Below are 288,358 nucleotides of genomic sequence, written 5' to 3'. Positions count from 1 at the left end.
CAACTTGCAGGGAAAGTGACAGCTGAGGATTAGTTTTAGAAGACGGGAAGATAAGAAACTCCGTTTTCAAAATATTGAGTTCTAGAAACTCAATCATAAATGTCTATAGGGAACGCTGTGGGCAAATAATATTTGATTGCCTTAAAACCCTAATTACATATATTTTTACCGGCTTACAAAGGATTGTTTTTCTTTTACACACGCAGATTATAAATTACTCACATCTATTGTTTTCATAGCTTTCTCTCTATATGACCCATAAATGACAAATCATTAACGTGAACGATTCAGTGGTTAGATACGGGTTTATTTACAAGGAAATAAAATCCATCATAAAATGACTGTACTCCTCATGATCACCTGCTGCCAGTGTTTTTACGTTGTAAAAGAGAATTTTTAGATTTATTTTTCCTCCTGAAAAAAATGTCAATCGTGAAAAAAATATTGCCAGCTGTTAGAAATCAGAGCAGGATCAGAACCCTGCTTCATTCAGCACCGAAGACTCTCAGCACAAAATACAAGACTAAATGAAGGGATTAGAAAAAAATGTACTCAGATGGTTTCAATAAAGCAAAATAACGTGGACACTGTCAGATCTGCAGCTCATTGTCTAAATTAGAAGTGCTTTGTTCCACATTCAATACATTTAATGTTATGTGTTTGGAAAGTCAACTCTGTTTATTTCTGTATATCACGTTATGTTTTTTTGTTTGTTTGTTTTTAGCATTCATCTCTTCAGATACTGTTCAGGATCTGAAGATTCACCAAATGTAACCAAAAAGTCTTTTATAATCCTCATTCAAGGGACATTCTAGCCACCATTACCATTAAATCTTTATGTAGAAGTTCTGATGCAAATATATGATACCTGCCTGTATATCCTCAGAAAAGGCAGGGTTTATATTGCTGCCTAAAACCGTGGTTGTCACTCGGACAGCCACCAGCGAGACTTCCTGGGTTTGGTCTGGCAAGGACTGATGTTTGGCATTTTCCTGCTCTGCATGGAGAGGCTGAATGATCCCCCTAGAGATACACCGAGTAAATGCATATTTTAAAGAATATATGTTTGTTTTCCTAATACTAGAGTACTCCTTTAAGGTATTGGGAGGCCATTGATCTATATCTGTACATCTGCAACAGGGGCAGGTGATTCCTGTAATCGGCTATACTATTATTGATTAAAAGTCGCGTGAATAAAAATACTGGCGTAGAATATGAAAATGTGTTCTAAATCAATTTAGAACATTAGATACATTTCAATATACTATACAGGCACATGGGCAGGATTACATGATTAATATTAGAAGCAGTGATAGTTTTTGCACATAACCCATTTTAATTTTGCCCTTTTTAACAGGGTGGTTCTAAGGCATTGCTGCCATTCTACATTTAGGCCAGAGTCTTCCTTAACAAAAAAGACGTACTTTGTCCAGTGCACCTATCAAGAAAGGGGCAGACCAAGAATAGGTAGAACATTTAATGAAGAGTGCTTCTGGAGTACACCATAGAAATGTAACTGAAGAAATTATTTATGATACAAATTGATAACTGCAGTTTTTTTTTGAATGATTAATGCCCTATTGGGCATTATTCTTTAGGTTGCAACCTTTCAAAAACTTTTGAAAACAAGTTCTAAAACAAGTGTTTACTTTCCTAGAATCCAGTGATGGGCAAAGCTCCCAGCACTGCTTCCACACCCCTCCTGACATAATTCCTGCCATTGTGCAGTCCAATCAAATGCTTCTGGTAGAGAAAGGCTTCTCATAAACCGAAACGCTGCACATACAGATTCCTTCCTCTTCCACTTCAAAAAGCAGAAGTGGTCATGGCTGTTGGAGTAACCCTTTAATAATGTGATTGTTACAAGCAATGGATCTCATAGCACACATGTTAAGGGACATAAATCATATGTATATGTCCCTTTGTTTCTCCCCATAATTCTCCAAAAGAGGGCCTAGGTGGATGTTTTAAATCAATGGGCTTGTTTACAGCCTTGTCAGTAAATAGCTGTCGGAGGCTATCAATATTAACAGCCGGTAGTTTGTAGCAGCTACAAATAATAAGTCACAATGTATTTTTCAAATGAGGGTCTGTATATTTTCCTGAGATTTTGTCTATCATTTGTTATTGTAAAAGGACAGACAGCATAATAGATACCCTGTAAACTGACAGTGGGTATATGTATGATGCTACATTGAGATATTGTCATGTTACTTGGGCCAGCACAGCATCAACCAGCCACAGATGTTGATACTGTGCATCACCCCTGTGTCACTTTGGATGCACAGCATCATGTCCGCAGTATCACCCACATGTCCATAGTGATGGTAAGCCTTATTCAGGTGTTGACTCGGAACCCAACCCATGGCTGTCAGAAAAAAATTATTTTCATGTTATTGTCTCTTTAAATAATTCTGTTCCTTCCATATTGGAATTGATATCTACAGGAATCACTGACTTTCCTCAAGACTTGGGTAAATTCCCATTTTCTGTTTATCTGTTACGTTTGGACAATCTGCTATGAACTTTGTTTCCCAACTAATAATTGCTAATTAATCTACCAGGTCAGGCAACCTATTTTGTTTAGCAAAGACTGCTTTCTTTTTTTTTGCTTTATATTGTCAAAATCAGGGTTTGTTTCAGACTGTTCGATTTAAAAAAATACTTCAATGTTTATGTTTCCAGATTTTTGCCAAGAAAAGTCTCTGCAATTTGATATACTATTTCATGCTTGATCTGTAAGAAACAGGAGTGAATATGATAATGACACTCTATTTGTATGCCCCAAGGACCCAACCATTTCTTGTAGTAGATCCATGTTGATCATACAAAACATTGTTCATACATTTGTTCCTTATTATTGACACAGGCCAATTGAAATCAACCTAGCACTATATTAGATCAGGCTGGCCACTTCTCTTTACACTGTTGTGGTTTCTGTATGTTTTTGGTTTTCCTGATTCTTGACTCCGGCTTGTTTGACAACTCTTGACCAATGTTATCCAGACTTTAGCTTGTCCCTCAAAATTTGACCTTGGTCTGCTTATGTTTTCCCTTTGACTGCAGACATTCAGTTTTTCTGTCTCTAGTGCCAGCCGGGGCACACTCTAAAGACAGGTACGCGGTTTTGTCCAGTCTATACCTGTTGGTGTTAGGCTAGTCTTGGCAGGTATACAGTTACCAGCCAGCAGATATTTTAAAATGTTCCCTGGAACATGCTTAAGTTTTTTAGAGCAGGCATAATAGACCAATCAAGTGGATGCAAAATAATTGAGTATTGCAGTATTGTACCTACAATAAAAAAAAAGATGTTTAGCTTGTACATCTTAGCTGAACAGAAGAACAAGCAAGAATGTTCCATCTGTTTCTGGCACCATCAGAAACATGTAACATTTTTCCAAGTGTCAGTCAAGGGATAAAAAATAATCTAAAAAGGACACAGTAAATTCACTTCCATGGTCTGCAAAGAAGAAAAGCTAAAAAAAAAAAAAAAAATTGTATTTCAATCTTCAAGATGCCCTCTACTTATGTTTTACTCGTACCAATACTTCCCGGAGAACTGAAGACCATATCTCAGAAGGTGTATTTGTATTTGCAATCAGAACACTCAGACAGATGGGGTTTGATAAACATTAATTACAAATGAACTTGAGAGGGAGAGAGAGAACATTCTTGGCAGGAAATCCAACATTGAACTTTTTTTTTATGTCTAATGCAAAATCGAGGATGTTCCTTTCAAGAGAATGTAGAGTCGGATGGAAATTGTCTAATTAATTATGCCTACATAGAATAGAAGCACTGCAAACATTCATATTGTGTTATTCACTCAAACCTCAAACAGTAAACTTAAGGACAGATGTGAGCGATATTCAGACAATGCACCAGTCTGAAATCAAAAGGATATGTGTTTTTCTGCGTCTGTTTATAGAAATCGAGTATACCAGGATCTTTTAATTTTTGCTTATTTAAGAAAAATAAAAAAAAATGTTTATTACTGTGGTTTGAAGACGGAAATCTTGCCTCCTGTTTTCCCCACTTCCACTTTAGTAAAGAAAACAATACATCAAAATGAATAGTTTTATTAATTGCCAAAAATTGCAACATATAAAGTACAAATAGTAATCTAGTAAAATTTGTGAAATGTGCTTGTTCATCTGACTTCATACTGCATCTAGAAAAGGTTGGTAATCTAAAATTACTTAAATTAACACGGTGGGACTAAGTAGAAGTTGGTTAACCAAGAATTATTAAAGGTTTACTCCAACACGTTTTACATTAACTTATTTTTCAATCAGCAATGGCCTATTGGGCATTAGAAAGGCCTCCCATCCTCCTTTAAACCTCTAAACCAAAAATAAACTTAGCTTTAATCCAGCGCTGGCCAAAAGGCGCCTTCCATGCCTAGTCTGGCATCACAGCCTCCCTCTAGAGCATTTGATTTGACTATTTCTCAAGCTCAGAGATCACATGCGCACACTATACCCTAGGAAAGAGGAGACAGGAGAGGAGAGAGTAAGGGGTAGGATTTAAATATATATATTTTTAAAAGCCCTATGCTAAGCAGAGGGAAGATTCCCCTTGTAGTGCTAGGTGTGCAACTAGTCTCTGGCACACAAGTGAATGTATCTCTATATGTACAGAGTTCCAAGTAGGAACGCTGGAAATACAGGTTCCTACCACCATGACTACTTCTAAAAGCAGACGTGGTCATGGTGGTTGGAGTAACTGTTTAAAACATGAGGGCAAATGTTGCTAGAAATCTTGAAGTATATAATTAAAATGTAGGTAATTATGGCAATATGCATATTACACACTTTGACATATGTTCTTTGAAGCTGAATCATCATCTTAAAAAGCTGGTAACACACTGGATTTTATTCACTAAAACGGGAATTATGTAGATATGTAAAGAAAATTGTAGGTGTAAAAGGTGTATTTTTCCACAAAATCTGTAATATATTTTTTACATCAGCATGTGTTTTGGGGCTTTATGGAGATGTAAGTAGATAGAAGATAACTGCACCTATTTCTCCCCCTTTTCTTATTTCCTCTGCTCCAAATATCAAGTGTCTAAAAACATATGGACCACTGAATTACTTTGCCGGATATGGGTAATATGGGTACAATACTCTGCTGCATTTGATAAATATTGCACTGCTCATTGGTTTTTATTTTCTCATCATTTGGCTATTTATCCAAAGCATAGGCAAAAGAACACATAAGAGCAACTAATTGGTTAAAGCCTAAATAAATATGTAACAAAATGTTCATATATTGTAAATTACATTTCAAGATATACAATAAAACATAGTGCTTGCAATGTTTTATATCTGCTACAGAACAGACATTCAGATTCTGATGTAGATTTAACTAACTTTTTCGACTTTTATCAGAATTCCAAATATACAAATTGCCTGATGCTGAATTACACAAAAATAAAAGATGTAATGGCCAATTAAATTAAGCCATTCTATTTGTTACTTATCTTTTAGGGCATCTCATTAGAAGGATGGGAAGCTCTCCTAGCCCTGGAAAGCTACCCACGTTTTTCATCCACATCCCCCAGGTCAAGACAAATATTGCCCCTTGTCCATAAGCGAGGGGTAAGGGGTCAACATTCAAAGATGAGGGTTTAAAGCTTAATGCTGGTTTTTAGGATTAGTTGAAAAAGTAGAGGTAGTTCAGGGCTTCCTGATTCTTATCAAGCCCTAACTGTTACAGTAAATCCCCCGTAGACCTGAACATTCTAAACCCTGAATTGTCCGTTATTACTAAGGTCAAAGAGGACCATAAAGCAGCACTGGAGTTAATTATTCCAGTCTTATTCCAAAGCCCAGAGAATGTGGGTAACCCTTCATCAGATATCCATGAGTAAAGACAAAGGAGGACTTTTAGGCACCAACACACACATAATTACATGCTAATTATGTGTGTGTTGGTGCCTAAAAGTCCTCATGTCCCTTGGGTGGTGCCTCATGTCCCTTGGGTGGTGGGGTAAGGAAATAGTTAAAATTAGAGGGACATGCTTAGTCCCTCTAATTTTAACTATTTCCTTATCCCACCACCCAAGGGACATGAGGCAGAGAAAACGAAGAGTAACCATTCACCACATTGTCAGAAGCAGTATTTCAATGTAGAATGTAATTAGTGGCATTCGATAGATATTGCTCTATATCTTTATAATGATCTGGCAAATAATTCTATACAATAACTGTGGAACTGATGTAATTATTGAAGAATTGGAACTTGCTATTTTCATTTCCTCCTTACCCACACATAGAATCATACTTCCTGCAGCATTAGTTTTTGATCCACCTACACATACTTCCCCAACATAAGGTCAGAGCACAAACTAGACAATTCCTGACCTAGACTTTGTTTCCACTGTGAGAATGAAAAGGATATGTTTATGTACTTGGTCTGATGATCTTCTGATTTATTGTGTGACCCTCTGTTTTATCTGTCTTATTTTTTCTGGAACGAAAATCACCTCATTAGACATGAAACATGTAAAATTTTACATGTAAAATATTTTCTTTTTTTCCACTGTTTATTTTACTGTTGTTTTCAATGAAAGAACAAATATGTTAAAAATGAGGAATTGAGAGTATATATAAAACTATACTTTGTTGACCTAATCAAGCATGGAAGTAATCGCTTCATTAGAAATATGTATATTTTATAATGTTTGATGCAAGGCAGAGGAAATTAAAAAAATAATTCATACAGGAACACATTTTGTAATTCTGGAATGAATCCCAAAAATGTCAAATTTCAAAAAAGTTAGTAGAATATCTACTTAAAATAACATGTTACCATTTTGGTTTGAGAGAAACGTGATGACGTGAGCGGACGTGCAGGAGGTGTGTCCGCGTGTTGGGGAAGGAGAGCGGTAGCGAGCGGTGGATGTCGGACGGAGCAGGGGAGCAAGAAGGAAAGAAGGATCGGAGGTTTGGAGGCAGCCCAGAAGGTGGCGGTTGAAGCAAGATGGAGTGGGGGAAGCGGTGCCGTCGAAGTGGAGACGGCAAGCCCCAACGTAACTGGAGTACTGAGGTACGAGTTAGGGGGCCGGTAGATTTAAAGGAACACTATAGTCACCTAAATTACTTTAGCTAAATAAAGCAGTTTTAGTGTATAGATGATTCCCCTGCAATTTCACTGCTCAATTCACGGTCATTTAGGAGTTAAATCACTTTGTTTCTGTTTATGCAGCCCTAGCCACACCTCCCCTGGCTATGATTGACAGAGCCTGCATGAAAAAAAAAATGGTTTCACTTTCAAACAGATGTAATTTTCCTTAAATAATTGTATCTCAATCTCTAAATTGAACTTTAATCACATACAGGAGGCTCTTGCAGGGTCTAGCAAGCTATTAACATAGCAGGGGATAAGAAAATCTTAATTAAACAGAATTTGCAATAAAGAAAGCCTAAATAGGGCTCTCTTTACAGGAAGTGTTTATGGAAGGCTGTGCAAGTCACATGCAGGGAGGTGTGACTAAGGTTCATAAACAAAGGGATTTAACTCCTAAATGGCAGAGGATTGAGCAGTGAGGCTGCAGGGGCATGCTCTATACACCAAAACTGCTCCATTAAGCTAAAGTTGTTCAGGTGACTATAGTGTCCCTTTAATCTGGCAGAATGTTTCGAGAAAGGAAGACTCGGAGGAGTTTAACATTTTAACATCAAGAGGAATCGTCAGGTACTCCAGGGGGCGTGTAAATCAGGGACATATTGGTGTTAGGTACTCAGATGAAAAACATCCTGACCTAGTGATCTTAGCTGTATACAGAAACACTGTCTGGTGTAAAGCCCCCTATTCCAGCCTCTATTCCAGTGAGAGGAATAAGATAAAGGACGAGGAAGGACGAGGACAAGTAGAGGGGAGAGAGTCTGAGAGGAGAGGGAGGATAAGGAAAGAAAGAGGAAAGAGAAAAGAAAAAGAAGGAAAAGGGGAAAGAAGGAGGAAGCGAAGGAAGAGGGAAAAAAAGAGGAAGAGAAGGGAGGAGAAGGAAGAAGGCTAATATAAATAAAAAAATAAAAAGAAGAGATATAAAATAAAGAGGGCTTTCTCGCGGCTAAATTAACAATAGCAAGCATTTGCAAGCTGAGCCGTAAAATTTAAAGAAACATGGCCCCTAAAAAAGATAAAGAAAAGCCTCAACAGATAAAATTCATAGGTGCTTTTTACTCCCCCAAATCAATGGATAATGGTAGGAAATCCCTACAAAGCCAGAAGTCTATCTCTGAAGAGAGAAATGAAATCTCGAAGGAAATAAATGTTCCAGTGAACCAGATAATGCTATCACAGGCATTGGACGAACTCTGAGAGAAAATAAAATCAGATTTGAAAACAAATATTAATGATTTAAAGCAACAGGTCACACAAATATCTTTAAACTTTGTAATCAAAACGGAAGAAATTAAACTTTTGAGAAAAGATTGTGAAGCTCTCCAAAAAGAAAATCAAAGTATAAAGGAAACCCTGCATAAAACTGAATAAAAACTAGTAGACCTGGAGGATAGGTCGAGAAGAACAAATATAAAGATCACAGGGGTCCCAGAGGAGATAAAAAATGATCAACTGGAAGATTTTTGCAAGAAAATGATCTCAAGTGTTATAGAGGAAGGAAAGATGGGGCATTTTTCATCCGAAAAATTACACAGATTTCAGGCAGGAAAGGAATACATTTAGAGAATGCACTCAATGCCTCAGAGATAACAATATTATTCATAGATGGTTCCATCCAACAAAAATCATGTTCAGAATGGATAACCAAACATTCACTTTTGATGACCCTGAAAGATTGAAAATTAGGCTGAATAAACTAGGCTTAAAGGAAGATTAAAGAAAAAAATATGTCTAAAGAGGAGAAAGTTTGTTGAACCTATATTGGAAGGATTTTTTTTCCTTTTTCCCTTCTACATTTTATATAGAAATTAGGGAATTATACCGTAATACCCTAAATTAAAGGAACACTATTGTCACCTAAATTACTTTAGCTAAATAAAGCAGTTTTAGTGTATAGATGATTCCCCTGCAATTTCACTGCTCAATTCACTGTCATTTCGGAGTTAAATCACTTTGTTTCTGTTTATGCAGCCCTAGCCACACCTCCCCTGGCTATGATTGACAGAGCCTGCATGAAAAAAAAATGGTTTCACTTTCAAACAGATGTAATTTACCTTAAATAATTGTATCTCAATCTCTAAATTGAACTTTAATCACATACAGGAGGCTCTTGCAGGTTCTAGCAAGCTATTAACATAGCAGGGGATAAGAAAATCTTAATTACCGTATATACTCAAGTATAAGTCGAGTTTTTCGGCACATTTTTTGTGCTGAAAACCCCCAACTCGACTTATACTCGAGTCAATGTCTGTATTATGGCAATTTACATTGCCATAATTGTCACGACTACTAGTGTGGTCCAGCACGCAGAAACTATGTAAACATATACATAGGCAAGAAAAGGAAAAATAATAGGAAAGAGCGTAAACCGGTCCTTAGAATGGCCGGACTAATACGCTAGAGACAGAGAATGGTCAAAGGGAAAGCTGAGGTCAAGGAAGCCAGAAAATACACAATACCGTTTACACAAGCCAAGTCAGGGAAACCAGAATTCAGAATAACCAGGGAAAAGCCAAGATCAGGATACCAGGAAATCAGATTCACAAAGATAAAGCACTCTCAAGAAACCAGGAACAGGAAACCACGACAGGGCAAGGTACTGAGGTGAGGTAGGGATTTAAATATCCCTCTCTAAGGTCTGATTGGTCAGAGGGCGACCTCTGACCCCAAAACGTGCGTGCGCGTTGACGTTGTGACGTCACGCGCACGTCAGTATGAACTTCGGGGGCGGAGCTACGTTTAAACGCGACCACGCGGTCAGCGCCATCTTGGATCCGGGCGCGACGGCCGGAGGATACAGGGAAGCAGTTGTCGGCTTGCCGGCGAGCAGGTAAGCTTGTGCTGTCGGCGAGGCTGTGCCGGTTGGGCACAGCCCTGCCACGCGGCGGGCCGGCAACCGTGACAATAATACAGACAAGGGGCTGTATAGGAGGGGGGCTGGCAGGAAGCGTTTACTTACCTCTCCTGCAGCTCCTGTCAGCTCCCTTCTCCTCCGCGCCGGTCCGGTCAGCTCCCCTGTCAGTTCCCTGTATAAGTCTCGCGAGAGCCGCGGGGTCATAGTGCGGCTCTCGCGAGACTTACACTGTGAGCTGAAAGAGGAGCTGACCGGACCGGCGCGGAGGAGAACGGAGCTGACAGGAGCTGCAGGAGAGGTAAGTAAGAGCTTCCTGCCAGCCCCCCTCCACTGAACTGCCATGTATCAAGCAGGGAGGGGGGACGAAAAATATATATATATATATATATATATAAATAATAAAATATTAATTATAATAAAAAAAAATATATATTAATATAACAAAAAATAAATTAATATTACAATTATAATAATTAAAAAATAATAATAAAAATGCCCACCCCCCACCAAGGCGCTGCATCACACACTGCATTCATACACACACTGCACTCATACACACACTGCATTCATACACACACACACACTGCATTCATACACACACTGCACTCATACACACACACACACTGCACTCATACACACACTGCATTCATACACACACTGCAGTCATACACACACACACACTGCACTCATACACACACTGCATTCATACACACACTGCACTCATACACACACTGCATTCATACACACACTGCACTCATACACACACACACTGCATTCATACACACACACACTACATTCATACACACACTGCACTCATACATACACACACTGCATTCATTATACACACACTGTAAATAAATATTCAATTAATATAATTTTTTTAGGATCTAATTTTATTTAGAAACTTACCAGTAGCTTCTGCATTTCCCACCCTAGTCTTATACTCGAGTCAATAAGTTTTCCCAGTTTTTTGGGGTAAAATTAGGGGCCTCGGATTATTTTCGGGTCGGCTTATACTCGAGTATATACGGTAAACAGAACTTGCAATAAAGAAAGCCTAAATAGGGCTCTCTTTACAGGAAGTGTTTATGGAAGGCTGTGCAAGTCACATGCAGGGAGGTGTGACTAGGGTTCATAAACAAAGGGATTTAACTCCTAAATGGCAGAGGATTGAGCAGTGAGGCTGCAGGGGCATATTCTATACACCAAAACTGCTTCATTAAGCTAAAGTTGTTCAGGTGACTATAGTGTCCCTTTAAGGAAAATACTTTTAAATAAAGGGACTAATACATCAACTCTTTAAAGTACCTAAAATTAAGAACTACAAGCAACAGGAAGAAGACAGGAGAAGAAGTTAATAACGAGTTGTTGTTTTTTCTTTTTGTTTTTTGTTTTGTTTTTCTCTTTCTCCCTTCAACATTTGCACAAAAATCAGGGAATTATACCGTGATACCCTATATAAAGGAAAAATACTTTGAAACAATGGGACTAATACATCATCTTTTTAAGGTATTTAAAAATTAAGAACTACAAGCAACATTATAAATGTAAGAAGATAAAAGGATCAGGAGGATCAGGAAGAAGATGGGAGAAGAAGTTTAAACATTTTTTTTTTCATCAATATAGAACTTTGAAGAAGGGATATATTTGTATACCTCACTATTATTTTTTTTCTTTTGGTCTCTCTTTTGTTTGATAGTTGTAGATAATGGAGGTTAAGGAAGCACTAATTAAAAGGAGGGGTACACTAAAGAGATAGTACATTATTTATAAGTAAGAGAGATTAAATCTTTATTTGAGATACGTACGACTAAAAATTATATTGGACACAGGTGACTGGGAATTTAATGCAGTGCTGAAATCAGAGGAATAATAATACATATAGAATTGAATTCACGGGAAAACTGTAGATTAATTATAAGTTATTACACGAGTTAGTTTAAAGGGTCATAAGATATAGCCTAGGAAGGTTTTAATTATAATAAGGGATGTACTCTAAGAAAAGCACATAAGTCACCAGGAAGGAGATCTTAATAAATACAAAATTAAGAGGTATTATAATACACAGAGTATTTAAATTCACGGTATTATAATACACTTGTATGTTTTATGGGAGACAAAGGCACAGTTTGATAATGACAAAAAAAGAGGGAAAAGAAAAAACGGGGGAGTTTTAAATTAAATCCTAGATGGATCTCCTCTTTTTTTTTTCTCTATTCCCTTCTTTGTATATATGGAGGGTTTATCCCTATCTATGACATATATGGGAAAGGTCAGATAGAGAATATGGTAAATTTAGTAAAAGATAGACATGTGCAATTCGTATCGGTCGGAATATGAATTCGGACGAATTTCGGGCAATTCGGACATTCGGGAACTTCAGAAAATCCGAAAAGCCGAAGTGCCGAATTGCCGATGTCCCGAAGTTCTGAAATTACTGAATTTACGAAGTGTCGAACTTCCGAAGTGTCAAAGTGCCGAAGCTCCGAAGCACAGTATTGCCTAAGTACTAATATACTTACCCAGTGGAAGAAGAAGAATGTTACACTGTATATAATTTTAAATAAAAAGTATACAAACATAGCCAGGATTCAGCTGTAAGCATTTGCAACACTTACAACAATCAAGTAACATACAGTGTAATGACAGGAATGAATAAGTAGATAACTCCCTAATTCCAACGGTAAAGATTACTTGGTATTAGCAAATTATGCCCCTACTCGCTATAACCTTCAGGTTACTTAATCCACCAATCAGAGTGTTATGAGTCAAATTACACAGCATGGGAAAATTCCAAAGAACTTTCCCACTGTCACGACTAGTAATGTGGTCCAGCACGCAGAAACTATGTAAACATATACATAAGTAAGAAACGGAAAAATAATAGGAAAGAGCGTAAACCGGTCCTTAGAATGGCCGGACTAATACGCTAGAGACAGAGAATGGTCAAAGGGAAAGCCGAGGTCAAGGAAGCCAGAAAATACTCAATACCGATTAAACAAGCCAAGTCAGGGAAACCAGAGATCAGAATAACCAGGGAAACGCCAAGGATCAGGATACCAGGAAATCAGAAACACGAGAATAGCACTTTCAAGAAACCAGGAAACTGAAACCACGACATGGCAAAGTAATGGGGAAAGCTAGGGGTTTAAATACCCCTCTCTAGGCTATGATTGGTCAGAGGGCGACCTCTGACCCCAAAACGTGCGTGTGCGTTGACGTCGTGACGTCACGCACACGTTGGTATAATTCTCGGGGGCGGGGCTGGTAATAGACGCGACCACGCGGTCGGCGCCATCTTGGATCCGGGCGCGATGCCCGGAAGAACTATGTGCGCGGTTCCCGGCTCGCCGACGAGCAGGTAAGCTCGTGTAGTCGGAGCGGTCGTGCCAGTCGGGCACGACCGTGAGGCTCGGCGGGCCGGCGACCGCAACAGTACCCCCCACTCGAAGACCGCGCACCGGGCGGGAAGGACCCGGCTTAAGAGGAAAGCGGTTGTGAAACGACCGGATAAGACGGGGCGCATGGACCCGGTCAGCAGGAACCCAACAACGTTCCTCGGGACCATAACCCTTCCAGTCAACGAGATAGGACAAGACACCTCTGGATAATTTGGAGTCCATGATAGAATGGACTTCGTATTCTTCTTGATCACCCACTACCAAGGGCGGAGGAGGAGTGGATACCCTGGTGTAGCGATTGCAAGTAAGGGGCTTGAGTAGAGACACATGGAAAGTATTCGCTATTCTCATATGAGCCGGTAGTGCCAAAGAATAGGTCACTGGATTAATACGTTGGGTAACTCGAAAGGGACCAATGTACCGAGGGGCAAATTTCATGGATGGGACCTTAAGCTTGATATGTCTCGTGGAGAGCCACACCCTGTCACCTGGAAGATAGACAGGATTAGCGCCCCGTTTCTTGTCAGCTTGGACCTTTGCTCGGAATGAGGCTTTTTGCAGAGCTGAATGGACGGCATCCCAGGTATCATGAATCGATTCTAAACGGGTGTCCAAAGCGGGGATTTCTGTGTCTGAGAATGCAGAAGGTAAAACAGCGGGGTGATAACCCTGATTAACAAAGAATGGACTGTGATTAGAAGATTCATGAGTGGCGTTGTTTCTGGCGAACTCAGCCATGGGTAAGAGCTCATACCAGTTAGATTGATTGGCATTTATAAAGCAACGTAAATAGGCTTCTAAAGACTGATTCGCCCTCTCTGCTGCTCCATTTGTTTGAGGGTGATATGCTGATGAAAAGGAGAGTTCGATGCCCAATTGTTTGCAAAAGGAACGCCAAAACCTAGAAACAAACTGGGTACCTCTGTCAGATACTATGTTTTTGGGTACACCGTGCAACCGAAAGATCTCTCTCAAGAATATTTGAACAAGATCTTGAGCAGATGGTAATTTCTTAAGTGGGACGAAATGTGCCATCTTCGTGAATCTATCAATAACCATAAGGACTGTGTTAAACCCGCTTGAACTGGGTAGATCCACAATGAAATCCATGGCCAAGTGGGTCCAGGGAGCACTAGGTATGGGCAGTGGTTGTAACTGTCCAGGAGGTGACCTAGGAGGAACTTTAGAAACTGCACATATTTGACATGCCCCAACATAATCTTTGATGTCGTTTCTGAGAGCAGGCCACCAAAATCTCCTGGAGACGGCTGAGAGAGTTTTATGGACTCCAGGATGGCCCGCTGTGAGGTTGTCATGGAACAAATCTAGTATCTTCTTTTGAAACTGAGGTGACACATACAGTTTGTCCGGAGGTTTTCCCACAGGTGCCTGAGTTTGATCTGCTATTATGGCACAGAAGAGTGGAGAAGACACTTCGGAAACAGTAGTGGCAATGAGGCATTCAGGAGGTACAATAGGATATATCTCCTGTTCTGGTACTTCATCTGTCTCAAACTGCCGAGAAAGTGCATCTGCCTTGATGTTTTTAGTACCAGGCCGGTACGTAATTACGAAATTGAATCGGGAGAGGAACAATGACCACCTAGCCTGACGAGAGGACAGTCTCTTAGCGTCCCCAATATAAGCCAAATTCTTATGATCAGTAAAGATCAAAAGTGGCTCTTTGGAACCTTCCAAGAGATGCCTCCATTCCTTAAGGGCAAGTACAATGGCCAAAAGTTCCCTATTCCCTATGTCGTAATTCCTCTCTGCAGGTGTGAGTTTGCGAGAGTAAAATCCACAGGGATGTAAAGGCATATCAGGACTTTCTCTTTGAGACAGAATGGCTCCGACTCCTGTTTCTGATGCATCCACCTCTAGGATAAATGGTTTGGATGGATCAGGATGGGTCAGGACAGGTGCTGAGGAAAATAAAAATTTTAATTGTTCAAATGCCTCTCTTGCTTCTTTGGGCCAAGATATACAATTTGTTCCTTTTTTTGTTAAATTGGTTATAGGGGAAATCACGGAGGAAAATCCCCTTATGAATTTGCGGTAGTAATTCGCAAAACCTATAAAGCGTTGAGTAGCTTTAAGGCCCTTGGGTAATGGCCACTGTAAGACTGCCTCCAGTTTACGAGGATCCATCTGGAAACCAGACGGAGATATAACGTATCCAAGGAATTGTATCTCCGTTTGGTCAAACTGGCATTTCTCCAGTTTACAGTAAAGGCTGTTTTGTAACAGGGTTTTCAGTACAATTCTCACATGTTCGTGATGTGTCTCTAGGTCTGGGGAATAGATGAGAATGTCGTCCAAATACACTAGAACGAACATGTGAAGGTACTCTCTTAGGACATCGTTAATAAAATCCTGGAATACCGCTGGAGCGTTACATAAACCAAACGGCATAACCAGGTATTCGTAATGTCCCATTCTGGTGTTAAATGCGGTCTTCCATTCGTGACCGTCCTTAATCCTGACTAGATTGTATGCACTTCGGAGATCGAGCTTGGTAAAGACTCGAGCTCCCTTCAATCTGTCAAATAGCTCTGATATAAGGGGAATAGGGTAGGAGTTTTTGATGGTAATCCTATTCAAACCCCTATAATCAATACAAGGGCGTAGGTCTCCTTCTTTTTTAGAGACAAAAAAGAAGCCAGCCCCGGCTGGTGAGGAGGACCTACGGATATGACCCTTTCTGAGAGCCTCCTTAATGTATTCCTCTAAACAAAGATTTTCCTGGGGGGACAAGGCATAGATTCCTCCCTTGGGAGGCATAGTCCCTGGTAATAAATTTATAGTACAGTCATAAGGTCTATGAGGAGGTAACCCTTCTGACTGGACCTTGTTAAATACCTCTTTCAAATCCATATACTGTTGTGGAATTTGTGTGGTCAAAGGAGGTGTAACAGGAACATTAATGGTGCCAATAGGTTGTGGGATTTGTTTAAAGCAGACACCTTTGCATCTCTCACCCCAACTCACAATCTCTCCTTCAATCCAATCCAAACGTGGATTGTGTTTAAGGAGCCAAGGGAAACCGAGTATTATCGGAACTGTAGGTGAAGAGATAATTTGAAAGGTCATTTCTTCAGAATGGAGAACACCCACTGAAACAGTGATTGGCAGAGTTTCGTGTGTGATGAAAGGCTGGGTAAGAGGCCTCCCATCAATGGCCTCGACTGCTATAGGTTTTTCTTTATGTCTTAAGGGCAGGAGATGTTTTGCAGAGAATTCTTTGTCTAGGAAATTCTCCGCTGCCCCAGAGTCAATCATAGCCTCACATTGAACAGTAGTGTTCTCGAAAGATAAGGTTACTCTGATAAGGAAACGGTTCTTAGTCAATTTAGGGGACATATACATCACACCTAAGGTCGGTCCCCATACGTGCCTTAGGTGTGCAAGTTTTCCGGCCGAACCGGGCATGATGACCTTAGATGCCCCTTCTTGCCACAATACATACATAACCCCTCGTTACGTCTGTGTTGTCTCTCTGCCTCAGTGAGTTTAGCACTACCCAATTGCATGGGTTCAGGTTCAGGTTCAGGAAGAGGCGTTTGGCTACTCACCACTGGGTTAGAGAAACGAGGAGCTATGGACAAATTAGAGCGTCTGTTACGTTGTTTGTTTTTCTCTCTCTCTCTGAGCCGGTTGCAATGTCTATCATGTAAGCAATAAACTCATTAAGACTAACCGGAAGGTCTCTAGCTGCAGTCTCATCGTGTATATTCTCAGCTAAACCTTCAGAGAAAGCAGCCACCAGACCGCTATTGGTCCAATCAACCTCAGACGCTAATGTCCTGAACTCTATAGCATAATCGGCTACAGAACGAGTGCCTTGCTTGATTCGCATAAGGGCTTTGGCAGCGTTCTTCTCCCTGCCTTTAGGTTCAAATGTAGCTTTAAAGGCCGTAAGAAAAGTATTGTAATCACGGGCTACTGCGTCACCACTTTCCCATAAGGGGTTAGCCCAGGTTAAAGCTTTTCCAGTTAATTGGTTCATCAGATAGCCTATTTTTGATCTATCTGTTGGGAATGAACCGGGAGAGGCCTCAAAGTGGTATTCAATTTGGTTTAAGAAACCTCTGAATTCCTTAGAATCACCTCCATAGCGAGGGGGCGGTGACAAGGTTATGGACGGTGGTTTATGTGGTACGGGAACCACTACAGGTGGCGGAACCACAGGTGGTACCGGAGGGACCTCTAAATAGGCAGTCCTCTGGAGCAAGGTCTGAAATGCCTGGGCAAATTGGTCTAACCTGTGGTCCATATCCTCCACCCTACTCTCACATGCGATCATATGCTTGCATAGTTCTGCAGGATCCATGGCCATGTCGTAATGTCACGACTAGTAATGTGGTCCAGCACGCAGAAACTATGTAAACATATACATAAGTAAGAAACGGAAAAATAATAGGAAAGAGCGTAAACCGGTCCTTAGAATGGCCGGACTAATACGCTAGAGACAGAGAATGGTCAAAGGGAAAGCCGAGGTCAAGGAAGCCAGAAAATACTCAATACCGATTAAACAAGCCAAGTCAGGGAAACCAGAGATCAGAATAACCAGGGAAACGCCAAGGATCAGGATACCAGGAAATCAGAAACACGAGAATAGCACTTTCAGGAAACCAGGAAACTGAAACCACGACATGGCAAAGTAATGGGGAAAGCTAGGGGTTTAAATACCCCTCTCTAGGCTATGATTGGTCAGAGGGCGACCTCTGACCCCAAAACGTGCGTGTGCGTTGACGTCGTGACGTCACGCACACGTTGGTATAATTCTCGGGGGCGGGGCTGGTAATAGACGCGACCACGCGGTCGGCGCCATCTTGGATCCGGGCGCGATGCCCGGAAGAACTATGTGCGCGGTTCCCGGCTCGCCGACGAGCAGGTAAGCTCGTGTAGTCGGAGCGGTCGTGCCGGTCGGGCACGACCGTGAGGCTCGGCGGGCCGGCGACCGCAACACCCACGCTGTGTAAAATGAAACAGAGCACTCTGATTGGGGGATTTCAAGCCAACCAATCAGAGTTCTGTGACAGGTAAATGTAGAGACTTACCTGTCAGTCTCTTCATTTACCTGCCAGAGCACTCTGATTGGATGGCTTAAACCCACCAATCAGAGTGCTCTGAGCCTAATTGCAGGGCGGGGCAAGGCTTTATAAACCTTCCCCCCCCCCCCCCACCTGCAGAGCTCAGTCTGCGCGAAGCCCTCGCCAGGTGAAGATGGATAAAAAAATGTAGAGCTCGTTTTTTTACGTTTTTTTTTAAAGTGCGTCAGTTATTATGGCTTTTTATTTGGCCTTTTTTTGGGGCTGAAAAAAATAAGATTTTAGAAGAAAGAAAACATCAAATGGTAAGTTTTATTTTATTTTTTAACAGGTACTTAGCTAATGGTCCCCCCTCACTATTTTTATGGTGAGGGGGGTAGGTAGGGGTTAATTTATTGGGGGAGGGGGGTGACTAGGGGTTTGGGGACCCCTAGTCACCTGGGGAGGGGGGTTAATTTTTTATTTAGGGCCCCCACCCGCCGCTCAGGGGTGGGGGCCAGGGGTGAGGACATTAGGTCCCCCCCTCATTCTAATTTAGGGCCCCACCCACTGCTCAGGGATGGGGGCCAGGGGGGAGGACATTAGGTCCCCCCCCAATTAGTATTTAGGGCCCCCACCCACCGCTCAGGGGTGGGGGCCAGGGGGAGGACATTAGGTCCCCCCCTAATTAGTATTTAGGACCCCCACCCACCGCTCAGGAGTGTGGGCCAGGGGGAAGGACATTAGCCCCCCCTCATTCTAATTAAGAGGCCCCCACCCACCGCTTTGCCTTTTTACTTCCAAGGTCTATAAACTGAATACCAGTAAGTGGGGTAATCATAACATCTAGACCCCAGGATGTACCTTGGAAACTAGTGAAAGCCTAGAAAGCATAATGTACATTTCTTGGTTAAATGCCGTCATATTATTATAAAATTTAAGAGAAACACGTAAACAACTAAATTAGAAATAAGTAAAAAATAGCACAATTCCAATTCAGGATAGTGCGCTTCTATTCTGAGACTCATTTTACGTACGTTCTAATAACGGTAATTGTTCTATGAATACTAAACAACAGCAGTTATTCCATACACTTGTACACCTGAATAAACACAACTGAATAACAAAACAAGTGTTAGTGTTTAGATTGGACACAGTAGTAAAAGTAAAATGAACTTTACTGGAGCGAAACATACATTTTAAAATAGCCTGACCTCTACGTCAGTGATTACAGGTAAAAGACAAGATAGTATGCATTCCTATTTGGGCTTCATAATGATAATTTGGAATATGGGTGGCTAAAAGACAGAGCTTCAATTGTTGTAAAAAAACAACCATGATGCTTAAAGGAACACTCCCATCTCCATAACAACATTAACCAATGGGCACAAGTGTCTGCGCACCGATCTTACTTTCAGGGATTAAATGCCGGGGGATCCAGGTAAAAAGCATGCGATCGTGACAGTAACCCACCTTGTGGACCGCCTGACAGGTGAGGAGCAGACAGCTTGCTTGGTGAATGTGCTTGGAAGGCACGCAGATACTGTAATACTCCACATGCAGTGGCGGATCCAGAACCTGATCTCGGGAGGGGCACTTGTAGATTATTTAAAGAAATAATCCAGGCACAATAACCACTACAGCTCAGTGTAGTAGTTATGGCGCCAGTAGTGCCAGGATCCCACCCCAGAGTAAGTAGTCAAACCGTTTAAGAACAGTTTGACAACTGCTGGGATATTGGGCATAGGAGCAGTGGTATGTGTTAGGGGTGAAGTGTGTGTGAAAGGTGCAGTGTGTGTGTGAGTGGTGAAGTGCGAGTGCGTGAGGGCGGCAGTGTATGTCAGGGTTGTAGTATGTGTGTTAGGGGGCAGTGTATGTGTGGGGCAGTGTGTGTGAGAGAGCTGCAGTGTGTGTGTGTGTGTGTGTGTGTGAGGGTGGCAGTGTGTGTGAGAGTTGCAGTGTGTGTGTGTTTGGGGCGGTGTGTGTATGGGGGCAGTGTGTGTAGTGTGTGTATGGGGGCAGTGTTTGTGGGGCAATGTGTGTAGTGTGTGTATGGGGGCAGTGTTTGTGGGGCAGTGTGTGTAGTGTGTGTATGGGGCAGTGTTTGTGGGGCAATGTGTGTAGTATGTGTATGGGGCAGTGTGTGTAGTGTGTATGGGGCAGTGTTTGTGGGGCAGTGTGTGTAGTGTGTGCATGGGGCTGTGTGTGTATGGGAGCAGTGTTTGTAGGGCAGTGTGTGTAGTGTGTGCATGGGGGCAGTGTTTGTGGGGTAGTGTGTGTATGGGGGCAGTGTTTGTGGGGCAATGTGTGTAGTGTGTGTATGGGGGCAGTGTTTGTGGGGCAGTGTGTGTAGTGTGTGTATGGGGGCAGTGTTTGTGGGGCAATGTGTGTAGTGTGTGCATGGGGGCAGTGTGTGTAGTGTGTGTATGGGGGCAGTGTGTGTAGTGTGTGTATGGGGGGCAGTGTGTGAGGGTGTGTGTGTATGGGGGGCAGTGTGTGTATGGGGGCAGTGTTTGTGGGGCAATGTGTGTAGTGTGTGTATGGGGGCAGTGTTTGTGGGGCAGTGTGTGTAGTGTGTGTATGGGGCAGTGTTTGTTGGGCAGTGTGTGTAGTGTGTGTATGGGGCAGTGTTTGTGGGGCAGTGTGTGTAGTGTGTGTATGGGGGCAGTGTTTGTGGGGCAATGTGTGTAGTGTGTGCATGGGGGCAGTGTGTGTAGTGTGTGTATGGGGGCAGTGTGTGTAGTGTGTGTATGGGGGGCAGTGTGTGAGGGTGTGTGTGTATGGGGGGCAGTGTGTGGTAGTGTGTGTGTATGGGGGTAAGGAGGGTAGGGAGGCTTTTTTTATTTTTTATTTAATTAAAATTAATATATTTATGTCCCTCCTCCCTTTTTACCTTTATTGATGAGGAGGGGGGACATTTCTTAGTCCCTGGTGGTCCGGTGGGGATTCCCTGGTGGTCCCAGTGGTGGTGAGATGAACTCTAGCCCAGCTACAGGGCTAGAGTTCACTCCCGCGAGATTTGGAGCGTAGCCGTGGTTACCGTGGCAACGCTCCAAATCTCGCGAGAGGAGGACCCGGAGGAGCTGCAGGTAAGAGCTCCTGGGTCCTCTCTCACTCCCTCCCCTGCCGGCTGTCAGCAATGTGCCTGCGGACCGTGGAGGGAGATCAGAGATCTCCCTCCCCAGTCCGCAGGCACATTGCAGGGCTGGCACTTGGGCAATGCCAGCCCTGCATTAGCCGGCAGGGGAGAATCTCGGGGGGGGGGGGGCAATTGCCCCGTTGCCCCCCCTGGATCCGCCACTGTCCACATGAGATGCGATAATCAGGGATATACTGAACCTCAAATTCATCATGATAGACAGCAGTGACAGGACCAGGCCATTGACCAGACTGTGTAAACTTTTTACAAAGTAATGGTTTCAAGAGGGACTTATGAAACGGATTTGGGATACAAAGGCATGGATGCAAATTAAAAGCATATGAGACAGGATTCATTTGCAGAAGAACTCTATATGGACCATTAAGCTTAGGATAAGATTTTATGGAAGGAATGAGACATATATTCTTAGTAGATAACCAAACCCTATCACCAGGCAGATAAGATGGAGCGCCTATAGGCGCCTATAGGCGATCAGCAAATTTTTTCTGGGTCATGGCTTTTTGAGACAAGGTGTCCTGCACCTGTTCCCACATACGTAAAGTAGCAAGGTGTGCGTCCAAATCGGCTATTCCTTTATCCAAAACACACTCTGAAGGACACTAGGTTGCACACCATAGGCCACAAGTAACATACTCATTCCAGTAGAAGCACGAGGATTCCAGCAAACTCATCCCACAGGAGCAGGCCAGTCCGATTATCCTGATGCTCAGAAGAAAAACAGTACAAGTATAGTTCCAGTGCTTGGTTAGCTCTTTCAGCAGAACTGTTTGTCTGCAGGTAAATACGTAGAAGATAATGAAAGTTGGATACACATCTACGAGCAAAAACCCCTCCAAAATCTGGAAATAAACTCGGATCCCGTGTCAGATACTATTTCAAAAGGGATACCATGCAGTTTGAAAATCTCTTTAGCAAATATTTTGGCCCAGAGTTCAGAAGAAATGGTCCATTTTAGAAAATCTGTCAATGACCATGAGTACGAACGTGTTGCCTTCAGAATTGGGTAACTCAACAGTAACAGATGTGTCAATGGCATTTTTGGAATAGACAATTATGTGACTAAACTAGCAGGTCTTTGACATACTGGTTTTGACTGGATACAAGCATTGCATGCTTGTATAAACTTTATAACCTCCTTCTTTAAGGAATGCCAACAGAACAGTTGGGAAATGGACTTGTATGTTTTATTGATACCTGGATGTGCAGCAGTTTTAGTATTATGATACAAAGATAATATGTGTTTTCAATCCTTCTCCAATACATATAACTTATCAATGGGTTTATCAGAGAGTGTTTGCTCCTGGTATAACTTTGTCCTTTCAAGCAAATCTGTGGATGTAGTGATACACATGGCTGCAATCATTTTAACAGGAGGTACAATTCGTTCTGGGTCATTGTCTACCACTACCATGGCTTCAAATTGTCTGGACACTGTATCTGCCTTGGTGTTGAAATACCTGGGTCTGTATATTATAATTAAAACGTGAGCAGAAAAAGGACCAGGGAGTCTTCTGTCTAGAAGACAAACATTTAGCTTTGGCTATGTATATGACATTTTTTGTGATATGTTACCGCTAATATGGGGTACTCCAATAAGTGCCACCATTGCTTAAACACCAAAACTTTAGTTAGAAGCTCGCTATTCCCTATATCAGGCATAGGCAACTTTCGGCACTCCAGATGTTTTGGACTACACCTCCCATGATGCTTTGCTAGCATTATGGGTGTAAGAGCATTATGGGGGATGTAGTCCACAACATCTAGAGTGCCGAAGGTTGCCTACCCCTGCCCTATATCATAGTTACTTTTGGAATCTGACAGTGTTTGTAATGCCCGCTGCGAGTATTAAAGGCAGTCTTCCATTCATCTTCTTCTCTTATTCAGACCAATAATTAAGCCCCTTTAAGATCAAGTATCATTAAAAACTTGAAAGCCTTAATTCAGGCAAATAATTCTGTTCTAAGGGGAATAGGATAGGCGTTATGGACATTTATATGGTTCAAACCTCTGTAGTCAATACAGGGTTTCAAATCCCCTTCTTTTTTGACACAAAAAATAATACTTAAGAAGAGGATCAACTAAAGAAACTCTTAGCCAGTGACTCGTTAATATGTTCCTCCATAATGACATTCTCCTTCTCTGAGAGCGGATAGACTCTACCTTTAGGTGGCATAGTACCGGAGAGTAGATCTATTGCACAGTCATAAGGATAATGTGGAGATAACCTTTCATCCTCTTTCCTTTAAAACACCTCCCTTAAATTATAATTTTGCAAGGGTATGGCTGTAGACAAAGGAGGTACATTAATAGTGAGTACAGGACGTACTGATACTCTTCTACCCATTGAAATAATTTCTGATCTCTCCCAATCAATACCATGTTTATTTTTAACCAACCAGAGACATGAGGGAGATGAAATCATTTGAAAAGTAATTTCTTCTTTATGTAAAGCTCCTATGGTGATATGCATGTTTCATGTCTTATGAGTAATTTGTGGTTAAAATAATGGTCTACCAGAGCCAAATCTGTTGCCTTTTGGAGAAGAGCCAAAGTAAACGAAACAGCAAAGTGATGATCAAGAAAGTTTTCTGCTACCCCTGAATCAATCAGGGCATTGGTAGGTATTGTAATTTTGTTGGCATGTAATATATTGGGTATCATCAGTCTGGCTAATGTGGAACTAGGCCCCACGTTTGACCTTAGGTACAGGAGTTTTCCAGATGACTAGGATAATGTTTTCTTAAATACCCCTCTGCGCACAGTATAGGCATAACCCTTCTTTTCTTCTGTAGTTTATCTCAGCCTAGATTAATTTAATTTAGTCTAACCTAGTTGCATGGGTTCAGCTGGGGGTAAAGCAAGAAGTTCAGTGGAAGGATTTCCATAACCTCAAGACAGGATGAGGGTACATGCATCTTTGTCTCTCCCTATGAGTATGTCTCTCCCTTAGATGACAGTCTATGTGTATACAATGATCTATGAGATTACATAAATCACTAGGTAAATATTTGGCACTTAGTTTGTCCAAAATAAAATCTGCTAAACCCTCCTGAAATGCAGTTACCAGTGAATTATTGTTCCACACAACCTCCGAAGCTAATGTCTGAAACTCTGTAGCATAGTCTGAGACAGAATGTAACACCTGTTTGATTTTCATTATGAGAAAAACTATATACAAGGGAAGTAAACCACTACCATGTAGCGCCTAGCAAAATTGGCGTTACCGGTATAGGTAAACTTACCCAGTACCTAGTGGAGACTCCAGAGGTCTCCAGGGGCCTAACCCCAGGTTATATCTAATAGAGAAAAGGAGAAACACAGAGAGAACAGCTGCAAAAAGCACATGTATCAAACTGCATAAATCTGGAGATAGTGAAGTAGTCCAACAAAAGAAAATATATACAGTCAAAAAAATAGTGTAAATCTCCCTGTGACAATAAAGCTAAAAAATAGATAGACAAAATATATTATCAAAAATATCAAATACCCCAGTGTCCGCTTTTTGGACATCACTTTTTGCCCACATATTTCACAGTATGGCACTATAATGTATTACTTATGTTTCAATAGATAGATTCTTTTCTCTACCATTATTAGATAGCTAAGGGGATGTAGACAGCTGATTATGTACAATTATTAACATTGTTGCTATTTAGACTGCTACTAGTCTGTTAAGCAGCTTCGTGCTACTTTTCTCCTGTATATCCACTCTGACTATCTGCTCTGTCTATAGATATGCCGCGGGCACTCTAAGCTCCACGATATCTATATCCTCTTTCCTAATTTTTCTTATATGATATGTATATATTTTTGATACTATTATATTAGCCCATATTATATATGACATTTCTACTATTTAGAGGATTAATTTGGTGGTAGTCTATTGGTATTCATATATCAATTCCCCCCCTTTTTTCTTATTTAAGATAGAGCTACTATATATAACAGAGTACACTTAGAGCATGATCTATTAAAGCTCATTTTGGTGTATTATTCTGTTTATATATACTCATATTTAAACATTAGGGGTATTTTTTTGATAATATATTTTGTCTATCTATTTTTTAGTTTTATTATCACAGGGAGATTTACACTATTTTTTGACTCTATATATTTTCTTTGGTTGGACTACTTCACTATCTCCAGATTTATGCAGTTTGATACATCTGCTTTTTGCAGCGGTTCTCTCTGTGTTTCTCCTTTTCTCCATTATAATTCTCATTATGGCCATGCCTGAAGAACTAACATGGCCAGGCATATCAATGGTTCTACGAAATGCAGAATGGAATTCTGTATAGTTAAATACCATAGAGGTGTTTGAATCCCATAGGATTAGTCCAAGCCAGAGCTCTGTTTGTCAGATGGTTTATAAAAAAAAAAAAAAAAAAGAAGCTATGTTTGACCTATCTGTAAGGTATAAACATGAATTAATTTCCAAATAAATATCTATTTGGTTTAGAAAACCATGACATAACATAGGATCCCTATTGTACCACTATGGGGGAGTCGTGTGAACAGGAGGAGGGTAGTTACCTGTCACAGGTGTAGGAGTAACAGGAGTAGACACTACAAAAGTAGCTTGTGCCTCATGCTGTAAATAAGCCATGCGTATTAAAATGGTTTCCAAGCCTGGGCAAATTGATCCATACGTTGATCAAAATCATCCATCCGTGCACCACACATAGCCATTTGTTGAGATAGGTCTACAGATTCCATAAGACCCTGTCGTAATGTCACGAACATGGAGGAACCTAAGCGTACAGGCCCAAGTAACACCAATTAGAATTTCCGTTTAACGGTCCTTAAGACTACTGGTAGACAGAGCCAGAGAAAATACCGATATCAAGGACAGGAGAGATACGGATAAACAATTAGACTAGCCAAGGTCAAAGGAGTACAGCGATTAGGAGAAGAGTTTAAACAGTCAATATCAGATACCAGAAAAAGGATACACAAGGAATGCGCTCTTGGGCTCCTAGAACCCCAACAGAGCAACATGGAGTAGGAGATGTGTATACATAGGCATTATTTTATTTCTATTGGCCCACATCATAGTGGAATTTCTTACGATTCATGGGTGATAGAAAACCTTTTTTGACTATTTAAAAATATTGTAATTATGTGCCAAATTCGGTCCAAATTCAGATTCAAATTTTGTCTGGGGAATCTACCATTTCGTGCAGTATCACAGAGAATGCTGGGGGACCCAGGTAAAAGGCAATCAATCCTGAAAGTTCCTAACAGGGTCAACTTTTTACTTCCAATGCCTATAAACTGAATACCATTAAGCTAGGTAATCAAAACATCTAGAACCCAGTATGTACTTGAAAACTAATAAAAGCCTAATTTCTTGGCTAAATAAAGTCACATTATTATTATAAAATAAAGAGAAACACACAAGCAACTAAAATAGAAAGTTTTTAAATAGCACAATGCCTATTGAGGATAGTGTGCTTCTATTCTGAGAATCATTTTACGTACATTCTGATAACGGTAATTGTTCTATGAATACAAAACAACAGCAGTTATTCTATACTCTTGTACACATGAATAAATGCAATTGAATAGCAATACAAGTGTTTAGATTGGACACAATGGTAAAAGTAAAATTAACTTTATTGGAGCAAAACATAGTTACTAAAATAGCCTGCATGGTCTGTACGGTCATTGATTGCAGTAAAAACACAAGATGATATGCATTCTTATTTGGGTTTGATAATGATAATTTAGAAAGTGGGTGGCTATAAGGCAGGGCTTCAATTAAAAAAAGCAACTATGATGCTTAAAAGGAACCCTCCCATCCGCATAACGACGTCACCCAGTGGGCAGGAGTGTCTGCATGCCAATCTTACTTTCAGGGGATAAACCATTTTAAAATAAATAATCTAAAGATAGTTCCCCGGTGTCCAACAGCTCTGCCTCCTCACTTCCTTCAGCCACCATCAGGAAGGTTTAGTTGGTGTCCAATATTGAGCTGACACTCTAAGCCAATCATTGGCTGCTAATTAAGAGTAGAAGTAACTACTATATGTATTACACCGGCCCTCAGGCAAACCTTCCTGGAGTGGATGGAAAATAAAGAGAGGAAGCAGAACTGTTATGCCAAACCAAATTTGGGGTTAAAATGTTTGAAAGCAGTTTAAGCCTTGAAGGTGAGTCAGTTCCCAGACACTCCTGCCCTCATAACAACATTGGGATGAAATTGTTATGGGGGAATGAGTGTTCCTTTAAAGTAGCGCTACAGCTCATTCTAGAGTTATGGTGCCCTATCCCCCATGTTTGTCAATTTTACTTATTTTTGTAATTTGACAAAAACGTGGGCCCGTACCGACAATCAAAAAAAATGTCTCTTTGGCTGTAGCTCTGATAATAAGGAAGTGCATTTCTGGAATATTCATCCAGAGTCTACAAGTGCTGGTTGGCTATTATCCCGATGTTCATTACCATCATTCAGCCAAGCCATTGGTCTTTGTTTGCCAGTAGAGCCATGTTTTATGTCAGGCCACTCAAAAACGTTATGACACGCACAGTGTCCAAAAACCCTTTGCACTATACGTGTTTCAATGAGCTGTAGTTATAACACTTAGAGTGTCCCTTTAAAACCAGCAAAACATGAAGGGATTTGTAGTTTTACAACAGCTTGGTATCTATCCTGTGTCATTCAAATCTACAGTGCATTTCACCTCTCTTGTTTAAAAAAAAAAAAGTAAATCAAACTAAGATAATGAGGACATTAAAGTACTCCAAAGTTAATGCTGGTGAGTTAGTGTAACAACTCCAATACTCCGGCTGAGTACCTCGATTAAAAGTTCCCTCTGGCTGGAGAAGACAGCGCTTAAGTGATATAGCCCTTTACCCAAACACCAGACGACAGGGGGTCATGAACAGTGACAATAGGTTCCCTCCCTGGCATCAGTGTGTCTGGGAGATAACCAGATCAATTGCCACTAATTTAATTAGCTTCCAGACCAGGGAGTGCCTTAACATCATATCCCTAAAAACATACATTTAAATATTAGTAAACCACTGTCCTCAAGTGCTGTGCTCCAGGACATTCTAACTATAAGAGACGATCAGTTGGGTTTTAAACATTTGTAAATAGGTTTGCTAACATATTTTCATATGCCACTATTATTTTATGTATGTTAGGGGTAGAAACAGAAAGGATGCTTCCATTATTGAAATCCACTGTTTTGTAAATGTGTTATTTTTTAGCAGACAGGGACCTCACATCGTATTCTCATAAAGATAGTATTTTGATTATATAGCTCTTTCATTGCGATTCTGTAGATGATCAATAGAGATGTCCCGAATAGTTCGCTGGCGAATAGTTACTGGCGAACATAGCTTGTTCGCGTTCGCCACAGCGGGCGAACATATGCGATGTTCGGTCAGCCCCCTATTCGTCATCATTGAGTAAACTTTGACCCTGTACCTCACAGTCAGCAGACACATTCCAGCCAATCAGCAGCAGACCCTCCCTCCCAGACCCTCCCACCTCCTGGACAGCATCCATTTTAGATTCATTCTGAAGCTGCATTCTTAGTGAGAGGAGGGACAGTGTAGCTGCTGCTGATTTAATAGGGAAATCGATAGCTAGGCTAGTGTATTTAGTGTCCACTACAGTCCTGAAGGACTCATCTGATCTCTGCTGTAAGGACAACACCCCAAAAAGCCCTTTTTAGGGCTAGAACATCAGTCTGCTTTTTTTTTTTCTGTGTAATCTAATTGCAGTTGCCTGCCTGCCAGCGTGTGTGTCAGGCTCACAGCGTATACTGTGCCCACTTGCCCAGTGCCACCACTCATATCTGGTGTCACAATAGCTTGCATTTAAAAAAAAAACTTTTTTGACTGTAATATAATAGCAGTCAGTTTCCTTCACACGTGTGCGTTTCAGGGCACAGTGTCACACCAGTGCAACTCATATCTGGTGTAACAGTAGTGTATATTACAAAAAAAAAATGAAATTTGACTGTGAAATAAAAGCAGTCAGTTTCCTTCACACGTGTGCGTTTCAGGGCCTGCCAGGGCACAGTGTCACACCAGTGCCACTCATGTCTGGTGTAACAGTAGTGTACATTTAAAAAAAAAAAAACTAGAAATTTGACTGTGAAATAATAGCAGTCAGTTTCCTTTACACGTGTGCGTTTCAGGGCCTGCCAGGGCACGATGTCACACCAGTGCAACTCATATCTGGTGTAACAGTAATGTACATTAAAAAAAACCTAGAAATTTGACTGTGAAATGATAGCAGTCAGTTTCCTTCACACGTGTGTGTTTCACGGCCTGCCAGGGCACAGTGTCACACCAGTGCAACTCATATCTGGTGTAACAGTAGTGTACATTTAAAAAAACAACACTTTTTTGACTGTGAAATAATAGCAGTCAGTTTCCTTCACACGTGTGCGTTTCAGGGCCTGCCAGGGCACAGTGTCACACCAGTGCCACTCATGTCTGGTGTAACAGTAGTGTACATTTAAAAAAAAAAAACTAGAAATGTGACTGTGAAATAATAGCAGTCAGTTTCCTTTACACGTGTGCGTTTCAGGGCCTGCCAGGGCACAGTGTCACACCAGTGCAACTCATATCTGGTGTAACAGTAATGTACATTAAAAAAAAACAACTAGAAATTTTACTGTGAAATAATAGCAGTCAGCTTCCTTCACATGTGTGCGTTTCAGGGCCTGCCAGGGCACAGTGTCACACCAGTGTAACTCATATCTGGTGTAACACTAGTGTACATTTAAAAAAAAAATACAATTTTGACTAGCAGTTAGTTGTCTGCAAGCGTGTGTGTCAGGCCTACAGCGTCTAATCTGCCAACTTCTGCCAGTGCACTGTGCCACTCATATCTGTTGTCACAGTAGCTTGCACGCATAGTACCACTAATCGAAAAAAAAATGACAGGCAGAGGCAGGCCACCCCGCAGGGGCCGTCGTGGTCGTGGTGATATGATTCCCTTTGGCCCTAGAATAATGCCCAGTGTTCAGAGGCCACGTACCCTGAACTCGAAACGTTCTGAGGACATAGTTGACTGGCTAACACAGGATACCCACAGGATACAGTTTCCGCTCGGAACCTTGACGCACCATCCTCCTCCAGCTTAGCTTCGGGCACCTCTCAAGTTACCACTCGCCGCCTGCCATCACCACCAACACTAGCACCACAGCCGCTTCACTTGATCTGTCAGAGGAGTTATTTACACATCAGTTGGAAGAAATGAGTGATGCGCAACCATTATTGCCAGAGGATGTAGATAACAGGGATATGTCTCAGTAAGGAAGCATTACACACATGGACGTACTGTGTGATGATGATGATGTTGTACCCGCTGCTGCTTCCTTTGCTGAGTTGTCAGATACAAGTGAAGCGGTTGATGATGACGATGCGTCCGTGGATGTCACGTGGGGGCCCGCTAGAAGAGAACTAGAACAGGGGGAAAGTTCAGATGGGGAGACAGAGAGTAGGAGGAGACGAGTTGGAAGCAGGGGGAGGTCGTCGCAAGGAGCTAGTGGCACAGTCAGACAGCATGCATCGGCACCCAGGGTCAGCCAGACAGCACGCCAATCAACGCATGCTGTTGCCACCACCAGAATGCCGTCATTGCAGAGCACAGCAGTGTGGCATTTTTTTTGTGTGTCTGCCTCTGACAACAGCGATGCCATTTGCAACCTGTGCCAAAAGAAACTGAGTCGTGGGAAGTCCAACACCCACCTAGGTACAACTGCTTTGCGAAGGCACATGATCGCACATCACAAACACCTATGGGATCAACACATGAGTACAAGCAGCACACAAACTCAAAGCCGCCATCCTCCTCCTGGTCCAGCATCTTCAGCCACGTCAACCACTGCTGTCCTCCTTGCCCCCTCTCAACCATCCGCCACTCCGTCTCTCGCCTTGAGTAGTTCCTGCTCATCTGCCCACAGTCAGGTGTCTGTCAAGGACATGTTTGAGCGTAAGAAGCCAATGTCACAAATTCACCCCCTTGCCCGGCATCTGACAGCTGGCTTGTCTGAACTCTTAGCCCGCCAGCTTTTACCATACAAGCTGGTGGAGTCTGAGGCGTTCCAAAAATTTGTAGCTATTGGGACACCGCAGTGGAAGGTACCCGGCCGAAATTTCTTTGCACAAAAGGCAATCCCCAACCTGTACTCGATTGTGCAAAAGGAAGTAATGGCATGTCTGGCACACAGTGTTGGGGCAAGGGTCCATCTGACCACTGATACCTGGTCTGCAAAGCATGGTCAGGGCAGGTATATCACCTACACTGCGCATTGGGTAAACCTGCTGACGGCTGCCAAGCATGGAATGCGTGGCTCTGCAGAGGAGTTGGTGACACCGCCACGACTTGCAGGCAGGCCTGCTGCCACCTCCTCTACTCCTCCTACTCCATCCTCTTCATAACCTCCTCGGCTGAGTCCTCTTCTGCTGCTGCGTCTTGCTCCACATCAACGGCAACCCCCAGCTCCCCAGGTACTATTCCACATCCCGGATACGTCAGTGTCACGCCATCTTGGGGTTGACTTGCCTGAAAGCAGAGAGTCACACAGGACCAGCACTCCTGGTCGCCCTGAACGCACAGGTGGATCAGTGGCTGACTCCGCACCAACTGGAGATCGGCAAAGTGGTTTGTGACAACGGAAGAAATTTGTTGGCGGCATTGAATTTGGACAAGTTGACACATGTGCCGTGCATGGCAATGTGTGTAATCTGATCGTACAATGCTTTGTGCATAAGTACCCAGGCTTACAGGACGTCCTGAAGCAGGCCAGGAAGGTGTATGGCCATTTCAGGCGTTCCTACATGGCCATGGCGCACTTTTCAGATATCCAGCGGCGAAACAACATGCCAGTGAGGCGCTTGATTTGCGACAGCCCGACATGTTGGAATTCAACACTCCTAATGTTCGACCGCCTGCTCCAACAAGAAAAAGCCGTTAACGACTATTTGTATGACCGGGGTGCTAGGACAGCCTCTACGGAGCTGGGGATTTTTTTGCCACGTTACTGAACGCTCATGCGCAATGCCTGTAGGCTCATGCGTCCTTTTGAGGAGGTGACAAACCTAGTCAGTCACACCGAAGGCACCATCAGCGACATCATACCATTTGTTTTCTTCCTGGAGCGTGCCCTGCGAAGAGTGCTGGATCAGTTCGTAGATGAGCGTGAAGAGGAAGAGTTGTGGTCACCATCACCACCAGAAACAGCCTTATCAGCATCGCTTGCTGGATCTGCGGCAACACTGGAAGAGGATTGTGAGGAAGAGGAGTCAGAGGAGGAATGTGGCTTTGAGGAGGAGGAGGAAGACCAACCACAACAGGCATCCCAGGGTGCTTGTTGTCACCTATCTGGTACCCGTGGTGTTGTACGTGGCTGGGGGGAAGAACATACCTTCAGTGAGATCACTGAGGACGAGGAACAGGACATGAGTAGATCGGTATCCAACCTTGTGCAAATGGGGTCTTTCATGCTGTCGTGCCTGTTGAGGGACCCTCGTATAAAAAGGCTGAAGGAGAATGACCTGTACTGGGTGTCCACGCTACTAGACCCCCGGTATAAGCAGAAAGTGCCTGAAATGTTACCGAATTACCGCAAGTCGGAAAGGATGCAGCAGTTCCAAAATAAATTAAAAAGTATGCTTTACACAGCGTATAAGGGTGATGTCACAGCACAACGAGAATCTAACAGGGGAAGAGGTGAAAGTAATCCTCCTCCCACGACCACGCCGGCAAGGACAGGACGCTTTAGAGACGTGTTGTTGATGGAGGACATGCAGAGCTTTTTAAGTCCTACGCATCGCCACAGCCCTTCGGGATCCACCCTCAGAGAATGACTCGACCGACAGGTAGCAGACTACCTCGCCTTAACTGCAGATATCGACACTCTGAGGAGCGATGAACCCCTTGACTACTGGGTGTGCAGGCTTGACCTGTGGCCTGAGCTATCCCAATTTGCGATAGAACTTCTGGCCTGCCCCGCTTCAAGTGTCCTGTCAGAAAGGACCTTCAGTGCAGCAGGAGGTATTGTCACTGAGAAGAGAAGTCACCTAGGTCAAAAAAGCCTAGATTACCTCCCCTTTATTAAGATGAATGAGGGATGGATCCCAAAGGGACTGACAGTGGGCGATACATTCAACTAAAAAAGGCCTGATGAGGGGGACGTAACAGGGATTAAACTGATAAGAATAGTACTACTTAACACACCACTCCTATCTGGTGGCACATTAGATTGCACGTGCAGTGCCCCAAATTTGAAGTAGGAGGACCGACCAAGCATCTTTTTCCATCTCCCGGTTCCTAAAATCGATGCCATATACACGTCCCCTGATAGGGGACGTAACAGGGATTAAACTGATAAGAATAGTACTACTTAACACACCACTCCTATCTGGTGGCACATTAGATTGCACGCGCAGTGCCCCAAATTTGAAGTAGGAGGACCGACCAAGCATCTTTTTCCATCTCCCGGTTTCTAAAATCGATGCCATATACACGTCCCCTGATAGGGGACGTAACAGGGATTAAACTGATAGGAATAGTACTACTTAACACACCTTATAATAACGCAGAGAGAGGCAACGCAGAGATAGGAGTCTGAAGAAGAAGAGTCAGAGGAGGAAGGTGGCTTTGAGGAGGTGGAAGACCAAACACAGCAGGCGTCCCAGGGGGCTTGTTGTCACCTTTCGGGGACCCTTGGTGTTGTACGTGGCTGGGTGGAGGAATTCAATGACATCAGTGAGGACAAGGAACGGGACATGGCTAGCTTGGTATCCAACCTTGTGCAAATGGGGAGTTTGCGGTTGTGCAAATGGACTGTTTGCGGTTGTTTGCGGTGCGTTAAACGGGGAGTTTGGTCTGTCACTGTGAAGCGGGCGTAACCCTTACACTACCTGATCGATACAACATCATACTTGATGTTTTAAAGCACGTTATTCCAAACAATTTAGGAATGTTATGTGATTTATGCCCTTTATGGATTAAAACCAGACTCTGCATCAACTGTGTAATTTTCCATGGGAGTTTTGCATGGATCCCCCTCCGGCATGCCACAGTCCAGGTGTTAGTCCCCTTGAAACAACTTTTCCATCACTATTGTGGCCAGAAAGAGTCCCTGTGGGCTTTAAAATTCGCCTGCCTCTTGAAGTCTATGGCGGTTCGCCCGGTTCACCCGTTCGCGAACATTTGCGGAAATTCATGTTCGCCGTTCGCGAACGGAAAATTTTATGTTCGCGACATCTCCAATGATCCTGTTTTACAAGGTTATTCTCTAAAGTGAGAATTCAATATAAATTCAAAGTGATTTTCAAATTATAGGCCAGAGTAGTTGAGCTGGGTGCATAGGTGGCTTAGAGAATGTTTCCAGTTAATCTATTTTGCCCTTAAATGTGAAATTCATGGAACAATGAGTAGTTATGTTACCAGTAGAGTCAGCGAGGTAATGGCTGCCACTACCTATATCTAGTCACTAAGTGGCGTCTAGTGCCTTCCATTATTCTCTGTGGGAGCCACTAACAGCTGCTTAGTGACTAATTTCAATTTTCTCCTCCCGATTTCACAATTTTCAAACCAAATTCAAATTTTAGGTCAAAATTGACGAAGTAGAGAAATTCATCAAATCAATTACTGTTTCATTTAAACTCTTTTGATTTAAAAGTCACTGAAAATTCACTTAGAATTCTTGACAATTCATGGTTTACTGAATAACCCTTTGTTTGTTGAATGAGCCCTGGGGCTCTAAACAGGCAGAGTAGGCACATCAGGGGCACCATCAGGCCTTGTCTTATAGGAAGGTGCCTTTTCTGCTTAATTATAAATTTGACTTTTGGGGGAGCGCAGCAAAATGTTTATTAACTGCAAATATAAGCATTGCAGCCCTTCTTGGTTTCCATAATTCAAAAACTATATATGGATAAGTTAAATAAACTTTACTCATGATTGTATTGCTCAATAAATATTCAATCAAATGTTTACAACTTAAATAAAAAGTCTACAAAAAGTTGAATTTGATAAAATTGAGTTTAAAATTTACAAGGTGGATATTAGGCATGACTACTAGCCCATGGTTAGGCTTCCTCTTTGATCCCTGACAACACTAGAGCTGTGCTCACCGAGCAGAATCTGTTGTACCTAGGGGAACATTTGGATATTGACCTCTTTGCCAGGTAGATGCCTGCTTCCCATAATGCCATGGAACTGCTTGCCAATCATTGGTGTTTAGAATGGCCTGTGTTCTATCAGTTTATCTTTATTCGGAATGTTTCAGTTTTTCTGCTTACACAGTACTTTAGATATAAAGTGATATGTAGTCGCTAGGATTAATTTATTCCATTGTGTATCATCAAGCTAAACATTGCTCTCCTAAAGTATTATGGAAATATGACTCACATAGTTTATTGGCCACAAGAGTGTAATTGACATAAACATTGTAGAGCTGTAAAGTAGGGTTACCTAAAGGCCATACAGAAGGCTTTTATATACCAAAGTCTTTTTTTATTACTTTAGACACTGTGCTGTATCTAGGATCATCTACATTCCCTAAAGGAAGGAGCTCAACAAGTAATGGATTACATTGAGGGCACTTTGCACCCTTTGGTTCCAGATGGCTTGAAGTGCATCACATTGCAGGTTTCTTTTGGCAAGGCAAGCTGGAGAAATAAAATTTGATTTCCTTTCATATGGTATGAATTACTGAGGATCAGAATATCTTTTGTAATACGATATAATAACGACATAACGTTTTTTACAGGTTTCAAATCTTTAGAAAGGATTTTTTTTTTAAAGTAACATTTAATGTTCAGTTTTGCTATATAATAAATAATTAGTTTGTAGCCATGATGTAATAAATTATATATATGATACCGTTCCATATTTTCACATATATAATCACCACATACATGAGAATTCCCTTATAGTGATGTTACAGGATTATGCATTAAAAAAGCTTTTTTTTTTAGGAACGTAAAGCATTCTGCCCTACACAAGAGATGGATCATATGTATTTGGGATATCCAGGCCTTGGACAATAAATTGAGTTGCCAAACCTTCCTCATAGATATACACAGGTGTCAGGAGGTACAGCTGAATTCACCAATCAAAATCCTGATGTTTTTATTCTGGCCAATAGTGTCCCACATACAGATCATGTTATTGATAACTTCGAATTCCAATACAGACACTCCTCATTTACCAACCGGGTTCCGTTCCTATTACCCGGTCATAGAACGAATTGGTTAGTATGTGAGAAGTTAAGGGATTCCCTTCTCTGCTGCGTTCTTCTATGTTCGGGTAAATATCCCCGAACATAGAAGAACGCAGCAGAGCAGGAAATCCCTCTAATTCCCACGACGGCTCGCACTTACCACCCCACGAGAGAGCTGGTCGTAAGTGCGAGCCATCGTAAAGCAGGTAGGTCATAAAACGAGGACCACCTGTATACAGTTCTCAATGATTCACCTCTTTATGACAAATGACATGCCAGAAAGTCACGATATAACAGCATTCACCTCACTTCTTTGCATTAAGGGTTTAATGATCGATCTCTATTTGCATAAAAAAGGCTATAAACAAATCTAAGACTGGTGTTAATAACTGGAGGGCAGGGATGAACACATGCATCTCATATTTACTTAATCCTAGACTGGCTACTTTAGGCTGGGGGCAACTGAAGCTAATGGCCCAATTTAAGACCAAACCAGAACATCTTTCCACCTTACTCTGCTGCTTTTTTATTTTGCATATTAAATATTTTATACTAATACTGCCAGAATTAGAATACAATAATAAACAAGTATAGTTAAAATACTTTTGTATTGTAATGAGAGGCAGCTTCCCACAATTCTCTCTATACTCTGATCCCTGGGGGGAAATGGCCCCATCAGCCCTAACCTGCCCTGTAGATAAAATCCACCTTAATCAGATTAATGTTTGTAAATGCGTTTGTACACACATTTATATAAGAAAATAAATAGTGTATCTCCAAAAGATGCACAACTCTACATCCCACTACCAGTGTAATGACTGATTACTGACAAAAAAAGAAGGCCTTGGCACAATAGAGGCATTTTGAAAGGCAGTGAGTGTACTAAGCGGTTTACTATCAGCTTAATTAGGGTACTGCCATAATTGGAATCTGTCAGACCGGTCTTTAGAGAGGCTGGGCTAGCACTGAAAAATAGGTCAGAACATCTGCAAGCAGACAGTATAAATGTTAGTAAGTTGAGATCAGGGATAACGGAGCTACACAGAATCGAGAAACACGCCACGGTCAGGGTTACAGAAAGCAAGAATGGTCAAACAAGCCAAGGTCAGAAAACGGAATAGGAAGTATAATATAGTGCACTCTTGGCTATACAGAAACTATGACAGGGCAAATAACTATGTACAACCAAGGCCCCTTGTATCTTTAAATATATAAGTGTTTTAGCGCTCTGCATCATGTCATGACATTGGAACGTGTGTGGCACTTTAGAGTTCCGGATATCGGGAATGGGCGGTGCTGTGAACAGGTAATGGGACAGAATTTGGTTATAAAATTCTTTTGTAAATCTATGTTTTGAAGGATCATAATAATATTGTTCTGCACAAAATGTCTAGGAAGTCAAAGATAACTATTAATTATCCAAAACTGGAAAAGAAAGAAAGGTTCCTGGATATTTGGTAGAATGGATATGCGTATTGAATTACTAGTTCATGTGACTGGTCCAACTTCTCGTTTCTTCTACAACTGCTTAGTCAGTAGTGAAAGAGATATCCCTGAGATTTCAATATTGCACAAATAGGGGCCTGGATCAGTTACATGGCAACATGAAGGTGAGTGAGTAATATATTATCAGTTTTAGAGTTCTATAAAAAGAATCCAGGGCTTGTGGTGGTGAGTAAACTTTGACATATGACACTGCACATAAAAAAAAAATAAGTTTTGTGTTAGCGTACTTTCATGTATCTACATAACAATATTTACTTTAAATAGGACACTTGTGAAGATGAGGAATGATATTTTAAATAGAAGAACAATCTGCTTTTATTCAACTCAGAAAAACCATGTCCTTTCCCTTGAAAGATGTGGTTTTAAGAAATGAAAACTCAAAACCCTGACATTCAAGTTTTGGTTTTCTTAGTATGCTCTCTTTAAATGTTAGTATCAACACACACTAAAACCAGGGGGGTTATATACCCCGAATGTTTTACTGATTACTCCAGTTGGTCTAAAAATAAACATTGAGAAAAATTAGAGAAAACAAGAAAACCATAAGAATGCAGAAAGGCCACCCTCAGGCAGCTTTTCGTTCGCAGACCCCCGTAAGAGTCTGCTGTGTTATTACTCACAAAGTCCATGTTAGCTTGGTGGTCCTCTTTTAATTAAAACAAATGAGGCCTGCTGAGCTGCTACAAATAAATATTTAAGGAGAAAAAATTTGCAGGCAGATGTAAAAAGCTTGAAAAAAAAAAGACATGCCAGGAAAAAAAACGTTACAGTAGTTGTTGAAAACATGCGGAAATACTAGAATGAAACAAAACAAACAAAACCAAAAAAGCAATTGAACAATAAAAACCATCACACTCACAAAAAATACAACCATATAATGAAAAGAAATTATGTCGGGAGGTCGTGTTTAATACACGAAGAGAGGGATTTCTCCAAGTGTTGCTGTATAGTAGCTTAGTAGCGATAAATGTCTGTACATCAAACTCTACAAAAGTGTCTTTAAGAGAACACATCTGATAATCAATCCAGAAATATGCTGACTTTCCTGTAATTATTGGTTTAGTTCTTAGCTTACTTTAAAGTTTTGGAACATGTCACAGAAACTAGAAATATGCAGAAGGGAAGGATAAGTAAACGGCCTGAGGCTCAGTATGGCGATTGAGGATGGTTATGTGAAGCAGTAAAAGGTTGGGCCAATGTACTACTTAGATGTGGGTACAGGTTGTCTTAGAGTTGTAGTGAGGCTACAGGGCAATCCCCATTCTAATAGACGGCAATATGGGTTTCAAATGGTACGGCTAGCCAGGAGTGTCCTACAGGTTGTAAGATGTTGTGAGGTGATAAGAGGTTGGATCCTGGACAAACTAGTTGAGGTTTCTTCAGTGGCAGAACTACCACGGTCGCAGGGGTCGCAGTTACGACTGGGCCTGTCATTTCAGGGGGCCCGGCCGCCCTGCGGAACTCCTGCGACTGTGGTCCCGTCGCCATGTGTTGCGGCCCCGGGCGGCGCGGTATAACCAACGTGACCGCGCGTTAAGGGTCCCTAATAGGATTTCCAGGGGGCCCGGTCAGCTCTGTGGCCCTTTAACAGCGCGACCGGGCCCTCTTTGATGAGGTCAGAACCTGCAACCACCAGGAGCCGCGCGGGAGGAAGGAGTCAGAGTAGGAACTCTGACTCCCATCAGGCTGAGCCACCACTGGACCCAGGGAAGTCACCCTCCTGCATTTAAAAGGTAGGAAACAGGAAGGTGACTAAAATATTTTGTATGTGTGTGTGTTTGTATGCATGTGTGTGTGTCTGTATGAATGTTTATCTGTTTGTATGTGTGTCTGTCTGTGTGTGTATGCATGTGTTTTTGTATGTGTGTGTGTGTTGTATGTATGTGTCTGTATGTGTATCTGTATGTCTGTGTGTCTGTATGTATGTGTGTGTCTGTCTGTGTGTCTGTTTGTATGTATGTGTGTTTGTATATATGTGTCTCTGTGTCTGTGTGTGTATATGTTTGTGTGTGTGTGTGTATGCATGTGTGGGTGTGTTTGTATGTATGTGTGTGTCTCTGTACATGTGTGTGTGCCTAGTATGTGTCTGCATGTGTGGGGGCAACATATGGGAGGGGGAGGGTAGACTATTGGGGGTGGCGGGGGGTAGCCGTATGGGTGGGGCCCCACGGCAATTTTCGCACCTGGGCCCCATGGTTTCTAGTTACGCCTCTGGTCTTGTTTCCTTTGTATGAACACATACACAGGGTTATTAACTAAATTAAATTCACTAAAGTGAGATGCCAGGAATTCAAGGTGAATTCGAAGTTTAGATCATAATTAAAATCAAAATAACCAAAGTAAACGCAGAATTGACTTGAATTTTTTTTATTTTGGTCTAAATGTTGAAATTTGCTTTGAATTTCCGTTTAGGCAGCCTGACAGGCCGATACTGCAGTTAGCAGATACGTCAGTTTCTGGTCACAACTCTCCTTCCACACAAGTGGAACATAACATACCTAGTCATTCTCAACATGAAGCCTCAACACCCTGATCTTCTGGATTTAGAGACATTCACTCAAGATGATATTCTCAGTCACTCTAAACTGTATCTCAATACCTCTGTCCTGAACAGATGGCGGGCTAATATGGCTTGGTTTATCTTGGCAGTTAACATGTTAGAAATATGCGGTAATCTATTATGTTTAATAATTACATTGGAACACAGCACATTCAAAACTAAATGTATTCTTCATGCCTAAAGGCCATTGGGTTTATTTGGGCGTCACTCAGCGAGTGTCCAGGCATGGACACAACTGCTAAGGCAGACTGAAAACTTCTGTTTTACCAATGTCCAGGTGGCCAGAAGGGCACCTGAGAACCTCAGATAAATATTAAACAATTCATAAATGGTTTGACTCCATACCATGGGATGACTCCAGTGGACTCCTTGCACAATAATCATTACAGTGTACTGTAGTGGTTATAGTGCCCAGGGTTCCCCTTTCTTTAAATGCCTTGATATCAATAATTGTTATGTAAAATGATAACACAAAATGTGTACACAGTGTTACAGGGCCTCCCCTGACATTTGGGAAGTCTAAAATCGCACACACTTTGGGAGGGGGTGAGTAGGAACAGTGATATGAACAGGGAGCATAGGCATTGCTGGGGTGAGGCTTTTGGGCTGAAGCGCCAAATGTGGATTTTTTTTATTTTTACTATTATTTTATTGATTATCATAAATTTTACTCAAAGCAACCACCTGATATAATAAAAAGCAATTGTGCAAAAAAAGCAACGGTTGAGAGTGGGTGCTTTAAAACCGAATTTGCAGCACACCTCTCTATTAGTTAGATAGTGTGGTGGGATTGCATCGAATACCTTGATGTTGTCACATCCTTTCCTGTTCTGCTGAGATCTCTGACCTTGGCTTCTGGTATCCAGTACTCTTTTTACAATTCTTGTTTAGTTTACTTGGTTTTTCTGGTTTTCTATTCTATGTCTGGTTTTCTTGCTGGGTTCTATGCTGGGTTTTCTGGGTTCATTCCTGTATTCCGTTCCTGGAATTCCCAGTCTCTTGTATTCCTTTAAATCTTTGTTTTATGTTGCCACACCCTTTCCTTTTCCATTAATCCTTTTGTTTCAGTTGGTTCCTGCAGGCAATTGTTCCAAGTCCTCTGCCCCTTTCTTGCAGGTAAGTGCTGTGTGTGTTTTATTATTATTTTTTGGTCATGCATATCTAGGCAGATTGGAACCCACCTTAATTGGAGTACTTTGCCACAGTGGTGGGCTGCATACATCTTGGCCATTTATGTATGTCTTAATCTCTAATGTTTATTGCATATATAGTACTTGGTTATTTCACCTCTTGTTTTGCCTTGCATCTCTGGTCTTGTTTTATTTTGCCTTGTATTCCCAGTTCATGTACAGTCCTGTTCATGTTTCCCTCATGTCTTGTCTACATATTCTGGGTTCTGCTTTCTGTCCTGCTTTGGTTCTGGATTCTTCTAGTTTTGTCTTGTTTGGTGTCTATTCTAGTCTTGCTTTCTTTCTGTACTGCATACATGTTTGCTGCAGAGCCTCCCTATCCAGTTCCTGCGAGGTCTGCATATCATAAAGCTCCTAGCTCTTGGGATCCGCAGAAGCTGCATCAGGGCCCTGGTATGTGGCTGCACAAATGCTGGTGCTCAACACCAGGGGGCGTGTGGTTACCCTCCACCAGGCCCTGATGGTCCATTTCCACGCTGAGACTCCCATCATCATCAGGCACTCAGGGGGCCCGGTTTTCATACCGCCACCCGAGGCAGATGTACAGAACATGCTTGAATAGGGGAGTGGCTCACTAATGGACACACTTTACTTCCTTCTGTTCTTACCTTATAAATAAACACCAGGCCCGTTGGTCACTAGTGACAAGCCTGTTGTGGTATTTTTGAGAAAAGTGGGAAACATAATCTTATGGCAATTTATCATGGCAATTCGTCTTCAATGGCACAGCAAATTGTTGAATTATGAGTAACAACTTATTGCTTTTCATGGTTATTACTCTGTATTGTGTACTTTTCTCAGAACTGCGATTGCTCTACCTTAAAAAGAATGTCTTTTTCAGCTGATTCAAAGGCTTGCAATTGAGACAGGCCTAAAATATGTTTTTATTTTCCACAACCCCAGTACGTTACATTAGGCTGAAGGAAAATAAGTCACAAATAGATAAGCTGAGAAAACCCATATATGTATCAAAATCTAGATAACATACAGAACGAAGGAGTTTGAGGATTGATTTCTTCTCACAATGTAGGCGTACACAGCTCGCCTTGGGAATATGTGGTAATTTTGAAACAGTCATGAATTTCCCCTCCAATATATAAAAAAAAATCTGTGGAAAATGTGTGCCGTGTGGCTATAATTTCCTGTGTAGCTATAGAGTTCCTACAAAGAATGGATGCATTCCATCATGGAGGTTACACAACACAGTGGTATCAGATGACACAACGATTAGAATCAAAATATGATTAGAATTACTTTGTTCTTTCCATGTATGCTAAGCATTTAATTAGTCTTCAACCATTGGGGATTATGTACAATTTATATAATTAATAGACTTTTGAAAAATGCACAAAATGACTATAACCAGAATTAGTAACATTGTTCCATTATTAAGTATCCCTATGCGTGGGTATCATGGATTATCAGAGAACATAGAAGGAATTTCTAAATAATCATATATTTTATATTCCCAGCTTTGCCAACTAGCTGTAATACTAACAAGCCACTTGATGAGATAACCAGGAATTTAGGGAGATAGGGAGTTGAAATCTGGTGTGGACGGCGATCACTAAAGGGGTAGAGTCAATGTGAGCAGGACATGTAGTGTTGGGCAGCATAAATCACAACTGAGTGACAGCTGTATCTGTGTGACAATCACGGTTTAGAATTCTCTGTATGATAATCAGTGTTTGGAGTGTGTGAAATATGTGGTTGGGCGCATTGGGTAATCAACTGAATGATAGCTTTCCCAAAAGTTCCTGCAAATTTTGGGAAAGCTAACATTCAGCTGAAAATTTACAAGTTGAAAAAGTTGTACATGTTGTATAACTGAACTCACTGACGTTCTTATAGTATGTATTTTTTTTAAATAGGGGCATATGTGATCCACTCAGGCACAGGGACAGCCATTGGCACATCGCTTGTGGCAGTCATTAGTATGAGATGTTTATCCTGAGCCTTGCAATCTCTATTTTCTCTCTTTTACCAGACAACTGTCTTTCAGATACATGTTTGTTTGAAAATTTGTCCAGAAACGGGGAGGGAAGAAAACGGTAAGACAAACAAAAACAGTGTTTTTTCTTTCGTGTCTGTCATCATAGTGTACAATGTTAGGATAGTTTCCCCAATTTTAGAAGAGACGAAGTAGGGCTAATCTTTAATACAATTACCTCTAGTGATATGTAAAGGTGACGCAAACCATCAAGCCTCAAAGCACCAAAACATCAACATATTAGAATCAACATCTAAAGTTATAAAAAAACACACATAATAAGAAATAAGTGATCATTCCTGTTTCATCCTGGTAGGTATTCACCCATATAATTATATTGATACCAATGGTAAGTGACTGTTGGGATTATGGTAGATTATTTTTCTAAAGATCTACTTCATTTTGTGGTGAAAGCTGGATTTTAATTTTTTTCATTTCCTTACCAAAACACAAAAATTGCCTGCAAAAGACATGTTTTCCCACATTTTTTAAAATTATTTTTCAACTGTTCTCAATGCAGGCCCATAATTTGCGTGAAGGCTTGCAAGAATTTCAAGCGGTGGTCTATTCAGTCCCACGATCTTATCCAAAGTCTTGCAGCTCCAGAGACCTTGCTACTGGGTCACTTCCTTTATCTCCACTATAAGTGAGTTATGCCAGCTTTAATCGTCTTTATTGGATTGCACTTGTAAGTGTATTTTTGTTGTTGTTTATTAAGGTTACTTTGTTATTACGTCAAGATGGATTTCTCCACTTGTCTTGCCTGTATTTGTACATCAAAGTAGGCATGGGGAATGGAGTAATGAGGCAATAAAAAAAAAATCATAACACACTGCTAATAAACAAAGGATGCTGCAAAATAAAGAAAACAATGTGAGTGGGTTGGGGGAAGGGAGAGGCCCCAATAGCACATTAAGAAACTTCATTGACAACTTTCTAAATTCAAGGGGAAGTAATAATTTCTAAATAATGCCAAATATGTTATTGCAGGTGTCTTTCGTATATAAAGGTCATAACAATATAACCATGACCTCTTTCAATAATATGTCACTAACGTGTTATCTTAATTCGATAAACATCTCAGAATGTAGATGCACCTAGGGACTCATTGGTCTGTCGTTAGAATGTTCATGTTCATCACACAATACTTGGGGTCTTGAGGATTGAAAGACAATGGGGGTATTTATCAAAGTGTAAGTGTCAAGAAAAAATATTTGGAAATGTAAAAAAAACTCAATTGTAATGATAAATATAACCTGGCTTGTTGGAGGGACTTTAGTTGGAGGCGCCTTTTGGTGTGATTTTAAAACCGTATGAAGTAAATAACCTTCAATGTTTATGTTTTATATTATTTTGGCCACCTGCTTCAGTTGCTTCCCTGGATTGGACCTTTGTATATTTTGCTATAAAATGCCATTTACATCACAAATAACAGCTTGTTATCTAGTATTGGTGTACACTATACTCTTAGATATACTGTATGTCATTGGGATGATAGAAAATTGACTGCTATGAGCATCAGTCAAAGGTTAAATAAAATAAAGTCAATGAATTCACATTTTCAGGATAGGTCTGTGAGTTACAGTGCCCTGAAATATATATATTTATTAAATTAGGTTAAATAGCAAATGATGGCTGTAGCATGTGCAAAAAGCTGTCCCTCGTGTCTTAAATGTAATACTGAGCTTGCCATGGCTCAGAGATTATTTAGCAATGCTCCATTTACTAATTTACAGAGCAAATTCCACTTTATTAGGAGAAAAGGTTAATAAAAGGACAAGATGTTGAGCATGTTTTAAGTAGGCCTGTGAGGCCACAATTATCACTTTGCAGCACCAATCAATGCGTTGCTAATCAATAATACGTATTATTAATCATTCCGTAATGCTGCTAGTTACTCCCAGCTGAGTATAAAGCATATAATCACATATAACCTTTTTAAAGCCCAGAGTCAAAGAAATGCTAGATCTGAAATTGAGCACTCCATTAACCTCTGGTTGACTCTGTGAAATCTAATGATGCTATTTTGGGAATGGGTGACTGACTGTGTGTCACACAAGCCTTGCTTGTTTTATGCTGTACGGCTAGAATGTACAGTATCACAAGCAGGGCAGGAGTGAGACAAAATAACAAATCGGAAAATTTCAAACCACAGCAGCCAACTTTCAAGTGCTAGGATCCAGAAGTTTATTTTCCATAAATTTCGTTTCTAGAATTCACATGATAGAATTTATATAAATTGTCCGATTTCTCCAGAGAGGCTGATCCGATAACAATCTGCACACTTATAGTAATGCTGGGTTGTTCACCCTGAGACCCAGAGAAACCTCAGTTCAACAGGATACTGTCGAGCAATGCTCTGCGAATCTACCATTTTACCCAAACTACCCAAACAATCTGTTCTACACCTTGGGAATCTTCTCATTCACCCTGTGACTATATTAATTCATTGTGAGAGTCTGCCCGATCACCCTTTAACTCTATAGATTCATCGTGAGAGTCTGCCCATGCACCCTGCAACATTATCCATTTATCGTGAGAGTCTGTCCTTTCACCCTGCAACATTATCCATTTATCGTGAGAGTCTGTCCTTTCACCCTGCAACATTATCCATTTATCGTGAGAGTCTGTCCTTTCACCCTGCAACATTATCCATTTATCGTGAGAGTCTGTCCTTTCACCCTGCAACATTATCCATTTATTGTGAGAGTCTGTCCTTTCACCCTGCAACATTATCCATTTATCGTGAGAGTCTGTCCTTTCACACTGTGACTCTAATGATTTATCGTGACTTAATGATTTTTTCCTTACCCAGGAAATCGTGTCCAGAAGGCAGAAAACAGCACAGGAAGGTACAGCGATAGTAAGATATGTTCTATTATATTAGGAACAATTAAAACAATTTAAAAAAAATTAAATAAAGTACACATTAACATGTTTTGCCACTGATCTGGCTTTTTCGAAATACCACTACTAATATTGTCACCTATCGATCAATAAGCAAACTGTGCAGCACTGAGGATTAACATAAGAAAACAACTACATTAAAAATCCACATACATAACTCCTCAGTGCCAAGTCTGTGCAAACATTCTTTAAACTTTCCCCTCTGAACAAAATGAGCTATTTTTCCAATTTTATCACACAGTAAAGACATTTAGAACACAAGGTGAAATACTATGCAAAATAAATATAATAGCTACACCTGTAATATGTATATAGCGCCAACATATTCCGCAGCGCTTTACAATTATAAAATGGGGATATGTGACAAGTAATTCACATACGAAATATAACAAAGGCATGTTAACTACTATAGTGCATGTATGTAGTGTATAACTAAAAACTATAATTGAAAAATACATTGCCTTATCACTGAGAGAAAAATGTATATCCACTTTTTTTTATTTTATCTTTTAGCCAAAATTTAAAAAATATATCCAAGTATCGCATGGAAGGCACATCAGTGCATTACATATTCCCTTAGTGTACTCCGAGGCAAGTATCTTGATTATAACTTTCAGAAGTATGTTTGCTGATATTTGAAATTCAACTCACGTTACAGAAATATTATTATAATGTTTCTTCTCCTGATTATCATTGGAGCAAGATGCATGCTTCATATCTGTACAAAACAATAGCATAACAATTAGTTTTAAAAGCTATAAAATACGGTTTCCATCAGGACGTCTATATATCTCGGAGTAAACCTTAGCATAAAATACCACCATTTTGCACTTCATCACATCTATTTTGCTTGTTTTATTTCATTATTATATACAGCTTGATTATGCAATGGTATTGTTACTTTATTCGTAGGAGATTGTATCTGTATCCCAGTGACTGGGTGCCAAATCTGATCCTAAATCAACAGTTCATTAACAATAGTATTATCTTTTATTACATTAAGAGCCTTGGACAATTCAGATAACTTCGACTTACCTTTAACTTTTTTTTTTTTTTTTTTTAATTCTTTATTTTTGAAGTGCGCACAGTGATAACAATTGCTTATGAGGTACCCCAAAGGCAATTCTCTAGCACGTTAGGCACAATTTGAACATAGGGGTAGACATGAGATCTTGCACACAATTTTTTTTTTAAGTAAGGAGATAAACAGTAATGATGGACTTTGCTTAGAGAGTTTGAAATACACAACAAATAAAAACAACGTTTTGGTTTTCTACATAGTGGGTGAATATGCTGTGTCAGATGTTAAGCAGAAACGTTTAAAATTATTCTTATTCGAAATTAAGCGGACAGGTTACATATCGAACAACTTAGTTTAAGACTCCGCTGGAAGTTAAATCTGAAGCGGGGTGTTCCTATCCCTGATTGAGTCACATAGGTTGAATTACCAGGAGCTTCCTGTGGTGTTTAACAGTAATCTGCCCTGTCTGGTTAGTTGAAGGCGATTAAGTGATTTGAGACATAAGCGTTTACGCATTTCAATGCTGAACTATGGAACTCAATCTATGCTGGAATAATGCATGTAATAGCTGTCAGCTAGGGTGAGTGACTTAAGAGTGACCATGAGGCTGAAATTAAATGCAGTACCGATAAAGTATTGTCCAAATTAACTGTGCCGGGCTGCCTAAATATAAGTATGCAAGCATGTACCAGACAGTTCGCTTCAGTCCCTCTAAAATATCGCTACTACTAGCAAGTAATCCAAACCAAACATGTCTGGTCAACATGTCCTATATAGGCAACAGGCAGAGAGCGTAACTGAGACACATTATAGGGTTATAACACCCCAGAAACCCATGGAGGAACAATCAGTTGGTAAAATGATGGACACATACAATTGCACAAAATTAACAGACCTGAATAGGCACGCCATAGATTGAATAAAGCATTGAGATGTCACTGTTAGATAGTACAGGTTACACAATATAACGTAAAGAGGAACATGCAGGTCTATGAGTGTTACTTGTGTTATGCTAGGTAGCTGCAGTGTGTGGAGGTACATGTGTTCACTAAGCAGTTTGAACTATCAGTGTAGGTGCTGAAATGTGTCTGCATGGGCTATATGGTCGTTTTATAATCATGGGCGTCAGGTCTGCAGGAGCAGTGTGCCTGCTCTTTTTAATCTTGTGCCGGTGAGACTGTGCGTGCAGGTAAGTATGTAGGGGATCGGTGGGGCAGTCCAACGTGTTGTGCTGGGGGGTATACCCCTGTTCATCCGATACCCTGGTTCGGAAGCCTGCATGTCCACGAGAGGCAGAGTCCAGGTAAGTCCTCCTCATAGCCCCGAGCCGATGCAGATTCCCGCTGATGGAGGTAGCAAGATGTTTCCCGCTCATAGGAGGCAGCGGTTTCTCCTGGATGGGGTCGGTTGCGGGTCCGGTTAGGATGGCGTCCTCCGCGGTGACAATTATGCCGTGTCGGAGGTCTCGGTTTCTGATTTTCCTCACCGGTGTGCTTCCGCTTGAGTAGGCCCTCCATGTACAGCTGTGTGTCCGTGCGATGAAAAATGTCCATATGGGTCCCGCTCTTTTTCCGCCTCGCTGTTCTCCTTTCGCTGCAGGTAAGCTCTATCAGTAGCTTCGTAGGGATGGCAGTCGCCTGGTCCCAGGAGCTGTCTGTCCTGGTGGCTAGATGCTGCGGCAAGGCTCCCTCTGTGCGCGGCCGTACTTTGCTCATTAGGTTAGCACGTGGTTGGTCTACGGCGGCCATCTTGAGGGGAGCTGCCCGGGAACCGCTCCACAGCAGGGCGGCTGTTCGGACCCAGCTCAGAGTAGTAGGAGCTGCTTGTGGGGACCGGGATAACCCCCACCGGTCCAGAGGGGGGGGGGACAGCGAGTCGCCGGTCGGAGACCTGGGAGAGCGGCCGTCTCGTCCCAGCTCAAGCTCCATCAGGCCTCAGGCTGTTGTCGGGTTACTTCAGGTCGTGTGTGGTATCCCCGTGTGCATCAGCAGCTGGGGAGCAATGTGGTTGCCAATGTGTGTCAGTGGCTGCTTTTGGCTTTCAGTTGGCACCGATTTTCCGAGTTCTGATGCGGGAGCTCAGACAGAGTGTGTCTGATCCGATCAGCAGTCAGGCTCCGCCCCCCTAACCTTTAACTTTTAAACACAGCCGTGAAATCATAGGATATTTCGATCATCGTATTCAAAAAGGATCAAGCTTCAGCAAGACTTACATTTTTTTCCACAATAACAAAATATAAAATTATTTATCTTTACCCGATAAGGTTTATGGATTATGAATCCTTTGTACAATCTACATCTCTTTGTAAATATCATAAAGACACAAATGACTCACCCAGAGATGGGAAAATACAAAGATTAATTGTATCAGGAACAAATAAATTGATTTACTAGATTTAGCCATGTTTACCTGGTTAGAAGGTTTGTCTATTTGGGACATATCATACTATTAGAATACTAGGCTCATGCACACGAGGCACATATATATAAGCAAGAGAACAAACAATGATATGTGTGAAGGTTGCCTCCATACCAATTTGCAAGAGGACCTCATGGAGGCGGCTGATGACCAGGGCCCACCATGCTTTAGGACAGAAATCTGTAGCACAGCTAGGTGGCTCTGTTTGTTCTGGGTCTGTGGTGGTAAACCAGTGCATACAGACACTTCTGATGTCACATAAACACAGATATAATTTTATATGTTTTTATTCCCAAGTCTGGAAGAAGAAAGCAACAACTATTACCACGGCCATAGGGACATCAGGCAACGTTGCTGTTGATGTTGGATATCTTTTGATCTCTCAGCCTGCTCAAGTAAGGCCCCCTTACTGCCAGAGTTGGAGCTCCAGGTGCAGATAGAGAGAGCATGGGCCCTAGACAACTACCTTTGCTGCCTTATGGGTTATGTGGCTGTACCAGGGAGCTTTTGGAGACCCTCTTCCTCAGTGTCATGTAGGAGGGGAGTGACACTCAATACAAGGGACTGGAAATCAACTTGTTTCTTAAGAAAGAGTGGCCCTATCTGTGGGTCTGTGAACTTATAGAACCACACATTTACCCCTTAATGCCATGATACCTGCACAGTTTCTTGTTGGTAATTAGACCTTGACACCTCAGTACATCGAATGAGGGCAAACCGCTCTGATTCTTGGGAGTCCAAGTTCTCTCTCTCTTTTTTTTTTTTTTTATAAATGATGGATGTAAGTTGATTGTATTGTGTTTATTAGTTTGAGACTCCTAGATTCTAAATCAGAATTTTAATATACGTGCCTGAAACTCTGCTGCTACACATTGTCACTACATCATTTTTTATATGGTATAGAAGCAAACAAATAATGATGGATGGATTGATGGATGGATCGATAGACAGACAGATAAAAAGAAAGACTATTTTGATCACATATTTTCTTTTTTTCTGGAATATTTTCTTTTCCCCCACTGGCTGCTGCAGATGTTTTATTACATTACCAAAAAAACCAAAGGATTTCTTTGCCTTAGCAAATATACCTCATAGAGTCCCATTCAAAGAAATGGCCACATGAGTAAATAAACAGTGAATGTTAAATTCCAATCTTTCAGAGAAAACAAAACAAGATGTTACCGTTGTGGCATAAAACAAAAGGGTTTCCCGCAGTCTCTTTGATGTTAAAATTGAATGCGCTGTGAAAGGTTGGAAAGAACATCTGATCCAAGCGGTTTGCTTTTATTAATGTATAGAAAATGTTAATTTGCTGTATGCCATTACTGGGATTTTGCAATATTAGAAAATAATGCCAGATGCTCATTAACAGACTGGTATCCCATAACCAGGAAATGTGGAAAGGGGGTTTTAATGTTCTAATGGCAGAAAATATGATTACCCTGGAAATACTTGGAAACGGAATTTAATATACAAAATACAGAAAAACAACATTAAGTATTTTACTATTGAGGAGACCGTCATGGGTGCAGTTTTCACCTTGACATATGTTTTAGAGCATAAAGAACTAATGTTTAACCCTTTGAGAGTTGTAATCCACATCATCCATTGCCCTCTTATCTTTTACATGGCTACGGAGCAGATGTGAGCTCTGCACAATATTTTATTTAATAATATGTATCCTCTTATCCAAAATCTGTTTTTTATTATCCAAATGCAATGAATATTGAAGAAAAAAATGAATAAACGTTATTTCAAACTACATATTTTGTGGAATTGTCTATCATTTAAGAGTATGCTTAAGAACACCTGCTCTTCCAAACAACATGGCGTCGATTTATAGAGAATAAAATGTAATTTTGACAGACTGCGAGCCAAACCTCAAGCCAATGTACAGATAAACCTTATCTCACCATAATACTTGGAGAACCCAAGTATCTGCTCCTCTTCAACAGAACAACGACATCCCATGATGCATAGTGAATGACTACAGACTGGATATTTTAGAATACTGTGAGAATTATTTGGAGGCTGTCAGCTGTGTTCCATCTTAGAGAAAGACAAAGCAACCCGATACTAAACATAATTTACAAATTTATACATTTGCTTCCTGAAGGTGAACTTTTTTTTTTTGCTTGATCCAAGGAGACATCTGACTGCTATTTTGGGGTCAAGAAGGAATTTTTTCCTGGTTTGTTGCAAAATTGGAAGCGCTTCAAACTAGGTTTTTTGCCTTCTTTTGGATCAACAGCAAAAACATATGTGAGGAAGGCTGAACTTGATGGACGCAAGTCTCTTTTCAGCTATGTAACTATGTAACTTGTCATCCATGCAATCTGTAACAAGTTCCCTTTAAGACAAAATAGGGAATTGTGTGTGTCTTTAGAATAGCTATTTCAAAGGCTCTCCGCTTGTAAGCCTTACAACTTTTAACACCGCTGTCTTGCTAAGTGATGCACAGTAGCTGCCATTGTAAAATGAAACCTCCATTTTGATTTGTGTTCGCAAGTTTTATGTATCCAAAGGTAACGTAAAACTGATAGTTCACGTTGAGATGGAGATGTGAGAACAGCCTTTAGACAACTTTCACAGGGTATCTGATTTAAATAAAATTTGTTTCTGGATTTAAAAATATATTTAGAGGGGATATTTCTGGAATTTACACCCCAAAAAAACAGCAGTGTTAAACTGCCTTTGCCTATACTGTGATTAGCACTTGTCTTTTCAAAGACACTTGTGGCCCTCAGGCAAAGCTCTTTTTTGACTTGTTCCCAGGCTAGAGGAACCAGGCAGCCAGCCAACAGGTCCAAAGACTGTGTTACTGGGATCCCTAAAAATGTACACAGGACACACAGTTCAAAAAGGAACTAACATACTTATCTTTATTTCTTAATCAATAAAAATACAAATAATTAAATTACATCAGAGAAGATAGAGGAACTTATAATAACATAATGATATATTTATAAAGGGGTGGAGGTGACAATAATTAACACAAAATATCACTCTTGCCTGCAGAATTAGCAATATGCATATCTACTTCGATATGCAAATGAACAAGTGTTGCTATTCAGTGCATATAAAAAACATAAACATAAAACAAAACATAGTGTAACATAGTGTTTGTCTGGTCTGAACTGGATTATGATGTAATTTACTAAAACTAAACTCTAAATTTAAGAAAAAAACAGAACATCTCTTGAAAAAAAGGTTAGAACAAGTTATACGTGACTTTCAATGTTTTATTCAATGATGTAAATTTCATAGAAGTGACAATTCTCCTTTACGTTGTTTAATGTCTCCTTTTCTCTGTATGCTTTTACAAGTAAAATAACATTATAATAATTATTATTATTACTGGTACATATGTATGTTCCTTATTAAAAAAGTTATACATATATTATATATGTATAATATATTATAAAATAATTCAAGCATTTTATAATATATTATACATATATAATGCATATACATGATTTCATTATAAGTGTATTTTGAGATAAATGTGTACACTTATAATGAAATCATATGTATGCATTATATATGTATAATATATTATAAAATGCTTTAATTATATTTATAATATATTATAAATATATAATATATGCATAACTTTTTTATATATTATATTTTTATATATATATATTTTATATATATATATGTGTGTGTGTATTTTGATATAAATATATATATTAATATCAAAATACAGTTAGGATAAAATTACATATATATATTTATATATATTTTATATTTTTAATAATTATTATTTCATTTTTAATTATATTATATTATATATATATATGTGTGTGTAATTTTACTCTAAGTGTATTTTTTATTAATATATGTATATTACTAAAAATACAATTAGTATGACGTTATATATTAGATATGTATATACATATTATATAAAGATATAATATACCTATATATATATATATATATAAACAAAGCAAGAAATGAGAGCACTCCATAGGTTTGGTAAATCAAATTACTGTATTCAAATAGCACGCAAAAAAATCAACGTTTCGACCGTCTAGCGGTCTTTATCAAGATCTTGATAAAGACCGCTAGACGGTCGAAACGTCGATTTTTTTGCGTGCTATTTGAATACAGTAATTTGATTTACCAAACCCATGGAGTGCTCTCATTTCTTGCTTTGTTTATAGTATTTTGCACAGAGAAGCACCTGGTATGTATTATTATTTGGGAAGAGTGCCAGAAATTGCATAGTTTCTATATATATATATATATATATATATATATATCTTATATATACATATATATATATATATATATTTTTTTTTTTTTATGTATTAATTTTATTTTTATTTTATTTTACGTTTATTAACTTTATTTTTACTTTTTCACCAGCAGGGGGACTGTCTGTCAGTTCAGGCAGTCCCCCTGCTGGCAGCACTGTGGACACCTTTTGTGGACATGTTACTGCTCTTTTAGAGCGGTCACACGGCCCTGGGGGGTCCTACAGTTCAGAGGGGGGACTGTCTGGGCTTTGCCCAGACAAGCCCCCTCAAAAGAAGACCGACCGCCGGCGGGGGAATGGCGGCAATCGGTAAGTACATGGAGAGGGAGAGAGAGGGAGGGTAGAGGGGTTAATTTTTTTATTACATTTTTTTTTTTTTTAACTATTACCTCGACCCCTCGAGGCACTCACTACAGGCAGAGCATCGGAAGCCTGCCTGATGGCTTCCGATGCACTGCTCTACACTGCACGTGCGGCAACCCGGGAAGTGATCGCTCCGGGGGGAGAGATCACTAGAGTGCTAGGTAGTGTGGGGGGTATTACACAATGCTTCGATATCGAGGCATCGTGTAATACCCTTAGAGCGGCACTCATTTTGGCATTATGAACGTCCGCAGTCACTAAGGGGTTAAGCATGCATGGGGGAGGCATAAGGCTATCCTAGCAATAAGATAAGGCCAGTGACTAATGAAGGTATTTAGAAAATTGGGCAGACTAGATGGGCCGAATGGTTCTTATCTGTAGTCACATTCTATGTTTCCAAGTGCCAGAAATGAAGATTGTCCTGAAGCACAATGCTTACTTTGCAATAACATATTGCCAAACAGTTCATTAGCACCTGCTTAATTATGTCGTCATTTTGATCAAAACCACGCAGAGTACAAAGATAAAGACATTTAAATTTTATTTTTTTAACTCTTTATTTTTGTTGTGCAAAAATTTGACAGACATGCATATTTTGTCACGGTAACAATTATAGACATTTCACAAGGCGTTATACTGTGACATATAAGACATTTACTTTTTTAAGCGAAAGCTAAAGGAGTATCAGAAGAGTAAAAGTTAGAATGTTTGAATTGCGTCAAGAGTTGTTTGCGTATTTCCAGGATCATAAATTTGGATTATCTGATCGATTAACACATTTTGTGGTTATCCAAAGTAGTATATCTTGCAGACATATTCACAAAATTAAATGACCTATGTTTATCACTCCAAGAAAAAAACACTAATATTTTTAATGCAAGAGATGAAATATTTTCACTGTCTTATAAACTGCAGTTTTGGACCTCAACTGTTGAGCAAAATAATTTGAACTCTTTGCCAACAAAAAATGTATTGGTGAAGCCTGCCATAGGCTCTGAAGACGTGGGTTTTAAGGGACTTCTTAAAGGATCAGTATAGGAAAGTCTCATGAGAGAATGCAGCCTGTTCCATTAGAACGGAGCAGTCCGCGTGGAGTCCTGTAAATGCGAGTTAGCAGTACCGGGCACGAGCAGAGAAACAGGAATATTTCACAGACAGAGTAGTGGCTAAGCAGGTTAAGTATTTATGAATTAGTGAAGAAATGTAGCGGGAGTAGAGTTGTTGAGCGTTTTGCAGGCAAGAATTAATATTTTGAATTGAATTTTATGGAGTACAAGAAGTCAATCTAATGGTCAACAGAGGGCTGACATGCGAGAGGAGCGACGGGAGACAGAAATCGTACAATTCCATTTTACTTCAGACCTCAGAAACGGCAGACCAGCAGAAGCTTTAAGACTACAATTCTTATCATCCTCTGGCGGAAGGTTTTTAGAGGCCAAGAAGAACCTATTGTACAGAGCATGGTCTTCTTTAAACAAACATTACAAGGGTCATTTGGAAGATGTTTTTCAAGGATATCCTGATCTCTTGGAAGAATTGGAATACATTGTGTCTGTGAATAAGTAATAGAAACGGGAAGATGGTGTGAATTGTGTTCGGTATTTGATCCAATAAAAACACCCCAAGGAAATAGACCGTCAGGAAATGTGCTCACAGTGTCAGGAAATTCATTGGAGTTTACAGTAACACACAAATCTAGAATTTAGGACTAGCATGCTACTAATGAAAACATCTTTTAGCGCAAGGAAATATAATGCATGCACAAATAAAGATGACTAACACAATCAGATTAACGTTGTACACCAGAGGGTAAAACACAAAGTCAGTGGCTCAGTCTTATAGTAGGCATTGATACTCTATACAGTGATTTTTGGAAGGTTCATAACCAACATAATCCAGCCATCATAACCAGATGTCAACATAAAACATTTTTTTACTTTAGCACAGGCTTCCCCAAACTCCGGCCCTCCAGATGTTGCTAAACTACAACTCCCATGACTCTCAGCCTATCTATTTAATTCATAGAATCATGGGAGTTGTAGTTTAGCAACATCTGGAGGGCTGGAGTTTGGGGAAGCCTGCGATTAGCATATTTATTTATTTATTTATAAAATATTTTACCAGGAAGGATACATTGAGATTTCTCTCGTTTTCAAGTATGTCCTGGGTCCACAAATCATTGCATTGTTACATTAGGGTACAATAAAATACAAAAACAATATTAATACACAATATATACAAAATCTAACATAGAACAGGTAGGAAATATATAATCAACCATGACAGGTGCATTCTGTTTTGAGGTATGTAGAGAAGGATCTCTTAAAGGACTTTAGGCTTGGGGAAGATTTGAAAGTGTGCGGGAGGTCGTTCCATAATTGCGGTGCTCTGTAGGAGAAGGAGGATCGGGCTGCTTTCTTTTTGTATTGAGGTAGACTAAATAAAGTTTAGCATATCAATTATTTAGTGTTCGGGTAGTCGGGGAGATGTTGCTAAACTGCACAGAATGTCCAACTTTAGATTTAAACCGATATATATTATATTATATATTATTATTCCTGGGAATAGTATTAAGGTATTTGATCAGTGGTGCTTCCATGCGCTTCCCATAATTTATTTATATTTTCTCTTTTTCACTGTCATGCTGGTATTAGTAAAAAAAAAAAAAGTCTCACCCCTTGAATGGAGAAGCTTTATGTTGTTGTTTTGACCACTTGGTAAAATGGAGCCGAGTTATTCAATAAAGTTTATTTTGGGAGGGGGGCTATTTTGGCATAAAAGTTTGAAATTCACTTTGTATTACAATTATTATTTCCACTTTAATGTATAGAAAGTTAAGCCAGTCCTTTCTTTGTAGGTGATTCAAGATATACCTATAGCCAGTTATTTAACTGAGTAATCTCCATTCTAACGTGCAAAGTATTTTACTTAGGTATATTCTAAACAATTTTATTGAAGTTTAAATACGCATCTTTTTATTTCTAAAGAGCTCTGCTGTATACTGGAACACCCCAAACTTTCATCAGTCTGGACAAGGGAAAGATTTGGATTGCAAATAATAACTATCCCTTCTAAAAAAAAAAACAGATGCCGGTGACCTAAGATCTGGTTACCCAGATCTGTACTGTTCTTAATTTGTTATTGCACTAACAAGCATTCTAACCAACCTTTCACAAAAGCAAGTTACTGTAGTACTGTAGATAATATTCTACCCTTATTCTTGAATAACATTTGCAGTCATATATGTAGAGTTTTGGGACATGATTGATCTCTGTAATACTCAAGAGCTGAATGACTAAGTTATGGTTGGAGAGTTTGGGGACATTTAGGGTTAGGTGAAATTGAAATCATAGTTAGAGGGCTTAGTATTAAAGGGGCACTGTCACTTTTGAGCTTTCAGTAAATACAGATTATTAATGAAAAGCTTGTATTGACTGTGTTTGAAATTCCAAAGCAATCAAAATAAGTTCTGTTATTTTGCAAACTTTACAGTGACCACAGCTTCTTTAGAATATCCTGCCATTCTCCTTTAGCTGTCAGACACGACGGCTAATGGGAACATGACTCATTTCGGGAAATGCACAATAGATGGTCACCTAATTGTAAGAATATCTATGGAATGTCTTGTGGATTCTTCATTGGACTCCATTTTGTAGTCTTGCATGTGCCAGAATCCAATAATGATGGTTCTATAGTGATAGTCCAACTTTAAAGAGAACTTGGTGTTAGGTAATATACTACATGAAAGTTGAACTATTACTATCTGATATTTTTAATATTATGCTTACTTATCCTCATATTTATTTAGCAATATATATTTTTGCTGCAGTGAGGGAAAAAGGTATTTGATCCCCTGCTGATTTTGAACATTTCCCCACTGACAAAGAAATGATAAGTCTATGAGTTTAATGGTAAGTGTATTTTGACAGTGAGAGACAGAGTAACAAAACAAATCCAGAAAAACGCATGTCAAAAAAGTTATAAATTGATTTGCATGTCAATGAGTGAAATAAGTATTTGATCCCTTTGAATTAGTACTTGGTGGCAAAACCCATGTTGGCAATCACAGAGGTCAGACATTTCTTGCAGTTGGCCACCAGGTTTGCACACATCTCAGGAGGGATTTTGTCCCACTCCTCTTCTCAGATCCTCTCCAAGTCATTAAGGTTTCAAGGCTGACGTTTGGCAACTCGAACCTTCAGCTCCCTCCACAGATTTTCTGTGGGATTAAGGTCTAGAGACTGGCTAGGCCACTCCAGGACCTTAATGTGCTTATTCTTGAGCCACTCTATTGTTGCCTTGGCTGTGTGTTTTGGGTCATTGTCATGCTGGAATACCCATCCACTACCCATTTTTAATGCCCTGGCTGAGGGAAGGAGGTTCTCACCCAAGATTTGACAGTACATGACAGTTGTCCTGTCCCCTTAGCAGAAAAACAACCCCAAAGCATAATGTTTCCACCTCCATGTTTGATGGTGGGGATGGTGTTCTTGGGGTCATAGGCAGCATTCCTCCTCCTTAGAACATGTCGAGTTGAGTTGATGCCAAAGAGCTTGATTTTGGTCTTATCTGACCACAAGACTTTCACACAGTTATCGTCAGAATTATTCAGATGGTGATTGGCAAACTTCACACGGGCCTGAGGACCTTGCGGGCGCTGCAGGATTTTAGTCCTTTACGGCGTAGTATGTTAATTGTTTTCTTGGTCCCAGCTGCCTTGAGATCATTAACAACATCCTCCCATGTAGTTCTGGGCTGGTTCCTTACCGTTCTCATGATCATTGAAACTCCACAAGGTGAGATCTTGCATGGAGCACTAGACCAAGGGAGACTGACAGTTATTTTGTGTTTCTTCCATTTGCGAATAATTGCACCAACTGTTGTCACCTTCTCACCAAGTTGCTTGGCGATGGTCTTGTAGCCCATTCCAGCCTTGTGTAGGCCTACAATCTTGTCCTTGACATCCTTGGACAGTGCTTTGGTCTTGGCCATGGTGGAGAGTTTGGAATCTGATTGATTGCTTGCTTCTGTGGACAGGTGTCTTTTATACAGGTAACGAGCGGAGATTAGGAGCACTCCCTTTAAGAGGGTGCTCCTAATCTCAGCTGGTTACTTGTATTAAAGACACCTGGGATCCAGAAATCTTGCTGATTGATAGGGGATCAAATAATTATTTCACTCATTGACATGCAAATCAATTTATAACTTTTTTAACATGCATTTTTCTGGATTTTTTTTTTTTGGTTATTCTGTCTCTCACTGTTAAAATACACCTACCATTAAAATGATAGACTGATCATTTCGTTGTCAGTGGACAAACATTAAAAATCAGCAGGGGATTTACTTTTTTCCCTTACTGTATGTAAAAAACAAAATTTAATTTAGAATTTAAACAATGGCTCCTCTACACTTGTATTGAATTAGATTTGAATTGTGACATAATTTATCTAAATCTCTGAATAAAAATGTAATTTAAATGAATGGACTATCACATAAAAAACAGATTGTATATGATTTTTAATGATTTATTCACTAGTGTAATTTCCAGGGAAGTGATTTAATCCATTTACAGGCTAAATGTTAAAGATTCATACATACAGCACGTAAGGTTAACATATTTAATTCCCCAATATGGCAGGCATGGGGCCTGAATGCCATGCTGGACAGACATGTCTAGCGAGAGCTCCTCCCAACATTTTTACAGTTAGCGTCTAAATTGTTCTTTTAGGATAGTTTTTGGTAATACAGTGAATTCTCACCTGATCGTACTGTCAGTAGAGCTCTCCTTCACTGATCTTCACTTGAATCGTCAGCCTATAGCTAAAAAATCCAGATTTTGCCCTGCCCAGCCTCAGGCAGTCTTTGCCCTTGGGGTTATTAGTTGGCTCCCCTTCCCCTCTTTGGACAGGTGGTGGTTATCCCGGTCTTCATCAAATAGGCTTACCATTTCTACTATTGCCATCATGAGTGACATCTCCTGGCGGTTTAGGTGTGTTCTCTTCAGCTAAGATGGTGGTTGGTCATTGTGGAGCATTCACCACCACAGCTGACTACAACCTTTTTTCAAGCTCTGGATAAAATATGCCTACAGTTTTGGCAGTGACTTCGCCAGCGACGTGTTGCAGTTGTCACGACACCCATAGCAGCAGTTTCCACCAGAGGAGCCTGATGCAATATTCCTTACCTGGACCTAGAAACACGAGTGCTTCTCACCATGGGCACAGTTCAACCTCTTCAAGTGTTCCTCGCTCTTGGCACTGCAGGTTAAATGGGTTTCGGAGTGATATATGAGGGTCAGTGGACATAGGGCATGGTCTCAGCTTGCTGTTAAGAGATGTGGTGTGAGATTTAAAAAAAAAAAAAAATCCAAATCTGGCAAAATAAACCAATGAATAGATTAAATAAATAAAGGAAAAATACAAAAAAATACAAAAAAATTATTCAAATGACATGTGTTAGAAAGCATTGCAGTGGTAATAGAAGATAAAACACTATCCTGTTGTGAATGTTCAAGTAGTAAATTATGTCAGTTTATACTCATTATCTCTGACCGTGTTTGCACGTCATTTGGCAATCATTCACAGTACATGCATTTTGCTAAATAACCTAAACTGAAGTAGATGAGAAACATGCAATACATCTCCTGATTGCCTTCCTGCAGAATCAGCACGAGACAGTGAGGTCATCCCTTTCTATTCATATGACAAGGTTTATTTAGAAAACATGCTGAAAAGTAAGTTTGTTTCTGGAATCAATGTGCAAGATCTGAATTTTCTATATCAGTGTTTAACCCATTCAAGGTCTAAGAAACAAGGCATTGCATTCGATTACATCATCCATTTCTTTTTTTGTTAGCCAATGCAAACATTTGTTTATGTGATTGGTTAAACTCACTGCCAAAAAGAAGGGAAGGGTGACATTTCACATTAAAACACAGTGTCTGGGATTATCCACTGGTCAATATGGTCCATTCAAAGACAGACATCAGATCCATAACTGTTATTCTTGTTTAACCCCTTAAGGACCAAACTTCTGGAATAAAAGGGAATCATGACATGTCACACGTGTCATGTGTCCTTAAGGGGTTAACCCCTTAAGGACACATGACATGTCTGACATGTCATGATTCCCTTTTATTCCAGAAGTTTGGTCCTTAAGGGGTTAAAGGAACACTATAGCGTCAGGAACACAAACATGTATTCCTGACCCTACAGTGTTAAAATCACAATCTAGCCCCCGTGGCCCCCCTTTCTCTCCCTAAATATAGTAAAATCTTACTTGAATTCAAGTCGGCAGCTGCTGCCTCTGCCCCCCTGACCTGCCCGCTATCTGCTGGCATCACCAGAAGTGGTGGTCTGAGCCAATCACAATGCTTTCTCATAGGATTGGCTGAGACTGTTAAGGAGGCAGATTAGGGACAGAGCCAGCACAATTCAAACACAGCCCTGGCCAATCAGCATCTCCTCATAGGGATGAATTGAATCAATGCATCTCCATGAGGAAAGTTCAGTGTCTCTGTGCAGAGGGTGAAGATACTGAGTGGCAGTACTGCACAGTGTGCAACACTTCCTACGCTGTAATGCAAACACTGCATTTTCTCTGAAAAGACAGTGTTTAATGCAAAAATCCTGAAGGGAATGATTAAAATCACCAGAACAAATAAGCTGTAGTTGTTCTGGTGACTATAGTGTCCGTTTATATTACTTGCGTGGGCCCTCTAAAGACCTTTCAATCCCCCCAGGTTTCAAATAGCTGAATTCTTTACTTCTGTAGGGCAACACAACTAATTACTCTTCTAGTTTACAGGATCTTGTGGCCACACAATGCTCTCTCTCACCTGCACTCTCGTCCCAGTTTTTATCTTCATCTAAATAGAATATTTTTTTTAATTTTTGCCCAAACCTTATTTAGGAAGTACAATGACAACTTCCCAAAACTTTCATTTAGTGCAGATCCCCATAGACTACCTTTACCGTAGTTAGTTATTATCCCTTTTAATTGCAAATTGCAGCTGGATTTATATTTATTTTTAGAGCACACGTTTGTTATTTTATGGATCTTTTGAGAGAGAGAGAAAACTAATAATGATGTGAAAATTATGAAAAAAACGAATTTCATGCAAATTAGTTTGGTTCAAATTACTTGAGACATAAAATCAGACAAATTATTTATTTTTTGGAATGCTGGATAAAAGACACATATAATGGAAGCATTTGACTTTCTGGAAAAAAAGTAATTTGCCTCCCTGTGGAATGAACATGCTTATCAAGACACCCGATACCCTTTTGCATGAAATGAAGCCAGAAAGTGTGATTCATTTAGCCACAATCTGACGGAGATATAAGAGTTCACTGGTGGAGTAAGTGTAAAGTTAAGTTCATATAGTGGTTTCATACTTCAGTTTTGAAAGTCTGGAAATTCTCAGTTTAGCAAACTATAATCAGAAGAATGCTTACCAATGGGAACTCCATGAAACTCAGAATGGCCTGCTAAAAATCTATCCATTCTGATGAAGATTTTAGATTTACTCAAAAAGAGAAGTTAAGGAAAGAACTTTTAAAGGGCTGATTTGGGATCCACGTTCCTTTGGATGAGGTCATAGGGCAGTTGTTCCAGATACCTAAGAAGCATTGGGAATTATTTGAGAAATCTGTCGTCTATGGAAGTTAATGGAACCACAATTGAGCTGTCCAGAAAGTTAGCCACTCCTCAATTTGTGAATTCGCCCTGTTGAGGTCTCTGCCACCTGAGAGAGTGTTCCAGAGTTGTGATTGTAATTTCTGGTTCCTGACTTCATTTTTTATTTTATTTTTTAAAAATGTTTTATTGTGCATAGAAATACAAACATGCTTGCAATGTCCCAACAACCCAAGCAAGTATATCAACGAACATGTCATAACAATGGTAAGGCTAAGTATACTTGTCAAAATTACACACAAATTAAGCATGTAAATGACGAGGAGTAAGTTAACATGTTAAAGAATATTAAACGTAAGAATTTTTCCACCCCAGACGGCACCAGATTCAGAGTCAAAATATGTTTTGCCTGCAACTCAGCCTCCTTCAAAGGCTTCAAAGATCGCTTCTAGGCGATGGAGAGTATAGGACGCTCCTTTGTGTTAGTGTGGCTGATATCAGTGCTACTCCCACATGTCACTAATGGAGCCGGGTATTTGCCAGGATGAGGACCCTGCCGGTCCAAGGAGGAAGTAACCGGGCGCCTGCTCGATCTCTTCTGAGTCCTGCCTGCATCTGCCTCATCCCTCTACTAGACCAGAAGAGTGTCGGCATAAAACAGCATCTGGATTGTTGTTGAGTGTGGGGGGGACACTTCCAGGGCGGTCAAAAAATTAGGTTAGCAGCTGTGAGTATGCTGTCTGTGTCAAGGTAATGACTAGAACAGTCAGTAGAGAAGAATTATTTCAAGTGTCATGAGAAGCTCTCTGAAAACACATACAGTCGCCATGACGGTCAGGCCCCATCCCCTGACTTGTTTATCGATTTCTGCTGACTTCTGTACTCTTTGATCTTGGCTGGTTCTCTGACACTGTGTATTTCTGTGCTCCTAGATTTTGGTTCCTTCTATGAATATTCTCTGTGTGCTTGTAGACTGTGACTTTTGCCTTTGTCTATTCTAACCACTGGTACTATGTTTATAGATACGGTTTGTCTGTTTTTTTTTATTTTGGGGTTACTAGCCTTGCCATTTTACAAAGTAAGTGTAGAACCTGTTGAACTTCTTTTGCATTCACAAAGGTCAAGTAAGCATCTTTGGGATATATCTTTGCCCTCAAATTGGATGTTGGTCATCTTGCAGGAAAACTATTCCATCCATCTTGAAATATCAATCAAACAAAAGAATAACGAGATTGTTGTTTTTTTTTCTTGCTTTTTTTACCCTAGATGCCAATTGCTCACAAGCATTCAAAAGTACCGTGGTACTGTGTCTTTCCCACATAAACCAGCAGTCGCTAGGTTTGTTTGGTAAACAACTAAGAGAAGCCAAATTCAATTGAATTTAATAATCACCAAAATCTATCTGAAAGTTTATTTTTAGAGTAGCCAAGTTCATCAAGTCACACTTTTTCCTGGTCAAAAATGAATTAGAAAATGTTTTTACCACATGGTTGTCTTCTGAAGGTTATGCTATATCTTCTCCTACACCTCTTTTTTGTGTAAATCTTGTTTTTTTTTGAGGCATGTGAAAGACAAAACGAAATACAGTTGAGTGCATGCAGGCCTCTAGAATGTTACACTCGTAATTGAGATATACAGATGCATCTTGTACATGTATTTAGGTAATTCCAAACTTTGCATTTTAAACTGATAGTGTTTCCAAGGTCACAAAACAGAGTGGGGAAACAATAGGTTTACGTATAGCTCCTTGTTGTTCAATTTTTCCTTTACTTATTTATATTTTCTTTTTTTTTTGTGATTATTCCTGGAGCTATATGTTGATCAATCGCAGAGCTTATTTCTATGTCCAAACAATTATGAGTACAGGTAAGTGTGCACAGGGGCTTTCTAGTCCTCTAGTCATGGGTGCTAAGGTGGACCCCTGAGGAGCTCTAGGCTGTATATCTAGTATCGTGGGGGACAAGTGCCTAGAGTCATATATAAGTTTGTTTGTTCGGCAATCATTCATGTTCTTTGTTAAATCGTCATGTCCTATATCAGCTACAGACTCACTAAGGGTTGAGTGAGCCCTCTCTTGGTGAAAGGGTATAGGTCTGCCTTACGTGTTGTGGTTTTGCTATAATCTGTGCTGTGACGCTTAGAGGCGATCTTGTGTGGTGAATGTAGCCATTAATGTTAAGGTTATTGTTAGTCTTGGGTGTCATTGTATGTGTCATGATCTCAATGTGTTCTATCTTAAGGGGTTCCGCGCCCTCAGTGACTCGTTGTTTGTGTTGTGTTTGCTTTCGTTTTGTGTTATGTTCTTTTCGCTGTGCCATGATTGGTTGTGTAGTTAGTATGGGGGGGGGGGGAATCAGTCTGGGTCGGGAAATAGAAAGGATGGCGGGGGGATAGAGTAGTGTTGTGGGTCAGGTGGTTTAGTGGACTGGAGCAGAGGGAGGCCCCAAGCCCCATAAGGTGGGGACGGTAGGCCGGCATGTGTGGTTCCCCCCTCCACAGTTGGCATCTTCTCCTCCAGTGCCCTATCTGGTGCTTGCTAGGTACATATACCACGGGTGCCATCGCTCCGCATGTTTGTCTCCGTGGTTTAATAGTTCTGCTTGTTTCGCCTCGGCAGTGTGGATTTCCTCCACCCTCAGCAGCCATTGAGCGATCGTAGGTGCCTATACGTTTTTCCTCAATATTCCATGACATTGAGGAAAAAGCTGGCAGAAACATGCCTCTTGATTCTGTCCTCAATGTGAGCATTAATATTGTATGAGCTTCTGAAATATTGACCCCAAGTCTGCGGACAGATATCCCACACCCCTGTCATCTTATTAAAAATATTACTGAAAGCATTTTTTTTTCATTAATGACCGAGCCTTATTTCAAGCCATAAACACGCTCATGAACATACTCAGGACTCAAAATAAGGGATCATTTGCCTCTTTTCCTTGAGTTTTTAATGCCATGTCTGTGAGCTTAGGCTCAGTTTTAAACAAATATGGCTTTATGTCTGTGATGATATATTAGCCTTACCGATCATACAAATAGCTTGTTGAACCCAACCCTTGGCATTAAGAGGGAATCTAAAGACCCATCTTGAGTGATGACATTTTTTGCTACAGGACCTAGAAGATCTAAAACAGGCCTGTCCAAACTGCGCCCCCCCCCCCCCAGTTGTTGCTGAACTCAAACTCCCATGATTCCCTGGCTATCAGTTTAATTGAAAGAATCATGTGAGTTTTAGTTCAGCAACAGCTGTGGGGCTGCAGGTTGGGCAGGCCTGGTCTAAAACCTTGCCCTGACATGATTTTAAATCACATGTTAAGCATTCCATCTATTTTTGATTAGGCACAACATTATTTTTGGGCATTGCACATACTTTATTAGGAAACTAAGGTCTTTGGCATTTGACTTGAAGTTTATTTTTACTCACCTCTGCCTTACTCTATGTTCAAAGTATTTTGACGATATGATCCAGTGGAAACCATTCTACGAACAATGGGTGCTGTCTAGTCTAGACCAAAGTATAGTGCTCCCTTATCAGTAATATTTGTGGACGTCTTTCTCCTGCTTATTAGTTGGGTTTTAATTTGTACTACAATAACTTTAAAATAATATTAATATTTTTAGAATCATGACAAAATTCTCTCTGTCGCCTTATATGTAGTGGTCTCTGAGTCTGAAAAAATTCTAAAGCATTGTACCTTTTGCACTTTTTGACTTCTTTGTTACGTCTGCCTGACGAGAGGTGTTTTTTCGCATTTCGTTTTAACGCATTTCTTTTTTAACATTCTCTTTTAAATTTAAGTCCTATCCTCCATACATTTTCTGGAGGCAACTAGAGACAGCAGACTTGATTTATTCAGGACTTTTTTTTCCCTAAACAGTGTTACTCCTTAAAACATAGTGTCAATGCAATAAAATTAGGGTGTGCTGTATCATGCTCTATAAATCATGCAAAGGGAAGCTGTTCAAACAACAGGTGCAGGAGGTAATGAAACATTGTGTAAAGGCCAGAAATGTAATCATTTAACGAATACAAACAATGGCACTGATGCTGCAGCACTTCTTCCACAGGTATCACTATGCAGCAAATAACTGCACCAAAAAGTATCGATATATATGTATTTGGCCAGTAAGATTGCCAAATGGCTAATTCACTTGAAGGATGAAAATATTCCTCTGGAAACAAACGAAAGAACCTTTTTCCCGAAAGGACAGCAACTGTACCCTGCCTTACCAGTTCAGACATTCTGGATAGGACTAGATAAGTTTCACCTCAGACTATCGCCTGATGGACTTCTCCCGGGTTGGCAGGACTGAAAGTTAATGATGTGCTTGTTTTAAGATTTAACATGCAATTCTCCATCTCATGGTACTGTTTAGGTGAACCTGGTCAGTGTTACCGACTGCGAGTGTGCATAGCATTGCCAGCCGTGAAGCTCCAAGGTCAGCCTGTAATTCTGTGAGGAGAGAAAAAACAAGTAGCAAGAGAGGTGAGGACTGGCAACAGCTCCCTCAACCTGTCCTTCGGTGGGTCCCCGCTCAGATCTCAAGCTGGCTTCAGCTTAACTTGTGCCATTACAGAGTGAACATATATGAAGCATATCAGACAGGTCCCACCCGTACGGGCAGTCCAGATCCGAAATTCCCTCTGCACAAGAGATACGGCAACCCCAGACGATCGTTTCAACCTTGTAAGGTATCATCAGTGAAGTAAAGCCAATATCCCTCTAGGCACTGTGAGCAAGGGGTCCACGTCTGGATTGTCCTTTAAACTTAAGGAGAGAAAAAACAAGTAGCAAGAGAGATGACGGGCAACAGCTCCATTAGCCTGCCCTGCGGTGGGTCCCTGCTCAGATTTCAAGCATATCAGACTGGTTCCACCCGTACGGGCAGTCTAGATCCGAAATGCCAGCAGGTTCACTCTGCACGAGTAATTCTGGGAGTACCTAACATTCCATAGCGTGCTACTTTCTACCCTGGTGACTGGAAAGATTGTTCTTTAAGTCACAGGTAGCGGACTGTATATTCTAGTCAGGTGTGTCCTCAGATTGAGATAGCTCCCCTTTCTTTTGTCTCCCCCTCTACAGTATACACATACGGACGTGTTCCTTTCCCTCTTAACCATCTGTCCAGCTTAGCCCAGACATACTGGTAATGGGCATGTGTATGCGCCCAGTACCCTGGTTCTTACTGTGACACTACAGATTCCCACCAGGTTCACAAACTGTCTTATATGTTTTGTCACATTTTTATGTGGAACCTTGAATTGTATAAATACACTGCCTTTTGTTCAGTAAACCAATATTGTCTTGTCCCTGCACTCAGTCTTGTCTAGTGTTTGGGTACAAGGTCGGAAGAGCTTTATTACATTATGCAGTATCTGACTGATGGTTGGGTGATATCACTTAAGCTCAGGTTGCTAGGCGAGTAGCCATAAGGTTCCAGGTTGTTGTAACTCCAGGTGTTTCTTGATGGCATAGAGAAGGAGTCAGGCAAGAAAATATTACAGTTATATGGTGTAGATGAAAGTATAAATATTAAGATGGGTATGATTTGGAAATGTTTCCCTCATTAAAGTGTGTCTTAGTCCATAAAGGGCTGGGAGCCACTGCTCTATATTAATATGTTTTTTCAAGTGTGAGTCATGCTAGACATATATAAGGTATATACTCAGATACACAGTACAATAAAATAAAATGGAACGCATGTTTCAATGACGAATCTATGTTGTAATGTGTGTGCAAGCCTGGGAAGAAGCAAATATCCCCCCTCATGAAAGGGGGGATAAGTAGGATGTTATCACAACATATGGGGTACCATTAGTCAATATAGGAATATGAAGAAATGAAGATGATTTATTGAAACATGCGGATGAAGCATTGGTCCATGTAAAGTTCTGCCCAGACGTGGGCCTAATATCACTTTCTCTTGAATTCCAGTCCTCCTCCTCTTTTGTTTCAGGCTTGATGGCTGTGCCACTCATGTATGTAGAACTTTCTTACAGCAGCTGTGGTCATTCACTCCATGCTGATATAAAGCAGTGCAATATTGGAATGTGCTTGGGTGTCAATTCAGGGCTTTCTGACATCAGTTCTATGAAAACTTGCTCGATGTATGGGTTGCCAGTAAATGTAATATTTTTATAAAAACAAGGAACGCAGGACATTCGGTCTGTGGCATGAGACTGCTATTCAGATTTAAACTAACTGTACTGCAGTAGGTTCAATATATTGGGACTATCCCTATTATATTTGTTCTAAATAAGTATATACAAATAAACACACACACACACTGGTTAAATGATATGCTTATATCCGTTACACCCTATTAACAAGAAACTACACAATAGACACATCTCTTCTTCTAACACAGAGAAAGGAGAATAAAAACACTGATTTGCCGTGTTTAAAAAAAGATGGCACATTTATTGCTACATAAATGTTATATACATATTGTGTTTCTGTTACAATGACAGAAAACTTTGAACTTCTTGCTGCTGGTTGAAAAGGTTTATCAACAATACGTTGAATTTGACACAGGGTACAAATCTGCAATAAACCAATAATGGAAACTGGAGAACAAGATGATAAGCACTTCATCTTGGACAATTAGCTCTTACAATACTCCATAGGTACTACACTGTATGCTAGGACCCTAACTATGCTCTTAAATGCTATTGTAAATTTCTGATATTAATGAACAGGTTATGGTAAATAACCCTACATTTTTACTACCTAATATAGTAAAATAAAGTAAGAAACTTTTTACTGAAAACTTTTTCGATTTCAAAAATCTAGAAAGAGTAATATTTAGAATTCAAGAAATTTTCTTACAAGATTATTGTATAAAAGACTAACTACAGTGAAAAATAAGCCAAATGTTTTTTTCTTTCTATTTTCTGAAGGAAAAGCTTCTGGGCATACTGCAAAGTCTATTATAGCCAACAAAGGAAAAAAAAGGGGAAAAAAAAAGACAAGCTTAGAAGAAAACAAATAAAGGCCAGGCAGTAGCACGTGAAAGCTCTCACGTCATAAGCAACAACGTCTGTTTAGTCGATAAATACTGAAATAAAGAACAAGGCCACAGATCTAGTCCCATGATATTTGATGATAATATAAGCAAATAGTAAATATCCATTCAGTTCATAAATCATTCATTTGTAAGGAACCATAAACACGTTATTTAAAGTTCCCAAAACATAATTTGTTCTGTTTAGAATCCTCTTACATTTGCAGACACTTTGTTCAAACCAGGATGCTACTCTCAGTTATAATTCTCCCATGTTCTATATAGTGGAAGACCGCTTACATGGAAGTATCAAACAGGGCTTGGTATAGATCACGGGCAAATAAATACTTAAAAAGCGTTCTGCTAGAACATAAATCTTGACTTCAGACAGGTCACGTTAGTAGTCTGTTTTTTCCAAAGTGGTTGATGTTTGCATCGGATTGAATGTTACTCATGCATAATCCCAATGAATAAAGATTAAAGAACTAAAGGTGGTGACCATTGCTCTTATGTTTCATATGAACTTCAACCACATGATGATTTGTTCACACTACTTGCCACAGTAAGCAGTTACTGTTAACCCACCATAATTACTGCCTGAATAACCTCCGCTGTAAGTCTGTGCATATACAAGCTAATGGCTTACTGCTCTACAAGCAGCAGGTACGGTATGGAACAGAAAGCTGTTCTAACAAAGGTATTTGCCCTCAATTTACAGCTCACTTTAAAAGCTTTGCTATGAAGTCTAGATTTTCTTTAGTTTTCTTTTGAGAAATTGTATGGGAACAAAATAGGGGACATAAGGAATCCCTCTATATACGATACTGCTAGGTCACAGCAATGTTCCGCTCTTCAATCCTTACTACTGCTACTGACTGAGCTTAGCGTGGAAAGTTAACTATGACCATAACTGTTCAGATTACCAGAGACAAAAATAACATTACAAAAATAAAATAAACAAACAAAGCTATACCAAGGAATATTTTCCAGTAGGTGGAAAACACTATTTATATGGCAAAAGGAATAGAAAGGACATCGAGTAATGTTTCCCTTCCTTCTTTAAGACACTAATAGGTATGCTGGGAATGCTAAGGGTCAAAGGTTGCCACCGTTTTTATACTCTGAACAGTTCTAACAAACGCTGGCATCAAATGAAATCTTTACCACTTTCAGCCCAACTTTTCCCTTTTTATATGTAGACCTTTACAACAGTTCCTTAACAATAAATAAAATATGTAGATACAATGCATTTGTCAATTCAGTTTAGGCACAAGGCAGCTTCCACGATTTGTGGAGGAAATATGACAGTCTGATTGTGCAGAAACGACACATTGAAACAGTTATGATAAGTTCAGACAATTTGGTAGATTTCAACTTCTAATGCAGGTGTTAAACATTTGCTTTAAAAATCGGTAAGATTGCATTTTGGGTTTCTTGCTTCAAGTTATTATTTATTTATTCCCCCCTCTTCGTTATTATTCTGTCAGATTTGTGTCGTCGATATGTTAGTTGTCTGTGTCCTTGTGATGAAAGGTCACCTTGTTATATATGATATCCATAGTGTGGGAGTCCTGGAAATGAAAACATAACAACGTCAGTAAATCCCTCAGCAACTAGATTATAAATATACTAAAGAAAGAATATATTTCACGAACATTATCATCTTTTAAAGATGAAAAAATGTTTAATACAACGAATAGACCAACAGAAAGCACACATTTCGATCAAACATTACTTATTGCTCCTGGAACTAAACTATTGGTCACATATGCAGAGAGCAGCAAGTGATCGTCTGTTACCAGAGCAGCCTGCTGGTTTACGAGAGAATCATGGCGGCCTCCGCAAAGTGGATATTGATGGCATGTATGTTTAAAATAACTTGCCATTTTGTGTGCAGAGCGAATGCATTTCTAGGTGATCAGAGTGAATGTGAAGAAATGAAAACAACAAATTATTCAGTAGCAGGTTAAATGTGGACATTTAAACCGGTCTTCTGCAGATTTCACTTTTTTATAAAAATCCTATGTTGTATTGTAATATGTTTGTAAAATATATTACTATCAAAGACTGGTGTTGACATGTTTGAGAAAGTATGTATCAGTAATTGGGAATATCTAGCTATGTGTATGTCAATATATAAAAATGTGGTCTTTGTGCACTTTTAAAAAAAGACGTGTGGTTTTCAACATCAATTGTTTAACCACTGCTGTAAAGCTGGACTTCATAGAGAGGTCAGTAAACATATCATACATTAAGCACTAAAGACAAATACAAGGCGGCTTACCTGGCTGATGTTTACATATGACCCATAGGGTTGGTATTATCAGTTAGCCCAGGGTGAGCTCCTGGGTGTGTGTTTGGGGGTTCTGCCGATACGGCAGAAACTTTTTCTTCTTCCCTTCTCTTAAGGCAGGCTGCTTTGGGATTGAGGTTTCTCTCTGTAAAATAAACAAACAAATGTAAACAACCATCAGCTAACAATCATACATTCAAACCATAAACAGAACAGTTGATCGTTCCATATTTATTAGGGCTACAGTCTATCCATCTATCCAACATGTTACAGATCCATATCAGGTTGAATAAGATGCGAACTAGGACCTTAAAAAAAAAAATCATTTTGGGCCACAACAATATTAGAAACACACACACACACTACAATAAGCAGATACCATCATGTCCAGCAACATTTGAAAAACAGGTCGTAAAAAACTAATAATAAAAATATATATATATGAATCCTATAACATCACACATTCATAAGCAGAAAAAACAGGAATTAAAAAGCTTGCCAAGTTTTGTAGGATTCCAATCCAAACTCGCCATGAAATGTGGGATAGCGAACATGTACTAACTTAGCCAAGACACAGTGACCAGAGATGGCAATTTGGCATTTTGTTTACCACCATCATGGCTGTGTAACAATCAGAATCATACAGAGCTGTGCAATATGTTGGAGCTTTATAGATTAGAGCAATAATTATAGCAGGTAAATAGAAGTAAACAATTAAATCTACTGCTGAATGATACATTGGTTATTTTGCTCTTAAACACATTGTGAGCACAAAGTTAGCTGTAGGACAGGAATGACAAACAATATGCAAACTACACAAAATTCTCAATAACACCACAGTTTTGCCAACGTTTATGTATATACGATTGACTGTTATAAAATGCTCTGTGTACTCTATATTCTCACTAACAGTCTAGTGAAAGAGAGAAAAAAAAACCTCAACAACCAGCTTCCATTCACTTTAACCTGTTCTGTCCTCAGGTAGTATATAGTTAAGCTACTTGTATAAACAATTCACTCACCACACGTTTGCCTTTCATTTAAGATCTAACCTTATCCATAAAGAATGCGCAATTTTTTTAAAAAAATACACATTTACTCAAGACAGCAAAATACTTAAAGAGACACTCCAGGCACCAAAAAAAACTATCTAAATGATGTTGTTATGGTGCCAGGAGGCCCCTGGAGGCACTTTTACCTCAAGGGGTTACATCATTCTCAAAAGGTTTAACCCCTAAGTTGCCTCCAGTGGTGGTGTCCATTCCTCCCCTGGCAGCAGAATTTTCACTTAGAGGAAGCGCGGAGTTCAGTCGGGGCAGGGGCACTGTTGATTGGCTAGGAGCGGTCAGGTAACACTCTCAGTCAATCAGTGATTCCCATTCACGATTCTGGCTTGCAAAGAAATGTACCTTTTGCAAGCCAGTTTAGTGAGTGGGGATTAATAACAAGGTAACATTCTAACTCCCAAAGTTCTGCAAGCCCTAAACAGTCTATAGCTTCTTATAAATCTTCTTAACATTATTACTGACCTCTGACTTGTTGCTCTAGGTTGAGTATAACTGCTACAGCCTGATGAAGAATTAGCAGTTTTGTCTGAGGTTTTTCGCTCTTTAGGTGCAGTTGACACATGCGTCCAAGTTCTTTAAATGCTTCATTGATGTCTCGAACACGCAAACGTTCCCGCGCATTGTTTGCCATCCTTCTTTCTCTTTCTCTCTCCAGCTTCTGCTCTGGATTCAAATCTTCATCTTCATTAATACTGCTAGAATAGGGACAAAGAAACAAAACTCTACTTAGCTTGTCATTTCTGTGTGAATATCTATGCCACATCATAAAAGTATGATACAAACGCGTCCTGTGAAGTAGCCTGCGTGGTCACATCAGCAATCAATGCAGTCACATATTTGCCAGAAAACCTACTCCCATAGCTAGAAATCTGCCAGTAGCTTCATATTCTGCACCATTTAGCTGAGTACATAATAACATTACACCAGTCCAGATGGTGACTTTAGAGAAGCCTAATTTAAATTTTTAATAGAATTTACAATGTATTAATTATGTTTCCTTGTAGTCAGGCAGTCTTCTTAATAACTCTACTGGGAGCCCCAGCAGCTTGCTAAAGCTTTCCTCTTCACAACCTAAGCACATCTATGGCTGTTTGTACGCCCGTGTGGGGACTAGCTGAATTCCCCACTATCCTGCTCAGTGGATAACATCTCAGGTTTGTCTGAGAAGTGTCAGGTTATTATTAAAGGGATAGCACAGTCTATGAAATCTCTCCCGTTACTTATTAACCAATGCCCATTAAGAGAGTTGGGAAATTCTCTGCCACTAAACTATGCAATGTGTTGAAGCTTAGAATATATTTTATATTTATAGGATGATAATGGATTTCAATTAAGAAAAGAAACACTGCAGAGTACAAGGCATTATATCTGCAATTGACAGTGTTTCTGCATTTCATATCAGTGTAGCACTGATCAGAGTACTGTATCTTTCCTCCCAAAACTATTTTTTTTACACTATAGACTTACTTTTTACATTTATGCTAAATATGCAACTCAGACCTTCTTACTCTCTACTACAAACTACAATTGGATCTTATTATGAGATTGCTTCTTCTAAGGTTTAACACAAAACGGAATAAATCAAATAGCAAATCAGGTGCAAAATGAAACATCAATTACGGTAGAGGTTTAAACATTATTTGTTTAAAATCAATCAGAAAATATTGTAAGTGATTTTCATTTAAACAGGTGAAAACACATGCACTTGTAAATAAAACATAATTTCTATTGATTTGAACGGCACTTAAGGTCGGTGCGTCAAAATAAACAAGGGAAAAATATAGTTGTGTAGTGCCCCTGTGATCAACGTATACCCTGAAATTGAAACACAACTACCTTGTTCTCCCTCTTGAAGATTTCATGTCTTTTTGTGATGATTCATCGTCTGATTTCATATCGTCCGAAGACACTGGATCGTGAATATTCTCATCTTTTTCTTTACGCTCTGACTTGACTTCTACAAGGTTTGGAATCCCAGGCTGGCCTGTCAATCCTCCGGACAATGCTGAGGATAAACGTTGATAAATGTTTTATTGTGATAATTGCACATTAAACAGTACGATCAGTGCTAAATTAATACTAAACAGAACCTAACGAGGTCAATGATACAAGAGGGATTTTATTATTTTTATACTAACACCTTCAAGGTAGAAAAGCCAAAAACAAACAAACAAAAAATGGTATTCAGTGCAGCTGGTTTAGGACGTACATTATAAGAAGTTACATTGTGGTTGAGGTTATATCAGGGGTGTGCATTACCTCTGTAATTTTCTTGTGTTTTGTGATTAATTTCTGTGCTTGAAGCAGAGACAGCGCTAGACAGAGCCGAATGGTCACTATTCAGGCTTACAGACTCTTCTCTGTGATTTCCCAACTGCAGAAGAGAAAGAACAGCATCACATATAAAATTCAAGAGGTATACATTCAAATTAGTCCTCTGTGTAAATATAACCTCAGGCACAAGAAATGAAATCAATGATTATTCTTAAAATAAATGCAATCAATTAGACACATTTACATCCCAAGAATGCAGGTTTATGTTGATGGAGATGTAAAGATTGCACAGATGTTCTTTTCAGAAAGCCACTGCAGAAGTTACATTTTAACATTCGTAGCTTACTAATGAATGGCTTTTATTCAAAGTGTTCGTCATTAAGTACATTACAAAATCAACATGTATTCATATTTCCATTGCAAATACATTGTGTCTTTTTGAAGCCACTTAATGATCACTCTGAGTAAACACAATGCTATTAAATGAAAAATATAAAAACAGTATTGTATGTATGTGTGTATACATGTACACTTTTTATATATACTATACTGTCTATAAAATGTTAAGATGGACAAAAACATGAGAATTTCCATCTAGCAGATAGAAATGACTTTGCTGATGATTTAAGCTTTTAAATAATTTGCCAGAAATATCACAATGTAATTCAATGTGCACAGTTCAGTTTCTATGGAGAACAGGCAGCAGTACATCTTTAGCAGATTCTCGATAGAAGTCTAGAAAGTTGATGCTGCATGTTATGCCTGCAAAGTATGATGATTTTGTACAAACTCAATCTAAGAACTGCCAGATTAATGGCCATCTAAGATGCTATAGCCAATCCTAGAATGACAGACTGACAGGAAAAGCTTGACAAAGTAAGAATATAGATTTCAAATAACATGGATTAAAGCTGACTGGCAGCCAGTTTACACTGTGAAAATGAAAGACCAAAAACAATGTTAAAACCCCCCGAATCATATGAAATACAACCCAGCAGATATTTTCAAAGCTAGGAGTAGAACATATAAATTTTAATATGCTATTAGTATATCTTTCTCTACGCCCAGAGATTGGTCCATACTTCATTCTATGGCGTGAAGATATTCTATTTCATTTTGCATAACACATTTGGAACAAAGTTAAATGGATGAGAAGGAAAGTTAAATGTATTTAAAGTTTGGCTAATATTATTTTCTGCAGACACAGAGTGCCCTGTAGTAGGCTATTTTATAACACATGGGTTACCCAAGTATTGAAACCACATAATTTGCTTCATGCTAAAATATTATTTTAAATGTTTTTTTTTTTCTCCATGCATTTCATTTTTTTTATTCTGGAATACAATGCTCCTGTTGACTGAGACAATTATAAATTAAAACATTTTGAAATATGACCTGCTTGGTATTATATGCATTAAATATTTTGGGAACGGATAAAAATAAATAAAATAGTAATTAAATAATTTGTGTAATGGGTGTTATGCTTTAACCCTTCATGTCCTAAATGATCATTCACTTTAATTTGTTTTGGCAAGAAATAAAAAAAAAAACAATAGCCCCAGGCACATTTTTTCCCCCAGCAATTGAGTGTAAATGAAAAAGTATATCCTTGCGATAGTAAAGCACATTTAATTTAAATCCACTATATGAAAGAGATGACCTTTAATGTTAGAGTTCATCTTTATTTACATGGGTAACTAAATCTTCCCATTACATCACCTCTCTCAGGAACACGCAATTCATGCTTAATCAAATTAGCAGAACTTCCTTTCTGCCTATCTGTAACCAGATTCCATCTGCAAATGTTTCTTGTGTGTTTCCTGAAGAATTTTACTTTCAAAGCCTGTGCTGCCCTTTTTTTTTTTCTTCTTCTTAAACTTGCACTAAGCCATTCTTTTGTCTTTTAACGCCTGCACTGGCAAAGTACAGCACAGCCACGCATTGTGCTATGACTTGATACACAAAGGGTTACAGCCATTAAGATGGCAATGTCCATATATAACAGGTGTACAAACAGTGCTTTGTCTCCTCCGAGTGGCCTTCTCAGCATGGCTGGATGGGACGGACCTTTAATTGTACAGCTCATTAGCATACAGCTGACAGTCTGCTGCTGCTGACACACTTGTCTACATTTCAGTGATTACTCAAACCACACTTCCCAATAAAACCAGTCTATAACAAGTGACACCACACTGGCCTTTGAACTGCTTTTTGGGCACTGCCGAAAGCTGCTCAAAGAACCAAACAGGCATCTGTTTTCTCCCAGCGGATCTAACTGTGCTGCCGAGGCCGACTTGTGTTTAAGCATGCCTAATCACTTAGTTCATATAGGGCTGCGCAGAAATTACACAAGTGCTGATTTTGCGGGATTTAAATTGTAATACTTAAATTTATTAAAATCAAAATCACACTTGTAATTCATTTCCTGCAGTTAGCTTTTACACTGCAAGTAAGGGTGCAAAAGTGAAAAAGCACAATATATACACACACACACACACCTGCTAAATTATGTCAACTCAAATTACAACACTTGGACCAAAACATGAAGTTATCCATCTCATGCAATATCCATTCAAACTCTTTGGCATCTATTGACTAAGCTACAAGCTCATATTCTGGAAGTGTTAAACTGGGCAACAGAAAAGGCAGCAACTCGTGAACTCAAACAGCTAGAATATGATGCCACAAGAAATATGATTAAATACCTTTGGTCTTATTAGAATAAACAAGACACAAAAAGATATGAAAAAAAAAAAAAAAAAAAAAAAAAAAAACAGAGCTTTCAGTTACTCCTGGCAGATAAACAGTTTTGATTAACTATGGATCAAACATGCAGGAAAACAAGGCAACTGTGGGTGACGGGAAATTGGATACACGGTTTAATTTTTAATCTGGCCCTAAAAATACAGTTTAAAGAAAGAAGAAAAAAAAACCTGCGTACACTAATCACATAAAAACGACTCAAAGACGCCAGTTTCCTAGCTTCCCTTGGCAAGATCATCTACCCCTGGTAAATTGAATTTGGATTTAAAAGTGAGAAAATCGGAGGTTATGTGGTATTAAAGCTTAAGTCAAATAGAGTATTTGCCAGCAAATACACTTAATATTATTTATTTTTACAGAGTTAAACTGCCAAAGAACAAATCACATTTTCTTTTAAATACACATTTTAAAAATGTATTTAAATACCGGTATGTTAGGAGGCTAGCATTTAGACACATTTATTGAAAAAAGAAAAAAAAAATGATATATGCTAGTAACCAAGAACATTTTGGACATTTTATTGACCTACAAAATTAATGGCAGCAAAAATATATTTTAACATAAATTCGTACTAAAGTCATTAAGCTACAGAAATACATATCCACAGAAAACAAAGACAAATCTAACGCATGCTTTGGAAGATGACACACAGAATATGTCATTAAAAATGATGAATACTCAACTTTTAAATGAGCAGCAGGTGCTCTGCTAAATGTATTGCTTGCTCTTAAGAGACTAATGGAGTTAACTCACCAAATAAGACTGTACTGAAAGAAAAACTAATCTTGAAAGAAATCAAGATAAATAACAATGTCTGTTACATGGCACAAATCCTCATCACTAATGAAACTTCTCCTACCGTAGCGTGGCCTTTATAAAGAAGCAGTGTGAGCAGGGATTTAATATTCACTTTCCCTCATTAAGATGGCCTTTGTATTGACAATTGAACACTGTGGAAATGTTACAAAAAGTCCTGCGTGTTTGTTTGGTAGCTGTGTTTTCACAGTAGGAGATTTGGCTTGGACATTTTAAAAACCTCAGTCTTCTGCTGTTAATCTGTTCGTTATACTGTTAACGTTTTGGAAATACAATAACTTACAAGGGGGGAAAAAAAAATTTGAAATATAGCTTCCCGATACTGTGCCATAAAGATAGATTTAATTGAATGGCAAAACCACGTCTTACAAACAGAGCAATCTCAGAGATTTTACCTGTTTCTGTTTTGAGTTGTTGTTAAAAAAAATAATATTAACATGCACATAACACCTTCTTCCCTCCACCAATCTTGCTAATTCTAACCAGGTCCTTCCAAAGAAGCAGAGAGAAAACTGAATTTCTATCATAAAGCACTTGGGAGATGCATTTTAAATCTTTTTTTAAATATTAATCCTACTTGTTTTCCCTTTCTTTAAATGATTCCCATGCCTTTAACAAAGATGGAATGAATTACTACTTTGGGACTAATCTAGAAATCGTTTCCTTTTCAGTGTTACTTCCACTACAGCTGTGCACTAACTCTATTCAATTTTTTTGGGGGGGGGGGGGGGGGGGGGGGGGGGAGAGGATTAGAGGTGGGGGATGGAGGGGGGGCAAGAGTTAAAATTTTAGGCCTGTTCAGACTAACATTCACATTCAGGCTGCATTCTGCCAGCATCTGCTATTGAAGTCTAGTTCCAATTTACAATAAACAGCTTTTCCAGACCAGAACGCTTGAAATTCAGTCCCTCTTGACTGCTTTTCCTATTCAATCTCTCTGCACAATATTTCAAGGAGAAAAAATGTTCTGCCAATTATTACACATCTGGAAAAAATGCATGTATAAGCTAAAATATACTCTGCAGAAAGTCTCTGCTTTCAGGCACATGGTACAGCGGGATTTTATGGGCCAGTGACAAGGTCAGCGTGAGCAAAGTTTGAGGGGGGGGGGGGGGGGGTGTACCTTAAATTTCAAATTAAGGGCAGGTGCATTCCCTAATTTAGGTTTTTATTTGTCTGCAAAAAATACCAAGATTGCAATTCAATCCTAGCTTACTCAGAATCCTAGTACTGCCAATTGTGGGTGAGTAACCTCTTTACTGTTCATGTGGAATTTTAAGTTATGCCGCCATTAAAAAAGTAAACACGTAGAATATATATATATATATATATATATATATATATATATATATAAATACTGAATATTTCTGCCTACCATTGAGGACTGTCGACTGTTTGCTACAAGTCCAGTTGTTCCATAACTTGAGGTGAGGCTTGCGATGGGCCCGTTATGGGCTGCACCCAATAAACTGTGTATATCTGCAGACATGCTTGTTGAAGGGCCTACAGCATGATTTCGGAGTACATGGATGGCATCATCAAGTCTATCCAAACGATCTTCCATTCGCGACTGCTGTAAGTAATTAAAAATCCAGTCATTGGGTGACATTAAGAAAACTTCAAACCACAACAGCACTCTGGTACTTTAACCCCTTAAGGACACATGACATGTGTGACATGTCATGATTCCCTTTTATTCCAGAAGTTTGGTCCTTAAGGGGTTAAACGATTCGTCAAATGTGCAAAACAGTTTCACCGAACATCCCAAGCAACATTCTCCGATACAAACACCATGGCCATATTTATTTTTAACCCTTTCAGTTGCACAATCAGCTGACACTAAATATTAATCTTACATGTAATATTAAATATCCAAATCTTAGCTACAAGAAGGATGTTAAGAATTATGTGGGCACATGAAAAAATAGCTTTTCTGGCTGGAAATAATATTCCCCGTATAAACCACCTCTGTGTTTAAACATATGCACCTATATTATTTGTTGGGTTTCATTGCGTGGAACAGGTGTTAATAAAACACACAATTACTCTGACGTTAGCATATGTTAATAAAATTCATAAAAAGACACTTTTTAGCAAACAGATATTTCCATGCAATTTCAAATAGGCCAGCTGGGGAACCAGGTGAACACCAGCCATTTATATTAATCATTTTTTTCACAGTCTGTAAATTTAAATAAATGTGGTCTGGATTATTTCAACATTAAAGGCTGCATTGTACAAAGCACATGGTGGAATGTGCGTTTGGTTAATTTGGCCATATACTTTCAACATGGTTTGAGAAATTGGGCTACAGGTATAGGTGCTTTTTCTTTTTCACTGCCAGTGTCTCACATGTATTGAATGCCCAAAATATATTTTATATCGAGCGGTTTTTAACTATTTCAGAGCCAGAGCTGTGAGCAACGGCATTACACAATAGGGAAAAACTGTAAGTACATTTGACAGACAAACACACGCACAAACAGGCACCATCTAAAGAGAAATACTACTACCTCACAGACATCTTTCAAGAAGGACATAGCATCTTGCAAATGCTCGTGAAGTTGCTGCTCAACACGATTTTTCTGGCAAAGTCAAGACAGGACAAGAAAGCAAGGCAGAGATTAAGATTAATTAAAGAGAAAAAGAAAATAAAAAACAGCTGACATGCAGGTCTCCGTGAAAAGTTAGTCAAGTTAATGCAGATGGTGGATTGAAGAAATAGACTTTAGGCATTAGAGGTGTGAGACTCAAATAGACAGGAGTAATACAAAGATTTAGTATGTCAAAAAGAGCACATTTGGGATTTTTCAGACCATCAGGAGAAGGGAGGCAGATATAGGCAGGATAGCAGGAAAGGTATTTTACAATTTTTCAGAGTATGGTGCATTGGTAGTAGTACACTAATGTGGCAGTGCTTCGTTCCATACAATAGTACACACATGCCTATGTATTTCACATATAACTCCATAAACATACACTCTGCCTAGCTCCTGCATATTAGTATATTATTATATAGATTATATTTACACACACACATATTATATTATAATTATATATATAAAGGCGTTTTGGCAAGATGTACATGTCCAGTGATTCAAATGCAAAATAAAGTATAGACGAATCAGGTAACATTTTATTGGACTATTGGAACTTTGGAAATTTTTAGAAGATTGCCATCCAAATTCTGTTTGTTTAAACAAAATAAACAAATAAAGAAAACATAAAATACTCAATTATTTTCCATTTACATACACAAAACACAAAGTGGAAGCTACGGATACGTAGCATAAGTGTAATAAATAAGAAGAACAAATTTAAAAATAGCAACATATCTCAGAACCCTTTTAGTGCCAGAGGGATAGAGTAATGCAATGGTTTGTAATGGCTTGGGAAAATGGCCAAACCAGACTAAAGGAGATAGCAGATCCTTGATTATCTGTGTGTACCCTTTCCTTGCCCATCATAAGGCAGATGCTCAAGCATTTCAGGGTTCAGTTTTAAGTCACTTAAAGGATATTAAATGAATTTTATAAACTCCCACCCTTTCCAAACAATGAACGGACAATGAAAATTAGCTATGGGTTTATGGAGTAACCCTGGTCTCCCATTACAGCAATTTAGCAGCAGCTGTCTGTTAAACAGAGACTAGCCTTCCAAGTAACAGATGGTGGCAGACACACCCTATATGTTTTATATTGTTCTGTCAACCCAAACCATTTGCTCACAAGGAATGTGTTTGTAACATCATACAGCTGATTTCTTCAATGAGCAGAGACATAGAGAAAAATGCAGAAACTTTAAAAGTTGTGTCTATGTATCAAAACAATGTCACACTATCTTACCAGGGAGTGTAGAGAATTGTCATAACTTGGAGAAGAAGGTGTTTGCCCTCCTTGTCTCGACCACTGGTTAGCACCTGCCAAAAGAAAAATAAAGTATAACTTAAAACACCATACATTTATAGGGTTTACTGATCTACAGAAAAACACACAACAAATTTATACCATATTTTCTTTTTCGCTGCAGTAATTAAATATTACAAAGTAAACTGTAGTTATTACTTCTTGATTAATTTAGTTTAAATAGGCTTTGCAGTGGACATAATTTTTCTGAAACAAATGGAACTACCATACTTTTCCCCCACAAATGTGTTAATAACAGCTTAGATCTTGGCATAACACGAGTGTGTGAAACACTATATCTCTAACAGCCGTCGCAGGCACTTTACCTTGGGATAGTGTAATTCTAGTTAATTGACCAGTGACAATGCAGGATTCATTTGAGTTACTTCCATAATACCCATTCTCGAAAGAATAATCCCCAACATACTAAAAATGTAAACTATGTTAAGAGGAAGACAACAAGTCCAATACCTTTTTTCCAGTTCTGGAGGAAAGGCATAGTATATGATTGATGTGCTTAGGACCCACTTTTCCTGTAACCTCACCAGCTGAATAATGCAGCAACACCATTATTAAATTATAGATCTACCACTGAAAACCAGAAAGGCACATCAAAGAAAAAAGCCTATGGGTATGTTCCTTCAATCACAACTGTGTCTGTGAGAGAGGAATACGTTCATTACAAATTCTTTGTGGAGAAATCCACAAATGAATATCATTTAAGAGAGGACTAGAGCATGTTTGTATTGCATGGAGGGCGAGGTGCTCTTCAGAATAATTCAATGTAAACAGCGTTTAGCAAATGTCACAAGGAGCGGAGAGTTATATTTTTCTGTGTGCATTGTCAAACATAGTCAACTAAACATTTACAAATTCTTCTGTGTTTATGCAGAGAGACACAACCCATTTAGCGCTTAAGAATGGGAAAGGAAATCCATTGTAAATGTATTACTTCAACAAGCACAAAAACATAGCCCCTCTTCAGTTAGACTGTTGATTCAGATAGTTGTGGGTAGCTATTGTTTCATCAGCTGTTGGCACCCATTCACTCTAGATTGGAGCTTCAGTCTGCAAGGCTTGGGTTCTCATTGGTATTTGTGTTATCCATGTATATGCATTTTTGTACGCTATGTCCGCCATAAAGTAATGTGGGGAAAAAGTGATACTTTAAACCAGCGTTGTGGAGTCTGAGACAAAGGTTGTGTGTACAGACTCAGCAACACTGCTATATACAGATTTCTAAACAAAATCTTGTTTGAAATGCAGAAATCTGTATATAGCAGTGTTGCTGAGTCTGTACACACAACCTTTGTCTCAGACTCCACAACGCTGGTTTAAAGTATCACTTTTTCCCCACATTACTTTATGGCGGACATAGCGTACAAAAAGCACCTAGAAAGTACCAAACAAATATGGAAACTAACGCTGAGGGACGCCAAGAAACTAGTTTTCATATTGATCCAAAGCTGTACTCCACACTAGACCAATCGATAGCCAAGTGGAATAATGAGCATTCGATATATAAACAGACTGCACATCATATTAATGTCTGCATTTAGTTTGATCTTTTCACAGATAACTCTGAGCCAATGATTCATTAGATATTTTTTGAGCGAGACATGGATTATGAACTGGAGAAAATACTAAATATTGCAAGGCACATAGCTTGTGATGCAATACATGTTTTGTGGTAAATTAAAAATGATCAACTCACATCCCGTTGTGACCAAGAATGCGGTTTTATTAAATATAAAAAGAAAGCTAGGGTTGTAGCAGATTCTGGACTGCTAAAATAAGAGTGTTATAATAAGCTGGTGAACATTTATTAACACTACTAAAAGTATTCAAATAATAAAAATCTTCAAAATAAATATTTTTTTAAAATTGGGATACACAGCCACTATTGACTACAACTCCCATCATGCAATGTTTTGCTTGATGTGTATGATAAAAGTTATACTATAAAAAACACACACACATCTCTGCAGCTGCTGGTGAGATAACTTGCTATCTCATGCAATGGGTGGAGAGAGAGAAAGGAGTCAACACTTGCTCCTCATCCAATAGGCCTATGCAATATATAAGCATATTGTGTGCCAAGTGACTGCATCTGTACCAGTAAACATAAAGCATATCAGCCAATCAGTGATGATTCTCTCTCATTAATCACAGGTATGATGGAAAAAAAATTTTTTTTAAATGGGCAGCTCATGTAGTACAGTCTAAAAAAATCGTAACGCACACAGCGAACACCACATAAAAAAAAATCTCACTCGGCAAAGCAACATGAGAAGTGAAATTTATACCCGATCCTTAGATAATTCATCTTATAAATGTTGGAAGAATTGCTCCTCTTATATATACGTTTCCATTTTATTACCTCAGTGGATAAAAAGAAAAAAAAGTAATACAAATATATATTGCTATTAACATTTACCAAATTGTGATTTAAAAAAAAAAAAAAATCTTTGTTGTCTTATTGCTAAGAAATAAATATATGAAATCATCAGAATATATGAGGCTAAAATATTTAGCAAGCTGGCCCACCCTGGTGTTACTAAGTTCCCCAGGGACTTATGATTCATAAAATATGGCAAGCATTTGTTCCAATTTAAGATTTCTCACTGGTCCATTTACCATGGTAAAAATGAAATGTTCCTGTCATCAGACATTAATACCAAAAAGAACACACTCTGTCTTTATGACCTATTAAGCCACAGTGTTTGTTTAGATAATTCCATCATATTGGTAAGAGAAAAAGAATTAGGTTCTACCTGGCAGAGGTGACGGAGATCCAACAGGGGTCGAAGGATTTGATGGAAAACTACTGCTGGTATGGTCAGGAGAATAAATCTAAAATGAAGCAGAAAAGCAGCAATTAATGGCTATGGGTTTTTTTTTTTTTTTTTAAAGGATTTTTTTAAATGAATCAGAAAAGTAGCAATTAACGGATGTTTTATCTTATTTTTTTATTAAATACGTTTTACACTTTAAATTAACCAGAAACATATTGAAGTTGAATATAAAACCAATATTGTTCCTCCTAATGCCTGTTGAAAAAATAGACATTATTAGAAAATGGTTTAAACTCAACAGTTGACTATTATTATGGCAACAATAAAAAAATAATAATAATAAAATAGCTATATATATATATATATATATATATATACACACACACACACAGTAAACAATTTTATAAATAAATAAAGATAGATAGAGTAATTTTAGTATCATTATTTTATTTCTTTTTTTGTTGCCATTATAATAGTCCAACAGTATGGGAAAGGCAACTGTTGTGTTTAAATTACTTTCTAATATTTTCTACTTGTGAGTAGTCGTTCCAGCTCATTCCAAAATTTCTGGAATATAAGGTCCAGGCTTGTGGGTTGCGGTAGTGAGGGTTTAAGTCCTGCGGACTGTGATGTTCCCGCCATGTGGCTGGGCCCGGGGCATCCGGAGTCCAGGCTTGGGTGGGGAGCTGCAATCTCTGCGTCTACGTGTGTCCAGTTGGTGGAGACCGGGATAACCCCCGCCGGTCCATAGGGGGGGGAACGAAGGCACAAACTTTGTCTCGTAGCTTGCTTCAGCGGCGGGAGAGCGGCCGTCTCCCCCACCGCCGCCATGCCTGTAGGCCGCAACCTCGGGCTAGTCGGAGCCGTTGCAAATATCACTCTGCTTGGTGTCTACACGTATGTCTCGGTAGCCCCAGTCGTTTGGGAGGTACATGAAGGTGGTTGACAGCCTCAGTTCGTCGGTAATCGGCGGTGTTCACGTTTGAAAGCTGGAGCAGCAGCGACATGCGACTGCTCCGCTCTGCGGTCAGGCCCTGCCCCCCCGAACTGCTCATATTTAATTAAAAATGCAACAAACTATACTAGAAATATGAGTCAATCCCCGGAATACAATAAGAAATCCCTGACACGTAAATAATGTTGCAGGTGACTATGAACTTGCAGCAGAGATCAGAAATCAGCTGAAGAAGTCTTCATTCTACGAATATATATTTTAGCCAGAGGTAATGCTGCATGTTTTATCAAAGTGATATCTGGGATCTGTCAGTACACACATTATCCAGTTTTCCTGGATATTTTGGGACAGTCCCTATTTTAGGCCCCTTTCCCAGGTTTGTTCTTTGGTGGTGCTTCTTGTGAGACCACAGAAACATTCTCATACAGAATTCCTCAGCAGATCACTATCCCCCCACTCTCACTGTCCGACATTCACATACAAAAAGCATTCATATAGTTACAAATAAACAAACCACATGTTTTTATCTCCATACAAATACATTCAACTATGTGTGCAGGTAAAGTAAAGCCTTAGTCTTTCCAGATATAGTTCATCAGGTTGCACAAGCATCCAAATATATAAATGTATGTCAAAGAAGACTTTTGGCGAATTCTAATTTGGGTCAACTTACATTTATTCATCTATCTTTAGGTTTTAATTCTCAAACCAAAAATGCTGTAGAATCCACATGTATCACGTTGGAACTGTCACATGATTTCACATTTATGTTATTTAGTGTTTCCATCAACAATGCATATTATTCAAGTACACTGTTTTTTTTCATTTTAGTTAATTTCTAGATATTTTCTGCATTTCTAGAGAGGCTGGTTTAAATACTTATAACACTTGTAGACATTCAGAAAAGCTTCCAGAAATAGCTGTCTCTATGTGGAAATAAATGCACAAGATATAACCTAGCCAAGAAATTGGCTAAAACTTCCTGTATTCAGCCTCACCAGCAGTAAATGACCAATATGAATAACTCTTACACCTTCTGCTAGAGCTAATGGTAACATGACTCATTTTCTAGCAACAAAACAAGAACCCTCCTACCATCAGTCATGGTCCATTCCTGTCAGTGGGGTGCCAATATGCCCAAACACAATGAAAAGGGACGGAGACAAAAGCCGTACAATAGAGGGCCAGCAGAGTCAGTCCATAGAGCTGTTAGTCCAATATTTTAAACACCACAGTGTACATTTCAGTTAAGCTTTGTCATGCTAATATTATGGAGCCCCAGAGCTACAGAGAATCTACATCTATGAATAATGGTTTAAAGCCAACTTCCTGGATTTCAGATTCTTTTGTGAACAACCCAGTGGCCACTTAAATATCCAGACAACGCTAAGCATTTTACAGAGTTCATGATATAAGATATTGGAGAGATATCTGATATAATCAGCAAAGTTAAATAGCACTCTTATTTGATCTCCTCTGAATTAAAGCCAGAGTGTTTTGATTTGACATTAGGCAATGAAATAAACCAGATGTTCCTCCCTTCATATAACCCTCCGTGGGCACAATCTTAAAGGGTTATTATTTGGCACACGTTCAGGAAAACACATTAGAAATGGCACAAATACCCGGATTTTCTTTCTTTTCTATCTACACTAGTTCATTATCCAAACTAATGCATAATCCAAAGGGCTTTGGGAACTTTGTGTAAATACTTTCATGTACAATTCTCTTTCTTGGCTACCCTGAGATTAAGACCACAATTATCCAGGCTTAAACCTAAAATAAAAGAACCTTTGCAAATGTATTATCTGGCCTTACATGTTTAATCACATAGTATTCTGTATGCGCTTTAATACCTTAACTGACGAACAAATGCTTCATCTTCTGATCTTTTACACATGAAAGTCCTTTATAAAAAAAATTGTGTTTAAAAGCAGATTTCAACTAAGCATTGCTTGTAACAAAACAACTATATAATTGTATTTTTTTTTTTTTTTTTATATCAAGCTACCATACTGCAGGAAGTATTGTTTGTAGACAGTATGTCCACATTTGCAGTAAACCATGTGGTATGCACAACTGTATGGTTGATTGTGTATACAAAAAAAAACCCTAAAATAAAACTGGGTGGGATATAGGCATGAACTGAAGTGTGCAGACTATGGCACGCATTCATAGAGCAGATGGAATGCATCTCCATTGGAAATGACAGCAGTGATTTATGGAATGACCTGAATGCTCCTGCCAAGCAACAGCACAGGATGACGGAACCTTGTCACCATGACAACTGGAGCCCACCCAGCACATAGATTAAACAGCCATGGCTTGGCTTTACTGCATACTATTTGAATTTGTTTCTAACCAATTCTCTAGTTTACACTGAGGGAACACTATTCACATAAGGGACACATTTATTATGTGTAATGCACATGGAAACAACCTCAAAGACCATGAACAGTTCCTGTCTAAATACAGCAGACATGGACAGACGAAACCTTCTGACAACTTTGTTTGGATAAAACAGCATATTATATGCTTTACTAAATGATAAATGCATTAGCAGTGGGTTCCATCAACAAGCTCAACCCAATAAAACAAAAGTCACTGGTATACAATTAAATATGCATAATGCACCCGCAGGCATGAAATCTCAGCCAGGAATAGTGTGTGCCAGATAGGACACCCTATCCATAACACCCACACTAAAAAAAATCCACTTAATAGTGATACAATACTGCACGATAAGATGTTACAGCAATTGTGATAACATACGAAAACTACTATTTAAATTGTAAAATATTTATTTGGGTATCCAAACGTTACTACCAATATTTAGTCACGTGAGGGGGTTTCATTATAGAAATGCATGTTCCTTTATACTATAAATTTTATGAATGAGTATTCCTCTGGCTCACTTTGTAAACTGATATTTTCCAAGACAGCTGTTTCCTTTATAGTGTTACACTGTAATGTGGGAATGCATGTCACCATATATAAAAAAAAAAAAAAAAAAAAACATTCTTCAAATCAAAGCAATAAAATTGTTGCTGTTTGTTACTGGCAACTATATCGACAATAAAGCTGGATGATGAGTATGTATTTATTCTTTCCAATTCGCCATTACGGAGATCAGATACTTACAGAAGCCAGAGCTTTGCCAAGTGCATCTCCTGTTTGAGAAGCTCCCGCTGCATTGCCTCGACTTCCTGCACCTACAAGTGGCATTAGAAAAAAAAAAAAAAAAACATTACTAAACAGGTGCAGATCCTTTGCACAAATCTAAGCTAGAATGAATGGTAAATGAAAGGAACTGCAGAACATATGCTATATTAATACATGGCAACTTGCCACCAAAAAAAATAAAATAAAAAATATATATATATATATATAAACACTATACACTTTTAATAACAGGAAGACTAGACTTTAATCATACAAAAGAATATTTACACAGAGCGACAATTTAAAAATGTGCTAAAAACAGTAATCAGTTAGATCAAAATACTGCTTTCCCCATCCAGTGATGTACTGACTACTCAGTGTTGTTGATGGACTTTGATTTGCTTCTTTAACAAGTCCGTAACTGCCCACTAACAGTCATCACATCATGCTAAGGAACAAAATGTGACTAGGTTAGCCACAGCTGGTTAGGCCAAGGATATTGTGTCTGACATGAACTGTAGATATGCATTGATTGCTACAGATTTGAAGTAAGCATGAAGGGTGTTTTTGCATAAAAGACTACTACACCACCACCATTGTTGACAAACATTACATCTGGACATACAATCCACATATCAAAGGCACATGTATGTAGTGTTCCAAAACAGACACCTATCAATATACAGTATAGCATAGCGTGTGTTAGGCTAATCAACTATCTATGGAACAATGTGATGAGATATGATGGAATCAATACCATGTTCATTTAAAAAAAAAATTTTTAAACAGAAACATACGTTCTAACAGGAAAAAATCCAAAGCAAAAATGCAACAAAAAAATCTCCAAATGAACAAAAAGAAAATAAAAAAAAATAAATGACTAACCAAAAGTCATAATTTAATCTTACCTAAGAGATTGTCTGACCCATTTACAGGAGGAGTGTGAGAAGTCGCCACATAAGAGGAACTGGTGGTGCCACCTCGATGGAAGCTGGACATTGGAGGAAGACTGGCATTTATATCTGTTGGTGAGACTGGATGTGGTGGATAGTTCTAAACAAAACAAAAGCCAACGATAGTTAATATTTTATAGTAACATAATTAAATATAAATCCATGTAAAGATAATCCAAACTGATGTATGCGGTTTCACCTGTTCTGTTGAAAAGTTAACTTTCAAAAATAAATATATTTCACCCCAATTGTGTCTGCAAGTCCAAACAGTCAAAGAAAGAATACATTAATTATGTAGAAATGGTGTCCCAATCTACATGGAAATCATGTGGAACAAGCAAAAGTTTATCAAACTTGTCACTATTGCTCTAATGTCTTTAAGAACAATATAAGTACACAAAAAGTAGAGAATCTTTCTTTTCTTGTATTTTGGTAAACTTGTACTTTTTTCCCCTCCCCTCACTGCTATCAGTTTTTGTTTTAGATATTTCCAAGAAGAGGCTTCAGGCACTCACAGGGTTAACATACAAAGCAGTTTTATTGACCCTTAACGCAAAGAGCAACATTTCAACCTAAACAATGGTCTTTGTCAGACTAACACCTCATGAAACCTTATGTGTGTGTGTGTGTGTGTGTGTGTGTGTGTATATATATATATATATATACACATACAGAGCATCATGAAGAAATTTGTGTAAAACGTTACTTACCCCATTGTACCAATTATGGGAGGAAATTGGAGGCAGGCAATAAAGCAAAATGCCACAAAAAAGGTGGGAGAGGAGACAAGTGGAACACATATAGGTACTTCCACTAAAGGTGGAACACAAAAAGGGAGCTAGTCCACTCTAAATGCACATGTGCAGCAAATGAAAACCACAAATCAAGACTTGACGCCCCCAAAATAGTCAAGCTAACAAAAAGAGTGCACGTTGGCAAAGTGTTTTTTTTGCTTTTGGTGCGCTCTTGCAAGGTTTTGGCTTCTTTCCGGAATCTCACAGTCCATTTTATGTGCTTCTGGGAGTTTTGCAGCCTCTGTGCTTCACTTTATGCTCTTACAAGGCTCCTGTCTTATTTCGGAGCCTTGCACATGCTTTCTTTCATTTTTGGGAGCTCCGTTCTAGATTTTTATTGTTCTTCTTTGGCGTACATGTCCATTCATACTGGGGTAGCTCCCCTTTTGCGCTCCACCTTCTATGGTCTCACTGGTTTGCACTGCGCAGAGAGGTATGGAGTGCCCATCTCAGTGAATACAGTAGGGCTAAATGGAGCAGCCAATGCTAAATAACCAGGGCATTCCACTATGGCATAAGGCTTTATTGTATCTACTTGGCAAAACTTAACATTTGTTCCTTATAGAGTTAAATATGTTTGTGAACTATAGTTCCCACAATAGACCACCTAAAGGCTCGATTGGCGCAGCACAGGGGTGTCACAAATGGTGTGCAGGGTGTCTGAATGAGTTAGGCTTGGCCCTGCATGCATGAAATGCTTTCCATTCTTTCCTATAAGGAAGCAATGTCAATTAGCTCATATAGACTGTACGTGTCTCAGCTACGATCTGAAGTTTAGTTATATTTACTGTTTGAGGGTGCAATAAATATACAATTTTTGTTCTTGAACTAGCACTTTATTTGTCACTACTTCTGCTCAAAGACTTTCCCATGCCTTAACAACGGTATAAAATAAAAGTTCATGAAATGGGATAAATGAAGTTGCCCATTTCCAGTGTATGCCCTTTTGTGTGATATAGCAGGCATATGAGCAACATATTCTCTCAATTTTTTTTTCCACTGGGTGACTATGGATTGGCAGAGGATTATACTGGTTGGGGAAGCATCAGAGCTATCAGATTTGTTGATGGTGAGATGAGGTCAAATTGAGAAATATGCAAATTAAAATTGGCACAAAAATATAAATATTTCAAATATATAATAATATCATCACTTTATACTTAGTTAAGCCAGCATTTCACAGAGAAGTAAAATGTACTATAGAGTAGACAATAAATCTCAAGTTAACCCACTCTTACCCTAAGAAATTAGTTCTTAGCATAACCCTGACCCCAATTATATATGTGGGATTTGTACTACCTAAACATGACCAATCTATCAGCACATACTTTTTGTCACTGAAAATGCACTGTCCCATTTCAAGTAAGTGCATCCTTGGTCGTGATCTAACAATCACTGATATACACATTTTATCTCCTGCTTTCACAGAGGGCATGTCATTTGTTTCCCCTTGTTGGCAGGAAATGAATCAATTTCTGGCTTTTCATCAAAGTGCTGGATTAAGAATTCATTGGACCTTAGGCTGGCTAACAAATTGGACCCCATACTGATCATGTAAATTGTAACCCTAAATTATACCTGCCATACACAATCAAAAGTCACCTTTGACTGATGCAGTCTGAGAAAGGATTAGCAATAAGTATGCGTTGTGCAGAAATACAAATGAATCAGCAAGTAACTGAGCTGAGCAGAGTGAATGACCATCAATGTGCAGTGTGAAAATAACATTTGTGAATACACAGCGGTAAAACAGAGTGTATGAGCAACCAAAAAATGTAACTTCAATAACTAATATGAACAAAGTGAGAAACCAGAATACTTAACATGATTTATAATGTATTGGAATTGTTCAACAGAACAAGAGCAGTATATACAAATGTATGCAACGTCATGAGTCTATAATAAAAATCAGAACACACTTAAACACCACAACCACTACACCCCCATTGTATTGATTATAAACTCCCACCGAATGCTTGCTTTTTAAACCTCCCCATCTTTGAGGTTGAGGATCATTTGGGGATGACGGTCTTCTCATTGAGCTCACATCTTTCAAATTGATGTCCATCACTGTCAAGCACTGTACTGTCAGTACACACAATATATTTCCCTGCCTAGCAGCACAGAGCAATGTGATTTACACGTATTCACACCATGCTATGTGGATGTGGCACACTGCAGTTCAGTCCACCCACAGGCCCTTCTTACAAATAGGATCAAGCACAGGGAGGGGCAAGGACAGGGTGGCATTGAGAGAAGGGACCTTGCAGCGGCCAATTTTAATGATCAAAGTATGAACAAAGTATTTTCCTTAAACATACAAAACAGCAACACATGGTAGTAACAAAGATTGCTGTATGCAAATAAAAGCATGAGGACGACAGCTCGGGTAGCCCTTCTCTATATAATTCAATCATTAAAAAAAGTGGACGCTCATGTCGATGTGAACACATTGACATGATAACCCTAAATGTCACTTTAACTATGCCATTAAATTAACTTTGTTAGATCATCCAATTGTCTACAATTTATCTGTAGATGAAAATAAGACTGTATCATGTTACTCTAATAAAAACCCTTAGAGCAATAAATAAACCAAAATAATACATAATCCTATGCCATTTACCAAAAAAAAGTGCGTGACAGCTGACACTGCAAATGGCCTCTAACCTAGAGAATATTATTACAGAAAGAATGGAATGGGAGGCGTCTCTTTCATTTTGAAAACAATAAACTCAGACACTTAAGAATACAAGTCTTCATTCATCTCTTACCAAGCGGTCATGTAGACTGCCATAGCTACTTGACTGAGACATGTGAGAGGCTGTGTTGCCCAGCATTCCACTGTACCCTGGCTGGCTGATTCCATTGGAAGAATTCCATAGCTCTGATGAATTATGGCTCCCATCTAAGAATAAAGATGACATTTTTATAATGAATACATAAATAATTTTTAAAGCTATATTTTCCTGGCAGAGGCCATAAGATCCATGCAAAACAATGTCTTTCTGTCGCAACTGCAAAATCATCACATTCCTTAAATGCTTCATGTGTCAGATGATTGCACTCGCTCTGACCCTGACAGTGTAAAGCATACTCTGAGTATATGTGATATTTTAATGCAAAACTTGCTACATTGCTCAAGTGGCAGATTGCTGTACAATGGATACTAAAGGCAGCATGATCTGACAGACAGCAAGTATTTAACACAGACTCAAACAGGGATCCAAATATCTAATGTACTATTGTATCATAACACTGAGCCTCCTCCTTCACTCTCCCTGCAGGTTGATGGTACCTGCTTCACCCCATCCTTTCAAGCTCGCGGTCTTGGTGTCATTTTTTATCCTTGCCTCACCTTTCTGCCTCATGTACAGTCTGTTGCTAAAACAGGTCGGTTCCAGCTTGAAAACATTGCCCGCATGCGCCCCTTTCTTCTAATTGTTGGATTGAGGGTAAATTATCTTGGCAACTAAAACGGAACTTCACTTAAGTTCCCTCCCATTGCCAAAGATCATATAAAATATCTACATGAGAAAATTTTGTACTGACTTTTTTCTTATGTATGAAGAGAAAAGTCAAACAAATGTAAAAAAAAGACCCAAGGGGGAAACACAAAAAAAAAGGAAAAAAACAAAAACAAACAAAAAGAAACAACAACCCCAATCTCAACCCCAACCATGCCACTTTAAACATTACCCATAGTTACACAAAAATGAAAACTGAAATACCATTTGAAGTACCCATTTAGTGATGATCAAAGAATTGTAAATTGGTGGATTGTTGCCAGTTCCTACGAATGGAGTGTCCACAATATTTAGTTCAATCACCCGCTGCCAATATAGGAAACTCCCTTGAATATTTGAACACTTACCTTGCAGAAAAAAAGTGCTTGCAAACATACTGCTGGTTGGCTTGGGAGATGGGTAACTTGGAGACTCTCTGTTGAAGTCATCTGAATTTGGAGAAGGTGCATAGACCTTAAACAATATAAAACAAAAAAAATAGTAATCAATCACTTGTTATTGTGCATCACAAAGATTGATATAAATCACATTGTATATGCTCAACATACTAAACAAGACTTGCCGTATAAACAATGTAAACTGGTATATTGCAAATATTCACATTTTGAAAAGTATCAACATCCAACTAATACAATGAAATGCCCAATCCACTCCAAAAACTTGGAAATGAGCTGAATGAAACCAACATGTGTGGAGCAGGCAATAAGTCCAACACCCCATTACTGGCAATTCGGTAACCAAGAAGCAATACACATATGCAACTGTCTCCTGGATGAAGCATAAGCCAAGAATAATTTTTTTTAGTTAAAACATCCAACAACAGTGACTTAATGGCAGTGGTAAGAAAAACACAACAAAGCTGCTACTGTTTCATGCCGATTTAGATCCTTTGCACCAGTTTACCAATTTCCTTGATGCCATACAGGAACATATGACCAAAGTCAAATACACGCAAGAATATACAGCAATAACGGTTCTATTAAATACTCAAGGACATGCTGACGGCAATTACTGATCGCCCTAATTTTTTTTTACAAAGCAGAGCTGGGCAGAATTTGGATATCTTTCAGAAAATCGGACATTTTAGAAAGTAATTTTTGGGCACATACAACTTCTGTAAAGAGCTGTGATACATGCATTAATATATTTGAATACATAAATGTGCACTCATAACATTATAATTATAAATAAAAACATTACAGTACTAAACTGAAACAATGCAAAATGTCCGCCTTATTCACCACCAACTGAAAAGTGAAGCTTAATTGAACGGATATAGCAAGTGCAGTTCTTGTCTAAACTATTTGCTGTAGCATATGCAGAGTTAATCTATCACTACAAAACCACAATATCTATAAAAAAAAAAAAGGCTAGGCACCTGTAGCAGCAGCTCACAGATAAACTGATTAATGAAAATCACATATGGCATATTTCACAAATACATCTTTACAGCATGCAATAAAAATATGGTTATTAGCATACATAAAGCTAGCTTGTTGGAGTAAAATGCCTGTCACAACGTACAGTATTATAAAAATAAAAAATAAAGTATAATGAGGGAGCACACAATGTTCAATATTTTCATAACCCTAGTTGTGTTTTATAGTATGCAGACAGATACAGGTATCCCATTCTCTAAATGTTAAGAAGCACTGCTTCAAATGTTGGTTCTCTTGTACCTATTATTATTTTCACTTTTACAACCCATCAAAAACTAATTTCACAGTAAATTTAGAGATGTTGCAATTTTTTTTGCATTTAATTGAGGAGTATTGTAGTGGGCACATCATAATTGGCTTAATTAGATATGTTTCTTATTTAATCAGGCTGCGTAAGTGACTGCATTGCCCACGTTTACTATGATTTTAGTTAGTAGATAGATCTCAATGTCACTATAACAATTTCTGTATTATTACCGTGATGTAACTCATCTGTTTCACAGTCTAACAAAGTACTGTCTTTTGTGATTTTAAAGAATTATACAAGACTATACAGCACATTATCTATATATTAACAGGAAAGGAAGGATTTGCCAAAAATATGCTTGTGGTTTTTGCCACAATGACTAACATCTTAGAAGCACTAATCATATTTAAGCCATCAATAGTTGAGTTAGTCTGTCTAATGATCCAATGGCTAATTCACTTGTTAGTCAAGATCAACTCAACTTCTATATTCAGACTACAAAATATTCTGACAATTTTTTCTCTTGGGGAGCATGGTCATATGCAAATGATGACAAAGGATGGAACTTAAGCCAAGTTTCATTTCAGTTGCTAAGCTAATTTACCCACAATCCATCAGTGCAAAGAATGTTGCAGAAGGGCAAACGGCAGACATCACGGACAGAGGAGAACAAAATAGAGGTGACCAGATATTATAGCATGCTATAAAGATACTGTTAGCAGTGTAAAGCTAAGCTTGAACTAAAATGCCTGTCACTAGTTATTGTAAAAAATAAATTAAACTGGGGGGAAATGGCCACTCCCATAGTAAGAAAAGATAGCAAATATTAATAAAGGCAAGTTGCCAAGGGAGGAGTATAATTATTAGGGTACAAGTAACATAAGGAAAGGAAAACTGGAAAAAAAACATGACAGATCTTGTAAACAAATATGGTACTTAAATTTGAAACTTTTAATTGATAAGTGAGAGTTGTATTTGGCGAACAACACAAAGTCAAGTCTACTACTAAGTGAACTGAATGCTGGTTTCACTATACTGTTAAATTAACAAATAAATAAATGTAAGGGAAAGAAAAAGAAAAAAACCTTAAAAAACAAAAATAAAATAAAGCTGGAAAAATATAGCAGAATAATTATGCCAGCTAAGATTCTTCACATCAAAGAGCTGAAGCAGTAAAATATAAGTGATGTGGTCCCAGCGATTTCATTAATTCCAGATGTGGGGAAATAGATGGCCAAACCCATGAAGAAAATAGAAGGCCATTTAGATGCAATAAGAAATGCCTACAAATGAAAACCAGATGGCTCAGTCATATGATCACCTGCAAATGGATGCCAGATTTTTTTTTTTTTTTTTAAATTCAATGGTTCGATCACATCTATTTTCAGTTGCAAAGTGCTACCCATCTTGCACTGCTCATTCAGGCACCAATGATTTACAGTGTGTGTGTCTGGACGAGGGGGAGCTGGACTCTACGTCATTCACGACCATGATTCTGTAGATGCACTCATTAAGAAAATTACATTTTACTCATTTTGGGCTCATGTAATTTCCTGCAACTTTAATATAAATCACAAAAAAATATATAAATATTAAAAGATTTTTAGAAATGTTGAGGAGCATTTATAATCGTCAGTTATTTGGCCCTAATTATATATTATATAAAACACGGTTTTCTGAATGAATGCTTTTTACTCTGTATAAGAGTGTTCACCACACAAACGTTGCTGGCAATTTAAATACAGTTTCAATTTAATCATAAATAGTCTGTACTCCATCAGCAATTTTGATCATGGAAATGTTATATTGAGAAGTACGATGGTTCTCATTTCTCAGCCATTACTGTTCAAGCACTGTATGGCATGAGACTGGTGGCACAGGTTGGCATATTTACATCTTGTCTTTGGCTTTTGGTTCGATAAACCACATTGTGATTTGAGACTGGGGGAGTGAAGGTTAAAAACCAAAAGGGTCTTTGAAGTGCACAGTGTAATTTACAAAGAAAGCATAGTAGAGGTTACAAAGCTCTCTCATCAGATTCTGGAACACAAACAAAGACTTACCGGTAATCAAAGCTAAGATGCCTAGTACATGTGGGGAAAAAAAGCTTCACCACAAGCCTGTTGGGAGAAGCACTCTTTCAGACAATCTTTGTCTCTTATTGTCAGACAGCGGTGATCTTCTACTGCCACATAGAAAATATTTACTTTTCATAAATTAATGAAAACTTCACGATCGAAATACTAGTAAGGGGGAAAAAGGTGTAAAGATATTTAATAAGTGCAATCAGCTCAGCACTTTTGAGTGGCCAGCAACTGGCTTAAACTGGCAAACCCCTTACTATGATTTACAAAGCTTGTGTCCATCCTAGAAGAAATGCAAACTGAAGAGGGTTTAGTTACCCTGGGTAAACATCACCTCAATCACAATGCAGTCAACTATGACTGCCACAATGGTAAGGATTGCGTTTCTTGAACTGGTGTAATAAGCACCACAGGCCTCACTGTGTATTAACTGCTCCATATTCTAACATGGATAGCTGTGGTGTATTTTGAATCTGTGCTGCCCTAGGCTTGACGGAACTCGGACACCCCCTAATTTACATTTGCCCCACAGCTTCCTGCCAAGGCCACACTTCTTCCTGTTAAAGACTAAAACATACTTTGACTGACAGAAACACACTCTCAGAAACACTGACATGCACACACACTCACTGATTTGACACAATCTGACAGACACACACACACACTGACGGGCATACACAATCACTCAGACACACACACACACACAGGCTCTCATAGAAACACACACACACACACTCACAGACACAAATCACTTAGACACAAACACGCTCACTGACAGACACACACACTAGACACACACACACTGACAAACATTCACTCACTCACAGACACACACACATTCACACACTAACAGACATACACACCCACATATATTCTCCCCTCTCCCCCCCAACACTCACAGATAATTTTTTTATTTTAATTTAAATCCACCCATGTGATGTCAGGGAGCTGAGCAGGAAGAGCTCAGAAATCAGCTCCCTCACCGCCTACCTGAACCTCAGCTGACAAGGCATTTGCCTGGGCATTTAGGGGCGCTGTTGATAGTCTACAAGAGGTTCTTGGGTCCCACGTTTGGGCACTTAAAAGGAGTGCTGAATGCAAGAGTTTCCTAGTTAAACTTTATAAATATTGTTTTGAATTATCAACTAACGTTTTCTTCTTGAAAACATAAAAAATTGTTTAACGAATTACTCCAATTGTCATGACCACTTGCTGCTTTTAATAGGAGTCTGTATGTGCAGCGTTTCTGCTTGAAAAGCTGTACAGTGTAATCTGAACTTTTGTGCCAGGAACTAGTTGCATCTACGGCACGCAAAACTCTGTTCTGGGCTGACTAATGTCAATTCTGTGCAAAAATTACTCTTTTCGGCAGCGCACTAGCTACAAACATAATGGACGACTCCCTTGCAGCGCTGCGTGCCTTGATCTTTTCTCCCTCCAAGTCTCCCTGCATTAATAGCGATTTAATTTTTTTTGTCCACGACCTCCCTCCCTCCCTCCTCTACAGGGTTCACAGCACGTACATGTGATATGAGCCAGTAGAACAGTCCAGCCATATGCTTCTCTATAAGAAGCATTTGATTTGACCATGAGTGAGCAGTGGTAATACTGATGGGGAGCTTCGTCCAGCGAAAGTTCATAGTTTATATGCAGGATCATAAGGGGGGGGGGGCTACTTAATAATGCACAGTAGGGCACTGTAAACTAAAAACTAAAAAATGATATCTATATCTATCTATCTATATATATATAATTATATATATATGCAGAATTACAAATCTGTTTATATTTTCTTGTCAATATTATTTATATACACTCACCACACACACATTATTGCATTCTTATGAAATATATAAAATGTAGACTTTTAAAACAATACAGTTCTCGGACACATTCCCACATTCGGTCAGGAAGGAATGATCTATTCTCCTTCTGATAGCAGTTTGTCTCACTAAGCAGCACATCACACTTTCAAGCATTTCAGGGTTACAGAGAACCGAATATAATCCAGCTGCAATGTAATGGTGCAATACATTCAAATGATTAAGAGAATAACAAACGGATAAAATCCTGAAGATATGAACAAAACAAGCAACCTTCGTTTATTTAACAAAATATGCAGCTTAGTTATGACATTTGCTGTTTGAAATGACTTGCAAACGTGGTGAAAGTGAAGAGGGGGTCATTGCATGCGGACGCAAGACATGAAGGTGTGTGTAGTGAGTGATGTCATACAAACACTGCAAAAGGCACACACTCCCTGTGCTCGGAAACTCGTGTCGTTTGGAAATGAACCAAATGACTGGGTTCTTCATAGCACAAGCATGCCCAGAGCTACAGATATCGCAGTTCCAATAAGTGCCAGCAAACGTATATAAATAAAACCATTTCGCACTATAAGCCCTACAACTCTTCGGAAATATTACAGTCTTATAGCACTTGACTTTTCACAGCTTGTGCAACTCACTTTACAATAATCACATTATTACATTGTTTTAGGATTCCTTTAAATTTGAAATTAACACTAATGGGTTTTATATTAGTGATTATAAACTAAATTTTATTTGATGATGATTGTGCAGTCTGTTAATTACTATGCAGTCCATCCTAACAAGGTTAACTGCGTATATTATAATAATATCACTTTATTTAGCAAGAGAGGATATATCCAGCATTCAAATATGTTTTGGGATAAGATTTATCTTGCATTTTCCATTTCTTTAAATATATATAAAAAGTTAATAAATGTGAAAACCCCATCACTGGTCAGTTTCATTTTGTTAGGAATAACTGGGCACTTTGCATTTTATGAAAATATTAATAGAATTGGTACGGTTTATGTGTTGCCAAACTTTATAATTTGTCAATATAAACATAGTGAAAATATGTATGATGATAACGTGCAAATTCCAAAGTGTTCAAAGGGTGCCAACAATTTATAAAAAAAAAAAATAAAAAAAAAAATATATATATATATAATTTTTCACTGTAAAATAAGCTCAGTGATGACATTCTTCAATCTAATAATAAATACTAAAATAAAATCTCCAAAATAGACTTAATAGATGCTTCCAAGTGTCAGGGGGTGAGCGACACTGGGGGAGAAATGCTTATATGAAACATTTGTTATACAGTTCCTAGGCCTGATGATTATTTAGTGTCTGATGCAGGCAATGGGGACCTAATTCAGGATCCTTAGTCAGGTGTTATTAAGCAAACAAGTCAATTCCTTACATGTCTTGCAGTGCTTGGAAATGTCTTGTCTTAATATATAAAATGAATAGGGAAGAAATATATATATTATATATAAATACAGTGTCATAAAAATGTAAATTGAGAAGAAAAAAAAGGCAGTTTGCTAAACAAAGGTGGAAACATGTAGTTACAATAGACTTGCAGATTAGCCCTTCAGCTTTAGATCCTGTTTTACTTGTCCTCGGGCATTGTGTGTTTATAAAAGCAATAGGGATATTTGGGGAGGGGGGGTGAGACATCACTATAAAATTGCCTTTTTCCACATCCTACAGTAAAAATCAATATAAAAAAACAAAACGAAAAAAAAAAAAAAAACACGGGGGTGGGGGGTGAGACGAAACAAAAAAACAAACATACTTCATTTTATTGTAAGCTCTTTTTCTGCCACTTTTCACCCAATATGTAGATATAATTTTGTTTGTTACTCATATACGTACATTGGAATATGTTGAAGAAATAAAAAAATGCTAAAAGTAAATAGAACTTTAGTTTGTAAGCCAACGCAATCCTCTTTCTTACATATACATACACACATAAAATAAAAAAAGGAAAACACACATCAAAGTTGTTGAACAGTCATAGATTTTCCATATTAAAGTGGTTTTCTCATCTTCAATAAAGAGAAAGAAAAGGAAAAAACTTCAAAGATGTATTAACAAGTTCAGTCTGTGTGCAGTATGGAGGGAGAACACCAGTCTTTATTTCTATACATTTCATTTTGTTTAAAACTCCAGCTATATTTAAAAATGTAAAACACCAAATCAGTTTTGATAGCGGCTGGTCCAGTACACATGACCACAAAACAATAATACACTAAAATTAGATGTTCATTCCCTCTTCCATAATGACTACTTCGTAATAATTAAATCATTTCACAATTGTAAAAACCAAACACACCTTCATTTTTACAACATTGCTAAATTGCAATGAATAATAATGAAAATGTATTGCTTTTGCAGAATAAATCTTTTTAAAAGTTGATGTACAGATATAAATATTTTTCTTTGCCTAATATATGGATACACTGATGCTTGCCAGATACCAGGGCTAAAGAGATCATTTGTTTACCAATTGCACTGGTACGTAAATGTCACCTCTGACCTCTGCCAGACATACAACAAATCTCTAAGCTAGGCATCTCTCTATTGTACCACCCCCATCCAATACATGCCTGGCAATACTTAATAAGATCAAAGAAAGGCATTAAAATAATAATAATAATACTTGCAACAGAACAAAAGACAAAAAAAATTCTACACTTCGCAATTAGTCACAAATCCTTCCTTGTAAAATATCTGCCAATTACATATAATACTCACACACATGTACAGACAAACATGAATCTTTACAAAAATTATAGTTCACTAAATAATGTTTACCACAATAAAGCGTAACTGCTCACATCAACCTTAAAAAAAATAAAAAAAATATACATTTTAAAAAAACTCAAACTTAAAACAGCAACAGAGAGACTTGTAGAGTGTCAAGTGGACTGAATTTGAATCAAAAGCCCCCAGGGCAGGCAGTTTCCAGAATCTTCCATGAAATCAGAGCTCCCTCTCCCAAAACAATTTACTGTGGCTGACAACCATTTAATAAAATTCCACAAACATAATACAAGTCAAAGTAACATTTTAAAAAGTCAGTTTGGAAAAAAAAAAAATATATATATTTCTCATAATAAATGCATTCCCATCTGGAACAACAAACAATTCTGTTTTATTCTATGAAACCCTAACATTACACAGTATAACCAGCTAACTCTATTCACAGACAACATACCCTCTCTCTCTCTACAGGTACATGCAGGATCTACACACCAATGCATTTTAGACAGAACTAGTGTTCATCTGGGTCAGAATGCTCATTTGATTGGAGGCAGATGGAACAACATTACAACCCAGCCGCTGATTCTAAAAGTCTATACAGGAAACACGAATATCACTGGCTGGGGCTTGCCGTTACCTTAATCATTCCCAGAAATTGAAAGCTGCGTTGATTTTTTTTTTTTTTTTTTTTATTATTATTATATTTTTTTTAAACCGTACTCAAACTGTATTTACTCTTTCTTAGGAAAAATAAAAAAATAAACAATAATTAACAAATATTCCTTAATAAATGTTTTCAGTAAATGATGACATAATGTCTGTGATTGTAAAGTGCATGACAAATAGCTTTCTAAACGTCTGATTTACTTTCATGTAATTAACAATCCTATATTGTGCGAATTGCCTCCAATATTGAATAAATCTGACAAGGTGCACTGTGCGGTCACTATCCTTTACAGACACTATGATGAGACCTGTAGCTCTGCTTGTACAAAGTTTTATTCAGAAAGGAAAAAACAAACAAACCAGCCCACAGTTTGTATCTCCTTTTATGATATATTAAAGTAGGATATGTTTGTTGCCTTATGCAAGGCAAAGACTAATAGAAGTGTAAGGATCTCTGAGACTAGCATGCAGTTAATGTGCACAATAAAAACCTTCTCACCGTTTTTCCATTGTAGTAATACATCAATGAATTGCTGCCCACTCCAGCCATGGGATATGCACAATACATGTTGACTCCAAAGAGGTTCTATAGCAGCAGTAAAAGTTCACTGCCTCGAGCCCAGGCATACATCCACCCAATCACACAGTAACTCTACCAGTACTATGCCTACACAGTGCACACATGGATCTACTCAAAATAGGGCTGAACCATCCCACACAGGAAAAGGGGGAGGGCAACGGCATACAGTAAATCTCTTTCAACCTTGATCACACCCTGAATGTGCAGTGGTAATGCCTCCTAGAAACATCTTTCAGTGGGATGAGAACAGTGCTTTCCAACATCAAAGCAGCCAGCAGACACTGATTTTAAGATAATAAGAACAGGACAGTACCAACCTAGTACCAAGTGAGGGCAGAGTTACCAGATTGTGCAATGGGGGAAAACACACCAGTCCCCACTCATCTGCTTTATGTTTTCTGATTTTAATGACATCTCAGCACTTGTTGCAGCTCAGACAGAGTGTATGGTTTTAAGCAATATCTCCATCTGGCAGGCTCTCTCCTATTCTACTTAAAACCTATTAACGCTCCATATTCTGGGGCTGAGAAAATATTCCAAAGAAAAAAAAAAACTAACAAAAAAAGATAACATTTTTGCAGCTACAGAAGTCCTAACGCAATAACTGAATGTTAACTAAAAGTATTTTATCCTGACACAAATCTGTTTGATGTATGAATCTGTAGTCATCTGCATGGTCAATATACAGCTAGGGGGCTAACATTTTGTAAACAAACCACATACACTACCTATTTTTTTTTATTAAATGCTTTCAATAAACTCAGACTTTACATCAAATTGACACATGTATAATCCACCACATGTGTTTGTATGTTCTAAAAATACTGTTACTCCAAAAATGTTTTAAAACACCATAATACTCCAGTATTTGGCACGTATGCACCCCTGTATGAAATGCAACTATTCCAAACTACAGGATATGTGCGGAGAGTGTATATAAAATTTCTAAAGTGATATATACAGAGACTGGAATTTGTATAATTTAGATCCTTGTATGACAATATCGCCCGTGTGTACACAAAATGAATAATTGGTTTATTTCTGGGGTTATCTTGTACATAGTTTAAAAAGGTGAAGTTAAATATTACCAAAAATAGCAATGGTCAGTCTAGCTTCCAACAGGAACATTTACGGCTTCTTATATAAATGGTTAGAATTCGAGCCATCTTTAAGTCTTATGGTTGGAAGCTCTGAGGACCATGCACAATTTTCACTGCCAAAACGGTCCAATGTTTGTTAAGCCCAGTGCGTGCACATAAGGTCAGCATAGAACAACCACTAAGCTGCCTGTTGCCGCAGTGGTGTTTGGATGTATAAGTGGTGCTTCTAAAGTGAGAATTGATGGGAATCCAGAGTGATTTTAAAATCCTGGCAGTTCTCACTTTAGTGAAAACCCTATTTCTATTAGAATGGCAAAAGGAATAGTTGGAATGGCATTGAATAGGGCAGGGGTAGGCAACCTTCGGAACTCCAAATGTTGTGAACATATCCCATAAGGCTCTTACAGCCATCATGCTGGCAAAGCATCAAGGGAGATGTAGTCAACAACATCTGCAGTGCTGAAGGTTGCCCACCCCTGAAATAGGGACAAGAGTGCACTCCAGTATCTGAGCATGGAGATTAGAGGAAAGTATCCCTAATTCACAAACACAGCATTCTGTGTCAACACACTTTACGTGTTGATGCTGAATATAATATAAGGACAAAACTGGTATATGTTATTGTGAAGTGCTGGCTGTTTGATTAACAGTCAAGGGAGTGTGCAAACGGCAAAAACAATAAAACTAGTTTTGTATTAAATGGATGCAAATGATGCAGTCAGACTACAGGATCACGGCACGAAAACCACATCACTTAACAATTAAACGGTTTTGGCGCTTAGTTTGACCATTTAACCCCTAAAGGACCAAGCTTCTGGAATAAAAGGGAATCATGACATGTCACACATGTCATGTGTCCTTAAGGGGTTAAAGATGGCATCTCATTTGTAGAGTAAGCTAGGAGATGCCTTACATAAAGTTAAACACAAGGGCTTTATACAGGGAAACATATCTAAAAAGAAAAAGCAAATGATGACTGTTTTCCATTAAAGTATTTAAAATATTATTTTCCATTGATGAAATAAATGTTCCTGCATCATTAGCGTGGTGGGGTTAAGAGTGTGAACACAAACGGTGTGAATAGTTCCTGAGAGAATGAATTTTGTGACTTTGCCCATCTCAAACTGGGCACAAATAATGAGGGATGGCGGCTACAGACATTAGATATTTTCTAAGGGGGAAGATTCTGAATGACTTACTTTTCAGTGCATTTTCCTCTAACTGCACAGTATAATGTTCAAGTCATGAACATAATTTCAATAGTCTAATCATTCTGACAACTTACAGAGCACAGTGCAGATATGTTACATGGTATTTAATGTGCTCTTAGTCTAATTCTACAGCACTGTGGAATACACTGATACTTATAAACAATTATGGTGGCTGGCGAAATAAAGTGAGTTTTAAAACGGTACAGACATTGTATGACTGAAACATTACAATGTTTCTTTGCTAGTCCTCTCTTGTTCGTGTATGTCTAAATGTGTGCCATAATTATATAGGTGCATGACGGTATGTTGGTGCTTCATACATACAGTACCATAGCTGATAGAAACAATTAATTGAGGTCTCTCGAGCCTAAAAATACACTTGAACTACAACCCAAGAACACATGAAGATACTTGTTAAGAAGAGTTACAGGATTATTTATTAAACATAATTCACATGTAATCCTGGTCTCAGTTTACCACGTCTATTAGTAAATACATTGGTAGAACCGAATTAGTTATCCACACACAGCCACTTCTCCGGTGCACCTATACCATTTGAGCGAGGCGCTCATTTCGTCTGCAGAAAAGAAAATAACGGACGATATACACACCAGACACAGAGGGACTCCTGCACTCTAGCGAAAAATTGGGTAAATCTACCTCAATCTCAGTCTACCCAGTGAATTTCAAAACATTCTAAATGGGACATTACAGAGTTGCACGTAATGAAACGCACCCTTTAAAACAAGAAGAAAAAAACAACAAGCCACACCTATCCCTTAAACTTATGACAATCTAGGACCATGGGATGTGGAGCTCAGCCTCACTCATTACATAACAGGAGTGGACCTGTCCAGTAAGTTGATAGCATCCATTGCACAACTGTTTGCAGCCTATTCTTAGTCCCATAGGCTGTGCTGTAAATGGGGTTGTGTGTAAAGCAATCTCCCAAGCTACTCACCACTCATGCACATGACCAGTCTGCGTATCAAACCCTCTGACGAGCCAAAGAAAGAAAGAGAAATGTGCTCAGAGTGCAAATGCACAAGTTGGACGGATCATGAGAAATACAATCTCCTCTGTTGAATATTTGATCAGGCTCACAGTTCAATCTGTGATAAGACTATACAGTAGCAATAAGTAGATTGTTATGGTGCTTAGAGGAACGTTTCAATTACATTGTAAAAAGTGGGTGGAATAGGGAAATAATTAAAGATGCTGATAAACACATCATGTGTTGCTGTATGATGGAGTGCAGATTCTGGGTTTTGTCTCTAGAGGAGCCTAGCATGGATCCTGCAGAGTATTGGGAACATTCCCAAGGGATTTGATACGAAGTGACTACTTTAAGATTTTTTTTATTGATTTTTTTTAAACCACACACTCATGCAGACTAGCAGCATAACAAATTAGATGAAATCTGGGGAGTCTTTAAAACGCAGGAGAACACCCAAAGTTATGGTGATATTTGTGGAACCACATTGAGAATAACATGTGCATTAATCTGCTTGGAAGCATCTATTTAAAGATGAGTCTAGATCAAGTACAACAATGCTTAGGGCTACAGGAACCTGGGTTTCCATGGTATTTAACCTGCTCACTACAGGACAGAAGGGCTATCAATGTCGCCTTAAAGGACTAAAATGGCCTGGATAATTTAAATGGACTTGAAGGGGTTAATAAATAGTCAAACAGTAGACCATCCGGCGGCGATACAATACTACGTTTGCAAAAGTAGTCAAGATGCTTAGTTGTCTGACTAAATATCAGAAGAGGGAATATATCTACGATCTTTGATTGTAGTACGGTAGTTTGTGTGGGACTCGGGGACCAGAAACCACCGACCTTCTGGGATTTTTACAGTCTACAGAGAATAATGTGATAAACTACAAATATCCAGTGAGTGACAGTTCAGAAAACAGCTTGGTGATACGAGTAGTCATGGCACAGTGAGACAAGCTGACAGACCACCTTTACTCAGATAATAACACTTTATGGCATTGATTTACAGAAAGGTATCCTTGAATGCACAGCATGTAGAAAAATGGAGTGGACGGACTTCAGCAGCAATAAACTACCTGTGTTTGACTGCTGTCGGATTGGAATAGAAAATGTAGCTACAGACATGTTATTACTAGAACTGGACTGTTCATTTTGGAAACAGGTCTTCTGTGTTAATGGAATTTTTTTTTTTTTTTATGGTGTCACACACAAATGGCACAGTCAGAATTTGGCTTCAGCCACATTAATTCATGGATCTATCCTGGCATAGGTGACAATGTAATAGTTTCTTCTCCCACCTTTGTCCCTCTAATACACTGTTTGTGATATACACTGTGAGAACTGCAGAAAGGATGTCAGTAGTAACCGTTTTTGTTGTGGATATGAAATTAGAGTATTACCTCAGTTCTTATAGGGTTAATGAGTAGGCCTGTATAATAAAATCGGTCACTATTTATAGATTTATTTCACTATCCAACCTTTGTAACAGATATCACAGAAGGAAGCAATGTTTAACCAAGGCTACGCATGTTCATACTTTATAGATTTATGGTTGGTAAGTAGATAAAAGCACAGTAGTCTAATGTGTTATCAATAAAACCATTGTGATATGCTGAAGCTCATGTCCCATAAACCAATGCTGAAGATGAGATGAACTGGTGGGATATGCTAAACTTTCCCGAACATAGTGAGAGTTCCAGGATTGACAATGATATTTCAGCCATTTTATAGTTATTATTTTCATATTTGTAAGGTGCAGCAGTATTTGTTGGTGCTTTAAAAACGGCTAATTAAAAAAAAAAAAATAGTAATACAAATAATAATAATATATATATATCCGCTAATATATAATGGGGGTCTCTACTGCAGGCTGGTGTGTCCTCCGAGGACTCCCAGGAAGAAGAGAGATCTCGTGCCTCATTTGAGTCCAGGAACGTGTATCAATCCTTAGAATCTGATGAGGACTTATCCCCATTGACAAAAGGGGATATAAAAAGGCTATTAATAGACCTCAGACAAGTCTGGAAAAAAGACCTTTGGGAAGTACAGACTGAGGTGGGTGTGATACACCAAAAAGTCAAAGCAGTGGAAAGGAGGGAGGAGTCCAGAGATGGGCAGATCCACGAAAATAAAAATAAGATAACAGAACTTACCTCACAGGCCCAACAGCTAAGTGGAGTGGTGATCTCACTAGCGATGAAATATACGCATCAGGGGCAAAAATTAAAGAAAGTAGTGATAATAAAATTTAAAACATAGCAAAACTTCCTCATCATACAGATGATCTCCCAATGTTTGAATATTCTACACAGTTTTTCAACACGATGGAGCAAATAAACGTAGCCACGTAACATTTTACAGTATTGTTCTTGCAAGTTACACCTATACTGTCCAAATGTAATCCTTATCAGCGAATTACATAATGCCTATTAATAGCGTGACTTCCCGTTAGAAGATAAACTAAACACATTACTTGGCGTGAGGTGAACTTTTAAAACGGCATAACGCAACTATCAGTGTCACACACATCATGGAGATGAGGTGGGTAAGGAAGGAGTAGTGGGGGTGTCTAGGCACCCATTAAAGGGCTAGGGGAGTGTCAACGGCCCAGGGAGCACAACACATGCCTTGTCCCAGGCGCAAGCAATCCACGCTGCGCCATAAAGATACACTGACTATGTGGAGATACTGATTGTCGCAGCCATTGCAGTGCATGCTCACTAGGTAGTTGCCTTATTGTACACTTTGGTGCTTCTTGCAAAAGAGAAATATAATTCATTTAACACTGGGAATGCCAGACCTGAACTTATGGTTATATGTAATGATAGCACAGGCGAAGTACAGTAATTGCTTAAAGGAACAAACAGTCCCACCCCTATAACAAGATGTTAAGTTGTTATGGGGCAGGAGTGTCCTTACACCTCCTTACCTTCAGGAGTTAAACCATGTGAAGCTCTGGTATCCTGTACCAGCCTTCCAGCTTCCATCCTTTTAGTATGAGAAAGCTTCAGCTCGGGGGCTGCTAATAGACTAATTACATACTATTACTCTCAATGGGCATCAGCAGCCGCTCTCAGTGTGTCAGCAGCCGCCCACCTTAACCTTCCTCATATTGCAGGGTAGGGAGGCTTGGGCCCCAACCATTTCCAAATGGTTCAACCACTGTAGGTAAGAAGGAGCCTGGACATCCAGTGCCTATAACAACTTGAAGGAGCTTAGCTCACCCCACAGCAACCATGGCATTAGTACAGTCCTTGTACCTGCAAACTCAACACGGACACAGGCTATTTATTGTGTAACTAATATGTTATAGTTAAATGGGAAAGTTCACTTCCAAGGGTTTTCACTGCATGTTCCACATCCATGTTTAGATAGGTTGAGATAGTTATAGATACTATCAGCCAATCTGTACTATTGCTGCTGTCTAATTATAATGTATATTAATATTGCTAATGGGGATGTGTAATGCCTGCATTAGTAATGGTGTCAAGCAGGATTGGGAACGTGGGTGCCTTGGGAACTATTTTGTCAGATTGCTCGAACACAGATAGCCTTAGTCGATGCTTAGTCTGCTCCTTTAATAGGTTTCCTTATCTCCTATATATTTAACATATACGGGTTAGTGAGGACTGAAATATAAAATTATTTATTTGCATCTATCCTGGAACACAGCAGTTTCATCTGGGCTCCCTGTCAATCATTGTTCTAAAACCAGACTTCACACTTGCCAATCAGCAGATGAGAAAAAAAACAGAGAGGAGGTAGAAACAGAAAAAGTTTCAATTTCTTCAACCTCCGTACAGTGTGTGTGCAGATTATGCCAAGGCTTATCCGGATTATATATATATATATAATATAATATATATATTTCCGTAATATACATTTAAAATAAAACAGAGCTTCGCAAGAAAAAACGAGTTATAGATTGTTCTCTGTATTGTATTCAATGGGATAATCTAGAAATAAGTCACTCTGCTCCTTTAATCTATACAACACTCTGTAACAAATGGCACAAATTGTGTTTATTCAATTGCCCATTTTACCCCCGAAACAAACTAACTTTTTTTGTTAAAGACTGAAGTAACTGGCTTATAATACAAATGAGTATTTTTAGCCCATATACAAACAGAAGCATCAAACCATGCAGACATTGTTCTAAATATTGCTGAAAGAAAATAAATCAGCTTGAATACACAAAAGGGAAGACTAGCAGCTGCTAAGGAACATCACGGTATACAAGACTGCTACTGAATGACACACAGCTTCTTCCTCCCCCAAGGACTACAAAAGCTGGTTTCAGTTCTCCGCTAACTCCGAGGGCTGGGGAAGATGCTTTAGTTTCAGCTTCACAATGACTCACCATATTCTCTCGAACGATAGTGCAGTCTGATCCTAGGCAGAAACTGTTAATGGTGTGGGTTTTAAATGTAAGAACTCTAAGTGCTATGGGGGATAGCTAAATCCATAGCGCACGTTCATCATTAAATGATTCCTTGTTTTTAGATGTCGCACACGCGTTGGGGAGATGTAAAATAAACACATTACTACAAACGCTAACCTAAACTCCATCCTTTTCTGGAAATAATGCGTTCATGAAAGGACTCAAAGATTGCATTAAAGGGAAACTATAGTGCTATAAAACCAAAGTTATATTCCTGGCACTATAGCTCCCTATAGTGCGTCCCTCCCTTGGCATTGGTTCAGGCTCCACCTCTGCTCCTCCCCAGCCGCCAGCAGGCAGGACCTAATGCGCATGCCCCGCAATCGCTCACATTTGGACTTCCTAGAACTTACACAATGCTTTCCTATAGAGATTTGGGTGTTACTGGATGTCTTTATGCATAGAGTGGGGACGTCCAACATCAGTTAGGCGACGAAAAGTCACCAAACCAATTGAAAGTCCCTTGGAAGTACATCACTTGAGGTGGAGCTAACCCACAAAGGTAAATATTGTAGTTTACCAAAAACTGCAATAATTAACGTTGCTGGGTTAAGGGACCTGGGACATTCCACCCAGACCATTTCAATGAGCTGAAGTGGTCTGAGTGCCTATAGTGTATATTGTGCCTTTAAATAGGAAACAAACTCTATTATAGTCATATATATATATATATATATATATATATATATATATCCATCCATGAGGGTGCAGCACTCACTCTCCCGGTCCTGTAGATGCCGGAGTGCAAAACCTCAGTTAAAATATAAAGTAGACGAAAAGTACACTCACAGGTCTTTGTAATGATCCCTTTTATTGTGTCAAAAATGTTTTGTACAACCGGGGTTCTGTCCATGTTTCAGTCCAACACAGGACTTTTTTCAAGTGATTGAGCACATCATTACTGCTTTATAAACTATACCAATTATACCATTGTTTTTATTCAATTCCCAACATAGTTCAATAGATAGACAAAACATACAAGCAAACAGTGTGAATGCTAGACAAGCTGTGTATTATACTATGACAGAAAAAGGCTTTGAATCCAGAATGGAAAGCAGACTAATGTACATTACACATCATACCCCAATGGGATCCAAACAGTTAAACTTCTGATTATAGCAGGAGAAAGAAGATTGATTATACAGATACTACAGAACAATCCTAATTATTCTATAGGGCAATTTCTACTTATTCCCTTAAGGACCAGTGACGGGTCTATGCAGTCATAGCAATCTGTTCTGACCTATTCCAAAAAGGAATGATCCACTCAATTTACGACTGCCAGGCAGATGAAGATGCCAGTATTAAACAAGTGAGACATTACAAGCTGGTATAAAGGCTTTAGGGACTAGGTTGCAATGATAGTAAAATAACATTTAGTGCTTAAAAGGTTAAATAAAATAAATCACAAAAAAAAAAAAAAAATTCTTTGTCTGTTAGTTAGTGAGTACATGTTTAGGGTTTTCTTTTAAAATTCATATAATCCGGCTTTGTACCAGATCTTGCCTTTGGCTGTTTGCAGAGGTGATTAATCTGATAATGGCTGATACTATAACTGGAAACTAGGTTGACTTTTTAAACTTTATTTGAGACACTGTGTCGTCAGCAAAGTAGCAGTGAACTGACCTGCACTCCCTAACCTGAATTGTTTCCATTCACAACCAGCACTGCTTGGCTAAACAAACTGTGTCTCTCTAAGCACAAACAGATTATATGGTCTGACGCACAAGAAACCAGTGTCTAATTATGGCTGGGAAAACTACATGTTAACTCGTACTCTTCACTTGCCAAGCAACAGTCTATCATTTAAGTACAACTACCTGCGGAGAAGTCACTTCATAAATAAATCATTATATATTTTGTTTTTTACTACATTAATTTTTGCAAATGATAGCACACACCTATCTTCAGTGTAAGTATCTGCCGTGGGGTACATATATATCCCATGATCCACAAAAAGTCTTGTGGACCTACTAGTATTTTTGGGATGACTGATAATCCCCTATTTGCAAAATGTAGGATGATTGGTGTACAATTATAAAAAAACAAAACAACAAAAAATAAAAAAAAGAGGTGAACACAATTGGATTTCAGACACCAGAAGAGCAAGTGATTGGAAATCCATTGACAATGATTACTATGAATAAATGTTGGACCAGTTTGTGATAATGGATTTATAGGGAACACTCCCATAATACCTGAATGATTCAAACAAAATTCTCTAAACGTGTAAACCACCTATGTGCTTTGGAGGGTAAAACAAAATATTTCCCCATCCTAACCACTGATAGTAATTGGATATTGATAGGAGGATGGATAGATAGTCACTAAACCTCTTTTCATAATAAATCTGCTATAAATAAAATAATATCCGCTATAGTACTAGTGTATAAATGTCCCGTAAATAGTGTATGTAAATAAAACCGTGCATTGACATTCCATACCAAGGTTCTAATACATTTTTTGCTATATCTGCTTAATTGGTATTTTAGTATTATATATCGTACATATCGGTAATGTTAAGAATAGGTGGCAACTAATAAAACATATAAAGTTCTGCAAAAATCTCTGCCTGAAAGGCTCTTTTAAAAAAAAAAAAAGAGGTTTAACCTTTCCTGAAGACAGGCTCAATTTGACTTTTTTTCCCATTTACAATGAAAATCAATTGTCATGTAAGCCTACTGCACTAAACGGCTATTTAACTCAACCACAAACCCTCAAGTACTCAAAGGGCCTAAGTTATTCATCTAATCTAAACTGCCATTGTCAAGGCCACAAAGTTCAATGTGTCAAACTAAAAAAAATAAAAATTGCGTTTATCAGCTTACTAAACATTATCTACCCTGCTTAACGTGAAAGCTGTACACATTTAAACAAGTAGATATTACATCAAATATTATATACAATAATATACACCAATTACCACTATAGTATAAGTAGTGATAGGGATGGTTAAAGGTTACTATAGATGTGCTGTTTATTAGAGTAAGCGTGTGGATTGGTTACGCCGGTTGATTGATTAAGCTTGGCAGATGGTCATATAAAGACAATTATCCTTATTTACCGTTTCTGCCATGGACAAAAGTGAGGAAACTTTTGTATCACCAATTTAAATCAGTGTATTATTTGTATGCAACAGTAACACTGGACACACAAATTAAAGACTATTCTAGGACTAAAGTGGTTAAAGAATTATAACAAAAAAGGCAAATCAGTTCGTGACAAACTGCAAACCTCCAGTTGGTTTCTTGGAACTGCAACTCCCATAATTGCCAGCTCAGGTGTGCAGACATTATGTGAGCTTTAAATCATATATCACTTGGGCCTACCGTACCTTTTCCTGAGATATGAATATAAATGTGCAAAGAGGGGGTAACACTTTGGTAACACTGAATGGGTTAAAAAAACGGATGGCTGTGTTAAATCATAGCACAGTCACCGGATCATTGTATATATTTCAACTTCTTACCCCGCCATTTTCAGCCAATCTTCATAAGCAGTTGAGGTGCATGGGTTAGCCATATATAGCAGTTAACATAATGAGCTTTACCAAATATCAACTCTCGCGCATGTGCACATAATCCTAATCACGATCGGACAGCATCAACATATTCTGAGCATTTAAAAAAATTAAATTGCAGTGGGGACGTAACACAGACAGCTCATTTATCCATGTGACAGATTAACAGACAGAAACAAGATGTGAAAAGAGCCATGTTCAAACGAGCTTACATGCCCTTAAACAACAGTGTACATATGAACATATGCAATTCATATTTCATTTTATATACCTGTATTTATTATTAGCAGCAGGCACATTTTTTGCCAAATTTTATTTTTAAGATTTCCAACTTTATGCAATAGGAGCAATAGCTACCAAGGAAAGGTGATGACAATTCCCAAGATGTACACAGTAACAGAAAGAGTTGTCAGAATGTACGATGCAGTGTATATAGAATGATGTGCGTTTTGTTTGAGCAAAACCTAATCGTTTACATATTACCATTTTCATAGCTAATTCAATATAAACACACATCATTAATTCAGACCTCATAGGGAGATTGGGCAAAGTTCATGTCCGTTTAATGACGGCAATAACATTTGCAAATGAAATACCGTTATGTCCAATTTAAATAATGTGCACTAGCACGCAAATCTATATTTCACATCTGCATGACCTGGAAGCAGATGGGATGGACATAATGTTTACTTTGACAAGAGACTATAAAATGTAGACTTGTCAGTGCATTAAACATCTCCAAACAAACCACTAAACCTTCTTTTGGATGCGCAGGCTTTGCATTATCAATTTCCTGTTGTATGAGATTGTGTATTTTAAAAATATATATTTTTAGCCATGTAGCAAATTTGAAATATGTACGTTTTTTTCTCTCCTGATTTAGCAATTTTGGCCTACATATTGCAGTATCTATAGTTTAGTGAAAACTCTGTAAATGTTCTTTTTGAGGCATATTCAAGTGAAGAAAAAGGAAAAACATAAAAGTTAACTTTTAGAAGTAAACGCATCTAAAGAAATAGTATAACCAAATGAAAATGAGCAGGTTAATAAAATACATCACTGGAAGAAGTAGAAGGATGCGTTCACAAAACAGAATACAAATCTGACCCTCATTAATTGCAATCTAAAGTATATGAAACAAAAGCAAACTGCTAGAGAAAGAATGTGTCCCTCCTGTTGCGAAGCTCATGGCAAACACAGAAAACTGTTTCTTTACCCACATGCAGGGCATTTAGCTCCTTCTCATTAAACCCTGACAATGCAAGGTAAAGGAACTGTACACACTGAGTTACAGATTGCTACTCACATGCAGTGCTATAAATAAACCTGCAGATGGTGCTGTAATCCAGACAGAAAAAAAAGACACAAAAAGCAAACACAAATTCATTTATTTGTGATCTATGAAAATCGGTTAAACCGAAGAGACAAAATACCAATTGCACATCAAACTAAATAGTAAGAGTCTTTGAAGAAGAAAATGAAAACACTCAAGCAACATTCTTCTCCACATCTACCTGTACACTCCTCAGTGAGATCTGTCAAATGCACATGACACTCATTTTATTCAGCCAAACATCATATGTTAGATGCTACAAAATCTAGACCAGTAGTTAACAAAACTTAGTTGCCCCCAATGCAGAACTACAACTCCCATAATTCTTTGTCTACTGTGAGGGTGGCAGAGCATCACAGGAATTGTAGTTCTACAGCAGTAGATTTTTTTAGGACATTATTTACCTCCCTTGACCTAGACCAATTCACTATTGTTTGAGAAAGAAAGGAGGCTTAGCTATATTAAAAACAGATATTGGTAAAATACATTTTTATTTCATTTCAGACTTTACACCTCTCCAGATTATTATTACATAACTATAATTTAAATGTTTAACGACTCGTATGCAAACTAAAATACAAATAAAAATTAATCAAAAATGCATTTGCTAGAAGGTACATGATGTCTAATCAAACAGGTTTCTAAAAACTAAAACAAAACAAAATTCCACAAAACAAAATCCATCACAAGCACAAGTTACATTGCTCAATAAAATACAAGTTATACGTTAAACACGAACTTTGATGTTAAGATAAGATTACTTTTCAGCTCAGAGCCAAAGACATTCAACGTTCTTTGTAAACAGCACATTTAATATTACACATACCGTAATTTCAAACCTAAAACTATAGATCATTGTGAGAAATGAAGTGCAACAATCCTCCCCTGTGTATTGTATCGTTATTCCTTATTTCATTTTCTATAGCAAGCAAGTCATAAAAGCAAAAAATAGAAAAAAAAAATTACAAATAACATTTAAAAAACAAACAAACCATATTTGCCAATGACACGTGTGTGAACTATATTACCTCTGTAGACCTACTAAATATGTATGTATCATTTAAATGTCAATATGAAAATTGGTGCTGTTACATGTTTTGGTCGCCCTGTCATTTCTGATATATATATATATTTTTGTTAGTCTAGAAGAAATCATTTGTTGCCGTGTACAGCTTCTCCTGAATTAGACACAACTGTTAAAATGTAAATTGCAAAACTATTTTTAGCTACTGGGAAGCAAAAAAAAAAAAATGATATTCCTGGTCTCGGGGAAAAATGATTTGAAGCATTGTGTTCATTTTGTTTATCAAGCAGCTATTCAGCCTCTAGTGGGGCCCAAGTGCTTATGCAAGCAAATGCTTTTAAGAGTGCCTGCAGCTGCTGCTCCTGCTTCCAGGTAAACTGCAGGTTCAGAGCACAGCTGCCCAGGGCTGTAGAAACCATTTGCGCTCCATCTGGAAGCAAGGTTAGAAATTGATTTCAAACTACAGTTTCATCTTTAGAGCAAGAACCCAGAAGAAAAACAATAATCAGAAACTTGGGTGTTAAGACTAAGCACCTAGGCTGTGTACACGGTTCCTGTGGTACCGCAGACAACGCTAGATGTTCTGTTTAGATGCAAGAGTGATGACTCATCCTATTGCACCTGCGCCCATGTGTTAAGTATTGCCAAATAAAAGCCCTACATCCATTTACACAACAAAGAGATGTACCCCGCAAGGCAGCGGAGCGCTCTCGCTCTCCCCCTCCCTCCCTGCTCATTTGTTCTAATCCAGAAAAAAAAAAAAAAATTCTTCAGTGTAGTGGGATTTTTAGTTCACGTGGATTTTTAAATGTTGATTCATTTACAAACAATTTTACTCCTTTAAAGAATAAAGCATATTTAATACCACAAAACACCCCTATAGCAATAGATTATCACAGCCATTAATTTTTATTTTTTTTTCCGCCAAAACCCTTCCAACCTTTTTCCATCAAAGCCCTTTATTCTCTAAGGATATATTTTCCAGCAAAGAGGGATCAACAAACTAGTTGCTTGAAAGCCTTCCTGATGCTAGACTGAAGTTAGGAAAAGCTTAATGAAAGCTTTAAAATCCACTAGGGTTTCACACTGAGCATCTGACTTGGTGATTTATGCATATTAATAACCTAAACCCTACCGAGGCAAGCTGAGCCGTACGTGTCCTCCGAATCCTAATGTCTTCAGCTCCACTGGGATTATTACAAATGTAAATTTCCAAGATTCTTGGCTATTAATCTCTGTCTGTCCTCCTGCTCAGCAACATAATGACTAATTAAACATCAAAAGACCTGTACAGGAGATCTTCTTTGACAGCTCCTGGCCCTGTTCTCCTCCCATGAGAGGAATTCAAATGACAGGGACAAGGGGGTGAGAGCATATAACTGTGCTACAAATCATTGCCGTGAATCTAAAAACTAAACATCAAACGTGGATTTCGACCTAATGAAGCACTATCATTGATCAAGACAGTGAGTTTATGGTCACTGTAGAAAACCAGTTTAAATAATGATTGTGGTGACCTGTAAGCATAGCCCTGTGAGTCCAATTTATTTCCCATAATAATTTTTAACAATGTAGTACTTACGGAAGAAGGCAAGCCAGGGGGAACCTTTCTTATTTTCTTTGTTTGCACAGGATCTGCACATACGAAAGAAAAAAAAAATAAATATGACATGAGCTAAGTTGTTAGTGTTAGCAAGGAAACCAGCATATATGGCATGGCCGAACTGATGCTTCTACTTAGTACAAATACAATTTAGCTATGTTGTTTTACATATAGAGAGGCTACAAAAATGATTTTACTAAATTAATCTTGCATGTATATTAAACATATCAAACTTTTTTTCCCCCCATTTACCAACTTGTAAAAGGTTTAATTTCTGTGTCTAGCTCATTTGAGCAGGGTCCTCTTCAACCTATCGTTCCTGTAAATTTTCTTGTAATTGTCCTATTTATAGTTACATCCCCCCTCTCATAATATTGTTAAGCGCTACGGAATCTGTTGGCGCTATAATAACAATAATAATAGTACTTTATCTGTGAAGCCATATTAACCTCGTGAGATATACTAGGCTAGATTATATTCGGGTGCTTATCAATGTTGAGGTTGTGTTTTTTTAAACTCTTTTAAAATCAATTAAAAATGCCAGACCTGTATGAGCGAGCTTCATTAACACTTGTAGAAACCACTATGTGCAGATTATTATAAGAGATCTTTTAATACACTGAAGTCTACAAAGAGAATAAACGAAGATGATAAACACCTCTGCAATTAAGGCAAGGCCCTATTTTGCTCTAGTCACTAGATTTGAGGTGTCTAGGTTATTTTTAGTGGTCACCAGGTTTTTCATTTCATTAGAGGCAGAGATGTAGACATGTGAGCATCATTTAACAATCCTGCATTTCATTTAATAAAATAATATATGTCATTAAATTATACTGTTTACTAAAGGACCACAAAATTTTATGGAGTTATGATATATTTTTGACCATGGCTTCTTTAGTAGAAATATACCAGTCTTGTGAACCTCTCAGAGGTTTGCATATGTATCAGTGCTGGGCATGTTCATAGTAGGGTTTTACAGCTTCATAAACTTGCAGCGGTCCTGTATTTATCTCACTCTACCCTTGCAGGGCAGAAGTTAAACGTTGACGTGGTGGAACACCTCCAAACTTTGATCAAGAGGGAGAGTTACAGTTCTGCCATATGCTCAATAAATGGGAGCTTCTGGTGCATGTATGTTCTGAGCTAACAGTCGGCCTATAAAAGTCAATACAATCAGAGCTGTCCTGGTCCAATAAAAAAAAAAAAAAACCTGGGACACTGGAAAAAGGATTGAATTCTTAGTTCCAATTTAGCACAGCACACTAAATGGATCTCTTTGATTTCTATCAATCAAATCATATGATTATTTGTAATAATTATTTTGGTATCTCTAAATGATAAATCTAGCAAGAACTTCAATGCTGCTTAATTTCCCCTTCTCTAGCAGCATCCTATATAGACCATTCCTTTCTCACAATTTTATTTTGAAAGTATCCACAGTTTGTTCGTGTAATCTATTGTTTAGTTTTAGAAGAAAAAAATTAAATAATTTCATAAAGAAAAAACCAAGCAGACTAAGCTGTGACATGGTGTTTTCACTAACAAGTTCTGTTCTCTATTAATAGCCAAAATAACTGTGTTTCCATTTACAACATGTGTAAAGACACATTATCCTCAAACTAAATTGGGCTCATTGGGCATGGTTATAAAAGGGCTCATTGGGCCACTAGTTTATAAAAGGACCTTAAATAGATTTATATCTGAGAATATCAAAAACGCACATTCCTTAGCACAGGAAAAACATTTATCCATCCAAATAACGCTATATATACACATTGGTTTTAAAAGGACAAATGAGAACAGACTGAGCAGTCGAGGCCATGCTCTGTACAAAAGTTACAAGCCTACCACGTGTAGTGAAAAATATAGTTTGAATATGAAGAACCACTACTGGTCTACTTTGCCTATTTCTTTTGGGCTCCACAAATCCCAGACGCCAGGTCCCCATGGAGACTAGAAATTTTGCCCGGGCACCTGCGGTTTGCCAGCAATTTAGTAAACGTGGCCGCCGGAGCTTTGAAGGCGGCCTGAGCAGGGAATATTGGAGCCGGGGAGCATGGAGGCGGCCGGCTGAGGCAGCATGGAGCCGGCCGCCCTGAAGAGGATGGAGGCGGGAAGCTGAGGCAGCATTGAGCTGCCTGTAGCTCCTCTCTGCTCCCTCGCGCTGTCTAATGATGCCGGGAGCCAGAATATGACGTCACTTCGGCCCCAGCATGATTACAGAGAGCAAGAAGGAGCAGAGAGGAGCTGCAAAAAGATTACTGCTCCCTCACAGGCAGGAAGAGAGCAGCCCCACTGGACCCCATGGAAAGATCCACTCAGCTCCCCCAAAAGCTAGAGAGGCTTAGTGGGGGTCAATTAAAACAAAAAATGTAAGTATGTGTGTGTGTGCCTGTCAGAGTGAGTGTGTGTGAGCTTGTATGTGAGCCTGTCAGCGTGTGTGTGTGCAAGCCTGTTGTCAGCATGAGTGTGTATGTGAGCCTGTCAGAGTGTGTGCGAGTGTGCGTTTAGGTACCTGCCCCATCCAATCGCATGAGGAAGGTGTTTTTACTCCCCTTTTTCCCACACCGTGCCAGTTTTGCCGCAGCTGGTCCCACCTCCATGGCTGAGATTATCAATCTTTATGATCTCAGCTAAACCAATGCTTTCTTAAGGGAGGATTTTGTGCATGCACAGCAACTGTGCCAATCCGCATCTCCTCATAGAGATGCAATGAATTAATTAATCTCTACGAGGAACATTCAGCACCGCCATGCAGAGCTTGGAGGCACTGAACGTGGGTGTTGCACATGGTGCAGCAGTGACCCAGGACTCTCTGGTGGCCATCTGAGTGACTGTCACTAGAGGTGTTACTAAGCAGCAATGTAAACCCTGCCTTTTCACTGAAAAGGCAGTGTTTATAATGAAAAGCCTGCAAGGACAGGCTATAGACACCAGAACAACTACCTCAAGCTATAGTGGTTCTGGTGAATATAGTGTCCCTTTAAGAATTGCATTTTTTTCTCGTTGAAAATGACTGGCTCCTAACTTTTTTTTATCTGGCTCCTAGACTCCAAACAAATTTGTCAAGCCCTGCTGTACATAATGTTGCCTAAATATTATTGGGATAAAATAAAACCTCTAATGAGGGTTTAAAAAAATAAAAGATTCCACAGGATGAAATGAAAGTATAATACTATATAGATATAAATCTTAAGGGCTTTGATAAGCCAAATGCAATAATAATAATAATAATAATAATAAAAAAAAAAGATATAGTATGAAAAACCTACAAACAAAATAGCCATCAGCGTTATTTTAAAACAAAACAAAAAGCATTGTGTCTTTGTAGTGGCAAATGAAGTAGGTCTATCTAACACTGCCTGTTTTGATGACAATGCACGACAAGGAGACAGTCACTGACCGACATTTTACTTTTGTTATTTTTGTTGCGTAAACAGGAATCTATCAGTCAAATTATTATAGGTGAGGGGTTACTTGCTACAACAGGAATCGAAAAGAGGGTAAGAGATTTTTATAAATTGTAGGTTAAAATAGCTGAATCTTTAAAAGTCTCAGCTAATTTTCTACCTTTGCTAGGCTGGCCTAAATTGAACAATTCCCTGGGCAATTCTTAGTGAATGAAGAGCCCACTCCTCCCACTCCAAATGGCAGTGTTGAAAGAGTTACAATAGCTAGAGGGATGCTGCATGTAACCTTGAGGAGTTTTCACAATCAGTTATGCTGAAAAGAAATGTTTGCTTAAGATCACTGTACGGAATCTGCAGTGTCGGACCAAAAAGGAACTAGTCATGATTTATTTTTATGTTTGAAGCAAAAGGTGTGAGTCAGAATTAGGGGTTACAATTTGTCCATTTCAATGCACATGGCGCAAGAGAAATTGAGGGGTGTGTTGTCAATATGCTAGGGAGCATGATTTAGGTGTGCATATCATAACTTGGGAATATCTGCATATGTCTTACAGCAATGGGTGCTTTCATTATTAACAGGGACTGGAAGATAATGCTATGTTTGTATGAGGAAAGTGAACTGGGGTTTGTGTTACGTATTGTTTAGCAATGGCAGCTGTGTGCCACTGACAATCTGACAAAAGGGGACACCAATAATTTCCAGCATCAAAATTCTGAACAAGATCATTTTACACCTAGCATTTCCAAATCGACAGGTTAATTCACTTCTAAAAAGAATTCTTCTGAACAAATCCCAGTGTGTTAACTGCCTGGTCTAAACAAACACTTCCAGACTTCATTAAAATGTCCGAAGAGAAAGGGAACATTGTCAACGAGTTATAGAGTGCAAATTGGTGCTATAGGGATTTCTTCTTAAATGTGGAATGATAGAGCTGTGTTCTGCGTTTAGGAGAGTGTTAACAACACATGAAAGCTGTCCATACAGAATGCAGTTCACCTTTATGCCAAAGCTGGTTATGTAATATGCTTTGTACCGACCCTATAAATATGAATGACATCACATGTATTATCTCTAAAGCTTTTTTCCAATCAAGGTCAGTGATTTAATCTCTGGTCTTGTTTTAATAGGTTTCTGTTCTCTTCTGTTTCACGACAATGCCTGGACATACAGATACATCTGAATCAGCACAAATATAATGGGCATTGATACTACATCTGCCGTCACATTCTATGTTTCATTTAAAAAGTAAACTGTAGTATTGATAAGAAGATGAAGAAATATGAAGGAAATAATCAAGGTGTAAGAGCAATTGAAAACATTCTGCACAATAATGTCAAGTTAAAGGGATACTATAAGTGCCACGAATACAAAGCACTATATCTCCTTTCCTATGGGGAAAAATCTGACACTGGATGTCTTCATGCAGAACGTGAGGACGTCCAGCGTCAGATACCGAACCAAAAGTCTGTTTGTATGGAGGAAAAGCCTCCAGTTGCTGTCTGTGAGACAGCCACTAGAGGCAGACTTAATGCTGCAATGTTTAACATTGCAGCACTAAGGGTAATAGGGACACTGTACCTAGACCACTTCAGTGAGCTTAAATGGTCTGGATGCCTATAGTGATCCCTTTAATAGAGATCTATGTTATGCATAGACAAAGAAAAGGACAATATCAGTTATACATTATTACATTGTACTATCTTTTACATCTACGGTAATCCACTAACCTCTCTAACAAAATAACATGGCACTCATTCTGCCAAGGATAAACAAGGAATGTAAAGGGACATCAAAGGAATTGCTAAATAATGATTTATTTATTTTTTTTTGGGGGGGGGGGGGGGGGGGGGAGGGAGAAGGGCATTAAATGCCAGATTCATGTCTTTTGTAGAAAGGGCCTCAAAACAACATTTCCATCCCTTAATACAAAAAAAAAAAAAAATTGCATTCTTATCAGAAAGAAATGCAGTACAGAAGTTTATGAGAAGTACATGTCTTGCTAGCCTGTTAAATATTTCCACAGATGAGAAACAGCCAGCAGGTTAACACTTAAGTACAGCTCTGTTATACAAATCTTTACAGTATTGTAATTTATTATTTATCTTAGAAACACCTCCTGTGATGAGGGGGTTCATGGGAAAGAAAGATACAGAGCTGCAACTGGAATCAGTTGAAAGACCAGGAAGAGCTGATTGCCAATACTAATAGCAGAAGCTACAGATCCTAGGGAGTGCAGCAAACAGGGGATAATGACATGTACCTTCACAATTTAATGTATTAATCAACGTGCAGTGTCCCATCACAGGAGCACACATATGCTAACCTGGTACGGTCAGCTGAAGTCAACAGAATAGCAGAAATGGCAGGTAATAAAAAAATAACGATGTCCCATCATGTTTTGCAGAGCTCACATTTAAATACGGAGACCGTGTTATATTAGACGATTGTATGGGTTTGCTGTACCGCTCATGCAGAGAGATATTGCTGGAATTTCGATTCTAGACTGCCCGTACGGGTAGGATCAGTCTTGTATGCTACAGATAGGTTCTCTCTGTAATGGCAGAAATTAGCAAAGACTATTTTGAGTCCTGAGCGGGGATTTACCGAAGGGCAAGCACTGAGTTTCTCTAAGCTTTTGTCCATTCTCAGAGTTCTCATGTTCTCTGTTTTTTTTTTTTTTTATATTAAAGAGACACTACACAGTGGCATTACCACTACACAGGGGTATATGATGGTATTAGTACTGCAGCTGTTGTAAGCACAGATTAGGTTTACCTTTTTACACGTGCATACATGCATCTAGCATTATGCAAAATCAAGATTTTTCCACAATGTTCTATTAGATGCTTTATAATACTCTAGTGTCACTTTAACATGATATTTGTGTAAAAAAAAATGTTACTTCTGCACAGTCTCCTCTATTTCCTTTATGAGGACACTGCAGGTTTGTAAAAGACAATAACTACCTGCATATCTTTAACTTGCAATGGGAAATAATACTACTAGGGGAATGTACAGCTTTATCATTTTGAATGGATTAAAATGGTTCTGCATGTGCAATACGGGCACTCACAGCAGCTAATTACTTTTAGAGACAAGTAGACATCACAAAGGAACGAATGAGAGCCTACAGTTTCTGACTTCAGGGAACAACACTGGAGGTTTAGCAGAGCCAAGTGAATGCTGCAGGTGATTGACAAAGAGAAATGCCTTTCCACCACCATTGACATTTCTTTTTTAATACATGTTATTTTTAATGCATTATCTTTATAATGCATAAAAATGGAGGGCATGTACTATCATTAAGTAGATTTCTTGACCATTTATTCTCTTCAGTTATTTATTGTGTGCTTCTATCCAACAGTATGTGCCGTGCAAGTAGGAGAAAATCAATATAACACTGAAAACTGTAGGTGCTTTAGTCCTTTAAGCTTTAATTTAAAGAATGGGGGGGGTGGGGAGGGGGTGAAACCAGATTTTTAAACAGCCTGCCTTATAATAATCTTTATTGCATCTTACTGGGACAAAGCTTTATGTGACTGCACTCCTAACTCTGGCACACAAATGCACCCAAATATAGGGAGTGACACTAGGGTTTTATAATAACTAAATAAAAAGATACAGGGAGCCCATGAAATTTCATGAAATTGATGATTGCTTGTATTATTAATCTTTAAATACAGACTCATTAATATTTTAACACAGTGACACAATATAAGACTATAAGAAATGAGCCAATCATTCATAACCACCATTACATGATATAATGGAGCACCCCATAGTTCAATGAGGTTCCCTGATTAGCTTCCATCGCTGCTTGGCAGCACCATCTCCAAATCCCTGCATACATTTGGAAAGATGTGGATTTTGAATATGTAATTTATTATTTTCAAGTGGTTTAGTTAATTTACAATACTATTTAAAAAGAAGAATGCACTATAAAACACTACGAATATAAATTGTTTATTTATATTTATTTTTACAAAAATTATTGTTATTCTAAATTATGACTTGACTAACTCAGGATGCAGGCGGAACATAGTAACACAATCATTGGACCTTCCACCCAAACTCTGCTTCCCTGTAAGTAAAAATAATAATAATAAAAAATACACAACAAATCTCACTAAATTAGCTCACCCGCCATAAAACGGTTTTCTTGTTCCTTTTTGCTGATCACTAAGGTCAGTACCTACACATACAGCATTATCTGTTGTGTCAGTGGTGGAATGGGATACCTTGGGGACATTTGTAAACAGAGCTGCACACAGTCACTGGGAGGTTCGACCTAGGCCCATGTATATCGCCACTGGCTGCAATATGCTCCGATGGAGTACACTAACCTGCCTTTACAATCTTTTTAAAGTGGGCTAGTCGATGTAGCAAAGTATATATACACACAATATTGGATACTAACCTATTGCTGGTGTATCCTGTAAGGGCCTCCGGCGTGGGTTTGATGCAGAGAATGGAAAGTATGGACTTCCTGGTTTCCCAGAGGATGGGAGCTGTCCAGAGCTTCCCAGTCCAATGTCTGCTCGAATAAGACTGGGCTGCAAAACAGAAGCAAGCTATTAACGCCCATACAACAAAAAAAGTAAAGTCACAAACACATCTTTGAAGGTGGATATATTTGCAAATAAACGAAAATAATGCTCAATCCTTCCAGATGAGGTTCTGTACTCTAACTCTTAAAAGTAAAGTATAACGTTTGTGTGTTTATGTTAGGAAGACTGGAGAAGCAAACAAAGAGTTAGATTTTTGTGAGTTCCTTGTTCTTTTTATTGAAGCATTCATTTCAATGTGGTAAAATGCTGTATGACTGCTGATATCTACCCTTAATGAGATATTGTTTGTTGGTTGATATTGCGGCAGATTAGAGCAGCTGGTATGAGCATTCAATGGAAACGCTTGTAATCCATTATACAGATATTTGTTGTTTTGCAATGTAATATACCTGAAGGTTTTAATTAGCAGGCCCTCTCTATACATGGGCCATATTTTCAATTGCACAAAAAACAACGCTTCTGCAACAATACATTAGTGGTTTATGTTCATCTACAGTTTTCACTCATACTGACCTGAACAGAAAAAGTGTTTTTGTTTTATTATGTAAAATAAATAAAAATGTTCAACGCATGTTACAGCATTTTTATGTACTATTAATGGGACAAGATGGATGGCAGATGATCAATTTCACCAGATATTCAGACTGGTCAAAGGCCCATTTATGCGCATTCGGATCTGACGTCGGCAGGGGGAGGAGAGGTCACCAGCACCAAGGGAGCCCGGCGCGGGAGAAAGGTAAGTGAATGAAGGGGTTTTAACTCCTTCAGCCCAGCGGGAGGGGTGCCCTGAGGGTGGGGGGGGGGGGGGGGGATCTAATGACTCTATAGTGCCAGGAAAACTAGTTTGTTTTCCTGGCAGAATAGTGGTCTTTAAGGGCCGAAATGTTGTTGTACACCAAGCATGCCAAACCCAAAGTCTAGCACGGGCCACATAAACAAGGTTTAAGTTTATGTGGGCTGCAGGAAAAAAAATATATATATATATTTTTTATGGAAACGTAGGTTTATTTTGAAAAGAACGGTATAAAAAAAAAAAGAAAAAAACAGCATCCCCCTCTACTAAACCACAGCACCCCACTCTACTAAATCCCAGCCCCTCCCCCCCATATACTAAATCCCAGAACCCCCCCTCTAGCCAACAAGCAGACTCTACTCACACACGCTGCCAGTATCCGACTCCGGAGTCCAGCCTCTTGTATACCCCAAATGTCGCAGTCCGCACCCTGTGCCAAATCTGATCCTCCCCCTACTTCTTGAAACTCTGTGATGGTGGAGCACGTCAATGTCAAGTCGGAATGTGACGTGGTGTTGCGTGCCTCCATGCACCTCCAGGTACTCCACTGTCCAGTCACCGCCCATGCAACACTGACCAACACACACACACAGACACAGACAGACTCGCTGACAGTCACAGACTCACAGACACACACAGACACAGACTCGCTGACAGGCAGACTCACTGACAGACACACACACACACATACACACTTACAAATTCTTGCACACACATCATTTTCTTTATTGCTCCCGACCTTTGGGAGCTGATATGGGGCCTCTCCCGGGTGTCCAGTGGAGATCTTCTATCTGCTCCTCAGTGCTCCCTTGTGCGCAGTTTAGGGATGCCGGGTGCCGGAATATGACGTCATATCCTGCCACCCGGCATCCCTACAGATGGCACACGCAAGGGAGCAGTGAGGAGCAGGAACACTGAGTTCCCTCGCTGGCCCTCCTCCTCTGGCCAGGTAAGTGTTAGCAGAGTAGGCACCATGTGGAGAAAGCAGGTACTTACTCTGCTTTCACACCAAGCATGTACTCGCGGCTTGCCGGACCGCAAAGATGTCCATTGTGGGGCGCGAGTTTGACATGCTTGTTGTACACTATTACTGAATAAAGTCTGTCTATATGAAGAAACTACTGGGCTTCTTTTGAACTTTGCAGCATGATTTTGGGGCTTTGCCATCTCCTCCCGGAGCACCTCAATAGAAATACTCCCTAAGTCTGTGTGAGCAAGTCAATGATCCATAAACAACCACAATAAATTAGCACAGACTTGCTTGCAGTTTAAATGTTTTGCCACAGAGCTGAGTAGCCATGATTGTCTAACAACTAACAAGGTTATTCACAAAAATGAGAATTCAAAGTGAATTTCAAATTTAAGGTAAAAATAGCAGAGCAAGGGAAAAAATAGCTATGCTTTCACTTTAGCTACTTCAGTTTTAATAATTTGTTTTCTTTCTAGTCAAAGAGTTAACAATATTTAGCCATATCTATTCAGCCATCAATGGAAGACAGTTAGATTAGGACTTTCCTTAAAGGAACACTATAGGGTAAACATGTATTCGTAACCCTGCCTGATCTGCTTGTTTGGCTGACATCATCAGAAGTGGTGGTCTGAGCCAATCACAATGCTTTCCCATAGGATTGGCTTAGACAGTCACAGAAGCAGATAGAGGCAGAGCCAGCACAGGCCAAACACAGCCCTGGCCAATCAACATCTGAATCAATGCATCTCTATGAGGAAAGTTGAGTGTCTGCATGCAGAGGGAGGAGACACTGAATGGTGCAGCACTGCAAGTAGTTGAGGAGTGGCCAGTGAAGTTATCACTAGGCTGTAATGTAAACACTGCCTTTTCTCTGAAAAGACAGTGTTTACAGCAAAAAGCCTGAAGGTAATGATTCTACTCACCAGAACAAATTCAATAAGCTGTAGTTGTTCTGGTGACTATAGTGTCCCTTTAACTATCATTAATGTTATGCCAGAGAGAGAGATCAGTCAGATGTTTACAACACATATTTAAAGTGCCATCATGAGTGGAAAGGAACAGAGATTAATAAACACATCATCCTTTAAATAAAGCTTACCTGATTACTTAAATTTTTACATTGCATATCTCTGTGAGAGCAAAATAACAAATTACCGCATACAGTGCTCTATTTGCTAGACTTTTTTTTATTTTAAATCAATCAAGTTTGAAATTAAAGGGAATCTATAGTTCCAAATATTATTTCTGGAGTATAGGTTCTGTCCACCTACTTAAAATAAAAAAAAGCTTTTCAGTGCTGGAAAACCCCACCACCACCTGCTCCACCAAGGATGTCAGCATACCTGCTGACACTTCATATTCTCCTCCAGTCCATTGTTTATCATAGAGAAGCAAATGGACTGGGGGTACACATGCACAGCCAAGAGCCGTGCTTCTCAAATCCAATGCTGCTATTAGCAGCATTTATTTCCCAGTTTCACTTGGTCTGGAGAAGGAACATCCACTAGGAAGGACAGACAGCATCTAGTGGTGGATATAACTCTGGAAAGTAAACACTGCAGCAAGAACTGCAATGTTTTAGATTGCAGGGTTGATAGGACAGGATGAAAGCTGGTGCTCACCATATTTTGCTTTTTAACTTATTTGGATCTAAGAGAAACAAAGGAAGAGTCCTAGAAGGCATCTATATAACGGAATAATACTCGCCTCTCGAGGATGGATACTTGCTGACATGATACTAAGCTCTCAATTCCTAGGGGAAATTCTGTCTTAAGTTGGTAAACTGCTTAAATCACCATGACACCTGCCAAAAGACCGAGATTTAAACTGACGCCTTCTAGCAAGCCAAGTACTCTGAAACATGGCCCGTGGAAGTGACACAAAATCATTTCACTTTTGGTTAACAAGAGCTCATTTTTCATTGCGGAAAAAAACAACAACAAATAACGAATGTTGAAACGGTGTTTGAGAAAAATAGTGACAAATACCAATGAAAAAAACAAAACAAAATATTCTGTCAGAAACCAAAAACAGAACCCATATTTCCTCAATTAAAATAAACCCTGAAACAAAGACTTGCTGTGTTCCACTTGTAAATTGAAAAATTTAGAAAAATATATAAAACATGTATGTGTCAGTCTGAGCTCTAAGGATCCTGGGTACAACATTCATAGAACCTTTAAGATATTGTAGTAGATCAGCTAAGCATTTGATGCTTTAACCCCTTCAGGACGGAGTCAATAGTGCACGTTCTGCTCAAAACAAAACCTAAACAAAAACTGGAATTTGCGCTATATGTCTGTTCACCCGTAGTTCCCCTCTTTCATATTATATGCACCCACACTTATTATATATCATTTTGTTCAGGAGAAACAGGGCTTTAATCTATCATTAACTATTCATATATGGAACATCATTTATTATGAATAAAAGTAAAAAAAATGTGAGAAAATAAGATTTTTTTTTAAATTTGCATTTCCGTCTGACATTTTAACTGTGAATGTCATAACACTGTTAGGTTTTACTGCAAAAAAAATGCACATATTTGTAATCAGCGATGTCTCACGAGTACAAATGTACCCCCCATTAACAGGTTTTATGTTGTTTTGGAAAGTTACAGGGTCAAATATAGAACATTACATTTTCAAATTGAAATTTGCCAGATTGGTAATGTTACCTTTGAGACGGTGTGGTAGCCCAGGAATGAGAATTACCCCCATAATGGCATACCATTTGAAAAAGTAGACAAGCCAAGGTATTGAAAGTGGGGTATGTTTAGTCTTTTTTAGTAGCCACTTAGTCACAAACACTGGCCAAAGTTAGCGTTCATATTTGTTTTTGTGTGAAAAAAGCAAAAAACGAATATTTGGCCAGTGTTTGTGACTAAGTGGCTACTAAGAAAGACTGGACATACCCCACTTGCAATACCTCGGGTTGTCTACTTTTGCAAATGGTATGCCATCATGGGGGTAATTCTCATTCCTGGGCTACCATACGCTCTCAAAGGCAACATAACCAATCTGGCAAATTTCAATGTGAAAAAAATGAAATGCAAGCCTTATATGTGACTCTCTAACTTTCCAAAACACCATAAAACCTGTACATGGGGGGTACTGTTATTCTCGGGAGACTTCACTAAACACAAATATTAGTGTTTTAAAACAGTAAAACACATTACAACAATAATATAGACCATAAAAGTGCAGTTCGCTTGTAAAAAATGCAAAAAACGTCACTTTTACTTAAAATATCATCGTTGTAATACAATTTACCAGTTTGAAACACGAATATTTGAGTTCAGCGAAGTCTCCCAAGTAAAACAGTACCCCCTATGTACAGGTTTTATGGTGTCTTGGAGAGTTACAGGGTCAAATATAGTGCTTGCAAATTAAATTCTCTGCACTTTCTCCCTGTGTTGTCAGGCATGTCAATCAAATTTTAATTAATCAAATCACATAATTACGTTAAAAGATTATTTAAATATACATGTAGAATTTTAATATATATGCATTTATAGGTATTTAAATTCTACGTGTATACTAATGTAATCTTTTATGTAATTATATGTATTTATCTATATATATATATTTGCGGTTATTTGTATTTTATATATATATAGATATATATAGAATGTCATTCTAAGTGTATTTTATTACCGATATATATATATTAATAACAAAATACAGTTAGAATGAAATTACATATGCATATATAATTTATATAAAATTTTGTTTCAATATTTTATTTATTTATTTTATTATTTTATTTATTTATTATTTTAATTATACGTATTTATATATAATATATATATGTACATCTATTATATATATAATATATATACATATTATATATATGTAACGTCATTCTAAGTGTATTTTAATATTAATATATATACTTATATTAATATTAAAATACACTTTGTATGACGTTACATATATATAATATGTATATATATTATATATATAATATATATACATATTATATATATATAAAAATATATTTAATTTATTTTTACACTTGTGTTTGATTTATTTTTTATACTTCCCACCAGCAGGGGGACTGTCTGATATTTCAAACAGTCCCCCTGCTGGCAGATCCACAGCCAGCTATAGGGGGCCATATTTGCCGTGGGAGGGCTGCCTGGGCTGTGAGGCAGTCCTCCCGAAGCGGATCGCGGCAGAGGTAAGTACATCTTACCTCCTGGGGCTGCAAGCCGTTACGGCGTGCTATGCCGTCATAACGGCTTTAAAGCCCACTTAACCCGTGACGGCATAGCACGCCGTAACGGCGTTAAGGGGTTAAAGGTTGATCATATGAGTACCATTGAGAATCAATGTGTACCATCTTTTCTGGTGTGATTTATGTTACATCTTCAAGAAAAATTGGACAGCATAACATAATGTGATGCGGTTTCATTTGTTATTCCAACATCTTTGTCTTGTCATCTGTACACTTCTCAAATGTACTATATATTACATAGATTTACAGGATCCTCTTACACCCTTCATTCCTCCTGTTCGCGCCTTACGAAAATCAATGCCATTAGCCCCTTGTATTGATTTATCTGCTAATTTAAGGCAACTAAGAAATGTTATTGACTACGCACGATCCTATCTTCGGGGCCTCTTCAGGGGGGAAAGAACGTGCACTGGCTCAAGGAAGAGGTCTGACCGTGAATAAAGTTTTGTATTTATTTGCACTAAGCTTACTTTTGCCCATCTGCCCGTGGTACCTACAGACCGTGGCTCACCGAGTTCAACCAACTAATGTTTTTAATTTAATTTAAGACCCATCTGCTATGTAGACATTCAGTTAATAAAGAACAATCAATTGTATGCCAAGACAGGAAGCTTCACATTTTGCTTATCCTTCTTTACTGAAACCTCCCAGCAGTTAAATATGTGGATAAAAATAAATAAATCAACCACTCAGAATGTATATCAATAACATAGTGCAATCAGACTCATCCCACTTCTTCCCTTGCTGTTTTCCTCCCAATTGAGTCTATTCTGTATTGTATTGCCTTTATGTTATTACCGTATTTAAAATACCTTTTTTTTATTCTTTATTTACGTTGACATAAATTACAGATACATTTCTGGTATATTTTCTGACTCAGTGCGAATCTTAGTATACATGGTAGAAAACAGGAGCTTCATATATTTGGTACATCTTTATACATTGACTGGTAGCCAAAGACAAATATACAACGCCCGTGACTGGGCGCTTAGGTCCCTTCTGTACTATGTGTGATACTGGGTTTCATCTCGTCAACCTTGTTTTTTTTTTTTGTTTTTTTTTAAACACTTGACTCTGCTAAACGTGAAACTGGTTCACCTGACCATTATAACCACATCTTAGGTGTGACTCACTCTGGCTGTCGCGTCCCCTTTTGCCTTTATTTATTCTGTGTAGTGAGATAGCCTCATCAGAATGTTGGGGGATCCAGGTCTCTTTTTTCCCACTCTTGGGCCCTACTTCGTGCTTTGTCAATTTCCATCGGGTCTTAAGGAATGTATTCTGTGCTGCCATGAGACGTTGATCTCCCTGAGGAGTGGCTCCAATCTGCCATCATATTGTCACACCTGTCCTTTTACCAGTTATCAATATCGTTTCCCCCTTAAGAACCTAGGGTGAGTTGCACTACTCAGGTTAAGGAAAGAATAGTGATAGAGATAGGAGAGATAGATAGTAAAAGATAGTAGAGTACGGGTGTGGGGGTGGGGGCGGCGAGGAGGTTTCACCTCTCTGTTGCTCCTTATTGCGCATTAAGTGGGTACGTGGATCTTAGTGGCCCAGGGGGCTGTCTTCCCAAGGTGCCCATATTTTCTTAAAATTTTTCTGTGTTCCCCTAACCCAAGCCATAAGGTTGTCCATTATGTATACTTTGCTAATTCTATTAATTACCCCCGCTATAGGTGGGGTGCTTTGTTTAAGCCAATCTGAGGCCACCGCTCTCCTAGCTGCAAGGGTTATTTTTCATATGAGTTTTAGTTCATGCCTGGTCCACCCGTCAGTTGTTCTGCTCAGTAGGTATAGCCATGGGTCCAATGGGGGGACCTGGACATCACCTGGGCTAGTAGGTCTCTAATCTGTTGCCAGAAAAGTTTTATCGGAGGGCATTCCCACCACATGTGAATGTATGTCCCCTTCATACCACACCCTCTCCAGCAGTCATCTGTTGGGGTCTTTTTCATTTGGTACAATTTTACAGGAGTTGTGTACCATCGGAGCATCGTTTTAACCGCTTGCTCCTGTAGTGTAACCCACACAGAGGACGTGTGATTAGCCTCCCAAATCTCCTGCCACTCTATGCCCTCCAATTCCTCTCCCAGGTCCCTCTCCCACTGTTCCGTGTAAGTTAGACCCCCCCCCCATTCGCTAGTTTCTGAGCAGAGGTGAGCATATAGCTGCGGTATCAGACCTGTTGGCATGGTTTGGTTCCTGCAGGCATATGCGTTCGTAAAGCGTTTTTGGGCTGCCGCCCGAACGTGTGGACGTTTTTTTTTAACGAAATCTTTTATTTGAAGATATCTGAAAAAATCTGATTGTGTGAGGTGGCCCCTTTGCTGTAGAGCGTCAAACGTTATTACCTCTGTACCCTGCACTATATGACAGATGCGTTGTAGGCCTATTTTTTCTAGAGTCCTGAAGTTCCTTGCTGTCATCCCTGGAGGGAATGCTCTATTGCGAAGATATGGCATCGGGGGGATGGGGTTGAAGCTAACCCATATCTTTGTTGAGATATATCCCATATTTGTATGGAGTTAAGTATTGCTGGGCATGTGGCCCTGATCATTGGCTTGCTATCTTTAGGTACCCTTATGAGGAGCTGCGGTATGTCAGCTCCCATTAAAATTCCTTTTTAACTAATTATAGTTTCCTTTTAATATATATTTTTTTATTTGTTACATATTTCTTGATTTGTATTCATTTTTTGTTAGCCATCTTCAACCAACACTGGCTAACATTTTGTGTTGAGCACTGGCCAAACACTGAATTACATTGTTAGCAGGAAGGCTGCTGGGTGGAGCTTGTCAATAACAGAATTAATAGATTTTAGTAAATTGTTTAAAATAATACAATTCTACTCTAGCAGAATAAATAATAGTTGAACTTTTAAAGAAAAGGAATGCATATTGAAAACCAACGAACTACTGTTTGTCTCATATACTGAAGACATCTAGTTGGTCATGCAATGTTGCGCTCTGAATGGGAACAGATATTTGGGGACAAATGCAAACAGGTCTACTACTGGAGTATCCACTTGTTGCTTGCTGTATATGCCTACGTGAAACTGGATGGAAACATTAATGGTCAGTTTAAGGGACAACCAGGCTGGTGGTGGCCAACTTGCTTCAATGCATGCTACACACTACAAGACTATGTACTCTCTGTCTCATTATAGATGTTTTTTGCCTGAAGCTGAAGGAAGCAAGGTGAATTGTTAGTGTGTGACCCACCTTAGAGGTTTGCCTTGACATGGCAGGTGGGCTTGCACTTAATGGCCACTGGAGTGGAAAAAAAAAAACACCTCCATTTAATTGAATGTGCATAGGGATTTGGGCTGGTGCGCAGGAACCTCTTTTCTTAGTTTTTTGTTTTATACTACAGCTCTCCGGTTTTTACCGGGCATTTGTAGTGCACATGGCATAATACCACCTGCCAAGAATATCTTCATTCATGAGAAACCGAAATGAAGCTACATTTACAAGTTAAAGAAAGCTAAAAGACAAATCAAACCACAAGACAGCAGCTGTAGTTCATATTTTAAATTAATGACACTACTCTTGGCTGAGTTAACTAAGCTCATATGTACATAATGCTCATTTATAGAAAACCATGACTGAGCTGCAAGTATCTCCTAGAAACCTGCACAACAGGCATTTAAAAGAAATGTACAGGTGTATTTTAATACTTTCTTTCAAAGCTTTCTTATGATATGTAAGTGTGGTTTATTTATGCAAAATAAATACATGCATCTAGACGATGGGTCCTCAAACTCCGGCCCCCCAGATGTTGCTGAACTACAACTCCCATGATTCTCTGGCTATCTATGTAATTCAAATAATCATGGGAGTTGTAGTTCAGCAACATCTGGGGGGCCGGAGTTTGAGGACCCATGATCTCAGGATCTAGACTAAGGTTTGCAGGGTCTAAAAGTCTCCTCAGCCTACATCGATCTCAATGACTGTCTGATGCTGTGAGACCTGCTCGTTCTATCTCACTCAGATCTACAAAATAAGCACCATGGCTGCAATGTGTTTAATTGCAGGCTGAGTAATAGCTGCAAACCTGTAAACAACAATGTGAAAAAATCACTCCACAGGATGGAAAAAGTTGGGTTATTTTTTTATTATAATGTAAATCCACTTAACATTGAAATTCTATGGGTTAGCAATTATAAGCATGTTGTTTAAATGATCTGATACTAAGGATCTCATTAGATAGTGATGTGAAATACAGTTGTTACAATTTTGAGAACAAAGGAATCTTGAATGAGTAATCAATAGCAACTGGCAGAAAATGAGACGTTAATTATGATCCTCTCTAGTGTTTTGTCTCAGACAAGGTTTCATTAAATGCTTTGTGCTAACCTGTAAGCAATTCAAGTCATCTTTGTGCAGTGTGTGTGTGTGTGTGTGTGTGTGTGTGTGTGTGTGTGTGTGTGTGTGTGTGTGTGTGTGTGTGTGTGTGTGTGTGTGTGTGTGTGTGTGTGTGTGTGTGTGTGTGTGTGTGTGTGTGTGTGTGTGTGTGTGTGTGTGTGTGTGTGTGTGTGTGTGTGTGTGTGTGTGTGTGTGTGTGTGTGTGTGTGTGTGTCTCATGCAATGCCATTTGGTCAGTGTAAGTGATCACTAATAAATCAGACATTCCTTCCCACAGTCCCCCACTCTCATTCCCACAAACTTAACACTATTTGCAGTCCAAAGACTGAAATTCTAATTATCATCTCTACATACTAGAGCATCTAGCATGTTTAAAAAGATAATGACAATCATCCATCAATTGTATCCTGTTAGAGTAATCACACTAATCTTGCTAAAAAGACGTCACGGAGACTGCTACCTGGGGTACTGCATTTTAAATCTGCAAAACATAATAATAAACAGATGTACGCCAATATTTATTTCCATGTACTATTATGTCTCATTCTGTTACATCAACATACATTAAATGCGATGGCAGGTTAGAGCTAGATCATAAACCACTGATCATCTCTACCTTTTATGGCTTTTGTTTTTATTTTAAGATTCTGTTTTACTTGTCATTGCTTTAAAAATTTTAAGCACTAATGTTTCAATTGATGGCAACACAAGAAGAGTGGATCTAGTACACGAAAGTCAAGCACTGGCCTTACATGATGTTTAATAAAAAAACCACTAAATAGGAAAGCACCATAACCACTACAGCTCACAGTACAGATTATATCACAATAGCAGGCTGTAGCGATTAAGGTGTCTAGAGCGAGTTTTTCAGTGCTGAGGTGGCCATCTTCAAAATGCATTAAAAAAAAATGGCTCCACGGAGTATATGATAAAAGCAATCAATCAGAACTGCCGATTTTCTAAGGCAATGATAATGATAATGGTAGATACCATTCAAAAACTAACTGGTTGATATATATTTTGGAAAATCCAGCAATCAAGAAACCAAAAAAAAAAGTGAATGTAGAAAACATATAATAAGTTCACTGTTGAATTAAGTTTTGTAAAATAGTAGCCTTCACTGTCCACATACAGCAATGGAATTTAATCGAGCCAGGCTTTCACTTCCATCATGAAAGGGTGCTGTAATAATCATTTATGACTAAGTGAGTCATCTCACTATTATGACAATGGAGTAACATAATCAGCTGTAGTCATACTACTGGACATGTTGATGGATTATTCTAGCATGGAATTGTTTCTGCATTGATCCAAAAATCTAATGGAACATACATCTTTATTAACAAAAGCAACAGCAGATAAAATCCCATATTGTATGAAGCTATATTTCAAAACCATTACTGACAAACATTTTTTTTTTTACTCTCAACAGACAAAATACTTCGTCATGCCATTTCAAGAGACTGCTAAATGTAAAAAGCATCATTGTGCTTGTGTGAGAGGAATCATCCTGTGTGAGAGGAATCATCCTGTTGGTACTGGCATGTTATGAGAGTAACAAGATGGTGGTTGAGAAAACATGAGGTGAGTAGATCTTACGTTCTACCTACTTCTACCAGACACCACCATCGAATAGTCATGGAATCTGGGTGGGTCTATTCAGAAACACAGAGACCTTCAAGAGAAAGGTGAGTTTTCTCTGTGTTTTCTTGTAATCAGTGGTGTATTTAGGATCTGTGCTTCCCTAGGCAGAATGGTGCTTGGGCACCCCTCCCCCCCCCCCCCCCCGTAATTTAAATTTTCCCCACCCCTTCCTGTCAAGGCCGCACTCACTGACAGATGCACGCACTCACTGACAGACACACACACACAGACACACACACATTTCCACCAACACTCACAATTTATTATTTATTTTATTTTAAATCCACCCAGCCTCCCTGGGAGAGCTGTAGTGGATTGCTTACCTGCGGTCCAGTGTGGCTGCTGGGCATGCAGACAGGGGGCGGACAGGGGGCGGACAGGCTGAGTAGGCAGCGAGGGAGCTTTAATCTTCCTGCTCAGCTCCCTCGCGCGCTGCTTAGTGATGCCGGGAGCTGGAGTGACGTCATATTACGGCTCCCGGCTTCATTAAGCGGTGCTGAGCAGGAAGAGCTCAGGTGAGCATGCTCCCTCGCTGCCCGCTGCTCACCTTCCAGCTCGGGGGCACAAAAGTGGCCAGCTCTTGAACCCCCCAGGACACGAGGCAAACAAGGGATCTGCCAGAACGTTTGGGGAGGCTTTTTTTGCCGCCCAAGGCAGATGCCTTGTTTGCCTCGCGGAAGATACATCCCTGTTTGTAATGCTATTCTTTATTAACTAAATAAGAATCTGGCCTTGGCCAATGTTTCATCTATTTGGATGGTAAGCAAAACACAGAATAAGAGAAATACAATGAAACTTTTAAAATGGGTTTCCTAACAAGTATGTTCAATGCATAATGAAAATGTAATAAATGTAAACGACGTATATATAACTATGTATATATAACTATGTCAGCACATATGCATAGACAACACAGCAACACACAACAATAAAACCTACAGCATTAAAGGTTCATACTCCTGCACATCCAGCAATGTGGTATACATGATTCAATGCACCTAATGCCACCTAGGATGCTACATTGGGGAAACCAACCAGCAATTAAATGACAGAATGAATAAGCACAGACACTCTATTAAACAACACAAAGAAGAATCGTACTGCACTCCTGTGGGACACCACTTTACCCAGCCTGGCCACTCAATCAAGGTCCTCAAAATCAAAGTACTGAAAGGGGGTTTTAAAAATACACAAGAAAGGAAAACTTTTGAAGCCAGAATGATCAAATTGTTTAAAGGACCACTATAGTGCCAGGAAAACATACTCGTTTTCCTGGCACTATAGTGCCCTGAGGGTGCCCCCACCATCAGGGTCCCACTCCCGCCCAGCTCTGGAAAGGGGAAAAGGGGTAAAACTTGCCTTTTTCCAGCGCTGGGCGGGTAAGCTCTCTACCTCCGATCCTCCTCCGTTCCGCCCCGTCGGCAGAATGCGCACGCGTGGCAAGCGCTGCGCGCGCATTCAGCCAGTCTCATAGGAAAGCATTCATAATGCTTTCCTATGGACGCTGGCGACTTCAAACTGTGATTTTCACAGTGAAAATCACGCAAGCGCCTCTAGCGGCTGTCAATGAGACAGCCACTAGAGGATTTGGGGGAAGGCTTAACCCATTTATAAACATAGCAGTTTCTCTGAAACTGCTATGTTTATAAAAAAAAAATGGGTTAACCCTAGCTGGACCTGACACCCAGACCACTTCATTAAGCTGAAGTGGTCTCGGTGCCTAGTGTGGTCTTTTAACAGCAAGAATAGAGGACTACCAGCACTTTACATGAATACTCCCCCACATTATCTAACTGTTCTGTCATATGTATCAACATTTTAAAATGCATTCTAATTATATGTTTAAGCTATCAATATACAAAGTACTATGTGTAGACCTATGCATGTATGCTTATATATGTGACTGTGTATTTATATTTGTGTATGAGTTCATGTGCATGTATGTATGTGTTCATGTGTTTGTTTATGCGTATACATAAATATATATTTGTGTATGTATAAGTGTGTATATACATGCATTCATGTATGTATATATGAATAGGTGTATGTGTACATATACATCCACACACAAGTACCAATACATGTACCTACACATACATAGTGTGTAGGTGTGCATGTACATATATTTGTGCATTTGGTTGTATTTATATGTATATTGTTGTATGCACTTGTGTATACTTGTACATATACAAAACTTGTGTATATGTATATGTGTGTGAGTGTAAGTGGGTGTGTGTGTCTGTGTATGCTGGATACAGGCCTTCATGCATATCCTGTAACTCTAGGATGGGAATTCATGCATTCCTAATATAAGTAATTATTTAGTTTTGACTCTCCCATTCTAGCATCATCTTCTGCACTGTTTCATGTTTTTTCTCTCTCTCCCCCCCCCCCCCCACTGTGATCTTCACACAAGATATTTACGACCCTCTGCAAGAATGGTGTCTATGCTCTATCAAGCCTGTCTTATCTGCACTCATGTCGCTTTAACGCCTGTATCACAACTCAACTTTGAATTCTATGTGTGGTCTTGCTCAGAAATGCTTTAGACTTGAGAAAGGGAGGTTCTCCCGAAAGCTTGTCATTAAAAAAATTCTGTTAGTCCAATAAAAAAGGTATTACAAGATCCGACCTGTATCTGTTTTTTACACACACATATATTCAGATCTGAGGAAGAGAGGAAAACTCTTGAAAGCTTGTCTTTTAAGTATTATGTTAGTCCAATAAAACTACAAAAAGGAATCATTGCATACTGCAATACTCTGGTATTTTGTCTACTGGGCCAATATGGCTAATCCAATCTACATTATATAATTTTATTTTTATATTATTGGTTATTTTGCACATGTGATCTTTGTGATGAGCTCCAATAGTGGCAGATTTAAAAAAAAAAAAAAAAAAATCACAAAAATTGTTTTTTGGAGGGGATTGTTCTGAAGGTGGAAAAATGACAGCTATGAAATTCAGTGTGTGCAGTTTATTATTTTTATGGATGTGTACAGCTGCAGTCTACTTACACAGCTTCCCAGGTCTACTCCTCAGATATAATGAGTAATAAGAATGCTTTTAACGTTTCTGATAGGATGGCTTTTCCCATCAAGGCTTAGTATGATGATTATCAGGTGACTGGAGCAAAGAACATCAAAAGGGACAATTGCCTGAGATAGTATTCTTTGGTTAAAGTTGCTTATATATCCATTGGGTAGTGTACATATTTTAATAAATGCCATCTGCTCTCATTTTATATATCACCTATATAGTGCAGTTCATAACAGCATCCATGTGTTTCAAACCATTTTACCTTGATCGCTGTTAAGGTTTAGGGATGCTGATTATGTCAGCGTAACGACTATACATTGTAAATTTATGGCTGTGAAATACCCAATTAACTCCATAAACGTGTTAAAGCTGCATTGCCTGATATGCAAGTGACAGCATCTTGATTCGGTTTGTTGAAACCTCGAATTCCACACTTTTCATATTCAGTTTCAACATTGTAACCCGTTTAGAGGTCACAGGCTACAAACTGTTACATATTCTTACATTTGACGTATCAATCTGCATATGTTGGACACTTCTTCAGTCCTATAAACCTCAGTTTTATGTGTTAATGAACTAATACTCCACTACAACACTATCGAAAACTACTGTGCAAAAACACATCACATAAACAAGACGAAATATGAGGGTCCACATTTAACATCTCCCTTAATATGCACATATCTTATAAAAAATTTTTTTGATATGTCCATGATTTTACAATACAAAACAAACACACAAACACAAAAACACCATCAATATTTTCAAACTAAAATGTAGCCACAGTTTCTATATGGATAGAATACTCCGGTTTTTAAAAGATCAATATAACTTTTTATATTGTCAATATTACTTGTTGAGTATATATGCAGTGTAACTACTTCCTTTGAAGCACCAGTTACAACATTCTTTATGTATTTATGAAAACTATACAGTGCATAATTTCTACAATAAAAAGCATGGGAGATACTACAGGCAGCATAAAAAAAAAAAAACTAGCTTTTTTTTGTCAATTTGCGCGCAGAAACTTCTTTTGAATATATTTTTTACAAATGAATAAACAAACAAACTCCATACACAAAATGTAAATACTGCCGAGTAAAAGAGAAATGGGTCCAAATGCAAGCATTATGAGGAGCCTGGGAATGAGCAATTGAGATAAAACATAGACCAGATCCGTACGTAGTGCTTGGGAAATTTAAAGTAATTTTGCATTGTTGGCAGCGGAGGATAGCTTGTACCTGCCAATGATTTTAATACAAATGCAAAACAAACATTTTCATATTATTTGCTTTTCTTAGAAAACAGAGAGAAAAGGAGAGTCTGATGCAACTATAAAATATATGACCATTTACGCAAGAAAATCACACAGCAGCCAAGCAGATTAAATCATTTCGCACACTGTGGGCACACTAGGGAGCTATTACCTGTGAAAAGTTGATCTCAGAGTTAGAAGGCGTTTAATAAAGGGAGGTTTGGACATTAAACCCGTGACACATATATCACAAGTAAAAGACATAGACCCTTAGTGCATATGAAAGTTATACTATTTACTATACCACAAGTCATCTAGCAGATAATTATTATACCAGATTTCGTGTGTTCTAGATTTTCAATTAGACCACAGCCTGGTCCTACCTTGTGTGAAGGTAAATAGAACACTGCAAACAGCTGTCAGACTTACTTGACATCCAGGCACAGCTGTGTCTCGGCCATAGAGTGGGAATGGGCCTCGGTCCGAAGTTTTACCTATAATAAAATAAAAGACAGGCTGTAATTTGAACAGTGAATATCTCTCTTAGTAAGGAAATATACATAACTTTACTCCACACAGGTGACAGGAATATAACTGCAGGGTGAGAGTGAGTAGGAGGTCACAGAAAGGAAGTGATAATTAGCTGGTTTAGCATAAGTTTTAGTTGGCAATCTCCAGTATACAAGGGAGCGAGGCACAATCAAACGGCAAGCAAGATGATACACTTGCACCAGCATATATACCGAGTCTCTATCAAACAGGTAGCCGTCATGAAAGCATAAAAACAGAGATCAAATACATTTAATTGGTGGCATAAATTGCATCCGTAGCAAATTGTGTAAGCATAAAAGTAAATAATAAAAAGTCAGTCATATGTACAATTTTTTTTTATTTTCAGGCACATTTTAGGGACCTCTAGAAGAGTTACAGCCTCCTCCTCCACAGAGACAGTTCACATCTTGCATCAGAATTCTTTTGTGGCTTTTCCAGCCAATGACGTGAAACCTTACATGATTTCTTTCTCAACTCATTCCTCAAGATCCCTCTCTTCCTACAAGTTCCTTCTACACATACATAATTATGTCACTTGCGGCATGATAAAGCTTGCGTGTTACCATGGTGACCTCACTGTGTATGTGCATCTGCACCTGCGCAGTTATGTTACTGTTGATATCAATACACAGTGTGCAAGCAAATCAAAAGGTAGGAGAGAAAAAAATAAACAATTATAAAGACAACAGGGGCTGCTGCTCTAATGCACAAATAAAAAATAACAAGATGTACTCAAAAAGGGGTTTTAGTTTATGCTTCTATGACATCTATTTTATCCTCTACACAGTTAAAAATAAAAAAGTTTTTTTAGCACTATACCACGTCCTCCACTGTTAATGTTAATTAACACTAAGCAGGCACTTCAAGTACAACTCAATTGCTCCAAATCCCTTTCTATTACATCTTACGAAAACATATGTTTAGAGGGCACACAATATGATTGTAATAATTTGTGCATTTTGGTTCAGACTTTTTTTTTTCTTTTTTAAAATATTGATATCTTAAAGAGACAGTAAGGCTTCATTTCATTTTTGTTCATATATGCAAAAAACATTTACTTTCTTTGCAACAGGAAACTGGTATTTTGTAGCAGACGGACATTATTTATTATTTTAATCACATCTGTGTGTTTTCTGGTCACTGACCAGAATTAGAAGTCCAACTGTATTCTGATTGGTGCTAAACACTATGGAGCCAATCAGAATATAGCTCTGATGCCAAACAGCTAAGCTATTTTGTTTCCTCCTGTCTCTCCATTCAGTTTTCATTACTTGCTCTCTCTAAATTTCAAGGCTTCAAGGCAAAAGTAAAATGCATAACAAGCAAATCTCTTTATTTTACATGCGTATGTCGACATGCCCTAGAGTGATGTTTAAAATACAAATTCTTCATAGTAAAGCACAGCTAACTCTTTAAAAAAAATTAAACATTGCTGGACCGAATTCACTACCTGAACATGCATTGCTCCTAAAATGTCATTCCAATACGGTGTTAGCAGTAAGGTAAGGATGTGATAACACGATTATTAACTTCATTAAAATGATGGCAAATTATTTTTATAACAAATACCAATTATTTAGATTTATGACTTTTATTATGTTCAGAAACAATCAAGGTACATAAAATATACTATATAAGGCAAATACTTCTATTTACTATTTATGCAAGTGCACCAATATGTGATGAAATGTTGTGTTCAACTAAAAGTCTATGCATTCCCATGCACACTTTATTCCTTTATACATACATTTCAAACAAGCTCCACACCAACTAATCCTTAATTAGATTGCAATGCATAAAAAAGTGTAGAGAATTTGGTAGCACTATTTTAGTAGGAAGAAGTCAATGTGTTCACTGGATCTAGAAATACAGCTGTAAAGTTGGCGGTGACACGGGAAAATGAATTGTATTGCAGTACAGTAATAAGCACTCTTCAAGAATCACTCAGAATGTTATAGTTAATGAACTGAATCCCACATGTCCGGTGCTTCCTCTTGGCTGAAAGTACATTTCCTCACACACGGATGCTTATTGGGTAGGAGTAAAAGGCAGATATAAAAAAAACGGTTTTGTACAGTCAATCAACAGCACTCTAAGGAAAAAAAATAAAGGCATTTTTGGCTTTAGACATTTCTGGCATGCTGATGTTTGAGATTTTAGAATGTGTGATGTATGACAAACCTAAACCTTGAAGGGATTCCATAATTTTACTATTTATCAGGGCTCTCTTGCATTCTCTCAGAGTTTCAATTACATCTAGAAATGGATTTTGCATGTTTCGGAGAGTAGTACTGTATTTTAATCCTGCTGATAGCCAATGGTTTCCTTTGTATGTTGAAAAATTGCTTCACTGGCCAACGCAATCCCCTTTAAGTTACTGGAGGAGAACGGGACATTCTTTTTTAGTTTCTAATTGTTTTTATGGTGCAACAGTTACAACAGTTACACAGAATAGAGAGGAAAAAAAAATAAATTTCATTATGAACAATTTGTATCACCAGAACCTATAAATATACATTTTACAAACCAGCTGCAAAAAGGTAACTAAGAAAAGGAGAAAGATGACGTATTGTGTGTATATTTATTTGGGGATGAACATAATTCACAGTTTTTGGTCAGATGTACAGATTTTATTTATTTTTATCTATACACATAAATATAGCTGTGCAAGTACAGATTATTAATTAATTTGCATATTAGGACAAATTAATTGCCTGATGGCTAACGCTGTAATAATTAATTTTTCAAATGAATTGTACATCTGGTTCAATTTCAAATTGTACACCTTTCAGAACACGAAGCTCAGAATGTCATAGGCCTAATAAGGAAAATCATACACAATTTACAACACATACCATGCTTTAAATAGTGCAAGAATATTACACATAAATTAGGTACGATAATTATCTTTTCATCATACTTCAAAGCTAAAGCTGACACTTAGCATTTCAATCAAATAAATGACTGTAAGCAGAAATTTGCAATAAGCATTTCTAAAAAAAGCTAAACCTCAGAATTGATTCTATGTAAAACAAAGTGTCTCCAATCAGAGTTTCTACGATGCTTTGCTTAAAAAAAAAAAAAAAGAGAGAGAAAGAGAAAGAATATTGAAACAGAAAAAAAAAAATGTATGACTACTCAACTAAAGTAATAGGCAATAGTTACTTTATTGTCACAGCTTACACAAGTTACACATCATCTGAAGTATGGAGTTCATAGACAGCATAATTTAAACATTTTTTTTTTTTAGATATGGATAAAACATAACAGATCTTATCTAAAGGGACACACAGCCACTACAATCTAGCAACAGCTACAGGTACTACATCTCGCTGCACTGATAATGTAGAATTATCACTTGATCAATGTAACTGGAGATCTCTTGGCTCTGAGAAGACCCCCCTGTTTGCCTTAAACCATTCATAGATGGTTTCAGATTTACACAGCCGGATGGGGCTAGGGACCAAGTACATTGCTCAGAGCTAACATTTGGTTATGCAGCATAGCACAAAGCAATTTTGCTATTACTGCATATCATATTAGATAGCTAAAATGGGATCCATGGGCTATTTCAGTGGCTCCCACTGGATGGTACAGATACATCCTATGCATCAGGCCACAGGCAACTACCCTTAATAAATTGCTTATTGCAACATCCTTGCATTCCCAAGTATTCTGAGCCCTTCAGCATTGGGGACAGTGCAGTAAAGGTGTTTTGTGAGTTTACTTTGGTACCTACTTTATTACAATTTATGAATGGATCACTGAGCAAATCTTGACATTACGGTATTGGTTTTCAAGCTATTAACAGTCAAAATAGTTTAAAAAAAGACTGGCTAATCTGAAAAATGTAAAGTTCTACAAAAGACCCACACAGGTGTAAGAACTGTCCTTTATCTCTCTGTACAGACAAAATAAATGGAGGACCGAGGGTTGGAAAAGCAGCACTACAGTAAGTCCTGCGTAATCCATACATGTTCAACCCTAAAGTAATTACATTTCTATGTAGGTTATAACTCCAAATGGGAAGTTAGAAGAGTAAAGACGTATATGTGGAATAGTGGATACAGATTTGTTTTAAGAACTGTAAAAAACATAGAGGTTGTTTTGAGTTTGTCTAGGAAGACACGCTTATAGAAAGTATTTAGGTTACCAGTGCATCCTATCACAGAAGCTGCAACATGAACTACACTGCTGTATTAGGATATTAATTCCAAGGAAAGAATATTTTTAAGTAACAGACATCAGGCTGAAAGCAAATAAGCAACGAGGCAGAATTACTTCAAGTAGCATGAATCATGCTGTTAACGTTAAACAGTGTCAGCATTTCCTTTCCCTAAAAATGAGACTCGTACAGAAAATGATAAACAACTTTGGCCCAAGCAGGCAGGATTCTAAATAGGTTCCAAACAAATATTCTTGTAACCGTAATTTATAGATATGTAAAAATTAATAAACAGAATGATTTATATGCTGGACGTTCATTTAAGTTGAGCTAGTGGAGCAAAGCTTAAAAACAGGTTCAAGATTAACTACTAATGCACTCTTGAGAAGAATTCAGAATAAGATTTTGCTTGTTTGTGAAATATATTGTAATCCAGGCAAAAAAAAAAGCAAAATGTCCACTGGTCATCTGAAGTAAGTAAAGACAAGCGCTCAGTTTTTGGATTTAATATAAATACAACATAGTTTGAGTAAAGCACAGTTATCGGACACAATACAATCTCATTAGAATGTAGTAGTTGTGTTTATAAAGCGCAGCACTGTACAATAGGTGGACTAACAAAAAAAGAGGAGCTGCAACAAAACAAGTTGGACGCACACGCTGAGCGCCCTGTTCAAACGAGCTTACATTGCAAAGGGAGTGTGGTAAATTGACAAACACAATGACAAAAAACAATGGCAAGTTTCAGCATCATTCATGATGGGAATAGATGAAGAAATACAGATTATTATATATTGGGTTAAATAATAATGTTCACACTAAATATTACCAATGCATATTATGAGAATGGCAAATATAATACAATCCACAGAATTATACAAGGATAAAGATTTAGATAAATCATTTTATAGGCAAATAACCTATATGTGACATTTTCTTTAGGTTGGCTTCCTACTGACAAAAACCTGCAAATACACTAAAAGCTTCACTGCCATTTGAATATGTGTAAAAGAAGTTGAATAATTCATGTATTATCTTTAAATAAAAGTTTATTATAAACACAAGGTGAAAGGGTTAAAAATGAAGAATGTGACTACTGTAAATGGTCAAGACTATATTATTAGAAATCGCAATTGTTAAATGTTCTAGAGTACACATGTGTAGGAGGATGTGCCTATTTAGCACAACTGGGACACCAATAAATCAAATTTACTATGACAAACTCTGAATAATATGACCACGGCTAACTAAAGTATTAGGCCTAAACATGAACAGACAAAGAAACTATATCTGTATTTTCAGATGGACAGGAAACCAATGTCTGTTTTGACACTATTAATGAAGGTGTGCCTAGAGTCTACTAACTGCCTTGATACAAATTAAAAAAATATATTAAAATGTATCCCTGATCCATAATCAAACTTTCAGTTTGGGAATGTTTCGTGGCTTTATACCCCAAACATGTGGAAAGAGGAAATGAGAGACAAAACAAAACAGTTAAAGGGACACTATAGTCACCAGAACAACTACAGCTCATTGAATTTGTTCTGGTGAGTAGAATCATTACCTTCAGGCATTTTGCTGTAAACACTGTCCTTTCAGAGAATGTAGTGTTTACGTTACAGCCTAGTGATAACTTCACTGGCCACTCCTCATATAGCTGTTAGAGATCCTTCCTGGGTCATGGCTGCCTAAAATGCATTCAAACATTCAGTGTCTCCTCCCTCTGCATGCAGACACTGAACTTTCCTCATAGAGATTCATTGATTCAATTCATCTCTATGAGGAGATGCTGATTGGCCAGGGCTGTGTTTGAATTGTGCTGGCTCTGCCCCTGATCTGCCTCTTTGTCAGTCTCAGCCAATCCTATGGGGAAGCATTGTGATTGGATCAGGCTACCACTTCTGGTGATGTCAGCAGGCAGTGGGCAGGTCTAAAGGAAATGGGGACAAAGCCAGAAGCTCCAGACTTGAATACAAGTAAGATTTTGCTATATTTATGAAGGCATGAGGGGCCCAGGGGGCTAGATGGTGGTTTTAACACTCTAGGGTCAGGAATACATGTTTGTGTTCCAGACCCTATAGTGATCCTTTAATATAAATGGTCATGAATTTGACTAACACATCTACAGAGATTCGAAATAATAAGTCTACTAGCTGCAGATGATCATTGGTGTACTGGACTGTGGTTGGCTCAATACATGGAACATCTAATCACCATAACCACCACACCAGGCTCTGTATCTTAAAAAGGCACTAAAAACACGATAACCACACTACAGAGGTTTGTAGTGATTATGGTGCCAGGAGTCCACGATCCTACTGATCTTCTTTGATATCACTAGAATTTCCCATTTCACTTTAGCTTTATACATTTTTACCTACAGCTGACACTGTAAGCCAATCGATTACATCCTAATAGGAACAAAATTTACTATAAGACATTTTGACTGCTTACCATGTGACAGTGTACAGAGACTCTTGGCAGCATAATGATAACGGCACGCTGTAGTGGTTATGGTGTTTATAGTACTTCAAAATACAGAGTTTATCATCATTTGGAAGAAGCAATAGCTGACATGCATCTCTTCCCTCTTGATTCATTCTTATTCTACTCCCATAATCCAATTTTTATGTTTGGGTTATCATTACAACACAGCATTAGATTTCCATCCACACACCCAAACCTACATTGATAACCTTTATATAATAGAAATAATAGGATTGTCTTAGTGACTTGCTATAGAAGAAAAAAGCAAGGTAAGGACTAAAACACTAGATGTGCCTGAGCTAAAAGAAGAGATACGGACAGGGAACTGGAGATTATTTGATTAGGAAAGAATGCATATGTTTAGACTACACAGATAAGGATAGATAGATTAGAAAAGCATTAAAACCTTTAACAAGCATATCTTTATATTGAGTGGATGTTATATGTATCTGCTAAAGTGGAACCAATAGCCCAGGAATTTAGGCACTTCCCAATTCTGTTTAAAAAATAAATAAATAAATAAAACACTTACATAATCTTGATAGTTTGTGTGCCTTGTGGACTGAGCTGAGAACCATTGTTCTAGAAAGCAATATCTCTTCACAGCAATCAATAGAGACATAACTTTATTTATGCAGCTGAAAATGTGGGTTGCACGTCAAGAAAAATAATTTTTTTGATAATTTCTCTTTATGTTTTATTTTAAAACGTAAGCATATTTTTATTATGTGCAGAAAATCTTCTAAAATTAAGTAATGACTAGGTATGGAAAAAATAAGTAGAACATAAGAATTAGCATATACTACCTATAAAAGGCTTATTACAACAAAACAACGGTTTTCATAAAACACTGGTTTTGGTTAGAGTAAACAGTTCTGAGACAGTCCACCCCAAATTAAAAATGGCAGCAATACTGCCATTGGCTGTCTGACGCCAGCATGCTGTGTGTGCTGGCATCAGATGCCAATTATGCATAAAATTGATATTAGCCAGTTTGGAACTTTGGGGTTAACTCTGTATGTGCAGCATTTCAAAGCAAAACTCTGCACATACAGACTTCAGGCACCACGACCACTTAATGAAGTGAGTGATACATCCATGGAAATTCAATACACAAAAGCATAAACTGACTCCTGTAAAACAATTTAGGAGCCATAGTTACCTGGCTCTTGGGATTTGACAAGCTCTGGAGTATTTATTTCTCTCTTTCCCCATTAAGACTTCTACATTATTTTACAACCTTGCTTTATGTTCTAACCATTTAAAGGGATACTGTAGTGTCAGGAATACAAAGCTGTATTCCTGGCACTACTGATCCCTCTGCCTCTCCCCTCCCTCGTGCCCCCCCCCTCCCGGGTAAATAAAGGGTTAGAAACCCTTATTTACTTACCTTATCCCAGCGCCGAGGAACGTAGAAGTTCCGCCATCTCCAACGTCCCGCGACAAGTGGGGTCTAATGCGCATGCACAGCAAATGCCGCACGCTCATTAGACCTCCGCATAGGAAAGCTTAAAGTAGCACTATAGGGTCAGGAACACAAACATGTACTCCTGACCCTATAGGGTTAAAACCCTCATCTAGCTCCCCTGGGCCCCTCATGCCTCCCTAGATATAGTAAAATCTTACTTGTATTCAAGTCCGGAGCTTCTGGATTTGTCATTGTTTCCTTTAGACCTGCCCACTGCCTGCTGACATCATCAGAAATAGTAGCCTTATCCAGTCACAATGCTTCCCCATAGGATTGGCTGAGACTGACAAAGAGGCAGATCAGGGGCAGAGCCAACGCAATTCAAACACAGCCCTGGCCAATCAGCATCTCCTCATAGAGATGAATTGAATCAATGAATCTCTATGAGGAAAGTTCAGTGTCTGCATGCAGAGGGAGGAGACACTGAATGTTTGGATGCATTTTAGGCAGCCATGACCCAAGAAGGATCTCTAACAGCCATCTGAGGAGTGGCCAGTGAAGTTATCACTAGGCTGTAATGTAAACACTGCTCACCAGAACAAATTCAATAAGCTGTAGTTGTTCTGGTGACTATAGTGTCCCTTTAACCCCTTAAGGACACATGACATGTTTGACATGTCTTGATTCCATTTTATTCAAGAAGTTTGGTCCTTAAGGGCTTAAAGCAATGCTTTCCTATGGGGGAAAAAAAAATGACATTGGAGGTCCGTGAGGACGTCCAACGTCAGATAACGGGCCAAAAGTCCGTTTGGATTCCGGAAGCCCTCTAGTGGCGGTCTGGTAGACAGCCACTGAGGGAAGACTTAGAGCTGCAATGTAAACATTACAGTTTCTCTGTAACTGCAATGTATGTAAATTGCAGCACTAGATGCAAAAGGGGCACAGCACCCAGACCACTTTAATTAGCTAACGTGATCTGGGTGCCTACAGTGTCCCTTTAAATTGGTTTATTTGTGCTGTGAAAGACCCTGCACAATTAGTAATAATTGTACAAGTTGGAAAAGGCAAATAAATAATTGGGTTACATGAACAAAGTCATTGGCTAAACAGCAGCTAGATGATAGCACGCGAGCTGCCATGCTTGAAAGTTGGCAAAAGAGCAGGCTCTGTAACATGTCGTCAGATGCCACTAGGAATGAGAAGTGACATCAATGGGGAATGCTGCAGTCTTTGTTAAACAATGCTTAGAGACCCACTGCTAAGAGTCAGGGATAATGGTAGATAATTCCACCCCCGTCATGGTGTGGTTACTGGCAATTCATTACACTGGTTCTCTAAGAGGACAGTGACCTACCACTGTGAATGCATGTGACTTTGAAGTGATTTTTCAATATGTCAACATATAGATTTACTTGTTGCCCCATGTTAAGTTTAGTATGTAACATGCTAATTTAAAAAAAAAATGACAGCACTGTCTCAGTTTGCTTTAAACATAAATGTTATATTTTTGAAGCTACACATAGATTAAAAGACATACTGTATGTGTGATAATGCAGCAATTCGAACCGGACCTGAACGTAAATCACAAAAACAATAACTTACAATAATATATTCAATTCACTCCTTTTTTTTTCATTCACTACAATTTGTTTAAGTGTTATTGGCTAGCTCTGGTGCCAAACACACTGCTGACTACAGTGAAAATGTTTAAATATCAACAACAAGCACAGCTGCTGGACCTGCAGAATAATCCCTCCCACCCCCCTTCCATTCCCTCCATGCCAAATTACTCACTCGACTATGAACGATGAGGCAGCTACAGAAGAAAATGGCAAGTGCAAGTGAGATTAGTGATAAACCAGAGGATCCCTACAGAGGTCAGTGATTAGCAGGTCCCTAGTTGTAATCACTCTTCTAACCTAGTCTTTATCTCAATGCGTTCACCATCTTCACCCAGTACAGTCATTCTGTGACAGCCAACAGCTCCCAATCAATACTCTCCGAGGCTTGGCAGCACAAGAAAACGCAGCCTGGTAGTGAGAATAGTACAGTCAAGCCCTCTAATGTGTTTTTCCACAAACAAAAGAGATGCTGCAGAATATATAATCCACTAACGTACACCAGTATTTAAAGGGAAAAAAAACATTTTAGTACAAATTAAATGCACTTGCTATTAAATGGTTAATAAATAAATAAAACTCGCACCAAGAGGGACAATTATGAGAGAGCTAAACTGTGATGCTCCTTTAAGACACAAAGCAGTGTTTTAATTGACCTGGAAGTTAGCTAATATGAAACAAAGTCTATCGTGTTTCCTGACTAGCCTATGATGTTCAGGAAAGGAAAATACCTCGGAGGGTTATGGAAATATTACAAAATATATGAAATATGCATACTCTGGGATAACAGTAGGGTAGCATAGCAATTTTTGTATGCCACAGGCCATGCAAAGTTGGGCACAAACTGAGAAGTTAAACTCAGGATAAAATAATCCAGATGAAAAAAAAATCTGAGGTCAAAATACCCACATTGATACAAATACAAGGGGTATTTAATTTATACAGGTAATTTAATGGACTTCTGCAGTTCAGATTTTTTTTTTTTAAACCACACAAAATAAGCTTTATGTGCCAAGGAAACAATTCTTTTAAATAAGATTTTTATTTTTAACAAAAGAACACAAGATAATTAATCAATACATAAAAAATACACTGATCGTTCAAAAAATTAAAGCCACCTGCCTAATATCATGTAGGTCATGGGCACTCTGATCAGTCTGTGGCTATGCAGCTTACAGCGAGGCACTGTGTTGACACCTTTCTATCATGGCTAGTAATTGTTTTTTTTTTTTTAGCAATTTGAGCTACATGAGCTCTTCTCTGAGACTGGATCAGACGGGGTAGCCTTCGTTTCCTACACGAAAGTGCATCACTGTACCTTGGCCGCCCATGACCCTGACGCTGATTAACTGGTTGTCCTTCCTTGCATCACTTTTGGTAGGTGATAACCACTGCACACTGGGAACACTTCACAAGTCTTGCCATTTTTGGAGATGCTCTGACCCAGAAGTCTAACCATCACTACAGGGAGTGCAGAATTTTTAGGCAAGTTGTATTTTTGAGGATTTTATTATTGAACAACAACGATGTTCTCAATGAACCCAAAAAACTCATTAATATCAAAGCTGAATATTTTTGGAAGTAGTTTTTAGTTTGTTTTTAGTTTTAGCTATTTTAGGGGGATATCTGTGTGTGCAGGTGACTATTACTGTGCATAATTATTAGGCAACTTAACAAAAAACAAATATATACCCATTTCAATTATTTATTTTTACCAGTGAAACCAATATAACATCTCAACATTCACAAATATACATTTCTGACATTCAAAAACAAAACAAAAACAAATCAGTGACCAATATAGCCACCTTTCTTTGCAAGGACACTCAAAAGCCTGCCATCCATGGATTCTGTCAGTGTTTTTATCTGTTCACCATCAACATTGCGTGCAGAAGCAACCACAGCCTCCCAGACACTGTTCAGAGAGGTGTACTGTTTTCCCTCCTTGTAAATCTCACATTTGATGATGGACCACAGGTTCTCAATGGGGTTCAGATCAGGTGAACAAGGAGGCCATGTCATTAGATTTTCTTCTTTTATACCCTTTCTTGCCAGCCACGCTGTGGAGTACTTGGACGCGTGTGATGGAGCATTGTCCTGCATGAAAATCATGTTTTTCTTGAAGGATGCAGACTTCTTCCTGTACCACTGCTTGAAGAAGGTGTCTTCCAGAAACTGGCAGTAGGACTGGGAGTTGAGCTTGACTCCATCCTCAACCCGAAAAGGCCCCACAAGCTCATCTTTGATGATACCAGCCCAAACCAGTACTCCACCTCCACCTTGCTGGCGTCTGAGTCGGACTGGAGCTCTCTGCCCTTTACCAATCCAGCCACGGGCCCATCCATCTGGCCCATCAAGACTCACTCTCATTTCATCAGTCCATAAAACCTTAGAAAAATCAGTCTTGAGATATTTCTTGGCCCAGTCTTGACGTTTCAGCTTGTGTGTCTTGTTCAGTGGTGGTCGTCTTTCAGCCTCTTACCTTGGCCATGTCTCTGAGTATTGCACACCTTGTGCTTTTGGGCACTCCAGTGATGTTGCAGCTCTGAAATATGGCCAAACTGGTGGCAAGTGGCATCTTGGCAGCTGCACGCTTGACTTTTCTCAGTTCATGGGCAGTTATTTTGCGCCTTGGTTTTTCCACACGCTTCTTGCGACCCTGTTGACTATTTTGAATGAAACGCTTGATTGTTCGATGATCACGCTTCAGAAGCTTTGCAATTTTAAGAGTGCTGCATCCCTCTGCAAGATATCTCACTATTTTTGACTTTCTGAGCCTGTCAAGTCCTTCTTTTGACCCATTTTGCCAAAGGAAAGGAAGTTGCCTAATAATTATGCACACCTGATATAGGGTGTTGATGTCATTAGACCACACCCCTTCTCATTACAGAGATGCACATCACCTAATATGCTTAATTGGTAGTAGGCTTTCGAGCCTATACAGCTTGGAGTAAGACAACATGCATAAAGAGGATGATGTGGTCAAAATACTCATTTGCCTAATAATTCTGCACTCCCTGTATTTGACCCTTGTCAGAGTCACCCAGATCTTTTAGTTTGCCAATTTTTCCACTTCCAACACATGATATTGGTCACTTGCTGCCTATTATATCCCACCACCCATTGACAGGTTATTCACCTCACTTGTCTGTGGTTTTAATGTTGTGTCTCATCAGTGTAAATGGTTAGATGTTCCAAACATGGGAACTTTGTGCACTTTACCCTAGATTCTCTATGAATGCACCATATCCATAAATTCCACGGGACTTTAACTAAGTAAATATTACTGTTTTTTTTTGTTTTTGTTTTGATCATCCACTTCTGTACATGCAATTATGTTAAGGAGCTGGATTAGTATGCCACTCTCAATAGTACATCCAGACCAAGTTAATAGTAAATTTATAAATGTTGTTACTATTTTTTGACAAAGTCTTGTTTTATTTTGGTTTGTATATTAATTTAAATGTGTCTGCATGCTGGTTTAATTGTCCCTTTAATTCTTGTTATATGAATAAGATATGTTTATTAAATTCATAATGGCTTAGATTGTCACTTTGCTTAACATTTCATATTTGTCTATGTAGTAAAGCCCTGCCCACACAGTCGCATGGATTTTAAATAAAAGATAGATATTACAGAAATCACCCCTGAATAAGAAAGCTTTGATAAATGGGATAGGATCAGATATTAAGCTTGCCCAAATCTTTATGTAAATATCTAGACACCAGACTTGTAGAATAGAGCGTCACTTATTAACATAAGTAAAGCTACTGTATTATTCTAAGAACAGTAAATTCAGACACAGACTTGCCTTACTACATCCCACTAAATGCAAAACAATAAAATATGTTTGCCTTACATAGCTTAGTTTATGTCACATGTAATGCATTGCTTGAGTTTTATAAGATTCCCATGTTGATGTGTATTACCGAGCAATTTCTTTCATTGGCAATTTAGCAAATAAACAGGCATCAGTGATCTCCAGATCAGGTCCCTTTCGGTGCTGCCAAAATAACACAGCCAATCTATCACTTTCAAATGACAATAGTGAATTGATGTGACAGACAAGATGGCTGCCCTTAGCGTACTGTATTGGGATGCACATTGCACATATGCTTATACCATACTAATATTATAACTTGGACAGATAATGAATAAGTGATACATCCTCATTATGACCAAAATCTTAGGGGGCGGGTTTTCGGTGCAGTGGAATCCTCTGTAATTTGCTAAAAGCACTTGAAACCAGTTAGCCAAAACTGCAAAAACAAGCTGTTGAGGTTGCACAGCTTGAAAAGTGTTTCTTTATTCTTAGGAAGTCAATGTCATATATCGTGCAATGTCAATATCTTGCATAAACATGTTGTGTTTTTGTGTCTACACTGGCTCTACATTCCCAGCATATGGCTGGTATATGAAAACAACCAGGTGACTATGCCAATGTTTTATGTGTGAATGTATATAATATATATTTACACATACATATATACAATCAAAGACTACACCCGATAGTTGTTGAAGAGAGGATAAAACTCAATGGTTCCCCATTTAATTTCTGCATATTTTCAGAAGGTAAGTTTACCGGTGCTATATATTTGAGGAAAGGGTGTGCAGGGACTTTGTGTGTATTTGGAATGTAGGCGTGTGTGAGCGCAGTGTCTGATTGGCTGCAAAAGGCAAGCTATTCATTTTTATTTTTTAATGTGATGTTCAGTTACATAGAACATGTCCAACATCGCTCTGTGTAGGGGACAGGAAATTAGCTACTCTTCCGAAAAAAAATATGACAGGAATTCTGGTTACATAGAATTTTTTTTTTATTTACAAAATATCACTCTCCCCCCCAAAAAGAAAAAGAAAAATCCCATAGGAATAAGAAATTAAATTAGAAGATTTTAAAATGATTAATAGCAGAACTAAACACATGCTGTCTGGGGTTTCAAAAGTTCAGTATAATGGCACACAATGTTTACATCATTTTTAAGAACATACAATTTTTCACATTTACAAATTGGATTTATATTACAATATTGTAGTAAAAAAAAGAAAATAAAAAAAAAGGAGCCACACATTTAACAGTTCTGAAGGCAGACAACAAGCTTGCAGCAGAGGTAACTGAGAACCAGTATAGGCCTGGCCATGGATTTTCAATAAACGGACGTGGATAATTGATGAGACAGATGTCACTGTAATGCTACACTCAGTAAGAGAGGCTGAGTAAATAGTACTATGTGCACCTCAGATGGTCACCATGTGTCAGAAAAAATGTAGGTGGTTTCATTTTGTATTCACTATAAAATGTGTAACTCTAGTTAATGGGATATTGTGACACCTAGAATGGAAAAGGCTAATTCACATGCATTTAAATAATGTGCACCCTAGACAGATCCCCTTAGGGACCCTAAAATTGGTCATAATATTGTTTTCCTATTAATATATAGACCGTGAGTAGGAGTGTTTGACCCCTGTTTGCTGATGAAAAGCAAATAGAGAGTAATATATGTATTTAATGCAGTAAGCTTGGAAAACTGAAGACGAGAGTTCTTTTTGGTTATATATAAAGGCACTTAAAAACAATTACTCCCTCCCAAACACACACACACACTTTTTTGTGTTTGGTAAGTAAATGCATAAAAAAGTGTTGGTGTAAAAGAACACTGTGTATTATTTAAACTACGATAATTTAAAAGAAACTAAACAATAAAACTATATTTTTTTATTATGAGTTAGTAAAACGTTCAGCTATTGTATTATGAATTAAACTGTACAGACAAAGATAATAGTGTTAAAATGTAACAAATATAAAGAAGTGGCAACCATTATTCACAATGCATGTAAAATAAAATAAAACATTGCACTTGTGCGAATGCTCAACATCCAGACATTTGTGTCACTTTTATTTTTCTTTATGTCAAAAGCTTAAAATTGTGGTGTTCAACTTCAATGTCAGCCATTAATTGGTTATTAATGACTAAAATGCCTGGAGCCTTTAAAATGAATGGAAAGTTAATGTACTCTTTGACTGTGATTATTATTTAATTAGACATAATTCGTGCTGAGTGCATGGGTAAATTGGTCCATTAAAACATGTATGCGCAAGGCAGATTGTGGTCAAATGTTCAGCTTCATAGAGTTTCATTGTTGAAAGCCTAAGAGAGATAGACTATTTTAAGCATTGCTTTGGAAGTCCCTGGTGCTTTTTAAACAGGGAACTCTTCATTTCCCACACGGGTAGAATATCCAATCTTTGATTCACGGTTTCCATGACCATAAAGAAAGCAAATAGTTATGAGGAAAAACCTAGGGCAGGCATAGGCAACCTTCGGCACTGCAGATGTTTTGGACTACACATCCCATGATACTTTGCCAGCATTATGTGTGTAAGATCATTATGGGGGATGTAGTCCACAACATCTGGGGTGCCGACGGTTGCCTATTTCTGACCTAGGGGTTGATGGAAACTACATCTGTACTTATTCTTGTAGGTCTGTGCAAAGCAGATCATTCTAAAATTGTTTAATATGATCCCTACTCTTGTGCTTCTTGCAAATTAAAGAGATGTCCTAACAGGTAGGTTATTATAAATTCACCATGTGATGGCAGCTGAATGCACGGTATCTAACACATTAGACATTTTTGGCTGCCTTCATTATGTCTACACTTGATATAGGTGAAAAGATTATGGAAGAAAAACAGTTTGTAGTGTAATTATTAAAGCATAACCATGTTTTGAAAATTTTAAAACAGCACTAACTTTGAATCATTTGTAGACATAATTATATTATAAGGGTGAAGATGTAAACGTTCTGCAATTCTACTGAACAATTTTAGTAACACATTGTCCACATTCTTACATAAATTGCACATATTGTGCCGCATCATGGAAATGGTTGTTGAGTCCAGTGACTGCAGGCCTTTAAACCTTGCATTGGCACTGGGGAAATCGATGCTAAAGAAAACAACTGTTGAACTACTAAAACCTTCCCCCTCTCCCCATCAATTGGCTAGTCCCATAATCCGTTTTCAAGATCAGAAGCCAGTGAGAACTTAAAAGAATGGCTATTGGAATACGAAGGATGGGCAGTATATCCTAGAAATCTGCTCACCTTTAGTTTAATGAAGAAGTTTCAGCGTTTAGATCATGCCTCTGCAGTCTTACTGCTCAAGTTAAATCACTTTGGTTTCTTTATATGTAACCCTAGCCACACCTCCCCTGGCTGTGACTCATACATCCTGCATGAAAAAAGGGTTATTTTTTCAATCAGATGTTAACTTGCTTTAGAAGATTAAACTGTAAATTAAACTTTAAATCAAGCATGTCAAACTGAAAGTCTGGCACGGGCCACATAAACAAGGTTTAACCCCTTAAGGACCAAACTTCTGGAATAAAAGGGAATCATGACGTGTCACACACGTCATGTGTCCTTAAGGGGTTAAGGTTTATGTGGGCCACAAAAAAAAAACCCTTACATTTTCATAGAAACATAGGTTTTATTTTAAAAAGTACAGTATTAAAAACAGCACCCCCTCTAATAAACCACAGCCCCCCACCACCCTGTGCCAAATCTGATCCTCCCGCTGACACACACACATATATTAACTGACAGACCCACACATACACACACACATACTCACTGACAGACAAACAGACACACCCATACTCGCTGACAGACACACAGACACAGACACTCACTTACAGACAGACAGACAGACAGACAGACAGACAGACAGACAGACACACACACTCACTGACAGACACTCACACACATACTTTACTTTATTGCACCCTACCTTTTGGAGCCGGTTTAGTCTTGGAGCGCGGTTTAGTCTTACCCGGGTGCCGGAATATGACGTCATATTCCGGCGCCCGGCTTCCCCACAGACCGCGCGCGTGAGGGAGCAGGAACACTGAGCTCCCTCGCTGGCCCTCCTCCCCGGCCAGGTAAGTGTTAGCAGAGTAGGAACCTGCAATGTGGGGGAAAGCAGGTGCCTACGCTGCTATAACACCAGCATGTACTTGCAGTGCACCGGGCCGCAAAGATGGTCCTTGTGGGCCGCATGTGGCCCGTGGGTAGCAAGTTTGACATGCTTGCTTTAAATCATATGCAGGAGGCTCCTGCAGGGTGTAGCAAGCTATTAACAGAGCAGGACATAAGAAATAAAAAATTAACTGTGCAAAGGAAGTACAAACATTAGCTGACTCTTTACAGGAAGTGTTTTGGAAAGCTGTGTGAGTCACATTCAGGGAGGTGTGACAAGGCAGCATGAACAAAGTGATTTAACTCCTACCTGGCAGAGAATTGAGCAGCGAGATGGCAAAGGCATGATCTATACACCCAAACTGCTTCATTAACCCAACGTTGTTTTGGTGACTCTAGTGTCATTTTAATACATAATGTCAGAGATGAATGAAAGGAAAAGTCTCAGGAAGGTTTTTCTTAAATGTGGGGATATGATGTGAATTAAGAGCACATGCAATGATGTTTTAAAATGTTCTCTGGCTAAAGCAATTCCATATCACAGTTTTAAAGGAACAGACAAAGTGCATCAAACAGGGCAGGGCTGCTGGGCAAAGCAAATATATATAATTTAATTTAGTTGTGCCTCTTGCAGATAGAATCTATCAGACAAAATCATAAAATGTTAAAAAACATGCTCTGTAGTGCCACAAAAGAGAAACATTTTAGACTAGATCAGGGCCAATTTTAAGTTTGTTTACTCACAATGAATAAAAAGTCCAGTTGACAAAAAGTTGCTTGATTCTACAAATGTGCCATAACCAGTGGAAGCAGTCCTTCTGGTGAGTCAGCTTAAAAAGCTTGTAGACAACTAAATTGTGGTGTACGGTCTACTACATCTTCATATGAAGAGCTTGCGGTCCATGGCAGTTAACACATTAGCTAATTAACCTATTGTTACTTCAGAATAAAATAATAGCTATTTTGCCAGGGAAGACATAACTTTGTGCAAAATACACAGGAATTCTAGTTTTCCCAACAGCCTGCCAGAACAAGATGTCACTTTACATACTTGGCAATGGTGTATAAAGGTGAAATTTGTGATATCTATTTAACCAATGATAACATTAGAATATGCCAACACTTCACTCATTTTTAATATGTCAGAGTCCTGTACCAAAATCCCTGTATACATAAAACATACTTGAAAAGTCATAGAACTGATCATTTGTACAAATATAATGTCTGTTGTATTGTTCAAAAGATCTGTAAACAGGTGTTAAAATACATGGCACAACAATGATGTTTTATGCTTTACTTTTGTCTCGTATAAATCAAAACCAAGAAACACAACCTTCAGCAGGTAAACCCTTTCTATATTAAAATACAGCACAACTGTCAATCACAGAGAACAACTGAAAAGAAACCAATATAAGAAATCAAATAAAAGGCATCCAATTACTTGGCAAAAAAAAACCCAACAACATACAAACCAAAAACAAAACACAAAAACATTACCGCAAGATGACTGTTAAGTTGCAAGATTTTTTTTTTTTTCATCCTAATTTTTTCCCTAATTAGAAAGACGAAATAAAAAGAATAGTAGCGGTTTTATGTAAAGTAAATCCATCTGGATATTTTCTGCATTCTATACTATAAACCTATGATCCCCAACCGCAGTGAGTTATAGTAAAGCTGCAGGCAAAATCATCTCCATATAGCACAATCCATTATCCCTGTCAAGTTAATGTTCCACATTCAGCCATATGGTACGAGTGCATATTCAACAAAGGAAATTCCTTAAACTTGTTATAATCAGCACTCGCAGTCATCCAAAAAACTGACATAAACAGCTTTATTGTGTTTTGTGCATTTCAGTTAATATCCATGACAAAAACAGGAAGCCAGGCAGGAAAAGGAGGAGGAGAATGGGCGAATGAGCTGCAATAACAGGCAAATATTGTACATTTACAATTAGCCAATATTCTCCCAAGCAAGTGATTTTCAATTACAATAAACACAAGGCAAGCCGCAGACAGTGCAGGGTCCAGTGCACTTAAATTCTTAATATTTAGCTTGGATTATTACTCAGAAAGCAGTTTTTATAGTGTTGTGATAAACAGAATAAAACAAAAGGAAACTACAACATCCATACTAGATGTTTCATTACATGTTATATACCAGTGATGGCGAATATTTTTGAGCCTGAGTGCCCAAACCGCAACACAAACCAACTTTTTTCCCTCAAAGTGCCACACAGCAATTAAACACGACAATTATTCACTCACAGATAAATAGACACACACACACTGACACTCACAGATGCACTCACACAGACACACTCACTCAGACACACACACTGACAGACATACACACACATTAACTGGCAGACACACACACACTCACTGACAGACATACACTGAGATACATACACGCTCACACACTCATACACATTTCCCCTAACACTCACAAATTACTATTATTTTTTAATTTTAATTTAACTCCACCCAGCCTCCGTGGGAGAACTGGAGTGGATTCCTCACCTGGGGTCCAGTGGGGCTGCCTGTGCTGCTGAACAGGCAGGGGGCGAACTGGCAAAGTAGGCGGCGAGGGAGCTCTGATTATACTGCTCCTTTTCCCCGCGCGCTGCTTAGTGATGCCGGGAGCCGGTCTGATGTCATATTCCAGCTCCCGGCATTACTAAGCGGTGCAAGCCCGCAATAGAAGCTGCGGCTCACCTCGTGGGGGGTCCCAAAAGTGTCCAGCCGGCCAGCAAAATGCCTTCTTAGCCTCGCGGTGAATACTTTGCTGGGCACCCTACCGGCGACCACTGCATCCACTACACAAACACATACACACTGCATTCACTAATCAAATACTCTCACGGCATCCACTGAACACACATATATTCTTGAAAACATAAAAAATTCTGACTGGCATGTATATTTTGTGCATTTACCTTAAAAAATAAAATAAAAAAGATTTGCAAATAAATAAATAATAAACATGTTGAGTTAACAGTAGATTTGTTAAGAAATAGTTTATTTTAAAAAAAATGGTAAATGTACAGAATATTAGTATTGCCTGAAAGTTCACAGATTATCGGTATCGGCTCTAAAAAAAAACCAATATCGATCGATCCCTAACAGCAAGATCCGTAAAGACATGGTTGGATGAGTTTGGTGTGGAATAATTTTAACTGGCCCGCACAGAGCCCTGCCCCTAACCCCATCGAAACTGCCAGGCCTTCTCAACCAATATCAGTGGCTGACTTCACTGGATGAATGGGCGAAAATTCACACAAACATTTACAAAATCTTGTGGAAAGCCTTCCCAGTAGAGTGGAAGCTATTATAGCTGCAAAGGGAGACTAACTACATATTTATGTCTATGTATTTAGAATGCAGTCATAAAAGTCTTTATTGGTGTAACGGCCAGGTGTCCCAATACATTTGTCCATATAGTGTATGTGGAAGTCTAGTTTACTCCAGTAACACCACAATATCGGCATCATGGTGGCCAAAACAGAATTGAAGTGGAGTTAAGTATTTAGAAGAGGGTAAGCAATGTATTATTTATATTAGAGATAAATTATATATAAGCTTCTTAATTAAATATTAATTATAAAAGTGAACCTGTCAAGAGAGGCCCAGTTTAATCAATTTTACTTCTACATTGGCAGAACTTAAATGGGATAATCACATGTGGAACAGGTAGTATTTAACCCCTTAAAGAACAAAACTTCTGGAATAAAAGGGAATCATGACATGTCACGTGTCCTTAAGGGGTTAAACATCAATTTTCTTCTGAAATGCTGACAAAGTCATTTAAAAATAAAGCAAGTTACAAAATTACTTTAACAGGGAGTAAAACCAGGACCTGTTCTGCCACATAACCTCACTGTCCCAGGAATGAAAACACCATCAAACAAGTCAGAAATAAGGAAGACTAACAGTCATTTTTTTTTTTTACCCACAATTGAACTGCTAACTCTTTAATGCTTTTAATGACACTTATGAACATACTTTCAAGGAACACTTCAAACACATAAAAACAGCTTGATAAAGTGCTTTATGTGTGAAAAGCGTGTCCTCTTTTTTTCCCGTTTAACCAAAGTTTAGATTTCAATATAAATGTGCACTTTTATAAATTAACCTTGTTACACCCTTTTTGTTTTCCAGCAGACAATATGTCATGTTACTTCCTGGTATGCTTAGCTCACTGGAGCTAAACTAAAGTGGCAAGTTACCCAGAGTACCTGCCTTGCAAAGACTTCTGATTGAGCTGCATTAGGAGTCAGTGATTGGACAGTAACAAAAAGTCTGAATAGGTTTAGAAGGAGAGGGCTTGCAAAGGAAGAAGATAAGAAGAGATCTGCAGCTTTTGTAAGATGTTTTTAGCAAAAATAAATGTATAATTAAATGCATACAGGTCTTAATTTAGGGTATGTCTACTAAGCAGGGAGTTTCTCAATTTTTTATTATTTTGTAATTGGCGATGGAGTGTCCCTTTAAAGAAACACTACTGTATTCCTAAAGCTATAGTATGTCCTGGTCCTTAACTCTAGGACCCTCCCCTCACCAGCATGAAACCATTAAAACACATTTTTTCCCCCCACTCACCTTAATTCCAGTGCTGAGATTCATCAGTGCAGGCTCCATCTCCTTATCCAGCGACGTCACGCTGATGGAGGACCTAATGAGCATGCATTGCAAGCACCTTGAGCACATTAGAGCTTCCCCATAGGAAGCATTGATTGCTTTCCTATGGAAATTTTGAAACCGCTGAATGAACTTGTGCATCGCTCTGCATGGAGACAATGAATGCTCACAATAGAGATGCATTGATTCAATGCGACTCTACAAAGAGATGCTGATTGGAGCAGTGCTGCATTTTTCCACGCATGCGCAATAGCCTCCCAATGCATTTTAATGGGAAAGCATTGGATTGGCTCAGATCATCAAGACTGATTATCTCCGCCATTAAAGAGGGGCCAGCGCGGTGTGGGAGAAAAGGCAAGTTAAAAACAGTTTTAGGAGCCATTAGAGGGGGGCCCGGAACTAAACAGTTAGTTTAACACTATATAGTGTTAGGAATACATGTTTCCATTCCTGACACTGTAGTGTTCCTTTAACTATAAAATTATAGTTACTGACCAGAAAAAGAAACACATTTCAAAGAGAAGAGATGAGGATTGTTAAATTCACCACAAACAGAACCTAATGCATATGTTATGTCAATTGCAGACCAAGGCAAATGGGCATATTAATAGAAATATTGTTACAGAGCATACTGATGATAATGGTGAATTGATATCTACTTTGTGGTGAAAACAGTACAAGGCAGGCATAGATCTCAGAGCAGTCAGTCGTAGACTTATAACTGCTGAGCATTCCTTACCCCAAATGAACCCACGCTGACGTTTAATCTCATAATATACAATAATACATATTTCTGTTAGCATGTTTAAATGTAACCAATGCAAGAATTGCTACCCCAGGAGGTCTGTCATAACTCTCTAATAGCAATGCAGTGTTTTTATTAAGGGGGGGGGGGGGGGGGGGGGAGGAGGGGGGAGAAATGAATGCTTCCTGACAGGTTTCTAGTAACTCCCCTTGAATTGACACACTCAAAGCAGTGAATTACAAAGTTGCAATGCCTAAAAAAAAAAAAAAATCATAATGCTGTCGATTATAATTATGCTGATCCCATGATCTTACAGAAGTGAATTTAATGTAAAATTTAACACAAACATACACTTGAATTTGTTACTTTTGTCTTAAGGCACACTGAGTGTTAAAGTGGGTTACAATCAGCACATTGGCAGCAACATTTAACAGTGTGTGTGTGAATACACACACACACACACACACACAAATTATATATATATATATATATATATATATATATATATATATATATATATAAATAAGATCTATATCTATATCTGACAAAATCTCTGAAGTAGAATTCTCTCTGTAGACCAGTTCTATGGCACCCAGGGGGTTAGTCACTACCAGAAGCCTGCGGTACCTGGCACAAGCCATCACAGAAGGCTTCAGTCAAGGTACAAGTAGAGCAGAACTTCATTTCGGCCCCCGCAGTGACAACAATAAAATGCTGAGAAAACATACTATCAAACCCTGAACTCAGCATCAATTTCTGTTAATTACAGCCTTGTCAGCATCGTGATTATTCAAACAGCTCATGCAAATGTTAATGAGTCCTTATTTGCATATTTATTTTTTCCTTTGTCGAAATGTCATTGATTATTACATTCTACAATGATGAATGCAACCGCTCATGTACTCCGATATGTAATTAGTCATTAGGTGCAATGAATAGATCAATTATGAAAAGGGACTGAGATTAAGAAATATTAAACAAGACCGCCCATTATAACCATACCGTATCCTTTCTTCCATTGCATGCTGTACATATACACACACATATAAAAAAATATATATATATTTAATTCAGAAGCAGATCCTTCTACTTGCGAGGTAGAAGTCCTACAAATACCGTGTGAAAGTCATGCATGCTTCCTTTTCATACTACAGGCTAGAGTCAATGATCTAGAATTTGGCCCTTGTTTTCACAACTGCCCCCAAAGGATTTGCTTGTAAGTCTTTCCTTCTTCGGTTACAAACTACTGCTCCCTAGCCGAAAAAAATATATTTTAATCCCTGCTTGGAGCAGGAAAGACTTGAACAGCTTTTTAACTGCTTGCTGTAACCATCCAGCAATCACTTGCTATTTGCCGAGAAGAAGAAGAGAAAAAAAAAAAAAAACACATTACTGCAGACCAGATGGGAACATTCCACATGACCAAACCAATCAATCACCTCGGTGGGGCGCAGGTGCAGCACAGCCGTGTAGCAACACACCATTTCACAGTCTATCGGGCACAAACACATGGTCACCAATCAATGGCACCCTAAGGACCTCAGAGGGGGGAGTCTCTCTTGAGTCTTACTGGTCCATGCCTGATGACTTCATAATCACACATCATTTCATTCACTGGAGGATACAATCTTGCATTCTAATAACCTTCTACTTAAAATGGTCATGTTGTGCATATTAATAGTGTACGTTTTATAGCAGGGAAACTGACTTTATGCTGCAGTTGGAGCATAGCGTGCAAGCATTAGACAACCTGAAGCTATAACTCCCCCCCCCCCCCCCCCCCACCTCCTCGTCTATGGATGGATATTCCATTCAGACGAAGATCAATGATTGCATTATTCATTGTGCCACATCAAAGTCTTGTTGTACACGTACTTTTTTTACAAAACAACCTAAACAATAGGAAGGAGGAAAGATAAAGAGGAGAGCTGAGGGAAATTAAGGAAATTATGATTTATCCTTCAGTTGCACCAGATAATAGATCTGACATAAGAATGATGCTAAGGAAATATCTAAAGCCTTTATAATGCTATACTTGAGTTAATATCATGCATCAACCACACGCTCTAGGTTTGAATAGAAAAAAATGGCATTAGTTTGCTTGTTTTATTCCCCTTTAAACTTGGACATGCATATCAATGAAGAGAGTACGTGAACAAGTGCAGTACCACAGGTAAAATGCAAATTAAACAAGCACAAAAACATGCTGCACATCTGCCAACAGTAATAACAAGAAGACGACAAGCGAAAAGCATGCTATAATAAGAAGAACTTATTATACCCCCTGCAGGGCGCTTTCGTTCCAGGGCATTCCGGTTTCGCAGTACAAGGTGACACTGTTCCACTTATCAACTATCTAGTTTAATCAAAGCAGACCAGTCATAAGTGAGATTTTTTTGCCCAACAGGATAACTAAAGTAAAAAAGTTGGCTATGTACAATATTTCTTTTAAAAATTCCAAAAGGTTTTGAGCTAATTTCCTCTCTATGCCTAGCTGTAAGGAAGATATGAAGTACATCTCTGCCAATTAGAGATCAGAGATCAATGTGAGCAGAGCTGTTGACTTGACCCAATCCTCCATATTCAATCACGGTCCTCTTATTATCTGCATAGTATTTCCAACATATGCTATGGGGAAAAGGGGCTGATAAGAGGACGACGACTGGCTATGGGGCAGAGTCATGTCATTTGTTCACACTGATCAATACTGGCTGATCTGTGTACGCACTCTGACTACTTCCAATATGGAAGTCATTTTGCAAAAAAGAAGAGAGGAGAAAACAATGGGATTTAAACGTGGAGGATAATACAGCATGAATAATGTGCCGAACATTATCAACTGCACCCATGTGTTGGTGCCAAGTGTTTGCCGGAGTAACACTTTAATTCAGTTCTGCCAAGTTTCATGGAATATAGAGCGTTTATTCACTAAACTGTGAATTGCAGGAATTTCCCAAGGAATTACAAATTTAAGGGCACAATGGGTAAGCTTTTTCTATTCTCACTACATTTTAACTAAAATGTGCAAATCACTGGTGAATCCCAAACATGAAGAGTGAGTTCTCCTGTCTCCTCAGAGCCAAGCTGTGGACTGCTCATCACTGCACACAGTCTAGTTTACTTACAGTATGATGCCTTCAGTTTACAGAGTAGTTCCACTTATTGCAATTGGTGAGAAAAACTACTGCAGGGAAATTACTCCTCCCATAAAGTCCCTGCTGCTGAGGAGTTTATGGGATAAGATTGGACTTCACAGATCAGAATGAGAGGCTTCTAACTGGTGAGTCTCTTCCAATCTTCAAGATACCAAGAATGTAGCAGTACTCAGCTGTTTAAATGGGACAGTGAAAGTCCATGCTAAAGAGAAATGATTAAACACAGCTTAGATGAAAATTACTTCTAAAATATTAATGGCATTAAAAAAAAAACCAAAAAAACGCAATGCAGCTAAATAAATAAATAAATATACAAAAAAAAGAAAATAGAAAATAAATCCCACCTCTGATGGGCATAAATCTAACAGACAAGAGAGAAATCCATTTTATATTTAATTTAAATTTCCTAAACCTAATAGGTAAAGCTTAACCGGATATTAAAACAATTATATTATTTTTAAATGACAAATCTATATATATATATATATATATGTATATATATATATATATATATATATATATATATATATTTAAATTATTTACATTTCCCCGCTTTATTTATTCCTAAACTGCAGTACTAAGGAAATTAAGAACAAAATGCTTCTGGCTGATCAAACTATTGCCAGAAAAAATGACATACAAGAAGTGACAAGAAGAGAAGTTACCCTTTGGGGACTACAAAGATCTTCTGAGAGGGTATGTATTACTAAATAAAGCATCTAGAACAAGGAAACCATGACCTTTCATTACACCACGGAACCATAAGAAGTTTAAAGAAAAAGGTTATTTGGAAGGTACTAAATGTAACAGTGGTACTCTGTAAGTTTGCAACATGACTCTTCTTTTCACTGGGGCGTGGATTTTTTGTTAATCTACTTGTCCAAGGAAATAAAGCAGTAGCCCGACTGCCTAGAGTCCTCGACATAACCCACCCACTTTAGTATCCCTGCCCCTAACTCCCTCCATTAGTGATCCTGCATGAATCCTCCCCCATTTGTGTCCCTATTCTTGACTCACCACAATTGGTGTTCCTGCCCATAACCCAAGTCCATTAGTGTCCCTACTTCCAACCTGCCCTAATCACTTGACAGATAACGAAGATCTATCCCATTTTTGCCATTGTCCAAGAGGATGCCCTCTGATGTATGTTTTAACTCCTGCAAGCCTCAGTCAGAATCTCATTGAGTGTGATAAGAACTGTAATCCAGCAGAGATGGGAACTTTTTAGCATTCAATTTGAAGTTGCTTATGGTTTTGTTTTTTTCTTGGACGCCAGCACTTAACAAAGGCAGATGTCAAAATTGATTTATATTCTAACAGGGACTTAGACCGTTACATTTCAGGAGAGTCAGGCAGTTGGAGCTTCATTCTGTGTGTGTTTAACTTGCTTAACTCTGTGGTGTGCTGACACCAGACACAAAAGTTGATAAAAACAGATATTGCCACTCAGGAAGAAAGCATTTAAGCTGGCTAACTGGTAGCTTAGGGAGGCGGCCCTAAAAATAGTAAAGAAAAAAACCTGAACCACAGCATTTATCCCCTGGAAAAACACAAAAATGGGTGTCGTCATTGCACTATAGCCACTACAATAAGCCAAAGTGGTTATGGTTCTCAGAGTGATTATTTATGTATAAACACTATCCTAGCCTCTTAACGTTGGATTCCCTTTTATTTTTCAAAGAACCATTTTGACATATTCCTACTTCTGCAGAAAGTCACCAATAAACAGTCACATGGTGCCAGGTCAGTTTTGCATCGCCCTTTAAAACAGTTACTATTACTAGTGTTTTACTAAAGTACTGGTATGTCCCTTCTCGGTCTTTCCGCTCTGCCTGTGACCACCTCCTGTCCGTTGTCCACACCTGTACGGCCAACTCACGCTTGAGGACTTCTCGCGGGCGGCTCCCTTCCTATGGAATAGCCTGCATATCACCATCAGACTCTCCCCTAGTCTTGCATCCTTTAAGAAGTGCCTTAAAACCCATCTCTTTAGGAAAGCTTATGGCCTCCCATATTAACCTCTACCTCACATACCTGTCTCTTGCTCTCTCCTAAAGAGCAGCCCACCTTATTTGACTGCAAATTCCTGTCCTAATGTGTTTTACACCCCACCTCCTATAGAATGTAAGCTCGTTTGAGCAGGGTCCTCTCCAACCTATCGTTCCTGTAAGTTTTTTGTAATTGTCCTATTTATAGTTTAATCACCCGCTCATAACATTGTAAAGCGCTACGGAATATGTTGGCGCTATATAAATGGCAATAATAATACTGTTGCTGTAGTTCAAACTCACAGATTTATTGAGGATAGAGCATCAGATTTCTGAATGCACAGAAGATAAGAAAAGTAAACACAAAAATAGCTTCCAGTCTATAAACCATGATCAGCCACAACTTTAAAACTTTGTTCTGAAAAAACAACTCTGATGCATCAAGAAATGGACTCCACAAGACCTCTGAATGTATCCTGTGGTATCTGGCACCAAGACATTAGCAGCAGATCCTTAAAAGTCCTGCAAGTAACAAAGTGATACCTCCATGAATTGATTTGTTGTTCCAGTACATTCCACAGATGCTCAATCACATTGAGATCTGGTTAATTTGGAGGCCAAGGCAACACGTCATGTTCCTCAAACCATTCCTGAATCATTTTTGCAGCGTGGCAGGGTGCATTATCCTACAATAAAGGAGTATGCATGGTCTGCAATTCTGCAAGATCATGGGATCCTCCACAGATAATTTTGATCACCAATTCATTGCAATGGTGGGCAGGAAATGGCTCTATCCTTTACACATTTTTCCTAAAATTGTCTTGTCCGTAAAACATAGTAGCGCACATTTTGTTTCATAATACCTTTTGATTCTTTTCAAAAATACATTAGTGACTGTGACTCCATTAGAGGGACATACCAAGTATAATAGCAACTACTTTTACTTTCGTAGTTATGGAGCAAAGAGGCTACTTGGCCCTGAGCACTGGGGCAAAGAAAGATTCTGACATTTAAAATCGCTGCAGCCTATTTAGTGCTACTGAACTGCTATCGACGCTTACAAAACAACAAAATTAAATGATAAAAAGGGTCATCATCTATTCAAGGATGTGATTTCATCAATCCATCAAATACTAAAATTTGGAAAGGGACTCCCAGCTTTTCACTCTGTGTGAATAAGGAAATTGCTGTTTGAACGCGTTAATAATGATCTGTGCCCAAGGTTAGCTGGAAATCCTTTATTTACTTATTTATTTTAAATAATACATGGTGAAGCTTATAGGCCCTCAGAAGCCTCTGCGCCACTTGTTCCCGTCTGTTAAAAGAAATCTTGCAATACCCTTCCTTAGTTATTGAATTTATCACTGCAGAATTTGTTGGCGCTGTAGAAATAAATGAGAATAATAATATTGCTTTAGCCTCTGACTGATTAACAAACGCTACGAAATTAAGAGTAATCCAGGCTAGATATGTAATTTAGGAAACATAAACCAGTCGAAGCTCTGCTTTGGGAGCCATTCTAAGTTAAACAATACAAAGAAAAACTGACAGAGTACAACCGTTTACTGCTTTAAAGGGTCCTATAAAAGAAAATATGAAAACTATTATTTTTCAGCAACTGGAAGCTCACAATGTACTACGTCATTAGTGTCGAGATTAAATAATAATGGACAATTTCCAACCAAGTGGATTTAAACCAAGAGAGGGGGCTTTTTGGTAATGAATCACATACCCTTCCCTTTGTTCTTTTATTTAACAATCACAAAGGGTTGTTTTTTGTTTTTTTTATTAGCGTTTGCTGTATTGATTTGCCAGGAGACTGAGCTTGTTCCAGAGCCTAGAAAAATCACAAGAGGGATTGGTATGAGCTGTGAACACCAATGAACCTCACACTTCCATCGCTGCCAACCTGTGTTCTGGGCCAAGAAATATCATCTTTAATAGAACGAGGCCAATTAAAAAAAGCTTTGTCTGCTGCATAGGAGATGAACGTGTTTGTTTACGGACTACAATACACGCAGAATGGCCTCTAAACAGCTTATACACTGTGCATTTTACTTTAACTCATACTTTCTGCAAAACAAGATTTTCCTTTGTTAAAATGAACATTAATTTTCAGAATCTAATAGGGATGAAAAAGAAAGATGGGGGGAGGGGGGGTACTAATTACGTAAGCAGCCGTCCACCTCTCCCTAACTGGTGATATTCTACAGATTTCAGCAGCAGCGAAGAGGTTACATGCATCAGTCCAGTGTTAAAACAGAGCACTAAAATCTAAACACTAAATAGAACATCACACCTGGCAATATGCTATGAATCCTTCAGCACCAGGACAAACTCATGTTTTCTTGATGTAGCAGGCTGCTTGCACATTTGGTTTTCATTTCTAACATGAATCTCCTAAGATATGGTCGTGGACTTCTAACAGCTGGACACCTACAGTGAGTGTTAGCAAATATTTCTGTGCATATTTTGACAGCTAACCATCTCTAAAGGGAAGCTCGGGATTATCATTAACTACGTCCTCGTGTGCCAAAAAAAATGTGAATCATGCCATCCTTGTTTCCAAAATTCTGTATGATGGATCAGCCATGTGTGAAAGAACAGCAAGCCGGTTAACCGAAATACTGATTACACTTGGACGTGAGAGCTTAGATGCAACGTTATTTGAAATGTTAAGTATATCTCAGGAAAATTAAGGTAACAATCCACTTGGAAGCCAATATCACAGTGGATGAAAGGGCAGGGTGACAAAAGGTGTGAAATAATTTTAAAGCCTGCTTACTTAAGGCCGATATCTTTAAATATTTATTGTTGGATGTAAAAGATATAGAAGGGACCTGAATTTCCAATTTCCAATAATTGGCTACTGAAATGGCAAACTTGACAGAGTCCACTTCTGCTAATTACACTATACTTTGTAAGTGTCGAATGGCAAGTAGGTGTATAAAAATACTGTTATTTTATTTGAATCACATCCGAACAGGAAAAACTACAAACTACAGCAAGAAAATGTGATTTTACTCCCCTCTTTTCTCATTCTGTGCCAGACTTGCCGTAGCTGACTCTGCCTGGTCATACCTCCGTGCTTTAGAGCATCAATTTTGATGATCTCAGTCAATCCAATGCTTTCTCATAGGAAAGCATTGGGAGGCTATTTCCTATGTGTGGCAAAACGCCATGTTGCGCCAATCAGCATCTCCTCCTAAAGATGCATTGAATCAATGCATCACTACTCTACTGGGAATGCTCAGTGCCTACATACACACTGTGCAGCACTGACATAGGAAACACCTCTACTGGCTGTCTGAGTGACCGACACTACAGGTGGCTTTCCTCTGAAAAGGCAGCGTGTACATTGAAAAGCCTGCAGGAACATGCATATCTATGCTATAGATATCAGAACCACTGGCTGTTGTGGTGACATTAGTGTTCATTTAAAGTCGCCAACACACAGCAAACTGTTACTAATAAAATAAAAAAAAAAACCATAGAAATGAGATCTGCAATCTAAAATTGATACATAAATGCTTGCATTGTATATATTATCAAACAGCATTTCAGAAGTATAAAAGAAATTCACCAGATTGTACTTTATAAAGTGTCTTAATATACTCTATGTAGATTATGCATTATTATTTTTTTTGTGCAAAAAAACTATCAACCAATAACTATACAGATCCAATAAATCAATAAATACCCAGCAAAAACCTTTTGGCTGTTGTAAAATTAGCTATGCACTTTGAAATCAATGTGGATTCCTGGCACTAGTGAATAATCTTGTGAGTAACAGTTTCTGACAAAAGATACTACTAATAAAATATTGTACTTTGCAGAGCAGCTCCTAACTTTGCACAGTGCTGGAAACACAAAATGGTTCTATGAACTCTCTGTCATCAGAGATTAGTGGTTAAAATGATCAAACTAAACAGTTTTTTTTAAAATTTATTTTATTTTAAATGAAGAAAGAAAGCTTGAAAAATATCAACACAAAGTCAAGACGATTTTCAAAATACCACACACTGAGCATACATAATTTCTCATGATCGAAAAACTTTAAAGGAACACTATAAAGTCAGCTACACAAACATGTATTGAGTGGCAGCTTTTTAACCCTAACATTCACACTTCTTGTGTCCATTTTTATATTTTATTTTTACACAAAAATGTATTTCTGACCCTATAGTGTTAGAACCACTATTTAGGTGGCTTGACCCCCTTCAGGCCCTTTACAAAGGGTTAAAACTCATCTTATTTCCAGCGCTGCGCTGGCCCTGCCCCCGATCCGCCTCCTTGGTGACATCAGAATTTACGATTTACGAGAGAGAGAGAGAGAGAGAGAGAGAGAGAGAATGTTTGTTTGTTGAACATAAACATATGTACACAAACAAACTATATGTGTGTGCATATTATATATATATATATATATATACATACATACATATCTCGAGAATTATATATATATCCCCATATATATCTCATGAGATATTGTAGAGGTTTGGAGAGGGAAGTGACAGAACTGAAATGCTCCAGCTAATTCATAAACTATACATAAATGTGTCCTGTTACAGGAAACAATATCTATGTTAAATTGTGATGTAATTCCAGTAAAATACAAGTTTAGCAGGCTAAGATTGCCACAAGGCATATGTATGTATATGTGTTTGTAGTATCAGTTAGTTAATAACACGTAGCTAAGATACTGTCATCACTGTACTGACCAGGTGCAGGAATGTAAGAACTGGAATTACGCGTCCCTCTCCTTTGTATCAGATGAGCCACGTGGTTAGACCGGATGGATGAGTTTAGACTCTATTCATTAAATAGGTTAAGGGTATGTGTGGGTGTAGTTAATTGTGGGAGGAGCTACAGTGCTATATAAGGAATGTACTCTATGTATTCAGTACTCAGACTTTGCTGTATTTTGGTGACGCTAGTCCCTCTGAGTCCCGATCGGTGATCCAATAAAGAATCTCTTCCTTCCTGAAGAAACCTGTGTCCATCTCTCTGTGCTTGGCTTCCGTCAGTTTCCCCGGTATCATTTGGTGCATTGGCCGGGAAGCTCATCGTTCAACGGTAGCTGAGAGGCAGAGGCGTGAGACGGTCTATCTTTGCCCACGTTCTCTACGGCTGCACCCCTGAACTTCTGCGTGGACCTCCCTTCGTCTCGGCGCCACTGGTCTGTTGTCCAGGAGATCATCGGCCTCTACGTGAGAAGTGCTGGGGTGTCCCCGTCGATGAGTGTGAACTCAGGTTCAGGAACGAGGAGGTAAGACAACTGCTGTTTTAGACGGCAGGACCCACTAGGGGTATACCGATTGTGCGGTAGGCCCAAAGGGGTTTTGAATCTGTGTATCTGCCCCCTCTGTCGGAGGGAAGGAGCGAAGGCGCACCGCTCGATCGAACGCTCTTTAGTCAGACCGTTTGATTTGGTTAGTCAGGCGGGGTCCAGGTGTAAGATAGCCCTAGCCGGACACCGGTGTCTTGTCTAGACTAGCGTTCTAGGGTGTATATTACGTTCGCTAGGTCGGAGGGACCGGGAGACTAAGCGGCGCCTGTGTAAATTCGGTTCGCTAGTTCTCATCCTATCTGGGCTAAGTGGGAAGGCGTGTAAATTTGGAACCCACTAGACTTTTGATAGTGCGACTAAGAGGCGCCTGTGTAAATTCGGTTCTCTAGCTCGCTATATATGTGGTGATTGGGCAGTGTGGCTAACCAAAACGGGTGTATATAGTTTTAGGTAGTCCATTCAAGGTACTGGCCAATAGTTTAGTTGGGAATTGTAAATGTGTTAAACGATTGTTTTAGTAAAGTGTATATCTTGTTAGATAGCGCGAGCTCAGCCGTCTAGCGAGAGTGTTAATAGTGTGTTGCTGTATTATAGTGCACGGTACCATAACCCTGTATATTTACTGACATTATATAATAAGTACTAATCATTGTCGTCCATTGCATGTTTAACACCATAACCACTAATAATTGTATTGTGACCTTAACTTGTGCTTTGACCTATGCTAACCGTACTGTAACCGCTATTTGTAAAAGACGATGTTACTGGGGTGTGTTATAGACGGGTAATTCGTATATAGAGAATTATAGCGTGGGTGACTGTATAGTTACGCCAAAGGGCATAATATTGATTATATAGTGACTGGTGTAACAGCTGTGTGTGTACGGGAATTCCCTGAGTGTTTATTGTTATTGTGTACGTTTCACTTGGTAACCGTACCACGTGGTGCTGTTGCCAGAGGAAACGGGTGTGACTGTTGAATAGTACGCGTGTATAGTATTCGTTGTCGACGACGTTCCACTGTTAAGTATGGGTGCGTCGCAGTCAACGATTCCGGATCCCTTAGGATGTATGGTTAAGAATTTTAAAAAGGGATTCAAAGTTTGTGATTTTGGGGTAAAGATGTCTCCTGTACGTTTGGTCACTTTGTGCACTAGGGAGTGGCCTACTTTGGTTGCGGCATGGCCGCCACGTGGCAGTTTGGATCCAACTCTGGTACAGCGCTTACACGTGGCTGTATCGGGTAGGCCTGAACTTTACGGCCAGTTTCCTTATATTGATTGTTGGAGACAGGCCGTAAATGACTCGCCAAAATGGCTCCGGACATGCCACGAGGAACAGTGTCGCCTCATGGTAGCTAGGACTTGCTCGTCCACTAGGACTGGTGTTAGGCCCATTTTGGACACGCCCCCTGAGTCCGAGATCCCTTTGCCGCCCCCTTACTTTCCGTTAAGAAGAAGTGACGCAAACGCAGGAAGTCCTGCACCCCTCCCCTCATTACCCTCATCCACTTCCGCTTCCTCCTCCAGTACAGGATCCACCCCCCCTCGTACTAAATCTCCCCTTCCGGAACCAGAATCCACCCCCATTAGAAACGAATATCCTGATTTGGCGCCACTTCAGACTTCCGGTCAAGCTTCATCTAGCTCGGCCCGAAGTGTTCTATTTACCACCTTTTCCCAAAACCAACCTCCCACATCCCCATACCCTATCTCTCCCCGACCGGAACCCATGACTGACGCCTCTCTACGTAGCCCCATACAGACCCGACAGTTGACCGGTGCCCAACAATTGAGACACTATCAGATGCCTCTTCGTCTGAATCCCGGGTCAGCCTATATTAATGCCGCAGGTCAAATGGCACAAGCTGACCCTGTCTTCGTATATGTTCCCTTCACTACAACCGATCTTTTAAACTGGAAGACCCATAATTCCTCGTATACTGAGAAACCACAAGCTATGACTGATCTGTTCACCTCAATAGTACAGACGCATAATCCGACATGGGCTGATTGCCAGCAGTTACTAATGACTTTATTTAACAATGAGGAAAGGACAAGAATAAATCAAGCAGCCATTAAAGCATTAGAGGATAGAGCCCGTGCTTTGAACCAAGCCAATCCAGCAGCATGGGCCGCGACACACTATCCCAACACCGATCCCGATTGGAACGTAAATGGTGCTGATATGGTTCAACTCAGAGCCTATAGAGACGCTATAATTGCTGGCATGAAAGCCGGAGGAAAGAAAGCCATTAACATGTCGAAGACAGTTGAGGTGATCCAGAAAAGCGATGAAGCGCCCAGTGTCTTTTATGACCGATTATTGGAGGCGTACCGCTTGTACACCCCCTTTAATCCGGAAGACGCAGACAATTCCCGAATGGTTAACTCCGCCTTTGTCAGCCAAGCATACGGAGATATTAAGCGCAAGCTACAAAAGTTAGAAGGGTTTGCAGGTATGTCCATCACCCAACTAATGGAGGTAGCAAATAAGGTCTATATGAACAGGGATACAGAAAGTAAGAAAGAGGAAGAGCGCAAGATGCGTAAAAAGGCTGATATGCTAGCGGTAGCGATCGCAGGCGTAGATAAACGGGGCCCAGATAGAGGCAATAATAGATGGAGTAGGGAGCCTTTGAGTAGGGATCAGTGTGCGTATTGCAAGGAAGAAGGGCATTGGAGGAACGAATGTCCGCAAAGAGAGCAGTACGAGAGAGACCAACCCAGGGCAGGCTACGGAAACTTTAGAGGTAGAGCGAGAGGTAGAGGAGGTCCCGGAGGGAGTAATGGTTATAGAGGGAGTAATGGGAACAGAGGAAGTGTGAGGGAAGATAGGTATATTCCAGCAGCGCAAAGGTCCCGCGATAGAGAAGGTAGGGACTTTGTAGGATTGGCTGACACGGTCATGGAGGACTATTGATACCGACCGGGCTCCATCCCCCTTGGTCGAGCGGAGCCTATGGTCGATGTATCAATAGGGGGGAAAAGGAGTGCGTTCATGATCGACACTGGTGCTGAACATTCAGTGGTGACTAATCTGGTTGCTCCTCCATCTGGAAGGACTATTACTGTGATAGGAGCAACTGGAAGAAGTGCTGAAAGACCGGTTCTTAAAAGTCGACTCTGTACATTGGGAGGCCACGTAGTAAAACACCAATTCCTTTATATGCCTGAATGTCCAGTCCAATTGCTGGGACGTGATATGCTATCCAAATTACAAGCGCAGATTACGTTCCTACCAGATGGAACAACATCTTTAAAGTTTAATGGACCTTCAGGTATTATGACTTTATCCGTACCAAAGGAAGAAGAGTGGCGACTTTATACAGTGTTGACTAGCCAAAACCCTAGGAGTGATGAGACATTGTTTAACATACCAGGAGTTTGGGCAGAGAACAACCCACCAGGACTGGCCCGCAATATTCCACCAATAAAAATTGAACTGAAACATGGGGTTTATCCAGTGAGCCTAAGACAATATCACATTCCGCAGAAGGCTAAGAAGAACATCCAATCCTATCTGGATAAGTTCATACGGTATGGTATCCTAAAATTCTGTACTTCCCCCTGGAACACCCCATTGCTGCCTGTTCAAAAGCCCGGTACAGATGAGTATCGACCTGTACAGGACTTAAGAGCAGTCAATGATGCGGTTGTTAGCATACATCCAGTTGTACCCAATCCATATAACCTGCTTGCTTTAATTCCGGGCGGGGCTACTTACTTCACAGTCTTAGATCTCAAAGATGCCTTCTTTTGCCTCCGAATTGCCGCAGAAAGCCAATGTATTTTCGCTTTCCAATGGGAGAACGCTGTAACGGGCTCAAAACGCCAAATGACTTGGACAAGACTGCCCCAAGGGTTTAAAAATTCACCTACCCTATTTGGTTCAGCTCTAAGTCAAGATCTACTGGATTTCGAGTCTATCCCAGGAGAATGTGTATTGTTACAATATGTAGATGACTTGTTGATAGCAGCAGTTACAAAAGAAATCTGTCAGCAAGCAACGCACGATCTACTACATATTCTCTGGAAGGCAGGATACAAGGTGTCTAGAAAGAAGGCTCAGTTGTGTTTGCCAACTGTCAAGTATCTAGGATTCCATATCTCTGAAGGTCAAAGAATTATGGGGCCAGAGAGAAAAGAAGCTGTCTGCCAAATACCAATACCCAAGAATAGAAGACAAGTGCGAGAATTCTTGGGGGCAGCAGGCTTCTGTAGGATATGGATTCCCAGTTATGCGATACTAGCAAAACCTCTGTACGCAGCTATCAAAGGTACAGAGCACGACCCCTTCTTATGGACCCAAGAACAGCAAACGGCATTTGAAGATGTGAAGAAGGCTTTGATGAGTGCCCCAGCATTAGGTCTACCTGATCACACACGACCATTCTACCTGTATGTACACGAGCAAAGAAGAATGGCTGTGGGAGTATTGACACAGTACTTGGGATCATGGCAAAGACCTGTTGCCTACATGTCTAAGCAACTGGATGCAGTGGCCAGCGGACTTCCACCTTGTCTAAGAGCCGTAGCTGCAGCCGCCCTGCTAGTAGCTGAAGCCGATAAACTCACTCTGGGTCAAGAACTTTATGTACGAGTCCCACATGCAGTACAGACGTTGTTGGATTACAAAGGAAATCATTGGTTTAGTAACAGCCGTATGACCAAGTATCAAGCAATGTTGTGTGAAAACCCAAGAGTGCATTTAGAGACTGTAAACACCTTAAATCCAGCTACCCTTTTGCCACAACCTACTGAAAGTCAACATGATTGTTTGGAAGTAATGGATGAAGTATTCTCAAGTAGACCAGATCTTCGTGATTTTCCCATCCAGAACCCCGATGTTCAATATTACACCGACGGCAGTAGTTATGTGAAAGAAGGGATCCGCTATGCAGGATATGCAGTGACAACAATAGACAAGGTGATAGAAGCTCGGCCACTGGCGAAAGGAACATCAGCACAAAAGGCAGAATTAATAGCACTAACACGAGCGTTACAATTGGCTGAAGGTTTAAGAGTAAATATCTATACGGACTCTAAGTATGCGTTTTTAACCACTCATGCCCACGGAGCTTTGTATAAAGAAAGAGGACTACTGAATTCAGAAGGCAAAGAAATCAAGTACGCAGCTGAAATCCTACAACTATTGGAAGCAGTGTGGGAGCCGAAAGAAGTCGGTATCATACATTGTCGAGCGCATCTGAGAGGAGATGGTGATGTAACCAAGGGAAATCGGATGGCAGATAGTGCAGCTAAGCGTGCTGCTGAATCAGGAAGACAGGAGTATGTAGGGCATATAGCTGCTCTTATACCAACTCCACTGTCCCAATGGACTCCAGTTTATACAGCTCAAGAAGAGGAGTGGTTAAAGACTGAACCGGGAAAGTATTTGGAGAACAAGTGGTATCAGCTAGAAGATGGAAGAATAGTCATACCAGCATCACTAGCGGTAGAAATTGTCCAAAATTATCACAACGGGACACATTCTGGGAGAGACAGTACTGAAGAATCTCTTAGAAAACATTTCTACATACCAAGATTGTCCAACTTGACTCAGGCCATTGTACGCAGATGTGTAACGTGTGCTAAGAATAATGCAAGACAAGGACCAGTAAAGCCACCAGGAGTCCAGTTTATGGGGGGACTCCCCATGTCCGATCTACAAATAGACTTTACAGTGATGCCTAAGTCGGGTGGACATCGTTACCTGCTGGTAATTGTGTGCACCTATTCAGGCTGGGTAGAAGCATGTCCTACTCGTACAGAGAAAGCAGGAGAAGTTGTGAGATTCCTGCTACGAGAAATAATACCCCGATATGGACTACCCTGTTCTATAGGATCGGACAATGGTCCAGCTTTTGTTCATCAGTGCCTACAACAACTGACTCATATGCTTGGTATAAAGTGGAGGCTTCATACTGCATATAGACCCCAGAGTTCTGGTAAGGTAGAGAGAATGAATAGAACTATAAAGAACCAGTTGGCTAAAATGTGTCAGGAAACCCAACTTAAGTGGAACGTTCTCTTACCCATAGCTTTATTGCGAATCCGCAGTACCCCTACCAGAAGGATGGGCCTCTCTCCTTTTGAAATCATGTATGGGCGACCACCTCCCGTACTTGGTAACTTAAGGGGGGACTTGAGTCAGTTGGGAGAAGGAATTACTCGGCAGCAGGTTGTAGAGTTGGGTAAGACTATGGAGGAGGTACAGAAATGGGTACAAGATAGATTACCGGTGAATATTTATTCCCCTGTTCATAGTTATCATCCAGGAGACCAAGTGTGGATTAAAGAGTGGAATAATGTACCGTTAGGGCCCAAGTGGAGAGGTCCTTATGTTGTTCTTTTGTCTACCCCTACAGCGATAAAAGTAGCAGAAGTAACTCCGTGGATACATCACTCCAGGGTTAAACCAGCAGCAGTCGATTCTTGGCAAGTTACAGCAGATCCAGAGAATCCCTGCAAGATCCGGTTAAAACGCACTACTCAGTCGGAGTAACGAGGAATTATTGTGGATTACAAATTTTATTGTTACAGGTGTGAGTGAGAAGGCCATAATAAAGCCTGTCCGCTTACCATCACATAGTGTATAAGCCAGGAAAGTCTCGAAGGGACACCTGTGAAGATGAGCAGAACTCCATTCCCTGCAGCCCCTCACATCCTGGAAGCTGAGGCGCCATCGCACGGACGAAGACTGAGGATGACGGCGAAAGATGTGCTTTTGATTGTGTTTATTTATATGTGTTTTTATATTCAGGAAGGTAGAGGTACCGACACTCCTAGCTGTGAGGTATGCATTAAGACTACGAGAACAGGTAACCATATTTCCCAAACCCTAATTTGGCATTCACAATACGAATGTAAAGGAGAGGTATCAAGATGTAGATACCTAAATATAGACTATAGTGTGTGCCATTTAGGAGTAGGAGAACCTAAGTGCTTCAGTCCGGAGTATCAGCCTCGTACAATTTGGTTGACTCTCAGGAATGGAGATCCTCAGGGGACCCTAATTAATAAGACGGTGTTAGAATCCGTACATTCTTCGGGTGTTCTGCTATTTGATGCGTGTAAAGCGATATCGAGTGGTAGAAAGCCGTGGAATGTATGTGGGGATCTTAGATGGGAGAGGACGTATGGGTCTAATGATAAATATATTTGTCCCAGTAGCAAAAATAAATATGTAAGTCCTAGATGCCCAAATAGAGATTATAACTTTTGCCCATATTGGTCTTGTGTGGGGTGGGCAACTTGGGGACAGACAGTAGATAAAGACATGATAGTGACTAAGTTGCCGACTAGCCCTTATTGTAAGTCTATGGAATGCAACCCAGTCCATATACTCATTAATAACCCCGACAAGTTCTTAGATAAGTATGGAAATTTATTTGGGTTTCAAATATACGGGACGGGTTTAGATCCTGGGACATTATTGTTTATAGGAATAGAGACTGATACGGTATCCTCCCAGACTCATCAAGTATACCATTCCTTTTATGAAGAGATGAGTATAGATAATAAGATCCCCCATAACGCTAAAAACCTGTTCATTGACCTAGCTGAAAGTATTGCCGGTAGTCTTAATGTTACCAACTGCTATGTGTGTGGAGGTACTAACATGGGAGACCAATGGCCTTGGGAAGCAAAGGAGGTAATGTCCGGTTCTGAGGCAGTTGACCAACTAATATCTACACAAGCCGATTATCATTTGAGTGTTAGAGGTAAATCTGAGTGGAGATTAAAGACCTCCATCATAGGTTATGTTTGCATAGCAAGGAAAGGAATAATGTATAATACTTCTGTAGGAGAATTAACTTGTCTAGGGCAAAAAGCTTATGATGATGATACTAAAAATACAACTTGGTGGTCGGCTTCAAATGTCTCAGAACCATTTAACCCGTTTGCTAGATATGCCAGTTTAAAGGATGTGTGGTTTGATTTATCCATCACATCTACCTGGAGAGCCCCAGCAAATTTGTACTGGATCTGTGGTAAGAAAGCCTATTCGGAGTTGCCACAGGACTGGGAAGGGGCATGTGTGTTGGGTATGCTCAAACCATCCTTCTTCTTGTTACCGATTGAAACAGGTGAGACTTTAGGTGTTAAAGTGTATGATGTGAATCATAGGAAGAAAAGGGGACCCTTAGAGATAGGCGCCTGGGAAGATGATGAATGGCCTCCCCAGCGTATTATAGATTACTATGGGCCAGCCACGTGGGCTGAGGATGGTACCTTTGGTTATAGAACCCCAATTTATATGCTCAACCGTATTATAAGATTACAGGCGGTGGTTGAGATTATTACTAATGAGACCTCACAAGCACTCAATCTTCTAGCGAAGCATAACACCAGGATGAGGACAGCAGTGTACCAAAATAGATTAGCCTTGGATTACCTTTTGGCAGTAGAGGGAGGTGTATGTGGGAAGTTTAACCTAAGTAATTGCTGTCTTCAAATAGATGACGAAGGGCAAGCAATAGCTGAGCTTACTAGCCATATGGTTAAACTAGTGCATGTGCCTACTCAGGTATGGAAAGGGTACAATCCAAGTAGTTGGTTTGGTAGCTGGTATGAGTGGTTTGGAGGGCTTAAGGCAGTGGTAGGTGGAGTCCTACTGATTTTACTGTTGTGTCTACTCCTACCGTGTCTTATACCCTTAGTAGTTAGGTCTGTGCAAAGCCTGATAGGAAGTATAGCAGAGAGGAAGGCTGCTGCACAGATAATGGCGATATATAAGTATAAGGCTCTAGATCAAGGAGAACCAATGCAGGAAGATGAGTGTTAAAAGATTCACATCATAAGATAAGTCTGGTCTGGTTCATGGTAACCTGAGGTATATGCAAACCAAGGTTAAGTGATGCCTCAAGTAATTGTGAAATATCAGAGGCATCAAAGGGGGGAATGTGATGTAATTCCAGTAAAATACAAGTTTAGCAGGCTAAGATTGCCACAAGGCATATGTATGTATATGTGTTTGTAGTATCAGTTAGTTAATAACACGTAGCTAAGATACTGTCATCACTGTACTGACCAGGTGCAGGAATGTAAGAACTGGAATTACGCGTCCCTCTCCTTTGTATCAGATGAGCCACGTGGTTAGACCGGATGGATGAGTTTAGACTCTATTCATTAAATAGGTTAAGGGTATGTGTGGGTGTAGTTAATTGTGGGAGGAGCTACAGTGCTATATAAGGAATGTACTCTATGTATTCAGTACTCAGACTTTGCTGTATTTTGGTGACGCTAGTCCCTCTGAGTCCCGATCGGTGATCCAATAAAGAATCTCTTCCTTCCTGAAGAAACCTGTGTCCATCTCTCTGTGCTTGGCTTCCGTCAGTTTCTCCGGTATCAAAATCATATAAAGTCCCATAGAAATCATAGTTTACAGAAGGACATTTCCTCCTAAAGACCAGCATGTAGGCCATGCATCGTTTTGGGAACCTGACCGTGCTGCTGCAGAGTAGTCATTCATCTGTGTAAGGAAGGGGCAAATTCCCGTCATTTATTTAGAATGCTTTTTTATTATTATTTGATGATAGTTTATGGTTTTGAGTTGCCACAGTACATATTCGGCACCCTTAGACCAGTGTCACATAATCACTAGAGTGGCGTGCACTAGTTTATCTCTAAAATACTCAATTTACAGATTACGAAAAGGGCACATGCACCAAAGCAAAAGATAAAAGGGAAAAAAAGAAAGGAATTGCAGTGTATAGCAGGAGGTCTTTAGGGTTGTGTATCAGAGGTTTAAGCAGCAAGGGAAAGAGCAAAAACAGTTTACAGATGGGATTGCTACCTAATGCTTCTGCCATACCAACAATCTATTTTTTTTTTCGTATTTCTAAAGTTTAAGTTAGGATATAAGCTACAGACCATAAGTGTTTTTTTATTTCTCTTTTTTTTTATTAACTTTTTTGTGATCGTTTATACAATAAATAAAAGTAAATAAAAAAAAATGGAGGGGGGCAGGGGGAAATAACAGACAACCAGGAAATTGTGAATCACTGCCCAGGAGATTTCCAGAGATAAGACAGAAAGATTAAAGAATGTAGACTGAAGAAGGTACTGAAGCTTGTCCAAGAAAGGGGCTATAAGACTTTAACCTTTTAGGCACCAAAGCAGCCAGAAACACTGTATGTGGAAAGTAGTGTAAAAAAAAAAAAACATTTCCAGGTTTGTTTGTAACTGATTTATTGATTTGACTTCTTCAGTCCAAGTATTTATTATTTGTCTCACAAGGCGTACTGCTAAGAGGAACATTTTTAAAGAGGAAGACTTTTCAGGAAAAACAAAACGAGGAAAAGGCAAGAAAAAAAAATCCAACATCCATTGTGATTTTCTTTTTTCTAGCAAAATCTGTTTGCAAAAACAATTGTTTTAATTACTACGCAGGTCGCTAAGCAACTGCCTTGGGGACAGTTAAATCACTTGCATCAAAGTAAAAACAAGCCCCTCCTATTGCCTTACAATCAGACATATTGCCCTTGGACAAGGTTAAAAATATAATCCTGTTGATTTCTACAACTGACCTGACACAGCATATAAGTAGCCCGAGGTACAAAGTTTTAGGAAGGGATTGCATATCAATATATGACTATTCACATCCTTCTGTAGCTATGTCAGAGACGGAAAAAAAAAAAAAAAAATTCCCATGTATTGTCATTTTTTACAAATTTGTTTACGGTTTGCCTCAGCACTGAATAACCAATTTTCACAAGAGAATGAATGGCATTCACTTGAATAAAAGGAAATAAGCTTTCTTTCTACAACCGTCTTGTTTTTTGCACCAAATGTGTGACTAACCAATACCTCACATACCTGTCTCATGCCCTCTCCTAAAGGGCAGTCCACATTATTTGATTGCAAATTACTGTCCTAATGTGTTTTACACCCCACCTCCTATAGAATGTAAGCTCGATTGAGCAGGGTCCTCTTCAACCTATTGTTCCTGTAAGTTTATTTGTAATTGTCCTATTTATAGTTAAATCCCCTCTCATAATATTGTAAAGCGCTACGGAATCGGTTGGCGCTATATAAATTGCAATAATAATAATAATAATAAGATCTAAAAACATCTAACAGGTTTGCATTATAAATGAAGCATCATGGTAAATTAAACTGTTCTGAAGAGATAGGAATCTTCAAATCTGAGTGGCTGAAAGCAAGTAATTATAAAAACCTAAAACGGAGAGCAGGGGGGACGGGACAAAACAACATTTTCCCTTCCATTCTTATGTGCATTTAAATATGACAGAGCTGTGCACACCTGCTCCCTTTGCTTCACCTGACTTAACACTGTGGAGGGCAACAAGATGGCCTAGTGAGATGTCTTCAATGAGCAGCTGCACTGGATACAGAGCAGCAGAGAGCGATAAAAAGATCATCATGGCAAACACCTGTGACCTGCAAATACAATCTTGAGCACATTCCTCGCTGCATGAATGTCTTGGCTATTTCAACTGCTATTGAAGAAAAGTGCATCTGACAACTGTAAAAAAAACGGTGATCAAGAAAACTTCAGCTACAATAATACCAGTGAACATATAAACACACAAGAACCATAAACATCCGTACATCTGTGCACAGTAAATGGCTGTGCATCATGGGAGTTTTAGTTTCACTGGAAGACTGCCCGTACTAAAGCCCTCAGCTAAGGTATAAAATGACAAAAGTTGAACTAATTATGATATTAAAAAAATCAATATTACACAATTTATAGGATCCTGTTACATGCAGTCCTTTCTAGAACACCAATGATACCAATCCAGGTTTTATATTTACTGATAACCAAACTTTTTTTCTTTTTTATATCTCATTTGTGAAGAGATAGGAATAGAGCATGCTCTCTAGTACAGAAACCCACAGGGGAGTCAGACACCATGCACTTAGCGCTGTCACTAAATGACTATATAATTTAATTTCTTGGAAACCCATTAGCTTTAATGAAAGGAAAATGGAATCCAGATGAGTGCTGTATTTTGGTGTGAGCAGAAGGGATATGTAGGGCAAAAGAAACAAACAAACCAAAAAATGTATGAAGTCTAAAACTTGATTTGTTTCGAAATAGAACAACAAAAAGAACCACTCCAAAGTGTGAAAGACACCTAGAAATGATTTCAGGAACAGCATAAATAAGGCATCACTGATTTTGTTCCAGGGTAAAATTACAAAGCAAATCGTATGCAGCAAAATTAAATGATGTATCATGCTGCAGCATCTTTTTCTGATTATCTGGAGGCCTTTGGAAAAATTACATAATAGTAAGGAGGAGGGGGGAGAGGGGGAGGCCACCAGTGAAATTTTATGCAAATGCTTTCTACAAAGCAGAAGAGATCAAATTACAGATATCAGAGGTTTCAGCCCCTTGTTTATTGCCTTAAACAATATGAAGGAGCGAGCCCACAAAAAAAAATACTACAGCTTAATGTAGTTTTTCTGGTGAGTATAATAGCTCCCATCAGGCTTTTTTCATGCAAACTGCCTTTTCAGAGAAAAGGCAGTGTTTACATTGCCTCTAGGGAAACCTCCAAGTGGTCACTCCTCAGATAGCCACTGGAGGTGCTTCCTGGGTCAGTGCTGCCGAAAAAGCAGCCCTGACATTCAGCGTCCCCACGCTCTGCATGGAGGCACTGAATTTTCCTCACAGAGATGCATTGATTTCCTCATAGAGATGCATTTTGGCCCCTCGTCCTGATTTTAGCCAATCCAATGCTTTCCCTATGGCAATGCATTGGATTGGCTAAAAATCTTCAATTTGTATGATATCACAAAGAGGGCGGAGCTGTACGGCGCTGGAAATAAGGTGAGTTAATCTTTTTTAGGGGGGATAGGAAAAGGGAAAGGGGGGCGGGGGCAAACTACCTAAAAGGTGGGTTAAACACTATAGGGTCAGGAATACATGTTTGTGTTCCTGACTGTATAGTATTCCTTTAAGATGAAATTGTGGACATTAGGGTTATATATGAGACAAAACCGCATTAACACATGGTACAGCATTGCAACAAAAGCACCTTTATTCTTTACTTACAGCAAATATTTATATTTTATAGAATATATTTTATCAATAGATAAAGTCAGGAAAAGCAAGCCCTCTTCTACCAAAAGAGCAATAAATAGACCCAGACTGAGAGCACAAGTGAGAGAAAATGAGCTAGGATGGGCCAGTATGGAGATCAGCAAAATCCCCAGGACCTTAAATCTGAGGGAATTTTAAGGTAACCGATTTGTTACATATGCGGAGTACTGGCAACCACAATCAATAGTGTACCCAGACCGTTCACCAGCATACCTGGGGGCTGTTGGAGCACATCTGCCAGTCTGGTATATTGCCTTGTTTATTATTATCCATAGATTGGGCAACAAGTACCTTAAGACTGACAACATGGAGACTGGTAACGAACTGCCCTCTAGGCTGTTTGTTGTTTATGTCCCAACAACTACATGTAACACTTTGGTAATAGGTAACACTCTGAGTGTTGTTATATTGTTGTTAATAAAAAAATGTTTTGACTAGCACGACCACATACTTTTTTGTTAATTCTAACCTGTACAGTGTATGGTCAGCACAGCCAATGTATCCTAGGCTTCCAATAGGCAAGAGAGCCAAGAGAAAACATGTTAATATGATATTTAAACATTGTGTAATGTGTGCAAAAGATGGATTAGGATTCCAGCTCTAACACGGTTATTTACTAAAGTGCGAATTTAAAGAGGATATTTACATTTAAGGTCCAAGAAGCTGAACTGGAAGAATAGGCAACTTTGAGAATTGTTCCATTTCGGTTACTTTCAGCTTACCAAAACCAACACAATATAACTCCTACTCTACATACCTTAATCCCTAAAAAAAGATATAGATCTCAGAGAAAAGAGCTATCCAGCAGCTGTGATATGGCTGCTAGCAGTTTATTCAGGAGTTTCATTCATCTGATCTAATGAACAAACCTGCTGCAGGGGGATAAACTACATATTGCATAAATCCCTACTGACCTGTGGAGTAATATCTGGGTATATTTTAATGCATTGTAAATAGAAAACAAATTTTAAAATATGTGGGTCAATTTCAGCATGCAGTGTCTCTATAAATATAAATTATTTTGATAAAATGGAGTGAGAATATTGCCGTGGAACTACGCCGCCACTGTCACTGAATTTCTAACCCAAAAGATGTACAGAGACAAAGTAGGTCACCACTGGTGGCTGTAGGGAACTTAGCTCTGTGGAGGATCCCACAGTCTTGCGGGTCCTCCATAGACCTCAATGCTGTACTCTTGTGCAAGCAAGCAGAAGAAGACAGGCTGGAAGAGGATGACGGTGCCCGCAAGGGACAGATTCAGGTAAGTGAAACTCACCTTTGCCTGTCCCCAGCAGCAATGTCACGATCTGGGTCTTAGTTAGGTAAAGTCCCCGGATGGTGACAGTTCCACTTTAAGCATACAACCTTATCATAAGGATCTAGGATAAAAATATATATATTGTTTTTTAATTTCAGAAATTCTCCAATCAAACCTTAACAATTTTTTTTTATTTTTTACAAAAATGTGCATAGAATATTTTTTTTTGACATGCACAAAATAACTTGCTACAGAAAACTTGTATAGGTATGTGCTATTCGCTATATAGAGGTTAAGCGTATACATGCAGGGACTGTCAAATACAATATTGCAATAGCCTCATTAAGTAGGGCAAATTTAAATATTTTACTTAATTAAATGACATTGAAAATGGCAGGTCTATTTAGATGTCAGCTGCAATAATTGCACCTTCTGGCATTCTTTGATAGCTGACTTCATGATGCATTTGTTCTCACTCAGCATGTCTAAACAGGCTACCTCAACAGCATACCATACTATATGGGTATTTAGGAAAATAATTGGTTATTAATAGAACAAATTGAACTGGAGAATATGTATAATATAAAAAAAATGTAAGGATGTCACAGAGGCATGAGGATCTGTCCAGACAACTAAAAAGATGTTTACATTAAGGCAGCAGCGTACACACAATCGACGGGGCCCCGGTGTAAAACTCATCCATGGGCCCCCCTCCCTATTCCCCCCCCACTCTCCCCCTGACAGACACACACACATACATACATACATACATACATAAAGACACACACACACACAGACAGATACATACAGACACACACACACACACATACATGCAAACAGATAGGCACACATATATGCATACAGACACACACAGACACATACATACAAACACACACACACAGGCATATAGACACACACACACATACATACATACAAAGACACATACATACATACAGACAGGCACACATACACACAGGCAGACACATACAGACAGAGACACATACTGAGACAGACAGGCAAACATACACACACAAGACACATACAAACAGACAAGCACACACAGACACACATACATACAAAGACATACAAACAGGCACACACACACACTGACATACTGACACACACACATACAAACATACAGACAGGCACACAGACAGACACACACATACATACAAAGACATACATACAAACAGACACACACAAACATACATACAAACAGACAGACAGACAGGCACACAGACAGACACACACACACATACATACATACATACAAACACACAGAAAATGTTTAAGTCACCCTCCTGTTTCCTACCTTTTAGGTGCAGGAGGGTGACTTTCCCTGGGGTCCAGTGGTGGTTCAGGTGGATTGGAGTCCGAGTTCTCACTCTGACTCCCTCTACTTCCTCCCGCGCGGACTCAGTGTATGCTGGGAGGAGTGACGTGCGGTCACTTCCTCCCAGCTCGGTGTGATTTCATCACAGGGGGGCCCGGTCTCACTGTTAAAGCGCCCAGCGCTGACCGGGCCCCCTGCCAATCCATCTCCATCGGGTGGCACTGACAGTATGGGCCCCGGCGCTTTGCCGCACGGGCCGGGGCCGCAAAAGTTGATGGTGTGTACCCGATCGCGCCCTGGAGTGATGGGCCGGTCGCAGCTGCGACCCCTGCGACCGCGGTATGTACACCAGAGCATTAAGGATGGGTTTCCATTGAAAGGCCTCATCTCACTTTGTCAACATTTTAACCGAAAGCAAGAGTTAATAAGCAATCTGGAAATATAGAAGGTGCCTAGGCATGCCTCATGCATTATACACTGAGCTTTAACCCTCTGTGTTAAAACCCCATGCAGTTTCAATGGGTCTGCTTTGGTTGAAGCAAACACATTGGACTTGTCAGACCTAAGGCAACAACCAATATTACTTTAATGGAATGATTTCCAAGTACAATGGAGACCTATTTAACATTTGATAGAATACGATGATGGTTGTTTACAGAATTTGTGTACATTTTTTTTTTTATCTTGGTACACTTGTTCATTCTGACTTTCATAATGTATTATAAAATGGTTTATATTTATTCTACCTGGAATACTGGTTCACCTAACATGAGCCCATGTAGTCAGACCAATTTTCTTAATACTTTCATTAATCTCTTACAGCTAGGATAGCCTTATGCCTATCCCACACATGCTTAAACTCCTTCTCTGTGTTAACCTCTACCACTTCAGCTGGAAGGCTATACCATGCATCCACTACCCTCTCAGTGAAGTAATAATTCCTGATGTCATTTTTAAACTTTTGCCCCTTTAATTTAAGACTATGTCCTCTAGGTGTAGTAAATTTGGTTCCTTTTACTCCATAGGGAAAGCATTGGATTAGCTGAAATCAGCAAGAAGGTGGGATGGGGGTGGGGCCACACACACCAGCTCGGCCAATCAGCACCTCCTCATAGAGATGCATCGAATCAATGCATCTCAATGAGGAAAGTTCAGCGTCTCCATGCAGAGAGAGTGGCCACTTGAGGTGTCCCTAGGGGGTAATGTAAACACTGCATTTTCTCTGAAATGGCAGTGTTTACATGAAAATGCCGAAGGGAATGATTATACTAACCATAACAACTACATTAAGCGCAGTTGTTCTGTCTGGTGACTATAGTGTCCCTTCAAAGGTCTCAAAACAAGTTCTCATACTGGAATGCACAAACACCGTAGGTAAAATAGATGATCTAATATTATCTATTGCTGTGAAAATATAACCAGAATGAATGAAAGACCCATTTTAAAAGGTTTCATGTATTTATCAACAATGTCTTGATTGCTTGTATTGTATGCCAACATTAATAATAATAATAAAAACAAGACTATAAAAGAGAGTCCAGCAAATCATTACAATTTAATTATAACTGATCAGTTTTTGTCAAGGTTAACAGAACACAATATTCTATGTTTTCAAAGCTTTATCGACTAGTTCAGGTTAACAAAATCACATTTTTTTTCTAGATGCAAAGCAACCAGCTAATTATTTAGCCCGTTGAAGATTTCTAACACTGCTAAATATGGTTGCTGCAAACGTGTCAGTTTGATGTGAATTCAGCTCTAATGGATAGAGCTAGCAAGATCATAAGATGCTCAGGGGGATGAAATCAGCTTGTACTGTATGTGGATAACTATTAACTTTAAAAGCACTGTAATTAATCTACAAAGGGGGATAGAAAAGAATGTTAACTCTAAATAGTGCCACTTAAAGAAAATCACAGCTATGGTCAAAACTCAAAAGGACTTTCATATTAGGTTGTCCTTATAATAGTCTGTTTGATGCTAATTGCTTACCCGTACGCGCATGGATTGCACATTTTTCATCTCCTCTAAAAGCAGAGTCCCTATCTCTATGCCTATGAATCAACAGGATAATTCTGGAATTCATTAGTTTGGAACACGAGAGAGAGGCTACATAATAGCTTTACTGCATGCACAGCACACTTCAAAAATAACTAAATGAATATGGAAATGCATCTTTCTGTGGCAAATTGTTCATTATTGAATCATTATCAACCCTTGTTAGAATTCTCCCTCTCTTCTGCTATGTACAAGATCATTAAAGTGTTTAAGAGCTCCATCATGAAAGACAGTGACACTTTATAATCCACTATCTCTTCAGGCAAATACGCTTATGGCGGAGCATAATACTCAAAATAACAACATCCTCTTGACGTATAATTCCTCCTGTTTTAGTAATGATTCTTTTAAGTGCTAACAGAAGCAATGAAATATGATGCTGAAATCCAAACACTTTAACTCATTCAGGCCGAATGCAATTTATGTAAATGTATTTAAACTTGCATATTATTATATTATCTCTCTGAAGGATCTCTGAAGGATCTTTATTAGGCTAGGATTACAAGATATAGTGTTAATGATGGTGGGTTTCACAAACACAGATTTGGTTTAAAAAGAAGTTAACAGTGTGTTCACCTGTTCATAAAAAAAAAAAAAAAAAAAGTATATCCATGTTGGAACGGTTAAAGAGACACTACAGTCATCAGAACAACTATAGCTTAGTACAGTCAGTCCTTGCAGGCTTTTTCATGGAAACACTGCCTTTTCATTTAGACAGCCCCTGGAGGTTCTTTCTGGATCAGTGCTGCAAAACATCGAGAGTCTCCACGCTCTGGCGCAGCCTCCCTATCGAAAGTTTGATGACCTCAGTCAAGGGGGCGGAGCATGGGCTGTGGAAGCTGCATCCGGACCCGTGCTTCGCTAGGGAAAGGCGAGTAAAACACTTTTTTTTTTAACCAGAGGTAAGGGAGGCCAGTGGACTAAACGGTTATTTAGACCTATGGTCTCAGGAATGCACATTTATATTCCTGACACTATAGTGTTCCTATAAATAAAGTTGAAATACTGATTAAAACAATTAAGTATCAATGCAAAAAGTATAATCCCTTTCTGTATATTTGCAATCACTCACACAAGTTGACATCTAGATGTACTTAGCCAAATGTGCAGTGCAAAGTTACCATGAGCTAAACAGCATGACTTAAACAGAAAGACATGTTTAAAGCAGCTCTGTTACTACTGAGCATTTCATAAAGTTAAAATCTCAACAAAACACTCATGTTGACCGTGTTGGAATTTTATAGCAGAGTTTTCTTTGTCTTGTTACCAAAGTCAGGCTGACAAAGGTGGAGCTTTGGCTGTCAAGTTGTCCAATTTCCAGCTGCCATAAAATAAATTCTAAGGAGGATCAAGTAGTATTGTGGGATCGTCCTGTGTTGTACTCCCAATGCGTATGTGAAAATACAGTGACATGAACTACTGCCATATTAAGGGGATTCTATAGTGTTGAGAAGACAAATCTGTATTTCTAACACTATAGAGCTCCCAACCCCCATATCCCCCTGGTTGCTAAAGGATTACCCCCTCATCAGATATCCGCATACTCGGCGAGCTTTGCAAAATCATTAGGTCCTCCCAAAAGGAAGGCATTGCTTCAAAGCTTTCCTATGGGGATTTTACAGTTGCTGGATGTCCTCACTTAGAGCGTGACGATGTCCAGCGTCAGTTAGGGGACCAAAAGTCCGTTAGCAACCAGGAAGGGCTTCTAGTGGCTGTCTGATTGACAGCCACTAGAGGCCGCCTTAGTCCTGCAATGTCATTATTGCAGTTTTTTCAATGTCTAAATTGCAGTACTAAGTGGGACAGGGACACCGCACACAGACCACTTCAATCAGAAGAAATGATCTGGGTGATTATAGTGGCCCTTTAAGTGCCAGGAACGGAAGCTTTATCTTTAGGAAAGATGGAAGATCCTGCAAGGAAGTGCTTCAGGTAAGTATATCTCCTGTTCATTTCTCCTATGCACTGCCACAAAGTAGGCTTGTTGCTTTCAAAATTGACAGGGCTGCTTTAAATGAGTGTACAACTAATATGTTACCAAGTACACTTAACAATACATCAAATAATACACTTCTATACACCTACACACATACCTATCCATTTAAGACACATACCAATAGCCTTGCAAACAGTGATAAAAGCAAATACCGTATATACTCGAGTATAAGTCGAGTTTTTCAGCACAAACCCCAACTCGACTTATACTCGAGTCAATGTCTGTATTATGGCAATTTACAATGCCATAATACAGACAGGGGGCTGTGTAGGACGGGGGCTGGCAGGAAGCGTTTACTTACCTCTTCTGCAGCTCCTGTCAGCTCCCTTCGCCTCCGCACCGGTCCGGACAGCTCCCCTGTCAGCTCCCAGTGTAAGTCTTGCGAGAACCGCGGGGTCATAGCACGGCCGCGAGACTTACACTGGGACTTGCAGTGGGAGCTGACCGAACCGGCGTGGAGGAGAAGGGAGCTGACAGGAGCTGCAGGAGAGGTAAGTAAACGCTCTCTGCCAGCCCCCTACACTGAACTGCCAATGCCACTGGACCACCAGGGAGTGAGAGCCCCCCTCCCTGCCATGTATCAAGCAGGGAGGGGGGACGAAAAAAAAGATTAATAAAATAAAATAATAATATTATAACACATTTTTTTTTTTTTTAAATAATAATTAAAAAAATAATAATAAAAATGCCCACCCCCCCACCAAGGCTCTGCAACACATACACAACACACACACTGCACTCATATACACACACTGTAAATAAATATTCAATTAATATAATTTTTTTAGGATCTAATTTTATTTAGAAATTTACCAGTAGCTGCTGCCCTAGTCTTATACTCGAGTCAATACGTTTTCCCAGTTTTTTGGGGTAAAATTAGGGGCCTCGGCTTATATTCGAGTATATACGGTAATGTGATTTTATATTCCCTGCAGAGTAAACTACAGTTCTTATCATTAAGTGTTAAGCAAGTTTAATATGTTCTCCATGTGTCGTGTGATATTTGCATGAAGTTAACATTAGACTTATTTTACTAATGAAAAGAGAAAAAAAAGTTAGCCTAACTGAAGAATACCAAGAATAATGCACATTAATATGCATGGAGGCATTTAACTAACCCATTCAATCTCTGCCCTCTACTGGTCTCATATAGTTAGCATTAAAAATGTCATGTTAAAAAGCTACGGTCAGGATTATTATTGTATACTGGCAACATATTGTATATTTGACATTGAGTCTCAAATCATAACCCAACTAAAATAGTTACTAATATTATCAACCTCAAAAAGCTTAGTTCTGCTACACGTTGGTAATAAGGGTAGGGTTTAGTGTAGTAAAATGCTCTAAACTATGGATATTTAGATGGACGTAAAGGACAGGAATTTGAAACAGTTTGGGGAGAACAGTGTAAGGGTTAGAGGAGGAAGGGCTGTCACAGTAGGTTGCTCAGAAGACATCAATTAGGAAACACAGGGATGAACAAGAAAATTTGAATTGCTTTATGGAAAGACAATAACTTTAGTTCACTGATGAGTCGAGTTGAGGTTTGGATGAGAAGTAAACTGTACACTGCGGTAAGGAACATCAAGAAGAAATGACAAGGCAGGGGAAGAATCCATGGATGTGAGTGTCGTGCATATTATATTGGCAAAGTGGATGATGGGAGTTGGACAAAAAGAGGATAGCGTTAAAGGGTTAGTGAGGTGAGATAACAGGAAACATGCACATGCCAAGAGACACAACGCTGTAAATGTAGGTGTTAGAAAGGAGAGATGGGGAGTAGAGAGAGAAACTATTAGTTTGTTGAGGGTGTCAATGAGGAAGAATATCCATGCGTCTCCAGGAAGTCAATTATGTAATAAAATAAAAAGTGTTAAGAATTAAACATATTGCAAGATTTTACTAGTATGAAATACACATTGAACGGGCATATGTAGTAGGAGGTAATATATACATCCTTCTTGTGTAAGGATGGAAAGTGCTATTTACACTGAACAAAATTATAAACGCAACACTTTTGTTTTTGCCCCCATTTTTCATGAGCTGAACACAAAGATCTAAGACTTTTTCTATGTACACAAAAGGCCTATTTCTCTCAGATATTGTTCACAAATCTGTCTAAATCTGTGTTAGTGAGCACTTCTCCTTTGCCGAGATAATCCATCCCCCTCACAGGTAAGGCATATCAAGATGCTGATTAAACAGCGTGATTATTGCACAGGTGTGTCTTAGGCTGGCCACAATAAAAGGCCACTCTAAAATGTGCCGTTTATCACACAGCACAATGCCACAGATGTAGCAAGTTTTGAGGGAGTGTGCAATTGGCATGTTGACTGCAGGAATGTCCTCCAGAGCTGTTGCCCGTGAATTTAATGTTCATTTCTCTACCATAAGCCGTCTCCAAAGGGGTTTCTGAGAATTTGGCAGTACATCCAAACAGCCTCACAACCGCAGACCACGTGTAACCACACCAGCCCAGGACCTCCACATCCAGCATCTTAACCTTCAAGATCGTCTGAGAACAGCCACCTGGACAGCTGCTGCAACAATCGGTTTGCATAACCAAAGGATTTCTGCACAAACTGTCAGAAACCGTCTCAGGGAAGCTCATCTGCATGCTTGTGGTCCTCATGGGGGTCTTGACCCGATTGCAGTTCATTGTCGTAACCGACTTGAGAGGGCAAATGCCCACATTCAATACCATCTGGCACTTTGGAGAGGTTTTCTCTTCACGGATGAATCCCGGTTTTCACTTTACAGGGCAGATAGCTTGTATGGCGTTGTGTGGGTGAGCAGTTTGTGGGTGTCAACATTGTGGATCGAGTGGCCCACGGTGGCGGTGGAGTTATGATAATGGCATTTTGAATGCACAGAGATACCACGATGAGATCCTGAGGCCCATTGTTGTGCCATTCATCCATGACCATCACCTTATTACATAGTTACATAGCTGAAAAGAGACGTCCATGCGTCCATCAAGTTCAGCCTGATAATGCACGGCCCCATGTTGCAAGGATCTGTACACAATTTCTGGAAGCTGAAAACATCCCAGTTCGTGCATGGCCAGCATACTCACCGGCCATGTCACCCATTAAGCATGTTTGGGATGCGCTGGATCAGCGTACACGACAGCGGGTTCCAGGTCCTGCCAATATCCAGCAACTTCGCACAGCCTCCGAAGAGGAGTGGACCAATGTTCCATAGACCACAATCAACAACCTGATCATCTCTGTGCGAAGGACATGTGTTGCACTGCGCGAGGTAAATTGTGATCACACCAGAAACTGACTGGTTTTTGGACCCCCCGGACCCCTTCAATACAGTAAAACTGCACATTTTAAAGTGGCCTTTTATTGTGGCCAGTCTAAGGCACACCTGTGCAATAATCATGCTGTCTAATCAGCATCTTGATATGCCATACCTGTGAGGTGGATGGATTATCTCGGCAAAGGACAAGTGCTCACTAACAGAGATTTAGACAGATTTGTGAACAATATTTTAGAGAAATAGGCCTGTTGTGTACATAGAAAAAGTCTTAGATCAGCTCATAAAAAATGGGGGCAAAAACAAAAGTGTTGCGTTTATAGTTTTGTTCAGTGTATAACAACATATAATACATGTTCATTAGTAGAACATTTTTTACAGTAGGGTTAGGTAAAATATGACCCTACATCTGCTGCTTTGTCAAATCTGGTTGCCCAACAGTGACAGGAGTTGTAGATCTATGCTAATTTAATATCCTTGCAATGTTACCTGTAAATATATCTGTATAAACAAATTGAAGCCATCCAACACTCAATGAAAAACTATATTATATATATATATATTCTTGATAACATACAATTACAAAAACAAAAATTACACAATAACCATAGTTATGACATATGCATGATAAACGGATATATGCTAAACTGTCCATCAAAGTAACAAAAAATATAGCTTTAAAAGGCAGAAATTCAGATTGTGCATTTAGATTCAAAAGAATTATGATACGTCTGAGCTTTTACTCACTTGATCTGTGCACCAAATAGCACAGAAATGAACCTATAATACATACGATTTGGTTTGTCTGAATCGTATTTACAGGAATGATTACATGTCCAAAATTTGTCCATACCCAAACAGTACATGGATGAATACCGTGGTAATCAAGCAATTTAAAAAAAAAAAAAAAAAAGTTTCAGACAAATATATTTACCGTGCACGGTTCCCTTATTTTCACCTTTAAGGTAAACATTTTAAAAAGACGTAGACTCACAATAGCAGAATTTTTACATTTGCAAATATACATTAAATTTAGCCCTTTTCTGATCCCAATTATAGTGTGATCTTTATTTTCTGAAAGAGCAACACCTGTAATGAGATTCCTGAGAGTAATTGCTGTGATCACACATTGACAGTCAATTGCTAAATTTCTCCCCTAGGTTCAAATACTTACAAGGTATCAAATGTTATTAATTAGCCACTTTTTTGCTAAATATACCTCCAACAACCTGACAAGCAAAGAACACTTGCCATCAAGGCTATTATTAAAGTTACGTTTTTCAACAATAGGAACAACTCAATGTAGTATTGAACAAATGTAAGATGTGTTTTACCAAAATTCAGTCCATTTAAAAAAAAAAAAAAAATATTTAAGAGAGAGCTTCCTGTCTCACTAAGCAAGATTAGAAAGACACAGGTAAGCTGTATGAGGGGTTTTTAGATTAATCTCAGCATTTTAAAATGCATACATACGTTCTTCTAAAATGATTGATTTTACTAGAAATACTAATGTTTGATTTAAGTGCCAGAATTAATGAAATGGTTCAGAGTATACCTTTCCTATATTTAAAGCTGTAGTAAAAAAACTAAAAAACAAAAACACAAAGACAAAACACCAGTGATTCATTGATTTCAAAATGGTTCAGTTTTAATGCTGAACATATAAAGAAAGGCAAAAAAACAAAAACTCAGACAATATAGTTACAGTGGTTACCATAAATAAACTGCTAAAACAGGAAATTATTTTGCTGTGCGCATGAGTGAAAGTAGCGAATATGTAAGATTATAAAAATAATTGGTTGACATTTTTGGTATGGCTGTTTTTCGTGTATGTCCCAGCCTTTACCTCTGGACTACTAGCTTCTTGGAGTTTGTATATTAACGTCTTGAGGGAGTTTGGATTTGAAACTCCCTTCTCCAGTGGATCCAGTGTTTTGCAATTTGTATATAGTCTGGCAGGTCTGGTACACAGCTGCAGTCACATGCAGCTTATGCTTGTGGGCACAAGCAATGAGCCTAACCTGGGAAGGACTGCGGTACAATCTGCAGATAACAGCTATGTTGATGAGGATCAAATGACGTATATATATATATATATATATATATATATATATATATATAAGGAAGCCAGACTTTGCACTGTGGTTCCCTCCCACTTTGACAACCATAGCATTAAAGTAGTGATGGTATTTTATTTTGGAGGGGGAGGGGAGGGGTTATTAAAGGGGTTTATGTTACCGGGGGAGGGGGAGGTGTTAAAGCAGTTGTGTGAAAACATCATTTCATTCACGGGACAATATTTTACCCAGCTCTATATCAGGGGTAGGCAACATTTGGCACTTCAGCTGTTGTGACCTGCATCTCCACTGATGCTGAAAGAGCATTATGGGAGATGTAGTCCACAACGTCTGGAGTGCTGAAGGTTGCCTAAACACATTCAATCCTGGACTAAGTGATGGCACTGCATCATGGTAAGATTTTCCAAGCATTTTTAAAGGAAGAGAAATTAGCTGAAATGGAAGTCTTCCATGGAAGTCTGGAAGAAAACTCCTTGCATAGAAGCAAATAAGTAACACTCCCACTTTAAATGTGTATCTCCCTGTTACTGTGAGGAAGCTGAAAGTTATGTGTTTGATTGGCAGCTGGAACTAACATTTTTTGCAAATTTAAAATAGGATTTAACAGTTGTGAGCATTTTTCCTCACAAAGCAAAGAAATCATTTTGTAAGGCAGAATATAAAAAGAGCAGCTGCTTGTGCAGTACAAAACTTACTCATTACACCAAAAAAGGGCTCTACAAATTACCCTACACTGTAATCTATTATTATTTATAAGGCGTCAACAAAGTCCGCAGCGCAGTATAATAGGTGGACTAACAGACATGACTTTGCAACAAGACAAGTTGAATGCACTGGAACAAAGGGGGTCGAGGAAACTGCTCAGCCTGTTAACGGGCTTACAGCCTAGTACTCCTAAAACAAACAAGATATTACGAGCACCAGACTATGTATCGTTTTAAATAAATAAAAAAAATAAAGTCAACACATTGTAAAACATGAATTGCAAACAGCCTCTCTAAAGGAATTAAATAAAATGTCAGCAGATACTGCAATGCTGGCTGATTTACTAGGTAGACACTGATGCTACAGAAGAAAAGAAAAAAAAAAGATTAAGAAGAAAACAGACAAAGCAGAAAGATTCCCAAAAGAAATTGCAGACCACCAGGATTTGGATTAAGCTAATCCACTTGGATTACCAAGGCTGTGTCTTAAAAGGACAATACTAAGATCACAAAATAGGTCACATAAGCAACAAATATAATGCCTTACAATGTAAACAGTCTGCGCACTAAAAGATGTTACAACGATCTCAAAGTAAATCAGGATAAAAAATATTTTTTAAATCTTCACACCTAAAACACATCCACATGCTGTCAACAACTCATCATCAAGTCACATTAGAATATAATACGCCATACATCTAGCCATTTTCAATTAACATAAAAAAAACCTGCAAACATTGTCAATTTTACATGGTTTATTTTTTTTTTTCAATTAAAAGAATTAAAAAAAAAAAAAAACCTTGTGGAAAGCTTTTTACATGCAAAATTTCAATAATTTAAACCTAATCTTTGTGACACTAACTGTATTCATAATCATCTGCTTTTGTACAGGTAAATTGGTAACATTTTATAAGGCAATAAACCTGAGAAATGTTTTAATAAATAACAAATCCAGAACAATCAAATGAGGGGAGGTAAATGGGAAAAGAAGTACTAAGTTGGGTAGAAAACAAACATCAAATATAACAGCAATTGCATCTTCAAAATCACATATAGAGGATGGGATTTTAAGTATATTATAAACAGCAAACTTCAGTCTACAAATACGATAATACTGAGAGGCAATAAAAGTAAAATAAATCTGAGCGCATATATAGGCCAAATTATTTATTAACTACACTGCACTTCAAATGTATACTTGGCATTTCAATAATCACTTTAAAGATTATTAAATGTTTCTTATACCTGGTGCAAGATAAAGTCTATAGCAAAGTGTTTACCTCTATGCCATTGATATGCAGGTTAACATTCCTCCCACAAATAGATACAAAGGGATTGTTTAATTAAGGGCTACATGCTAGACAAAGAGGGATACTGTGCTAGTCATTAGGAAGAAGGGCGGCCATATTGATGGAGGTAAAAGCATTTACATTTGCTGGCACAATATATAAATTCAAGCATTGCTCCTGCTTTTATTAAGCACATTGTGGTTTACATGTTAAATTCCACTTCCAGATCCATAAACAAAACGCAATTACTAGACAACAGCGGCAACCATGTGAATTCCAAAATCATGGTGCTTGACTGATACATCAATAAGATCACCACTGAAGGACTCAAAATGCTGCGCAAACATGGCTGCCCAAAACCCTCAGCAAAACCTGTGAAGAGTGTCACAGAGTTCCTTATAACATTGCATACGGTGTTATGTTAACAATTAACTTTACCAACTATATTAACTGTTAACATTCCACATATTTATGAAAATTGTTAACTTGAAACTTTCAAATGTTTGAAAAAAATGTATATACCACAGTAAGTCAAGGCAAATAAAATGTGATCAATTCAGAAACCTAAGGAAGGGGAAGGGGGTAGGCAGAACAAACCAAAACACAGGCTAGACATGGCATTCCTGAGTAAGGGATGAAAAATATGTCTATGAACTAAAACCAGCTTTTGAAAGGCAGTTTACAAGGAATGACCTACTTACCCATCAGATTTGAGTTCATGAAAGGTGTCGGGGACAATCCTTCATGGGGCCCTAATCGACTGTCATTCAAGTGATCACTGTAATGAGGGCTGTCTGTAAAACCCTAGGGAAAGAAAGCAGAGTATTAAGCAGATTATATAGAAGGCTTGCTAATTGAGTTTAATGACACTACTAATTCATGGATAGAGTTGTAATTGGCCACCATCATGACAAAGTTAGCTTTCAGCTCTAAGCACGCGTTAAAGTCGTCCAGCTCATAAATATTATCACATCAGACACTACGCACAATGAAAAAGTATTTTTACAACCAACAGCCTTATTACAGAAGAGATGTTTTGGTATTAAAGCTTCTGCAGCAGCCCTGTAGATTATACAAGCGGTGCCTCAATTTTAGCACTAAGGCTGTTGTGAACTACATGGTGCACCAGAAGTCAAGCAGCTGGCCAAGTATTACTGAAAACAGTAGCCAACAACAACATTCCTCCCAAGTGCCCCAATTTTGTTGAGACAGTCCTTAATTTGGACCCAAATCCCTCTGTCCCCAAACAGCCCTATTTTCTAGGAGCTCCATATTGCTGGTGTTTCTAAGTGTATAAGAGAGCTTTACAGCAATAACACAAGTAATGCTTCTTTAAAATACAACAAATGTGTTTAGAAATTGTACATAATATACATTGTTCTTTTTAGTAAATTAATTTTTAAAAAGTCCCTGAGGACAGGGCCCTGCCCCTGGTCACACTCCCAAAATTAAAGTATCTATTTGAAATTTTGGAAGGTATGCAACAGCCACTGTGCCACATATTAGCAATCATTTTTATATAAAAATTACCGATCAGATATGATACACATAAAATTACAAAATCAATGAAAAATAAATGATTCTATAGTGCTTGCTGTTTTGCTAAACCTGATTTTATCTTTTGAAGTAAAATAAAAGCTATTTTCTTGACCATGTGGGATTATAAAACTGGATCAGCATTGTGATTACAAAAGTGTATTTTGACGGTGTAAATTCCAGACAAAATAAGGCAGAACCACCGTTTATTTCTCCAGAGGAAGGATAAGCAATGTCTCTTAACGTGACATGCTGGGATTAACTCAGTCAGTGAGAATTCATAAAAAGAAAACAATAGCTTTTACGCTCTTAAATTAAATTATTAGAAAATAACTTTGTAAGAGGAGGGGGAGGATGCATTGACACACAGCTATCACAACTAATGGAAAGCCCATTTCCTATTTGATGTGCCCGTAGGGCTAGACCCATAATGACATTCAAGAAGCTCTAAAAATCTCCAGCATCTTTGCCATTGCTATGTCTGCACTACCTTAGGCACCATTCCCAGGAGCTACAAAAATGTCAAGTCAAAACAGCTTCTTCAAACCCACGTCTCCTGCTGCTCCCCAGCTTCACAAGGTATCATCTTGCATGTCCTGAATCCCAGACAGATCTATGGCCTACTTTGCATGTTTTAATATTGGTGATATAGAGGAGTGATGGACGTGAAAACAGAATCGCAATGACATTTACAACTTGATTGTGACCACAAGGGTCTCTCTCATAGCCATGGCTGTAGTACCGTCTGTCAGATGGGCAGCTTGTGGCAGCAGCTGCCAAGGAAACCAAGTGGCTTCTAGCCAAGGTTAACACGTACAGTTTACACCAAATGTTAATGTTAAAAAGAGTTCATAGAAGATTTACATCAGTTTTATTTTGACATGTGTTTGCATTTTGTACTTTTAAATATAGAAAAGCATTACGGTATGTTATCCTTTGTTACAACAATTAGAAGCTCCAAGTTTGTTATCAGTGTTATTAACATTTTTGTGACCCCTATGAGAAAAATATATTTGAATTGAGGGAGTATATCTAGATGCAGCCAGTTCACATCCACTTCTCACTTTAGCATTTAGGGATATTTTTATGAAGTTAAAAAAACGTTATCAGAATGGCCATTGAGAAGGTTTTGAGCAAGCAGTAGCAACACCGAATCTGTAGAGCTTACAAGGACACTTCAAGTATGTGCTGTACTTTCTTTGCAAGTTATAGTCGTACTGCTGCCTCAACCAATTGTCACTAGGATTTAGAATTCAGGCACAACACCCCTTAGAAACACATATAATATTACAGTGAGGAGGTAACCATTCTATCACTACAAACCATCTCAAAACTTCAAGAAAAGATTCTTTCAGGCTCGAGATGATAACTACAAGATAACTTTAAACCATGGTCACAACCAAGGAATCTTAGAGATTTGCAAATGCCATGTTCATCTAAAAACAACCTTTATTGATAGACAGTGGAACTGTAGCTAATGTAATGATTCTTGTTTCAGACGACATACTTCTTATCTGCATTCCTATATTGAAGAGAGGTAGATTTTTTTATATTTTATTGTTTTGCTGTAGACTAGGAAGAACAGAAAAGAAAGTTTGTCTTTTAACAATCATTGTACCGGTCACCTGCAAATCCTCATTATATATACTAATTGACTACAGTAATTCTGTTTTCAATTAAATATTATCTTTTTTTTATTAGATTATATGCTATAAAATTGTTTAATTGCATTGCATTGGATGGAAAAAAAATTCAATAAAGGGACATGCATCACTTTGAGACAACTGTCTCATTCAAAAGCTTTAGCTTTGAATGAAAGCCGTTCCCTCACTCAGCATTCTGATTATTTTTTTTTTATGTTTACCTGCTTCTTCTTTCTTATCTAATCAATCAGTGTCCTATCCCTAGGAATGCTGGAAAAGTACATTGGTCATGCCTGACATCTACAGTTGGAAGATCTCTCCACCTTGCAACATTATAACAGGGGGGGAATAGAGGGAGTCTGGTCAGTGTGATCATGTAGAGCAGGCTTCAGTGTCCACTTTTTCTCTCTTCTGCTGCTGCACAATAATGCCCTGTTAATGCCATTAGTGGACTGGTCTGAAATGGAGATGAGTGGGTAGAACAGAGCCAGGGAGAAGCTGAGAGGTGTACCCAACAATGCAAACTGACCAAGTTTACAGGAATTTCATAGACATTTATTGCATACTATTCAAAGTTTTCCTGCTTTATGTTGGCTTGTATATTTGCTGAAGTGTTTCCTTGCTGGTTTAAAAAAAAGTAATAATTGAAGCAGGATTCTCATTATTTCCTGTTTTTACAAGTAAATCATCATTCACCATGAGTTTCTTTATTTTCTATTCTAGAAGAGCTACAGATATGACCAAATACTGAATGGTGCAGGGCTATTGAATCTCACTGCAATCCAGTCCATATTGGTACTCTTTTTTGTCAGGATCTCCGTAATAGCTGCCTGCCACTGGGGGGGTCTACAGGCTATTGTAAAGGTCCCTTCAGGCGTTACAGTTTTACATTTCAAATACAGCTTACAATGACGTTTTTGGAAGTCCACCAATCACATTATATGTTCACCTCTCCCCTAAAAGGAAGTTACATAATGTCCAGGATGTGTTTCCTGTGTGGAGCACAAGACTGCCTTCCACATGGAAGCCTAGCCAAGCTATGATCTCAGAGCGATGGCACACGGTACTTTGTATTTATGAAATGTAATTAAAGGAGAACTGTCACTTCTCTAATAGTGCCGGATTCCCTTTCTCTTAGCCCAGTAAACACTACTGAAGCATGACAGCAGGGTAAGACAGAATAGAGCACTGTTTTAAAGCATCTCTGTCTGTGCAAGTGCCCCATCTTCCCATTATGCTATGTGTGTACTTGAGCATCTCTGTATGAGCGTCTGTCATCTTCTCTGGTGCCACCTGCATCCTCACAGTATCTGTGCACATGGCACCATAAAAGTGTATGTTAGGTTTACCAGGAAAACATTGTATATGATACAAGGGAATATTAAAATGATCCATAAGTAACTTGGAGTTAGCTATTGAGTTGTTCAAAAATACTGAAAGTGGCAGCCTAAATTTAAATGACAGAATTAATCTTAAATCTGTGCATGCACCATTCAGAAATTCCATCATGCTTGTGTCACCTTCAGCATACAAAGACAAAGTTTAGAACACAGTTTACCCAAATAGGCTGATTACAACTAGAAGTAAACTACCGTATATACTCGAGTATAAGCAGAGTTTTTCAGCACATTTTTTGTGCTGAAAAAAACCAACTCGGCTTATATTCGAATCAGTGTCTGTTTTATGGCAATTTACATTGCCATAATACAGACTGGGGGCTGGCAGCGAGCGCTTACCTCTCCTGCAGCTCCTGTCAGCTCCCTTCTCCTCCGCAGCGGTCCGTTCAGCACCTCGGTCAGCTCCCAGTGTAAGTCTCGCGAGAGCCGCGGGGTCATAGTGCGGCTCTCACGAGACTTACACTGTGAGCTGACAGAGGAGCTGCACGGACCGGCGCAGAGGAGAAGGGAGCTGACAGGAGCTGCAAGAGAGGTAAGTGCTCTCTGACAGCCAGCCCCCCTCCCTCCATCCCCCCTCCCCCTCCCTCCCCCCCCCCCCCCCCCCACTGAACTACCAATGCCACTGGACCACCAGGGAAGGAGAGCCCCCTTCCCTGCCATGTATCAAGCAAGGAGGGGGGACGAAAAAAATAAATATTAATAAAATTAAATAATAAAATAAAACAATATTTATAAAATAAAAATAATAATAATAAAAAATATTAAAATAATAATTAAAAAAATAATAATAATAGACATTACACACACTGTAAATAAATATTCAATTAACAATTTTTCGTCACAGCAACTACAGCCTGGGCATTGTACGTGCTGAGGTTACTCCAACTCAGGGCTGCAATACAAGAAAAAGGGGTGGAAGGCAGGAGGAAATGTCTTGGCTGCAGCGCTAAAGAGGTAAGTGTTAACATAATAACCGTAAACTAGTTAAATATAGGATTTATTTTTATGATAAATGATATATTTATTGCTTTAAAATCGTTTATCCTTAAAAGCAAATCAGTCATGAAAGGTTCACTTTCAAGTGAAGTTTTCAATAAGTAAACCGAGTATGCAAGAACAACTAAACCCTGTGCAAACACAGCTTAATATCTGGTCACACGGCAAAATAATCATCCAGATTAACTTACATGTCTTTATGGCCTATTGCATTACTACAGTGGAGAGATATGCACACGCACTAACTTCAGAATTATGCATCTTTCCTATTATAAGATTATTTAAATAGTGTATGTATAAACGTGTATTCCTGACCCTATAGTGTTAAAAACACTATGTAGGTGCTGGCTCTGCCCCCGTGGCAATGATCATCAGAACTGATAACCTAGGCCAATCCAATGCTTTCTTATAGGAAAGCATTGGGAGACTATGGTGCATGGACTGCAAAACGCTCCGCTGTCCCAATCAGCATCTCCTCATAAAGATGCACTAAATCAATGCATCACTATGGGGAAAGATCAACGGCTACATGCAGAGCGTCAAGACGCTGAGCGTCACATTGTGCAGCACCGACCCAGGAAATCCCGCTAGTGGCCGTTTGAGTGATTGCCACTAGAGGTGTTACTAGGCAATAATGTAAACACTGCCATTTATCTGAAAAGGCAGTGTTTACATGAAAATGCATGCAGGGACATACTCTACATACCAGAACAAGTGAAATTGTAATTGTTCTGGTGACTATAGTGTCCCCTCAATTAGGGTTAGTCCAAGAACTAGCACAGGGTCAATGGGAGTTATATTTCTGGGCAGGGACAGTCCAATGAGATATATTATATATATATATATTTTTTTTTTAAACAATTTAGTAAATATACCCCCAAAGAAAACATTTATGCAAGAGCTGCAGATCTTTTGTCTGAAGCCTTTGCAAACCTTCCCCTTCCAACCCTGCCAAGGTTTTCTGTGGATGTCAACCGACAAACTTTCCAATGTAGCCCAATGAGAAGTAGAAGTGCTTCAGTTGTGTGGAGTGTCCATTCAATTCTTCCTGGTATAGAATAAGAGGAGCAGGAGAGACAAGCCTATCTTCGGCTCCTCTCTCTGCATATCATTAAAGGAAAATGAGCTGAATTTATTATGGCAGCTGCATAAAGGAGATTGTGCCCAAAAGTGTAACTGCCTCAAATCTCAGAAAATGGAACATGTATATCCTTACACTGCACTGAGATTATGGGTCCTGCATTGTAGAGAGTCAGGCACACTGTGATGTCATCCAATGTCAAGTGTGTGAACTGAAAAAAATGATCTGATAATTGTATATATATTTACTCGCACACACTATGTTGCAGCATTTGGAGCAGAGGTCATAAAGGAGAAATTACATCAAATATAAATGTTAAGGAGTTATGGTTTCTTAGAGTTTCATCCTAGTGTCAAACTTCAGAATAATAGTTTCTTCGATATGGTATCTAATAAACAACAGCTGTCCTTGGGTGGTCTGTGGCCAAGCATTCACAAAAAAGGAACTGTGTACTTAGATTGGACAATGATAAACACATCTGCAAATCGTTTTGGTATTCTGGGGTTTCAAAGCCAACGAATAAACAACTGCATGTGAATAGGAAAAAAACAACACAAACAGGAACTTATGAAGCATTAAAACATGACATCTGAAAAATGAAAACCCAAACAGTGTTATTCACCAACGTGAGAATAGTTGGGGATTCAATCTTAATGTCACATTTTGGACCAAGATAGCCTGAACTGGAAGCATACTTGCTTCCCAACTTAGACACAATGGCCTGAAATGTGATATTCGCTTTGAATTCTCACTTTAGTGAATTACCTGGAAAGAGTTTCAAAAGAAAGAAAACCAAAGCTGGATTTTGGATGTGTTAATTTGAGGAGTGAAATATGTAATCTATATTTTACACACAGAGCAGATTAATTTTCTGTCCCAGGGATGTGAAAATGATATCACCCAACACAAGGAACATGCCGTTCTGTGGGGTTTGTTTGTTTGCTTTTAAGCCCTGCTACGGGCAGGCAGTATGGCTGCCTTTGGGAAGGGGTGGAAGAAGGGGCTCTAGTAGGTGCAGAGCTCCGTAAATACTTCCTTACGGTTCAACGCTCTCTTGTGAGTCAGAGCCAGGACCACAAAAAAGTGATTACCGAGGTCTGCATCAGCCAGGGTGAAGACCTCATGCTCCTCCAATAGACCACCAGAGATCCAGGTAGATTGTCATGATGGGCAAGTAGATTGTGATACCGCTTTAGCCCTTGGACAACTAGATATGTAAAGAAACTGTGTATCCCTGCTGTCCTAATTACTACCAAAGACTTAACAGAACCAGCATGCAAAGTCAATGAAGTCATTGAACAGTTTGATGAAACAAAGGCTCTTAGATGCTGACAATGAAATAATTGCTCTCTTAACGTTTTATTGAGGTTTCATATGTGCACATATGTCAGGATTACAGTTGATTCAGCACACAGAATAGTGTTACAACTAGGACTAAGGGTAACGTCTAACCAGACCTTAAAATGGCCGGACGTAAGGTACCTAAGAATAGTCAATATACTAGCCGAGGTCAGGGACACAGCGATAAGGAAAAGCAAATAGTCAAGGATACCAGAAGTCAGGGAAGTCAAAACGAAGCAAAGTCAATAACCAGAAACACACGATCAGGAACACAATTTCAAATAACCATCTAAGGGAAACCAAGACAGGGCAATGAGAAAAAGTTAAAATTTGTTTAAATAAGCCTCCTTCAGATCAGATTGGCCGTAACCGACCTTTGATCCCAAAATGTGCGTGCGTGTCTTTTGCGTGACGTCACACTCATGTTGACGTCATCATTACTGTGGGCGGACGTGGGGCTATAATATGGCGTAGATCCGCAGCGGCCACCGACATGCTGCAAAAGTCATTCATACTGGAGCAGGACTGCTGAGTGGCACTTCCGTTACTGCCAGGAAGGCAATTTCTACCGCAGATATCGTAAGGTGAGGATGAATATGTGACAAGAGATAGTTGAAGCCGATCAATTACAACTATGCCACCTAATTCCATTCCAACTGCACATTATCCTGTGTGTTTGTAGGCACCGACTTATGTCTGGGAGACTATGTGCAACTACATATCCATCCACAGATATAAAGCACAAACAGAATAGATAGGATATTTTCCATTAATCGCATCAGATGACATGGGTTTTGCAAAGTGTCACAAATTCCCCTGATACTGTCAGATGAATACTAGTGAGCACTAGAAATTATAATCTATCATTTGCCACAACCATTTTAGTAAATGGAAATGCAGAAGTACAAGTACTTTACAGAATGTAAACTTTAAAGTTGAAAACTGCGTTAAAATTATTCTTTTTACACAACTTTTTCTTTATTTTTTTTACTCTTTATTTTTGGCATGCAATCAAGTATATGGGTATAATCAAAAATAATAGGACAGGGAGAAACACAGATTGCACATTTTGCAAAAAGTGAGAACATAGCTGTATAACACTATTAACAGGTAACATACATAAACCTAAAGGTACTTTTCTTTAGCATAAAGCAAAACACTTTGATAAGAAAGATAGATGAGTAAGGTAGCATAGATAGGAAAATACAGTAGTTAAATACACGGATGACTGAGAAGGGGTTTGGTAGAAGTAAAAGAAATAAAATAAATAAAATAATCAAACAAGCGTGGGTCTGATCAGCCATACTGGATTATTTGCTAAACGTAGAATTGTCAAGAATTCCAAGATAGTTGAAAATGAATTTAAAGTTTTAGATCAAAGTTGCAGAACTGGAAGCATAACTGACTTTTTCAATTCAGCAATGTTGGCCTTTATTTTGCTTTTAATTCCTGACAATCTCACTTCTGTAAAAAACACTTATAGTCCAGAAATAAAAGGGATTGCTAGTGTTCTCAACAACTTTGAGAAATAAATAATAACAAAGGTCCGCTGTGGGGGAAGAGGGTGGAGGGTAGTGTTAATAAAGCTTTATTACTAAAACATGGACTAGGTGTGCATTTCTATGAGAAACTTGGCAGTTTAAAACACACACACATTTATACTAGATTATATACCAAGCAGTCTGGTTTATATTATTTCTTCAAAGATAAAGGATGATTGAATGAATGGCGTGACAACAGTCTATACATTTGCTTATCAGCCCATGTAGTGTTTGTTGTTGTTTTTTTGTTTTTGTTTTTTTAAATGTATACATTTTTAGTAAAACATTTGCTTTACAAATCGTTTTGGAGTACAAATTCTAGGTGTATCACAATGTAATGTAGGTTTGCAAAACAGGATTGGATACAAAATGGTAAATACACTCCATAAATCATAACATCAAATACAAAACATGCATATTCTGTAAATCAGATGATAAACATGGTATGCCCATAACTTTACAGTGTTTGCAAAGTGTACCTGTCAGCCTATTCGACATTTCTCCATATATTTTTGTAGCAGCTAAACTGAGGTGCATACGTACAGATCTAAATAAAAGTCTCTAACATTGGCTGGAACCTTAGTGATCTAATGTGGCTTTTCTAGATCTGATCAAACACCCTTTGTACATAAGAAGTCCAGAGTCACTGAAGGCAGCCAAAAAATATCTATATTTACACCATCAAGGTCAACAAATTAAATAATAAAATAAACAAGTATAATGCAACTGTTTGTCAATACTATGAATGTGTAATAGAAAATATCAATAAACGGCCAGACCAATCAACAAACTTTCTCTGTACAAATATATAAAGTGTGTTCTACCCAATTAGAACTCATACAATCCTGTAATGACTTATTTTATTTCCACAGTAACATTTCAGTCAGACATCTTCTACTATCAGGAGTGTCCTGGTTTAATTAATCATATAACCCCTACATAATAATAACCACTGCGCATTTCAAATGCAATCTCATCTTATAATAAGTGAGAGAAATCATTTGTTTCCATTTGTGCTGTAGCTTAAAATAAATAAATAAAGGACAACACTGTAACTGTGAAATTAAATATTAAACGGCTGCTTGAACTCATTTGACCTTCCTCATCCCAAATCCTGTGAAATCCAGAAACAAAATAAAAGTTGCAGACAACAGCAGCAAGGCTGGTGTGTGTGGTGTGATCAGAGCAGAATTCCACCACCAAGTTATTTTACACAATCCGTTCACTGTACTCCTGCTTAGAAGTTAGAAACCAGATAAATTAAATAAACACAACTACTAAACACCCCAACCCCCCCCAAAAATCACTTAATGCCACTAGTTGCATATATCAATATCAATATACCCCAGAGCCAATCAGAGCAGTCAGTTGGCAAAGCACACACATTAAACATACAACAAATTTAGTACAGGTGATGTGACTATAGTTCTCTCTATCGATTGATCCTATATATAAAATGGGTCAGCCATTGCATGTTGCAGGGAATTACAGTTTGCAATCCATGCAGCCTACATCCTTCCCACTACAGTTTATAGGTCCTTATTAGTTAGTGTGCATGCATGTAATAATACTACACACATACACAAGCAAGACCAGCAACACTGAAAGCTAGAAACATAGTGACACCATCACAGTAACAATGTGTGGGTATTAAGGTTACAGTGCGGTAGAAGATTTATGATAAGTAAGAAATGTCACATGCAAACTTACCCTTAAAGATTCATAAGATGGACTCAACTGACCGCTTGTTCCCCACGATGAAGTAGCAGACCTTTCTTCCATACCTACAATTCACAGGGGAAAAAAAAATTATAACTAAAAAGTTCTTAATGGTTTCTAGAAAGTCAAACACATAACTACAAACGTATCAGTACCAGACACTGGACTAAAAGCCAGAGAACTAAACAATGTGTGTCTTATTGGATTTTTTTTTTTCCTTTTGTCACAAGTCATTTTAGAAATTATTCCCCAATTATTACCATGAAGAGGAAATAAATAGGTTGGCCGGGTAATTTATATTTACATTAAATGTCTTACTGCATAATAATAAAAAAAAATATCATGCTAATAAAGTTTTCAGCATTGTGTAGTTTATGGCTCTAATTTTTGTAAAACAAATTTAGCAAGTAAATCTGACACAGGAAGCTTGCATCAAGGAAGAGCTGTAGACTTTTAAGTACTGGCCATTTTAAATCCAATTTACCTATGCACATATTTTCCACATATCATGATGCTGATGAAACATGCTCATAAGACATTACAATTTGAGGGGAATGTGCTTTGGGTGTTCGGAAACCTTTCAATCTTTGTTATATTTATAAAAACTGGAGGGACTGCATCCCAAGTCTTCATTCACCGTAACCACCAAAACAGGCTGCAGTGGTTATAATGCTTTGAGTGTCCCTTTCAAACTTTCTATCCTTTAAAACATATAAAAGTGAAATGAAAGCCATAACAGTGTTTCATTGATCTCGAAAGCATATCACAATAACCAAGTTTCAGTGCAATTCCAATGAATATATCTACAGTATACTGGGGGGGGGGGGGAAAGTATTCTTAAATTAAATCTGATGGAAAGGAAAAAAAAATAGAAAACATTTTACTCTACGAAAGCACAATAAACAAAAAAAATGGCAATATACAGTATGTGTTCACCATCTGTTATGGTGATCAAATAAATGTTCTGACCAAACAAATCTAATTTCTTTTCTATAACAGGTATTGAAGGCGAGAATTTCTATTACATATACAATTTTTTTTTTTTTTATCATCTAATTTTGTTTTTGAAATAATCACATTTTTTCCAGATTAAAAAAAAAAAAAAAAAAAACAGGGTGCAAGGGAATGCTAAGAAAGGACAACAGCTCAAGTAGCTTGCCCTTCGGTGGGTCTTGTGTCATTACAAAGAGAACCTTGATACAGCAAGATGAAAACTGTATGTGAACATGCTTGTAAAAATAATATTTATGTCACATGAAAGAAAATAAAAACCGGGTTGCGTGTGAATTCTTAACTATTAAAAATATATGCATGTGCTGTAGATGTTGCAAGGAGCACATGGGGAAGCTTTTTATTTGATCACAAGATCTACATTGTAAATTGTGTATTCTCTGACAAGTGTCAAGTCACATGAAGTTTGTTTGGGTGTGCTAAAAGAAAAACACTCCAATGTTGGGATGGGGGGGGAGTGTGTGTACATCTATATCATATATAAATATAAAGTATCTTTGTGCGTTCATTTATTGTTTTACATTATGTGCCCACAAAAATAAGAATGTAAAAAATGTAAAAAAAAACAACAAAAAAACAAGATTTCTTTAATTTAGCGCCTAGACAGTCTCCTCTCGACCACCGCTCTACCGCCTCTAAACATCTTTAACCCCTTAAGGACCAAACTTCTGGAATAAAAGGGAATCATGACATGTCACACGTCATGTGTCCTTAAGGGGTTAAAGATCTCGGGCCAGTCCAATGTTTCTCATAGAGGAGCATTAGGAGCCTACAGCACATGTACAGCAACCGCCACCATACTGAATCCAAATTTTCTCTATGAGACTAATTGAACGCATACAGTATCTTCAAGCTATTCATGATGGCATCATAAGAGAATACATTCAATTTTATCATTAAAAACTATGTTCTTAAAGAAAACTAAACCATATCTCAGAAAGCACAATGATTTACAGTACTACTATAAAAGGACTACATTAGGATGCCAGAGTTTTGGTGCTTCGTATGTCGTGCTAAAAAACATGTGACTTGTTAATGTGTCCAAAATTGTGCAAAATAACCCAGAATTTTAGAAAAAGGCTTTGCATTATTCACGTTTTTGTTTTGACCGGTGGTCTCTCGCTTAGACACCTATTTTAAATACTTGCACATGTACCAGTATACCAGTGATACGACTCCTGTAAATTTTACCTGTCAACAACTGAAGATGAAAAAAAACCATAAAAAAAACAACAACCTGTTACTACAACTAAACTTAACATGTAGTGTTACTAATATATACTACTTCTAAAACGAGTCACTGTGCAATTAGCAGGCCTTAAAACAAATACATCATATGTTCTAGGTGCCGTAGTAATAAGAACTGCCGGAAGCTCTGCAGTGTCCTGAGCTCGGCATTATTAGTTTCTCTTCATATTTGAACACTGCACTGGCAACAATCCACTATTAACCCCTTAAGGACCAAACTTCTGGAATAAAAGGGAATCATGACATGTCACACATGTCATGTGTCCTTAAGGGGTTAATCTAGCAAGGGAACAAGAAGGGAGACTGACTCGGAAAGTTTCAACAAGAACAAGCCATTCCCAAATTTGACAAATCTCAGTTCCTGTCACGAGTCAATATTCGGGATCATACTGGAAGTCCTTAGCAAGCATTACATTACTCCAAACTGTGGACTGAGATAAACACATTGACTAGACTTATTGTTACTGTAAGGATTCAGCATATATTCCAAGTACACTGTTCCCTAGACATAAAATAACTAAACTTACCACTACAAATTATCTATATATTTGTAACATATACTTCTGTGGTGTTAAGTTGTTCTACAGCCTGGCAGAGTGACATTGGAAAGGCCGTTCACAAATATTTAGGCAGACAAGATTAATAAAAAAAGGGTGCTTTGAATTACCATCAATAGCAATCAATATAACTTACTGACTAAGGTATTGAGACACCTGACCATTGCAGCAACAGGGACTTTTGTGACCTCGCATTCTAAATACACAGACATTAATATGTAGAACAGCTAGAACAGCTCCCACTCTTCATTCAACCAGTAGAGCATTTGTGAGGTCAGGCACTGATGTTGGACGAGAAGGCCTGGCTCTCAATCTCCATTCCAGTTCACAGAAAGAATTCTATGTGGGCCAGCTAAATTCCTCCACACCAAACTCATCCAATCATGTCTTTATGATGAACAGCCATACTAAAATAGAAAAGGACTTCCCCCAAGCTGTTCCCACAAAGTTGGAAGCATAGCATTGTCCAAAATGTCTTGGTAATCTGAAGCATTAAGATTGCCCTTCACTTGAAGTAGGGGGCCTAGCCTGACTCCAGAAAAACAGCCCATATCATTATCTCTCCTCCACCAAACTTTGCAGTTGGCACACTGCAGTCAGACAGGTTTCGTTCTCCTGGCACCCACCAATCCCAGACTCGCCCATCAGACTGCAACACAGAGAACTGTGATTGGTCCAGCCGTGGCATGCTTTAACACCATTTGATTTGACGATTGGTGATGTGAGGCTTGCCATGCTGCTGCTCGGCCATGGACGCCCATTCCATGCAGATATAAGCTGCCGTTCCTAAAAGTCTCCACTTTCCAATAGTACCACTTACATTTGACCGTGGAATACCTAGCAGGAATGACATTTCACAAACTGATTTAAGGTGGCATCTCATATCACAGTACCACGCTTAAATTCACGGAGCACTTCAGAACGACCCATTTTTTCCACAAATGTTTGTAAATGCAGGCTGCAGGGCTGTGTTTGATTTTATACACCTGTGGCAATAGGTCTAAATTGAAACACCTGAATTCAATAATAAGAGGTGTGTCCCAATACTTTTTTCCATAAAATGTATTTCTGCTGCCCCATTTCTCTATCAAATGCAAGGTTTTCCCTAAACCTTGATAATCTTCCCAAGGTAATGACAAAAGTTATATTATGCCAAATTTCAATCTTATATTACATCTCTGAGCATCTGAATGCACTCATTCACTACATAACTAAAGACAAAGAATAATCATTGAGTTGGCAGCTTTATGGCTCGGTGTTGCCCTATCACCAGGTTTTTTAAAGATTTCACTACATTTCACAAGAGAGGCATAAATGCCTAAAGTATACAAATATAATAGCTTAATAGCAAACGTAATTTAAGAGAAAACAGAAAAACAAATGCACACAACACACATTAGATGCATTTAAATGGTCTGCAGTGCAGTTGTGAATCACACAATATACACTCCATTATATTTTCTAAACTTAAAGCAAAACAAAGACTGTCAATATAGAGCAGCCTACTGTATTAGCCAAGAATGCGTAACACGCGGAGAACTGCAGCCTGTTCCATGCAGTGCCATCTGCTGTAGGGAATCTGGTACAGCGCAGGCAGCGTCTGTCTAGTTGAAGAATATGGAACCTGTTACTCTCCAGCTGTTCTTAAATTAAAACTCAGCCCTGGGAATTTTGGTCCAACAGCAGCTGGAGAGCTACAGGTTACCCACCACTGTTCTGTATTTATTACAACGTTCCAGTCTCCATACACTTGATTTGCCATTAGCAGGATCTCCAATGGCATAAAACTGTCACTTTGTCACATTGCAGTTAACCAAATTAATTAAAGGTAGACAGGATCGCATGGTACATTTTATAGAACAATTAGACATCCATTGGACATATAAACTCCTTCAAAGCACAGCACATTTACATCAAGGTATGCTGTGCAACCAGGGGAGCATCTACAAGCTTAGCTTCCACCACCTACCAGTGCTTCTTTAAAACTATAATGAACATGACAAACAAGCATTTCTCCCTCCAAAGTTTAAAATTGCATAATCTTATCTTGCTTAGATCTAAGCAACTGTTGGCATCATTAAATTAATGTGAAACTACCTATAGCGAGGCATGTGTCTTACAGAGAATGCATTTACTGCACAGTTGATGCAACAGTACTGTACATACAATAGCTTAACAACTGACTACAGGTCTTTTTACAGTGATAACATAAAATAAGGCATTCTGCCCCATAAGGAGCAGACCCCGTCAGTGGACTTTAGTAATACCTTTGGAGCACTTTTGTGAGCGCTACATAATACTCACGAATGAGCTTACATTCTAAAAGAAGATCTAATCCAAAAACAAAGTGGAAAGCTCTGTTCTATAGCTTGTGCTTTCTGTCAATCTGCATATTGATACCAGGTAAGTACATCCCTTCTAGTCAATTATAGAGTTTTCATGAAAGGTGAGGATTAATTAACATATAAAAACCCATATAAACCCAATGACAAGTTACGCTAAAAAATGCAGATAAATTACTAATACAGCTAAACTATACTCTAGAAAACTTTACAGCTTATTAGGGATTGTGACAAAACGCCGTCACTGAATGCCATGCCCCATGCCCACATATACCCACCCGCTTCTCCAGTCACATTGGACCCAAAGGACTTGGACTGTGGACTTTGTGGGGGTCCAACCGACTTGTTGCAAGCCCGTCGTGGGTCTATTTCTATGGAGGGAGATATGTGATGGCGCGGGTTCAAGCTTGCGGCGCCATCTTTGTGACTGTTTTACGTGGGTCTGTATGCAGCTGTGGGTCAATAGCTTATTGTATTTGTTCTGTTGAGTATAATCATTCCCTTCATGCTTTTTGCTGTAAACCCTGTTTTTTCAGAGAAAAACAGCTTAGGGATACCTCCATTGGCCACTCCTCAGATGGCTACTAGAGGTGCTTCCTGTGCAGCACTGCCATTCATTGTCTCCACCTTCTGCATGCAGACACTGACTTTTCTTCATAGAGATGCATTGAAGACTTGAATAAAAGTAAGATGTTACTATATTTAGTAGGGCAAAAGGGGCCCAGAGGAGCTAGATGGTGTTTTTAATACTATAATTTCAGGAATACCTGTTTGTGTTCCTGACCCTAAAGTGTTCCTTTAATTTTTCCAAAATGATAAAACATCCCACCTTATTTTTATAAAATGAAACCAAATATGTCTTATTTTAATTATGTACACATATGTTTTAAAGTTCTATAAACGAGTATTTGTACATGTCTAGATTATAATCATATGCATAGAAAGGCATGGGAAATCTAAGTCACCTCACAAAAAACGATTTGAATAAAGTTCCACACTTCATTAACTACAAAACAAAAATTGAGTGAATGTACTAAACTGGGCATTGTGTAGAACCAATATTGGAATTCTAAATCTAAAGTCAAAATAGTCACGATGAAGAATTCTTCTAATTCCTCTATTTCACCTTAGAATTACCCATTCCCCTAACAATCTCCCCACAACTAATGGCTTTAGTGAATAACCCCAAAACAAATTCTTATACCAATATAAGTAATTCAGATGGACCTGAAGAACAAAACTAAAAGTGATATACATTCATATTCTTTCAAAATAAGCAACCACTATATTTATATCAGATGCACTCTCAGACAGTCTTTAAATGGGTTATCCATCTCAAATCTCGAAATATAGAGAAGGGTTAGTTATTGAAAGTACATACACCTGGATGCTGATTGTGGCAATTTTTTTTTCCAGCATACCTTAACCTTTTACCACTCATCAATATTTTATATTAAAAAAAAAATAAAAAAAAAAATAAAAAAAACAGTACATGCAGAGACATAAATATTTTTCCTGGTGGTAGTTCAGACTAACATTCAACATATTATTTTTGCTGTGCAATCTATGCGATCACTCTCTTGTTTGACTGCAATTTCTCCAGAAATTTAGCAATTTTCCAGGAAACTAATAAAGAGAAAATGTATCAGACTTTAAAGTAATGCATTAACCTACTACTAAAGATCTAACAGTGACATACCTCTCGTCACATGATAACATTGCTCCAACATAATACAACACAAAGGGGGAAAAAAATGTAATAAAATAAATAAATAAAAAAATAATAAAAAAAAAGTATTTCCTAAAGATATCGAGAGATCACCAAGTGCTCCATTCTATCAGTTTGAAACAGTGAAAACAGGTGGATTTCACTGGTTAGTGGATAGGTTAGAATGAGGTACATGACCTCATAAAAAGAGGGAAATTATTTAAATTAAAGTGGATCTGATAAATTCTAGCTTTAATATAAAATATATTTTTTTAAATAGCAAAAATAATAATAATTTAAAAAAAAAAAAGTGTCCCTCCACCCCAGTTCTAAATTATGTGTCCCTCCCCCCAGGTTATAAATAAGCAAATTAATTTAAAAAAAAACTTAGAACCCACTTAGAACCCAGAGCCGGCCAAGCTCCCAGCACTACTTTCCATGCCAAGTTTGATGTCACAACCACTTTCATGCAGTCCAAGCAAGAGTTTCTCAAAGATTGAAGCTTCCTTACTTGCTCTGAGTGCATGTGTGCACTCCAAGCCAGTGAGGAAAGGGAGCAAAGGACAAAATGAGGAGGAGGATTTTATTTAAAAAATGTTTAATTTTTTTTATTACATTGCACAAAACAGAGGGAGGCTGTTTTAAGTTAGCCCTTGCTAAGTGCGCTGCTGGAAAGGGAGAGGAGAAGATGGTCACGCTTCCTCATTGACAGCAGAATTAAATTTTGCACAGAATTAACATTAAGCATTCCAAAACAGAGTTCCTGGCTGCATAAGTCATATGTGCCCTGGGTGGAACAAACCCCGGCACACAAACAGCTCAATAAGTGCAGCATTTCAAGCTGAAATGTTTCATGTACAGACACCTATCAACAAGACCACTTCTAAAAGAAGAAGTTGTCACAGTGGTTGGAGAAACCCTTTAACGGACTGACTTTGACGTGTTTTTTTTTTTTTTTTATTTATGGTTGAGGCCATTATTTATGGTTGAGGGTTTTTTTCCCCATCAGCCATTAACGATGGTTGGTGATATAAAAAAGAGGGCTCACACACAAGGGGGAAAAAACCCTCAAAGTTACTAATAAAAAGTTGTATGTAAATAGTAGAACCTACTTTGTAAAACCTATAAAGAACAACTAAAAAAAGGCAGGGACTAACAAAAGTTCATAAAGAATGTATTTGTGCAAAAAGTTCAGAAAACACGGTCTATCTGGGCCTTATGGTCTTAAGGAACAGATTACTTTTAAATTACCTTAGAAATTCTGTAAAGTAAGTTACAGAGATAAGTGAAACATACAGCAAAACTATATTACCCAAAGGAATCTTACATCTCCCAAGAGAATTTTCACAAAAACATATGTATTAACATTTCAGGGTAAAATTTATGGAAATAAAAACCAGTGTGAAAATATCTACATCTGCCCTTTTCTGTTATAACATTTTCCAAGAGATTCAGTACTATAAAAGAGAATTGCTTTTGTGAGGTTAGTAGCAATGTTGATGGCAACTTCCAACATGGTACATTACGCAATGATATTTGGTCATTGGGGGGGGGGGGTATGGGGGCGGATACAATTTTATTTATTTGTTTTGAAAATGTGCAGTTTGTTTTTCAGCAGAAAAACAGAAGTGATTAAGACAAAAAAACACACAAAAAACAACCCCTCACAAATCTAATGCATTTATAAAATGCTGACCGTCATTAGTAAGCACTCCTGGCAACATCATTATATAAGTAAACGAGAAATATTACATAAGACAGAGAGTAACTTGGGTAAACAATGCATCACAAGACTTTATTATGGTAATCGATCAAATCAAATTAAATAAATAGACGATATTAATGCACAAAGTGCCGCTAACCGGTCTCGTTGCAATGTTTTGGAGCAACTTGTAAAGATGCCCTATTGTCTATGCAATGCACATGTTAGGGTAAAGTAGAGGTTACCATAATGTTTTTCACTTGAACTATTTTAGTAGGCAATATAAACAGCCTCAGATGTGTGTTTAAAACAGCTTTGTCTTATTCCCCAACAGAAGCAGCCGTGACAGCCTGATTAGAAATAGCAGCGAGCGCAGGTAATTCATTTGGGAGCAATGTGTTTAAATGAACACAAGGGTGACTGCGCTCAACCAGATCCTAACTTCTTTTTGAATAGAAGCAAATGCTTTTAAAAACAGGGCATGGCATAGTTCTGAATAGAAAGAATATATAAGAGAATTTTAGCGTGTAAAAGAGGATGTAAAAATGATGGGAGACCAAAAGGTCTCTATGCACTATTTGTAATGGCACAAGATGAGCTAAAACAATCTTGAGATGAAGGGCAAGCTGCTTGAGATGTCCATCGTCAGTATACCCTTGCACCCTGTTTTTTTGCTCTTCCCAAGTTTTAAGAGTAATCCAGACCTGGATCCTTTGCTCAAGGTGCAAAGAGGGATATCGGCTATATCTCACTGACGAGACCTAACAAGGCCGAAACAATTGTCTGGGGTTGCTGTATCTCTGGTGCAGAGAGAGAACTTGTATTTTGGATCTATACCACCCTTAAGGGTGGGATCGGTCTGTTATGCAAATGGCCTAGGTTTGCTTTGTAATAGCACAAAATGGACTAAAAACTAGCTTGAGATCGGACCGGGGACCCAACAAGGGAAAGTTATTTGAGTGGTTGTCCATTCTCCGTATTCTCTTGCACCCTGTTTTTTTCCTTTTTGCTCTGGAACAACGCATCACTCACTAAATAACCCTGGGTTATTCTTACTTTATTCCTTTTTTGCATGATGCCAGATGCCTGTTTGTCTCCCACTTCCAAGAGGAAGTGTTGAAACACCTATACAGAAAAGGGAAACTTTACAGTAACACTCACAAACAGAGTCAGAAAAGCAAAAAGGTAACGGAATAAAGAGAAAACCATTTGCAGAAAGAATGGAATTCACCACTGCCACATTCTAATTAACATCTTAAGGGCTTCAGAAGAATTTACATCTCTGGTATAGATGGAATTCCACTGGAAAGCAAGGATTGGGTGAGACATCTTAGCCATGTTAAAGTCAAGGACCAACACGGAGCAAATTGGAGAACTTCAGAAGTAAACATCATTTTAGACTGCTTATTTCTATGCAGTGTTATTCTAATTATGCAGTTAAAGGACCACTATAGGCACCCAGACCACTTCAGCTTAATGAAGTGGTCTGGGTGCCAGGTCCCTCTAGGATTAACCCTTTCTGCTGTAAACACAGCAGTTTCAGAGGAAAGTATTGTGAATGCTTTCCTATGAGACTGGCTGAATGCGCGCGCGGCTCTTGCCGCGCATGCACATTCAGCCGATGAGGGCAGAAGAAGGAGGAGATTGCCCCGGCCCTGGAAAAAGGTAAGTTTTTAACCCCTTCCTCCCCCTAGAGCCCGGCGGGAGTATGTTTTCCTGGCACTATAGTGGTCCTTTAAATCATGTGGCAAAGCAATTCTGCAACAAGCAACACACATATTTCCCTACCCTAAATGGTTACTTTCTGATACTCTAGTATTAATAATTATATTCTATCAAGGGAAAATAAGTAATCCTTAATTGGCACGAAATTAAATTACTGTAATGGTACAGGCAATTGAATCCAATCATATCTCTGTTTCAGACATTGCAAACCGATTCTGTAAAACCATTACACACACAGGGCGGAATTCTTTTAAAAATATAAAGTAAGCTACACCAACAAAATCATACTGAAAAAAATATTTTGCACTATCAAACCCTGCAAGCATTTATAACAGGCTAAATGTATTTTTGTAATTTAAGGTTTTTTTTTTTATTGGGGTATTTGCAAACAAGAAGGAATATATAACATTACTAGGATCATCAGTTATAAGAGTAACAAAGATTAAACCTCATGTCTTTAATATATAGTATATTCGCAAAAAAAGGAAACCCCACAATCTCGTGCGACAGCATGATTATTAATATTAGTAGTTCGCTATAAAAGAGATTGTACTAATATTTCCTATGCTTATGGCAAGGCTGGCTGTGCTCATAAAGAAGACCCTTTAGGTTGAAGCGCGTTTGCTGCATTGGGATTTGGTTATGCTTCCTGGTCGGGACACTAGCGGTGAGCTGATCCTTATAGACATATAACAATATATGCACTGCTTTAATATCGGCAAATCATTTAAGTGTTTAATTATAAAATTATATATATTATTATATTTTTCAATGTATTAAAGTGTTTAAATAAAGCCTGCTTGTCTGATACATAGAGTCCTGTGTCCTAAAACAAGAAGTCATCCCGAGGCCCTTTATACAGTCATGTGAGTGTGATTCCATCCCTCACCCCATACCTTATTTTTTATAGTTTACACGTTGTTGTCTGTGTTTATTTTAGACATATTGTAACTTCCTTCATAAATTATTTGAACACACCTTTAAAATATTAAGTATTTTAAGCATTTTATATATATTTACACTGGGTGAATGTTTAACGGATACTTTGTTATATTTACCGTATATACTCGAGTATAAGACGAGTTTTTCTGCACATTTTTTGTGCTAAAAAAGCCCCACTCGTCTTATACTCGAGTCAGTGTCGGTATTATGGCAACTTACATTGCCATAATACAGACCAGGACCGCCGGGCTCATTACAAGCTCGGAGCGAGCTGTTACTTACCTTTACTGCAGCTCCGTTCAGTTCTCTTCTCCTCCGTGCCGTTTAGCTCCTAGTGTAAATCTCGCGAGAGCTGCAGCCATCAGAGCGTTGCCACGGGTTACCGTGGCAACGCTCCGCACGGCACGCAGACCGCGAGACTTACACTGGGAGCTGAACGGAGCTGCTGTAAAGGTGAGTAACAGCTCGCTCCCAGACCCCTCCTCCTGCACAGTCCATCCACTGGACCACCAGGGAATCATATAGGCCCTCTCCCTGGCCAGACAACAAGCAGGGAGGGGGGACTAAAAATAAATGACATGTCCAAATAATTAATAATATTGAAATAACAATATTATAATAAAATAAAAAAGATATTTAATTATATTAAAATAATAAAAAAATTAATAATAAAAATGCCCACCCCCAACCAAGGTTACACACTCTGCATTCTATACACGCACACACTGCATTCATTATATACACACACTACACAAACACACACACACTCTGCATTCATTATATACACACGCACTGTAAATAAATATTCAATTAATATAATTTTTTTGGGATCCAATTTTATTTTAGAAATTTACCAGTAGCTGCTGCATTTCCCACCCTAGTCTTATACTCGAGTCAATACGTTTTCCCAGTTTTTTGGGGTAAAATTAGGGGCCTCGACTTATATTCGGGTCAACTTATACTCGAGTATATACGGTTTATATCTTTTCAGTGCTGGTGAAGCTGGTGAAGCACTTTTTGTATCAGCTATATACACATTGCACCAAATACACTTTTTCACTTAATTTATTTACAATATATATATATATATATATAAATATAAATATATATATATATATATATATAATATGTAGATTAAATTAGCCGTATTAGTCCAGTAGACAAGATGCCAATACCCTGGTATTTTGGCAATATATATATATATATATATATATAAAAATAAAACATACAAGATCTAGCGCACTCGCTCATTCACTAAACAGTAATGTCAAGTCTCACAAAATGAAATAGTTTTATTCAAAAAAATCTCACCTAGGCAAAAAATAATGTTGGTTTAGTTACATTATATGATCATACATTACATAAGCCTGCCACAATGTTAATGTTCCCCATTCTTGACAGGTCCTCTTGTTTATATCTAAAATATAAATATTAAAAGGGACATCAAGCACCTAAAATCCCTTCATCTTAGTGACATGATTTTGGAGTATTGGAGTATATACATTTGCTGGATTCTTGCAAATGAAACCATACTTACGTAGGGGTTATCTAGAATCATAGTCAACCTATTTGACATGCAGCAGTAGTATACAAAGTATGCACTTGACTAGCAGACAGTGGAATTGTTCCTCACGCACAGAGTACCCTCAGTGGAAGAAGCATCGGACTGCACAAGTGCTCAGTCAACGACCTAACCAGAGGAGAATCCGGGTATTCCTTTAATAACTGGGTAACACTGACCTAATGTACCACTTCCCTGCTTTATCATTGGTCTAGTACATTTCCCAGCAAATGAGGCTGCTTCAGGAAGGCCCAAATGATAGAACGATTTCATGACCCCTAAGAACCAACTAGCAATGTGTCCTGATTTGACCAACTGGTACATGACTACTATACAAATTGCCCAACAAGTAATACTCTATGGAGAGGCAAGCTGCACACTTGCTGTGGATGGATTTTCACTTGTAAACTGAAAATGGGTGAGTATAAATTTTGGATCAGCTTTAGTTTATTTTGCATGAATCAGAATGCCACACAAACTGTAAGCTTGTCAACACTCAGAAACTAAGGCGAAAAACATTCAGTTTAACAAAATGCAGTTACTGCAAGTAAACTACGATTTAGCATACACGAGAAGAAAGAAGGAAAAAAATAAATATATCTAAAAACATTTCAGTAGGTGGGAATAAGGGTTCATCACAACTAAAAAGGCAAATATTTGCCTGGATTTTTACATTTATCAGAAAATATTTAGAATGATGCTTACAATTTTTGTACACATACGGAAGTCACAATTGAAATCTATGGGATTCTTGTAGATAAATCATTTGAAATGCTCATACAAAACCATTAAATTGTGGTCCAAAGTGACAGCAGTATGAACAGACACTCCAATGGTGCTCACATATTGGCGAGAACAGAGAAAAATCATACAGCGATTACAGCTTTCCAATGAGCTGCCACTTCTGTTAGTTTCATGTTCCACGGCGCTAACGGAAAAAAAGGAAAACCTCACTAAGCTTTCTGACTGACAGCCAAGGAGGTGTTTCTGCCCCAAAATGATATAATTATGTTTCTGTTGAAATTGGCACTTTTAAAAACGGTCAACAAATAAATAAAAATAACAGACTCTGGGAAAATACAGCTCTAGTGCTTTAATGTATAGAATTTTCCTTTAAACAGATACACAAATTTACAAGCTTACTTTAGATTGGCCCTCTTAACCTACTGTTCCCGTATGTCATACATGTTTTCTAAGAATGAAAGGTTTGTCTTGCTTCCTATTGTACAGCACTGTGGAATATGTTGGTGCTATATAAATAACTGAAAGTTGTATGTCACCACATGTTTTAAAAGTACTGTATATAATTCTGTTTTGTACATCTGCTATATAAATCCTTGCATTCTATACTAAAATTCCTTATATTAAACCGTCCAGATTTGAAAATATATGAACACATTGTATTAATGTTACCTTACTTTAAGCTCCAGTGATTAGTGGGGGGGAAAAATCTCTTAAGTACAGCTACTTGTTAGGAAACAGTTCATGTCTAATAAAACAAACAAAAAAAAATGATAGTAGGAATGCTTAACCAAAAAAAACAAAAAAACAACACGTTTGAAAAGGTAAAATGTCAAGTCTCTGTTATGTGACTACTGGATAAAGGTTTAGTCAATAGCTGGGATTCTATATTTTATGACCCCCTTAGAAAGGGTAATACAAGTCCTTATCTTTGTCCACTATCTTACAGAGAGGAAACCAGAGCAAGCTGAATTGCTATGTTGGTTCTATACAACATGATCCTATTATTTTGGTCAAAATACAGCAATTTAATTTAAAAAAAAAAATGCATGTATAAGATTCTATTATTGCATGTTTTAACCCTTCTAATTCTAAAAAAAAAAAATATACACATATATATATATATATATATATATATATATATATATATATATATAGCTTGTAAATTCTCCTGTGCGCATGACATTATAAAACAATGAATATGGTGGGAGGGGGGTTATATAAACAAAATATTCACTGGATGTACTGAAATGACAAATCCACCCAGCACTATTATTAATTAATAAAAAGGGAGAAGTATGCCACAAAACAATATAAAAATTCAAAAACGCCAAGCGTCATGAAATAACTCAATACGATCCTAATAACATTGTGCCGCTCTGTTTTTCTTTTATCATTGCTTTCTTTCTAAAGTGCAATCAAGCTTTCTCTGCTGCATTGACTTTATAAAACACAAAGAGATATTCAATAAAAATAAACGTGTAGGCTGGAACGGTGTGCATAGGTCATAAAGCTAAAAATAATAGGTCTATTTCTTCTAGGACAAGCACCATATTGTCCGTTGCTTACGAATCACTAAACCATGACAACGCATCGAGCGTACGCAGTGTCAACACACATTTTTTGTTTTTCTTTAAAGAAACAATAATTACACACTATGAATATCTATCATCGCTGTGCAAACCCAAGGGGAACTACAGAACCTGATGTAGGCACGCTATGCAACCGCTGTATTCTGTTATTTAACACAAAAAAGCAAACATTAGCCTGCGTGTGGAGAACAGGTTTTTAGAAAAATGCACGATACAAGTGACTGCGTGACCCCTAATTCATGGTGAAATTCTACTCATGCAGACGTGTGAAAGCCAGTATTGTTTAAAAATAACACTCAATTATTTTTGCTGTGTAGAAGGGAGTGGATGCCTTTTGTGGTTTTATTGAAATGGTTGCCAAAATAAGCTAATTTACATGCAACTCCTGTCAATTGGAGAGCGTACATTTGCATTCGCCTGACTTTAGTTTTAGATTCTCGTCTATGTTATACTATTGTTATTTTAGCCTTCGGAAGAGTCTGAAATGAAGGTTCTACCAAACCTTACAAAAAAAGCAAACCACTAGGTTTAGTCAAACATCAGTGCTGTCCAGCAACTAGTCCATATATCGTTTCCACATTTAAAAGAGAATCTTTTATTTTATGCCTCCCAGCCTGCCTGAACACAAATTATATTGTGTTACTAATGGTGTTCTAATTGTGGATTGTGAATTATTTGGATAGTGAAATCACTTCAAGGACAAACTGCAATGGGTTATCGCTAATTTGAGGACATTTCGTCTTCTAAACCACGAAGCATGTGAAAAACTGCAGCTCTTATTCACAGATGATATTTGGCTTATGTTGGAATGAATTTTCATGTTCAATTTTCCTCAAATGGGGGACATTAACAGTGGCTGTAAGACATTGGCCGACACCGTTACAGAAGTGAGACATTTTAGCAATCCATATATTTCTTTTAGTTTCCTAAAAAGGCTGCTTCATAATAATCTGAACAAAACACACGAGGCAATAAAAAAATTCCAGAAGCCAATTTCATCCTCAAGGCTTGAAAGAAAAAAAAAGAAAAAGAAATAATAATAATCCTTTCACACAGTTTATTCTAAAAAGTGTAATTTGCTAATCTTATGAACAGTAAAAATACCGACAGCACACAAAAGAATACCAGGCATCTGGCCACTGTCACTTGTGCAGTATAGCTCAGTTGCTCCTAGTGGCTACATATGGCACTGCATTTAAAAAAAAAAAAATGTCATACAAAAGATTAAAGGGACACTATAAAGCACCAAGACCACTTCATCTAATTAGGTTCACATACAATACTGATTATATCTTGAAGGTAAAAACACTGTTTTTATTTGGTGTAAAATACCTTTTAAACTTTTCATAAATATACATTGAGAATTCCACAGTAGTGTCAAGCAAACAAGTTAAAACTCTCCGGCTTTTTAATTAGCACCGGAATCACATGCGAAGTGATAGGACATATTACTTCAAAATCAGGGACTTAAGTTGCAAGTCTCTCAATCACGGCACAAACCCATCAAAAAGTTTTAAGTAAATATTTGGGTTAGAATTATCAAGTCAATATTTAAGACAGCTATCGTGGATAAAGAACACATACAAACCACCCTCTCCTATAATAAAACCACCCTCTCCTATTTGTCTTTTTCACCAAAAGTTCACTGATCTAATGTGCAGTTCTAGCAGTCCAGATACATAGCTAAAAATTGAAAGCAAACATATTCAAAGATCTATTTACAAAACTGAAAAATCACACACGTTAGCTGCAAATAAACATTGCAGGTATAAGCCACAAAATTAAATTGTGGATATTTAAGAACAGAACAGAAAGTGGGTTTGCATAGTTTCACATCACCAGCAATGCCATCACGTTTCCCACAAAGTGCCCCATTGATATACAGTAATAGACAAAGATTGCAGCGCCCAGCTGAACTTATAGTCTTGTCAAATGCACCTGAATAGTAAAGTAAAGGCTCTAATGCTCAAATCACAAATGCACTTCCATGCTGAATTTTAATCCATGTTCTTTAGTGTGGAGAAGCCGCTTCCCAGAAAACCAAAGTGGCAATATCTTGTAAGGTTGAAAGAAAAGAAATCAAAGCCAGTTACACTGACTGACAATTCATATATGACTGTAGTAATAAAATATGCATGCATACCAATGTGAAATTAATGTGAGTTAAAGGAAAATATATACACGGATTGTGAATGACTTTGATTGATTATTGGAGTTTGCAAGTAACACTTTAAAGATGTTTCTATTTCTTAATGCCAGTTCTAAACCAATTAAACCCATACAAATAACCATTATAAAATATACGCACACGTGCTATGTCGACAGGTGAGCTTGTTCATGTTAAACACTGTATATACACTGTATATTCTGCAATAGGCTCTGAAGCTTGATACCAAGTAAACCCTGAAACGCAAGTCCCTGTCTGAAAGAGGAAGAGCTCAATATTCCATTTAATAGTCTGTCTGATAGTCTGTCTGATAGTCAAGGAATGGTCTCAAGTTCAAATCATGAGACAGACCAGTCGATGAATCACTTTGTTATTGTTATTCAAAAAAATCACTCTTGGATAATACAGTATGCAATTCATTGAGTTTGGTGTGAATGATTATATCTACCTATCTTTGACAACTAGCTGTGTCTACAAAGTCAAATTTTTATACTTTTTTTTTTTAAACATAAAATATGCAAGTCGGTAGAGTATATGTAACACTCACCAAAAGCTAACTTTTCACTTGTTAATGGCTAGTGGCGAGTGTGAATTTTAAAGCCCATGGTGGACTTACACCAATTGTATAGATATGTGACAGACAGGATTGCTGTATAATGAAAGGGGGAAAGAAAAAAGAGTAAGGACACAAAACAATGAATCATACTGAGAGAGGTAGACCTCTTAAAAAAAAAAAAAAAAAAAGACAGGTCAGCACAGACGTTCGGTGGGGGCAGATCAAATTATATTATTAGGGATCCATTGATTATTGATTAAGACTATTATTAAAGCCAATATTTGGCATTTTTGTAATAACCAGAATAGGTTTGAAAAATGACAGATACTGCGAATGACCCAAGTACTTTACTTACCTCCTCCAGTCACAGCATGCAGTCTTCCGCATCTAGCCGCCAGCCAATGAGACTGCAAATCGTGTGACACCACATCACAACTCCCTGCGGTGAGCACCCACGGAGCGCAGCTCAAGGCATGGAGATGAGAGAGTGAGTTACCAGTGTGGAATGAAGAATATTACTGCTCCAGAATTTTTCAAGGCAGCCTTGGAGGGTGGTAGTATAGGAGTGCATTGTCCCTGCTCTGACACTGGCTCCCAGCTGAAACAACCACAAATCACATCATCTCCCCCACCCCTGTACACTACCTCACCACCCCCATTCCCGCACACCAGCTCATCTTCCCCTATTTCATGGCAGTATGCTCAGTAATGCCAGATTTGTGTCAACATTTTGTGGCTTTTCCAAAACTTGTACAGAATATCGGCAGCAGCTATTGGCAATTGGTCTGAAAGGCAACCGGTAATCTGCATCGACACTGGGATAATTATATTGGTAAATTCTAGATATTACTCTTAGCCAAATCTAAAATCAAGAGAAAATGACCAAGTTGTGAGATGTTGATGCAGGATGAACAGTGAATAAAAGCTTAGATTGAATGATCGTATACTTTGTAGCACTGTCAACAGAAAAGGATTTGTTTGGTGGATTTCATGAGGTAGGTGCATTATAAAGGTAAACTCCTTTGGATTAACAGGGAATTAAATATGATCAAATGGAGTTTGCAACTCAAATAAAAAGGTACGGTAATAATTCTGTGCAGTCACATGGCGAACAAGTTAGGTATGCAGAGAAGTTACAGTGTTACCTCTGGCTATAGATGAAGCCTTTGATTTTATTTACGATCAAGGCTCTAATTGCACTTTACACTTAGTTGGAGGAAAAATAAGCCCCAACATTGAACATGTTGCTAAAACAGGGACACAAGAACACTAAAATAATTAAGTAACTAGATGTCTACAAATTGCAACTGTTGGTAATTACACAAACTGACACCCATTCCCAATCCTTATCACATGCGAACATCCACTTAGCAGAGAAATAAACCCATCGTGTGACACTCTACATTGAGAAGCTGGTAAAGTGATGTTGATAATGCTGGTCATATTTTAAAATGAAAACTAATTTTACGGAGGCAAATTACTCCAATGTCTCCAATTTGGTGTGGGTGTTATTTTATGTTTTTTTTTGCGAATAGACCATTGAAATACATAAGGACAAAGAGATGTTTTCTAGCTGAGAATTAAAGAACAGGTTCAAGAACAGGTCACAAGATGCTCATCACCGGGAAGCTACAGTTAAATTATTTGTGTCAAAATGTTTACATACAGTATTGTAATTCTTTAGCAAAATAAATGCTTTATATTTGATTTTACTTTTTTTGCAGTGCTTAAACTTTTGTGACAAGGAGCATGAGCATATAGAAAATGTTTAAATGTACTTGGGGATTTAGCCCAGAGCGCAGGTAATGTTCTCTTTGTTTTTACTATATATTTTAAGCTGTTGGATACTCAGCTACTGCTGCTGTAAGCGCAGTGCTTTATCTTTGTGTTTATATAGAAAAAAAATGCATTACAAATTAAACTGCACAAATGGTACCCTGACATACTACAACTATATTAAGGGAATTTATTGCTTGTGCGGTTTAAAAGGGATACTACAGTCACCAGAACAACTACAGCTTAATGTAGTTGTTCTGATAAGTATAATCATTGCCTTCAGGCATTTTCATGCAAACACTGCCTTTTCATTGCCCCCTAGGGACACCTCCAGTGGCCACTCCTCAGATGGCCACTGGAGGTGCTTCCTGGCTCAGCGCTGCACAGTAGGCAGCAGTGCCATTCAGCACTGAATTTTACTCAGAGATGCATTGACTCAATGCATCTCTACGAGGAGGTGCTGAACGGCATTTGGCCCCGCTCACTTGCCGATTTTAGCCAATCCAACGCTTTCCCCATGGGGACAGTGCGCACGCAGTTCTTGAAATAAGGTGAGTTTTATTAACTTAAGAGGACTAAGATGGGGGGTAAGCCACCTAAATGGTGGGTTTTACACTATAGGGTCAGGAATACATGTTTGTTCCAAAAAAAAAAAAGGAGTTGATCCCAGCTTTGTGATACCAAGGCCAATATAAAGGTTTCCAGCATGTATTACTATGATTCACATCATGTGTTATGCTAGAACTCGCAACAATAAAGAAGTCCTCCCATCCCATTCTCATGCTTCCCCAAATCCACAGGGCTCTGCAACATCTTTAGTGACAACTGCATACAGGGCCGGCGCCACTGTTAGGCGAACTAGGTATTCGCCTAGGGCGCCGGCCTGCTGTGGGGGCCTACCATGATATTTCCTGGTGGGCTCCCCCTGTCCTGAGCCGCAGTGCAGGGTGAGCAGATCTAGAGCCGTCCCCCCTTAGCGCCGGGCCGATCTTCCAAGCGCCAGAAAATGGGGGCGTCCAGAGGAACCTTTGTCCCAGTGGGCCCAGGAGGTGGCCCCTAAAGCAGTTTGTTTTTTGGTATGGCAGAGCAGGCACCTGTTTACCCTGATGACAGGTAAATGACAGGTAAATTGCCAATGAATGCCGGCGGAGAAGAGGAAGCAGGCAGGTGGCAGAGTGGGCGGCGAGGGAGGCTCTTCTTGCAGGTTCCCACTCCTCCTTCGCGCAGCCGTTGTGATACCGGAAGCCGGAATATGACTTCATTCCGGACCCAGCATACTAAACAGCGCGCTGGAGGAGTGAGGAGCTGCCCCACACTGGACCCCAAGGAGGTATGAATGCTGGATGTCTGAGTCTGTCAGTGAGTGAGAGAGTGTTTGACGGTCAGTGAGTGAGAGTGTTTGACTGTCAATGAGTGAGAGAGTGTGTGTGTGTGTGTGTGTGTGTCAGTGTATGTGTGTCAGTGAGTCTCTGTCTGTGTGTGTATCTGTCAGCCTGTGTGTCTGTCAGTGAATGAGTATGTATGTCAGTGAGTGTTTGCCTGTGTGTATAGCACAAGAAGCATCTGGGATTTCTCAGCCAATCCTGCTCGAGTATTTTCCATAGGCGTAGTCCCCATATCGCATAACTGATTAAATCAGAGGGAGTTATTTCATTAAAGGGATCCTATCGTGCCAGGAAAACAAACCCTTTTTCCTGCCACTATAGGCTCCTGTAGTGCCCCCCTCCCTTCAGCCACTTACCAGAATCCAGCGCCTATGTCTCTCAGCGCTGGGTCAGGCTCTGCCCACACTCCTCCCCTGCCAATGTCAGCAGAGGAGACCTAATGCACATGACAGCCACTGGGGGCGCTTCCGGAATTCAAACAGACTTTTGGTCCGTTATCTGATGCTGGATGTCCTCAGTGACCTCCAGCGTCAAATATCCCCATCGGAAAGCATTGAATAGAAAAGCATTGGAACTCCCCATATGAATAATGCTTTCCTATGGGGAGGACATCCAGCATCAGATAATGGACCAAAAGTCTGTTTGCATTCCGGAAGCGCCCCCAGTGGCTGTCTGTTAGATAGTTCTCTGGAACTGCAATGTTTTACATTACAGCACTAAGTGAAAAAGGGTCAGAGCACCCAGACTACTTCAATTAGTTGAAGTGGTATGGGTGCCTACAATGTCCCTTTAACCCCTTAAGGACACATGACATGTGTGACATGTCATGATTCCCTTTTATTCCAGAAGTTTGGTCCTTAAGGGGTTAAGGTTAATTCAAAGAAAGCAATGATGGAACTGTACATCACTCCTATATCCATGCACAGTATTTTCCTACACAAAACATACATCTAGCATCAAGCAAAAAGACAAAAAACATTTTTTAATTTTGTAATATGCATTTTCTTAGGTAGTATACAGGAGGAAACATAAATAAAAAAAATTCAACTAACAGCACAGTAATGCCTAACGACACAGAAATTCAAAACTGCATGGCATGCAATTTTAACATCCTCCATAACATTATGGAGTTCCAGTTCATATCGAAACCTAAAAAAGATCAACATTTCAGCAAGTTAACACATTTTGTGGGTGTGGGAAAGGGAGAAAGAAGGTATGAAGCAAACGAAAGAAAGGAAGGGGGAAAGGAAATGAAGGAAAAGATAGAAAATAAAAACCAGACTACTATATGCTCTGAAATGTATATATCTTGAGTTCACATACAACACTTAATTTTAAGGAGTAACTTACAATGATTACTTTTCCATACGGTGTACTCACCACAACCCCATTAGATATTTTGCCTCAAATGCCCTTTTACCCATATCATAAGTAAAAGTTAACCCAACTTAACACACTCCTGGGGCTGGTCATAGGATATATTATTTTTAATGGATAAATAAATCTGTCATATTTTCATATTCTCTTTTTAATTGATATAAATAGGTCTCCTAGAACTACATGGACTTAAATTCTACTTATATTCCTCAAACTAATAGCTGGTGAATATAATTAACATAAAAAAAAAAAATCTTAACCCCCCTCCCCCATAATTCCTAATTTAGTGGGTATTCTTACAGTTAAAGTAGCACACCCACCACTGCCACAAACCTAACCAATTCCATAGTCTATACCATGGTTCGTCAACCTGGTCCCTACCGCCCACTAGTGGGCGTTTCAGGATTCCAGGTGGGCGGTAGGGATTTCCAGGTTGATCGGGCGGGCGGGTGCGAGCCGGGGGTACCCGTGCGACTGGGTACCGCCGTGACCATTTGCGGCTCCGGCCCGCCCGGTAAACCGCCAGGGCCGCCTTCCAAAGTGTCCATCGGGTGGCCCATGCTGTCAGGGCCACCCGATGGATGCGGATTGTAAGGGGGCCCGGTCAGCGCTGGGCGCTTTAACAGCGCGACCGGGCCCCCTGTGATGACATCACAGAGCTGGGAGGAAGTGATTCCCCGGTCACTCCTCCCAGCTAAAACTGAGAGCCGCGCGGGAGGATCACCAGGGAGTCAGAGTGGGAACTCTGACTCCCATCCACCTGAGCCACCACTGGACCCCAGGGAAAGTCACCCTCCTGCACCTTAAAGGTAGGAAACAGGAGGGTGACTTAAATATAATGTGTGTGTGTGTGTCTTTGTAGGTATGTCTTGTGTGTGTCTGTCTGTATGTGTCTTTGTATGTATGTCTTGTGTGTGTATGTGTCTGTCTGTGTATATGTGTGTGTGTGTCTGTGTCTTTGTATGTATGTCTTGTGTGTGTGTATGTGTCTGTCTGTGTATATATGTGTGTGTGTGTGTGTCTCTGTATGTATGTGTGTCTTGTCTTTGTATGTATGTCTTGTGTGTGTGTCTGTCTGTGTATATATGTGTGTGTGTGTCTGTATGTGTCTTTGTATGTATGTCTTGTGTGTGTGTATGTGTCTGTCTGTGTATATATTTGTGTGTGTGTCTGTATGTATGTGTGTCTTGTCTTTGTATGTATGTGTCATTGTATGTGTGTCTTGTGTCTGCATGTGTGTGTGTCTATGTATGTCTGCATGTGTGTGTGCATGTCTGTGTGTCTGTTTGTATGTATGTGTCTTGTGTGTATGTGTGCCTGTCTGTGTCTTTGTGTGTGTATGTATGTGTGTCTTGTGTGTCTGTATGTATGTCTTGTGTGTGTCGTATGTGTGTCTGTATGTGTCTTGTGTGTGTGTGTGTATGTGTCTGTCTGTATGTATGTGTGTCTTGTCTTTGTATGTATGTGTCATTGTTTGTGTGTCTGCATGTGTGTGTGTGTCTATGTATGTCTTATGTGTGTGTGCATGTCTGTTTGTATGTGTGCCTGTTAGTTTGTATGTATATGCTGCGAGACTAAATATTTGATATCTGGTTCGATTTTCGTAAGGAACAAACGAAGGTCTCTTTCAGTGATATTCAGACGACTTCTTTGTTTGCGCATAATATGATTTCTCATTTGTGCGTCAGCTCATCTCCTCTCCCTCCTCAATTCCCCTCCCCACCTTTTTTTCCCCTTTTTTCTATTTTTTAACCATCCTTATAGCAATGCCCAGTAGGAAGGCTGAGCTAGGTAGCCCACTTACTATAGTCCACTATAACATACAGACACACACACACAAGACACACACACACACGACACACACACACACACACACACGACACACACAAGACACACACACACACACAAGACACACACACACAGGACACACACACACAGGACACACACACACAGGACACACATACAAAGACATAGACAGGCACACATACGTGTGTGTGTGTATGTGTGCCTGTCTGTGTCTTTGTATGTGTCTTTGTGTGTGTGTCCTGTGTGTGTGTCTGTATGTTATAGTGGACTATAGTAAGTGGGCTACCTAGCTCAGCCTTCCTACTGGGCATTGCTATAAGGACGGTTAAAAAATAGAAAAAAAGGGGAATAAAAGGTGGGGAGGGGAATTGAGGAGGGAGAGGAGATGAGCTGACGCACAAATGAGAAATCATATTATGCGCAAACAGAGAAGTCGTCTGAATATCACTGAAAGAGACCTTTGTTTGTTCCTTACGAAAATCGAACCAGATATCAAATATTTAGTCTCGCAGCATCAACCTCAAGGATCTCATTAATCACTAGTAAAGGTAATTTCAATTTACTTTATTGTTTTCTCATTAAACGTTATAAAGTTAAAAACCTTATAAACCTGCATTAAGTAGAAATAAAAAGATAAATGTACGTACATTTATTTTTTTTAAAAACACCCCCCTTTCTTAAAAATATTCTGCATTTGCGCGAAAACTGGTGGGCGGTAAGGAAATTTTTTCAACCAAAAAGATGCATTAGTGGGCGGTAGGTAGAAAAAGGTTGACTACCACTGGTCTATACTATATTTTGTATTGCATAATGACGGTAAGTAAATAAAAAGTTGTGATTAATGACAGCATAAAAGCATCAATTTGGATCTTTCGTGCTCTAAAAACTGGCAAAAAAGAAAGAGCAGAGAAAAACAAAAAAACAAAAGAGAAACATCTCATGGAAGCCATCAACCTTGCCCTCAGCTCACCCATATGTTACTGTCTGCAATCTGCCAGAAGGAAAAGGCGTACATGTGTAGCACAGTTAATAACTGCAATGCTTATTAGAAACTCATTATCGCTTTGTATGTAGCAGCATTAGGATGCGAAGATCACACAGGTTCATGTTAGAGAAACACCTCGGTTGCACATTTTAAAAACATGTGTTTTTCTAAAAAGGTGATCAATCGTACGACAAATTACTTTCATTTCAAATTAGACCTACACATTTTTAATTGCCATGGGGTAAGTTAAATCGAATGGTTTACATGCTGTACCAAATCATTTTCAATGTGGCAATTTACATATTCTCACTGGTTATAAAACTAGGTGGGTGGGGGTTTCAACCAAACAAGAAATTATGGAGAATGGATTGTTCTATTTAAAGGAACAGCTCATTTTGCCCATTAAATTTAAAAAAACAAAAAACATCCCCCCCTTCCCTTCCATAGAGAACACTCATATGACAATTTTACTGATATTAGTAATGTCATCATCAATATGATTAGCACCTATGAAATGGTTACAGAGCAAGACCATGCATTTGCTAGGTTTTACCCCATCCATACTGCTATAGACATCGGTGGAGACGGTCTAAATCAGGAGAGACAGCAGCTAAAGTGACTGTGGGTATGGAAATTCTGGTATTCCAGCTGTTCTGGAATGAACAAACGAATATGTTTTATATATAAATTTACTGTTGTGCATTAGCTTGCAGCAGCTCTAAAAGATTGTACCGGTAATTCCATTATTCACTTAGAATACAATGCACAATTGAACAGCCAACAGCTTCCTTTAAGGACTGATTAATATGGTGCTGCTTTGGAGGCAGAATTATATTTGGCAAGTAAATATTTTAAAACTTACCTCAAAATCAAAAAGTGATTAAAAACTCTAGATTATTTTAACGGAACTAAAACTTACTCTTGCGGATTACCTACATATATCAACACAAACAATTCCCATAGGGCCATATATTCCCAAAGTGACATATTGCTATACCTGAAACAGCTAAAAAGAAGCAAACTGGGACTTAAATGTACAAGGTCATTTTTTAAAAATAAACCCCACCTGATAATTTGAAGTTGAAAACCATCGATCGTAGAACGTAGCATAGCTAAACCAAACAAAAATCTCTATTGAGAATCTTAGACACAACAGAGATTAGTAAGGAAAGAAATATTTGGACATATAAACAACAATCTTTTTTTGGCATTTACCACTGTGGTTTAAGACACATAAATTAAACTGGTGAAATAATTCTAATGACATGTCTTATCTTGGTGGGTTTCTTTCGGAATCATACTTGTGCCACAACGGAAAAACAAAACAAAAACACAAGAAGGAAATAAATGTAATTAAAAAATTAAATAAAAAAACAACACGCTAGTACAGCTGGACATAAAGCACAGTATAACAACTCCACGTGTTTCACAGTTTTGCAAAAGCCTTTCATTCATTTTTCAGTCGTTCAGAAAGAAATATAGCTGTGCATTAAGCAGATTATACACCTACCGATAGATTTCTATTTCTGAGCTCTAATAAATACCAGGGTTTAAGCTGAGCTGCTTTTTTTTTTTTTTACACTAAAGATTTCTTACACATTCAGCAACTTACAACAGGCTATAATACCAAAATGGAAACTACTTAATAGACACTTCACTCATGGAAACAGCAGATCATAAAAAGTAGAAAGACAACCATGTTAATTCAGCCTGAGGTAACATCGCCACAATAAGCAAAGTTTTATTTTATTTCATTTTTAAATTAATACAGCAATTTGGCCAAATTAAATTGTATGCTAAATTCACTGGATTTGCATTTCACAGCTTACACTAAGCAAGCAATAAATTGGGATGCAAAGACAGTGAGTGAGTGAGTGAGTGAGTGAGAGAAAGAGTGAGTGAGAGAAATATTTAACCCCCTGGTAAAACAAAATGAAGTTCTACCCCTCTCACAAAATTATCCATGTCTTTAACTTTAAATATCCTTTACTTAAAGGATAACAATCATTTAAAAATGTTAATATCAGGGGGCGGGGCCGGACCGCCGAGCTGGCTGGTCGCATGCGGGACCAGCTCCTGCAGCTTAAGACAGAATTCAACAATAAACTTAAAATTTTTGGCACAAAAATCAGCAACGGTGGCCCTCACCGGGCGGAGAGCCCTAGATCCAGGGTGAGGCTGGCCCGACAGGCTTCAGTCCCCTGGAGGAGGAATCCTACCTGACTCTATTGAGGCCTACTCCGGAGGAGAGCAGGGCGGACGGCCGCTGCCCTGCCGCACACCGTCCAGTGCTCAGAGTCAGACCTGCGGGGAAACCGGCCCCGTATCCCCCCCCCCTCTGGACGGGGGGGTGATCCCGGTCTCCACCCTCAGGACCCGACCACCGACAAGTACAACTGGTGAAGCAGCAGGGCCGCCAAAACCCGCGCTCCAGGCAATGACACCAAGATGGCAGAGGCCACGTGGGATGGCGTTGTGACCAGAACCTTCCCAAGCTACTTATCCACAGCGGCAGTACACCACAGGCACAGATCCTTGCCGCAACCACACATCTGCAAGTACTCCTGCACCTCAGCATGCCACCCACCTTCACTGAGACAGTACCCTCAGAGACCGCCCGCGGGGCCCCGGTGCACCCTCACTCCTCCAAGCAGGGCAACAAACCGCCCCATAGGTACACTAGTGACCCGTAACTACTGCTGCACTGGGGGGCCTGCCGGCACATGATGAGGCAAAAATCGACCGCCCACACCTCTGCTGTCGGAGAGATCCTCGAATGCAGATGGGGTGCAGCGGAGGTCCTGCCCAGCACTACAGACTGTGCGCCCTGATACCACACACCAGCAGCTGCGGGGGGGGGGGGGGGGGGGGGGACATCTCTCGTTCATCTGAAGACGGACTTGTTATAACTGGAAATAACTTACCTTTCGCCACCTTTCCCTCAGGAACTCTGTACCACCAAAGCTTGAGTTCTGATGCCTGGTGCTATACTCCATCAATATGCCTGCCTATGGACCACACTGTAAATATGAGCACACAGCTTGTTGATCTAATCAGCCTGTCTCTAACTAACTGTCACTTATTGAAATCACAAATGCATGTTTAATTGCTGTTTAACCCCTTAAGGACCAAACTTCTGGAATAAAAAGGAATCATGACATGTCACACATGCCATGTGTCCTTAAGGGGTTAACCTGATAAATGACGAATGCAGGATTTGAATAGGCACACTTAATTTATCTTGTTAACGCGACTTCACTAAAGACGGACACAAGAATCGACACATGACCCACCTGTCTATTTACTATAAGACTTGACTGGTTGGAACGCCTGTTACTGCTTGCTATTACTTGGAATATGCACACCACACCAGAGCACAGTTAAGCGAGTAAAGCGAGACTGCACCTAGGGCCCAAGGTTAAAGCGACAACATCCAACACACTCACTAACCCTACGCTACTGTTACCAAACAACTGAAGTATTCCTTATTGCTGACCAGCATGCACCCAGCTTGATTTTGCTATTAGCACTTTATGTTATGTTGGCCTCTCGAACAATAGTCTACCTAGAAAGGCATTACTAACAGAATAGCTTGTTCATAACATAACTAAAAAATGCGCGGACACTCATGCCATAAATTTAAAACTACTGTGTTTATGCCTTTAAATATGCTGTTGTGGCATTGATAAATGCTTTGATATTCCTTGCACAAAGAAAATAAAGAATTAAAAAAAAAAAAAAAAAAAATGTTAATATCGTCATATAATCTTTATGTCACAATATAATATCCAATTTAGAAAATGCTGCAGGCAGAAAGTACATGTTTTTGAAAAGTGCAAAATAGTGAGCATTGGCTGGGATAACGGACAGCCAAAGTACATAAATATGGCTGTCAGATTTACATTTTTATATGCACTCGACTGAAATGCCAATTTGTACCATTTCACTTGGAAGCCTTATTACAGTCTATTGCCATGTCAAACCAGCCTTCACCGATGTAGATACAGCAAAGTCATACCTGAAAATGACACTGAACAATGTTTTACTTCTTCTAACTAGTACTTTTCTTTATCAAAACTTATTTTAGGAGATGCAGCACACATGAAAACGCAAGAAGAATATTGTCTGGAGATGCAGACTAAGAAAGTGCCCATAGCATGAACTAGTATACAGCTATACCGTAGCAATACTCTACGTATTACGAACATAAAACAGCAACAGACTTCCTCTGATATAGAAGAAAGTAGGGGTGGCCAAATGGCTAGGAAACACACCAGAAGTGACTGGAGTCTGGTAAAATATAATCAGAAGTGTAATTTCTGAGATTAAAATTAAGATGCGTGGTTCTCCCCAGATGGAAAGTGAGGATAACTGTCAGGGGTGACTAATGATGAGTTTCCCTTATGAGCAAGAGGAGGAATCCGAATCCTGCTCAAGGGGCATTCCCATCTGAGTGGCACAAAGGGCAGAATCCAAGAAGCCAGATCATCATAACACATTAATAACCCTTACTCTTTGCTGACGGAGACACACAATAACCTCAATGTATTTGATCCTTGATAATCCAAGCAGTGATTGAAAGTTAAGCTGCACTCTTCCAATGTGGTTTGTTTAACAGTTTGTCGGTATATTGCAAACAAATATCTCTAAAACCAGCCATCAGGAAAATAAACACGTGCAGGAGTTTGGGATTACCCATGTATTTTCCAACATGAAATTAATAATACTATGACCTCTAAGGTTCCCAATGACTAGTCCGAAAATCACTTTTAAGCCATATTGTTTGGGATATTTTTGTTTTGAAGATTTAGAGTTAACTTTTCTTTTTGACTAGTCATCATAACACAGCTGCACTACAGTAATAGAGAAAGTGCTAACCGATGTCATACAAGTGCAGCACAGCAATAGAGACTGGAACAAGGGTTTTTGTCAATAATTAGGAGCCTCTTCTAATGAATGAGAAACAGATAATAAGGACAGGGCTGGCCAGTTCAGGAACACTTCAACAGGATATCCTAGATCAACTAAATAATTTTAGAACCGCAAAGTATATTAAGTAGATCAGTTTGATAAATCATTCATGGGTAAAATTGGATAAAAACCAAAGTGTGCTAAAGCCAGGGACATGGTACATGCCTAAGTAATCCCTGGGCAGAGGAGAGTGGAGAGTATGCAATTTGTTCCAGTGACATGGAACCCCACTAGATCTAAAAAGCAGTGAGTGTCTATCCCCAACCAATACCTCCTACACCAAGTAATATTAAATTAACTAGCCATGCTTTTTAAAATCGTTATTTTCCCCTTAAAGGCTTACAGCTGATGTAACATCTACACTGACAGCTAACAGAGACCTGTCAGTGGATCTTTTTCCCCTCACGGCACCTGTAGTGCATCAAGCAGCTGGTTTGCAGTACAAATATAAACGGAAGATTATCTTAAATCAACCAGGAATGAAGTGGGTTGTCTCCACCTGCCAAGGTTCATATATTCAGACAACTCAAACTCATTATAGAAAAATACAAAATGGCTTCCATAGGAAGTTAGCAGCACAAATCAGGGTAATAAGCATATGTAGATTGTAGCGGAGAGCTGATATTCCACAGGTTATCTCCACTTAAGATCCCAGTGAGGCTCAGGAAGAAGTATTAAAAATCCATAAGGCAATAATTCCAGCAGGCAAGACAATCCAATAATATCCCAACATCAATCCCAATGACTGGACGACACACAGCATCAGGAGCAGAACTAAACTTTTAATCACACAACCTTCTTTTAAAGCATTCTCCCATGCAAGGGAGGGATTTACAGTAATTACACAATACTCCAATCATACACGAGTTGCCACCCACACATCCCCTCCCCTTAGTATGACACATAATCCCATTATGCAGGACGCAGTTCCCTTTGTTTTCTGGATGTACCCCTAAACCTAGGAGTACCCCTTTAAATATTACATCCTCTGGTAGCCTTGATCTGGGTGAGACACATATCCAAAAATCACCCAGATTAGACCAGGGGTTTGGGAAATTCCTGTTGGTACTAAAAAGAATGACTGCACTGGGGTTAACCGCCAAAAAGGGTTCCATGTATTTTGGCCCTGCGGTCGGTCACAGAAAAGGGAATGAAACACACGAATGGCTTGGGTTATGAGAGCTGGGGAGGGTTCGGGTAAATCCCCTTGTTCGTGGGGTTCTTTCTACCAAACAGGAAGCCGTTCGGTAGTTTTTACACAAATTGGCGGCAGTGTGGAGGTCTCAGCGGTGTTTGCCTAACCGAGTGTCCGATTTGGTTCCAGACACTCGACGGCAAAACACCGCTGTTCGGGAGTTTAAGATTGCTGCCGCCACGTGTTCGTCTCCCGAATGGCGGCCACCCAGAGGACAAAGTACATACTGCACGAATTGCCAAATACCCATTTGCAACATTGTTGCGAACGGTAATTGAAGGCACACTTACTCCTAGGGTGGTCGGATTGTTCAGTAGTTTCACTCGCTTAATAACTGGAGTAATGTTACCGAACAATCAGTCGAATGCTGCATACACTTTACATACACATGGCACAATTTAACCGAAAACATATGAATACACATAATTCTGAGGACAGCCCAATGCCATCCGCTACATAGATATTATCAAGTGAAAATGTAGCTCTGGGCAGTACAAATTGACCTTTGTGAGTCTGCCATGTACCCTATAGGCTTACAGTGATGAACCCCCTTTAAAGCCTGGCTAGTAGAATAGAAAAAAGACCTCTGTTGGTCGAAACGTTGCTTGGCGTTGCATTTTTTTTCTAATAAATCTGCATACAGCTTTAATTTGGAGTGCCTGTGGTCTTCTCTTTTTTGTACATTATCGTGGGATTGCTGGTCCTGATCCGGAGCACCCTTAGCCGTTGGGATTGAGTGCGGTTCCCACTATCCACTCTGTGGCTAGTAGAATAGGACTTCATTTTTATAATTCTATATCGGGGACTCTATGGACAGCTAAATTGGCCACAGAGTGTCTTTTACATACAAAACAAGTATGAGGCTGTGTCCAAACAGATACCCTGTCTGCTTCCATGGAAGAAATCCCACATGTCTGATCAGTTGTAGTATCCACACACTAACATTAAATCAGGTAGAATTCTAACACATTCCCCTCAAAGCAAATTAATCAGATAGATCATGGCTCCTGGCCCACTTCCATCAAGTATACTGATCTTCATGAACAAATATTATAAAAAAAAAAAAAAAAAATACCCAGCAACAGCCCATAAATAGACTTTAAACACACATTTTCCTTCTACAAAATAAAGTGGAGGTTTCAAAGCTACATATTGAAGTCAATTAACTTTGAAAATTAAAGCAAATGTATTCAGATAAGGGTGTGTCTGCTACCAATTGTATTTGCTGCCTACTGTGCTTCTTCAACTGGTTTAAACCCAAATTGTTTCAATACTGTTCTCGGAAGACATTAAAGGGGAAATGTATGTATGGAAAGACTTAGGACCATGAACTAAGAAATGAGAATATGGTAATGAAGAGTAAATGAGTGGTGAGAACATTTAAAAGAAAATTATCAGAATTGTTGGGAATACTACCTCTTACAGTTAAACACAACCTTATAGGTATCAACACATTTAAAGTTAATATTTTGAAAAAATGAAAAACAATTTTTAAGCATTTAATTTTTCATTGGTCGTATATCTAAAAACAGCTTACAAAAGCTGAAGTTCTCAAGTTTGCTGCTATTGTTAGCCACCCCACCTTCCCCCCCAGCCACTTCTAACCCCACTCAGACATTCTGTGTATGTCCAATCACAGACTTCCCAATGCAGCTCTGGGTAATGCTCCAGTGAGCTAAACAAACCAAAAACAACTGGACCGGTTGTCTGATTGACGGACGGGGTTGTAGCCAGGTTAATTTAACCAAAAAAAAAATGCAATTTCTATTGAAATCTGCAGTTTTTGTAAAATAAAAATGAAAAGAAAACAAACAAAAAAACAAAAGAGGACACACTCTTTACACACAAAGCACTTTAGCAGAGTGTTTCTTTAACAAAACCTAGCTGTAATATTCTTGGTAAAATTTATATCAGGATGCACCAAAGGCAAGCTATATACCTGCTAAATTGCCCTGAATCTACCTACAAGATTCCAGACTGCATCAGCTCCCACTACACAGGTAGAGATAATTTGTAAATGGCTAGACAGGAATAATTATACATGATATGATCTCAAAACAGGTCAAAATAGAAAGTGCAAATGAAGATATAGTATTCACCCATTTACCAGCTGCCCCTTTTGTGTCATATGGATAATCTTTCTTTGCCTATAATTGCCAGCATTATCTATGAAGGACACACATGATGGTGTGAGCAATGCATTCACCTAATTTTACCAAGAGGAAGAAGAAAAACTACATTATTCAGCACAAACAATACAATTATATTGTCATTAAAGATTTATGTACATTTACTTATCACATTTAATAACTATGCGTAATGTTGATTCAATTCTGTAGTTTTCATTTTAGCATGTTGGGGGTGTAGAAGGGGGAAAGGGGATTTACCATTTAGAAAGGAATTTCTAACCAACCGTTGGAAGGTTAAAATACATGCCCTTTGCATTCTATATTCCTGTGAGTTCCTCAATGGTTTGTAAATGTTTATGCAATTTCAATATGGCCACCTCAGGTTTGACAAACTGTCAGGTATTCAAGTGGCAATTATGGCAACAGCTAAACCAACTGTAACTTGGGTAAAGAAAGTTATAGTAACCTCTTGGCATTACGGTTTTAATCCTCTAAGGAGAAAGCTAAACACACCCATCATCATAACATGGCACCTAGACCCAATGCAAAAATGGGACGGTCTACTTATTTATCTTTGACAGCTCTCTACAGTTATGCTGTAAATGAGCAGATTATTACATTTTGGAATGGGAATATAACAGAGTGCCTGTATCCAGAGTGGTACCTCCATGGTAGCGCTCTCCCGGATACCGAAAGACACTAGTGTGTTATAGCTCTCGGACACCAAACATCAGTCAAGACTTGATGAAGGCTAAAATAACTTTTTTAGAGTTTTATGGAGTACAAGCACACATGCTTATACCCAGACCCTCAGCATGGGGTCTCCATTCATTAATCCTTAAGCCCACCCAGGAGCCTCTGTGTCAAGGGAATAAATTAGTCAGCCATCGGTTAAACAAATTATCTCCCGGATACAGAGGTCACAGCATAAAATAACCTCAAAACAAACATTAAACCGCAACGTGGGGGCGCGGAGCCTGACTGCCGAGCAGAGCGGTCGCACACCAGATGAGCTCCTGGATCAAAAACCTAAATAACTACAAAATACTCACAATTATCTACCTACAGCCGACATTTCAGCCCCAACAACAGAGATAAGCAATGGAGAAACTGCTAACTCGAGACCCTATGCAACTCTGGCGACCAAGACCTAAGAAAGGACCCGAGGCCTACCTGCGGCCAATCCCCCAACCGACTGAGATCCGCTACACAGAGGGCCTGTCCAGAGCATCATCCTCTCCCCCCCCCCCTGCCGGAGGGGGTTATCCCGGCAACAAACGCAAGTAACCCAAAGCAGAGACACCAACCCCAGCACACCGACGCCGCCGGGCCAGACACCCAAAATGGTGGACGCCACGCGAGCCCAAGCACCCCAGCCCTACCTACTCCCGCTATCGGTTAGGCTAGACCGACTTCTGGGCCAAGATAGACAGCCGCAGGGGCGCCCCAGAGGGGGCCCCATCGACACCAGCTCCAAAGAATCGCACAACGAAGCCCACAGTACTAACTCAGACCCAGAGGGGGACCTGGAAAGCAGGGAGATGGAGGTGGGGGGCCCTGTGCTGGCTCCAACGCCCCAACTCTAGACCACAGGGGAGCAGCCCAAAATCTCAACAGGGGTTCGCCCCAGGATCCCCCCCCCCCCCCACAGCATACCCCCTTCAGCACAAGCGGCAACAAAGGGCTCCACAAACAGCGGGCGACCACTCACCCCGACATACACCGCCCAACACTCGGTGGCAGCCAACAGCCCCACCAGAGGACGGAGCTGTGGGGCGGAGGGCTCAGCACTCATCTCTCTCATGCACAATAGTAAAGCAGAGGGACCCACAAAGCCACGACCCCCTCAGACACCCACCGCCCAGACAGCCCAGCGACAGGGGGACGCGTTCAGTCATTGCACCTTAACGCGGCAACCCTGGTACCCGCAGAAGGGCTGCCCCCAGCCCCAACGAGGCATAGGTTGAACCCTACAGGGCAACACAAGACACTGGTTTCCTAACCGGGAGACCCCACAAGCACACTGAGCCATGGCAAAGAACCCAGGATGGAGACATGTTTCTCACCTGGCTGGCCAGCTTGAAGAGGGACCTATACCTGGGAGACCCCAGTGGACTTTAGTATAGTATCGGTTTAACTATGATACGATTTGTTTTATTGCCATATTACTTTAATGCTCATCACTACGCAGTTTATTCCAGGCACCAGCGCATCCACACTATACAACTAATCTCTGAGTCCGCCAAGTTATTGTTGGACACCATCTAAATCTAAGTAACAACCACCCACTCTCTCTTGGACTGTAATTCTGTAAAGTCATACCTTTACATACATCTTACGGTTATCTCATGAACTGCAATATTGCATGACCAAAAGAGTTAATGCCAGTCCATCATGTTATGCAGTGACCGTTACTAAACCTGTCTCTGACCAGGTTATCATAGTTCTGACACCTACAGGCATATTGACAAAGCTCTAAGTATTTTAGGTGTTTTTCATTGTGCTGCAGGTTCTAATTCAACACATATTGCCTTCTGCTTGCCTCCCTATACTTGTTTAATATGTTCTTATTCTTTTGCCTCACGCTGCCCTGGACGCATCTAACAGTAAATGTTTCTTGATAACAAGTTTTAAACTCATGAAAAAGACCAGTTCCAGCGGTCTGGGCAGCGATGACTAGCTAACTGGGCTGTGTATGATCACCTTTGGTTACTTCTATGTTTTTACGAAATGTTTGCTAGCTTACTGTAATGGGAATACTAGTATTACCCAACACACAGTCATGCAAAGCTTATGCTGGCTCCCCAAACGCCCGCATGGGCTGTCATACCATTACATACATCTTACGGTTATCTCATGAACTGCATTAGTTAAACACTATAAAATTAGGCTGTTATCTTCAGGAAATGTTGAACCATGCTGTGATATCCCTATACTGTGCAACTCTTGTTCATTTCCCCATCTTCATTCTGTACCGTACAAAACATATGCCTCAATAAAATAAAGAATAATAAAAAAACCACATATAATGCATACCAGTTATTTTCCCTTATTTTCATTTACAAGGCCTACTTGATCGTACTGTGGTATGCTAGATAAAATTAAGCAACCAGGCACAAAAGTATCTTAGTGTAAACATTCTGGACTTTTCTTGCATTCTGACATATATGCCTAGCTAGTTTTCACTTTCTTGCAGCCTACAGATATATTCTTGTCCTACATACATTATAAAAATGTGCTGATCTATATGTACACTTATTATCTATGACAAACCAACTCCGCAATCTTTGGTTTTAACATGCCCCAAAAAAAAAAAAAAAAGAAAGAAAAGAAACGTAAAAAAAATGCAAGTGAACCATACTATTTTATAGAAGAAAAGGGGTTAGGTGGTGGGAAAAACCACCACAACTGCCCGAAAAAAGGTTACATGAGGTATAAGGGGCTTAACCCCAGGAACTGACAGCAAAACAAAACAGAAGTAGTGGGGTACTTATATACTATTTTATGTTTCTGACTTGCAGTATGTAGTTGGATTTTTTTGAAAATCCAGCATACTCTGTTACAGTAGGTTTGTAAAATGAACGAAAATATTGTGTTTGCACATCTTTATGAGCATAGAAACCCTTCCTGGAACATAACTTGGAAAGAGAAGCACATAGCATAGAAGTTTTGAACTTTAAAGCTGACCATCTGCTGAGGGGAGTTGACGTAAGCGGTAAGGTATTCTGGGGTTGTACACACATTCATAAAATACACATTAAGGTTGGTCCTTATTACGTGTACACAGCTTAGAATAACTGAATCTACTAAAAAGAAATCAACATGCACAATTGTAAGCAAAGCTTAGCCTAAATATTAAAAGGAGACCCCCTTTAACTTACAAATAAATAAATAAATAAAATAAGTTTATATCTACACATATGTATCCAGTGCATGCACATAGCAGAAAAGTGGGTCAAATTAATTTTGTTTTCATTTCAGGACAATGAGGCAATGCAATAGAATTAGCAATTATCTATTACACACTTAAAGCCAAAGATCAAAATGTATCAATAGGACAGCATCTGAAATTTCAGAAATACAAAATGTTTATTGTAACAAACATCAATTTCACAAACAGTCAAAACATTACAAGCCAAATTAAAAAAAAATTACAGAAAAAAAGTTATTATTTAACTGTGTTAGATTCACAAACTAAATTGAGTTTATTTTTCAAAAACTACAGTGAGTTATAGACAATTGAGAAAAGAAACCAATAAAAGTGTTTGTAAAGCTTCATGAGTATCAAAGTCTGTTGGAGGGATATAAGTGTTCTAATTAGGTGTTCTAAGTTGGTCAGAGTTGTGGCAACTGACATTTAATGTGGATAAGTGCAAGATAATGCATCTTGGACTAAAAACCCAAGGGCAGAGTACAGAATATTTGATCGAGTCCTAACCTCAACATCCGAGGAAAGGGATTATGGGGTAATAATTTCAGATGACTTAAAGGTAGACAGACAGTGTAATAGAGCAGCAGGAAATGCTAGCAGAATGCTTGGTTGTATAGGGAGGAGGAGACTATAACAAGAGGACATAGTCTTAAATTAGAGGGGCAAAGGTTTAAAAAATATATCAGGAAGTATTACTTTACTAAGAGGGTAGTGGATGCATGGAATCACCTTCCAGCTGAAGTGGTAGAGGTTAACACAGTGAGAGAGTTTAAGCATGTGTGGGAGAGGCATAAGGCTATCCTAGCTATAAGATAAGGCCAGGGACAACTAAAGTATTTAGAAAATTGAGCCAAATGGGTCTTATCTGCCGTCACATTCTAGGTTTCTACGTTTCTAATTGTTTTAATGTGTGGTACAGCTGTCTTCATTCTAACTATTAGACTTAAGAGTCTAAACCATTAATCAAAACAGAAACAAATGTAAAAGAGAACAAGAGGGTAGAATAAGCTCTCATATTGAATTGATGAGGATTTTGAAAGAAGAAGAACATTTGTAAAATACACTGCATAAAAAGTAGCAGTTACCTGTGTTGGTACATTATTCTATATATGACAGAGGAGAGACCACTAACTGCTACCATAAAAATATATATATATATATATATATATATATATATATATATATATATATATATATATATATATCTTCTTTAGTTGGAAGGTAATCAGGGTCACCTGCAACGTGGCACTCTTTGCAGCACACACTTGAAAAACATGCTTTGTAGAGAATCATAAAGTGACAGTATGCTTTTAAGTATTACTTGGTTCTCTATTAAAAGAAAAAATGTAAAGCACAATGCAGCTCAAAAACACTATTTTGGGCATATTGGATTTTAAAGGCACCGTTTCTGCCCCTTGGACGTTTAACTGGAACAGATTCAAACATGTGGCGTCGGCCATCTTAAATTGCCCAGCAGTGTTTTGCCGATGAGTGTAGGGAACTGTTTTGGGCATAGGACCATGTGCACGATGGGGCAAAAATAAGACTACCAGGAAATTCTTGAACCCCTGAACCGGTGATTTTTGTGGGGATATGTTGTATTTTGGGGTACTTTTTGGGGTTTGTAAAATGTTATGTTTTTTCTGCTTAATGTTAATTGAGTTAGTCCATGGTCTTAGTAATTGTATCACAGGCAGAGCGGAGGGCTTGTGTGCTGTATGTAGGAGTGTTGGACATGGTTGTGTTGTTCTGATTAGTTTGTGTGCCTGTGTTCCATCAAGTCCAAGGGGTGTGCCTCTGGCCTGAAGAATTGTATAAAATTGTGAGTGCTGGCTTGCATTAAACAGACTTGTTCTACCCTTCATGAAGTCTTGACTCATGTTTGGGGGATTGGAGAACTACCTACACTCTGGGTATTGCTAGAATCACTATACTCCACAGATTAAGCTCTTGTAAGAGCTGTTCCTGCTCTCTGGATCACAAGAGAGGTCTACCTACTGGAAGCTGGACCCTGGTCTTGGGCCCAGAGTAGGAGGAAGACGGCGAGACCCAAACCAAGCTGCGGCGGTTAGTGGGGTCTGCAGTGGGTGTGGTCCTTGGTCCTTGGCGAGTGTGGTCCTTGGCGAGCACTAGTAGCATCGTTTTGACGGAGGTACCCATTCATGGTGGCAGGCGGTCCGTCACAACAGGGATAAATTTTCACTCGCAAGTGATGAGTGGAAATTTCGAGCCCTGATTTCTTTTTTTTATATAGATATAGAGACAGAGAGAGTCTTTTGACAGTTCTTTTCTGCTCCCCATGGCTCAGTATCTAGCCTACTCAGTGCATCCACGTGAGAGTTAAACTCATTGACTATTTATACAAAGACACTAATTGCAATTATAAAAGCCACAGGTGTGCGAAATTAACCTTTAATTGAAATTGTAATCTGTGTTTCACCTTGTGTGCCTGTAACAAGGCCAAACATTCAAGGGTATGTCAATTTTTATCAGGTCCATTTGGATGATTTCTGTTAACAGTATGACTTAAAAAGGAGCCAAACAACTGTGTGATAATAAATGGCTTTATATGATCGATATCCTTTAAGAAAACACTTTTTTTTGCATGATCAGTCATATTTTCTAAATCAATGCCAAGATTTCACAATGTTTGCCAGGGTAAAAAAAAAAAACAGACCATGAAAATACACACACACACACCTTGGAGTAGAAATGTTAGTTTTACGTGTGCATTTAAAAAGTTTATATACATTTTTTTTTTTTTTTTTTTTTAATTCATACTTTACATCTGCATCATTGGACTAATATGGCTATGTCCTGGGAACTTCAAAAATGAAATTATAAATAAAAAACACAACATACATAGAAACTAGATTGCTGTACTGCAGATTTTTATTATTTTTTTTTATTATTTTTTGCCACCAATACCTGGCCTCTAATATTTTTTGCTCCTTAAATTGCTTGTTGGCAGTTGAGTAATCCTTCAAATGGTCTTATCTTTGAACTTCCCATTAAGTGTTGCAAAGATAAGGAAGGGGAAAAAAATACACTTTTGAAACCAGCAGACAAACCATTACTGTAGATTCTAACAGTTCAATAGTAAATAACAAGCAATCCAACCTGCAGCTAATGAATTAAAATAGTATGTATGCAGTTGGTGTAGACACTACCAGAGCAACAATAGTGCTAGACATGGGGTGGGGAGCCTTTTCACGTTGGAGGCACATTAATTTAGCAGTAATCAAAAAAGGCCACATTCCTTAGATATACTTAAAAATGTACATTATTTTGAAAAAAGTACTTTGTACTTTATAGTTTTAATAAATCAAAACTGTTAATTATTAATGTTAACTAACCTTTTCATGACTTTGTGTTATATTTGGTTGCAGCATGAAGGTCCCTGGTTTCAGTTGATCTTCTAGATGGGTAGATGTCATGTGTGACTTTAAGGGCGTCTTGATTTGGGTTAGGTAGCAGAATGTAGAATCACAGCAATAAGTGGTTGAAAAGCATTTTTCAGGCATGTTGTCAAAGGTGTCTGTGTTCTACAGCATTTTCAATATTTCAATTGGATCTTTCTTAGCATGACACAATGACTTTAAGATGTCATTTAACGAGTGCTCAATCAATTACATCTGCAGTTTTTTTTTTTAGGTGCATTGGTGATATAACCTATGTGAGGCTGAAATGCTAATTTGAGTGTTATGTCATGATTCTCAAAAGTCAGTTAACCTTTCATTGTATTCTCCAATTAATAAGATTGTGTGCGTTGTCCCCTTCTCCAGCCCGTGTCTCGTTCTTGAGCCCCTCTATGTGTGTTATTGTACCCTTCCACAGCCCCCCTGTGTGTTGTTGTTTCTTATTGTGTCAATCAGCAGCACCCTAGCTTGAAGGCACTCCGCACTTCCTGCAAGTGAAAATTTAGAAGCCGGATACTTCCTGGGGGCGAGTGGCCATCGTCGCTGGAGGCAACTTTGGGGTTCAACCGTTCAAGAACGGTTTAAAGCCTTGAGGTAAGAGTGCCTCCAGGCACCATAACAACCTAATTTATATAAAGTAGGTTTTCGTGTCCCGAATGTCCCTTTAAGAAATATTAAAGGGACACTATGAAAAATAAAAAGTTTTGTTAAGGACCTAGAAGGCCACATGTTGTCTTAAGATCGCAGGTCCCCCACACCTGTTCTAACTATGACATAATGACATTAACATTTAATGCAGTTATCAAACTGTATAAAAATTTGTATAAAAAAAACAAAAAAAAAACAAGCTAATGGAGCATCACAAAATTTAGTATACAAATTAAAAATATATTCGGTAGACATCCATACATACATCACGTAATCACACTGATCTTGTATTACATACAGCAATCATTTACATCACGTGTCAATCATATGACCTCAAAAGTATATAAATTGCAATCCAAAGACACCCATTTAATATTCAACAATAAAATAAAACCCACATCTACACCGCAACATCCACATAAGTTACATTATACATGTACCCAGATCAAATAATAATAATAAAAAAAAAAAGTCTTACCATTACCGTAAGCAGTTACCTATGGCTACTTCGAGCCAGGTGATTTAGCAGCAACTGCCTTGTGAAAGCAGCTACGTGGAACAGAAGAGGGGGTGAATTTAGGCCAGCAGCTGACCTTGCAGTATAGCCATTGTACTCTGTATATTCAAACAGTTCTGCCAGACATCTTGTGGCAAACCTAGCCACTTCAGACTATAGAACTGTGACTCTAAAGGTTGTCCGAAACACTGCTGCCATATTATGTTTGAATGTACTTTGCATTCTGTATTGAAATGTATGTTTGCCTGTATCCTTATAGCATTCGTATGCTAGCAGCCGAAAGCCGCTAGCATTTACATGGTTGTTTCACGAACAGCAACTTTACCGGCTTTTCGTGAACCGAACTAAGTACCGAACCCAAGCCCACACACTGAGGGTCGTGTGGCACCAATTACCAGATTGCAACATTGTTGCAATCAGTAGTTAAGTGCTTTCCTGGGTGGCCGTCGTTCGACTACCGACCACACGGCGGTCGGCCATCTTGGATCGTTTGTCTCCCAGCGGTGTTTTGTTGTCGAGTGCCTGGAACTGAAAACGGCTACTCGACGGCACGAACACCGCTGTACTTCCAGGCCATTCGGGAGCTCCGGTCTTCTCCTATTGTGGTTCCCCATCGGTGTTCGGTACTTTCAGACGACCTTAATAATAAAGTGTATTTCGTGCGGCGTTCGGTTGTTTTAGCTGGGATCTGAGCGGTACTCTCATGAAAGGTGCACTCAGACCCCAGCTAGCTACCGAACGTCCGTTCGTCAGAATAACATGAAATGGTGAATTTAAATGTAAAATGCCGGTTCTGCTGCACGGAGGGATAATCCACTTAACGGTATATTCCAGTTCCTCTTGTGCAGCAGTGCCTGATGGGAGAAATGCTCCAAATGTTAAGTCCCCCATGTAGTCCCTTACTGTATTACCCCTGCGATGTCAGTAAGGAAGCCCCTTGCATGGGGACTTGCATAAATACTGGAAGCTGTGAATAAAGGCCTCAGTTGACTCCCAGAACTGTGTTTCGTCTGGTTACTGGGGGATTTGGGATAGTGCCTTACTTTTCAGCGCTGACTGTGGATTACCTTTACTACCAGCGGAGATCGTGGGATTTAATATTGCCGCCCCGCATCTCGATATACATTAAAGCCAAATCCGTTCTGGACAAAATACAGAGCAAATCCACCTTTTCTTCACAATATTTCCTGGACAAAATGTCTAGGTGTCACGGTAACCAGACACGTGTGTTTATTTTTATTAAAAGTTTAAAGATGTTTAAATAATATAGGTGCAAAAAGATTGAGTTGTATTCTAGAGATGTTGCAAGTTATTAGAGATGTAGAGTGCACACTTTAAATGGTCATGACTCTTGAGTTATAACCACACTCAGTCTTGATTCAGTGCAGACATCTGTAGTTATTGCAGAGGCTTTCGTACTGATGCAAGTGTACTTTTTCATCTTGTTTTCATATCTGTTCATTATGAACATGTGCCTAAACCATATTTATAAAATCCCAAAGTGTGATTTTGTCATAAAAGCTGGCTGTATGATACAGGCTTGCTTAGTAATTTTCTAACTCATGATACTTTGTGCATTGAGTCACTGCTGAGGGATTGTGGTTTGGGAGCCTCATATGACATTGCTTCAATTCACACGAAAGTAAAGACAAGTTCCTATCATAGCATTTTTAAAAGTCAATAACGGGGGGCGGAGTTAGCAGCTGAACGGAGCAGACGTGTGGCAGAGGAGCTGCGAGACAAAAAGCCTACTTAAACGCTTTACCTGCACTACTGAAGGCGAGAAAAGACACCAACAATCATGGGAAAGAAGTCTGGACGTCACGGACCGGTCACACTCTCCTGCACCCAAGATATAGGGTACCTTTTGCAGCACTCGGCAAGGATCCCAGAAGCATTCCCGCCAAAAGAAAATGTTGACTCGTCATACTCAGAAGAACAATCCCTGGATACGCTGCATGAAATCCCTACTACAGGGGGACTACAGAACACATCCTCTGATGAGGACGACGAGCTGCCCTCAACTAAAGGGGACTTTAAAGCTCTCCTACACACCATTCATCAACTGTTTGCCGCGGACATCGCGGTAGCGCGAGAGGGGATTCATGCTGTAGAGGGCCATGTGAAAGCGACACAAGAGGAGACGACACAAGACCTTACAGTATGTAATACCTTATTGGAGGCCACAACGGCTGAGCTTCACAGAGCTCAAAAACAACTCAAACAACGCTTAGAATACATGGAGGAAAGGCACAGGTGCCGGAACATAAAAATCAGGGGTGTTCCAGAGAGCATAAGCCCTACATTAGGAGACTGCTGGCAACCATACTTACCGGGCAGCAGGCCAAACAGGCCATGGTGGACGGCATATTCCGCATTCCCTACAGTGGCAAGAGCACCAACTGGCTCCCCAAGAGATGTAATCCTACAGTTCAAAACAAGAATGGTATAGCCTGCCTTCATGACAGCAATAAGAGGACCGCAATCTTTTAAGTTTGGATTCCAATATTGTAGAATGGGTAAGGCAGTAGCTGAGTGACAGGCAACAGAGGGTTGTAGTCAATGGAGTATATTCAAAGCATGGGCTTGTCACCAGTAGGGTACCTCAGGGATCTGTACTTCGATCTATTCTCTTTAATGTTTTTATTTGTGATATTGCAGAAGGTCTTGATGGTAAGGTATGTCTTTTTTCTGATGATGCTAAGATATGTAACAGGGTTGATGTTCCAGGAGGGATAAGCCAAATGGCAAATAATTTAGGTAAACTAGAAAAATGGTCAGAGTTGTGGCAACTGACATTTAATGTGAATAAGTGCAAGATAATGCATCTTGGACGTAAAAACCCAAGGGCAGAGTAAAGAATATTTGATAGAGTCCTAACCTCAACATCTGAGGAAAGGGTGATTATTTCTGACGACTTAAAGGTAGGCAGACAATGTAATAGAGCCGCAGGAAATGCTAGCAGAATGCTTGGTTGCATAGGGAGAGGTATTAGCAGTAGAAAGAGGGAAGTGCTCATGCCATTGTACAGAACACTGGTGAGACTTCACTTGGAGTATTGTACGCAGTACTGGAGACCGTATCTCCAGAAGGATATTGATACCTTAGAGAGAGAGTTCAGAGAAGGGCTACTAAACTGGTTCATGGATTGCAGGATAAAACTTACCAGGAAAGGTTAAAGGATCTTAACATGTATAGTTTGGAGGAAAGACGAGACAGGGGGGATATGATAGAAACATTTAAATACATAAGGGGAATCAACACAGTAAAGGAGGAGACTATATTTAAAAGAAGAAAAACTACCACAACAAGAGGACAGTCTTAAATTAGAGGGGTAAAGGTTTAAAAATAATATCCGGAAGCATTACTTTACTGAGAGGGTAGTGGATGCATGGACTAGCCTTCCAGCTGAAGTGGTAGAGGTTAACACAGTAAAGGAGTTTAAGCATGCATTGGATATGCATAATAAGGCTATCCTAACTTTAAGATAAGGCCCGGGACTAAGGAAAGTATTTTTTAAAAATTGGGAAGACTAGATGGGCCGAATGGGTCTTATCTGCCGTCACATTCTATGTTTCTGTGTTTCCTACCCGGCTTTGACCTTCTTCCAGGACCTACCCAGACCAACTGATTTGGAGGAGCCTATTTAAACCCCTGACCACCATTCTCTGACAACATGCTAAACCATAAAGATGGGCCTACCCTCGAAGCCTGTTAATCCCAGAGGATGGGAAAAATATACGAATTGCAGACGCCTGGACTCAGTGGCAGTCCCAGAGCCAGCAGCACAAAGTGCAGGACCGGAGGTTTCTCCACGGACGGCCCCACACAATTGGAACATGTCTAGAATTTTGGCCTTCAAGCCTTCCAATTACAATGAAGGCCTGGGCCCCCCTTCAGCAAATTCAACCACCACAAGCCCACGGAAGAAGTAGCAGCACAAGCTAGACACCTGAGGAACTGACAGGGACTCATACAACCCTGGCTGTCAGGATTGTTCTACTTATCTTTATCCACCCTGACCAGGAACAATGTGTTAAATTCATGAGTTAAGCACCATATAACCTTAAACTATACATTGGCCCCAGACATTCCTAGCTATCACCACCAACTACAAACCACGTTAAAACCATCAACCCACTATTACCCCTTAAAAGGGATATATCTTTATTGTTAGCAGATTCTTACTGTACTTCAATTAATTTTATTTTATTTATTATTTGTATTTCTTACATGAAAGCTGAATTGGAAAGAGAGCCCCATGGTAGAGAAGAGATAGTATAACACAACCACTGTACTGCCCAACTACTAGACCTAATTACTTCTGACAAACTACAAACGCTTAAGTACTTGTCTGCATATTCATATACATTAGTTGAAGGATACACTAAGCACCATAACAACCACTGTTATAGCAGTGGCAAAAGTACAAGGAGGCTATAGGAACAGTTCCCCCAATTGCTGAGCGTTTTCAAGTAAAAAGGGGTGTCCATCCAACATCCAAAGCTCACCATCACGGTTACCAACACAATAATGAGGTAGTATTGTTCTATCATTTTCATGAAATATTTGTACGAGCTAGCAGGTTTCACCTGTGCCATATGGGCAGGTTCCCAACATCAATGCCAGAAAGAACCAGTTTTTTTTTTCTTTATCAAACCACTTCAAAATAGGTACGTGGTAAAACTAATAAACTCTATATACAATAACCGCTTATAATAATTCATTCCAATTATATTTAAATGAAATAAGTGGAAATATACATACGTTTACCAGTTACTCTAATCATGATTAAATATGATAGTTATGCATACACTGTAACTAATAATCATATTAATGTATGAGCCATTAATATTCCTCAGCACTGACAATGATGCATATGTCCACACAATACCAGGAGTTTGAATTCTACCAAGATATAGATATGTAAGTGGGGGGTGTGGTGTGGTGTGTGTGTGTGTGTATATATATTCACAAGCAAGCATAGAATTATGTGGGCTGGAGTGAAACATTAACTGGAGGGGCCACATATGATCCTAAAGTTTAAACTGGTACTACTAGGGTAGTTACTCATTACTAAACACTGTTTGCAGATATAATTATTTTCTATCTATTAGCAATTGGTAAATGTGTATTTTCAGATGCCAGAGCTAGACAGATATAAATAAAAACCTGCTGCAGACAACTCCTGGCAAATTCTCCATCTCAAAGGGTACACGCATAGAGACTTATTTGCATATAATTAAATCGTTTTTTATTTTCATTTTTGCAGTGATGGTGTTACCCTACAAAGAATTTAGCAATCCGTAAAATAAAACAAAGAAAAAAGCTCACTTTAAAGTAACTCAAAGTCAGCTGTCAATACACCACCGAGGAGAAGAACAATTTTACAGTAAAATGCCTTTAAGAAAAACTTTACCGATAATAATGCAGACCTTATTGTGTGTACGTAGCTGCAAGAACGCAGCTGGTGCTGATAACAAGATTGTGGTGTATGCCACCTAAAGTCCAGCATTACTTTTAATACAGTAGCACCATATCAGATGCTTCTGTTTATTTTTCAAGAGGAACCTCCCAAGAAACTGACCTTTGAATTTGTCGATGTCTAGGCTTGGTACCACAATAATCACCTATTCGTGTCATCCCCTGAGTTTTAAAAAATATCAAGATGGGGTAATGACCTAAAAGTAGATCATTTGTCAAGCTGACAAGTTTTGTTTTTTGTTTCAAAAGATCATCAAAATTATCTTTAATATGATAGACTGGACAGATTTTGGTTTATTTGTTTAAACATAAAACAATTAAACACCTTTATAAGTTGTTAATAGATACTGTCTTTATAAAACCCGCTATGACACAGAGTTCGGTCCTTTAACTGAAAATGTTGAGCTGAAAACATTTATAGCAACAATGCAGAATTGTATAAACTTTACCTGTATCTGGCGATGGTGAACTTATACCGTGCAGTCAATTTGACACTAGATAATAAGTGTCTACATAAGAACTATGCATACAACACAAGCTTTATATTACATCCACTTGCGGCAATGGACACTCAATAACTCACTATACAGAATTAATAAAATGGGGAGAAGGGCACTAGAAAAATAAATTACGGACAAGAATCTGCAACATAACATTGTATTGAATATATATATTCAATACAATGTTATCCAAAACTCTGCACACCAGTCAAGCCATAAGACTTGCTTTTCCCGCTTGACTGGTGTGCAGATTTTTGTTTAACATTGTATTGACTATCCACAGGTGGAAGGTTTTCAATCACAATTTATTCCCACCATAATTTTGGGGGTTTTTGCTTTGTATTTGTAACGCTATAGTGTTCCCTTGTAGTAAATAACAAATATATATATATATATATATATATATATATATATATAATATGTTATTCACTAAAAATTAACACTATAGAGTTGGAAATATAAACATGTATTCTTAAAACTATAGTGTTACCTCACCAATCTGAATTAGTTAAACAACCCCAAAAAAATGTAAATTGATTTAATCACCTTTAAACCCCGTGTGCCAGTTTAGCTTCAGCCGCCCTGCTTTAACCCCTTAAGGACCAAACTTCTGGAATAAAATGTAATCATGACATGTCACACATGTCATGTGTCCTTAAGATTTAAAGTTTAAAAATGTAAAGTTAATTTAAAATGTAAGGTCAAATCAGAAGAACTTGGAGAATTTTCCTAGTTCAGTTGTTTTGACCTTGAATTTGAAAATCTCTTTGAATTCCCAACAATTCTCACTTTAGTGAGTAACCCAGATAAGAGTTTTAAATGTTAATATTAACTTACAACTACCAAAACCCTTGCTGCGCCCATAACACACTGTCTAAGAAATACATATGGTGGTGCCATAGAAAGTTGTGATGATCACGAATGGTGGAGTTATTTCCTGGTTTGATAATAACACGCTAGTTAAGCCTGTGAATGTGTAGAAAATGAGAATGAATGGTTTTGTACTGTGATGTAGGGCTCATCGTCACTGCCAATGCCGCATTGTACAAACAAGATAAACCAAATATATGTACAAAGTGCTACACAAGATGGATCTGGAGTTGTGACATGTTAAATTTCAGCGGTTTACTGATCATGAAGAATATTTTAAAAACTTAACAGTGTTGGTCCATTTGATAACCTACCCCTTTCAGAGGTGCATCTGAAAGGGGTAGGTTAAGTTATAGTTTTTATTATTCTTTCTGAAAGAAAAAAAAAAAAAAGAATGAGGTTTTATTGGAACTGTTGTTTTTTAACTTTTGTTTAAAGGACCACTATAGGCACTCAGACCACTTCAGCTTAATGAAGTGGTCTGGGTGCCTGGTCCAGCTAGGGTTAACCCCTTTTTTTTTTTTTTTTTTTTTTTTTTAAACATAGCAGTTTACACTGAGGGTTAATCCAGCCTCTAGTGGCTGTCTCATTGACAGCCACTAGAGGCGCGTCCGCGTTTCTCACTGTGAAAATCACAGAGAAGACGCCAGCATTGTAAATGCTTTCCTATGAACTGGCTGAATGCGCGCGTGGCTCTTGCCGCGCATGCACATTCAGCCGATGACGTCGCTAGGAAGGAGGAGAGGAGGAGGAAAGCTCCCCGCCCGGCGCTGGAGAAAGGTAAGATTTTAACCCCTTCCCTCTCTCCAGAGCTCGGCGGGAGGGGGGCCCTGAGGGAGGAGCACCCTCAGGGCACTATAGTGCCAGGACTAATTTTCCTGGCACTATAGTGGTCCTTTAAGGTTTTATTTTAATGCTTTTTTTTTTTAGGTCAAACTACTTTATCGGAAAAAAGTACTATTAAACCTTTTTAACGTTACTAAAAGTTTATTTCACTATATATTCATGCTTTAGCATGCTATTTTTATTTTGTCAGACACCATCGGAATTGATATAAAAAACTGCAAACATGGCTTCTGCAGTGAGTAAATATGCAGCCACATTCAAAAGACACTTGCGGTACCGCATGGTGTCCAATAAACAATCTTTAGTAAGTATAATTTTAAATCTTTACATTTCCTGACAATTGTGGTTGTACAATATAGAATATACAGTATCATTATCTATAACTATTGAAAGAAAAACTTTATAATCCACATCTTGTGTAGCCGAGACATTCTTTAAAAAAAAAAAAAAAGAAACACACTTATACTCATAAAATAGGCAGCTTACAGAAAGGGCTCTATAAATTGGACACATTTATCCAGTGAGATCCAGGCTACATTATTACATTTAGCAAACAAAAGTCTCTTTTCCCCCTACTCTCCCTTGGTATTCAGTTAACATCTTCAACAGAAAGTATGCCCTTTATATTTTCACAAGTTATGTTTACAAACACTGCTTTGTTTTATAGATAAAGGAACACAGAGCATCCATTCAGAGAGAATACCAATTATCTCATCCCAGAATCAAATAATAGAAGCAAACCTGTCCCCTGAATCTCTAGTAAATCATGTATGGCGAGCCTCGCTGCATACTGAGAGGAAGCAGGCCTTCTTATGTGTGATGCAATGTTTACATTACAGATATATCCAATGAGAGCAAAGCTTTGTCACAGCAACATTTATCATAGGGAATTAAAAAAAAAACTAGAGTTTATAACTAAATTGGCGTTTCTTAACACCCTCCCCCACCCCACTAATTAACAGGGTTGCATTAATTAATTAGCATATAGAATGCAAGAGGTATGTAGGTTATCAAATAATCTACAGAAAACCAACCGCAGTCCTTCTAGTTATTATTGATGGACTAACAAAGGAACTGCAAATTTTAAAGGTTCAGTTAGTTTGTATTCTAACTTGGTTAATTTTCTCAATACCATAATATGCAATTACCAAGTTAATTCACCACAATAACAATAACAAGCCTTTGGTGTGATTACTCCTTGGCAAATATGACAAACAATAGATTATTTGACCTTAACGGGAAATATTGCCATCTTTATCTGTAAGTGTAATTGCCTGTACATGCAGTTTTTCATTGATATTTTTGGTTAATATTTTTAACCAATATTTAATGGACATATAGTTATTAATATTTCGGGTGACTGAATTTGGTTGGCAATTTTTTAAAATGTATATAACAAATGTTTGCTTTTCCCGCTCTTGCAACCAAATAAGAGCAATTGCCGCTTAAGAAAAACAAGACCATGAAGGTCGTATAGCAAAGACCGAAAGGGGTAACTCAAATTGTAAATTACAAATAAGACTTGAAAAAGAAAAAGAAAAAGAAAAAAAAAAAAGGGGGGGGGGGAGACACACCACCAATACTCCCAAGCAAGAGGAAGGAGAATGTAAGTAGTCCTTACAAGATTAAAGTATAAAATGTATAAACTTCATGAATTAACTCCGACACATATGTCACATGAAATGGCCTAAATGGTTTACAGTTGTTGATACACAAATGTGTTTTACATAGCAGTAGTTGGGGTAGTAATAACTCCCATTTGTGACCCAAGGTATCATACGTAAAGAAGGATAGACAATTCTGATGGGTATAGAATGAGGAGTTTCCAAGCATTAAATGCATCACTCAGACCTACTTTGGTTGATAAACCCGTGTTAAGGGAATGTACTGCATTCCAACCAACAGTTTCTAAAGAGCTTCAGGGCATTATGCAATTCCGTGAAAAAAAAAAAAAAAAGTAAAATTGGACTTTCTAGCATGCAACGGGCAGGTGGTCCCTCTTTACCTTTAGTATTGGTCTGTCTATAATGTACTGTCTCTCTCTCGCCCCCCACCTCCACCCCCAATTGTACAGTGCTACAGAATATGTTAATCTATAAAAGCCAATAATAATAGTCACTTACCAGGATTTCTAATATTATATGGGGTTACTTAATCCCTATATTTAGCAAATATGTTTTAGTGTCTTCTGAAGGAAAATGAAAACAATGCAAACATTCACATAGCTCTATCCTGGAACTGAGCACACGATCTGTCAATCAAAATTATCAGCATTGCCCTTTACTACAACTGGACATAGTAGTAGACAACAAACCAAAACAATGTTTCTCTTCTGCACCTCACTTGCACTTTCTACCATAGCTGTGCAAAGACTGAACTAGATATCAACGTCACCTACTAAATCTTTAATACACATTTTGAAATAAAATGAAGCAGCACGTGAGAAAAAAAAAGGTTAACACAAGTCATAGGTGATTTTCAATGTTTTATTCAACGGTATGATTTCCAGAGAAGAGACCATTTGTCTTTAGCAGCTGCCACACAATCTTACTCAGAACAAAACAAAAAGACATACTTGAAGTTTCATGAAGGGAAACAAAATAAGTGTTTGAAGCACATTTTATTGCCTTGAGGAAAGTGTTTTGTGGATGAAAGATAAACATTTCAAAGTTTTGAAGATCACAAGAATTAATGTTCGCACAAATTTCAGAGAACAAGACAATTTTTGTGATCATCAGGTGCCCATAAATTATTTTTGGTTTTCTTTTGGGACACATCTAGCTTACATTTACTAACCACAGAAAAAGAACATTTCATAATTTTGTGTCCACCAACAACTGTATTTATCTTTACTTACTATAGTAACCTACAGCAGAAAAAAAAAAAAAGTATGTATTAATTAAAGATTCACCTTTAGTCTTTGGTAGAACATTTGATTGTACTTATTTCAGACAGGAAAAAAAGGTCAGCCTGGCAAATCACAATGCGTACTCATAGAAAACCAATTGTACTTGAACTATAATTTATCCGCACACAGTATGAGGCCAACATATATTAATGTACCTACAGAGTAATTCATCAAATGTGAGGAAGTCTGAACTTGATGGAGGCAAGTATCTTTTCAGCTATGTAACAAACCAGGAAATGACAATTTCAATTACAGTGGAACCTCAGAACTCAAAACAGTATCTTAACCTGAACAATTCAGTAGCCGAACAAAAATCTTTAGAAAAAAATAAATAAATAATAATGTCTCGGTACACAAACGATTCTCGGTACCTGAACAAATCATGCCACAAATATGTTCAATTATAAAGCTATGTCTCACTTGAAACACATTTTAAATGCAAGAAGAACAGTTACCAATCCCCATCCAACCAATAATATTTCTTCTCCTTTTCACTTACGCCATCAACTCTCATCATTACAGGTAAAGTGAAAAATCACATTTTCTTTTCATTTACTGGACATTGTGTTTTGTTTTTTTTCTATATGATTTTATGCATGCAAGGTATTATTAAACTGTAAAATTTGTGTTAAAATGCTGTAATTTGGGGGGTCTTGAATTTGGTTCTCCAACAAATTGGAACTCGAACAGCCTTCAGAAACGGATTAAGTTTGAGTTCCGAAGTTCCAGTGTATTTATATAGCGTGAATATATTCCACAGGGCAAACATTACGAAAAAACAGTACGAAACAAGGCAAACATTTGATTCTAACCAAACATGTGTGACATACAGGCACAGCAGGTAAAAAGAGCTTACATTCTAAATGGATGAGGGACAAATATACAAAGAGTGTTAACCAAAGATTATACATTAACCCATATTATATAGATTGTTTCCAAGCAGAGAATTATGGGATATAGATATAAAATGGATTACTGAGTTCTACACTGCAAGCTCCCAAAACTCGCATGTGTGCACTCAAGTGCACACACACACAACTGGCCAGGAAAGACAAAAACTTGATTCCTCATTAGGCAAAGCAGAACAGAGGGGATGGGAAAATGGGGACTTATTTGGCATTAAATATGGTTGAATGCTGAATTAAAGGAAACAACACGAAGCAGTTACAGTGCCAAGAGTCTATTTAAAGGATGATTAACTGTGGTGTCTCGATATCTAGCCAAAGAAAGAAAAGATAAGAAATATAAATAAATGCAAGTGGCAAGAGGAGCTGGACATGCAAACATTAAAGAGACACTATAGGCACCCATACCATATCATCTCATTGAAGTGGCTTAGTGCCCCTGTCCCCTATATCTGCAGTGTAAAACGTAGTTTTCGAAAAAACTGCAATAATTACGTTGCAGGGTTAGCTCCACCTCTAGTGACGGCCTTCCAGACAGTCACTAGATGTGCTTCCTCGTGCTTCACGGATTTTAAACTCCATGAAACAAAGCTGAACGTCCTCACACTTTGCATAAGGACATCCAGTGTCTTGAAAATCCCCATATAAAAGCACTGATTCAATGCTTCCCTATGAGGAAGCCCTAATGCTAATTAACATCACCATAACATTGCAGGAGACCTCAGTGCTGGAATCAGGTAAGTAAAAGACACTGTTCTTAACCCTCTTGTGAACAGGGGTGCGGAAGCAGAAGGACACTATAGTATTAGGAATGCAGTTTTGTATTACTTTCACTATAGTGTTGTTTTAAAATGTATTGACCATTCGGAAAGAAAAACCAAATGACAGTGCCATTTTAAATACCATATATACTCGAGTATAAGTCTAGTTTTTCCGCACATTTTTTGTGCTGAAAAACCCCCACTCGACTTATACTTGAGTCAATGTCTGTATTATGGCAACTTACATTGCCATAATACAGACCAGGGCCGCCTGGCTCATTACAAGCCCGGCGGTCCTGTTGGGGGCTGGCAGGAAGCGTTTACTTACCTTTCCTGCAGCTCCTTTCTCCTGCGTTCTGGTCAGCTCCCCTGTAAATCTCGCAAGAGCCGCGGCGTCAGAGCGTTGCCACGGGTTACCGTGGCAACGCTCTGCACGGCACGCAGACCGCGAGACTTACAGGGGAGCTGACCGGAACGCAGGAGAAGGGAGCTGACAGGAGCTGCAGGAAAGATAAGTAAACGCTTCCTGCCAGCCCCCCTCCAGCACAGTACACACCACTGGACCACCAGGGACAAAAAAAATTAAAATAATAAAAAAATAATAATAAAATAAAATGAATGTAATAAAAAAAATTAAAATAAAAAATAATTATAATATTAAAATAAAAAATGTGAATATTTAAATAAAAAAATGTAAAATAATAAAAATGCCCTCCCCCCCCACACACACACTCTGCATTATATACACACACACTCATACAATCACACACTCTGCATTCACACAAACAGAAAGAGTGTGTTTATATAATGCAGAGTGTGTGTGTGTTTGTATGAGTGTGTGTGTATATAATGCAGAGTGTGTGTGTGTTTGTATGAGTGTGTGTGTATATAATGCAGAGTGTGTGTGTGTTTGTATGAGTGTGTGTGTGTTTGTATGAGTGTGTGTGTGTATATAATGCAGTGTGTATGTTTGTATGAGTGTGTGTGTATATAATGCAGTGTGTATGTTTGTATGAGTGTGTGTGTGTGTATATAATTATAAAAATCACAGAATTTCATAGCCCCAAGTTTTACCTTCGCCTTTTCCAAGAGGCATAGCATATTTCACAATTGTTGGTCACAAAACTGCACTCGACTTATACATGAGATCGACTTATACACGAGTATATACGGAGGCCTGTGTTTCAAACAGTTATACAACTCAATTGTTTGAAATGCGACTTTTTCCCGTTTCACAATAATCATTTTTTTTATTGCATATGATCCATCACAAAACAATTGTGTATTAACAAAATACAGTATAAACAAACGTGGCTTTTTTCCCCCATAAGGCGAGTTAAAACACAATCTGTTTTTAAAATAGCCTTTAGTTTTAGTAACCAATGCAGTCACAGATACACTAATCAGAAGTCACTTTTAAGCAATTTCTGAAACGTATACAATTTAAACTTCACAGGGGCACAAAGGTCAATACAACACACACACATAGAAAATATATATATACACATATACACACACACACACACACACACACACAAGTTTTTTTTTTACATTAAGAATATGCCCCGCACCGCATAGAGTTGCATATCTCTGGAATAAGTGCAGCGAGTGGAATTATTAACATGTTATATCACAGAATTGTATCAAAAGAATTGTTTTATAAGTAACTTTGCAAATATGAACAAACTAAAAAAATCATTAAAATTAAAGGAACAGCTTAATGTAGTGGGTCTGGTGTTTACAGCCTGTCCATGCAGGTTTTTTTAATGTAAGCACTGCCTTTTCAGAGAAAAAGCAGTGTTTACATTGCTCCTTAGTAACAGCTCCTGAGTGACTAGGTGTAGTCACTCAGGTGGCCTCCAGAAGTGCTTCCTACGCATGCACGGTCTCCACGCTTTGCACAGAGGCCCTGTATTTTCCCCATAGAGATGCACTGATTTAATGCATGTCTATGAGGAGATGCTAACTGGCAAAGTGCAGCATTTTACCACGCATGAGCAATAGCCTCCACATGCTTTCCTATGGGAAAACATTGGTTTGGCCGATATCAATAAGTTTAATTTCCGCCACGGAAGCAGAGCCAAGCGGGAGAAAAGGTGAGTAAAAAAAAATCACCTTTTTACTGAGATCTAAGGGGGGCCGGAGACCTAAATAGTAAGTGGAGATGAAATTTATATACAGTACACAAGGCATCATCTTTTATTTATTTATTCACACACAAGCAATGTTTTGGCTCACACCAATCTTTTCGTAAGCTTTAAAGTGGCTTGTTGTTAGCGGAAAGATTGCTTGTGTGAAAATAAATTATTGCAACACAAAGCCCAGGTGTCTGGTCATCTGTATAGAATATGTACAAAAAAAAATACCCTATATAAATCTGGTACCCAAAAAAAAAAAAAAAAAAGTGTTTTTTTTATTGCATAAAAAGTACCCGTAGAATCTATTTAATTAGGCAATGAAATGTAATATTTAGGTTCTACGGCTTAAAACTGATCTGTTTTTCTTTTTTTCTTCTAAAAAAATAAATTAAAAAAAGCATTTACTTCTTAAAATGTCCCTTTAATACAAGAAGTCCATGTGTGCAAATAGCAGGCATTGCAAATGGCACATTTCCAGCATCTCAGAGATACAGTCACTGCTGCTTAACCCCTTAAGGACACATGACATGTGTGACATGTCATGATTCACTTTTATTCCAGAAGCTTGGTCCTTAAGGGGTTAAAATACTTATTTTACCCAAACATTTGCACACAATAAATGAATGCAAATGCAATTGTAGCCTCTATACCAGTGATGGCGAACATTTTTAAGTACGATTGCCCAAACCTCAATACAAACCATTTTTTTTTTCTCCAAGTGCCAACACTGCAATTAAACCTGAATACTGAGGTTTACATTTAGAAAAAAAACAACAATTACAGTTGTCCGAACTAGGGGTGTAGTGTGTGCATGGGAGTGCGGTGGGAACACTGTGTATATGGGCCCAGTGTGTCTGTGCGGGTGTAGTGGGGGCAGTGTGTGTGGGCTGCAGTGTGTGTATGGGTATGCAGTTGGGACAGTGTGTGGTGGGACAATGTGTGTGGTGGGGGTACAGTGGGGGCAGTGTGTGTATGGGGGTACAGTGGTAGCAGTGAGTGTATGGGTGTGCAGTTGGGGCAGTGTGTGTATAGGGGTACACTGGTGGCAGTGAGTGTATGGGTGTGCAGTTGGGGCAGTGTGTGTATGGGGGTACAGTGGCAGCAGTGTATGCATGGGGGAGAAGTGTGTGTATGAGGGTACAGTGGGGGCAATGTGTGAGTAGTTTGGGGCTGATTAAAACAAATAAGGGTTTGTTTTTTTATTAAAAAGAATATGCTTTATATCCTACCTTCTTATCTTTGCCCAGGGAGGGGGGATATCGATTGTGAAGCCCTAGTGGTCAGGTGGAGAATCCCTGGTGGTTCTAGTGGAGAGTGAATTCTAGCCTGCAGCTCCTGGGCTAGAGTTCACGCTCGCGAGAACGGAGTATTGCTATGGTAACCGCGGCAACGCTCTGTGCTCGCGAGAGGAGATCCAGCAGAGATGCAAGCTAGAGCTCCCGGGTCTCCTCAGCCTCCCCTGTCGGCAATGTGCCTTCTGGTGAGGGAGATCTCTGATCTCCCCTCCAGTCCGAGAAGGCACCCAGCAGCACTGGCGCTTGCATAGCACTGGCCCAGCAGGAGCACGCATCGGCTCTCGGAGGGAGAGGAGAAATTGCGGCATTGCACCCCCCCCCCCCAGGATTCGCCACTTCAGCTGCGCCGCCCTGGTGACCTATGGCTGCGTGCCCACAGAAAGGGCTCGGCGTGCCATAGGTTCACCAACGCTGCTCTATACAGTATTAACGTGTCATTTCTGCATAAGAGGTGCATTTAAAATAAATACATGTAAAATAGAGGGACATTTCATCATTTTCAATATCTTTCAATTGAAAGAAGAAAAAAACTAAACAAAACAGTTTAGTGGGGAAATTGTGATGCATCTCAACAAACCAGAGGCAACAAATCATCATAGCGATCTGATCTACAGTATCAAACAAGGTCTGTTCAACTAAATCCAAAGTGCCAAAACAGAAGATACGGATTTAATCAGCAGTACAGTCTCTCCATTGGCACTGCAAAACAGACAGATAAATAGTCAGACACCAGCAGGGTTATTTACCAACATGAGAATCCATAGTGAATTTAAATTTTAAAGCCAGAGCAGCATAGTTGAAAACATAGCTGATTGAGAGAATGTTTTCCATTTTGACTATTTTCACCTTAATTTGTGAAATTCACTATGATTTCACCTTAAATTCTCACATTAGTGAATATGTAGGATACAGATCTGTGTCTCTATGGGGATCGTGTGCTTTGGCCTAACAAGTCCTGATGTAAATAGTTAGAAGGGTTCCTCATCTTAAAGGACCACTAAAGGCAATATCTCAATGAATACAGTGGCCCTGAAGTATTAGCCATGCATTGTAAAACATTGCAAGTTTAACATACCTTTAGTGGTAGTCTTCCTGACAGTCACTAGAGTTGAGTCAAACTCTGAGATTGATGATCCCAGCCAAGAAGATGGGGAAGCCGCAGAAATACCAGCGCAGTAAGGGAAGAAAGGTAAGTAAAACTCACCTTTTTCATAAATAGCTACAGGAATCTATAGCATGAGAAATATATGTTTGTATTCATAACCTTATGGTGTTTTATAGTGTTCCCATAACTCATGAAAACTAGCATGGTTCTACTAGGAATAAAACAGCTACACTATTGCCCTCGATATCATTGAGCCAACCTTACCTATACCAAAGAGAAGGATTCTCTTCAATGGTCCCTTCATTACACCTCATCCACTACAGTATATATTTTATTATGTGCACAATGCACCACAAAAGGAAGCTATACTCAAGAAACAAGACAAACTGACATAGTTGAAGCAGCTCAGAGATATTGTTCAGTATTTCGTACAGGTAAAATCCTTAAAAAAATACTAATGTTGAAAGTGTGGGGATTCCAATAAAATTTTAACAAAATATCATAATACAAAGTAGAGACTATGTCAAGTCACAGGTCTCACAGAAAATCTCATAAGACCCTCCATAGACCTCGGTGTTAAACTTTTGCATCTGCAAGAAAACAGGCGAGATGCAGCACCTGGTGGATCAAGCAACAGGAGATGAAGAAAAAAAATGGTGGTGCTCTCAGAGAACAGAGTTATGCAAGTAAATCTATTCGCAGCTGTAACCCCTGGCCACCACACACAAAGCAGGGATGTGACTTTAGACGGTCTTTGCAAAATATCCAAAGACCCCTGAAGGTGACAGAGCCACTTTAATCAATTGTTTCAGTATAGTTATCCCCATACCTCCTATGATGTGATTTGCACCCTCTGCTACATCAGAATAACACTTCCACAGTTACTCCCCGTAACAGAAAAAACTTGACACAGCAGTAGGTAATCACTTCTACAATGCAAATCACTGCATAGCAGTTGTGGGAATAACTATACTCAAAGGAAACTTTAGATTAACAAGAGGAAGAAAGGTCTGGGAATAAAAACCTATGCCTATATTTTGTACTTTGAGAACATCCTTGAATCTAGGAATGGAGCTTATGTCCCAGCACGATAACTAAACAGTACACTAAAAGTGCTCAGTTATCTGCTGAGCAATTATTAGACTCATTCACTCATCACACCTTTGAGTTAATGAGTACTGCCTTGTTACTTTGATCGAAGCAGGCAGAGATCATATCATCAATGCCAAGTTTTTTTGTCACCACCCCAGGCAGTTTCCCACCTTACGTGCTTTTGTTTTCCTGCCGTGATAAGCTGTAGTCCACAGATTTAAACTTTATATTGTACACAAATGCCATATTATTCCACTTTTACTTGTTAACTCATGTTTTAGGATCTCAGGGTTTTGAGATATTGCATCAATTTTGTGATGATAATTTGATCTACAAAATAATTTTAAATTTCTGACTACCGGTAATTGTAAATTAACTAATAAAGCAGAAAATACATTGGTACAATAAGTGGGCCAAAACTGCATCTCAATCTTGCTTAACTGTATACACATTGTTGCATGAAATGTATATTTTACCCATACATTGTGCAAAGTGAACATCAATTGCATGTTAAAACAGGACTAGCTAATGGGACTGTATTGAGAACTAGTGAACATATGAATGAATGCAGACTGTCTCCAACAGGTCAATTCTTTGCACTATTGAGTAATAGGTAACAAGCTGTGAATATATTTCATAGTACATACAAAGACAGATACATACTATAATTTTGAACAACAGTAAATTATTAGTATATTAGTATTTATTAATATACATTTTATTTCAGTGATGCCTGACTGAATAATCTGTGCAGTATGCATTAAAATGTAAAGTCATGGATACGATTTGGAAGATGCATGTTACTATGTGACACAAATTTGCGGCCTGCGAAGCCCAGATTTCTACACTTTATGTACACATACTTTAACAAAAAATATTGCACTATATTGCAGAAAACATTGTGGAAAAAACAGAAACATGCAAAGAAACTCTTGTTGTTTAGGAGTCTATTGAATTTGACCCCTTAAGTGCTGAACACTGCTCTCTTAATCACTCTGCCAGCCCATGTGCTAATAGTACAACAGGTGGGATACACATGCACAGACTTATTTGTTAAAAAGAAACAAAGGAAAGTCCTAAACTCTGGAATTCTGCCAATCCATTGCAGTTACAATAAAAACAAGCACCATCTTAAATAGAAATACAAACAACCACACCAATGTTGAATCGCAAAATGCACTTGTATAAGCATAATGTTCCCTGGTTCATTTTGAGAAGCGACGTTTATGTTTTAAAATCACAATCATCTACTGATAATAAAGTTTTTAAAAAAAATTAACAAGACGCATTATAAAACTAACTTAAATTAATGCTTCTAAATCTGTGACAAAGATAATGATAAAGAAATACATAGTCAAATGTAAATCTTTTTCACGACAATGTTTGTCCCAGGAAGAGAGAAATAAACTAAATATCAACCCGTGCTATATGAAAATAAAAACGTCAGATTTAGATGTGCAAAGGTACCATGGTCTGAATATCTATAAGCTTTAAAGTTTAAATAAAAGCAGATCCGTGCTAAAGAAATAGAATGGCCTAGTCCTTGTTATACAAAAACTATACTGCACGTGTGAACCTTTAACATAAAGCACTTGCAGTAACACGCAGGACACAGGTAGCCTTTAGTGCAGTTTTCGCATACATAAAATATGCGTAAACAAGTGATGAGAAGGTCATTGCATCAGCAAGACTATATAGCCTTTTGTCAACAACTTTCCAATGAAAGGTTTATTGTTTGTTTTTTTTTTTGCAATTCCGTGATCTCTAGGTAAACTAAGAAAACAACTATTTTGCAAAGCTCTAAACACACAAATCATAAATATTTTACATCTCCATTGTTGAGTTTAACAAGTAATTAAGTTTATTGCTTGTTAAAGAGATCTAATCAGTCAACATTGGGAGATCTAATGATGAGCCCCAAGAAGTCTGTCAAGATGTCATTACCGAAGGGCTAATACGTTCCATTTCTAAAACAGAACAGTTTTTATTCAAAAAGATAGGCAGAATACCGCATTTCATGACAATACTCTTTCTTGCCACTACTTAGGATTTTATTAGTCAAATGGGAGTTTATATAGTTTCTGCATTACGTAAACACTTAACACACATATCTATCGCTATAGAGATATATTATATATATATATCTATTCTATACCAGCAGAGAATTATAATTAAACATATTACAAGCATATTTAGCAGCAATATTTGAAACACAACATTTCCATTTTGATAGGAATAATTTTATGGTGGACCTCCAATTAGATATGAATTAAATCTCTTAGAGAGGAGATTATATACATACATATATACACACACACACAAAACTCCATACGTATGTGTGAAAAATATGCTTGGGGTTATACTGCATTGAAAATCAACCACCAATATAGGAAATAGAAACACACAACATATTCACAAAATTAGATACAGTCTAAATAGTAAGAAACCAGAGACATTTTGGTCTTTTTCAACCAGTTAAAACAAAATACACATAAATGATTTTTAAAAAAAACCAACACATTTTTGTTAAAACTAAGGTATAGAGGCATATAACATTTTGTTAAAATCCCTTCTGTTATCAAACGTTCTAATATTCAATAAACTGAATGTGCATAGTAGCATGGAAGAGTTCTGACACCAAACAAATAACAAGCCTTGTACAGTAAATTACAAATCTGTATCCCTTAAGCAATGCATATCCTATAATGCCATTTGAATGGATGTCAAATGAAGGTGTGAATTCTTACACGTTAACATATTTAACAAGGAAACACCTTGTAAGGTGATTGATAATTGTGTAATTTGACATCAAATTACTTACACACAAAAAAAAAAAAACACAAGTGCACTACAGTTTATACATAACATAAGCACATAGCAAAGCAATTCAGGCACATGGAAACAAAAATAAATAATAACTGCTTTGCATGCCATTTAAAAAGCAAATATGCTCTACATAATATCTCACCTGAAAAATAATAATAACACATTTTTTTTAAAAAGCAGTTTTAAATATTATATATATATATATATATATATATATATATATATATATATATATATATATATATATATATATATATATATATATATATATAGATTTTGTAAACGGTTTACTGGAATCCAAATTTGACAGTATGATTACATAACTCATGCTAAGTGGTCAAGTTAAGGTGTTTGACATGGGTGCTGAAAAAAATGAGATTGGGGTAATTTTTACATACAAAACGTAGTGTTCTCAGGTACATGTATATTAATCACTAAAGTTGCTTATTGTTAAATATAAACTAAATTACTTTACTATGGTATATACTTGACTGGTTCCACAAGTCACAATAATATTGCGGAGACCAAGTAAACATATTAAAATAGTGCCATCTAATAAGAGCATGGAGCATGCAAATATACCAATGCAGGTGATTTGGTTTAACTAGATAAAGTAGATTAACATCTTTTTCATGCAAGTATTGAAAGTTTTAGGAGAAACAAAAAATAGCTTCTTAAAACATCATACGATTGTAAACATGCTTATTTCATCCTACTTTAACCTAACTTAATAGACAAACATGTCTTTGAAACAAGATTCAAATTTTGCATGAATATAGAAATATTTTTAGAGACAAAAAATAAATAAAAATAATCAGAGATATATTTATGGTAAAAGTCATTCAGACAACATTTCATACGGTCATAATACAATTTGTCTTGAGAGCTACATCTGGCTGTGCTGGTTACAGGCTACAAAACACGTGGAACCAATTTATGTGCTATCCGTGTTCATTCCAACACATTTACGAAGCAAATCTTTTGGGTTTTTTTTTATTTTTTTCGAGAGTTCTGCATAACAAATTACAGTGGGTTTAAAAGACAAAAAAAAAAATTAAAAAAAATAAATAAGAGGATACCATAAAACAGACAGATTTTTATACGTAATCTTTACCTTGTATCACCACAAACAGGTGAACAAAGCTACAATAAATAGTCCCTACATGGCTAAACTCGGGACACAAGATAAACTAAAATTAAATACTAAAAACACACAAATTACACCACAGTCAACTGAAAATGTACTCAAAGCCAGTACAGCTGTGTCTCCTAAACATGGAGAGTACATTTAAAATACCAGATTACATTATCTTGGAAATGTGGAAGACTATGAAGTATGAAACCTTCCAAAGCACAGAAATTATCATTGCATAGGTTATCACAACAATTAAAAAAATATATTTTTTTATTTTCTATTTAAACTGACAGGGCAACAAATTGGTTAAATAATTATAAGGATGGGATACGTAGGTATAAACAAAACGTACATATAATTAGATTATGTCTGGCATGAAATAATGGCACAAAATTCCAAGATACTTTAACATTGTATTTAGAAATATTTTTGCATACGTTAAGTGTAATGAAGTTTAGCTGTTCCTTACCAGATCCACTGAATTGACTGCTTCCTAATGTAGTAGGTCTGGTTTTCCCACTATTAACAGGTGGGGAAAACATCTGGAAAACAGAAAAGGGATTTTGCTTTGAGTTGACTACACTTCTGTTTACATTGCAGCTTGCATTTCTACAGCCCTGACTTTATGTTAACATTGACATTCACTATATTGAATTTATATACTACAAAAACTAGTTATGGTCATAATACAAAAGCGTATTTTTTGTTGATATATGCCGTACACAAAACATCAATATTACTATTTTATGCCAATTTAATAAATATGAAAATATAATGAAACAGCCACTAACTGCAGACAGTTGAATGTTTAATCTACAAACATAGAATACCAAATGGTTTGCAATTCAAGACAGCACATGTAAACTATATAGGGCAACAAGTGAGGATTAAACAATTTGTCTAAATAAGTCTACTGTTTTAATGACAGTTAATCTCTCACCAATTTGACTACTAAATTTACAATTAAAGTAAAAAAACAACAACAACCAAAAAAGAAGACAATCAGATTTAAACTGAATTTAATTGGATTGTCGCTTTTGGGGTCAATGAGATGTCTCCGACTTGTAAACCAATTGACCCCCGCAGTCTTTAAATTGATTACATGTTGGGAGTCTAGACATGACATCAAAGTGAAGGTGTCCAGTCCCCAGGCTGCCTGCTTGCCGTGCTCTCTTTACCGTGTGTGAGAAGCCATAAGAAGACCCCGAAGGATATCGTACCGCACTGAAATCCAGCAGGTCACTCAGCTCCTTGTCTGTTCCTATAGCGGCCATCCGCTGCTGAGGATTCATCTTCAACCACTCAAGTCAGCTCCTAGGACACAGCAGAAAAGAGCACTTAGCATCTGCATCATAGCACACCCTCTAGCTGCTGCCCTGTACAGCCCATCTGACACTATGATAGAGGGTGGGAGGGTACAGGAAAGTGGATAAAGCCATCTCTCCTTAAAAGTAACATCTGCCTGGAAAGTTTTACCCACTAATATTGCCTTATACAAAAGGAAATTACGGAGAGTACCTTTAAACCACTTTAAATAATAATGAGAAAAAAAAAAAAAAGAAAAAGAAAAGAATGGAAGGAATACGAGCCAAATAAAAATCCAGTGATGCAGAAGAAAAAAAAAAGCAACTCAGACAAAAAAAAAAATCAAGTGACTCACCATCATCTTGCAACAATAGATCTGGCAAGTTGAACTGCAAGTTAACTCTTTCTGTTGCCTCTGAAACCAGGGCAAAGGGGGGTACAGAACAAAAGCTTACCATTAAACAAACAGAAGGGCAAAACACTGCAGACTAATGTGGCTTTGAAAGGATTTTAAGAAAACTTATGCTTGCATGATTAAAATATAAATAAATTTAAAAAAATAAAAATCACACAAAACAATAAGTCATAAAAACCCCTTCATCCACCAAACGCGGAAAAGGCTGTGTGTGTGTCTTTGGGGTGGGAGTAAAAATTATTATCTTTCTTCTAAAAATCAGCATGAATAGTTGGGGGCAGGGAGGGTTACTTGGCAAGTTTAGAAAGAGCTGTTCTTCTTGCATATAGGGGGGTGAGGGGTGTATGAAGCAGCCCTGATCTGTGTTACACACACACAAACAGCTAGGCACCCTGAAATAAACATTTAATATAGGTTATTAGCAAAGCTGTCCAAAAAGTCAGACCCCCCCCCCTCCACAGCTGTTAGAAAACTACAACTCTCATCAACCTCAGTCAGCCTTAAAACTAACAAAGCATCCTAGAAAGAGTTGTTCAATGAGGTCTATAGAATAGACATTTAATGTGTGTTACTAGCAGGGACAGCTAGCCATAACCCCCCCCCCCCCCCCCCCCCCCGGTCCCCCCATTTATCTAGTTTAGAACTACAACTCCCATCAATCTTTGTCAGCCTTAAAACTAACAAGACACCCTGGGAGTTGTACAGTAAAACCCACTACAATAGACATTTAATATGTGTTGCTAGCAGGGGTAACTAGCCATAGGGAGCCCCCAGTTGGCTGGTTTGGAACTACAACTCCCATGATGCAGTGCAGACTGTGAGGCTGGCAGAGCACCATGGGAGTTGTAGTTGGGCTCTGTGTTTGGCTGCCCTTGTTGTTGGTGTGTGCCCCGGACCCCATTTACCTTTTTTCCGTTTAAACATCCAACAATCCGGTGTAAGTTTATTGGGGTCCCGGTCCGCCGGCTGGGGGCTGCTTTCTGGCTGCTGGGGGGTGACAGAGAGCGCTATCCTCCCGCTTTCCCGGGGTTTGGCCGTTGTTCTCCACTATTGGGGACGGTTTTCGCCTTTTTTTTTCACCCGATAGGAACTTGTGGGTCTCCCTCAGGCAGACATGTTTTTTTTTTTTTTTTTTTTTTCTCGCTCATCGAAGCCTCATCACCACGTTAGGTCCTGGCTTGGTATCCTTCCGCCATGCACAGTCAATGATCCGGAACTCTTTTTCATCTCTCTCAGGTTTAACGCTTCCGCCGAGCAGGCTGTGTGCAGACCCTGTTACTGAAGACGTAGATCCGGCGCGGCGGAGTAATACAGTGTTGTGCACGGGGCTGTGTGTTTGGTGAGGCTGGGATTCCCGTCTCCCTCCCTGACTGACCGGCCGTGCGGCCGCCCGGCGATGAGGCGGTTAATTGGCCGGGTCGATGTGTAGGGCTTGGGAGGGGGTCGGTCCCCGTTCGCTGCCCCCCGGGGGTCCCGCCGTATCACACTCCGAGCGATTCCTGTCAGAAAGTGTTGATAAATAGAGTGAGCTCTCAGCGCCCGGCCTCATCACTGCGCAGTAATCCCGCACCCCCCATGGTTACCCCGGGCAGCCTGGCCGCAGTGTGTGAGGCGGGGGCCGTGCAGGGGGGGTTGCCCCCCCACTTGTTACGGTAGTATAGTGCCTGCCGGGGTGTGATGCGATTATTCTTCCGCCGGGGGGGGGGGGGGGTGTGTAAGTTGAGCGTGGTAATGGAGCGCGCGAGCCGGGGAGCCGGTCACGTGACCGCCTTGCTGTGGCTGCGTGCCAGCTGGGGCTTCTTAGTGCAGCTGGAGAGAGCGCGAGTGCAGGAGCTCAGTGTACAGCTGCAGGCTTACTGCTGCCATATAGTGAGCTATCTATGTAACCTGACTAATGCCATATAGTGAGTTATGTAACCAACCTGCTGCCATATAGTGAGCTATATAACCTGATAAACAACCTGCTGCCATATAGTGAGCTACATAACCGGATAACCAACCTGCTGCCATATAGTGAGCTACATAACCGGATAACCAACCTGCTGCCATATAGTGAGCTACATAACCGGATAACCAACCTGCTGCCATATAGTGAGCTATATAACCGGATAACCAACCTGCTGCCATATAGTGTGCTATATTACCTGAGCACTGTCATATAGTGAGCTATATAACCCAATAACCAACCTGCTGCCATATAGTGAGCTATATAACCAACCTGCTGCCATATAGTGAGCTACAAAACCTGATAACCAACCTGCTGCCATATAGTGAGCTACATAACCTGATAACCAACCTGCTGCCATATAGTAAGTTATATAACCTGATAACCAGCCTGCTGCCATATAGTGAGTTATATAACCTGATAACCAGCCTGCTGCCATATAGTGAGCTATATAACCTGATAACCAACCTGCTGCCATATAGTGAGCAATTTAACCTGATAATCAGCCTGCTGCCATATAGTGAGCTATATAACCTGATAACCAACCTGCTGCCATATAGTGTGCTATATATCCTGATAACCAACCTGCTGCCATATAGTGAGCTATCTATCCTAATAACCAACCTGCTGCCATATAGTGAGCCATGTTACCTGAATGCTGCCATATAGTGAGCTAGGTAACTAACCTGCTGCCATATAGTGAGCTATATAACCAACCTGCTGCCATATAGTGAGCTATATAACCAACCTGCTGCCATATAGTGAGCTATATAACCTGATAACCAACCTGCTGCCATATAGTGAGCAATTTAACCTGATAATCAGCCTGCTGCCATATAGTGAGCTATATAACCTGATAACCAACCTGCTGCCATATAGTGAGCTACATAACCTGATAACCAACCTGCTGCCATATAGTGAGCTACATAACCTGATAACCAACCTGCTGCCATATAGTGAGCTATATAACCTGATAACCAACCTGCTGCCATATAGTGTTATATAACCTGATAACCAGCCTGCTGCCATATAGTGAGCTATATAACCTGATAATCAGCCTGCTGCCATATAGTGAGCTATATAACCTGATAACCAACCTGCTGCCATATAGTGTGCTATATATCCTGATAACCAACCTGCTGCCATATAGTGAGCTATCTATCCTAATAACCAACCTGCTGCCATATAGTGAGCCATGTTACCTGAATGCTGCCATATAGTGAGCTAGGTAACTAACCTGCTGCCATATAGTGAGCTATATAACCAACCTGCTGCCATATAGTGAGCTATATAACCAACCTGCTGCCATATAGTGAGCTATATAACCAACCTGCTGCCATATAGTGAGCTATATAACCTGATAACCAACCTGCTGCCATATAGTGAGCAATTTAACCTGATAATCAGCCTGCTGCCATATAGTGAGCTATATAACCTGATAACCAACCTGCTGCCATATAGTGAGCTACATAACCTGATAACCAACCTGCTGCCATATAGTGAGCTATATAACCTGATAACCAACCTGCTGCCATATAGTGAGCTATATAACCTGATAACCAACCTGCTGCCATATAGTGAGCTACATAACCTGATAACCAACCTGCTGCCATATAGTGAGCTATATAACCTGATAACCAACCTGCTGCCATATAGTGTTATATAACCTGATAACCAGCCTGCTGCCATATAGTGAGCTATATAACCTGATAACCAACCTGCTGCCATATAGTGAGCTATATAACCTGATAACCAACCTGCTGCCATATAGTGAGCTATATAACCTGATAACCAACCTGCTGCCATATAGTGAGCTATCTATCCTAATAACCAACCTGCTGCCATATGGTGAGCCATGTTACCTGAATGCTGCCATATAGTGAGCTAGGTAACTATCCTGCTGCCATATCGTGAGCTATATAACCAACCTGCTGCCATATAGTGAGCTATATAACCAACCTGCTGCCATATAGTGAGCTATATAACCAACCTGCTGCCATATAGTGAGCTATATAACCAACCTGCTGCCATATAGTGAGCTATATAACCAACCTGCTGCCATATAGTGAGCTATCTAACCTAATAACCAACCTACTGCCATATGGTGAGATATATAACCGAATAACCAACCTACTGCCATATAGTGTTATATAACCTGATAACCAACCTGCTGCCATATAGTGTTATATAACCTGATAACCAGCCTGCTGCCATATAGTGAGCTATATAACCTGATAACCAACCTGCTGCCATATAGTGAGCTATATAACCTGATAACCAACCTGCTGCCATATAGTGTGCTATATATCCTGATAACCAACCTGCTGCCATATAGTGACCTATCTATCCTAATAACCAACCTGCTGCCATATAGTGAGCCATGTTACCTGAATGCTGCCATATATTGAGCTAGGTAACTAACCTGCTGCCATATAGTGAGCTATATAACCAACCTGCTGCCATATAGTGAGCTATATAACCAACCTGCTGCCATATAGTGAGCTATATAACCAACCTGCTGCCATATAGTGAGCTATCTAACCTAATAACCAACCTACTGCCATATGGTGAGATATATAACCGAATAACCAACCTACTGCCATATAGTGTTATATAACCTGACCACTGTCTTATAGTGAGCTATATAACCTAATACCAACCTGCTGCCATATAGTGAGCCATGTTACCTGAATGCTGCCACATATTGAGCTAGGTAACTAACCTGCTGCCATATAGTGAGCTATATAACCAACCTGCTGCCATATAGTGAGCTATATAACCAACCTGCTGCCATATAGTGAGCTATATAACCAACCTGCTGCCATATAGTGAGCTATATAACCAACCTGCTGCCATATAGTGAGCTATCTAACCTAATAACCAACCTACTGCCATATGGTGAGATATATAACCGAATAACCAACCTACTGCCATATAGTGTTATATAACCTGACCACTGTCTTATAGTGAGCTATATAACCTAATACCAACCTGCTGCCATATAGTGAGCTATATAACCTGACCACTGTCATATAGTGAGCTATTTAACCTGATAACTAACCTGCTGCCATATAGGGAGATCTATAACCTGATCACCAACCTGCTGCCACATGGAGGGACTGGGAGGAGAATGAGCATATGGGGGAGATTAGATGCATGGAGGCGCTGGGGGACACACAATACAACATATAGGGACTGAGGGGAAGAGACCCACTAATTGGGTTATGGAGAGAAAGAGACACTCAGAAGGGCTGTGGAAGGGGAAAAGAGACAGACTGAGGTTGAGGGGTCACAAAGAGACAGAGAAGGGATGGGGAAGGGGCAAAAGAGAGATATAAAGGCTAGAACTAAACCCATTAGATTTAAATTGTCAACTAAAATGTACTGGAGATTAAGTCGACTAAAATACGACTAAAACTAAAATTTATTTTTAGACAA

General features: G+C 38.9%; 1 protein-coding gene across 9 annotated transcripts; it reads right to left on the bottom strand.

The window, feature by feature from the left end:
- Positions 1-70,027: 70,027 nt before the first annotated feature.
- TCF12 (transcription factor 12) lies at positions 70,028-284,322 on the bottom strand. 9 transcript variants are annotated; one of them, XM_063449090.1, is made up of 21 exons: positions 283,881-284,322; positions 282,434-282,569; positions 281,725-281,797; positions 217,391-217,464; positions 206,847-206,949; positions 145,484-145,548; positions 128,597-128,732; positions 120,748-120,800; positions 96,283-96,388; positions 95,183-95,316; positions 91,570-91,714; positions 90,641-90,711; positions 86,524-86,602; positions 83,690-83,763; positions 82,358-82,429; positions 81,220-81,417; positions 76,251-76,365; positions 75,828-75,996; positions 74,454-74,686; positions 72,916-73,069; positions 70,028-72,202 (listed from the first exon to the last, which is right to left on the bottom strand). In XM_063449090.1, exons 2-20 carry the CDS (start codon positions 282,545-282,547, stop codon positions 72,927-72,929), a joined length of 2,157 nt encoding a protein of 718 aa, XP_063305160.1. In that variant the 5' UTR covers positions 282,548-282,569; positions 283,881-284,322; the 3' UTR covers positions 70,028-72,202; positions 72,916-72,926. The 9 variants fall into 9 exon arrangements, with proteins under 9 accessions (XP_063305160.1, XP_063305161.1, XP_063305167.1 ...); XM_063449091.1 differs by having other exon boundaries at positions 81,220-81,414; XM_063449097.1 differs by having other exon boundaries at positions 81,220-81,414; positions 282,476-282,569.
- Positions 284,323-288,358: the final 4,036 nt, after the last annotated feature.

Source organism: Pelobates fuscus, chromosome 3 (assembly GCF_036172605.1).
Source record: "Pelobates fuscus isolate aPelFus1 chromosome 3, aPelFus1.pri, whole genome shotgun sequence".
NCBI lineage: Eukaryota > Metazoa > Chordata > Amphibia > Anura > Pelobatidae > Pelobates > Pelobates fuscus.
Note: the sequence above shows the minus strand (reverse complement) of the source record. Positions and strands in the feature narration are given on the sequence as shown.

Coding starts and splice junctions, on each gene's coding strand:
- TCF12 (XM_063449090.1), bottom strand. CDS start 282,547: ATGAATCCTCAGCAGCGGATGGCCGCTATAGGAACAGACAAGGAGCTG. Junction 86,603..90,640: donor TTGGCAAAGCTCTGGCTTCT/GTAAGTATCTGA, acceptor GCTTCATTTTAG/ATTTATTCTCCTGACCATAC. Junction 74,687..75,827: donor TCTTCAAGAGGGAGAACAAG/GTAGTTGTGTTT, acceptor TCCCTATTCTAG/CAGTATTAATGAAGATGAAG.